This window comes from Chenopodium album, chromosome 3 (assembly GCF_948465745.1).
Source record: "Chenopodium album chromosome 3, dcCheAlbu1.1, whole genome shotgun sequence".
Lineage (NCBI taxonomy): Eukaryota > Viridiplantae > Streptophyta > Magnoliopsida > Caryophyllales > Amaranthaceae > Chenopodium > Chenopodium album.
Genome location: NC_137836.1, coordinates 80,606,026 through 80,891,664, shown reverse-complemented (window position 1 = coordinate 80,891,664; position 285,639 = coordinate 80,606,026). Strand labels below are relative to the sequence as shown.

Below are 285,639 nucleotides of genomic sequence, written 5' to 3'. Positions count from 1 at the left end.
TACCCCAAAGTTGCAACTAATATGTAACGGAGGTAGTATTTTCTCATACGAGAAAATTACATGACCTGAATTTTTCTAATAAATTATAGCATCATCAATGTTTGAGTGAAGTAAGTTTATATTATTAATAGGCTAAGGGTTATGCTCCTTTGCTTTTGTTTTCCTTGGAGGAGCAGGGCTTGGTTGTCTATGACTGTATGCCGTAACTCTTAACTGTGTATTTGTTTGATTGCAGTGGGTGTTGAAGCTGATGAGGACAGACTTCAATTGTTCTTTGACCAAGTTTCTGGCAAAGACATCACAGAACTAGTCGCTGCAGGAAGAGAAAAGCTTGCATCTGTCCCAGCTGGTGGAGGTGCAGTTGCAGTATCAGCTGCTCCAGCTGGTGGTGCCGGTGGTGCTGCCGCCGAGGCTCCCAAGGAGGAGAAGAAAGTTGAAGAGAAAGAAGAATCCGATGATGTAAGAAAAGCTCTATGATCATCCTTAAAATTTCAATTTGGTCCATTTATTAATTTTGAAAATTTGATGTTACAATTTGCTAACTCCTCTATATTATCTCTATTGCAGGACATGGGTTTCAGTCTCTTCGATTAAGTCAGAAGAAGCCGAGCTTTACATGAAGTCGTCGTCTTTTAAAAGTAGCTCAAGTTTTGTTTTGCTATTTGGAGATGTTTTTAGTTTTTTCTTGGAGATTTTATGTTTCTTTTAGCTAATGTTTGAGGGATTGGCAGACTATTAGTTATGTTGGATTATGTGGTAAGTGGTAATCATCCAATATATATTATACTTTTGGCATCCTTGGCATTCATACCTGATTCTAAGGCACAGCTTATTGCTTTTGCTTGATTGCATCTAATTTTTGTCTCAATTACTTGGTTTCTTTATTCAAAAGTTAAAATTGAATAGCTACTACATGCACAATCTGTTAAATATTCTAGAATATTTAATGATGTCTATCTTAATTCATACGACTTGGGCAATATCTTAAGCTTGAGACTGTCAATTTATCATCAATTTACTGCAAATTTATTGAAGTGGTATGCTTAAACTTGCAATCTTCTGTGCGTAGCAATCTAGCAACTAGCACGTTGGAATATGACTTATGACAAATTATATAGCAATGCAAACACCTTTGTAAAATGTTGTATTCTAGAAATACTATACTTAAAGCCATACATTGGAATATAACTGTGACAACTTATAGTGAAGTACATACCCACCCCCATAGTTATGATCAGATTTTTCCCATAAGCAAGCAGAAATCCAAATGAAAGTGTTACTCACGGGCTCACGGCATTGCACTAAGGCTTGCATTGAAGACAAAGCCACGCGACAACCCATCCCCGAAGTCAGGTGCCCCCTCAATCCACCGCCACTCGCTGCCACCCCCAATCACCCCCTTAGCCGAATCATCCCAAACAGCCAACCTCCCTCCAGGCGTTGAAAAATAAACTTTATCTCCACCTCCAAAATACTTATTGTACAAAATAGTTTCCTCGAAACACTTGTACATATCATAGGGCATTCTGCCTGCCTCTTCCCACTCCAAGCTCTCCAAATCCAGCCTTAGTATTAATATTGCTAAGTGAGCATAATCGTTTATTAACATTGTTTTCTTTTCTGCTCCCACCAGTAAAATCTTGTTCCCAACCCCATTTAGTAATTTGGGATATCGCAAAATATCAATCCTAACCCCCCCACTCTTTCTTCTTTACCAAACTCCACACCAACGACGTCGTTTCATTTTCAGGCAGTTTACAGGTGATTATATCACTACAAGATGACTCCATATGACGCCAACACAATGCATACACGGAGCTCCCTACGAAAATGCTTCTTCTAGGATTCAAATTTGTTTCATTCAACGAACACCTTAAATTCGTCGAAAACTTGAGCCAATCTTCATTGTGATTGTCCCTATATAAGGTGGCAAACTGAGTGAACAAAAAAACTCGACCACATGAACCAGCTAAGATTGACCCATTTTTTGACCATGCAGACCCGAGCTTGGGGAGGACTCGGTAAGCCCGGGTCAAGGGGTTGCATACAACAAGTGATCGAGAGGGTGAGTCAGGGGACTCACCCCAAAGGTAGATACACCCGGGTGAAGAAGTAACAAGGAAAAGAGAGGTGAAGGGAAGGAAGGTAAGGTCAAACTTGAGCCATTGGTTAGATGAGTGGTCAAAGGCATGGAGAAGAGAGACAGGTGGCGGGGATACGAGGCGGTAGTACTTGTCGTGGAGAGGAGGACGGAGAGCGAGGAGAGGGAAGGGAAGGTTGGAAATGAGGTTGAGGAAGTGAGGAGGTGGTGGAAAGGTTTGGATATTAACCTGCAAATGATGATTTGGCGAAGTGGAAGTTTGATGAAGATCATGCATAGAATGTCTTGTGGAAGGCGGTACATTGGTGCGGATTCCATGCTAGAAAAGAAGATAGTTTCTCAAGGTTATTCATAAACTCTATAATGGTTGAACATAGTTGGGTTTGGAGAGGAGACATGTTCAAGCGGTGAAGTTCTTTTCATCAAAGACGTGCAAGCAACATATTAATTTAAATAATAGTAAGATACGCGATTTTGTCATGCAAAAGGTATACTATTCTAAAATATGTTCAAAAATAAGTCAAATGAATTGCATATATGATATATCCTTAGTTTGAAAAAACTTTTTACTAATATGATAGTTAAATTTAATGAATCATAAGAAATTCCCCTACTCTGTAATAAATAATATATATATATATATATATATATATAAAAGGAGTAGCCTAATGATATCAAAGCTCATAGTAAAATTTCAAGAACTTAAAGTAATTTTCGAAATATAAATCAAATTCCGTCTATATTAATGTTATATGAAGTATAATGTTTCGAGGTTTCTAAACAACAAAAATGGATAAGGGCGTAAGGCATATATTTCAGCAAAACTGAAAGCCCAATAAGCCCAGTATGAATGGATGAAACGAGTAGTAGGATCCTTGTACGAATTGTACCCATGTTTGGTTGAGATATCTGGATCCAGATTCCAGAATCCATAAAAAATGATGATGTTTTAAAGTTAAGGTTGCACTTGTCGACAACTTGTTAGCTAAAATACAAAACCGTACTCAACCCATATTGTTCATCAAGGACCCATTAACTCACCTGTCTTTTTCCGTGTATTGTTTGTCTCAGTTTACTTGTCACTTTGAGGTAAATTTTCTTTTTACCAATTTTGTATCACTATATTTTCTACCAAAATTAAATTGGGAGTAATAATTAAAAGAACTTCAAGTATTTACATACAAATACAATTACTTCACTACAAAGTTTGTACTTCTTTTGTTTTTATTTTATTTTATTTTTTTAATTTGATCACGCATGTTTATCAACAATATCTTGAACTGGATTTATTAAAATTATAAAAACTTGATACTGTATTTATTCATGAAACAAATCACATAAAATTTGCAAGATTTGAGCCACCTTTTCCGAAAATTCCTAAAAAGAATTTTATGATGTAAAACTTGAAATCTCAAGATGATCTAGTCCCAACTCCACCGTCGGACCAATCTAAAATCGGTGATTACTACACGTAGTTCCGAAACTTCCTCATGACTTTAAGTACATTAAATTTGATAGTTACGCGTACATGATCGTAGTGCTCCTCATAAAAACCACGAGTAAATCATCACTAAAATCTTTGTGGACCAAAGGTACCATGTCCCTTCAATATCCAAGTTGAATTACCCTCCAATATCTCGACGACCAACCAATCTAGGACTATATACTTGCTAATGAGGGAAATTTCTTAGAAATTGTTTGTTGCAAAAATCTTTACAAATTCTTTTGGCATCTTAATAATTATTGGCATCTACATTTTTCATGTATAAAGACCTCGCTCTTTGTCGTTTGTTAGAAGCCAAAACTTTGCGTTAGCCTTCAATTTTAGGCACATACATTGCATTCTACATGACATTTGCCAACTTTATACTATATTAATATTATTAAAATACCATATTTTATACTTGTAGCTTTTATTAAGTGGGGTACTTATTTTTTGGTTGCTTGCTAATGGATTTAATGGACCACCAAATTTATGCTCTTTTTATTTTATTTTCATTAGTAAAGTATAAAAAAATAAAAATTGTTTTTTTTTTGTTGAATTTATAATATGGACTTGAATATAGAGCACGGACGGCAGCCGAAATAGGTGGGTATGAGAGTTTCTAAATGCAGAGGATTGGTGACACGTTAATGTATCACAGCTCATTCAAAATAGGAAACTGGAGTTAGTTCTGGAAACTGCGCACATTTTGACTGTGATGCAACAGAACTGACGACTGTGTGATTAAAACTCTACCTTAACTGCAGTGTCACTACTGTTTGGGACTCTCAGTTTTAGTTACTGCTAGTGCTACCTCTGCTTCAACTGTCATGGGTTGTTATCATATTATGTGGATATGTGATAGCTGCGTGACTATGGTTAATGAGGTCTCAGGGGTAGTTTCGTCATTTTAACAGGTATTTCCAAGGCTGTTTTAGAGATACCGTGGAGAAATACGATAACAATTTAGGGCCTGTTTTGATTTACTGAACTGAGCTGAACTGAACTGAACTGTTTATGAACTAAGCTGAACTGAACTGAAATTATGCTGAAGAGAACAGACCCTTAGAATAAATTTAGGGTAATTATTGATTTAATAGAAGTCGTCGAGTAATTGTTATGTGCTGTGTTAACATTCACGAGTAATCGAAATTTGTCTAATCATGTCAACTTGGATTACTATTATTTGTTAACTTTGATTGACGTTTATTGTTAACTAGAAAATTCTGTGTTTGTCATTTAGTTTAGTCATTTTATACTTGTCAAAATGTTGAGATTTAAGTTGAAAGCAAAAATATAGTAACTAGCAATGTAACATCAACATAACATTACTGTACTAATTAATGTCTTAAAAGAGACTCCCACTGATGGTAGAGGTATCTAAAGAAAGATGTAGTGAATGCAACCTTACTCCAATCATAGAGGAGAGGGGATGACCTTCAGCCTAAAGCACATCCATTCATCCATACTCAACTAAAACAACAAACACGCAACTTAAGCAACCAAAAGTGTTTTGTAGACCTTTAGTATTGATAACTCTTATGAAAGATAGAGACATAAAAATATGATTATAGTATTACATGTATGATGTTTTCTTTCTAGGGTAAACACTATGGTACAATAATCGTATGAGAAAATTTGCAGAAATTTGGTATCGGATAAGGGGTTTGGATACAGTCGGCGAGAAAGTTGTGTCGTAAAATGAAAATGTTTTGCGTCTTGAATGCCTTCTGGTCTTTGATTGACACTGGAAACCTCTCTAACATATCAAATGAAAATTTTGATTCAATCCCTGTACAAACTCAAATCAAAAGCTAATCAATATTAGCACCATTCAATCCTTGTACAAACTCAATTCTAAAGCTCAAGGCTTTGATTCATAATAAAAGTTTACATCATTCTCTTTAAGGAAAAATAAAAATACAACAGTTTATAAACCTATGGTTGCAATTGCACAGAAAAATGCAATACTACATTCAATGTTTCTGTTGAGAAAATTCTGAACTGGTGCACACGTTTCATGCACATCAACGACCTATTGATTTTTTAATTCTTTAAGTAAAAAAAAAAAAAAAAAAAAAAAAAAAAAAAAAAAAAAAAAAAAAAAAAAACAGCCAGCTTGAACAAAGTAACTCAAATTTATCTGCAGGAAAGAAGTTGACCCAGCTTCATCTGCTTCACATTATGCGATGTATCTTACTATGAAGTTGGGGTTAAACCTCTGTCTCTATTTTCATCAGCCTGCAATTTTTCCATGAATCGCCATCAATGGTTGTAATGACTGATGGCTCGAGCTGGCTCATGGCTTTTTGTATTGTCCATCTCCTCCTTTTCCTGCATTATTGTGCAGAAATGGATACCACCACGATTATATTTTAATCACTAATCAGATTACTAGCTTCATATGCAGAGATGATTATTCAATTAAGATTTTTTATAGGCAAAATTGTTTTAAGAAATTAATCAGTTGACTACAATCTCACACTACATGTCTGTTTCTACAAGATTATAACAGGCTACCAGACCTCACCTGTTAGTAAGTACTTCATTGTCCAGAGTTTGAACACTAGTTTGGGATGTTCAAAGAAACATTTTACATTTCCTAGAATAGAAATTGATAAAACAGGGGATGGGAAGTAGACAAATATTGAAGGATATGTTGTGAAATCCTAGCGAATCTCTAATCATGGGGGGATGGTACGCACAGCAAAGATGGTAAATGTGTAGTCATATCAAATAGGCACAATACAGAATACTATGTTAATGTATGTGTTCTTCCATCACAACATTGAAGTTCCAAAGAGCAGCATTATTCATTTACGCTGTTTGAAACTGGTAGGCCGAATATATGGTGAAATTATGACATGTTATAACCAATAATTTCTACATCGTCATACATAATCCCATAAAGTTTTCTTTTTCGATGATAAACCTATCTCATGATAAATTCAATGTCATAGCTCACATCAAGCTATGATAATCAACAAGGCTATTGGAAAATGGGAATATGAGTTTGGGGGTTGAAGAATGGAAATGAGACTATGAGAGTGGGAAATAGCAATTGGAAATTTCACTAAGTGTGGGAAGTACAACCTCCTACATTCTTGTCAACCAACAACATCCTAGTTTTCAGCATCTCGGGAAATCACACACGAAGAGTATTTCTACAATGATCAAACGACCACTAATTGTTAGTTCTGTGATGGGGATAATTTGGGAATTAGTGCTAGCAATTTACTATAATGTCTTTGGCCAATTAGCCAAAGTGGTATAAAAGTTAGCACCCTTGTGACATATTGGTATAAAAGTTATCGCCGGCGACGGATTGATGTAAAAGTTAGCAAGTTGTGACAAATTGGTATAAAAGTTAGTCACCGGCGACATATTGGTATAAAAGTTACCATGTGATGACATATTGGTATAAAAGTTTATTAGTGATTACATTTAACCCTCTTTCTTGTTAGAAGAATAAGCGTATATTGTACAAATGATTATTCTTATTCTTGCTTGTAGCTTAAATCTATTGTTTTTCTTTACCTTTATTTTTTAATTTTTATTTTTATTTTTGCTTCAAATATTTAATGTAAAGTTTTTAGACACTATTAAAAGCTCAAAAAAAGTAAAAGAATTAAAAAAAAAGGAAAAATAGGAAAATATAGAGAAATATTCTACATTATGCAGAAGAATTAATCAAGTAAAATTACAAGATCAAACACTTTTATTAAATATTTTCAAGATTATATTGAGCTTTTTTTTTTTTCCCAATATTCAATTTTATATAAATATATTTGCTCCCAACTTCTTAAATATTACTTCGTATAACTTATTACATGCCAATTTGAACTTTTGAGACATTTAACTATAAAAATTTCTCTTTCCATTCATTTGAGGGTTTTTTTGAACTCATAATTATTTTTTAATTATTTGTTGATTATCTCAGATGAATGAGCATGGAGGAGAGAATTATTTAGCATTAAAAAAAAACTCATTCGGCAAGAAAAGAAGGGTGAAATGTCACAACCACGGCCGTATCTGGGCCAGGGCAACCGGGGCGGTCGCCCAGGGCCCCAAATAAGAAGCCCATTTTTCCGTTAATCTGTTAAAAGCCTAGGTATAAAAATTAATTCCAACATTTGATGATCAAAAGGACAAAGTGGCTCATTGGTAAGATTTGTTTTGTACTTCCTCACATTGTCTCAGGTTCGAAACCCATTAGCTATTAATTTTCTTTCATTTTTTTCTCCTTAGTTACTACTCCAAAGAACAATCTGTTACACTTATATTACCCGTTATTTAAGTACTATATTTTTCTCTTACTCTTTTTTTCTTTCCTAATTCATAATTTTTTATATTGCATCTAATTTTCTTATTATTCAATATGATAACATGTGATTATTCTTATACAAAATTTCTTACACTAATTTTTTTTTTTTTGAGCATTTATATGAGATACTTTTGTAGTTTCATATGACTTTATTTTTGTAATAAAGTTATGATTTATACTTTGTTCTTTTTTAATCACACATGCAACATTGGAGGTTTCACATTTGCTAATGCTAATGCACATTTTATAACTTAAACATCTTAAGTTGTACATCGTATATACTTAATAAAAGTATATTTCAAGGAAAATCTAACAAGATGTTATATATTTTTTCCAACATATAAATCACAAGAAATGATCAAAGGAGTGTATATATAAGGGATTTTTCCAACATGTAATTCGAAACGTTAGAATTAAAATAAAGAACGAAGGAAATATAAGATAAATAGCCTCATAAAAAGTACTTTCACTTTCAATAAATGTTTAGTGTATATCGCATGTATGATTAAATTTATAGGGCCCCTAATTGGTAGTTTGCCCATAGGCCTCACAAAAGTCAGAAACGGCCCTGGTCACAACTTATTAATTTTTATACCAATTTGTTGCAATTTGGTAACTTTTATACTGATATGTCGCCGGTGACTAACTTTTATACCAATCTGTCACAACTTGCTAGCTTTTATACCAATATGTCGCCGGCGATAACTTTTATACCAATATGTCACAAGGGTGCTAACTCTGTCTATCACTCACAAAAATTCACCCCAATAACAAACTCCTCGGCTTCTAACCACTCTTGGTAATGAAAACTTGGGAACATGGCCTCCTAATTTCTACTCGTACTTAATTCCAATCCTAGTTCCTAAAACCAAACACGAGAATTGTAATTCCCATGAATCCCATCCACCTAACTATCCCATTTCCACCACATTGCCATGAAGGCAATAGCACAATCAAACTAATGCTACAATTTGGAAACAAATGCAAGTAACATGCCTTTCTTTATTTGTTCAATCCACAATTGAGTCTAACAATACTATCTCAATTATAGTCATTGCAATCTAAAACTAGTATAATCAGGCAAAACAATGTACAAATTACACTACAACTAATCAATTTCATGCTCAAAACTTCACACAACATTCCAACCACAGTAAAACTTAAAACTTAAAACATACCCCTATGGTCAGATTGACAATGAATAGAAATCCACCAAAGCAACGAGCCACAAAGTCACAGCATTGTCCCAAGGCACGCATCGAACACGAACCCACGCAACAACCCGTCCCCATACCCGGGCGCCCCCTCGATCCACCGCCACTCGCCACCACTACCACTAAAAACCCCTTGAGCAGAGTTATCCCACAATGCCAACTTCCCAACCCTCTTAGCCGAGAAACAAACCTTATCCCCACCTCCAAACACCTTAAATTTCGAAGATTCCTGAAAACACTTATACATATCTAAAGGCATTCTTCCTGCTTCATCCCACTCCAAACTCTCCAAATCCAACCTAAGTATCAATATTGTTGAACATGAAGCATTCAATGAAAATGACGATTTTAGCCCTCCCACCATTAAAATCTTACTCCCAACCCCTTTAACCAATCTAGGTCTTTTCAAGATATCAAACACATCACCCCATTCACTCCTCTCCACCCTACTCCACCCCAACGACGTCGTCTCGAATTCCGGCAAATTACAGCTAAATAGCTTCCAGATGCTTCTCCAAGGTGAACCCACATCACAAAGTGCATACAACGAGCTCCCAACTAAGATGGGACTCCGAGGTTTCGACGGCAAATTCGACGAAAACTTCAACCAGTTATCCTGCTTATTAAACCCATGATTGCAGTTGTTACTGTGATCACACCAATACAAGGTCGCAAGTTCAGTGAGCACAAGAACCCGACGACCCGACCCGGATAAGACCGACCCGTGTTTGGACCAAGCCGACCCGAGTTGGGGTAAGACCCGGTAAGCCCGAGTCAAAGGGTTACAAACAACGAGCGAGCGAGCGGGTGAGTCGGGCGAGTCACCCCAAAGGTAGATCTGACCGAGTGATGACGTCACAGGGGAGAGAGAAGTAAAGGGTAGGAAAGTAAGATCGAATCTGAGCCATTCATCGGAGGAAGGATCGAAGGCGTGGAGAATCGGCGGCGGAGGAGAGAGAGGGGACGGCTGACGGTGGCGCGTGTGGTGGTGAGGAGGGCGGAGAGCGAGGAGAGAGAGAGGAGGGTGAAGGGAGAAGATGAGGTGGCAGAAGGAAGGTGAAGTGAGAATATTGTTGAAGGGTTTTGAGATGGATCTGCAGATTATGATGTCACGAAGAGGGAGTTTGGTGAAGATCATGTGGAGGGTGTCTTGAGGGAGACGGTAGATTGGGGGGGAATCCATTGATGGAGGAGGAGAGAGAAAGTTGAAGGTTGTTAATGGCGGAAATTTTGGGGCTTTTAGGAGAGAGAAAGTTAAGGGGAGAAGGAGTGAGAATCGGTGGGTACTGGGTGTATCCGAGTTAACTCGAGTATGACTCAGATGAGGAGGAAATGTTTTTTTTTTTTAGTCAATGAAAAGAAAATTGAACCTATTGGAAAAAAAGGGAAGCGTATGAATGAAATTGACAAAAATGGAATGGATTACACACTTACACATTGGGTGGAAATTTGATGGGGAGGAAATCTATCAAGGATTTGGAGTAGATTGGGGTTACACTAAAAAATTAATCCAATTGATCTATTTCGATATCACTTGTAAAAAACCCGATTCAGAATTTGACTAGTATAAAAATTGTCATATTGGGTACAATAGCGACATAGCGAAATTACTCAACTTTAAAATAGACATGACTTGATCTGATTTCACCAAATCCGACCTTAGCATTGAATTGACAGGTTTATTTTCTCCCCATTTTCAAAGTGATTTTAATTTTTATGCTGTTGTAACCTTATATGTTGGAAATAACATATGTAGATATATTCGTTCCACTTGGATTTGTCTCTTGACTATAGTCTTGCCGACCTCACAGTTAACCATCTAGCACCCACAACAAATTTAACGTATTTACTAATACTTCCTATATCCCTTTATTAAAAGTTTATTTCTAATATTTATTATTTACATAATAAAGAGAAATAGAACTCTAATAAAAGGACGAGGGAGTATGAGTTATGGATTAGCAATGCTATTTAAAAGTGGGAGGGGAATTGAGGTTTAAATATGTGCATGAAAAAAACTCAAAAAAGAAAACAAAGATGGAACGCAATTGGATGATATTTTGATGGGTGGGGGGGGGGGGGGGGGGGGAGGGATATATCATGGATGGGTAGCTTAAAATAGGGAGATATTGAGTAATTCAAGTGCTTTTGTAATTTCTTTCTACACTCCTAGCTGTTCTAGCCTTCTAGGTGTTTTTCTGTTTTAATTTCAAAATGGTTTTAATTTCTTTTGCCTTACATAGTTACATACTTACATGTACTAGCAGTAACTATAGCCCACTACCAGTTTGGTTCATACTAAGTACTTTTTTTGTTTTTGTTTATAATGTTATTACTGATAAATATACTGTATTGTTGATTTTATAATGTTATTTTTTATTCTATAATGTTATTATTCCAACGAGAATTTCAATGAAGAAAGAGGGAAAAAGAAAAGATCCTATTTTTGTATTATACGTACTATTAGTATTAATTTTACACTGTTATTATTAATTTTTATACTGTTTTCGTCTCTTGGTATGGACCATACAGGGTAGCGGTCCATCACGCATTCACGCCTCATGTACTAGTATGTTTAATTTGCTTCACTCGCATAGTGGCATTTGCCTCCCCTCTCTAGTCTTTGCCAACCTCACTATTTACCGATTACCACCGGTAAGACTCTGTTCTCTTCAAATTATTTCCAGTTCAGTCTTTGCCAACATCACTATAATGATCACGTATGGTTCCACGTTTTTTGAGAAATTATGGAGGTTTCAAGTCCTGGCGTCGAAAAGTCTTGAAATTCTATGGGATACATCTCGGGGTCATATAATACCGTGTGGAACCATATATGATCATTATTTGTTATCATAAATGTTCGTGGTAGACTTGAATCAATGAAATCGGTGCAAGTTATAACCCGTTAAATTGGTCGTTTAAAGACAAATTGGATGGTTCCACCCACCCAATTGGACTCCCGGAGGATATTTGGGACCATGGTAAACATTTCGACAATTTTTATTTCCGGGCGAAAGAAAGTCAAAAAATCCAAATTTGAAGACTATTACCCACGCTTTTTGAGAAATTTTGGAGGTTTCGAGGCCTTGGTGTCAAAAAGTCTTGAAATTCTAGTGGATACATCTCGGGGTCATATAATGCCATTTGGAATCATACGGGCGAAAGAAAGTCAAAACATCCAAAATTGAAGACTATTATCCACGCTTTTTGAGAAATTTTGGAGGTTTCGAGGCCTTGGTGTCAAAAAGTCTTGAAATTCTAGGGGATACATCTCGGGGTCATATAATGCCATTTGGAATCATATATGATCATTATTTGTTGTCATAAATGTTCGTGGTGGGCTTAAGTTAATGAAATCGGTGCAAGTTGTTAACCGGTAATTTGGTCGTATAAAGGCAAATTGGATGGTACCACCCACCCAATAGGACTCCCTGAGGGTATTAGGGATTATGGTAAACATTTTGCCAATTTTTATTTATGGGCGAAAAAAAGTCAAAAAATTCCAAAATTAAAGGCTAATTTCCACGTTTTTTGAGAAATTTAGAACGTTTAGGAGTCTGGTGTCGAAAGCCTTGATATTTTAGGGGATACATCTCAGGATTATATAATGTCGTTTGGAATCATATATGATCATTATATGTTGTCATCATAAATGTTCGTGGTAGGTTTGAAATAATGAAATCGGTGCAAGTTGTAAATCAGTAAATTGGCTGTTTAAAGGCAAATTGGATGGTTCCACCTATCCAATTGGACTCCCTAAGGTATTAGGGAACATGATAAATATTTCGGCATTTTTTATTTCTGTGTGAAAATAGTCAAAAAATTCAAAAATTGAAGGCTAATATCCACGTTTTTTGAGAAATTTTGGAGTCTTTGGGGCACGGTGTCTAAAAGTCTTTAAATTATATGGTATACACCTCGTGGTCATATAATGTCGTTTGGACTCATATATGATCATTGGATGGTTCCACCCACCCAATTGGACTCCCGCAAGGTATTAGGTACCATTGTAAACATTTCGGCAATTTTTATTATTGTGCGAAAAAAAGTCAAAAAATTCCAAAATTGAAAATCCATGCTTTTTCAGAAATTTCGAAGGTTTCAGAGCCCAGTGTCGAAAAGAAATAAGATTTTAGGGGATACATCTCGGGGTTATATAATACCGTTTGGAATCATAAATGATGATTATATGTTGTCATAAATGTTCGTGGTAGGCTTGAGTTAATAAATTTAAAGGCAAATAGGACGGTTTCACCCACCCAATTGGACTCCCGGAGGGTATTAGGGATCATGGTAAACATTTCGGCAATTTTTATATCCGGGTGAAAAAAAGTCAAAAAATTCCAAAATTGAAGGCTAATATCCAATGCTTTTTGAAAATTTTTAGAGGTTTCGGGGCTCGGTGTCGAAAAACCTTTAGATTATAGGGGATACATCTCGGGGTCATATAATGCCGTTTGGAACCATATATGATCATTATATGTTGTCATAAATGTTCGTGGTAGGCTTGAGTTAATGAAATCGGTGCAAGTTGTAAATCGATAAATTAGTCGTTTAAAGGCAAATTGGATGGTTCCACCCAACCAATTGGACTCTCGGAGGGTATTAAAGACCATGATAAACATTTTGTCAATTTTTATTTCCGGGCGAAAAAAAGTCAAAAAATTCCAAAATTGAAGGCTAATATATCCACGATTTTTGAGAAAATTTGGAGGTTTCAGGTAGAGTTGTCAATTCAGGTAAATGGGCCGGGTTTAGGTCGGTAAGAGCGGGTCAGGTCAACTCGGGTCGGGTCAATTCGGATTAATTCCATAACCTATGCGGCTTGGGTTTGGTCATACTTGAGTCTAGTCACGTCGGGTCATACTACTTATCGTGTTTGGGTCGGGTTAATAATAGGTCGGGTTACATTCGAGTTGGGTGAACAATAGGTCGGGTTTAATTCGGGTTTTCACGGGTTAAAACAGGTTAGGGTAATTCTCAGGTTCGAGTCTAGTTCGGTTCAAGTCAATAATTTGCAGGTTAGAATCAAGTCGGGTCATTCTCGGGTTTGAATCAAGTTCGGTTCAAGTCAATAATTTGCGTGTTTTAATCAGGTCGGGTCATTTTCAAGTCGGGTAATTCTCGGTTTCAAGTCGGGTTCAGTTCAAGTCAATTATTTGCAGGTTATAATCAAGTTAGGTCATTTCCTAGTCGGGTCATTCTCGAATTCAAATCGGGTTATGTTCATATCAATAATTTGCAGGTTACAATCAGATCAGGCCATTTCTAAATCAGGTCATATTCGGGGTTCAACTAACTATAAATAGATAATTAACATTTTTATCAAGCTAATTATTTTCTTTGACTATCATATATGACAATATACTAGGGAACTATAATATATATAATTTAGGAAGATAATTATCTTCTTTGACCATACAACAAATATATACTATATTTAACTCTTAAATTTGAGGATGATGCTCCTTTCTTTTGCTGGCATGGACCGACTTGGTCTTCCTAGACAAAATGCTTTGATCAACAATAATAAGGTGGTCTAAATTGCATTTAAGGTGATTTGAAATCGGGTCAGGAACAATTTGGATTGAATTTAGGTCGGGTCAATAACAAGTCGTGTTTATTTATAGTCGGGTTAGTAACAGATCGGGTTGAAGTTTTGGGTCGGGTTAGTAATAGGTCTAGTAACAAGTCGGGTTAAATTTTGGTCAGGTCAATAACAAGTCGGGTTGATTTCGTGTTGGGTTTGTTAAAGGTCGGGTTGAATTCAGGTCAGGTTAGTTACAAGTCGGGTTAAATTCGGGTTTTGACGGGTTAAAACGGGTTTGGGTCAATTTCGGTTCAAGTCGGGTTCAGTTCAGGTCAATAATTTTTTCTAACACCCCCACAAAGTTAGAGAAAAAAATTGCACCCTTGGAGAGCCGGTAAGTGAGCACTTGGCAATCCGATTCAAGAATGACTTCTTTAAAACTAAACCGTTGAGCAAGCTTGACTGCCAACAATAATTAGTACTTTTGTAATTATTTTCTACATATCTAGATGTTTTTAGTTTTCCCCTTTCTTCTCAAAGTTTAGATAATTAGGTCATTTTTGCATGAATAGCTCAATTTCGTCAAAATCTAGCTTTTTTTACCTCTCTCTCTATATAAATTAATTAGTTTGATTGTAGTTAGCTAGTCTTGTACAAATCAATTTGTTGATGGAGATTTATGAATAATGGACTTTTTTATTGTTAGTATTGCACAAATCATTTCGTTGATGGAGATTTATGATTAATGGGCTTGTTTATTGTTATTATTACACAAATCATTTCTTTGATGGAGATTTTGTGCAAATTTAAACCAAATGTCATTTATTTGTCAACAATAAGAAAATCATATAGAAATCAACTTCACTACTACAACAAATTGTTAGGTCTTCCTTTCCAAAAAAGTTGTACTATTTGTATACAACTATGATTTAAACAATGACTATAATTATAAATTATCTAACATTAATACAACAACCATAATTTCACACAAAGAATTTAGTTTGTTTGTTTGTTTTTTTTTCCCTTTTCTTTTCAATTTGATATGTATGGTATTTATACAGCTTGACTTTTTGCTATTGATATAATTAATTATAGTAAAAAGATATCTTCAAATGCTGGCTTATTTTATAAAATAATTTTTTGGAAACAATTCTATAAACAAATATAATGCAAAGTATAAAATAAGAATATGAATATTATTTATTATTATTGTCAGGTCATTTGCTTTCATGAACTAATAAGTGTTATAATAACAAATCTAAACTTAATTGAAGCTAATTAAATTGTTTGAATTTATATTTTGGTTTTAGCTAGTTGAATGAACTTGGAAATTATTATTATTACTTCGCATAACTTACTTTTTTTTTTTTAAATAGAAAGGTACTTAATTCATTAAAGAAAATTAATGTTCACAAACAAGAGCATAACAGGTAAAACCAAGCCATGTTCCACAGTCTTAGGATCACTACTGTTTCTAAGCATCCCACCCCAAAAACTACAAATCATTTAAGCATATTAACCTTAACTTGAACATTTTCTTCTTAAAACCACTAAAATTAAAATTAACAAAACAATACCTTAATATATTACTCGTATATAGATGGCAATAATAACTCAATACAAGGGTTGAATATTGGTTGTCATAGGTTTATCACAAGCAACTCCAAATGTCGCATAGGTTGGTTACTTTAGCCCATTTCACTCATAATTAAGCTAGCTATAATAAAGTGCTACTCAGCTAGTAGCTATATTTCCTACATTCAATAAGTTTGTAAGTACTCTTGTATTACTTCGTGATCCTCCAATACATAAAGGTGCCTTTCATCACCCAAAATAGACAAAAAAAAAAAAAAAAAAAAAAAAAAAAAAAAAAAAAAACATGTAATAAATGTTAAATAATGGGGGAAAACTTACCCAATTTAGAGTCATACAATGACCATGCAATTATATGATTCACAAGTTACAGCATAATAATAAAAGCAGTATATATAATTCATAAACTAGCCATAATATGAATCAAACAACACAACTACACAAGTACTTCGAACACATTCAATAATCCAACTACACGTACGGGTTGAAAAGAAAACCTAAATAAAGTTCAATCACTTGATTGTAACACAATATGAGGTAACTAGCACAACCCGGCATAATCCAAAATTTATTTGTTAGTAACAGTTAAAATATAGTTTTATTTTACAGATGCATATTCTAGATATTAGGGGAATAAGAAAAATACGTTTATATATTTAAAATGAGAATTCATCTTACTCATAATACGAGTATAATTTATACTTTAATTTTTAACTTTATTTTGCGATGTGGGGCATTTACTCTTACTAACGAAATTTCCTCTCGATAACTTATTAAAAGTTTTATCAAATCGTCAATCTTTGGCTGTCCATGTAACAATTATTTCAACTGCACAATTTTTGTCGAAGGATAATCACTATGTCCTTAACATTTGTTCATCCCATTGATTGCCTCGTGAGTTATTTAATTAAATTTTCTCCATAATGACAAAAAAAATAAAATTGTTTTTGATCCTTTGCATGCAATGAATTTAATACTATGTATAATACACAAATTATGGGATACGGATATTACTCCGTATAATATACGTACAAGGATAAGATGTTTAATTTATTTTATTTTATTTATATTTATCATTCATTATTTTTTTGCCAACAACCCACTGTATCATGTTTTTTATGTGGGTGTTACTGTATTTTTTTTTTTCCCTGTTAGTTATCGTCGCTTTCTCATTGACGTTTGACTCGTGGAATTTTTACATGCTTTGGCAATAAAACGTTAAGAAAGTAGACTACTCAACTAATTTGTTTTATTTCATTATTTTGTATTAGAAATTAGAAATGTTTTAATTCACACATTTATGCATGCATGCCTCTAACACAAACTTTATTTTAAATATAATGGATTATTATTTTAATGATTTTTTTTAGTTATTTCGATAAGAATTTACAGGAAAATGATTCGAATTGAGACGAGATTAATTGCACATATTCGGTGAGAGTGTGAGAGGGCTATACTCGTATTAAGATGAAAGTTAGTGATTTATTACACATATAACTAAGTAATAAAGATGATTTAAACGGATCATTTTCTCTTATAAATTATTATCTTATTAATTGTGTGTTCATTCGTCATTTTATGCATGTTGGTTCTTTCATGTGCTAATAACATTAATATGATGTTAATGATAATAAAGGGTTGCCAAATACATAGGAATATATAGATAACCCAATATTCATAAGAATCATAATGATTAATTGTCCAAATTAAGACAGCACAATAATAATGAAGATATCTACGGCATATTGCTAATCATCGGAGATTAATTTAATACTAATAGTGAAGTCACCTAAAGTCCCAAACAATGTCGAAAAGCCATGAACGTATAAATCTCCTAATCAGAATATAAGATATGTTTTTTTTGGATTATTCAATAATGCATACTAAACAACTATATAAACTTCTTCCCTACTTGACGACTATTCTATGATGAGTATTATGTTTAAACGCTTTAACAAAAAGAATATAATATATATATTTGGAATTGTGAACATAGACAAATTTCTTTTGTTACTAATCTTATTATTATATTGTTGCGTCCAAGTTTAACGTATATTATTGGAAATCAAGATGAGTTAAGACTTAGCATAATTGGGTCCAATTTAGTCTATTAAACAAATACTAATTAAAGTATAACACTTGATTAGTCGATTTCCTTGCTTCATTAATTTAAACCTTGATTTTCTTTTTGGTCTTCAACCTACTAGTAATCATCCCAACACCGCCCAAATGAATAAATATAATAAGCTCCAAAATTTGTGTGCCCAATTTATGGGATGATTCTTATAAAAATGATGTTAGGTACCTCAATATCTTCAATCTTCGCCATCATCCATTGTATTTGAATATGAAGGAATTTTCCTAGATGTTCATAAAAGTTCTTAGCTCGTGTGTATTCATATTATAATTAAGGTATATTTCTTTCTCTAAAATAATATAATAAGGTATGATTTAGAGTTTGCGTAGATGCATCTTTGGATCAAAGTCATCAAATTTTTAATTGAACCAGAAACATAATTAACATGATGACTAATGTTCCTATAATGTTAATACTATATATATTAACATTATAATTTATTCATTAATAAAACTATACAATTGGATCAATATTAACTTAAAATTATCAAGATTAAAAATTATATGGTTTTGTAAACACCTTTTAATACTATATATATTAACATTATAATTTAGTTTGTTGAAAATTTTAGTTTGGCCCACGTATACATAATTAAAAAAAAATTAATTAATTAATCAACAAACTAAATTGATCCATCAAAAAATTAAAAATTAGTAGATAAAATAAATAATTACATGACTTATTGGTAAGTAAATAGAGTTGCAAATTCTCATGCAAAGGTTGGTCATCAAATAATGTTGGTATCATAAAGTCGAATGCATTCTATTAACCCCATTTACATTTAAGTACGAGTAAAATTTTATTCAACTTGTCTTATTTTGCTAAGTCTTATATTTGACTATAGATTGTTGGATAATCTTTATTAACTCTAATAAAATAATCTATCAAAATTTGTATTTCTTGAACGTGTCTAACTGACTAACGTAAATTTGCTTATACCTGAAATATACGAGTAAACAAAACATGCATGCCTTTAGTTCACAATGACATATCGTTTTCTTATATATATATATAAACTAGGACATCACCTTGAGAAATTGGGAATGCTTTGTATGAATTGATGAATTAAAACTTCTTCACACTTTACAAAAATAATCACATTTGGGGGATAACATTTCTAGTTCGAGTTAAAGCTAAAAGGCAAAAAATAAAAATTGAGTTTCCATCTCGATCTCTAATCACTTTTAAGAAATATTTTCTACTTTTATAGTTTTATTATCACTTATCTTTAATCTTTGCGCTAATTCCACTTACTATTTGTTCAAATTGTTGATGATGACTAGGAGAAAAATATTCTTTTGGGTCGCCAATTAGTCAAATGATTGTAGAAAAATTAAATACCATTTTCGAGATTAATTATAGGTGTTTACCAAACAATAGTGAAATAAACAGTGAAATTGCTAATTTAGATTATGAAAATCACCAAAATTTTGTATCATCTAAGCACTTTGTTGTCCACTAAAACAAAACGTAACAAATTTAGAATTCAATTTAACTCAAAGATAATTAAAGGGGACCATTAAAAATTTAACTCAAAGACAATTAAAGGGGACCATTAAAAATTATAACCACTTGATTTTTTTGCTTCTTTAATTTAAACCCTTAATTAGTTCTTGGTCAGTTGGTCTCTAACGTACCAATATTCATCACCAACATCTCGTCATCGCCCCACACATAATTGATTAGCTCCAAAATTTGTGGGTCTTAATTGGATATTAATAAAAATTAGTGTTAGGTAACTCTAATTCTTATTCTAGTTTCATCATCATCATCATCCATTGTATTCACCAATTACCAAATAATAAATGATTTTTCTTAGATATATTCAATAATTAATCCTTCATCAAAAATTTTCTCAATTGTTCTTAACATCTAATCAATAGTATGTATCCGTGATAAACTGATAATATATACTCCCTCTGTTTCGTAATTAGAAGCCTATTTCTCTTTATTATGTGAATAATAAATGTTAGAAATAAGGGTTTGTTCTCATTGACTGAACTCAGCTGAACTGAACTGAACTGAGTTGAGCTGAGCTGAACTGAAATGAGTTGAGCTGAGCTGAGCTGAACTGAAATGAATATTTTATAAGAGAAGGAAATTAGGAGTTGAACTGAACTGAACTGAATTTCAACGTATGAGAACATATCCTAAGTTTCTAATTATGAAACAAATGGAGTACTATAGTGCTGAGTAATGTGCGTAATATTCAATTAAAACCTTTTTATGGGGGAAAAATGGAATCTAAAAATTCAACCTTTGCGAGGTCTGACAAAAAAAATCCAACCTTTAATTAATCTCACAAAAATCCAACCTTTGCACCCCATCTTTTTCCACAGATCCATTACCTGTTGATGACCGATTTTTGTAAGTTGTGTGCTATATGTCAGTCATTAATTGGTCAATTATTTTTTTAATTATTAAAAAACAAAAAAAAAATTAAAGAAAAAAAAAAACAGAAAAAAAAACCCAACACCAGCCACCCACCCACCTCCCTCACCCCACCGAAACTTCCCCCCAACCAACACCAGCCACCTCCCCCATCCCTCGCACCACCCCAGCCACCTCCCTCACTCCCCGAAAACTTCCCCCCACCCCCACCATTGGGGTCGTTGGATTCCGACGATCTCCCCCCACCCCCCACCCCCACCCCTTGCCGCAACCTCCCAACCACCAAAACCCCCTACGATCTAAACCCTAACCACCACACCAAACACCCTATTCGACCCCCCTAACCAGCCCAACCCCTCCCCGAACCTCCCCACCGCTGCCCTGACCCTCCCCGACCCATTTCCACCCCTCCCCACCCTAAACCCGACCCAAATTAGCCCCCTTAGCTTCCACCCAAATCCAACAACCCCCGGTTTTGTGGGTCGAGTTTCGTGGGTGGCTGGGGTTCTGGGGTGGTCGGGGTTTAGCCGTTTAGGGTGGTTGGTGTTAGGGTTGCGTTCTGGGGTGTTCGGCCGTTTAGGGTGGTTGGTGTTAGGGTGGCGAATTGGTGGTGGTGTCTTGGTGGGTTGTTGGAGAGAGGAGAGAGAAAGAGGAGTGAGAAGGGAAATTAAAGAGAATTAAAAAAAAAAAAAAAAAAACTTTTTTACCTGTTTAATAGGTTAAAGGTCAAATGGATCTATAGGAGAAGGTGGGGTGCAAATGTTGGATTTTTGTGAGATTAATTAAAGGTTGGATTTTTTTTGTCAGACCTCGCAAAGGTTAGATTTTTAGATTCCATTTTTCCTTTTATGGGTAGTTAGAAAAACAAACCTTGCCTTGCGGTTTTCAAAATGGTATGGTATGATTCTTGATGACTTTACAAACTTTATGGTAAAAATAATTTACTTGTTATAATATAAAGTTTTTATTCTTTAATTTATATTTTTTTTCCCGGCAGTGGTGTTAGTTACTTGTTGGGTTGTTAGTGGATTAATGGACCACCATTTTTATTCTTTCTTCTTTTTCTAGTGCAAGTTTTGTTTAAATTTGTATTGTAACTTTAATTTAAGTTTTTTTTTTTTTTGACGGGAACATTAATTTAAGTTAATCACCTTTTTTTTTCTTTTTAATTTTTTGAATATGGACAAAAGAGATCTTTTAAAAAAAAAAAAAAGTAAAAACTTGAAATACAAAAGAGGGAAGAAGGTAGGAAAACGAAGGAGTTTCCGTTAAAGTAGCCGAAATTGGCGGGAGTCAAATATACGATACGGAGACACGTCGTCACACGTGCGAAAGTTGTACATTAAATTGTACGAAAACACATAGGAAACTACGAGTATAGTACTTATGTTTCAATATACGAGTACACTGTCTGTCAGTCAGTGAGTGTGATTGTGTGAATGTGTGAGTGTACACCAGTTCACTACCTACTGTCAAAATAGTCAAAGGGTATTCTTGTCTTTTCACAAAGGGTAAAAATCTTAGGAGTACGTATAATCTTGAAACTCGAGTACTCATATTTAGTACATTACAAAATTATACTTGAAACATTTAAGGTTTAAGATTTGATGCTATTCATTCCCTCGAACAAAAAAATTGATGCTATTCAAGAATCAAGATTATGGGATTAAGGAGTATGAGTGAAGAAGTTAAATTGTTTTTTTAAGTACAATTATGTTCTTGAAACATGGTTTTTGTAGTCTTTGTACATACTTCAAAGAAAATTATCTAGGATTTTCACTTGAATGAAGTTAATAGACTTTATGCCTTCTCACAAGTTTGGTTATTCTCTAGAAATACTCATTTGAAGTAGCTATTTCGTTACCTGACACTTTTACCGAACACAACTAATACAAATAGCTAAACAAACCTGCTTATATATCAGTTACTCAAGCCATCTTTTTAAAAAAACAACAAAGCTAACAACTAACCTATCGTTTTCAGAGAGATCCTAATAGTCTGTTCACATTTATTGAACTGAGCTGAACTGAACTGATTGGAACTGAACTGAGCTGAAATGAATATTTGATGAGAGAGGGAAACTAGGAGCTGAACTGAACTGATTGGAGCTGAACTAAATTGAAAAGAACTGATTAGAGCTGAAATGAACTGAAATTAAGTAAATGTGAATAGGCCCTAAGTCATGTTTAGTAAATAGTTTTTTTGACAAAATAGGAGGGGCTAAAAAGTAATAACTATCTTTGTTGCTCGATTTCAACAAGATTAATTTGTTTAATCTTTTGATTTCTAAAAAGTTTAAATTGAAGCTTTTATGTAAATTCAATTTTATTATCTTACAGAGCATTTGTTATTTCACATGTTCAAGTAATTACAACAAATTCAAGTAATTAACAAAACAACTTCGAGTTATGAGTTAATTTTATCACACTTTTATAGAATTAGCTTATAATACAACCAATTTGCCAAAACATCTAATACAAAATACAATCCACTCTAGTTAGTCAAATCAGCTACTCGGCTACTCTGTATTATAACTAGCTACAAAATAGTTTAGATCATTAGTGAACAGACAACATGAAACAATGAGTAACAAAATGACAAATTACTTAATTTGTCATAAACAGTTGCGTAGATTTCTTAACCTTTTTTGATTTGTTTTATACAGTGTCAATTTGGAGTAGTGGGCGAATTTGTTATTGTATGAATCAATTTTAAGGTGGAGGGTACAGTCACGGGAGAGGCTATATAGTTATAGGCTTATCGTTAGTGATTAATCTATTATTCATGTTTGGTGACACCACAAGTTGTTAGCTAAAGCCAATTAAGCATCATGTATAATATCATTACTATCCACTACTTCATTAATCTTATATTCTTGCTTCAATAACTATTTACTAATCAACCTTATTTACCTATAGCATGATGGCTAATGAAGTCAAAAATCGATCCAAAATGCATTTCATCATAATCTGCTGAGCCCATGAACAAACCCATATGTGAGTGAAAAACTGAAAGTATATCCGACTTGTCCACATTGAAAATGTATAAAAGTGAAGATGAGTATTGAGATGTGTATCCCACATTAAAGAAAGTAGAAAAGTTACGTCCATATTTTAAGGCTAAAGAACTACTATGCCTTTTTTAAGTTTGCTCCATTTGACTTTTTTTTTTTTTTTTTTTTTTTTTTGGCTTGCAATAGCTCATACAATCATTCCATATTTGACAAAAGTGAAATAACCGATGGATTTTCACCGTTGCTGCACTGCCATGCAATATAAGGTTCACCTATCATTTATTCTTGTCACGACCGAACAGTATGTACTAAATGTTACTTATATACATACTGATATATACAGTAAATGTAATGCATGTCATCTGACAACGTATTATCTAAAGTGCATTATTATTTTACTACTAGGACTGTTTTTTTTACATTTTACTAAAGCGTTAAAAAAATGATTATATTGAAGCAAAGATTTAATAAGGTGCAGACTTAACTTCAAAAGACGAAGAAATTAAGATGGGAGCAAGTAGCTAGCTCTTATTTTGATATCAAAAATTAAATAACATCAATCAATAATTAATAAACTCTAACCATATATATTAATTTATCATATATATTACATGCCCTACTCATTTATAATCCGTACTAGTCCCTACAATTAACCCTACACCCTTTAATGAGCTATTCCATCTAGCTACCCCCCTTCTGCCTAGCCATGAATTTTCTCATTAAGAATATAAACTCTAGATTTTAGTATCAATTTATGCTTAACCTAACTAATTCATGAAGTAATAAATTTTTGAATTAACCACTATCATGACAGTATATAGGGGGTAGATAACTAAGCTAGGTTCACATGTTAAAAGTGTAAAGGGTACACATACAATTGTTGTATGTGGTCCTTACATACAACCTTACTTTGTCATGTTTATTGGCTACAATAATAGGTTCATGTTCCATTAGAATTCAATTTATATTTGACTCCTAATTTTCTCCCCTTTTTTGATGATGTGTCAAAATTCTAGTGGTGTTGTATGTAGGGATAACATACAATGATTGTATGTGTATCAGATGTTAAAAGGGATTATATAATCATTTTGTAATGAGTACATCCTAAGTTCTAATTACGAGTAATACTACGCTATTCTATGTAGTCAATGTGAATCGGGCAACGACTTTGATCTCTACCAATTGCCCAATTATATAAGATAACACTTGAGTACGTGTAGAGAAGTAGATAAGGAATCATCTAAACGACTAAACCCAAGCATATATGTAATATGTTGATGGTAGGGCTAGCGTGATTTAAGTGATAAGGTGAGGTGAGCTCTCCAGTCTCCACCTTCTCTGCCAAACATGCTTGGTTAGATTGTTTAGTGGCGTTAACATTGTTTATGGTTAAAATGTGAAAAAAAAAAGCGGAGAAAGAAAATGTACATGTGGAAGAAAAAGGGATGAAAGGAAGAAACACGTAAGAAGGTGCCAACAAGACAACGACACCAAACTCAGTTAGTCAACAGTGCTAATTTGATAAACCCCATAACATACTTCCACCTACTACTACCTTCATACACAGAAAATTTTAATTAAATTTGTACACCACTAAAAACAAAAATCAACAAAATTAGAATTAAATTAAATTACCCCCTCATTAATTAAATTAAATTAAAAAATTAATAAAAACGCACGTCTATCATCAATGGAATATGACTCTCCTGTTCGTAGCAGTCCTCCTCAATACTAAGTCCTCGTTATATATAAACACCCAACTATGTGACTCTATTTATTATTATTACTCTCCATTTCTTCCACCACCACCATTTTCGTGACCAAACTCTCTTCTTCTCTCTCTATTTTCTCTCTCCTCTTACTTTTTTTCCTCTCTCTTCTGAGAAAAAAAAACTATCAAACTTCCATGGAAATGGAGCTTAGTAAGATGACAATGGAGATATTCTCCAAGCTCGAGCAACAATGGCTTTCAAGTAATAACAGCAATAACGGCGGAACAGCTAAGAAAGCGAGGATACTCAGCATCGACGGCGGAGGAACCTCTGCCGCCGTTGCGGTTGCCTTCTTAGTTCATTTGGAGGAGGCGATTCGTTTGAAAACAGGTAATCATGATTCACGAATTGCTGATTTTTTCGATATTGTTGCCGGAACTGGAATCGGCGGCCTTCTCGCGGCGTTTCTCACGGCGGCGGATTCTACCGGTCGTCCGATGTTTACGGCGAAGGACGCGGCGAAATTCCTCGTCGGTAATTTCTCGGCGATGTTTAAGCCAAAGCGCGGCGGAGTTCTCCGTCGCCGGAAATCTCGCCGATGCTCCGGCGAAAGTCTCGAGAAGGTTCTAAAAGGAGTTTTCTCGAAGAATGGGAAGAAAACTCCGATGACGCTGAAGGACACTTGTAAGCCGATCCTTATTCCGTGTTACGACCTCAACACATCTGCGCCGTTCGTATTCTCACGCGCTGCTGCTAGCGCGTCGGAGTTCACGTCGTTAGACTTCGAGCTCTGGAAAGTGTGTCGCGCTGCAATGGCGACGCCGTCGGTGTTTGAGCCGTTCGAGTTAACGTCCGTTGACGGCAAAACAGCGTGTTACGGCGTTGACGGAGGTTTAGTGATGAATAATCCGACAGCTGCTGCTGTTACTCATGTTCTGCATAATAAAGTTGATTTTCCGTCGGTAAACGGCGTTGAAGATTTACTGGTATTGTCATTAGGTAACGGAACGTTGAGTAGTAGTGGTAAATTAACCGTGAGCAGTAAAAATGGAGAATGTTCAACTGATTCTGTTGTAAACATTGCTGTTGACGGTGTTTCCGAGACAATTGATCAAATGCTAGGCAACGCGTTCTGTTGGAATCGTAACGATTACGTTCGTATTCAGGTAATTTCTTTGTTTAATTTAAGTCAAACTCGTAATTAATTATTACCGATTTTTAATTAGGATTATTTGTTCGTTGTTGAGTAGATTAACCGTTAGAAATCGACATTAACGAATATGAATGATGATTAGAAATGATCGTAGTAGTGTATGATGTATGATGAAGCATGGAGTAATAAATTTTGGATGGGACAACAATTTATATTAGAGACCGACGAAGGTCGACAACTTCGTCAACTATGTTATATGTGTAATAATTGTGCAGTCGCATAATTCACGGATTTTATGTTTAAAATAATTTTGCCGACACTTTTGCTAAAGAAGGAAAAAAAAAAGAAACAGAAAAGGCAAAATCATATCTCAAGATTGTATTTAATTTTTTTTTAGCACATTGTTTTTATCCTGTTGAGTCACAAGTGGTATGTGTTAATCATTTTTTTGGATATGAAAATACACAAGAAGTTAGAATAGTCGGTAGTATAGCCTAACTTATTCCAGTTAGTAAAATAAGAAAATTTACTAGCTCGAAAAATAATCGATATTATCTAGATGTACTTGAATGAATGTGGTGAATAAGACGTGCTTGGATAATGTAATTATGTTGTTTTACTAGGTAAATGGATGTAGATTAATAATGTATTGTGCGCATTTTACTAGTAATTGGTACTAATGTCGGCATTGTATGTATGTACAGGCAAACGGACTAGGAGGATTGGAACCGACGACGATGGAGGAAGTGTTGAAGGAGAAGGGTGTGGAGTCGCTAACATTTGGTGGAAAACGTATGTTGGGAGAGTCGAATGGGGAGAGAATCGAGGCGTTTGCACAACGCCTCGTAGCTGCATCAGGAAAGAGCAGTCTGCCACCTAGTCCATACAAATCTCTGAGTCCTATGCTTGATGGGCGTTAATTAAGGCGTTAAATGACATTTTGTCTGGTCGAACTACCTGTCATTAGTTAGTAGTGTTTTTTGTGCCCCGTTAATGGTGGTGTAGAATATAGAAATGCAGTTTGTAAGATTGGAACCTACCTCAGGTTTAAGTAACCTGCTACTAACTCTTTGTGTATGCCAACGTAGGTGTGTGAAATCTATGACTATATAATACGAGTACTCTCTAAATAGAGCCTCTATCTGACTATGTAATTTATATTTATTTCTTTGTTTTTTGTAATCCAAGTGAGAAAAATATAGGGTCGATAAGATCCAGATTAGTAACTGATTACTCTTGTGTCTTTCCCTCGTGCTTCCGCTGATTAAATTAACCAGATCACGTAAAATGTGGATTGATTCGTGGATTAATTTAGAGATTCAGAGTTCACACTTCGCAGTTCACAGCTCAGGTGTTACTGTTTAAGTAAACAATAATTAAAAGCTTGATGAAGACGGTCAGAATCAAATCGCCGCGCTTATTTAATTTTAAGTAAGATTTAGTCTAGGTTTAATTATACAACAACTTGTAAAGTTCAAGTTGATAGATTAATTAAGCCCCGATAATTACGAGAAAATTGGAATCTAAATATGTAAAAAGAAGATTTGAGAGGTTAAGCTTTATTCGGTAGACTGTGGTTACTAAAGCAGTAAAGTGGGAATCCTGTAGAAGGGTAGTACTAATAGTACTAATGCAGTAGTACTTAATGTCAAAATATCACATTTTGTCAGTTAATGTCTGAATATTGCTCCACGCCGAAATGTCTCCTTTTGACTTGATTAACTTTTCCGTGAATATGCAGTCTAAATTGATAAGAGTGTTTCAAGCTTTCAACGAGTACTCATAACCAGATACTCTAAAAGACGATACCATGTTCGAAAAAGGGCTACAATCTGAACCCCCTCGAACCCAACTGATGGCAAAAGAGCACGACCATTATCAAAGCTATACTGGAACCTCATTAGACACGATTAATAGCGAGAGAAAACGAGTAGTAACAAGTTATAACGGTATGTAACACAGAATACAGCTCTAATGCCTCTTAAGTACAAATTGGCACACACAAAGTATTAGCTAATCTACCCAGACACGACTAATAGTGAGAGAAAACGCGCATAGCTCTAAGCTCTAACTATGGAATGACACCCAAAAAAAAAAAAGGTTTAAGCTAACATGAAAAAAGGAAAAGGGTTGCTTTAAGGTGAATATGGCAGAGAAAGTGAAAATGTGAAGGTACATAGATAATTTTGTAAGGTTAGATTGGATCTTCAAATTCAGAAAAAACACGATTATATGATACATCAGATTCCCAAGATCTGAGAATACAAAAACATGGAAAGTTTATTATAGATCTGAAATAGCTTAGCTATGGGAATCAGAAGCTTCAATAAGATCTTGCAACTAAGTACTTCTATTAATTAGCAGGACAAACACATGTAACGTGTGGGAGCAGATGTTAATGCTGCTGGGACATAATAAAAAAGAAGATATTTGTCTTTCACAAAATTCGATATCCCTCCGTCGGTTCTGAGTTTTAATTGTCATATTGTCCCAACATCGGTTTATTTCTTGTAACACTGTTTCACTAAAATAACCTACGGTATTACATTGATAATCTCTTCCAAGTCCTGTATCCGCCACTCCATTATAGTAGGGATATGTTTGAAAATCCAACCATAATATCTTTCGATGCGATATACTACGTATCACTTATTGTATGTGACTATTATTTCCACACGGAAAGTTCTAATATGGAGAAAAAATCAATTTCTGATTTAAGATTTGATAGGATTTGGTGTACCATAATGAATTGATTTGTATCTGATGAGGGACCAACAATGGCATCACCAAATAAAATTCCCAGATATGGCATTACAAGCTGAAAAGGAGGTGGGGAACAAAATTTTGAGCCGGGTACATGAGTTACTCAATAAAGTACACCGACAGCTCGAATTGAACAAAATAAAATAGAATGATCATCTAAGAAAATACCTGGAGCTAAATTCAACTCAAAAAATCTATGGAGTACTAATTTTACAGAGGAAAAAACTATACGAACAATGAATGAACTTCTGCTGGGATATTCATGCTTCTTAATCCCGGAAGTTTCTGGTCGGAGAGAGGCTTATGGGATCCCTAAAGGAGAATGAATTTTCGATAAACCATCATAATACTATACAGCATGAACGTTTTTAACTCCATAAAGATGGTTTCCTCTAACAGTGTGAATGACATTTAGGAGTTTAATCAAGGATGAAATTGATCAGAACTACACTTGGTTCCGGTCCCTATCTCAGAGTAAACTAGGTGGAATCGAATATCCTTACTTACTGATGGAATCATAATCTAAACCGACAATGAGAGAGACTCCCTAAGTAGGAGGGCTGTCCCCATACCGCCTTCGTACCTATCTTAACATCCTGAAAATGGGGATAAATTTACCAGAAGTCCTTGTTTAAATTTAAACAAAGAAAATTTGAGCTACCTCCATGAAGAAATAATTGTTATAGTATAATAATTATGCATTTTAATCTAATAATGCAACAAAAAGTTCAAGCTAACATACAAACACAATGCTAGTTAAAAATAATATCCTCCAACCACGGAAATCTTAATCTTAACTGCTATGATTTCAAAACTGCCATTAAACATTGGTTAAAAGTCTTAAAACTCGTTAAAATTCACTCAACCTTCTATGTACATGAATACCTTCTTCGCTAGAAGATCCCAAAAAAGTCTTTACATTCTGTCTTCATAATACCTAATGAGAATAAAAATTCTAGACCTTGCTATGTGTGACTTTCTTTACGAAGTATTTTTAGACAATTTGACATCCAAGGAAAAAAAAATCTTTACAAACATTTAATCATACGAAGAAGTATTATACAGTAATTATAAACACATAAAAAAGCATTTACTTTTCAGACTGGCATGAAATTGCATTGCATGTAAAAATGTAAAAATAACATAGATAATCAATTAAAGCTTAGAACTGCAATTTTCTGTAAAATGTGTTCCTTCTTCCATTGTCCAAAAAATACTGATTAAATATATTCTCTAGCCAAGAAAGACAAAACCTTCAACTTAAGACATGATCAGATTTTGATCTAAATAAATTGCGGTGGTCCATATCTGATCATCAACATATACTAGTAGTCTCATATACAGTACATGAAAATAAATAGCAATCCTCTCAACGATGACTTGATGACGATAGCAAAGCAAGAAAGTATCCTGTATCAGGAAGGGGTACAAGAATTCATGATCTGTAAATGAAATCAAACTTCACTATTGGTGGCACTGGTATTGTTTTTCATAAATAACCAAATCCATTCATTATTGTGTTCATGAACTGATTGGCACAAAAGAACAAAACCCCCAATAACTCACCAAGACAATAATGGGAGCATCAACAACCTCACAGCTGCCAACAGCTACTGAATAGCAAGTTTTGCAGCAACCAATTTTCAGAATTTGAACACTTCAACTTAGCTCGACTTATTATACAGGACTTGCCATAAAAAATATTATCTTGGTCCAAAGGCAACTGGCCGAACAGGAAGACATTCAGGAAATATTGCAACCAACTTTTTTAAAACACGGATGAGGCAGCATATTCTGACATATTAAAAAATGTATCAAGCAAAGAAGAACGAAGTAGACTTGTGAATGACATTGAAACAAGAGAGCAACATTTCTAGGGATCATTTTTGTTATTTTTTTTTGTTAAAAAAAGGTACAAAAATAAGTTAAGCTAGAAGGGCCATGTTTTGTAACTTGAAAAATTCTATTAGTATAATAGTCTCTAACTCTTGCCCATAAGCAAAATAAGACAAAAAGTCAACAGCAGCCCACACCCCCAAAAAATAAAAAGGAAATGAACCCATTCTTAAGATTCACAGACAAATTGAGTGTATGATAGTTCCGAAAATCACCAAGCCCGTCTTGGAGTCTCCTTTAGTATAAAACTACATGCACTCATGCAGTCCAGATTTCGGAGAACTTTCTACTCATTCAAACATTAAGTTTCAGCACATGCTGACACAATATTATAGTTTCAAGGTAGATCACACTAAATACCTGGTGTGGACAACTTGCAGCAAGTAACAACCATCATCCAATTTGTAATACATAAGCTCTCTTAGGATTTGGGTACGGTTACGCTAAGAATCTTGACATCTTGGTATGGCTTGTCGTCTCTGTCAGTCTTCACTTTTTCTATGGCCTGTGTGAAAGTAAGAAAAAAAATACAATTAGGCTAACAATTTAACTGAAAATATCAAAATTAACAATGTGTAGTCAAACATATAGCAGCTTAGGAAATTTTAAAAAGTGTCCTGTCATACCTGTACAACGTCCATTCCCTTGACGACTCTACCAAAAACTGTATGTTTGTTATCAAGCCATGGAGTAGCTACCGTGGTTATGAAAAATTGTGAACCATTAGAATTAGGACCGGCATTTGCCATAGAAACTGTGAAGGGCCTGTCATGCCGCAAACTGTACACCAGATACAGATAATGTTAATGAGAAGATACTAATATCATTCAATAACAAGAGATAAACATTTGTAAATGAACAAAAGCTTGCACCCTGCATCCATAATACATAATGTTGAATAAAATTCTTATCGATGATAACAGAACGTTACATATGGGAGTCCTATTTTCAGAATCAATTACCATCAAAACACAGATAAACACACATCCAGGCGTGCAAGCACACACAGCAACAACTTCATACATTAAACAAAAATATTGCATTGAGTACCTCTGTATGAATATTTCAAATTACCTAAGCCAATTCCTCTGTTTCATGATACCAATTGCAATATTAAGTCACCTCAGAATAACAAAGCAACAACTATTAAATCTTTTATCCATGTGCATTAACTTTAAACAAGAGGGCAGCACATCTACCGACAGTTACGAGATCGCGATTACAGAGTGAAATGCCTTCAAATAGACTATGGGGCATGTTCAAGGAATTAGCTCCTAAGAATCTAAGGCAAGGTTCATCAAGAAGAGTCATAAGCCAACCTTTTGTTCTTCCTTCTTTTCCATTGGGTGGAAGCCTGGTAGGCATAAGATATTGCCAAGTAAATTTGTTTCAAAAATCAACTCTTAAACTACAGGTTTCTGTTATGAATAATTTTCCAGATTAATTTAAAAAATACGATGATTGAATCTGTTAGGTGGCTGGGCATATTCCATATACATGAAAACTGAGAAATAAGAACTGGTATTCAGATAGTCTAAGAAACCAGCAACTGGCATAAAAGAGGTCACCTTTTGTGAAATTCATCCTCAAATTCCCTTCCCCAAATTGATTGCCCACCAGTTCCATCTCCAAGTGGATCTCCTGTCTGAACCATGAAACCTTTAATGACACGATGGAAAATCAGATTATCATAATATCCATTCCGACAATGCGTGGTAAAGTTTTCCACAGTTTTTGGACATTCTTCTGGATAGAGCTTCATGTGAATGTCTCCCATTGTCGTGTTTAGAATCTGGATCAGAACAAGAAAAAAGAAAGGATGATAAAACAATAAAGAAAGATGAGACATATAACTAAAGCTCCCAAAACCATAAAAAAAATTTAAAAATAAAATAAATAAATAAATAAAATCCTAGGTTATCCAAAGAATTGTTTATAATTTTATATAATCTGAATATAGTCAAAGGGATTAGAGCACGCAGGATCTTGAAGATACTCAGAAAATAGGTCAGGGTAATATCTCCAGTGGAAGATGTAGCTAAACACAAACACTTGAGGATGCCAAAATTTTTAAGGGAAGAGGAGAGAAGGCTTTACCCATTCCACATTACCCATCAACCATTATCTATCCCACCTCCCAGCCGCTCTACCAAATTAAGGGCCTTATTGTTTGTTTTTCTTTTCTTTTTTTTTTTTTTCTTTTTTTTTTTTTTTTTTTTTTTTTATTATTATTATTTTTTATAAAAAAAAAAGAAAGATTAAATATTACCTGATGTAGATTTGTTGCAATATAATGGAAACATCTATCATAGGTGAGTCTTACAGTTTTAAGAAATCAAAAGAATTATAACAAGTTATGTGGTTTTTGCACATATGTATGTTAGAAAGGAGACCATATTGGGAAACATAGCAATGATAGCTTACCACGTTGTCTGGTAGGGAAGTTGTTGCTGAATTTCCTAATTCTGACACAGCCAAGAGTTCATCTGCGGGAGGTTTTTCGTTAAACACATCCCGTCCCTTAGTGGCATCTTCAGTCTCTTCTGGTTCTCTCCGACTGGGTTAGACAATATCTTGTATGAGAATTAGATAATAAACCGCTAAACGTCTAAACCTCGCCTCAAGCTCTTACGTACGAGGCTATTAGACGAGCAACATCTACAAAGAACGACACATTGGATTCATTGAGAACATACCTAAATAAATATAGTCTGTGTTTTTTGAATGCACAACATAGCAAAGTTGGATCTATCAAGGGGTCTTTGCTTTCATTAACATTAACAGCAGCTGAAGGTATCTTTCTTGCTCTTTTATTACTTCGGTCACCTTGATACAGGGCAATCCTCAAGAACCTGTCATTACTTTCCACTTTACCAAGAATTCGCGACACAGTATTGGTGTGCAAATTTACCACCTGAAACAAATTTATTGATCTGAATATCATAAAGTACCAGCATAACAATCTAATAGAAACAGTAAATATGCATCTACAGCATAAACTTATGACATACTTTAATACCGAGGAGTGTAGCATAGATAAGGAAGTTTGAGCTTTCATCAAAGACTGCATTTGGTTGAGGAACAGCCTCTGTTTGCTCAATTTGCTTTTCAACAGCCATTCTTCTTCCAAAATCAATGGCCTCCAGACGATACATAGGATTATCACTTCTTTGTAGATCTTGAGCCACCTAAATAAGAGAATAGCATAACCTCAGTAGAGATTTAAGAAATACAAGTTTAACGTAAAAATTCAATAAAAAAAACCCGAGGTGTTTTTCAAATTAACCCTACCTCGAGTGATTCATCATAAACTCGCCTCAATTTACCAGTCCTATACCAAAATACACGTATCCTGCGGTCAGGTGAGGTAACAGAAAATTGCTTACCATCAGGACTCACCTAAGGAATAAAACATCAATTCTTAAGTCAGCATAGCTAAAGAAAAAAGAAAACAAAAAAAAATAAATAAAATCACTGTATCACATTCATCAGATTTACACTATCCTTTTAAGAAGATAAATATCAAAGCATAAGCAAAACCCACAATACCATGCATGACTACAATCACAACCAAAGTTAATGGGGGCCAAAAACAGTAATGCCAATGCAGATACATCTATTAGAAGAGGGATAGTACCTCTATTGCAGAAACTGTTGTTTTACACTTCACCATTTCAAAAAGATTTGTATCAGTTTTCAACTTGAAAGTGATTCTGCAAACAGGGAATAAATCTGTCAGCTACAGCTTTTAAGTTTCAAAGCTTGGGAGGAAACCTTCTCTTCTATAAAGACTACATGAAAAGTATATTTGCATTTACATGCATACTATATGCAAAAGGCTCATAACATACGGAAAACAGAAACCTTCTAGCTAACACTTGGATTTTATCATGTTACTGGTCTGGAAAGGGGATGGAGAGACACCATGCATTTAATAACACTTACTCTTCTACAAGTTCATGTTAGCCACTTCTTGATTCATGACTCTCAAGTAAGAACATTGTCATAGTAGAGATGGAATAAAAACATCCAAAATGTTCAATTGTGCTAACTTGTATTCTACCAGGCATTAAAATACAGGACCTGATGAGTGCAATACACCATACTAACTAAAGTTTATTTTTATGCTACCAGCTATGGACCCTATCCCCTATGGTATAGATAAAATAGCCAATTCATTAAAGACTTTTTTTAGATACGTGTCAGAAGATATGTTATGCTATAGCCTCATCATGGTCATATAAATTAGTTGCAGATAGGAAAGAAATGGGAGCATTCTTACAGAAGAATGTAATAGGCTGACCTATTGTTAAGGACAGGTTGAGAGAGAGAGAAGCAGTATGCTGTGTTATATTTTAGATCTAGTCGCTTAGATGCATTCCAAAGCTATTCAATTATTGGAACACGCTCGAACACAACAGGAAAATCATAAAAACAACTGAAAAAGTACATACCCATTTTCAGAAAAATCAAGTGTCACAGGATCCCAGTACTCAAATATTCCCCTTGTATCTGAAGAAATAACGGCATCAAATACAGGATTGTATTTCATGACTTTCACTGGTCCAGTGTGTATCTTCCAACAGAGGAGTTCACGTTAGCAAAAAAACATAAAAACTACTGGCAAAAGAAAGAAATGCAAAGTTAGTTTTCTTTATTATTCTGCTGTATCTTAGCTCCACCCCCACCCCCACCCCCACCCCCCCCCCCCCCCCCCCAAAAAAAAAAAAAATCCTCGTGTCATCACTCCTATCCCTTTGATTATCATAAGCATCACATTAGCAATTATATATACCTTTTTGGAAATGATTGGATCATTATTTCCAGCTCGCACATCGTATATATGCACAAATGGAGAGTCCCGATCACTAATGGCCAGCTTTGCTTTAATATCTCCTTGCTTGTAAACCCATTCAACAGCACCCGGGATATATGGTAAACGAACCATGACCATCATGTCATAGTTCACCACATCATACACTTTCACAGATTGATCACTGGAAATTGTACAACAAAGCAAGCCATCAAAACTAACCTGCAAAACTGGATTAAGTCATGGCTGAAGACAATATAAAGCTTATAATCCAAAGTGTTAGCAGTGAATGTAACAATGTGTAAACACCAACAGCTCCAGGGATATATTGTAAATGTATGTAGCAACAATATGATAAGGAATCGGCTAACATGACTTATCACAAGCTATGTTACATGAACTCGGGGACGGGTGTCAGACACGAACACATGTCCAAGTGTCCGATCCTGCAAGTTCCAAAATTTTAAGACACGGAGACTATGTTCGATATTTGGACACGGGTACAGACACAAATCTATACATCACTTAAATTTATATAAAAAAAAATTATAGATTACAAAAGCTTTGAATTTGCATTACGTCCACCCTTATTTTTATTATTTAAATACTTTCCTTAGTGAATTCTCCGAATAAATGGTAATCATCTTCAGTCCATCTTCTCTATATCAATGGTGGTCTTTGAACAAGATGTATTTTTCTTTTATGTTTCTCCTCTTTTTTCCTCTACTCTTATTGGAAGTGTCCGAGTGCATAGTGAAGGGTCGGACATGTGTCCGGAGACACTTCGTGATTTAAGCCGTGTTTGATTAACATAGATCACAAGTAAACATATTTAAATGTTGATTCATGTCCATAAGATGTGACTCAAATTTTACGCTGGCAGATACATACCTAGAGTTGTCAAAAGTTGACCCGACCCGAAATACCGACTCAAACCCGATTATTAACCGACCCATCTGAACCCGTGACCCGACCTGAAACCCAACCCTAGACCCGAGTATGTGAAACCCGAACCCAAACATGAACTGACATGGAGATGACCCGACCCGAATGTAACCCGTAAATTATTGACCTGAACCAAACCCGACTTGAACCGAACTTGACACAAACCCGTTTTAACCCGTCAAAACCCGAATTAAACTTGACTTGATACTAACCTGACCTAAATTCAACCCGACCCGTTCCTAACCCAACCTGTTAAAAATCCGACCCGAAATCAACCCGACTTGTTATTGACCTAACTCAAACTCAACTCGACTATTGCCCCAACCGAATTTTACTAGACCTATCACTAACCCGACCAAAAAATTCTAACATGATCTGTTACTAACCCGACTCGAAATTAACACGATTTGTTATTGACCCGACCTAAATTCAACCCAAATTGTTTTTGTCCCGATTTCAAATCACCTAAAATGAATTTAGACCACCTTATTATTGTTGATCAAAGCATTTTGTCTAGGGAGACCAAGTCGGTCCAAGCCAGCAAAAGAAAAGAGCATCATCCTCAAATTTTAGAGTTATATATAGTATATATTTGTTGTATGGTCAAAGAAGATGATTATCTTCTGAAATTATAGACTATAGTTTCCTAGTATATTGCCATATATATTATAGTCAAAGAAAATAATTAGCTTGATAAAAATGATAATTATCAATTTATAGTTAGTTGAACCCGAATATGACCTCACTTGGAAATGACCCGACCTGATTGTAATTTGCAAATTATTGACTTGAACATAACCCGACTTGAATCTGAGAATGACCCGACTTGAAAATGACCAAACCTGATTATAACCCGCAAATTATTGACTTGAACTGAAACCGACTTGAACCCGAGAATGACCCGACCTGATTATAACTCGCAAATTATTAACTTGAACCGAACCCGACTCAAACTCAAGAATGACCTGACCTGATTATAACCCACAAAATATTGATTTGAACTGAACCTGACTCAAACCCGAGAATTATACCCTAACCCGTTTTAACCCGTAAAAACCCGAATTAAACTCGATCTATTTTTCACCCTAACCGAATGTAACTCGACTTGTGATGAACCCGACCCTAACCCGAAAAGAAGTATGACCCGACCCGACCCAAACCCGACCCGCATAAGATATGGAACTAATCCGAATTGACCCGACCAGAGTTGACCCAACCCACTCTTACCGACCCAAACACGACCAGTTTACTATAATTGAAAGCTCTACCCGAAACCTCCAAAACTTCTCAAAAAGCGTGGATATTAGTCTTCAATTTTGATTTTTTTCACCCGAAAATAAAAATTGCCGAAATGTTTACCATGGTCCCTAATACCCTCTAGAAGTCCAATTGGCTGGGTGGAGCCATCTACTTTGTCTTTAAACGACCAATTTACCGGTTTACAACTAGCACCGTTTTCATTAACTCAAGCCTACTACGAATGTTTATGACAACATAAAATGATCATATACGATACCAAACGACATTATATGACCCTAAGATATATCCCCTAAAATCTCAATACTTTTCGACACCGGGCCTCGAAAAATTCGAAATTTCTCAAAAAGCATGGATATTAGCCTTCAATTTTGGAATTTTTTTTTACTTTTTTTCACCCGAAAATAAAAATTGCCGAAATTTTTACCATGGTCCCTAATACCCTCCAAGAGTCTAATTAGGTGGCAAGAACTATCCTATTTGCATTTAAACGGCCAATTTACCGATTTACAACTTGCCCCGATTTCATTAATTCAAGCCTACCACGAATATTTATGACAATAAATAAAAGGTTCCAAAAGACATGATATGACCCAAGATGTATTCCATAGAATTTCAAAACTTTTCGACATCTAGCCCCGAGTACTCCAAAAATTCTAAAAAAAACGTGGATATAGCATTTAATTTATGATTTTTTTACTTTTTAAAAATTGTCGAAATGTTTACCATGGTCTCTAATACCCTACGGGAGTCCAATTGGGTGGGTGGAACCATCAAACGGCCAATTTACCGGTTCATAACATGCGCCGATTTCAAAAAATCAGGTTTACCACAAACATTTATGACAACATATAATGATCATATATGGTTCCAAACGGCATTATATAACCCCAAGATGTATCCCCTATATTCTAAAGGCTTTTCGACACTTGACCCAAAACCTCCAAAATAAAAATTGCCGAAATATTTACCATGGTCTCTAATACCCTCCGAGAATCCAATTGGTGGGTGGAACCATCCTATTTGCCTTTAGACGATCAATTTACCGATTTACAACTTATTTCATTAACTCAAGCCTCCTACGAACATTTATGACAACATATAATGATCATATATGGTTCCAAACGAAATTATATGACCCCGAAATGTACCCCATATAATCTCAAAAATTTTCGTCATCGGGTCTCAAAACATCCGAAATTTCTCAAAAAGCGTGGCTTTCAATTTTGGAATTTTTAATTTTTTTTGCCAAGAAAAAATAATTGCCGAAATGTTTACCATGGACCCTAATACATTCCGGGAGTCCAATTGGGTGGGTGGAACCTACCAATTGGCCTTTAAACGACAAATTTATTGATTTACAACTTGCACCGATTTCATTAACTCAAACCCACCACGAACATGTATGACAACAAATAATGATCGTATATGGTTCCAAACGGCATACGGCATTATATGACCTCGATATGTATCCCCTAAAATCTCGAGTGTTTTCGCCAACGGACCCTAAAATCTCCAAAATTTCTAAAAAAGCGTAAACATTAGACTGCAATTTTAGAATTTTTAACTTTATTTCGCCTGGAAATAAAAATTGTTGAAATGTTTAACGTCGTCCCTTATATCTTCTGGAAGTCCAATTGGGTGGGTGGAACCATCCAATTTGCCTTTAAACGGCCAATTTACCGAATTACAACTTGCACTGATTTTATTAATTCAAGCCTACCATAAACATTTATGACATTATATAATTATCATATGTGGTTCCAAACGGCATTATATCACTACGAGATGTATCCCCTAAAATCTCAAGCCTTTTCAACACCGGGCCCAGAAACTTAAAAAATTTGTCAAAAAGCGTGGATAATAGCCTTTAATTTTGGAATTTTTCGACTTTTATACGCGCGGAAATAAAAATTGCCGAAATGTTTACCATGGTCCTTAACACCTTCCAGGAGTCCAATTGGGTGGGTGGAATCATCCAATTTTCCTTTAAACGACCAATTTACGGGTTTACAATTTGCACCGATTTCATTAACTCAAGCATACTACGATTTATGACAGCAAATAATGATCATATATGGATCCAAACGACATTATATGACCACGAGATTTATTCCCTAGAATTTCAAGACTTTTAGAAATCGGGCCTTGAAAACTCTAAAATTTCTCAAAAAGCGTGGATATAAGCCTTTAATATTTTGATTTTTAGAATTTTTTTTGCTCAGAAATAAAAATTGACGAAATGTTTACCATGTTCTCTAATACCCTCAAGGAGTCTAATTGGGTAGGTGGAACCAACCTATTTAACTATAAACGGCCAATTTATCGATTTACAACTAGCACCGATTTCATTAATTCAAGCCTACCACGAACATTTATGACAACATATAATGATTATATATGATTCCAAACGGCATTATATGACCCCGAGATGTATCCCCTAAAATCTCGAGTCTTTTTTTTCAACGGGCCACCAAACCTCCAAAATTTCACATTGAGCTAGATATTAGACTTCAATATTGGAATTTTTTTAATTTTTTTCGCCCGAAAATAAAAATTGACGAAATGTTTACCATGGTCCTTAATACCCTCCGAGAGTCCAATTCGGTGGGTGGAACCATCCAATTTGCCTTTCAACATCCAATTTACTAGTTTACACCCTGCACCGATTTCATTAACTCAACCCTACCACGAACATTTATGACAACAAATAATGATCACGTATGGATCCAACTGGCATTATATGACATCGAGATATATCTCCTAGAATTTAAAGACTTTTCAACACCGCACCCCGAAACCTCCAAAATGTCTCAAAAGTGTGGATATTAGCCTTCAATTTTGGAATTTTTTTACTATTTTTCGCCCAGAAATAAAAATTGTCAAATTGTTTACCATGGTCCCCAATACCCTCCGGGAGTTTAATTGGGTGGATGAAACCATCAAATTTGTCTTTCAATGACCAATTTACCGGCGTACAACTTACTCCGATTTCATCAACTCAAGCCTACCACGAACATTTATGACAACACATAATGGTTATATATGATTCCTAACGCCATTATAAGACCCCGAGATGTATCCCTTAAATTTACGAGGCTTTTCGACACCGGGTCTTGAAATCTCCAAAATTTCTTAAAAAGCGTTGATATTAGCCTTCAATTTTGAAATTTTTGGACTTTTTTTCGCCCATAATAATAATTGTTGAAATGTTTATCATGATCACTAATACTCTCCGGGAGTCCAATTTGGTGGGTAGAACCATCAAATTAGCCTTTAAACAGCCAATATACCGATTTACGACTTACACCGATTTCATTAACAAAAGCCCACTACGAACAATTATGACAACATATAATGATCATATATGGTTCCAAACGTTATTATATGACCCCAAGATGTATTCCCTGAAATCTCAATGTTTTTCGACACCATGACTCGAAACCTCCAAAATTTCTCAATAATTGTGGATATTAGCTTTCAACTTTTGACTTTTTTTCGCCCACACATTAAAAAATTTCGAAATTTTTGCCATGGTTCCTAATACCTTCCGGGAGTCCAATTGGGTGGGTGGAACCATCCAATTTGACTTTACGCCCAATATACCAGTTTACAACTCGCACCAATTTCACTAACGCAAGCCTACCACGAACATCTATGATAACATATAATGATCATACATGGTTCCTAACGGCATTATATGACCCTCATATGTATTCCCCAAAATCTCAAGACTTTTTTGACACCGGGTCCGAAACTTACAAAATTTCTCAAAAAGGGAGGACATTAGCGTTCAATTTTGTAAATTTTAGACTTTTTTTCGCTTGAAAATAAAAATTGCTGAAATCTTTACCATGGTCCTTAATACCATCCGGTAGTCCAATTGGGTGGGTGAAACCATCCAATTTGCCTTTAAACGGCCAATTTACCGGTTTACAACTTGCACCGATTTTCATTAACTCAAGCCTACCATGAACATTTATGACAACAAATAATGAACATATATGGTTCCAAACAACATTATATGACCATAAGATGTATTCTCTAGAATCTCAAGTCTTTTCGATACCGGGTCCCAAAACCTCTAAAATTTCTCAAAAAGCGTGGATATTAGCCTTTTTTTTTCGAATTTTTAAACTTTTATTGCCCGGATATAATAATTTCTGAAATGTTAACCATGGTCCCTAATAACCTTCGGAAGTCCATTTGAGTGGGTGAAACCAACCAATTTCCCTTTAAACGGCCTATTTACCAATTTATAACTTGCACAGATTTCATTAAATCAAGCCTACCACGAACATTTATGACAACATATAATGATCACATATCTTTCCAAACGTCATTATATGACATCGAGAAGTATTCCCTAAAATCTCAAGGTTTTTCGACACTGTGCCCCGAAACATCCTAAATTTCTCAAAAAGGGTGGATATAAGCTTCAATTTTGGAATTTTTTGACTTTTTTTCGCCCGTAAATAAAAATTGCCGAAATTTTTACCATGGTCCCGTAAAAAGGAGTCCAATTTGGTGGGTTAAACTATCCAATTTGTCTTTAAACGACCAATTTACCGGTTTACAACTTGCACCGATTTCTTTAAATCAAGCCTACCATGAACATTAATGACAATATATAATGATCATAAATGGCTTCAAACGGCATTATAGGACCCCGAGATGTATCCCATAGAATTTCGAGAGTCTTCGACACCGGACCCCGAATCCAAAATTTCTCAAAAAACGTGGATATTAGCCTTCAATTTTGGAATTTTTAATTTTTTTCACTCCGGAAATAAAAATATCCGAAATGTTTACCATGATCCCTAATATCCTCCGGGAGTCCAATTGGTTGGTCAAACTATCCAATTTGCCTTTAAACGACCAATTTACCGATTTACGACTTGCACCGATTTCATTAACTCAAACCTACCACGAACATTTATGACAACAAATAATGATCATATATGGTTCCAAACAGCATTATACGACCCCGAGATGTATCCCTAGAATTTCAAGACTTTTTGACACCGGACCCCAAAATCTCCAAAATTACACAAAAAGCGTGGATATTAGCCTTCAATTTTGGAATTTTTTTACTTTCTTTGCCCGAAAATAAAAATTGCCGAAATGTTTACCATGGTCTGTAATACCCTACAAGAGTCCGCTGGGTGTGTGAAACCATCCAAGTTGCTGTTAAACGACCAATTTACCGGTTTACAACTTGCACCGATTTACCAGTTTACAACGGCCAATTTAATTAACTTGCACCAAACCCGACTTGAACCGAAATTGACCCTAACCCGTTTTAACCCATCAAAACCCGAATTCAACTCGACTTGTTACTAACCTGACTGAATTCAGCCCGACCCGTTCCTAACCCGACACGAATTTAACCCAAACTGTTACAAACCCGACCCGAAATCAACCTGACTTTGAAATTCAACCCGACTTGTTATTGACCTAACCCGAATTTTACCAGACCTATTACATACCCGATCCAAAAATTCAACCAGATTTGTTACTAACCTGACTCGAAATTAACACGACATGTTATTGACCCGACCTAAATTCAACACAAATTGTTCCTGACCCGATTTCAAATCACCTTAAATGCAATTTAGACCACTTTATTATTGTTTATCAAAGCATTTTGTCTAGGGAGACCAAGTCGGTCCAAGCGAGCAAAAGAAAGAAGCATCATCCTCAAATTTAAGAGTTAAATATAGTATATATTTGTTGTATAGTCAAAGAAGATAATTATCTTCCTAAGTTATAGACTATAATTTACTAGTATATTCACTATATTGTCATATACTACCTCCGTTTATTATTAGTTGACACGTATTGACTATAGCACTATTCACACTCTCTCTTTTGACCGTGTTTTGTGATTTATACCTAATGAAAAATATAGTCATGTGGGGTCTTGTTAGATTCGTCACGATATATATTTTTAAAATATCAACTTTTTATAATTTTTTATAATCGGTAATTAAAGATATTAAAGGTTAAAGTTTTGCATTGGCAAACGTGACTAAAGAAACGTGTCAACTAAAAAGAAACGATGGAAGTATATTATAGTCAAAGATAATAATTAGCTTGATAAAATGATAATTATCTATTTACAGTTAGTTGAACCCGAATATGAACTGACTTGGAAATGACCCGACCTGCTTGTAACCGGCAAATTATTGACTTGAACATAACCCGACTTGAATCCGAGATTGACCCGACTTGAAAATGACCTAACCTGGTTATAACCCGCAAATTATTGACTTGAACCGAACTCGACTTGAACCTGATAATGACCTGACTTGAAAATAACCCAACCTGATAATAAACCGCAAATTACTGACTTGAACCGAACCCGACTCAAACCCGAGAATGACCCGACTCGATTCTAACCCGCAAATTATTAACTTGAACCGAACCCGAGAATTACCCTAACCCATTTTAACCCGTGAAAATCCAAATTAAACCCGACCTATTGTTCACCTGATCTGAATGTAACCCGACCTGTTATAAACCCGAACTAAACCTGACCCAAACCCGATAAGAAGTAAAACCCGATGTGACCTGACTAAAGCATGACCCAACCCGCATAAGTTATGGAATTAATCCGAATTGACCCAACCCGAGTTGACCCGACCCACTATTACCCAACCAAACCCAGCCCGTTTACCCGAATTGACAGCTTTATATATACCTACTGCAACTCTCATCCTTTATCTAGGTTCACTAGCAGTAAATGGCGCAAAGTGATTGTAACAATATGGCTATTGATTTATTACAATCTATGCGACTTTAACGCATACTGCTATTTCAGAGTAAACTTGTGAACCATAGAGTGGACAATTATTAAGGTTGAACAAATACATCACTCATTCTCCAACCTCAATAAAACACACACAGCTTAAACTAAAAACCATACATATAGATTATGGAAATATTAAATGCTTATGGCAATGACAATGACAATGCATATACAAAGTATTTCTTTAAGAATTATGACACTGGCTTTAAAATAAAGACAGCAAAGGCAGCATTTAGGATTCTTCAATATAAGCAAAAACATGGAAACAAACCAAGACAAGATACAAATAGATGAACAAAGAGCACAGTAACTCACAGCTAATCCTTCGATGGGCCCCAGATGAGATCTAAAATGCTTTGCAAACTCAATCCCGATTGGTTTCTTCTTCCAAAACTTCAAATGGCCTACAAAAATGGACATAATGAGTAGGATGTCAATAACAAGAATGATAAATAATATTTTAGTTTATTTAAAAAAACCCCTTAGTTTTGATGAGCTGGTAGCTAAAACATGTTGAATCTCACGCTTAATTATAATAAATTGCCAGATGAACTTAGTTTATATAATGCATACGGGAAACCCATACAAAATATTAACAAGCTAATAAACATGACTTAGAGCAGAATTGAGTGTGAATCAGTGATAAGAACATCATAATGGAATCAGCTTTGAGAACATCTATTTTTTTTATTGAGCTTAAAAAAAAAATTAAAAAAAAAAATCTGGACAAACTCATCAAAAATATCATTAAAATCAGCGCAGACCAAACAGTTTTCTTGTTTTTATATTCTTCGACAGTTCTAAATCAAGTTCAATGAATGACTAAATGGCAACGTTTTATAAACAAATTATGTAAGCATTATTCCACACACTAGGTTAAACACATCAATCACCAAGACTGTGAAGGACGCATGGTCGCATACAATAAAGTTTAAACCAACTTTTGCAGTAAACCCAAGACTGACTTCATCGCTTTGTATTTTGTTTGATCTATAGGGTGTTCATCTGCATATTTTAATATTTACTTGTTAATTTGTTATTTTGTTGCGTTGTCTTCAGATTTTGGGCATTTCTTTTTTTCTTTAATCCACCCTTTACGTGCTCCATTGACCCATTCCCTAAAACATCCCCATTTCTCAAAAAAAAAAAAAAAAAATAGCTGTATTGGCTAAGTACAACAAATTTTTTTTCCCAAATTTTTGCATAGGCAGCATGAAATTTAGACTTTAAACATAGCAGTAATCCACATAAACAACGCTACTTGTATATAGAGACAAAAATGACTATTTTGGTTGATAGATATTTCTACTACAATAATTATTGTTGAGGATCTTAAAACCCAACTTTGCTTCTTTAGAGAAGTTTGTACAAACCTTTTATTAAGTCATCCACAACTCCACAAGGCACAAGCCACCCTTTGGTACTGTGAATGTTATCTATTTACAGTTATTTCTGTCATAGACTTATATTCGAGATGTTTGGCACAAAGTAACCAATACGCAAGCTTATAAGAGTAGCAATTAAGAGACACCTAAAACTAAATGAAAGGGCATGATACATCAGGTGATGCCTAGAGAAGCGTTTACGTAGATCCTCCATAACAATCCAAGCTAACCCAAACTAGAATCCAACAAAACCAACAACATAATTCAAAGCACATCATATAACAAATTGAAATCCAAAGCAAGCAAGGCCATTTCACTCACCATCGTAACTTCCGGTTATGAAGAAATCAGCACAAGAAACCGCGACATGGGTGACCACATCTCGATGCATATAACTCTTCTCATACCTGTTTAACCACAAACACTCACATTGTAACTCCTCCACCAAATCTCACCATCAAACACCCAATTCAGGTAACACAACCCAATTTAAGCCGAAAATTAAGAATTAAGTACACTGTACACATCAAATTACAGCATAAACACTAGGAAAGTAGGGTTATACCCAAATTAAAATCACTGAATTGCATCACAACCCCATTTGCTCAGCTAACATACCCATTTCACTCGAATTCTAAACAATCCCAAAAACCCCTTCATCCCAATCATAACAAACTTAAACCCCATTATAAAACAACAAAAATACTTAAAACTATATTATAAAACATCAAAAATAATTGAAATTAAGAACAAGAACCCTAAACCCAAAAGAGGAGTGCGAGAGAGATTACATATTGGCGCAGGGAAGAGAATCGAGGTAAGCATGCTCGAACTGAAGAGGGCGTTTAGGGCGACGTTGAGGAGGAAGAGCTGGGCCCACCGCCACTTCCTCTCCTTCTTCTTCTTCAACTCCTTTAACTGCTGCTGCTTCTTCTCCATTGCTGGGATTTATTAACTGGGTTTCTGAAACTTCGGTCAATTTCCCATTCTCAATCTCAATTTGAGGCTCCTCCATTAATTTGTGCTCTAGTTTCTCTGTATAACAATGGCGGTTGAAGTTGGATTTGAGGTTTCTGGAGTTCGAGCAAAGAAGTGAAAATTTTTCACTTTTTTGAAGGTGAGATTAAATAAATGAAGAGGATGAAGAAAAAATGGGAGATTTTGATTATGGGTTTGTATAGATGGGCTAATGTCCAATAAATTGAGTAAGAAATTTGGGCTTTTTTGCAACAAAAATATTATGTCAATTTTTTGGGTTTTGAATTTTGATTGTTGTGATGTACTTAGGTATAATTAGCATTGCTAAAATTGGTATGTTTTTCATGTGGCCAAATTCTAGGCTTCTAGTATGCACTTCAAGATTAAGGGCCTGTTAATATTTACTTATTTTCAATTCAGTTCAGTTCAGTTTAGCTCCAATTAGTTCAGTTCAGTTCAGCTCTTAATTTCCCTCTCTCATAAAATATTCATTTCAGCTTAGTTCAGTTCAGTTCAACTCCAATCAGTTCAATTCAGTTCAGTTTAGTTCAGTTCAGCTCAGTTCAGTAAATATGAACAGGCCCTAAGATGGCCTTCTTAAATCCCACATTCAAGGCTCAACACTAAACCTTTATTCTACCCCTTCCCTCACTATGCTCTAGTTATTGCAAATTAGATTGTGCACTCCAGTGCACAATTTTCATGGTGCACTCGGAACATAGCTTAAGTATAAGAAATGTGAAGCTCTTTGCCTATGTTATTTGATTTTGAATTGAATGTTCTTTGGATTTGAATTCGTTCTTTCACTTTATATTTCATTCATTATAACCCGTGTTCTTTCACAAATGTAAAATAGACATTTTCTTTGAGTTTGGCAATAACTTCGTATGGTTTGAACTATATATATGTACTTTGGGCTTGGACTATATATGCTTTTGTGTTTGAAATGTGTGTTCTTTTATCCACACTTTTTTTTGCATTTTGCCTGTATAATCTTGGAATTGGTGCACAATTGCACATTGAGTTTTGCCTTATTACTAGTGAGTAGAATTGTCAATATGAGAAGTTGAAAATAATTCATTAATACTTTAAGTGACATGATATAACACTCTATTATGTTGAACACATTAATCTTAACATGATTTAGCCTGAGCCATACACTTAATTTGACAACTATACTAATGAGTAATTTAACTTTGAAATATTAAAATGGGAAATGACTCGAATGAGCCATGGAATGTACACAAACACAATTAGGCTACATTATCATTGCCTTCCATATCAAGCAATTAGGCTACATTATAAAGAACATAAACTATACATAGCTACGAGTTGTTAAGAAGTATGACTAGTAGTATATTAGCATTTGATTTTGTATTTTTTTTCCCCTACACAACGAATGTAAAAAAGTACATTAAAAATATAAAATGAAGATTGTATCAAAACATGTATACATACATGTCCAAATGAAGAGCATGCATTATTAGTTTAGTAATTGGTAATAGTAATGGAAAAGAAAGGGAAAAAAAAAAAAAAAAAGAAGAAGAGTAAACTTACATACATTCTTAAGCTCATGCAATTATGCAAATGCATTTACTATATTACAAAAGAAAATTTTTATATAATAAAGTCAAATCTTGATTTTAAAAAATTACATGATTAACAACTAAGTCACTAATTAACATCTCCTAGATCTTAGCTATGCGTCCTTTCATGCAAATAACACTAAAGCAACTCACATGGGCGGTCCATTTGGACTTTGGGCTAAAAACAAAACCTTTTTATTCTAGTAATAAAAATTTATAATTAAATTCCATAATTTATAATCAAATAAAAATGGTTAGATAATCCATCAAACCCAAGTTAACTGGCATTGGACCCGGTTAAATCCTTGTCACGGCGTTACCGACCGGTTTTATCGGCCCAATTAAGTTGAAACTTCTTCTTGTATTTGTTTATACTCACCTTGTCGGGATCCTATGTCTCCTCATTTCCAAACTTTTGCATTGACTTTGATGCTATATTACACCAATACCATATGCTTTTGTCACTAATCATACTAATAATTCTACTACTTACTTCCTTTGTATTTTATGTTTCATACTCTTGTGTATGTTTTAGCCATTGCTAAAGTATGTAGTAAGGACTAAGGATTAAGGAGGGCCTAGTCGGCTTGTCATGCTTACGTTCGTAATGTTACATTTCAATGTTTTGTGCTGTCTAGAGGTTATGTTAAGACCGATTATTTAAGCCTTTTATATATTGTGAGAATAACTACATCTGACGAGGTGATTTTTATTTATAATAATCATTTCAAATATACAACAATTATTGTTTCAAGAAATTAGATGAAAGTGATGATTGATAACATCTAGCTAAGATAGAAAATGATGGAAATAAATTTATAAAATACTTTCTCCGTCTCATAATATCTTATCCGTTTTGACTTGACATATTTGTCAACACAAAACATTATTGACCAAAGTGACATAAAAAAGCAAGACAAAAAGAATTAGCAAAGCAAACACCCTAACAAATTGACCTAATCAAGTAATCAAGTAAAAAAAAAAACACACACACACAAGCTACGTTTATTTATTATAAGAGGTGATTGAAGTATATTTTATGAGGCTATAGATGGATCAATAGATGTTCGCTTTGTTAATAAGGGTCAACTTTGTAAACAAGCTAGCTACATTTTTTCTCTATATTTTTAAGAGATGTTAACAAAAAGTAAATTGAAGTGTAATATGTAAATAAATGTATGCTGTTGCATCACTTGCATGTTACTACATGCAGAAATCTTGACTTTTAGAGATTTAATCATACATTTAAATGTATCTAAATGAGGGTACATTCAATGATGTGTGATATGTGTTGTGCACTTCACCATATATATATTATGCAAGCATTATTAAAACAATAAAAATTAATGGTACTACTTGCATAACTTCACTCTTAACATTGACAACTAGACAACTAGTTACAATGAAATAATATACGGAGTTGAGGGTAATTATCAAATCATCTTCTTTTCGCAATAACTTGCATGTAGGGACCGAAGAAAAAAAAAAAACCTCCATAAAATAACATAAGTAGAAATAAACGGAGAAAATATATTTATTATAATCAGTAGTAGTTTTTTATGGGACATATAAAAGAAGGCCCTCCTATAACCTTGTACTATACATGAACAGCCGATATTGTGGAAAGTTTGGTTTAGCATGCATATGATCAAACATTTGACCCAATCTACCATGGAATTTTGCATGCACGTCTATTTTCATGAAAACAATATTTAGCCCTACTCATAATATAAATTAAAGCATATTCATGAAAAATTAAAGACACCATTTATAATATGTGGCATTTATTCATTATACCCTACTTAACTTAATTATTCTTAGCCTAGCATAGAGACAACTAGTATATATGCTAAGCTATAATATGAATTTAACAAGGAAACATCACTTGTCTAACGATAAGAAAGACAAGTAGAGAAATCAAATCTTTAATTTTGTTTATAAATATTTGTCATTCTTTGCCTCAAAGATTATATCTCTCAAATTTTATCAGATAATCACAAAAACAAACTATATATATCAAGCTAAATTATTTGATGAGAATGAAATTTGGTAAATGCAGCCACGAATTGCAAGATCCAAACGTTAAATGTTAACATAATTTGATCTATTTGATTAATGGGTCCCTCTATTGTTGGCTATAATCTTCGCCTTCATTAGTTCATTTTCTATAAAAGTAGTCCAAATTATAACATTTACTGTTCATTTTATTAGTCGAATTGAACTTAAACCACACATGTAATATGTCTCTTAGAATATGATGATGCCTTTTTTTTTTGATAAAATTGTTGTATGAAAAGCATTTAAAATATGAATATAACAACATTCGTAATGTTTTAAGTCTCGCGGTAATATAGAGTAACATCATGAAGTGAAAATGACGCTTTCTCGTTTAAGATTCACTTATTTTGAAAAGAAATAAATTTAGACAATGAAATTTAGGACAATAAAAGATACAAAGTATGAAGTACGTTGTGTACAATAAATTCAAATCACAATTTTCCATAAAAAAAAAAAAAAAAAAAAAGAAAAAAAAAAAAGAGGGAGTTCATAATTATATTTTGGTACAAAAATATTAGATAGTTTATCATTATTTAATAGACAATTTATCCATCAAAATATATATGGAAATTTCACACCGACCATAAACAAAATGATGTGCAACAAGTTTACCAAGAAACGAAATAAAATTGAGAACTACTGTAATAAATAAGATACGTCATTAAGTGAAATTGCCAAATTAATATACACAATTTAAGAGTTTGTATCGATGTGGCCTAATAATATCATCTAAACTAGACTCTATATAACTATATTTGTTCTTATAGATTAAGAGATATTTAGAAGATTCTATCTTATTTCAAAAGTCAAAAAATAGATGATTTACAGCTCAATTATGCCAACAACGAATGAAGTTATAATCATAGAGTATTTTTTTTTTTTAAAGGAAGATGTAATAAGTAAAATTAATTGAAGACGGCATTTGGAATATTGGAGTTTTGGAGATCATTATCTATCTTCCCCTTATGTGGTTCCAATGGATAAGAAAGCCAAAAGATTTGTGTTAAAAATCAATAAGAAGAAAAGATTATGTACTATTGTACTAGGATGATACCACTAGTAATAATGAAAATTATACCATTTCATTAAAAATATAATTTACCAATATGTTATCACTAATTATTCACTAATAATACTCCACAGGTGTATCGGGACAACTATCATCCGAAGCAACCTCCCTACCGCCGCCGCTACAAACACTAAATGGCGGCGGTACATATGGTGGTTTCATACACCGTAACAACGCCCAATTTACGTTGCTAAAAAACGGGTGTTGTTTAATAGGCGTTGCACCCATTACTGAACCTAACCTCCGGGTCGGATCCTTAGCTAATAGTTGTGATATCAAGTCCTTCGCTGAGCTTGGGATTGAGGGCTCTTTAGGAAATTCCAACGCCCGAGCCACAATATTTGCTAATGTCATCTCATTATCCGAACCTTTAAACGGCGTCGTTCCATAAAAAAGCTCGAATATAAAAATGCCAAGTGTCCACCAATCAACCGCGCTCCCATGCCCTTCCCCAGATACAATCTCCGGGGCTAGATATTCGTGGGTCCCGACGAAAGACATGGACCGAACATCAACAGGTTCGGCACAAAACTCTGGCTCGAACCTACGACCGGGTTTTTTCTTTGTTTTCCACTTTTTCTTTCGGTTCGGATTAAAACATGATACAGAAGGGACAATGCAGCTAGGTATGATGCATGAAGAAGAGTTCGAGCTAGGGTCGCGACCCGTACCAAGTAGGTTCGGGTTTTGGTTTGATTGTTGAGAGTTTTGGTTTGAAGAGGAGGTAATTATCTGAGGTGTAGGAGTAGATTGTTCATCACATTTTAAAGAGAGATCAAAATCTGTGAGCATAATGTGGCCGTCCGATCTAACTAAGACGTTTTCCGGCTTAAGATCACGGTATACTATACCCATCATGTGGATGTATTCCAATGCTACTACGACCTCTGATGCATAGAACCTGCATAACATTAAGGAAATTATTAGAGTGCTAACGTGAAACAACAACACTCAAAACAGAAATGTGACTACTTTTTTGGGACTACCCAATGTACACGTATGTATGTTAGGTCACTACGATAGAATTAATGTTATTTAAAATACTTAATTATAAAAGGTCGAGACAATATGATAATAAATATCAAATCAGTGGTTAGCGTAAACTAATCAAGGAGTGATAATTTGATGGAAGGTTGGTGGGGCAAAATTTATGGTCTAGAGTGTAGAAAATGAAAGTGGGACAGTGTTAAATAACTATATTAATCAAATAAAGAAGATTAAGTAGTTGACAAAATTAGGAAGAGGGTGGTCTTTATCTAACCTAAGGGTCTAAAAACTTAATTATGCAAACCATATGATACAATAATTGAAAAGGAGGAAACTTCTGCTACTAAATATGGGTAAAACGCTAGTTGGAATGATTGCCTCTAATACTTTGTCCTTGTACTAAATTCACCTCATAGAAAGAGGGCCACACAATGTACTAATTCATAGATCTATCACAAATCAATGTTAGTTAGGTACGTGATTTATCAAGGTTTTAAGGGAGGTCTGCTCAAAGACTCAGACTTTTTATATTTGTCTAAATAAATCAAATACTGTTGTTTTTTCCAAAATATTATTTTAAAAAATGGGTTTATAAAGTATACAAACAAAAACAACATTGTCATTGGACCATATCAGGTTTTTTTTATTGGGTGAAAGTGTAAAAACAATAGTGTTCTCATAAGAAAGCAGTCATTCAATGGTCACATAACAAATTCAAATAACACTATCTACATGGTAATTAACGATAATCTTTAAAGCTTCACTGTAACCGTATATTCTATCGGGATATCATGCTCTCAAGTGTATTTGTAGTAAATATATCCCCTTTCAAAATTCAACTTACACTACCACAGTCCACAAATTAAGGAAAAAATAATAATAGAACAAATGATCAACTAGGCAATTAAATAATGAAAATCAACAAAGAAAGGTAATCCTTAAAACATGGAGGAATAGAGGAAAAGAAGAAGCAAACAAGCATAATAAGACGACCCTTTTTCCATTAAACGTCAACTCTAATTGAAATACAAGTAATATTGACAAGGTAGGGTTAAGTGTAGCTTAGCAATTAAGAGAGTAGGCATACGAAAATAAATTAACAGAATATACCAAGTAACTAAGAATAGAAAAGGCAGGAAAACAGGGCAAGAATCCTTGAATAAACAGAGAGATATCCCACTTATCCCGGCAAAGTTCCGGGCATATCATGGGGTGCGGCTGCCTATAAACTAGGCCCATAATTGTCTGTTTAAAAGGTTGCTACTATGAATAAGACAACCATAGTTTCCTTAAATCCTTGATTCTTCCTAGTTTTTTGTCTAAACAAGCATGTTGTATACAATACACGTATCGTGTATAGTACTAATCGTATCATACAGAATAAGTTTTTTATCAAAGCATAAACATCTTTACATTTTACTATGTATTGGTCTTCTTTCGTTACTTACAATTCCCATGGGCCATGGCTTCTTAAAACCAAACAACAGCAAAGTGCATTAGGAAATTGAATGGATAAAAGAGCTAAGAAGTCACTATCAGTTGTTCGGTTTAAGTAGAAGTACATATAAGTTGAAGTAATATTACCAGGACCGTTTTATGGTTGACAAACTCGAAAATATTTTTCATAATTCCCGTGAAATGAAAGTATATATTAAACTTAAATCGCATGTTTCTAAGGGTGCAACTTCAAAATTCCTTCATGCACTACAATAAACCACTTAAATTCTAAACTTTCAATTCCCACCCAAGTATAATTGATTAATTGAAAGTAGCAAGGCAGACAAAAAAACAATTTAATTCACTTGTTAGAAATTTAGAATTCAATTTTATCTACAATGACAAAATAGAGCTGGCTTTCATGCCAGTACCAGCTGTACTGAGGATTTCTAACAGTACAAAGCTTTGAAAATTAAAATCCAAGTACACTCCAAAATTAAAATTTAAAAAAAAAATGAAGAAAACTGCAACGTGTCAAGCATTAAGTGGACAAAGAGGCATTGACTGAAGAGCAAAGGTCAAAATCAATGAAGAGCTAAATACATGTAAAGGGATCACGTAGAGTCGAGCACGTAGGATAGAAACCTTGTTAGTGTTTCACATGATCTCATCTCCTAAAAACTGAATTAAATCTACTGAAAATATTATTTATTTCACTAACATTATGTGACACTGACCAGCATTTCTTGGGACCCATTCCCTGACAGACACGTATATCCATCAGGTGGTGGCTCCCACTCTTTCACACTATTTCCCCTTCTCCATTAACTAATCCTCTCATATTTTGGGTCCCCTTATAATTTCAAATATGCCAAAATTTTGGAAAAAAAAATTAATCTTAAGAAAAAAATGTTTAATCGTTGCAAATAATATATAACGGAGGTAGTAATTAATTTATGGTTACTTAAGATATAATTATACGAGTAATAAGAATAATTAGTTTGTGGCAGCTATTGCAAATCTTAGAGGTTGATGCATGTGGATTACGGTAATCAACTAGTTAGTTCAAGCAAAGTGGATCAAACAAAAAACAAGCTAAAACATTAGTAAATCTTTCTTAAGAATAAGTTCGATAAAAATAAATTCAGTCTAGTTAGAATAAGAGAAATTGAGTAAAAATAGCAAATTTTAAGCTACCATCACCATCATTAATCCCTTACAATGATATTTTCAGATATTATGTCAAATTATGGGACACACGACGTAATTAATACTTATTTAAGGTTTAATAATCATCTAGAGTGATCATACTCTTTGGAAAAATGTTACAAAATGGAATTTGAGTGTAAAGAGGTACATTTGGAGTATTGGACTATCATTATTTCATCACGTAGTGGAGATATGAAGTTATGTTACAAATCTCCAATTTGAAGCTAATTTCCTTATAACCTGGATGTCGAATACAAATAATTAATCATTTATTTGCTTTTATATTGTTTAAAGCTTATTGGTGATTGATGATATAAGTATGATCATCATGAATAAGTACACTTTCCAGGACATTGATTACAAAGCTCATTAGTTTGATAATATAGCAAAATTTCCAACCACAATTTAGGGAATTATGATAGGAAACAGTCTCGAAAAAAAGATCTCCTAGCTTTATAACTTTACAAGAAAATCTAATTATTACTTCTTTTTTTTTACCCCTTGGAAAAAATAAAATTATTATCACAAAAAAGATTCATTATTATAAAGTTTAATTGATTAAGTTTTCCTTCTTTACATGATCCCAAATGGTCACATTACTTTCATTTTTTTAGTCAAATTACATGATCAAAGTTTATACAATAGTAAAAACTTAGACCGTTGTAATTACAATTATTAGTTGTCAAATCACAATATATGATTTAGAATATCCCAGATTATGTTAGCCAAATATAGGCAATATCAAAAGTTGAAAACACATGAAATGGTATACTTTGATATTATTACTAAACAAAACCAAACATATAGCATTAAAAATCATATTATACACTCACATATCATACCACTATGTATCACAAATAATATAGTATCTTTGTTGCGAGTAACATGTAATGGAGGAAGTATATATTATACCACCTTGTTAACCAAAGGAAGGTGCCATTAATAAAACTCGATGGTAATGTTAATGTACAATATTCCATTTATATTTATATTGGAAAAGAAAGTTACTAGAGTGAAAAACAAAGAAACAAAACAAATTTACTACTTCCAACAGAGCAACACACGAGGAGCAATAATGACAATAACGTTGGGAAGAGAAGAAGAGTCCGGGAGTTAGATTAATTAAATTAATTACGGAGTAATTAATTAAGTAAAAAGAAAAAAAAAAAAAAAAAAAAGGGTACCTGACGGCAGAGTCTTCGAAGCGTTTAAACGGCTGACGTTGACGGAGAACATGAAGATCACCGCCATTACAAAACTCGGTCAACAAACAGGACCATTTAGGGGAGTCAAGACTAGCGTAGAGAGTAGGCAAGAAGGGGTGATCAAGCATTTGAAGAATCTCGCGTTCAGCCCTAGCACGGCCGTGTTTATTACGAGCAGCGAGTTCGCGATTATCCATTACTTTGGCGGCGAACTGGATGCCGTCGTTGTCTTTGATTTCGGAGAGGTAGACGGCGCCGATGTCGCCGGAGCCGAGGCGAGAGAGGAAGCGGAGGTCGGAGAAGGAGAGAGAAGGGAGGGATTTCACGGCGGACCACCGGGGGTCGGAGGAGAGAGAGAGGGAGGGTTGGGGGTTGTGGTGGGAGGAGGAGGCGGTGGTCCATGTGGTGGTGGTTGTTTCGGAGGAGGAGGAGGTGCTGCGTGGTGCGGTGGTTGTAGTGGTGGAGTTGAAGCTCATGGATTGGAGATCGTCGGTTAGTTCGTCGAGTGGTGGGGTCCATTGTGGTGGGGGTTGGGGTTTTGGGTCGGGTGAGGGTGGGGGTTGATCCATGGAGGAGGAGAGAGAGAGAGAGAGGGGTCAAGGACTCAAGGGGAGAGTGAGAGTGAGGTTGGAGAGAGAGGGAGATTTTGAAGGGGGGAAATGGAGGTGGAAGAAATGGGCTGAGAAATGGGCTTTTTGAATGGGTGTGAATGTGGGGTCTGCTGTTTTTGAGGTTTGAGCCTTCGTGGGGGTTTTCTTTTTTACTTAATCATTTTAACCAAAATTAAATAAAAGAGTATTGCTTTTTTTATAAAAAAAAAAAAATGATTGTAGTCAAGGGCCTGTTTTGTTTAATAAACTAAAATAATTGGAGTTGAACTAAACTGAATTAAATATCAATGAACTGAATTGTATATGAGGAAGGAAATTAAGAACTGAACTAAACTGATTGGAGTTGAATTGAACTGAACTGAAATTAAGATGAAGAGAATAAGCCCTAATTGTGGGGTTTTTTTTTTCACTTTCATATCTTGGTGTTCTAGGGTGATTCGGTGTTAGGGCGATAACAAATTTCACATGCAACTAACAACATTGTGAATTTTGGTGTTTTGGTGTGTGTTTTGGTCAGAGGTTACTCAATTGATCAGGAGTTGTCCGATCAGTGTTTTGGTGTGTGTCAGCCGACCACACGGTATGACCAACTAAACATAAAAACGAGCTACAAATTTAACATTTGTACGTAAAACAAATCATTTATTGATAATTATAAGTTCACCTACTTAAACTAATTAGCAATCTATGCTGTTATATACTCCATTGCTCCATTATAAAATGCTATAAACATTATGATTTTGGCCCTATTCACACTTCTTCTTATTAAGTCATAGTGTCATTTATATGGAAGAAGAAACAAAATCTTATCACGGGTTGTCTTGTTGGATTCATCTTAATTATAATTGATTAAAAGTTGATTTTTACACTACTTTTATTTCCGATGATTTTGATATTTTAAAATATGTCCAGTGTTAGAAGCTTTGACTATCAGCTCTAATCACTATCACGTATTTCAAAACATTATTGTGTGACATCTTGCTCGATTCATCTCGATATCTATTTTTTAAATATAATTTTTTTATAAAACGAAATCAATGCCATTAATAGTAAAAAAAAAAAATGTAAGAGTTCGTTGATATAGTAAGTAAAGAACATTCAAGAATCGTACTATCAAAACACAACCAAAAGATATAAATTGTGTATTGGGCCATTGGCAAATGTAGAACTCTTAGTGTTCTAGGTAAAACAATGAAAGTAATGCTTTAATTTTATTTCAATTCACATCGCATGTCTCCAAACAAAGTAAATTATATTCCAACGATATGCATGCGAATTGTCTATCAGCTTAGAAACTAATCAATGATTGTAAATTTGATGAGGAAACCAAAAGCCTCGTACATAGGCAGGAAAATGTGATTGTTGTCGCATGGGTAAGCCTTAAAAAAACATAAAGTAAGTTGACAAGGATTGGCTAAATGGCTAAAAATGATCTTTTAAGGTACGGACTACGGAGTAATAAGCTAAGGTTCATGCAACAAATAATAGAAAAGATGAATGTACATTTTACGGGGTAGTCACTAATAGTAATAATGCATTGTTATTGTGGAACTGCCATGAAAGAATTAGTGTACTGTTAGACCTACAAAGAAGAAGCAAGGATGGTGCTTTAAATCCTTTAAATGAGTTCTGCAATCTCTAATTAACTACTTTTAAAGTTGGATGACGACGTAGCTTCAACGCTTACCAGAATTTTGTTTATGTTGGGACTTGGAATTAATACTATATTTACTTTACTCAAATCTTGATTTTATTAATTAAACTAAGTAGTATTACTGTATTATTGAGATTATACATATATATACGTACTAGTAGCGTTCAAATTACTCACTCCATTAATTTCACTTCCAACAGTTATAATTATTCACAAATAAAAAATGTCTCAAGTTAATTACCGACCACAATACCATGTATACACATAGTAGTAAAGATTGAGCCTAACAATAAACTGTCGTAGTATGATTGAATTATTTTACTTGAATCGTGTCATTTACCATTTTTCGATTATGTCAAATTGTTATAAATGAAATCGAATCAGATGATATCACATAGACTCGTATCAAACCAGACATGGATTTTTTTCAGGGCCGGCCCGGAGGGGTAGGCCTCGAGTGCGACCGCCTAGGGCCCACGCTAGAAAGGGGCCCAAAAATTCAAAAAAAAAAATCAATTTGCATAGCTGTAGAATTTAAACTGTCTAAACTGTAGTTTTTACTCGTTAAAAAATAAGCTACTTTTAAAAAAGATAATAAAATGCATTTGGTTAGCAATTAATATTAAATTACTTAGATGTCAATTAGGTGGAGATAATTATGCAATATAACCTCTTCTTCTTCTTCTAATCTTCCGATTTTATGAGTATCTGTTTCAAAATATTAATCTTTTCAATTACACCGTTTCATATTTATTCAATTACCGAAATATTATGCAAAGTTATTACTCCAGTATTGTGCATGGAGACTTATTATTCAAATAATTTAAGTTATTTTCATTGTCTTATATTTAAAGCTATTGCGTGTAAAACAATTTGTTTACGTAAGGGGCCCTTTTCTTACATTATGCCTAGGGCCCATAAATTTCTAGGAACGGGGCTAATTTTTTTACATAAAAAAATTAATTTCGTTATATGAAACTATCTTTAATTTAATTGCCCTTCTTCTTCCCAAAAAAAAAAACACACACACACAAAAAACTACGGAATATCTTTAACTTAAATTAGTATGGAGGATTAGTTAAAATTATCAAAACTGACTTAATATATACTTAAATTAATAGTTCTATGTATATTCTTACAAGGTAACATAAATACTAGCTTAGCAAATAAAATGTAATCAAATTAAATTAAATCGTGATAAAATTAAACCACGATAAACTCGGATATTTATATACATATTCAAATGAGGAATAAATTCTAGAAAAAAGAAAAGGAAACCAAGCGAAAACGAAAGCAAGCAGCTACAAATCAAACAAAAAAGCTAGATTAAGGGGGAACTAGGCGTGGTAAAGCCACACCCCTAGCATCTTCCTCCAAGATCCTTGGAAGACTCTGCGGTTCGTCAACCAATCCGCAGTGCAATTGCTTTATCTATATATACTCGGATCTAATTAATCACCTTGTATATATGTATATACTTCCTCCGTTACACATTATGTGCAACAAACCTTGTTGCACGTTTCCCAAGACAAATTTTGTTAATAGGTGATTAATAAAGTAAAGGGTTTGTGATTAAGGGTATGAGAGAGAAAGAGGAAAAATTAATCAACCACCACTACCACCCACAAGCAGCGACATCCACCAAGCCCACCAGCAGCAACATCCACCACTCCCAACGCCCACCACCCACCACGCCCAACACCCAACAGCAGCAACATCCACCACCACTTACATCTACCCACACCCCGAAACCACCACCACCTCATCTCGTAATCACCATCTCACCACCACCACCCTATCCCGTCTCATCACCATAACCACCCAAAACCCACTCCAGACAACTCGTATCAACACCGCAACTCGTAACCCAGTCACCACCGCCAAGATCTGAAACCCCAACCCACCCAAATCGCAGCCACAACTAAGATCTGAAACCCCTCCATAACCAACCTCAACAAATTCGCAGCCACAACCTCCATAACCACCGAAAACCAACCTCAATCGATTTTTAGGTTTCAATTTTGAGGATGATCGGCGGCTATAAAAAGGGGGAAAAGAGTCGGCGACGACTTTGACGGGGGAAAAGAAGCCTAGTGACTCGATCGGTGGTGGTTTTCGAAGAAGAATAAAGAAAGAGAAGTGGCTTTTGGGTTCGGTGTGGCTGGTCGGAAATTTTCTAGGAATTTCAGGGCAGCAGCGATGGACCCGTTCAAGGTTATGGGTGGTTGGCTGGGTGGGAGATTTCAGCCAGGAGATGGGATGGGGTCGTGGCAGTGAGAGAAGAGAGTGAAAAGTAGTTGTGGTTGTGGTGGTGATGGTTGCTGTGGTGGTGGTTGTGGTGGAGGTGAGAGAACACTTGGTGATGATGGCAGTGGATAGGTTGTGAGGGAGGAGAGAGATTAAGATTAGGGATTAAATCATAAATAAATTAATTTGGTTTAATATAATAATAACATATAATCTTATTAATTTAATGTGTGTTATTGAACTTAAGTAAGGGTACCGATCCGCCTGCGTGAGCAACCCGACGGTGCGTATGGGTCATTTTACACAAAAATATTTACCATAAATGGAAATTTTTACTTTGTTGCACATAATGTGTAACATCCGTTTTTGGAAATTGTTGCACATAATGCGTAACGGAGGAAGTATATTATATTGAGTATGTTAACTAAACATATGACAGTTGGCAAACACCAAATACTACTCTTTAGTATAAAACTAGTAATTAATGTTATAATTAAACAATAGTATGGACACAATAATAAAAAAAATGTACATACATGAATCATGATGTTTATTAAGTACAAGTAAGACAATTGAGACTATAAAGTACAATGCTCCAATGTTATACAGAGTAATACAATATGGGTGAATTTTAGCTTTTAAGTCCAAAGTACTTTTTTTCACAAATATGTATAAGATTATATATTTCACTAAATATTAGCAAATATATCGATCAATATTGACTAGTACTCGTAATCAATTGGATTGTTACCTTCAAATCAACTAATTGAGGTTTAGATCGAAATTGGGGTGGCACACGCCCCACATACACATATACATATATCCGTATCATAATTTATAACGTTTACATTTGAAAGTTTCTTATACACCAAACATTTGAGATTTCAGTATTATGAAAAACATGATCCACAAATAATAAAAATGAGTATATTTAGTAAGCTGGCAATTGACAATTTGACATTAAGTCAACTACCTTCTTAACTACCAAAGAAATATATGCCATGCAAACTTATTTTGAGTACACTGTTCATCATGCATGCATTATGTATACATTTATCAAATTAATACTGTAGATTTTTCGCATATATATGTTCCAAAAAAAAAAAAAAAAAAAAAAAAAAGTTGCCAACCACCAAAGCCGATTGCACTGTTCCCCTTTAATCATACACTTAAATGTCTCTCCTTCTATTTTTTGGTCTCCTTGTTCCCTTCTTTGATAGATATACTATACTAGAAAATGTCTAAATGTACATTTTAATACACTCATTATTTGGGTAGGTTTTTATTTAATTTGTATAATGATTAGCTAGAAAGGTATGTTGTATATATAGAGGTGGCTCTATATATTATAAACATCTAGTTTTCGGTGTATCTGTAATTCCGTATGAAGTTACGTCGAGTGACTTTTACGGACTAAAACATAAGATATGTATAGTGTTTGAGGTCAAATTTTGACCATTAATTTCTCTCAATACATAAATGTAATTAAATATCAATTTCATAGTTAAATTTTTAAAAATAAAAATCATGGAAGACATAATAATGGCTTTTGATCAATTCTAATAAATTATCTATACATGGTAATTTCAAACACAGATATAATTTAACGTAACAGACTAACATATGTGAATGTGATAACCCTTTTTGAGCATTACATACTTAGGTAATAAATAAGGAGTACATTTCATCCTTTGATAATTTCAAATGACATGAAATTACATTATTTAATTTAATTATAAATGATACGTAGTATATAAGCAATATGACTGTTTATTGAAGAAAAAAGAAAAAAAGAAATTTGTATTCAGTAAACAAAACCTTTATGATGGGACCATAGCTAAGTTGCAGATTAGAGGAATTATTTTAATTAATTATGTTCATACTAATTAAATTTATGTCTTTTGTGTGTTTGAGCCTTAAAAGCATAAGTGATTATAGCCTTTTACGCTGTTTAATAATCTATTTATCTCTTGGTAATCAAATTTTATGTAGGGGAATCTTTGAACACATGCATGGTAAAATTTACTCAAGTTTGTAGTGAAAATTATCCATTTTACCTCGTAAGGTTCGAGTATTCAATTTCCCTTTGTCTTATTTTCTTTGGGGCATGACTTTGCTCTTATGACCTTGTCAACAGAACTACATCAAGATAAAAAGGAGTATGAATGGGAAAAAAATTATAAAAAAAATGTAATAATTAAAAGTAAATGAGATATTACAAGCACAAGATAGTCTAAAATCATCACGGTTTTGAACTTTATTTCATAGTGTTATACGGGTACTAATATTATGATCAGAAAAACTTTTAAAGTAGCATAACATTTTTTTTATACAAAATGGTTCGAGTTTTATTCTTGATGATTTTTAAAAGAGAAGCTTTTGTATGAGACCAAACTCATCAATATAACGCTCAATACTAATGTGAGACGTTATCAGCATTAAAACTCAAGTTAAATATGGAGTATTAAAACTCTTACAATTAGTTGTGTTATCAGCATAACGTTAAGGTTTTAAGAAAATGAATTAATGACTAATGTGAGACGTTATTTAAATTACATTTCCATGTAAACTAAAAGTGATTGTTTTTGGTGAAACTAAAAGTGATTGTTAATTGATACAAGGAACAAATATCTTGAACATTAGAAACCAAACAACATGCAATTGACCGACCAAGATTTGAAAAAAAATTAAGTTGCAATGGGCCAAGACGATGTTTATGAGAAAACGAAGTCGGTATAAATCGGATTATAATTTCAAATGGAAGTGGGCCTGCCCGTTTAACGAAACTGGATTTGGATAGAACGATGACATATTATTTATTATTGGCCCAAAAATCGACCTATCTTATGGTAAAGGCCCATAATAGGAGTAGATCCAGGTGGCCAACTTCTTTTTTTTTTTTTTACAAGAGGGGGCCAACTTCAATATCTCCTTGTCCACTATAAAATGGGCCGTTATGTATTGCTATTTGACATCACATGTAAACGGCTTTGGATAGAAAGATGTTATTGCTTTCTTTATCTTGATTGAAATATTTAGGGTTTGTTTGACATTATTTTTAGTTTTTAGTTTTTTGTATTTTTTAAAACTAAAAACCATAAACAGGAAACAAGAAAAAGGTGTTTTCACTTTTCTGTTGTCAGTTTTCAAAATTATCATCATTTTAATAAGTTTACATAATTTTTTATTCATTATGTGACATATATCATATACTTTTAAAAACCAAAAAACAGAAAACCACAACGATGCCAAACGAACCCTTAGTTTTTCTCCAAGTCAAATATTCTGTACTATATCCGCTTCTTATTACTTGCAATAAAGAGATATTATTTATGAGATATAATATATTCCTTTGTTGCGAGTAATGCGAACCGGATATAAACTTGTAATATTATATATTGACACAACAAAAAAAACACTCCAAACTTTCATCCAACTAGTGGTATAACTTATAAGCCAATAAGGAGTGACAATCTCTCTTCCTATACTTAATTACAGTGCTATTAATGTATGCAAATTGCAATTCATCAATTAGCACAGGTTAATGACTTCAAGTTACTCTATTATGTGAGTCAGAGATTTATATCAAAGTATGCTTACACCTTAATTTTCTATTGCATTATTAACATATGAAAACAAAACTATAAACATTTTTTAAACATTAATAAAGCAATTAAGAGATTATGATTCCTACTTCAGAATTTTTGTACAAGTATGGTGAGGGAGAGATGCTCTAACCAATTAAGCCAATATTAATGCTCTAACCAATTAAGCCAATATTGATGCTCACACTCTTTTTTTTATCATACTCCTAGAGTCCTAGAACAATATGAACACCATAGAGATACAAATATCTGAACCTTTTTTTAAAAAAAAAAAAAAACACTATCCTATTTATTATTATTTTTTTTATTTAAGTAATCATTTGAAAATAAAACAATTAGTATGCTTAATAGTTTTTGTGATTGACTTAATTACTTATATTCACCTCTATATCACACTACTTCTATTCGAATTTGAATATCACATTACTCGTCTAACTTAAACCGTAGTGACCGATGAGGCGGGTATAGCTTAAAACTGAAGAGATCTATTGTACGACCATATTGAATGGGGCACCCACTATTTGCGTTGAAAAAAGACACCCAAAAAAATCAAAGTGATACTGATGACAGCCTCTCACTCTCACAGGTATCTTGTTGCATTTTTTTGTCTCCCTCGCTTTGCTTTTACCCCCTTTGCTCCCATCTTTCTCAGTTATTACACTTGAATTTAATCGCAACTATCCCAACTATTTCTCGTGATTTCTCCATTTCACCTTTCTTTTCTCCTCCTACTATAGTTTCAACACGGACCCTTTACATCACATCTTCCTTGATTCAAAACTTTTGAACTTCCCCCTTTTTTTCACCTCTTATAAACCCTAATTTCCCTGTTTTTCTCAACACCCATCTAAAAAAAATCCAATTTTTGTTGCTGGGTTCTTTATTTCTGCCGATTTTTGATGTTGGGTAAGTTTTATTTTTCGTTATTTATGCTGATTTTTGGTGGTTCACTATATTTTACAATGGTTATTGCTTTCTCTGTTGTTAGTGGAGGTTTTATGGTGTGATTTTTGACATTGGATTTGCTCTTTATATGATTTAATTGATTAAATGTTGTCCTGTATTATGGGAATTATATCTAATGTTGTGAATAGTTTGCGTAAAATAGACTTTTTTTTTTTTTTTTTTTTTTAATTCACTTTTTACTTAAATTTTAATTTTTAATTATTGTTTTTTGGGGGAGTGGGATGGAATTGCTTTGTTTCAAGAAGAAAGCTTGTGTTTGAGAACAAAACTCTAGGTTTAGTGGAGTTCATGTGTGACCGACCCACTAAAGCATGACCTTGATGTTAGATATGTTGGTGGAAGTCAATTTTAGAAGTTTAAGAATAGGTGTTTGATGCTGAAATGAGTTAGCTGAGTGGACATTTTGGTGTATTGGAAGCTAGCATTATAGTGAGTAGTGAAATGAAGCTGGTTTTCGTAGCATTAGAGAATTCATGCTCACAATTGCAACTTCGACTCTTTGTTATAGTCTATTGAACCTTTATTATATGTAGAATAGCTATTCTATTTAGAGGTAGTTGTAGGCTAAGTGAATTATGTGCAAAGGAAAATATTGAAGGTGCTAATTATAAGTTGTTTCTTGTTAAAATGCCCCTTGTTTGATATAATAAAATTGAAACAATCCAAAAGTTATTGCTTTAGATCTTGGCTTATAGTCGATGTAAACATGGTATGAATGGAAAAATTGTTTAGGTTTTAGTAGCAAGTAGTGTGAATCTGATGAAATTCTGCAATACTTGCAGGTTAGTGTTCCTTGTATACATGTCACTTTACAGACAAATGTTAGTTGTGGCTCTTTTTGAAGTGGTAGAAGTAGCTGTTGCAGTTTTACCTACCTAATGTGCAGAACTGCTTGTTCTAGCAATTTCCTTTTTCAATATGATGGAAGAGCTCTCTGGAAGTTCTTTGGCATGACCCTTGCTTCTTGCACCAATTTATCTTTTGGATACATCATCTAAGATGGGTTAGTGTTGAGTTCGCTGGCTATATTTTTGGGTCATTTTTTGTAGACTTGAATGATTGCATCAAAGATGGATACTTTGACTGGCAATTGCGAAATTGTTGAGGTCAAGGAAGAACTTAATATGAATGATAAAGTGAGAAAGCATTACATGTTGAGGCAAGGACGTGTTTATTCCGTTGAAGATGATATCAACCAGCTATTTGACTCTGTGAATATAAAGACTTCAATAAAAGGGAAAGCCTTACAAAGGAATCCTATGAAACGGCCCATTAGGGCTAATTCGCCACAGGCATCGGGTATTGGAATTTCAGAAACTGTAAATCTGAAACAGGCACTAAGGGGATTAAGTCTCTCACAAGCATCGGAGATGGCTGCCTTGAAAAAGCGGACGCAGAAACCAAGAGGATCGTCTGGGATGTCAGATGTGGGACCAAGTAACCAGTTACACAAGACAGTAGTGGTCCAAGTGAAGGGATCTGAGCTACCAGCAAATGAAGGCAAAAGAAATCTCGTAGAGATCTCTTTTCCTGGTAAAATTATGGCCAATCTCTCTGAGACAATACCAGAATTTGTTGAAGCTAGCTCTCCAGGTTCATCAAATCAGGCTTGCAACCCCTCTACTTCGTCTATTCAGACAGACATGACAAAGTTGAAGATGGTCAGAGTACCATCACAGGATAAGATTGTGCCTTTGGCATCAGAAGCCATAAGTGCAAAGTTTAGTACAGATCAGGTTCAGAAAAATAAGCTTAAAACTTTACAGGGGACGCGTACTATAAAAAATGTTTTAGAGGTAGATGACTTAGGTTCTGCCCGTGCAGATAAAGATCAGTGTTGGACAGATGCAATTAACAAAGAGTCATGCCTAAGAAGTGGTGTCGTTGGTGACAAATTTAAGAATACAAGTAGCAGCCCACGTCTAATGAAGCCAGCCTTTTGGAACAAGAACTTTGTCAAGAGGAAAGTAAAAGCAGAGTTTGATTATACTTCTTGCAAATCTCATGCAGCTAAAGGAATTGTTAATACAGATTCGTGTCATCATCCCAAGACTAGGGAGCTGGTTGGCAAGGAAATTAGCATTTCTTTGAAGCATGAGGGTAAAATAAATGGGAAAAGAACTCCAGCGTCCAATAGTAGCATTGCCTGCGCTGAGCTCAGTTCAAGTGGTCTTGATGCAAGAGTGAATCAACTATCTGTTGCAAAAGCTGATGATGGTCCAAGTGATGAAGGTAAAGCTGGTGGAAAATCAAGATCTAGAGAGAAGGGGGAGTTTTCTCAAAGTTCGAAAAGTAGCATTGGTGAGTTTAGTAGCAGCACAAGCGAAGAGAGCAGTACAAGTGGGTCTAGCCGTTGTTGTAATAGGCCACATATGTCAAAAGACACAAGATGGGAGGCTGTACACTGTGTTCAGAAGCAGCATGGATTCTTGAGTTTGAGACATTTTAAGCTGCTGAGGCGGCTTGGTTCTGGGGACATTGGAACTGTCTATCTTGCAGAGCTTGTGGGCACTAAGTGCCTATTTGCTTTGAAAGTGATGGATAATGAATTTTTGTCTCGGAGAAAAAAATTGGTGCGAGCTCAAACTGAAAGGGATATCATGCAGATGCTGGATCACCCATTTCTTCCTACATTGTATGCCCATTTTACTACGGAGAAGCTCTCGTGCTTGGTTATGGAGTATTGTCCTGGTGGGGATTTACATGCTATCCGGCAGAAGCAACAAAAGAGGTGTTTCTCAGAGCATGCAGCTAGGTATATCTTGTTTATTCTGATTTGCTTTATGATGTTGCCATTAAATTTTTTCATTAGAGTAAACTATCATACTAGCAACCAGTTATTAATTTTCATGTTGTGTTTGCCTATTTATGAAGAGATTGCTTTAGTGATTCTTATAATTAGCATCTTACCTACTAGATTAAATATCCTTGTTTCATGCCCTGTTTAATTTTGTCATTGGTGCTGCATATATATATATATATATATATATATATATATATATATATATATATATATATATATATATATATATATATATATTCTTGGGTATATCTCCTGTCTTTTTCGCTACGAAGTCGCCTATCTTTGCTTCTCGTGTCTGTTTAATTTTATACTTGAGTTTTGTCTCATAAATGTCAACCATGATCAGGTTTTATGTTGCGGAAGTTCTCCTGGCACTGGAGTACCTTCACATGCTTGGAATTGTGTATCGAGACTTAAAGCCTGAAAATATCCTGGTCCGAGAAGATGGACATATTATGCTATCTGATTTTGACTTGTCCCTCAGATGTGTTGTCAATCCAACACTCTTCAGGTCTTCTTCACCCATTATTGAGCCTGCAAAGAAGACACCTTCCGGTATATGTTCTGAATCTAGCTGCATTGATCCATTTTGCCTCCAACCATCCTGGCAGATGTCATGCTTTACCCCTAGACTATTAACTGCTGCATCTAAAACCCGAAAGATCAAATCTGAACAAGCTGTTCAGGTTACTCCATTGCCACAGCTTGTAGCAGAACCAACTGAAGCCCGCTCCAATTCCTTCGTTGGGACTCATGAATACTTGGCTCCTGAGATTGTCAAAGGGGACGGTCATGGGAGTGCTGTTGATTGGTGGACATATGGGATTTTCTTATACGAGCTGCTATATGGTAAAACACCCTTCAAAGGATCAAGTAATGAAGAGACGTTAGCCAATGTGGTATCACAGCCTCTCAAATTTCCAGACACCCCTCTAGTTAGCTTCCATGCCAAGGATCTGATTAGAGGGCTTTTAAATAAACAACCACAGAACCGTCTGGGATTTGTGAGAGGTGCTGCAGAGATAAAGCAACACCCTTTTTTCGAGGGCTTAAACTGGGCTTTAATACGCTGTGCTGTTCCCCCAGAACGACCCAAGTTCCGTGATGTTGGTAAGGGTCTCTTTTCAAGCAAGAAAGATACCAAAAGGTCTTTGGGAGTTCAGGGCAACGAGCTCATCGAGTTTGAGCTATTTTAGCCACACTGCTATAACAGCAGCTGAAAATGTCGCGAAAATTTTCCCGGTTATTTTCCACAGTGAGGTAGTTAGGTATCTCATACATGTAACACAAGCATAGCTCCTAATGTAAATGTAAGAAATTAGCTATATAATCTATGGAAAAGGATTTTTCCTTGTTCATGCATATCAGGATTATCAGCAGATGCAAAAAGCTCCATCATATCGGGTAGCTGGTGTACTCGAACATGTTTCTTTAATCATAAGTTAGTAGGTGAATAAACTAATCATGGTAGGTAATTAAGGAGCTTAATCATACCATTTCATAATGGTGAAAGTATAATTAGGATGAGCATGAGATAAGGATCTAATCATGCATGCCGTTGGGTTGCGTTAAAGCGTTCATAAAAAAGCAGGCCAAAAGTAGACACATAGTCAAATATAGAAAGCATAAATGGTGGTTTTTCTAAGGATGGTCTAGCTTTATGCAAATGATGGCAAAACCTAACAGATAAAGAAAGGACAGTGAATTGAAATGGTGGAAAAGCTTTTCCTCACTCACAAGTTTCCTTTGCCCTTTTTTCCTGCAATTTGTAGTTGAATTATGGTTTAAAATTCAAACGGATTGACACTCACAAGTTATAACAAGCTAGAGGTGTAAATGAACCACAATTTCTAAAGCATGATTTAAGGCAAATGTCATTTTCTCTTGCTCAAGAATGACAAGAAATAGAGAGGGAGTTGGACATAAGGAGAAATTTTTGGTTGGTGACATTAGTTGGCCAAAATATATGTAACTACACCACGTGAAACAAAGGAATTTGGTGAAAGTATTAGCCTATCATTTCTTATTTTTTGAGGCGTGATAAATGGTGTAATTTTGTTTAACACTATATTCATGACAATTAGTCGGTTCACTTAAGTACACAATAACCAACTTATGAGCAAATAAACCAACAAACAAAAAGAATTAATCTAGTCTTTTTAAATAAATTTGTTCTTGTGTTTGCCTTCAAGGAAAGTCATAGAATTGGGTATGCTTGATGTAATTGGAGGACTTCACTGGAAAAATGGCTATTAAGCCATACAAATTCTTTTTCCTAAAACTCTATCATATTGTTTCCAAAACTCTACCAATTAAATTAATTGACATCTATAATAAACCCACATTCTCTATAAAATCAATTTGAAATTAACTGACATCTATAATAAATCCACATTCTCTATAAAATCAATTTGAAATGATATTGGGTTAAACAGGTTGATACTACAAGAAGTATATTCATTAGTAGGTATTATGGATTAATGTGCATCATAATCAATTATCTTCCATTGATTCATCCCAATTCCATCCAAATTTCTCATAATGGACCACTCTAAAACCTTTCTTGAACCCAAGATTACTGGATCATGGGAAAAAGCCCAATTCAACCAACAATACATCAATTGGTCCCACCAATCAATTCACAAGCCACAACAACAAAACTAACAAACAAACAAATATAGATAATCCATATTATAGACCAATCCAAAACCTTCAAAACCCCAAAAACACCATCAAATTATTTTAACACAACACTTTCTTCCAACCCAGAAAAAAAATGCAGGCCTTACACTGTAACACCAGAGTGTTGGCACCAACTGTAAATTCTCAATTTTGTCATTCCACTCATTTCTCTCTTATTCCTCAATACCCTTTTGCTCCAATTTCATGCCCATCTCAATTCTCTCTTCAAAATCTAAACTTTAGTAGTCGTAATTGCTCTTTTAGAATCAGACCAATTATCCAAGCTTCTTCATCTTCATCAATGGCTTCCTCTGAAACTCCTTCATCTACTGAAGCCAAGCCTTTCTCTGTTCTCTTTGTTTGTTTAGGGAATATCTGTAGAAGCCCAGCTGCTGAGGGGGTCTTCAGAGATTTGGTTAAAAAAAGAGGGCTTGACTCTAATTTCACCATTGATTCTGCTGGCACCATTGATTATCATGAGGTGTTGATTGAAATTTGTGTTTATTTTGATTTATATTGGTAATTATAAATGGGTTTTTTCAAACAATATGTGGGTTTCTGTGTTCTGAGTTTTTTGGTTATTGACTTATTGTTTGTGATTTTGAAGGGTAACCCAGCAGATTCAAGAATGAGATCAACTGCAAAGAGGCGTGGGATTGAGATTACTTCAATATCAAGGCCAATTCGGCCGTCTGATTTTAGGGATTTTGATCTCATTCTTGCAATGGATAAGTCTAATAGAGGTGGGTATTACTGTATAATACTAGTACTATCTAGGTTCCGATTTAGTTGTTACATTATTTGTTTAGATTACACTATCAATGTGATGATTAATTTGGTTCAGAAGAGATATTTTACATTGTTGAAGCTCTTTGTGTGTTAAAGGTGGTTCCAATTAATTTATGTGTGTGCTTTTATTGATGATTGTTTGTAGCTGACATACTGGAGGCACTTGATAAGTGGAAACAAAGAAACAACCTCCCTCCTGATGCTGATAAAAAGGTTGTATGCTTGTTAGTCATAATTGATAAACTTGAATGTTTAAGCTCATATATTACTATGTGTTTAAATTCTGAAATTCATGATCTCTGTTTTGATGGCAATCTAGGTTAAGCTAATGTGCTCCTATTGCAAGAAACACGACGAAACTGAAGTACCAGACCCTTATTATGGTGGACAACAAGGCTTTGAGAAAGTAATGCTTGATCACTTTACTTCTAGTAGTTTGATAATGCATTATGAGTTCACATTTTGCTGGTTAATGAATTTTTTTATTGCAACAATTATGTGTATAAAATTGAAACTTCTATTTCTGATAGAGTTGGCATAATAAGACAGCATTAATCTAAGTCTATGATATTTGAAATTGCACAGCATGATGAACTTATAGGAACTGTTATACATACAGTTTACTAAATCATTTTCATGCCCTAGCAGTTAGGTAATGAGCCAGGGCATGACGATTATGCTCTAACAAGCATATTCTTCTTTCTCAGATTAGCATATCTGCAATTTAACCCTTTAGACTCATACTTGGCCTGAGATAGATGTATATACTTGAACTTTACATTGTTTTCTAACTTATTTGCAACCTTTCTCTGTCTTGGCAGATGTGACACACTCTTGTTTTTCTTCAAATAACTAAATTATTGACCCTCATGAGTCATATATTTACGCCCTCACTGACTCACTTCCATAATAACCTACTGCATCTCTAGTTTAATTTGTCCCAACTCCCAACATATAGGCTACTTTTAGGACTAAGTTAAGCTTCATTCTATCATATATAGTTAAAGATCCTCTGTAATTCATATCCAAGAGTTCCAAAAGTTTACTGTATTGGTTGTGGAGACCTAAAAGTTTACATTTTGAAGATATGAACTTGTGATATGATAGTTCCTTTCCTTAAAAATGTGTGAATGACTCAATCTAAATGTGGCCTGTCTTATAGAGGCAGAAATGCAGAACGAGTATAACTAAACGTAGCCAAATTCCGGGGCATGTAGTTAGTCTCAAATTCAATATATTATCTGCCTCCCTTTGCTAGAGATCCTTAGAATCGGTAGAGCTGTTAGTTGTGTTGTTTCTTGGTGTGATTGGTTCTTGCCTTTGGTAGATCAGCCACGAGGCAAATATTCATATGATTTTAACCACTGCCTTTCACTTTTAAGGGATGGTAAATTAGGTTGTTGGTGTGGCTAGCCTCAGTTTGATTGATATGGTACGTTTATTGAGATCATTAGTTACTGGTGCATTCTAAATGCACTGTATAGTCATATTTCGTTGAATCTGATTTCTCTCTGTTGCTTGCGTGACACTTTCCTTGCTAGTTTGTTCTTTATAGGCTTCATTTTTCATTGCAACTCCTTTGTAATGTGAGATTGCTTGCAATGGGTTAAGAGATAGATAACATTAGACACTTCCCGTTGGACCCATTGCACTGATTTTGAGCAATCTTTGTGATTGAGGGGGTTGAATACAATGCGCGGAGCTTTTTTATGCTATGCTTTCTTCTTAATTGGAAAATATTATGAAAATTGAAAAGAGAAATGCAAACATGTCTATCCCATGTTTTCACCTTAATATTGACTAATTCTGGGAGGTAGGAAACCAAATAAATTAAGAAGTCACAATGATTTACATCATCTTCATTCATGGCTGTAGCCAACACTCCTGATTTATTTTTATTTTTATTTTTATTTTTATTTTTATTTAAAGACATTGCTTCTTATTGAAATTTGCAAAAACTTCATTAATCGTTATACTGATAAACGTTTGTCAATCGTGTACCCACTTCTACAGGTTATAGATCTTCTCGAAGATGCTTGTGAGTCCCTGTTGGAATCCATACTGACAGAGAGCCGTCAGACTTGAGGATTTGGTGCCCATTTTAAGCTTGTTTATACTATGAAATTAAATAGATGAGTGACAACAGTAATGACCCTGTCCTGTTGAGCCTCCTATATGTAAGGAGTTGATTGGGGAGGGACCAGAGGGTTCGAGTATTTGAGATTTGACTATGTAAATGGGAAATAAACTTGTAAAAGGTCGAATTTAAAGATTGTAAAAATATTGATTTTAGACGACTGATTCAGTTCAATGTTAAGTCTCAATTCTGCACTTCATCCCGTGTAAATGAAAATTGTTGTAGTATATTAGAGGAAGTTATATAGGCTAACTGACTGTTATGAGCTCAAGACCCCTACCTATATAGCTAATGCATGATGTCTTAGTACAGGTGGCCATGGACTGGCTAGGCCATGGCAAAAGTTGCTTGCCTTAAACTGATGTTAAAATGACCTATAATACAATTCACTAATTACATTAAAATTGTCTTTAGAACCATGTTATGAGATGTCTATTGATTATATCACCAAAATGTTATGCAGGGAATCCAAAAGCCATACGATGTTCAACTTGATAGTTCCTAAATGTACATCAATACATCCTACAGGCTACAATAGTAATGTTTATCGCTGTGCCAGCTGAGATCCCTTTACTAATTTGGATTCCTGCTTTTAGATAGCCTTGTTTCTTGGAATCTGTTGTCTATCTGCTTGGTTATGCTTGAGTGATCACTCAATAGACTGCTGAAGGACTATATATGCCGGTTGTATTGTCAAGTCAAATCATTTATTTGGGGGCAAAGTTTGGAAACATATCTGCACTGTTATTACAAAGTAGTTTGAGTTATGCCACAACATATTTACAACACAGGCATGAATCATGAAAGTCATTAGCTCCACATCTAGATGTGTATTTCAAAACTTAGGTTATATTATACCAATATATAAGAAAATGATGTTGCACAACTGATTTTTTTTGGGTCAATGAAACATCGCTTGCTCTGATTCTTGCACTTGAACTGGCTGTGTAGGTGGCTACTCCATCCAGTGAAAGGTGCCTTGCAACTCAGACAATGTAACTCCATTTGTGTCCCTTTCTAGATCGTTTCCTACTCCGTGAGTTAGCACTAATAGAAGAGAAAGCATTAACAAGATCCAAGTCCTCTTCATTAATCAAGATCTTGGCCTTCTGAGGTTGGGCAAGGAGGAGTTTGGCTACCAGATAACCTGCGATAGACCATGTCTGAAACATGCGTGCCTGTTTACCAATGAACCTAGCTCCCTTTGTGTCGTAATATTCAGGCCATCTGTCTCTGGATAAACGCTGTTCAGCAATTTTCACAGCTTTCTCTGCGATCTCTGGTCTGTTCATCTTGATGCATGCCACAGTTAGCTGTAACAACATTGTAGTTCTGTCAGCTGTTTTGCCCAATATTATTACTCTTGTAACACTACTGCCTAATGGAATCATTAAAACATTTTAAAGCACTACCTGAAAGCCTCAAACTGCATGCAAGATAAATAAGTCTTGAAATGGATATGCTCATCTTCTTACTCTAATTGTATTTCCCAGTCAACAAAACATTTGCCCACTCTATTCCGTCTCAATGTTAATATTACCAGTACTATATAGGGTGTCCGTGTCCTAAGTTACATTCTACCTAGTTTATCCTCAAGACATTCTTTTTTTCCTAATGTTGAGATGATATTAACTGACCTGCCAGAGCAAAGTAGGCCATGAACCTGCATTGTGATATGACCAAGGACTGCACAAGAAACAACATGAAATTAAGATCAAGAAGCCAAATTGTGGGACAAGTAAAAATATTTCAGCAACTAGGCACATTACGTGTTCTTTGGATCACCTCCTGTGACAATTCGCCACTCTTGGTCTTCAAGGGCAGGATAACAAATTTTGAAGGGCATATCTGCCACGAGATCAGCCCACTTTGCTTCAACAAAATCTAATATGGCATGTGATTGAGTTGGTGTTGCCAGATTGCTTACTATTGACCAGAAGTTTCCGAGTGAGAAGAATCTGAAATCCATGTGAGCAGGTTGTAGGTTTCCTATCAGATACCCACCTATTTCAGGCATCCACTCTGCTAACCATGGTGGGATTTGTTCAGGGTAGATATTGAACTTGTTTACTGCATCAAACGAATATTCTTCAGTCTTGTAACGGTAAATTTCGTTGAGTTTCCTCATATCAATCCAGTAGTACTCCCTGATGTGAAATGATAGTGCAAACAACCGACTGTTAAGTGCTCTTATAATTTCATCTGATCCATCTTCAGTAGTGAGCATCTCACGTGCACAGAGCAATGCCGAATAAAACAATGCCTACAAAAATAGGTAGATTTGAAAAGTATTGAAGCTATAAGAGGCTATTTCGCTTTGAAATGAGGAAGAAAATTTTAGTAAAGTATATCAAAAGACTACTTATCAGCCTGAATTTTCAAGAATATCAACATTGATCGATTAATCCTAATGACTTAATGTAATATAAAATCCACCTGAATTTCAAGGGGATGACCGTGAATTCCCATACGACGATCTATCATGCAAGAGCCATCAGTCACCAGCAGAGTTGGAAACATGTCAAAACCATCAGCAAGACACAGCTTCAAAATCATTTTCATTCCAGTCTGAACATCAATCCTTTCTTGTACTGAGAGATCTCCAGTGCATTTTCCATACGCTCGCAACATTATAATCCACCAAAGTCCTGAATGGAAGCCATAGCAAGAAACATAGAAGTAAGAACCAGCTCATAAACCAGCCTTTACTTCAAAAACAACTATTAGATCTTGAGAGCTTGTACACCAACCAGAGTCAACTGGAGCAACACGGCCAATTGCTGCCTCACCAAAATCAGGATCTAGTACTTCTTCAGTAGCAGAATCATCGCTATCTAGGGCAATAGTTCGTACTTTAAAGCTGGCAGGCATCAACCCTTGCCCTGGACTATGGCAATCCATGGTTTTCTCCCAGCTCTGGGATGACACAAGCCATTAAGATCTCTCGTCAATAAGCCAAAAGAAGGAATTATCAGAAGTGACTAAACATATTTAATTGCCAAAGATGTGAATATGAGGTGTTGAGGTTCAAGCTCTCCTATCTTCATGGTCACATATACCAAATCAACACATTATGACATGGATTGCAATATCAGGGTATAGAATCTAGCCATACTATCCTCCTCTTAATCTCTCTTGTCCCACCCCTCTTGTTTCTGTTTCTATAAAACAATCTTAAATTCATAAGCCACTTTCTTCATGAGGTTAACACGCACAGTTACAATGAAATGAGTTAATATGCAAAACGCCAAAATCACTCACATATATTATATTACTCCTAGTCTTTGTTCTACCTCAAGTACACATGTACACTTAAGCCAAGAGTATGAAATGCTTCATTTTCAGGCAAAAAAATGCTGGTCTGACACTTGAAGCTGAGTTTGGGTAACATAGTTCATATATATTCATATATAAAGAGGAGCAAGGCAATGCCTGTACAATCTCCCGAATACTTTTCATGATATTTTTTCAAGAGATGTAAGAAATTCCACATGAAAGATTAAGATGAACAACTTAAGATCTTGCAACCAAGGTATAATATGGCTGAATTGTAACTGTATCATACATACCTGCAATTGAAGGGTGTGAAGGATGAAGTTCCGAACAATTTCATACTCGCCCTTCAAAAGAAATGCCATTGCAGAAGGCACAAAGTCACGGATGAAGACCTGGTCATAGTTCAGAATACTTGTGGAGGTTGGATCATTAGCTGCAATCGTTCCCACAGGACTACCGCAATAGTAAACAATGGATTCTCTAAGTAGCTCCCACGCCTCATCCTCTATTGAATCCGCATTAACCCTCAATGCTTTCTCACTTTTTGCTGCAGCAGCAGCTAACTTTTCACTGGATATGACTTCATTAACATGTAGATTAGCATTAACATCATTTGAATTTGGTTTAAACTCGTCATCCCCACTAGAATACAAGGGTCCATTTAAACCATCTGAACTCAAACAACCAAGCCTCTTAGCTCTACTACTTCTCCAAGGAGGAACATAATTTATCCTCCGGTAACAACTATCGAATTTCAGGAGATTTCTCTTCCCCCTTGAACCCTTTAAATTTTTAGTACATGTCAAAAAACCTGAGTAACTCAAGTTGGATTTAAGAACAGAATCAGATTGAAGGATTGGATGCCAAAGAGCAGGCCCAGAAAAATAATGCAGAATTCCTTCTGCAATAGCCATTCCTGATCTTTTTTCACTCAATTTGTACTTCTAATAATACTTTTAATAATTTGGGTACCTACCAAAAAAATCCCACATCATAAGCTCAACTAGGAAACAATTCAAAACATAAATTACCTAAACAAAATAGATTAAACAAGAAAACATTTATCATCACCCAAGTTAAAAAAAAATAAATAAATAAAAAAAAAATAAATAAATAAATAAATAAATAAAAAACAGATTACTAGTCTTGGGTCGTATACAAGACCTAGGATCAAATTCCGTCTATATGCCTCACAGTATATACACCAAAACAAGAGAACTTTGTATAATATTAATACACATAATCATAACAACTGACCCAGATATTATTATGGAAAATAAGAGATTAAATACTAACCCAGATGCAAAATAATCTGCAAGTTCATCAATTAAGATAAAGTATGTAATTATATTGCCGCACCCCATCAAACCACAAAGCAATCAAATTCATATAATCACGCGGAAAAGGGGAAAGTTGTAATCTTTATATACATAAAATACAAATCTTCCACTATATTTTCTATAAACAGACAATAAATTCATGGGAAATTTTGATATTAAAAAAAATGAATAACATTAAAATTACCTGAATCATAGCTGATAAAAAGAGGGATTTTGATTAATTATCTTAGTCGATGATGTATGATGAATTTCTTCACCATTTAATGAAGATAGAAATGAATAAATGTGTAAAAAAGGAGTATTTTAAGATATTGGAAATTGTAAATATGGCGGTTGCCTCTGGTTCGTTACTTTGTTTGCACAATTTGTAAGAAACAGAGGAAGAAGAGAGAAGAGGCTACTAGAATATTGCCACGACGTCGTTTAGTCGTTGAGTTAACGAGGTCGTTTATGGGAGTGCAGACCCTACCCAGATAAATTTCACTTTCATACTCTTAGCATCATTTTCATTTTACAACATTCTTATGTTTATCATATAACTATGTTATGTTAATATGTTATTAATGTCGTTGCACCAAAAAATATCTATTAATGTTGTAAGTAAATAAAAAAAAATGGTGAAAGAGAAATTAGAGAATGAAATGTTATTAATGTCATTAATTATTAATAAATTAATACATATTGGAATTTCTTTTTTGAGAGAGTACATAATAGGGTACTGCAATTTAGATTGTATTACATGATTATGTTGTTTAGCTAATCAATATGCGGTGCGATTAACTTCTCTATAATAGCAACCTCTTATTCTCTTCTAGAATTAAGAGTTTTGCATTTACGTATGATGTGTGTGTACGATTGTACGTAGAGTTAGGTCGAGTTTCTTTCCTAAAAATGCACACAACAACTTCCAAATCAACAGAAAGTTGGATATTTCTATATCCTTCATTATTACCTAAGCGTTACACCCTCATTCGTATAACTCACATTATGGTTATTTTTTTTTTGTTACTAGTAATTAAGTAGTCATATATGACGCAATTTTACTTGAAAAACTTTTATAACCATATTCATACTCTCCACATTACTTGATTATAAAGAAGATATAATTGTATAATTAATTGTAAGACATTATGTTATTTCAAGACATCTTGATTAAGGAATAGGAACACTGTGAATTGTTGTCTTTTCTTGATCACTACTGATATCCATTGAATCCACTTAATTTTATTTTCATTATTAAACAAGTAAAGCAAATATAGTGTAAAAAAATGTTGCATTATGTTCATAGTTTGGGAATACATTGTTTAAGTACTCCATATTGCTGATATATTCTAGTTTTGCTGATTGATTACTTTGTTTTGCATAGAATAGCAACCAAGATATGACCATGATGATAAAATGTACGAAGTATTTGTTCATAGATGCTTGAAAGAGTTGAAACAGAGTAAACAACGCGTCTAATGTAAACATATATACGTTCCAATCAACAAAAGAAAAGCTCCACAATTTCAACACTCCAAAAATTGATTTTGGCACCCTAATTCTGATTGTCAACTAACTAGGACCTGCACTGGAAACTAAACGTTCAAAAAAAGTTAAATCTTGGGACGACGCTGACTGCAAAGAGGTAGTAGCTTCATGAAACTTTACAATTGAGCTGACCAAAAACAAAAGATTGAACCAAAACAGAGTCATCCAGTTGGGGCATGCTACAGCTTCTCTTCAACTATTAACTAGCAGTATCCATGCAAGCAAGAATATCCTTCTTACTCTTTGCAACACAATGTCGCCTCATATCATAATTCAGTTTGTCAAAGTCCTCCACAATCCCGAGATAGCCATATAGTGAATCTTCAGCCTTGTCTTCTGGCTTTTGAGAATCTCCCTCATTGCTCCCAATTCCAGCATCTATCTCTTGAAGCTCAGCCCTTCCATGTTTTTTCCGAGAAAAAACGTTATGAAGTCTTTCAGCTTCTTGCAAACCAGAAAGAGTACCGTTGAACTTTGCCAATATGATATTTGGATTTCCAGGTTTTCCATGGCATACTGTCGTCTTTTCTTCACTCAAACCCATATCTGAAGCACATGCCGGAAACACACCACCAAAGACACGAGAAGGATCAAGCAACACCATGAAGTAGATTATAAAATATTGCACGAAGATGTATAAAAATTATAATTAAAAATAAATATGCATAATAGAACAAACCAACTTCATCATGTCATATTGTTGTCAGGCAACTAACAAAAGGGTAACCAGTCAAGTTGTACTCGAGATAGTGACAAATTAAATCACAGGTTCAGCGATAAAACTTGGATTCGTACCAAATGAAGAGCCTCACCCAAGCAAAATAATGGCCAGTTTAATTGGAGCTAATATTGGAAAGAAAGATAACAAAAAAGAGGATGGAAGCTAGGAGGAAAAAAGAAATAAAGGGAGGAGGGGTGTTGAAAGATTAAATGCTTACCTCTCAAGATATTCTCAACCTGCTCAATTGAAATCTTCACTTGCTCATTGTTATAGAAGTCTCTAGCAGAACCATTGTGAATGATTACAACAGGAGGCCACATAATAATATCCTCCTTTAAAGCCCAAGCTTCTGCATCAGGTAAAGACTGACAAACCCACCGGCCATTAGAAGCAACTGTTGGATCCCATCCCATTAAGATACATAGAGCTCTATGAAACCCTAGGTGTGCTGCTCTAAACCCAATCTTAACAGATGTGAATGCATGTGATGCAACATCTTTTGTTTGAATAAACTCTTTAGAGCTGTTGGAAAAAGGCACATCACAACAGTAAGTTAACTTGCTAAAGAACAGTTAGTAGCATCCAGGTGATCTAAGTCCAGCTTTTGTTCACATATTTAGCATCAGCACCTTACAAAATTATTCTTGATCATACTACAAGGCTTGCAACAACTACTAAACCCAAAATTGACAGCATAAATAAAATAAAACAAAACAAAAAGATAAATTTACACCACTACGGACAAAGAAACAAGGGAGATGTAACAAGCTTGTTTTCAAAAAAAAGAAAAAAAGAAAAGATGTAACAAGCTCAAACAAAGACAAGAGAAGGAAGCTAATTTAAGAATAACACATATAATGCTCAAAAGGGGAGTGTCAAATGGCCAAAAGAATGATTCAAAATAAGGATTCTAAGCAGGTTTAATATTTTAGAAAACTTAGTGGACATAAGAATATAAGATATATGTTATTCCAGTGTCAAATCTTGGGTAAATACTTTAAGATCAGCAATGTTGGCACGTTGTCCAGACCTCCTAAGAATAGATAAGTAAGAAAAAAGAGAGATCCTCGGTCTCAGGGCTCAGTTCACAGCTTAACATAGTTTTTTTTTTTTTTTTTTTTTTTTTTTTTTTTTTTTTTTAAAAAAAAAAAAAAACCTGTAAAGGCATCTAGCTCTCAGTATCAATCATCAAGAGCTACCCTTATTTTTATAATGATAAAGCATCACAATAGCAGGCATCTTAGGACCTAAGATGTTTATTTACCACTCATTAAATCATACTGAATATTTAATAGCCAAAAACAACTGTATTAATCAAAATATTCACATAGTTGCAAGGTTGAGGAATATACTGATTAGCAATAGGGCATCTATTTAAAGAGAATCAAATCAATGTCAAGACAGACCTGGAACATATGACGCACTTCAATGTACCAGCTTTTCCTTGCTCCTTGAACTTTTTCTGTCGACCTAGGTTTGTATTCAAGTAAAGCATGCATTTTAAACACCAATGGTCCACTTGACGCTTAAGTTCTTCAGAGTTTTCTGGAGGATCTTTCTCCATGGGTTTCACCTTGAGTATTGAATGGTCTGGATCAGCTTCTTGTGGAGGACCTGCCTCTTTTGTACTCCCAGAGTTTTTAGCAGCTAGCTTCTGCTGAGACTCTATGTCAAGTCCAGAATGTGAAACTGGAGTATCAGATGAAGAAACATCCATAAAAGATGGTCGCTTGAGCCTCTTTCTAGTGCTGTTGCATTTTTCTTTGCCATGAGGTTGTGAATCAATGTGGTTAACATTCAGAGAAGGCTTGACAGTGCTTCTATCATTGCCCTTCAAAAATTTCAAGGCCTTAGGTCCATAACAACGAGGTATGAAATGAGGGTACTTCAGCCGGTTTTTTATATCATTGCTGTCAGTTTCACCAGGTTTGCTTAAACGGCTTTGCAATCTCTTGGACAAACCACCAAATAGCTGTTTAGATTCAGTTTTAGGCTTTCTTGCAGTTTCATTTGAATGAAAATACTGACTTAAACTCCTATTTGAGTGACCTAACTCGTTATCAAGATCAGCACTTAAAAGCCTATTATCATAGATCAAAGCACCTCTACCACCCAAGGTAGAAGTTCTGTGCTTAGACCCACTCATCTTTCCAACCAACCCACGCTTTCTTTTAGAAATTTTCTTGGGATGGTCATGCAAATCAATCTCTCTTGACCTCAATACCTGCTCTGGATCTTCATCAACAGTTAGAGTTCCTTCCTCTAAAGTTGAATAGTTCCCGGTTTGGTCTTCATATGATGCACCATATGCATCAATTTCATAAGGATACTCTTCTTCATGAGGTGTTGTTTCATAATTAGTCTGTGTTTGATGTTCACGATAGCAACTTGTTGGTTTCAATTCAACCCCACCATATTGTATCTCATGGGCAGTCGTTCTAAAGCCATTGCCATCCGTGATAGGCGCCTCTCGCAGTGTGTGATCAGAACTATGCCGTCTATCATCTTTATGTCTGGGCAAGGCAGGATTTAAAGTGTCATTTTCAAATGTTTCTCCATAGTTATTGTAACCTTGGACATTCTCATATTTGTCATAAGCATCTTCTGATAAAGCTCTTCCATAATTCTTTCCAGACCTTTGACTCTCTGAATGCATGCACTCAGCATGCCTGCCTGTATTTGAATTAGGCCCTGCTCTTAGATAAACACCATCATTGTTTGAAATAGATAAAGCATTTGTACCAGCTTTAGAGTATAATATGCCATGGGAATCATAGCAACTTGAAGATGGATTATTCCCACTAGTTCCAAGCCCATCCGCAGGATGATGGAAAACTACTTGGCGTGGAACGTCCAAATTTGGAAAGGTAATTCCTTGCGATGGGGTATGTTGACCACTAGACTGTGAACGTGGAGTCAAACTACGAGAGCTATCCTCACCCTGAAACCTATGATAATTTCCATCCTCGTAAGGATTTGCTGATGAAAATTCCCTATCCATATGCTGAGAATAGTTCCTTGCCAGATACCTCCCACCATCTTCAGCCGGACGACTAGTCATCACACTCCTTGTGCGTCTATGATATTCAGCATCTTCAACTGAAAGCCCAGTCTGTTTCCTAGAGCTTCTACTGTACTCGACATCTTCAACTGGATGACCAATCATATTCGTGGTGTTTCCATTATAATCAGCCTTTTCAATCCGAAGACCAGTCAAATTCCTAGTGTGTCCATTATAATCAGCATCTTCAACCCGAAAACCAGTCACATTCCTATTCTGTGTATGATACTCAGCACCTTCATTTGGAAGTTCAGTCATAACATTCCTAATACGTCCATGATAGTCCGGATCATCAACCAAAACACATGTCACATTCCTAGTACGTCCGCGATATTCAGCATTACGAGCATTATATTCATTAGTTGGTAAATTCCTAATCACCTCGCCTTCAACAAGTATCGTTTCCCTACCATTATTTGCATTCCCACTGATTCTCTCATCAACAACCATAGAATTCCCTGGTTCTCTCATCAAATTCTTCCACTGAAACTTCGATGCCGTATCACCATCCCTAATTGGAATATCCTGATCATTAAACCGCGAAAATGTCTGCAATTGTCTATCACCATTTCGGCTCATTCTAACCAAGCCAACCCCTCTCTCTTCAGCAACAACATCCCTAATTGAAATATCATGATCATTAAACCGCGAAAATGTCTGCAATTGTTCATCACCATTTCGGCTCATCCTAACCAAGCCAACCCCTCTCTCTTCAGCAGCACCATCCCTAATTGCAATATCCTGATCATAAAACCGCGAAAATGTCCCCAATTGTCCATCATCATAACGGCTCATCATAACCAAGCCAACCCTTCTCTCTTCAGCAGCACCATCCCTAATTGGAATATCCTGATCATTAAACCGCAAAAATGTACGCAATTGTTCATCACCATTTCGGTTCATTCTAACCAAACCAACCCCTCTATCTTCAGCAGACAAACGTCGACTACTACCGCGTTCTCTTTCCCCAATTCTCTCACCATGATAACCCATTTCTCTTCTACCATCATCATCTTGTCTATCTACAATTCTTCTTCCCTCCCTCGTCATATTACCACAAAAACTTAAACCCAGAAATTCCAACTGTTATAAACCTAATTTCCTCAAGTAACAGCGATTAACATAAACAACATGCATCTACGCTAAATCATAGCAATCCTTCGCAAAAACAAAGTGAAAACTCGGAATATATTCAGAAATTTAAAACGAAAACCATTGCGAAAAATAAAATCAACATTTAAAAACAAAAACAGCAATTGCGAAATTAAAGAAAAAGAGAAGAAATTACTTTAATTTTTGCGAAGAACACTTCTGATAAAGCAAAGAGCAAACCCTAAGACAAAATTCTTCTGGGCGGGAAAACAAGAAATGTCGAAAATTTACCTAGAAAACGACGGGAAATCAGGGAACGAAGTTGTGGATAGAGGTGAAAGAATCAATCCAATGAAACAGTAGACAAATTTGGGGGATTTTGCAGAAGATGACATTCATGCGAGGTTAAGTTAATTGGGGTTTTGGGGAACTTTCTGGAATTTCTGTAGAACAGAGGAGAGAGAATATAGGAAGATGAGTGTTCGCATTTTTATAATTTTCGCTGGGATTTTTCAACTTTTTTTTTTATTTTTTGGACGGAGGTTTTGGCATCAACTATCAATGATATTTAGGGCTTATTTTGATCAATTGAACTAAACTAGAAGCTGAACTAAATTTAAAGTAATCTGGAGAGAACAGGCCCTTGAAACCTTGTTTTTTTTTTTACGGACTCTTTGTGTTATTCTTGAGATATTTGTGAATGTTTTGGAACAAGTTTGGGCTATAGTAGTACTAGACTTAGAACCATAAATAATTAGCCTAAAACTTGCACCATATGTCAATATCCATGTAATATAATTTCAATTCACGTCTATGAGGTGTGACTTTACGCTAGTCGTCACATGTAACTCTCCTTCTTTATTCAGGCTTAAGACCAGCAATAACTACCACGAAGTGGCACTCATCGCCGGTGAAAACTGAATACCACAAAGTGGCACTTACAGGCGGAGTTCCATATGCATGCAAAATAATTTTTATAAAATTATATGTACTCGTATTAGTCATATACAGATTATAGAGTAAGAACTTTTTGATAATTATCGGTGAACATGAAATTTCTTAATAGTAACTTATAATTATAGAATAAGGGCATGTCTAATACGATTATTTTTAGTTCAATTCAACTCTAATAATAAGTTCAGTTCAGTTCAGCTTCTAATTTCTTTCTCTTATAAAATATTCAATTCGGTTCAGTTCAGCTTTAATAAGTTCAGTTCAGTTCAGCTCAGCTCAGATCACTTCAATCAATCAGAACAGGCCCTAACTCATGTGTAAAAGACATTTATTGTAGCCTTGTAGGCGTGTTACACTGGCAACTTTTAATATATTCAATTTTCTATTTGATATGGAGTGGTTTGAAAAAGGTAATAAATCCTCAACATCCAAGTAGTAATGATTCATAATGGCATCTGTAATTTTACTTAAAATGTATTAAGATGCAAAATTTTATAGGGGTTGCAAATTGGGTAGGATATGACAATATCAAGAAATTTTATAATTTCTCACAATATATTGGAAAATTTAGAACCAGTATAAGATGGTTTCGCCCAACACTTATGTTGGTCGAAGAAAATAAGAACAATGAGATTTGTTTTAGACCTAGTAAGTAAGAAGCACTTCGTATTTGTTAAAACAACTTAGGGATTGTTCACATTTACTTAATTTCAGTTCAGCTCCAATCAATTCAGTTCAGCTCCTAATTTCCCTCTCTCATAAAATATTCATTTCAGCTCAATTTATTTCAATTCAGTTCAACTCCAATAAGTTTAGTTCAGTTTAGCTAAGTTCGGTAAATGTGAACAGACCCTTATTCTTATCATTTTGATAGAAGTAAGGTTTAGTTTCATACTTGGTATACTTGTGGCAAACTTAATTCATTGTACCTGTAGACACCCATTTGTGTCTCCCCAAAACCAAACCCAGTGATGAGTACCTTTCACGTCAAATCATAATCGAATGAAGCGAAAGTGTGGAAAGTCTAGTGTTGCGGAAAGTTTTAATTTCTTTTCTCTTCTCTCTGTTTTTGAAAACTTATTTTAAGAAAATAGTCAATCCAGTTTGGTTGGTCCATGATAAAGATCCATTAATGGTGTAGTTGGATGGGGTTTGAAAAGACCTTTCCAACGATATATTATAAGCCCAATTCCGATGAATAATGAGGAAGTTATGGCCAAAATACTAAACTGGGCCCGATTTGGTTTTTATATGCGGCCCAATGATCTAGAGGAGGGCCTATTATTAATTATCATTCCTAAAGCTATTAGGATTGATTATAGTCTTTTAGAATACTCTAGAAGGTTCTTTTAAATCCTAATGGAGTTAGGATTGATAATTATGTTTTAAAGAGTTTGAAATTGAATAAAACTACTCCTTTTAAGAATCCTTGTTTTGTACGAAGTGGAATATATTCAGATTTTATTTTCGTGCCTCATAATATTTATCCAAATTTTATATAGTTGGATAGATCTTGAAATTATCTTTCCAATGATATATTATAATATTAAATCCGAGTTATAACGAAAAAGATATGAATGAGACATGAAACTTTATCCAAAACTGACACCCTTCCACTATTTTGGCCATATATTTTTATATACAAAATATTTTAATTTGGTTCTAATTGGGTTGGAAAGTAGACTTTAAGAACTTTCCAACGACATATTATATGTCTTATTTGGACTTTCGGATCAAAAGATATGATAAAAACAAAAACTCGTTAAAAAATAGGCTTGGCGCCTGACTCCACGCATTGGCGCCTGGAACCAGGCCTGGCGCCTGGAACCATACCTGGCGCCTGGCGCCAGCCATTGGCGCCAATGGCCAATGTCTAGCGCCAACCTCGTTTTGCGTGCGCCAAACTCTGTTTTGTTAATTTTATCTTTTTGGCTGATTTTCTCTATAAATAACGTATTAAAACTCCGTTTTCGATAACCAGATTTCATCAATTCTTATTTTAATTCACCAACTCTCATCAAGATTTTCTTTATTATTCTATCTCTCCCTCTTTTCTAAACTAGCCTTTTCTCAAATACAAAATTCCGCATTCGCAAGATCTAGAAACACCTAGCCATATTCGAAGTTGTCTTCGCCCTAGACGTGAAAAGTTTAATTTCTGAGGGTTTGGTCCCAAATCTCTATTTCAATTATTTAATTTAATTGTTTGATTATTATTTTCCTTGAAGTTACTAACGTGTGTATTTTGTTATTAGAAAGAGGTACGAAGCATCAAAGTAAGTACTTTAATTGATTAATTGATATTATGATGTAGAAATCATGTTTATATTGTTATTATGATATTCCTAGTATCATGTCTAGGGTAATTTTAATATTAAATATGATTCCTACGATGCTTCCTATTTTCTTCCTAATATTTATGATTGTTAGAATCATGTTAGGGCTAAAGATTTGATTTTTATTGCTTAGTGACATGCTAGGGTTTGTTATTAATCTTGTTAGTATCATGCTTAGGATCTTGCTATGTTTATTATGCTTTAATATTAACATGATTATCATTATGGTTAATATGATTGTTATTATGATGATTGTTTCATTGTTATAATTTTATTGTCATGATTATTTTATGATTATGTTGCTTGATGTTTATTTATATTTATTGCTTGATCACACCTTTTATTGCATGTTTAAAGGGAATTGGTACTTGTAATCACGCTTAATAAGATAATTAATAATCTTGTTTAGGGTTAATGTGATTATAATTCAAGTGATCGCCAATAATAGATTTGTTTGTGCATAATATTCAACCAACGTAGATAAACAGGTTTAGGGTTAATCCTATTGATTACATGTTAATTAAAAAGCGCACATGAATACGAGCAGAATAAAGTAGAAGCCTATTATTAGGGCAGGTTCAATCTCTTTTAGGTTGGATTTGTACCTTCATCCCCGAACCCTTATTTGGTTCTAGACCTTATGGAGTTGACGATCTCTTGGATCGTTAAGGGGTGTAACCTTCACCTCGTGAATGGTTTACAAGTTCCTAAAAAACTTGTTGGCGACTTTTTTGGCTCTATCTTCTTCCCTATTGGACGCCACCATACTTTAGTGTATGATCACAGTGGGGTTCAAGCTAGTGGGATTTAAAGGCTTGAAATTATTCCCTACAGTACCAAATGAGAATCAAAGAACAATAAATATTCTTTGGCTGAGGGAGGTAAGATGTAGTAACTTGTAAGGAAACCATTGGCATACCAAGCTAATATCACTCGACCTTATTTAATATCTTTTCCCTTATTTTTCAATGTCATAATATCAACTTTATGAACATGCACAAGCTTGCTACATTTACAATGCTATACTTGAATGAAATTACTGTGAAAGTTGCTACTTTCTCCAATTCATAAGGCACCCTCCCATAGTCCCATACTGTGAATAATGATTATTATTTCAAGTTAATGATAGTTGTTAAATACTTTAAACTAGATACAAAGTATATGATTCGATGCCATACAATCGGATGTTTGTAGTTTGATAGCTACAGGCCTAGAGTTGTAGTCTTGTAGGTGTAGTTTTATTCATGTTAAGTTTATTTACTTCTCAACTTCTCACTATCTGAGATCTTTAAATAGTTTGATTATACGAATTTTGAGTTTTTTTTTTTTTTTTTTGAACAAATATTAAGTTTGTTTAATATAATCTAATAGTAAAAATAAAATGAAGTGAACATTTTTATTTATTTATATTTCAAGTTTTGAGATGATCGATATCAACCTAAAATGCTTACAACGTCTTTGCTTCGAAACGTGAAGCACAAATCGCATGGATATATAGATCTAGTGTGCTAAGAAATAAGCCTGAGGCATATGCAAAGGCAGCAATAGCAACCACAACCAGCAATTGGCAACCAAAACAAAAATTGAGAAAAGTTCCAAAAAGGCAGAGACAGTTACTCTATGATTCTAACTACTCTGTCTCTTGCAATTCAATGGCCTACCACTACTATTTTTCAAAATAAAAGTCATGGCCAAAAAGCACAACAAAAGCAAAGATAACATTAAAAAAAGTTGTTACTCAACAAATTTGTGCAAAAAGAACATGATTTAGAGCCTTAAATCAAAGTTAAATACAACTACAATCAGAAACACCTGTCAATTGAATCTTTGTCATTTAAATTCAGAATTTTAAGATTTTGGATTCCTTAATAATTACTGATAATTTGCTGTCATCTTTGGGACAAAACAAATTATTGCCTCATCTTTTTTTATGATCTCTTTTAAATCCTCTAACCAATCAATGTCAAAACTTTTTTGAAAAACAGTTTAAGCTATGATAGAGAGCTAAGTTATTGTATACAAAAGGTGCTACATTTAATGATTACTTTGCATTATAAATCAGTGGATTTGAACATAGTATTACATTGAAAAAATTTGAATTACTAGCAGCATACAGATCCATTTGTAGGGGCTCTTTCTTTTGTTTAGGCCTAAAAATATGGAGAGTTAGTTAGAAGAATGATGGATTATTTGGATATGCTTAATGATATTACTAATCTTTCATGACTTGAAATATTTATATACTCCTTTTATTTAAATCATTTGTTTTTCATATTATTAGTTCAAATTACACTATCAACGTGACTATTAATTCTGGACAAATAAGAAGCTACATAAAGTAAGAAAGCCAAGCTTGATAGAATCTCAGCCAAGTTCATTGCGGAACTATAGTTATATGATGAAATAACTCTCCAAAAGGTGCAAGGAATTTCGTTCCCTTGAGTCAATGTGAAGAAAGTTTCACCGGTCATGACAAAGTAAGAACCTTCGAGTCTACCATAGTGGTTAGTCACATATTGTTAGGATAATCAAGCCTCGAGTTAAAATCTAGACACAAAGGAGAAATATATTGCTTAAGTATGCCATCATATGTAGTCACAAAAGTAAGTAACATATAAAATCAATAGACAAAGTAAAGATTGTTCATATGAAAAATAGAAACAAGATTCACAACTCATGAAGCTAAGGTAGTTTCACATGTCAATATGTGACAGGCACAAGAAGCTGGAGAGCAATCATACCTGTAAAAGGCAAGATAACTTCTCTCCTACCATGTCTTGGTCCTTAAGGCTTTAAGCCTTTAAATTATTTTCCATTTTATGCCCTTTACCTTTTTTTTTTTTTTTTTTTTTTGTGTTTAAATGTTTATAGTAATAGGATTGTATGTAGGTGACCCTTTACTGTCCAGGCCAATCCTTGAGCAATCTTCTACTTCAAGCACCCCTCTTTCAAGATAACAGAAAGATTTACTGTCACTCTTTCATATATATGCTTTAATTTCTCTCATATATATATTATTGTTCTATTCTATTTATAAGAAAAGGGCGTGTCAGAAATAAATATGGTTGGACAAACTAAGGCCTTATGATAATGGGAACAAAAGGATAAGTTTTCATATACGGAGTAAGAGACTAAGAGCAGGTTGATTGTCAGGATATCGTGTTGATTGTCAGGATAGACTTAATACCGAATCTTATTTTTGTTTTGATATACTTCATTGGAGCACACACGGCATTGGAGAATATAAACTCTGGAAAGTACATAATGAGTAATGGAGTGTAAATACGAAAAAATCATAAAAATAAAAATTATTTACTAAAAGTGTGGATAAAATGTACATAGGAACAAATTATGTTGTTAGATGAATTTGCCAATTCACCAACTTAAGAAAATAGCAATTCTACCAAAGGAGGTCCATGACCAATGTTTAAATGCATATATAGATAATAAGTGAGGTGTATTAAAACTTTACTATAACGTATTCATTCACTTAGATTAATTTTAGAGATGATCTTTCTTTTTTGAAAGAAGAATAAAAAGGAAGTTTATTGGGACCTTCAGGCTACAAACTGTCCCTTGTAAAAAGGTCAGCAATTTCTCACTTTCACTACTTTTATTTTTGTATTGTATTGTAAATTAAAGAGTAACAACATAGGCAGTTTAGTCATTTCATGTTATACAATTTTTAAAAAAATACTTTTTTTTTTTGGATGCAAAAGAGGGTAAAAAACCCGAACAAAGAAACCTATTACACCACCAAACGCGGCAAAGCCACCCCAACCATGTCCTCCCAAAGAATGGTCTTTATTTCGATCGGAGGATCATCGAAATAAATCACACTCTCTTGAAGTCCAACCCCTACATTTGCGAGTTTATCCGCCACCCTATTCCCTTCCCTAAAACAATGATGAATATTAAAAAAAGAAAAAACATTACAAATACTACTACAATTGTTGATGATGTGCACGCATTCCCCCTGCTGCTGGTTTGCATTAGTAATAGCCTCGACACAAGCTTTGTTATCCATCTGAACCACAAGCTTCGAAATGCCTAAATTCTTAGCTAATTTGAGGCCATGTTCCAGTGCTAAAAGTTCAGCTCGATAAGCATTACACACCCCAAAATTAGCAGCAAAGGCCTTGACAAACTGACCTTCCTCATCTCGAATAATACCACCACCACCTGCTAACCCCGGGGTACCCTTGGCTGCCCCATCTGTATTCAAAGTCCACCATCCAGTAGGGGGAGCCATCCAGCGGATTTGAACCTCTTTTCTTGCAGTAGAAACTTGGTGTAGGCCTTGGTATCCAGCCTTGGGTGTTGTGAAAGCATTCCAAATTTCTTCAGCCTGGCCTCGAATAAATGCCCCTGCATCAACAGGATTTTCATTTTCTTTACCAAACACACAATTGTTTCTCCATCGCCATATCCACCATAAAGAGATAGCAAAACAAGTAGGCCATTTAGCAGAAAAACTAGGGTCAGCAGCTTCTAAATTACGAACAATCCAGTGACTTAGATTTCCATTGAAAAAGGATGTTTGTAGAGCATCACTTCCCACACTCTTCCAAACAATCTGTGAAGCAGGACAATCACGCAAGAGATGGAGAAGTGTCTCATCTGCTCCTAGGTTGCATCTTTGACAGCGAGCATCATCAGTAAGGTGTCTTTTGTGACGAACCTCATTGCATAGAACCCGATCATGCAGAGCAAGCCACAAGAATGTTCTGACCCTTTGTTGTACAGGGGTCTTCCATGCCAACTCCCACTTGGGATCCCTCGGAATAACATCCTCCTCCTTGATTAATTTCATAGCATGCTTGATAGAGAATTTACCACTAGCTGATCCTCTCCAATACCTCAGATCAGCTACTGCAGGGTCTTCAACCAGAGAATGTGCAGCTATCGATTTCAATTGGAAATCTGGCAGGAGATGTGCAAATAATTCCCATCTCCAACCCTTCCCCTGTTCCCACATTTCCTCCACTATTGCACCTTCAATTGAGCTAGGAATGGCTGCAGAGGCAAACTCACGAAGAGGCTGTGAAGTTGCCCAACAGTGATCCCAAAATAGCGTTGATTGACCATTTCCAATCGCCACCTGTGATCCTTTCTTAATCCAAGCTGCATTATCAGTTATACCGCGCCAAACATTTGACATACATGAGGTAGGCACAAACATGTCAATATCACATCTACCACGACAATATTTAGCTCGAATAACTCTTGACCAAAGAGATTCAGGCTCTGTTAATACTCTCCACCCGAGTTTGGTAAGGAAAGCCGAATTTGCTTGTCTAGAAGAACGGATCCCAAGTCCTCCCTTATCCCTAGGAAGCTGAAGAGTGTCCCAAGACAGTAAATGGATACGCTGCTTCTCATCTGAACTTCCCCAAATAAAACGACGAGCTTTTTTGTCAATGTCATCACAAATAGAACGAGGAAGCTTAGCCGTTTGCATCGAATAATTCGAGAGAGTCGTGAGAGTAGACTTGGCTAAAGTAATGCGACCCGCCAATGATAAATACTTGGTTTTCCATCCCGTAAGACGACGGTCAATTTTTTCACAAAGGTGTGCATAAGTTTCACGAGTGACTCGACTGGAAAGTGTAGGCATTCCCAAGTAAAGACCCAAATCCTCTGTCACTTGCATTCTCAAATTCTCACTGATTTCAGTTTGCATATCTGTAGAGATGTTGCGAGAAAAGTAAACCCGAGACTTGGGAAGACTAACCTTTTGACCCGATGCTAAACAAAAACGGTCAAGGCAATTTTTTATCACCAAAGCTTGTTCCACAGAAGCCTCCGCAAACAATATTAAATCATCGGCAAAAAACAAATTGGACAGTAATGGACCACCCCTGCTTGCATAGATAGGTTTCCATTGCTCATTCACTATTGCCTCCTCGATGACTTGATTGAGCCGTTCCATACAAAGCACAAAGAGGTAAGGAGAAAGCGGATCTCCTTGTCTAATCCCTCGTGAAGGATAAAAAACCTCAGATTTTTCCCCGTTCCAAAGTACACGCATAGATGGGGATGTCACACATTCCATTATCACTTCAATCATGAGTTGAGGAAAATGCATTTCGAGAAGAGTATCTCGAATAAAAGACCATTTGAGCCTATCATAGGCTTTTTCAAAATCAATTTTAATGGTCATGTATCCCTTTCCTCCTTGTTTTCTTTTCATGGTGTGAATAACCTCTTGCACGATCACAATATTGTCCGTAATTTGTCGGCCCGGAACAAAGCTTGATTGGGATTGAGCAATGAGTTTTGGGAGCACACTCTTGATTCGATTGACTAGAGCCTTTGTAATGATTTTATAAGTCACATTACAAAGGCCAATTGGCCGAAACTGAGAAGGGAGTTCTGGGTTATCCAACTTTGGCAGTAATACAAGGAATGTTTCATTGAGTGATTCAGGCAGCCCCTTTCCTTGTAAAGCATCGAGGACCATGGTGTACACATTGGGAGCAACTAAGTCCCAATTCTTCTGATAAAAAAGCGCCTGAAAACCGTCGGGTCCTGGTGCTTTTAGAGCCCCCATATTTGATATGACAAAGTCGATATCACTCTTGGAGTACGGTTTGTTTAATTTGCACCAATCTTCCTCTGAAAAGGTATTGCAAACCCCTGTTGGAATGTTGCAAATACTGGCAGCACCATCATCCGTGAATAATTGAGAAAAATAATCCACCACCAACTGTTTGACTTGATCCTTGTCATGTACCCATTGGTTAGTATTATCCTTGATGGCAACAATCTTGTTACGCCACCTTCGAATAACAGTACTAAGATGGAAGAAAGTGGTATTTCTATCACCATCTTGTATCCAATCTACACGGGCTTTTTGATACCAAAGCATTTCTTCTTGATCAAGAACCGTATCCAACTCCCTTCTCAATCGAGCCTCAAGTTTAAGTAAACCCGAGTCACGGCCTAGAGCAAGTTTAGTTTGAATTCCCTGAATCCGAGCCATGAGAGTTCTTTTTTCACGAAAAATATTGTGAAAAACATCCTTATTCCAATTTTGTAAGTCATTGGATAAGGAGTGCAAAAGAGGGATGAGGGGCGCAGACTTATCCCACTTCTCCACCATGAAGTCAGCAAATTTTTCATGAGATAGCCACGCAGCTTGGAAACGGAATGGACGCTCAAGAGATTCAAGAGGAGCGAACCCATTTGAAGAAATTAATAAAGGACAATGGTCAGATTGAAGAGCAGGCAAGTGTTTGACTCGGGCTTGGCTAAAACGAAGACCCCATTCAGCATTGCAAAGTGTTCTGTCTAACCGTGCACTCTTCCTTGTTTCAGTAGAATTGCCCCGAGCCCAAGTGTGAGAGGGCCCTGAAAATTCAACTTCGATGAGTTGATTATCTTGCACCCAATGATTGAAACGTTGGCTGCGCCTCGATGTCTCCGGACAACTCGAACTTCTTTCCCAGTCGAAACGGGTATCATTAAAATCTCCCATAAGTAACCATGGTTTATTATTTCTTCTAGCAAAACCAGACAAATCTCTCCAAAGATCACGACGATTGGAAGGGTCAGGACTCGCATAAACAGAAGAGAAGTACCAGGGTTCCTCTCCTCTTTTATTGACTATCATGGTGATGTATTGATTGGATTGGTGAATAGGATCAATTGTCACTAGTTCAGATTTCCAGTAGACCCAAATTCCTCCGCTAAAACCTTGGGCCTCTACTCTAGTATGACCAGAATATCCCAAAACAGAACCTACATTAATAGCTCGATCTCCACCCATATGAGTCTCCACCAAAGCAAGCACGATTGGTTTGTGAATTCTCACTACTTCTTTAAGAGTAATAAGAAATTCACGACTTCCAGCTCCTTGAACATTCCAAACCATACACGTTATGGGAAAGGAATCCGATACAAGATGATGATCACTATTCATAAGACCCATGGAATTAGGAAACTTAGAGTGATAAGCATGGGAAATTGCTCGGAAGGCTTGATCAACCTTCCAAGGCAGCTTCAAAGTCACTATTAGCTCCGGTGCCATTTGACTCGACACCGACCATGAGTGTATCTCCATTTCCATCTTGTGGATCAGGGGGTCTACCGTCCCCAAATAAGGTTCCGTCATCTGAGAGGTGACACACAAAATTTTCTCCGGGGGAATCCGAAGAGAAATTGGGTTCGGGGGTGGAAGAGACATGGGTTAAGGCTTGGGAATTTTGTGACTTGGTGTTTGGCTCAGGATCGGCTTCTTCTGTAACAATGTTCACAGCTTCTTGGTTAGCTTGGAAAATAACAGGGGAATTCTCTTTGCCAGCTGGGTTAATTTGGGAAGTCAAGATATGATTGCTTTTGGAGGGAATATTAGTGGAATCAGTTAGGATATTTTTTTGCTTGGGATTATCTTTTTTCCGAATTTGTTGCCATTGCTTCGAATTACCTAAAAACTGACCACTAATCAAGGAATTTTGAGAAGATTTACCCAAATTAAAAGGCATATCTTTTGCATTAGCATTATCTTTTTGAGTAATATCTCCTAAATTAACAGTTTTGTTAGGAGAATCCCTTGAATTAAGGTTTGAAGAAATCGGATTTTCCAAATTTCCCTCCCCAAAATTATCTTCAGTTACCTTGTTTTGCTCCTCCAGAATTGCAAATCTCGACCCACTTGCCTTATTTTGTGGCTCGTTGACTCGATGAACCTGGTCCTGATTCTGTCCCTGACGTTGACCAGTGTGTACCTGGGCATTAGCTACCTTTTCCGACCTAGGACTACGCCGTCGTGGTGGTGGTTTCTTTACCATCATCCAAGAGCCATAGTCCTGCTGTTCAACCGTAGGAACTGGAATGTCATTGTTTACAGGCTGATTATGAGACAGGGTGTCCTCTGCATCTTCCATCGAATGCTTCTCCTGACGAGTGCATTGATCACCTTGGTGGCCAATTTTACCACATTGGAAGCAAATCATCCGCAAGCCTTCGTACTGCACTTTCCAGACCTGTCCCTTAAGCCAGAACTTTGACAATAGGGGTTTAGTCAAGTCCAGTTCGACACTAAGTCTAGTAAATTGACCACGCTGTGCTAGTTCAGTGTTACTATCAACTCTGATCACCTTACCAATTTTTCCTCCAATCTTAGTCAGAAATTCTTTGTCAAAATATTCAACAGCCAAGTGTGGAATTCTGACCCAAGCAGTCAAGAAACGCAAAGGGGCATTATCAGGGATGAAATTGGGTTGCCACTTTCGGATAGTGAGGTAATTATCATCTAACATCCAAGGACCCTGAGTTAGCACATGATGATAATCTGCAAGGTTGGAAAATCTTGCTATGAAATAATCATGTCCAATATCTGTAAGGACTAAGCCCCCTTTGAGTTCCCATTTTCGCTTCAGACGCTTCATCAAGGCCATATAACCAATTTTACTGTCAAACATTTTTATGATGAGAGTGTGCTTCCAGGGTGCTCTAATCCTGCGCTTTTCCTCCTTGGTCAACAGAATGACAGGGCATTTCGGGTCATCCTGAAAATCATCTGGCGGTTCATCATCATCCGAGATATCATCCTCATCCATATCGAAATGTTGAATTCGATCATTATCCATTCTTATTTCATTTGCAACAAGGTCTCGAAAAGAGATGGGATTTTGAGCAGGGGGTTGCAATTGAAAATTATTAGCAGGGGGAGCTTGTTGATTATTATCATAATTGAATATCAAATGATTGATTTTCCTCTTGGGTTTCTTGGATGAACGATTAACTATTTCGGATACATTGATATTTTTTTCCATTGAGGAAGGATAAACAGTTAGATAGAAATAAAAGCGTTACAATTCAGTGAGTAATAACACTAATATTCAGTGACCACATCCGCGATAATATATTTTTAAAAAAATACTTGCATATACTATAGTTTAATTAAATTTGATAAGTTGGTTCATTGCCTTAAAAGCAAAACCGGATGAGAATCCAATAAGCAAACTGTGCAACAGGAAAATAAAGAAAGAAGCTAAGCTAAGTGCTGTTATTAAACAAAAAAAAAAAGAGGTGCTATATATTTTGAAGATCAGGTGATTTGGTATATATTGGAAATAATGACAACACCAAAACAGATTTGGGAGCAACAACAACAACAACAGCAACAACAGGGTATGAAAACTAAGAATTCGGGTACTATGAGTTTCATGGGAAGTCCAAATATGGAAGACAAGGATGAAGAGATGTCCAAGTCGGTGTTATCGGCTTTTCGAGCCAAGGAAGAAGAGATCGAGAAGAAGAAGATGGAGGTTAAGGAACGTGTTCAGGCTCATTTAGGTCGTGTTGAAGAGGAAACTAAGCGTCTAGCTGAGATTCGCGAGGTACCAGTATATTTTTTTTTTGAATTTATTGGTCGGGTCGTTTTGGGTTAGGTCATTTTACTTTTAGTTGGTAGTGTCGGGTTTGTGTTAATGAATCTAATTTTTCGAGTTATAATTCAATGTTTATATTTAGCAATCCTACCTTCTAACTTTAGGAGTACTAGAACAAGAACAAAATTAAGAAGATTCAAGTGGCATAAATTTATTTCATACTTGGTGTTAATGTAAATTTGGGAGTTTAGATGTAAATTTGAATTTGAATTTGAAATTGTGTTCCTTAGCAATAGTACCATGAATAAAATGTAAAGGTGTACTTAAAATTGTAGGAACTTGAAGCATTAGAAGATCCAAAGAGGAAGGAAGTTGCATACGTTCGAAAGAGGATTGATACTATCAACAAAGAGCTAAGGCCACTTGGATTTACATGCCAGAAGAAGGTAATCTTCTCACATTTTTCTGTTTTTTTAAAAAAAAATTATTTATTTTGTTTTAGAATGAATTGAATTAAAATAGTTTGTTGAACGGTCCTTGCTTATTTTGTATTTACGTACTGGTAGTATTAAATATACGTTTGTTGTTTATTCGGCTTATGGGTCGTCAATCGGAAACAACCCCAACCTAAATTAATTATGTCCAACAACCTCTTTTGTCATCTCATTATAGGCGAGAGTATCTTTAGTGATAGGTTTTGACTATATTATTGTTTCGAGGAAAGTTTTATAGTACCAGTAGTAGTCCATCCTCTTTTTGATATTCTCATTTGAATTTAATAGGAACGAGAATACAAAGAAGCACTTGAATCCTTCAATGAGAAAAGCAAGGAAAAATCTCAACTTGTTGCCAAACTAATGGAGGTAACAAATGTAATCACAACTTTCATCTATTATTGGTTTCAATATTTATTTAATTAAATTAATCACAATTTTAATTATTTAATTATAAATAATTATTGTTGTATAATTTGCAGCTGGTGAGTGAAAGTGAGAATCTGAGGTTCAAGAAGCTGGAGGAGCTCAGCAAGCATATTGAATCTCTTCATTGATTTAATTTTATGATTCTAATTCAGTATCATTAACTGGCTGATTATTAGCACTTTTTTTTTCCTTTTTATTTTTTATTTTTTATTTTGGCGTGGTTTACTAGAATTGATTTGTTTGATTTTGTGTATTTTTTAATATTTTTGGGGTTACGGAATTCATATTGTTAGCTGGACATTTTAGAGAACTTGCTCCATTTGGAAATTGTTGTGTTCAAATGTGAATAATATGTGTATTATACTTCTATAATACTTGATAAAGTTTTCAGATTTGTATACAATTTTTGTGCTGTGTATGTTGCTAGTTGATTAAGATCAAAATGCTAAATGGAAATAAAATTCACTTACCTCAAAATTTTGTCGTGTTTTGTGTTTCGCTTTGTGTAAGAAATTGTAAGGATGTCTAAGTTACCGTTGCTAAGAATGATGAATATCATAGAGTAAATAGATTATTTATAAATAAATAAATAAATAAATTAAGACAAATTATTTGCTTACTTGGCCCTCAACAATATGCCAAAGTATGTACTCATATTTCATATTTTTAATATGTATTATGTCAATAAATAACATGTCATTCCTCAAATGAGGGCTATGTAAGTATGTATGACTATATGAGGTGAAGAATTGAAGACGTTGAATTGAAACCAAGTGCAATTTTAAAACTTTATTTATAGGTCCAGTCATTCTAATCACATATTATGTTAATTGAGAATATAAATTTAAATCTCTAAATTAAATTGATCTAATTACATTCCCTCTTCTAATATTTGAAGTATTCAATCAATTTTGGATGAAAAATCAAATGGATGAACCACTAATGATACCCATAAAAACAAATTGTTGTACTTCGTAATTTCAATATAAATTAGTACTCCTAATAGCTAAAGTAATATGTCTTCATAAAGGCATTCAACTATCAATTTAAAGTGGCATGAAAAAAAGTACTCCTTACCATTAAAGAAAATAATACTCCGTAGAAGGTTTGTGACCAGTAGTTCCATGACAGATTGATCACATAATGACATATACTCGTATTTACTCTATTCTTATATTGTACATTTTAACAATTGAAATATTTCATACTCCGTACTTTCACAAATATTTAATAACATCCGGTTTACACTAAATTAGTGTAAATTGGGCTTAAACACCCACCGCCAAACCACCAATCCTATCGCCACTCCCTTAGCTTCTCCCAAGAATCCGACGTCCCCCTTCGATTTCGACCTTGCTGACCACCCCAATCCCCCGATTCCAGCGTCGCTGACCTCCCCCATCCCCCGATTTGTCGAGTTTGAAGTCCGGGATTACAACAACTCCGAATACCTCACCTCCAATTGCATATATACCTTATTGTGGGTATCTATCATTTCACCTCATCTACTTTGATGGTGGCAAACATGGCGGCGGCGGAGGTGGCGATGACTATGGCGGCAGAGGTGACGATGACGACAACGTTGAAAGGAAAACTATGAGGACTTGCAGTTGGTAACGGAGAGGGAGAAGGTGGTTGAGGGTTTGATGGAGGAGAGGGAATTTGAAAGTTTGTTAATGGTGGAAATGTTTAGTTTTGAGGAGAGATAAAGATACGGGATGAAAGTAGAGCTATTGGGTTAACTTTTGCATTTTGTGTTTATTTTTTTTTATTTTGATACTCTGTTTTTTTTGAAAAAAAGGGTTACTTTTGAGAAAAAAATAGTCACTTTTGTAAAAAAAGGGTTACTTTTGTGAAAATATGTGTCACTTTTGTAAAAAAAAAGGGTCACTTTTATAAAGAAAAGGGGTCACTTTTCGCAAAAAAATTCAATATACAATAAAATTATTGTAAATCGGGGGCATGCACAAGGAGTTGTCGTACTTTATTAGGAATCAAATCGAACACAAATCAGTTTGAGTACTGCGTAGTAAGGCCCTGTTCTTTTCACCTTAAAAAAATAATATTAAATAAAAATAATTTTAGTTCAGTAAAAATAAGTTCAATTCAGTAAAATTCAGTTTTCTTAAAGAAGAATTATAATAGAAAATCAGTCAAAACAATTTCAGTTCAGTAAAAATAATTTCAATTCAGTAAAATTAAGTTCAGTTCAGTAAATATAAGTTCAGTTCAGTAAAAATAATTTCAGTTCAGCAAAATTAAGGTGAATCAAACAAGGCCTAAGTTCGAGTAAATTTCTTTTGTTTGACGAATTTAGATGTAAAATTATACTCCGTACTACGTATCTCGTATATACCCGAACCCGACCCCCCTCTAAAAAAAAAACACAACTTGGCATGAAGGATCACTATTCACTAACTAAGCATTACTCCGTAATCCAAATCAAACAATTTGGTGGATGCCGAAAAAATGGAGCTCCAAAACCCTAACAATGGCGAAGGAGAAACTAAACCCAAAATAGTGGTTATTATGGGTCCAACCGGGTCCGGAAAATCAAAATTAGCCATTGATTTAGCAACCCATTTCCCAATTGAGATCATCAACGCTGATTCCATGCAAGTCTACCATAGCTTGGATGTTCTCACCAACAAAGTCACTCTCTCTGAACAGAAAGGTAACTTCTTTCTCTTTCTCTCTCTAATTTCTCTCTCTTGATTTTCTGAATTTGGGGTTTTGTGTTGCAGAAGTGCCACACCATCTTCTGGGAACAATAAGCCCTAATGTGGAATTCACTGCAAAAGATTTCCGAGATGCTGCTATTCCTGTAAGATTTTGCACCTTTTTTTTTGGGTTAATTTTTGTACTGTAGTTGCTAATTTGGGTCTGATTTGAATTCTAGGTTTATGAACTCTTTAATTGATTAATAGTGATTATGTATGCATTATTATGCGTTAAGCTCCTAATTTAGAAGGGGTGATTTCTTGACAATAATGAATAGTCACTTTGATAGTGTATTTTGAACTACCCCAGCTTGAGGGAGTGGTTTGTTTTCCCATTTTTGCCGGGCATTGTTGTTGAATTCATGGAAAGAACAATTAGAAGACTAGTAGTTGATATATATGCCAACACTTACCCTCTTATAGATGAATATAGGTCCATTTTGCTTCTCTGTTGTAAATAAGTAGACCAAATTACAGAACTGTGTCATAAACTTTGGAAATTCTAGTTTTAAACACTGATTTTCTTTACATCAATGTATGTTGGTAATTGATTGTTTTGGATAAAACTGAATAATAATCGAGGAATCTCATTGGCATCTGATGCTGCCTTTTTGAAGTTAAATTGCATTTTGATGCTTCTCTGCTAGAATTTGGAACCTGTTATTTTCCTTCTTGTGTTTGTTTTGGTCGTTGGGGACCTTTTAGGGGTAGGGTTCGATGTGGGAGGAGTTGTTTGGGGGGGAGGGTAGCACCCCAGTCTATGCACTTTGTCCATACTTGAACACACCTTAGGAAACTTTCTTAAAGATCCCCTATCCTAAAGACTAGTCTTACCGAAGCACACTAAACCCTCTTACTCAAAGCACTTATGTTTAAATGTGGAGTGTCTCGTTGTTTTGATGGAAGGGATAGATTTCATATAAATCAATTACTTTCCTTGTAATCTAATGATATGGGACTTTAGTATTATAGATGTCAAGTCTCAAGAAGTCAAGAGGAAGGATGGGTTGAGGAAGTGGGGTTGATTTAACTAATCTTTTCCTTTGACCCGCATCTGGTTTCTTATTGTTGCAACTGTTTTGTGTGATAAACTTCTGGAAAAACTAATTGTAAATTTGCAATTTGTGATTGTAAGAAGTGCATTATGGAATTGCAGATTTTTTTTTTTGATTTTGTTTGTTATTTGTGGTATTAGCATTTAGATTCACTGTCACTGGCATATGGAAATCTGCCCCCCTTTTTTTTCATATGCATTTTTTGCTGACTGTGATTTCCTAATTATCATCCTTTGTTAGTTCAGCATTTTTTTTAAAAGAGAATTCATCTTTATTTTAGTACAGAAGCAATGTATGTCGCTATGTGTAACAACCTTTGTTGGATTTTCAGATCATCAAGGATATATTATCTCGCAATCATTTGCCCGTTATAGTTGGTGGTACTAATTTCTATATACAGGTATGATTTTGGGTTCATTTTGGCCTTTTAAGCTTTCTAACTATGTAGCCATATTTTCTACAAAAAATCGGGCAATATTTTAATTTTTTTTATACATATTTTCAAGCATGGTGTATTATGTTTTCTGTCTTTGCATAAGCTCTCATTTTTCTAAATCCTAGTTGACTGTACATTGGAAATTAAGTAATGCTCTAATTCAGTACTTAGTTCATTTTTTTTAGTTGACACATTTGACTTTTGACACTATGTTAAAACTATACTTTGAGTATCTTTTGTGATTTTTAGCTATGATAAAACATAGTGATGTGAGATCTTGTTAGATCGTCTCAATGAATGTTTTCATATATTAACTTTTTTCTTTTTTTTTTCTTTTTAATTTTTTACTTTTTGATAACTAGTGATATTATTCGTTGAACTTGTGCGTTGGAAACTTTGATAAAAGAAACATGTCAAATAAAATAAAGAACGGAGGACGAATATATCTAGCCGTTTCATTCTGGTTCTTATGTACCTTTTATGGTCTATTGTACCTAATGATGCTCTACTTAATCTGTGTTGCATGCAGGCTCTTGTGAGTTCTTTCCTGCTTGATGATTCCGTTGAAGAAATAAGTGATTCATGTTTAAGGGAGAATTCAGGTAAACACAAAGGTTATCATTTGATAGAAGAAAGTCTACTTATCTACACTTATTGTTTTCTTTAAAAGCAAATATCTTAAATCTTCATAGAAAATAAGCACATTTCAGACCAATTTGGATCTTTTTGTCAGGCTTTGATAATAATCTAAACTTTTCTTTTGTAGATGTTGCTAATCTGCAAAAATGTGAACTTTTTGAGCAAGGCAGTTGTGATTACAGTTATGACCGCCTTAGAGACCTGGATCCTGTGGCAGCGAACAGAATACATCCAAACGACCATAGAAAAGTAAAATCTTCAATCTCACATTCTGTGTCCATCAGTTTGAATTTGTATTTGGAGTTAGGGAAGGGGGTTAAAGATATGTGTGACAATAAATATATTTTGCTAAGATACCCTTTGCAATGCTTCTGGACCATCATCTGACTAATATTCAGTCATAAGATTGATAACCTTAGAAATTTCTTGAAGTTGATCAATAAAGTGAATTTGATGCAGTTTAAGGCCGAAACTGAGTATAATACTGTTGGGCCGTTGGCTAATGGCTATAAGCCTATAATAGATCAGAATATCGGCTGTGGACTGCATCATTTATTTGGTGATTAACTCAATATTCATCACCCGCCCAAAAAATATAACTTTTTTGAAGTCATGCGACTCATGCCTGCTGCCTATCAATCTTTTTTGTTAATGATGCTTGACTGTTGTGGTCTGATGTTTCTGCTAATCAACTAACATGATTTGTGTTGAATTTGTTGAAAATTTTGCAGATTAGGCAATATTTAGAGTTGTTCACTCATTCTGAAATCCTCCCTAGCCAACTCTTTCAGGGAGAAATGACAGAGGTTTGTATTCTTAAGATATTAACAGACTGCTTTAGAATTGTCTTTGTTATATTGGAACTTGGCTTGATTAGGTAGACTTGTATTTCCATCTTGTATCTGGATAAATGCCTGTTTTGCATGCTGTTCAGCCTTTTTGACTGCTCGCCATAATTTTATAAGCAAATATGGCCTGTACTGGGAAAATATTAGAAGATGGAATAAAGTCACTAACTATATTTGAAAATTAAATTCTCTTTCATGGCATGGCATCATCTCTATGCATCTTTTTGTGTAAGTTTCAGTTTTTGTGGTCGGTCAAGGAGCTGGAATAAAGTCAAATTTTGAATCTTTTGCTTAAAAATCGTTTCACTTTTATGTGGCAGACAGAAATGGGGTCGTCTTGGTTGTAATTCAAGATACAACTGCTGTTTTGTTTGTGTTGACGCATCGCTTCCTGTACTAGACCGATTTGTGGACCAGAGAGTTGATCGGATGATTGAAGCTGGTTTGCTTAATGAAGTTTATGACATTTACAACATGAATACAGATTATACACGAGGTCTGCGACAAGCTATCGGAGTAAGGGAATTTGAGGATTTTCTTTGTGCTAATATTTCCGAAGTGAGGAAGGAGCGGAACAATTCTTTCCTGGATACAGCTTCACTGAATAATACTGATGTATCTCTCAGACAAAATTTGTTGGAAGTTTCAAGTTCCTCTTCTAATACCCCAGATAGGCGCCTATTGGAAGAAGCCATTTCCAAACTAAAACAAAACACTAGACGACTTGTTCGTCGGCAAGTAAGTTTTTTGTCTTCTGCCTTGTTATTATTTTACTTTTTTTTAAAAAAAAAATAAAAAATTTATTTTAATGATGGATGTGAAGTAGTGAACCCACAAATTGCAACTATGCTATACTTGCGCAGTTCAAAATTTTCCGGTGCACTGTCGTTTTAAAAAGGGAGGGATGCTATGATATTTTCACATAAACTCATTAATTTCCGTCCTCCACAAATGTCCTTATATATCTTCACATAGTCACTTTCACTTTACTGAGTCGGGGAAAGATCTTGCCAGGGATTGCTTCAACTCTTTGCCCCAAAATTAAGTGTATCTTCAGTTCTGACACATATTAAGGACAATCATATTACAATAGACAAATTTTTTTCTCTTAACAATTTGCCTCTAACAAAAGGATCATTTCTTCAATAAATCAATCAATTAATGTGATATATTCGAGGATCATACATTATTACTTTGGAAGGAAAATAAGTCATCTTTTCCAGGAAAATATTGAGTAACTTGTATGATTCTCTTTTTCATGGATTCAAATTTCAGATCCTCTAAATCATGGACACTAGAGGGAGTTAATCAGTTAGTTGCTGGTCATTATTGTTATTTTGCAGAAGAGGAGGATAAATCGATTGCAGACATTATTTGGATGGAACATACATTTTGTAGATTCTACCGAGTCTTTACTTGGTAATCCTTTTGGAGTCTTTCTGTTTTTGACATTTCCTGATGGACAAATATTTTATCTTGAGAGTTCTACTGGTCTGTTTCAATTAATTTTTAATCTTATGGGAAACACTGATTTTTCAGGAAATTCAGAGGATACATGGATTTCCCAAGTGATTGAACCAGCTGCAAAAGTAATAAGCTCTTTCCTCAATTCTGATGTGACCTCAGCTTCAGATAATACTGACCACTTGGTCCAGAAACTCAATGAGAGAGATCTATGGACTCAGTACACGTGCAAGGTACAATTAACCTTTAATGGATATTACACTCATTGTGTGATGAAGCTACTGTCTTTGTTGCACAGAAACTCTTGAGGATCGTGTTACTGTTCTCAGTTCTTACCCCATAAATTTTTATAATTTCTATAAAATAACCCTAATTTCTTTCTTAATGTATGTTTTTGTTGATAATAGTGAAATATTTTTAGGTTTCTGGACAATAGTATTGATACATTATTTTAGCTTTTGCCTTTCCAAATTTCATAGTTTCCTTGTTTTTGCTTTTCTATTTTCCATGTCAGCAACATAGGCAGCTAATTTCGAAGGTTTTGACGTATTTTCTCTCTTGCTCCATTTTTGTAGGCATGTGACAAGATCCTTCGTGGTGCACATGAGTGGAAACAACATAATCAAGGGCGTGGACATAGGAAACGGATGGCAAAGCTAAAGAAGCGTCAAGGTTCTTTCTTAACCGACACTTTACAGCTTCCAGGGGGTGACTGTGTAAGTTCAGATGCATCACAAGTGTAATGACGCTGAAAATCATTCTTTGCTGTCTTTCTTAAATTTTTATTTTGGAGATTGGGGTGTGGTCCGTGTGGAAAGGAGCTGTTTTGGAGAGTTGGTCTTTGATGTTGTCTAAGGCCTTGCCTGGATTGAGAGGAGCTGTTAGGGGGTAATGATTAGGAGGGAAATTATTAAGGTGGACTAATTTAAGGAGGTAACAATTAAGAGGGACTAATTTGAAGCAAGTTTGGTAAAAGGTAACTTATTACAGGATATAAGTATTCTTACGTTTGGTATTATTAATATAGAGAAATATTGCTATGCTTCCACTCAAACCATCAATTTTTTTTTTTTTTTTTTTTTTTGAACAAATCAAACTTTCAAATATCATATACAACAAGCATGAAATTAATTCCCAATATTATGAAGCAATTCAGTTACAGCATGAAAAAATCATTAAATCAAATTAACCCAATAAAATCATGAAATTCTTTCAAAAAATTAATAAAATCATGAAATAACTTCCAAATTTTTTTTAAAAAAAAAATCATGAAATAAAAGTCAGTTTTTTTTTAAAAAAAAATAAATAAATAAAAGTTTGATTAACAAACATGAAATTAATCCCATTATTATTAACCCCTTTCAATCTTTCATAGCGTAACACTTGCATTTTTTTTCATCAACAAATAAATAATCAGTAAAAAAAACTTAATTTTTTTTAAATGGATCACTAAAAATCGTATAATGCAGCAATACAACCATGATTTTTACTAACAATTGAATAATATAGGCACTACTAAGTTCTGAGAAACAATTATTCAATCAGAAAAAAAAAAAGACTGCAAAACAAAAATAAAAAAATAAAAAAAAATTAAGCACTATAATCTGCAATGAATTGATAAACATAAATTATTACCCTATCTAATAATAAAATCAGCAAATATTGCATGCACACTTCATGAATGGATGAATTTCATAGATCTGCAATTACAAGAGGTCGAAGAGGAGAGAAGATGAAGCATTATCCCGAGATTCATTACTCTAGGGAGGGGCAGAGTAAAACATTACCCTCTATTTGAGGGGAAAAAAATCGGGCCTAATTTTTTAGCCCAATCCAGGCATACAATTTTAGCCCATAAAATTTACCCCTTGAATTATTCCGCCCCATTACACTCAATCCAGTCGGGCCCTAAGTGTGTGATGCTTACATGAATCCCTTGTTCTTCCTGTCTTATATGTATAGAGCTGTTGCTCATGTTATTGTAGGTTGCATATGTACTACAAGTATCTTGATATTTACACCTACTCTTGTATAAGACTGATTTGCATTGATATCTCAAATTTTGGGGGTTAACTTACATGTTGTACTACAAGTATCTCATATTGATCTCCCCAGCCTCATGCTTGCCTAAGATGCCTTAGTTGCCTATATAAGGTACAGTTGGTCATCAAAGTAGTGACAACGTTATTGATTTGTTTTTTTGGACAAGATTTTTTTTGTTAATGTTAATAGTCGCAATGTTAAGTATGTACATACTTATTTGGTTAGTGTTAGAATTGTTTGAAGGTGGCCAATGGTAAGGCAGATCCTGTGTAAATAAGATCAGTACGGGTACTTGGGGTGAGTGTTGGGGCAAGGATGTAGATGATCCTTCAAACGACCAAATGCCTTTTCAAATGACTCATTCTGGGAAATTTTCTCAAAAATGAAGTAGATGTGTGGGATGTTCCCAGGGTCAAAAAGTTGGTTTAAAATTATAAGAGACCTATCAAATATCAATATGTTTATTTAGTCTCGTGAATGAGGTTGGCTTAGTTATGTGGCTATTTTAGAATTAAGTACTATGTTGCATTGGTAGTGAAAAGCTATAAGATATTGTTATTTACAATTTACATTACCAACTTGGCATCTCGGGGTTCTATTAAGATGTCGGGAAACCTTCATCTTTGTTGGGTTTTTATTCTTTAAATAAATTAGTATTAGAATTTAATTAACATATAGTTTTGAATAATTGCCGTAAAGTTGTTAATGGAAAGCTAGTTGAAGATAACAAATGCTACTAACAAACCTCATGTAATTTGTTAACAGTTAAAACACACTAAAACAAATTTTATTAAATTGAGGAAGCTATTTATTCAAAAAATAATAATAATAATAATAATAATAATAATAATAATAATAATTGAGGAAGCTATTGGTTGGTGATATTAAGTTGCTAAACTAGTCAAGCATTGGTCGTTGGTATCTTAAATGACTATCAATAGCATAAACATTGATTAAAATAAAATGTTTTTGTTATTGTTGCCAAGTCTAATCAAAGAACTATTAAAACACAAAAACGTTCGTTTAGCTTTTACGAATAAAAGTCTCTATCACATCCAACTTAAAAAGTTATTTGAGGTTGGATTAAAAAAAATATATATTATTTCGTGCATCACGAGTTCACCATGCTACCACCACCATACTTTAAGATAAGAGTGGTAATGTAGTATCTAGTTATTTACCATAAATAGCTTTTGTTAATTGTTATTGTTGTGCTAGGTTATGTGTGTAACTATTGTTATCCTCAAGCATGATTTGTGAAGTGCGAACCATCCTAATTCCTAAATATGTTACCAACCTGTCACAAGCCCCAATCGACCTACAACCTAACCCAAGTGGTCAACCCCATACTGTTTATGACCAATCTAGCCCAACCTGCAACCCTGAACGGTTAAAGCTTGCGACTCGTTTTTCAGTCCTAGCCACCTACTTTTATATAAAGTAATTATTATGAATTTGAATTTATATTTTTTTATTTTTATGGTGAAACTGCTTCATCACTATTAGAGCTGGCAAAAATTTTTGTGTCGTGTTGTGTTCATGTTTGGTCTCGTGTCGTGTTCGGGTTGATTTTGTGTCATGTTGACTTCGTGTTTTCTCTCAATAACTTCGCGTTCGTGTCGTACCAATTGCAGTTGTGGTGTCATGTCGTGTCAGAATTTTGTCAGCTCTAATCACTATATTAAGTCCATTGGTCTTTTTGATGTAAACAATCGTCTAATATCTTATCAATGTAACTATGTAAGACACTACATACCTTAATCACATGTGATATTTCATGAGACCAGAGCTTCCACAACAATTTTACCACCAAGTGATAGTTTATGAGACTAGAGCATCAACAACAAATATACTAGCACTTAGGGATGGCAATTTAATCCGAGTTCGATTCGAATCCGATCCGATCCGAAAGAAAAAAATCCGATTCGAATCCGTTTAAAATTAGTCCGAATCCAAATCCGATAAAATAGATCCGAATCCGAATAGGAGGTGGATCGGACTTGGACCCTACGCAAAGTCCGACGGAGTCCAATCCGAGTCCGAATCCGAGAGTGTAAGCATATGCTCTATAACTTGGGACAATTATTTGCTTGTTTTGTAGCAAAATTTTGTTATGTAACTTAGTTTATAATTTAAATATGTTATGTTTATACTTTAATTAGTATGACAATACAAGCAATTATAGATATATGACATTACAAAAAATAAAAATAAAAAAAAAAATATTCGGACCATTTCGGAGGTCCGAATAAACGGACCGGATTCGGATCCGAAAATTACGAGTTGGATTGGATTCGGACTCGGATTTTTCGGATTCGGACTCGGATTCGGATCCAAGTCCAGGGTCCGTTTACTAAACGGATCGGATTCGGATTTAGCCACATCCGACCCGAATCCGATCCGTTGCCATTCCTACTAGCACTAGAGAACTTTACTTCGTACTCCGTAGTTTCTAAAGTGGGGGACAAAAACCGTCCTTCAACATCAATCACCAGCTATTTCTATTTTTTCGCCTTTACAAAACCGTCCTTCACGTCCCGCCGTTATCTATTTAGCACGTTGTTTTTTGATTTTATTTTTGTGTCCCACAATCCCATTTTTTTCACGTGCTCCATAACATTATTTTTTCGTCACGTGTGATGTGTCAAGTGTGACGTGCCAATTTATAGATGATACCAAAATAAATTCATACATATATTTCCATTTTTTGACCCATTAAGTAATAACTACATAACCCAATATCATCCTCACATTAAGCTATGAACCCACAAATATCATCCCAAGTACCATACTCACCTCCATCAAGTAGTGGCGAGTCCGATGATATAACATCCTTGGACTTGCCTAGTTTCCAATCAGCTCCACCACTCAGTACCTCACTGAGTGGTGAAGCTACATGTCCTCCCCACAAGCGGAAGGCAGGAAGGAAAAAATTCAAAGAGACGCGCCACCCTATTTTTCGTGGGGTTCGCGAGAGAGATGGAGGGAAATGGGTGTGTGAAGTACGTGAGCCTAACAAGAAAAGTAGGATATGGCTAGGGACTTACCCTACGGCAGAACTTGCAGCTAGGGCACACGACGTTGCAACCCTAGCTCTAAGGGGTGACAAAGCTTCTCTCAACTTTCCTGACTCGGCTTGGCTTGCTCCTCGAGCTAAGTCTAGCTCAGCTCAGGACATTAGGCTCGCGGCTTTACAAGCCACTAGGTCCGATCTTGGCTCTTCCTCACCTTATGAAGGTTGTAAGAGTGAAGATATGGGAGAAAAATCATCAATGAGCTTTGAATCCAAAGAGTTATTGTTTATCGATGAAGAAGTGATTTATAATATGCCAGCTTTCATTGATAGCATGGCTTCCGGTATGCTTCTTACACCGCCTTCTTTAAAAAGAGGAGTGAATTGGGATGAAATGGAGGAAGATGAGGCTAATTGTCATATAGATTTAAATTTGTGGCAATAAAGCTAAATTAATTAGAGAATTTTATACAACATCATTTTAGGGCATGCAATGTATAACATGTGTGGCTTTAAGCGTGAGCTAGATTGGTTTAACTACCCAATCTCCAGTGCTTTAAGAGGCCGTGATCGAGTGGTTCCGAGAACCTATTATGTACACCCGGGGTCATTTGCCCATTCAATCAACAAATAAGTACAAATATTATTTATTCATTTGTTGATTAAATGAGCAAATGACCTGAGTGTACGGTACACCCGGATGTATATAACAATTTCTAATAAGTGGTTCCAATTCATCATCTTCAATTCTATATTATAGTTTTAGAATTGAATCTAGATCATAATTTTGGTCGAAATAATGTTTTTTTTCGTAATAATATTGTCGCATGATGAATTGCTAAAGCATGAATATGGTGGACCTTAATAACATTCGTTCCCAACAGGCTGGAGTATTGAGTAACAAAGCTAGTTTACCACATATAGCCAGAAAATCTCCACCACTCAACTTAAAAGGTGAATGATTGTCGCAAGAAACTTGTTAAAATGTACAACGTGGTACATACTCAAGAAATTGAATCTCATCTACATCATTGCCTTTAATAGGAGTTCGACCACATCACTTAAGAAGAACTCCAGCCCTAAATATTGAAGGGTTATTGAGACAACAATAAAGGACTTTTTTTTTTATTCCAGGACCACATTGTGTAATACCATACCCATGAAGTGAATGAAATAAAGTTTTTCCGTAATTGAACTGTAGTGCATGAATTATTTGGTCAGATATGATGTACCAAGTATATATGTGTATGTGTTACCTTATTTAAATTATTGGTACATACTCGTGTTATTATTCAATGGTTAGTAATTTCTTCATCATTGTATATATATAGGACCACCTTCTTCTGTGGTACCGTCTACCGGGCTCGGCATTTTATGCTCACTAATATCTTCTCATACTTGAATTCATTTATGTTTTCCCATTGCTTTAATTATTCATTCAATATAATCCTGTCTTTTGATAATACTTTCAATTCCTGTATTCACATAATTTGAATTCAAATTCATATATAGCTTAGAGTTGAAATTTTGGCCTCTATATATACCACTTTATCTAATCCAAGTTTGAAGCTGATATGAACGTACATCGGTACATGAGTTACACTTTCAATGTTACTATAAATTTCGGACTAAGTAATTGTTAAATGAGCATTACATGAACAATAATACTTCCTCCGTTAAATATTAATTGTAACAAAAGGGTATTATTTGTGACATATAAAATATTCCTTTATTGCAATTAACATTTTACGGAGGAAGTATGAAATTATAAGCTGAAAAAGGCCCTGCCCTTGCTACCTTGCAGTCCTTTGGATGTCAGCTTGTTTTCATTTATTATTCCAACTACCAAGTACAATATTGAATATTCTGTCTATAACTAGCTTTTCCAGGGGTAAAAAGATAGAGGAATAGTTGGGCCAATGCATTTTCGGTCACTTTGTGAAGGCCCAACATCATATTGCACCAGGCCCAACTTTACAAGGTCATCTCTCCTCCATTCAACTTACTTTATGCCTTTAAGTTAGTTTTTGACAATTTGAGCTTCAACCTAAGTCATAATAAGTAGTAATTATGAAGTAGTAATGTGAGACATTGTCTGAATTTGAGCTTAGCTTTAGCACTATATTTATAATCTTACTTGTTCAAACTTGATTGTTGAAAGGGCCAAAAGATCAAATCACAACAAACGGGATTATGTTAGGTGTACTTGGGTGTTGGGTACGGTGGGGGAGGTTTGTATATGCGTTGAATCAGTTAGTCTTTAATTTACGAGTATTTTACTCCTTAACCCCCTCCATATGATTATCATGGGTGTTGATTTCATGAATTTCTCATACATCCGTAATAACATGAGGCATGAAGTGCACCGTCTTTTGCTATAGTTTACCTCAGTAGTTTTTGGTGTTTAGAGAGTCACAAGGGCGGGGGTGAGAATCGATCTCAGGATCTCCTGGAATCGGGAGGGAAGCTCTAACCACTTGAGCTATCCATCACTCTCAATTTTACACGTATATAATTAAATATATCCACACACTGGGAGCGTGAAAAGTCAAACGGGGAGTAGTAATTTTAGGTGGCAAGGTATTGTTCCTGCCTCACTTTACACTGCTGTTTGATTCAGATGTGTCAAAAGTGTAACGACCTGACCCAAAATCTCAGTTAACTTAGCTAGATGTAGAAACCTAAGATAAGGGAGTTGTTGAAGAGAGAATCTTAGTCAAACAAAGTTATTTGGTCTTTAAAATTTCTAATCAAGGTGTGGTTTTGCTGGGATTTATATTTAATTAAAGAAGAATACTGGTATAATTAAGGTGTGAAAAGATTATTGAATAATTGGAATTCCTCGTGAAAATTGTGTAATCCTAGTATATGGTGCATTGTTTATGGTATTGTGCATTTTTGTGCTGTACTACCTCAAGATTATTCTCTACTCTTTTGTCAGGGTGCCTATTTCGTGACTCACGAATTGTACAATTGAAAATGATGTGCAATTATGATATTGCATAATTCAGTTATCTTTATTGGTGACCACAAATGACATCCTGTGGGGAAAATATATTTTTGTAAGTATCATAATACCGTGATAATGTAAAGTGGACCTATATCAGGAATATAAAGAACTCTCTTAAAAGCATCCAATCAAATTTAAACCTTCTATTAGAATATTAAAGTCGCATTAAGCTTACATATTGGTAAATAAACGTGCTATTTAGAAATTTAGCATTCATATGTACGGTACATATAAATCAAATAGAATGATTTAATGTACCTACTCAATCCGACCTAATTTATATATGCGTCCCTTTGAGATATGCAACTCAAGTTATGTAGATTTATTGTGTACAACATGTAAGGCTGAGTATGTGCGTATGAACACGTATAGAAGCCACAATATTTCTATTTTAGACAATGGTCACATATAACTTCTTTTTTTTTACTGCATGCATGTTACTTGCATTGCTTAATAACACCATTAATATCCTTAATATTCGTTTATTCAACGCTGTTTTCTCATCTTCAATTTGATTACACTTTACTCCTATGATTGATCAACTAATTGAGAAGACAAGTGTGTAATCAAATAGAATGATGTTTTATTGATTAGGCAAGGCTAGCTGCATGCTTAACTTGATGATGAGTGGATGGTATTTTGTAATTATCGTTTAAAACGCACATTAATTGGCTAGACGAAGAGATTTATTCAATTATTACTGCATACATATTATATAGTCAGATTATCGTAATTAATCACCCATCAGCACTAATTACTGAAAATCTAATTAAAAATCCAATATGTTTACCAAGGTGCAGTGCGTGGAGTCGTGGACTCGTGGTGCATGCTTCATTATTCGATTCTCAGCAACTTTGTGGTAATTTATCAATGAAGCATTTTTTTTTTTTTTTTTTTTTTTTGACACAATGAACCAATCTTTTAAGAATTAGGGCTTGTTTGGCATCATTTTTGGTTTTTAGTTTCCTGTTTTTTTGAAAACCAAAAACCAAAAACAGGAAACAAGAAAAATGTGTTTCCACTTTTCTGTTGTCAGTTTTCAAAATTATTATAATTTTAATATGTTTAAATAATTTTTGATTCATTATGGGACATATATCCTATACTTTTGAAAAACAAAAAACCAAAAAACAGAAAACCACAGCAATGTCAAACGAACCCTGAGTAAATAGTTTACTTTGCACTAAGTAATTTGTTTAACGCAAAAGTAATTAATTTTCTTTGTTCTCTATACAGTACTACAACTTTGTGTGGTTTTGAAATTACACCTTTTGTTTTTAGTGTGTTTGTGTTGAAAAAAGTGGAAAGTAGAGTGAAATAATTAGTGGACTGTATCATTTGTGTAAGATTAAGGGTCTGTTCACGTTTATTGAAATTAACTGAACTGAACTGATTGGGGCTAAACTGAACTGAACTAATTAAACTGAACTGAATAGAGTTGAAATGAATATTTTATTAGAGAAGGAAAATTGAGAGTTGAACTGAATTAAGCCGATTGAAGCTGAATTGAACTAAACTAAACTGAAATTAAGTTGAAATGAACAGGCCTAAGTAGAAAGAATAGGTAATAAGTTCTATATGAAGTCAATGTATTGTATGTAGGGGTGAGCATGGGACGGGTACCCGTACCATTAGTACTAACGGTTCGGGTACCCGATAACCAATATCACTTAAAGTGATATCCATAAACCGAACCGATAAGTTCGGGTACCCGGACTTCGGGTACCCGAATTTTCGGAACGGTTATTGGGTACCTAATAAAGTATCTAATAGTGATAATTAAACTTAATAAATTATTTATTATGATAAATTTTAACACTAATTAACAACAATACAACATGATCTTGACCAAATTATTAATTATATTACTAATCATTAATATTATATAATGATTATAAAGTAAAGTAAGAGTTTAGATTTTGGAAAAAAATAGATTTAAGTAGGATAAAAAACAAAAAATTGCTTATCGGTTCGGAACGGGTAACCGTTAATTTTAAAATGATACCCAATAGTCATACCCGATAACAAATTATCGAAACGGGTACCCGAACCGTTATGGTTATCGAATCGGGTACCCTAATTTTCGGAACGGTAACGGAACAGGTTTTCGGGTAGTTTTGTGTGGTAGAAGGAGTAAGAATTAAAGGGAATAAACAATAAAGAGTGCCAAAGTTGGAACAAAAAAGTAGTGTACGAACGAAACGAAATGAGCTTAGCTTGTACTCAGTTGTAAACCCTAATCTAAGGATGGCCTTTAAATTAAAATTACTTTTTTTTTTTTTTTTTTTTTTGGGGGGGGGGGGGGGGTGGGGGGGTTAAAGTCCAAAACCACGAAATTAAATACGGAGTACTCTTTTTGTTTCTTTTCTTATCTTGACCTATATTTTGTAAAACTATTGTATAAATATAAATAACTTTAAGAGACCTATATTTTGTAAAACTATTGTATAAATATAAATAACTTTGCAAGAAGTCTGACACAAGGTAAACATATCTATTTCTTCTTGTTCTTCCCATCTAAAATCTTGGCACTATTTAATACTCCGTATTTATAAGATGAGAGAATCTTCTAATTAAAGTACGAGTTGTACCCAATTAATTCCCAAAATAAACAAATAAAATTGTCTTTTCAAATACTAATGGAGGAGTACATACGTCTTTTTAATTACTAGTTGAGGGGTACATGTGTAATTTTCTCACCAAACAGTAAATGCAAGTTGCAAACAGTAATTAGACAGCTCATAAAAAATCTGAATAAATGACCACGTTTTTTCAATATATTTACAAAAATCACCGGATTAACAAAAATCAGTTTATCTGACAGATAAACTTGTATTTGCCCTTAAATTACCCTCGACATATACAACATAAATATGTAGTATATTGTTTAATCTATCTTAATGAAAATTTTATTAATAATTATTTTCGAGTACTTTTTCTTACTAATATGTAACTGATATTTTATTTAGAATTGGATTTATCTAACGTCAATGTAATATTGACAAGTACGGAGTTGTACTCTATTATTAAAAGAGAAAAAACATTTAAGAACGGAGGGATAAGTTACTACCCTTGCACTATTGGGACAGTAGCGCCGCTCGTGGGCGTCATGGTGCACGAGAACGATAATTTGGTAAGAATGACACGAGTAGTAGCTATAAGTATAGAGGTTTTCAATCCAGATAAACAGCGTTAAAAAATGGTGTCCAAAAAAAGCAAGAAAGAATAATTATAACATAACGGGTGTTGAGTATCCTTCCGTTATATGTAACGGAGTAGATTTTTTTTTTTTTTTGGAAAGAAAACAGAGTAGTCGCGTCGCATGGCATCATCTTTTATTATGGTGTCTCCACTCTCGCATTTCCACAAACTCCATGGCATGTTTTTAACGTGCTTTCTAGTACAGTCTCAAGACTCTCTTGGCCGGCACTTGAGATTTTCCACTTTTCTAATCAATCATAATTACAAATTACGGAGTAATTATCTCATATATAAAAAAATTGTTAGTTTTACACTTCATCCTACTATAATCAAGTATATTTTTATTTTGAATGTCTCTATTTACTATTTAGTTTGTACATCACTCAATATCTTAATGGTTAATTTTTAAATACTACATTCGTTACAGGTTATGTGCAACGATTAGACATTTTTCCTCTCTGCTTTATGTCAAATCATTGCACATAACCTGTAACGGAGGTAATATATATTTTTATATATTTTCTCTGTTAAATATTAATTACAACAAAGGGTAATTATTTGCATTTATTGCAATTAACATTTAACGGAGAAAGTAGTTTACTTTTCTTAATTTATGCAAACTATGACAAATGACACTCTATTTCAAAATGAGGGGGAATATACTAATTTAGAATCATGAATTTTTTATTAGCCCCTTTGAATGACTATGACAAACTAAGGGTCTCAACCATATAGGTTTTAGGAGTAGTCAGTAATATATAAACTTAATCTTTTAGTGTTTAACCTTACTAACTATTATTCTGTAATTTGTATTTCCTCAAGATCAGTTCTTTGTTGATGTAGCTAACTCATTGCTAGTGGTACCACATAAAATTTGTGCAATGTTCTTGATTGTTGTTTTGTTAATCTTTCTTGCATTCGTTATATATTTTACACTTGTACCAAATAAGATAGACCAGGCCGTAATCCGTAAATTATTGTACTCATATAAGAGAAATTAACATCATATGATTTCTTAGTATATACAAGTACGAAGATTTGTTAAAAACACTAATTAAAAAAAATTACTCTTCACTTATACTTAATTTGTCCGATCCTTAAGATTAATAACGCTCTTTGTTACATTATCATAGTTTTTTCAAGGAAGGTTCCCTCCATTATATATTCATAAATAAAACATTTTAATTAAAAATAAGAAAACAAATAATAAATAAATATCAAACAAACATCTTAAGAAAATAAATAATTAATCAAAGCATGTCCTAGAATTATACGAAGTTTGTAAATAAATTATTTATAAGTGGCTTACGTAATCTAAAAACAAATTTCTTTCATCATTGATTATTTTGTGCGTATTTCCCTAATTGATTTAATAGGGACTTATAGTAAGAGGGAATAGGGAGTAAGTTGTATCTATTTATATTCCTTCTTTTAAACCCTTGAAATCTCCCTAAACCAAATAATATTCTCCCCATCACCCTCCCATAATAATGAACTCAACACCGTTCTCATCTCAACTACAATACTCACCACCTCTACCAAGTGGAGGCGAGTCCGAGGATGCCACATCCTCGGACTCGCCTACCAACTGGTCATCAGCTTCACCATTTAGTAACCAACTAATACTAAATGACGAAGCTGTAGGTTTTCCAAAGAAGCGGAAGGCAGGCCGAAGAAAGTTTAAGGAGACTCGGCACCCAATCTATCACGGTGTTCGCGTGAGAGACGGCGGAAAATGGGTTTGCGAAATTCGCGAGCCTAACAAAAAGAGCAGGATATGGCTCGGGACGTACCCTACCGCAGAACTTGCGGCTAGGGCACACGATGTAGGGGCTATAGCCCTTAGAGGTGACAAAGCTGTACTTAATTTTCCTGACTCGGCTTGGCTCGCTCCTCGAGCCAAGTCTACCTCGGCCAAGGACATAAGGCTGGCCGCCTTCCAAGCCACTCGGTCCGAGCTACGCTCTTCATCACCAAGTGGTTGTGGTAAAAAGATTGAGCTCGAGGTGGATAGTTCTACGAGCCGCTCTAGTGTAAACCATTATTTTGAAACGGAGGGAGATATTGGAGAAGGAGACTCAAAAGAGTCGTTGTTTATAGATGAAGAGGCGATATTTAATTATCCGAGTTTGATTAATGGTATGGCAGCGGGTATGCTTCTTACGCCTCCTTGTTTGAAGAGAGGGATTAATTGGGATACTATTCATGATTATGGGGATAATTCTTACATAGATTACATGGATTTGTGGCACCATTTATAAATATTACTCCATCAATTAACTATAAATAATATATATAATTAGAATTGAATTAGAAATATATTAATGTTGTGAAACTGTAACTTTTGGACATATAAAATAGTAGTATGTCTCAACTCTCAAGAGATGTATTGTTTATTACACTTTTTAGTTCTTTGGTGACATGTAACGAATTTGAATGTTTTTCCATTAATATGGTCAAAATTATTTTTGTGAATTAAGTTGTTCAACGAAACACTATTCAATACAATATGTATATTTACTTGATTTAATCTATATTACAGTTATTTCTAAATTAATACAAGTAGTATCACTAGTGTATATGTCTACTTAGGTAGCTCATACATATTTAATGGCATCAATTCAGTTCAAAGCGAGCCAATTTCAAACAAGAATTGTATAAATAGATCAGATTAGGTTTTCAAATTGGATATAAAAGCGCATTCTTTTGAAAATTCTACATTCGATCCCGAACTCAATCTGAGTGGGGATCAAATTGAATTTGAAATCCGAAACTACACAAGTACACAACACAACCCTACAAAAGTGTTGCAGCTTGCATGCATGTTACTAGTATTACAAGGCTTGAAATTAAAGTTTAATGTTTCATATATTCAGTAGCATTTGTCATTTTACACATAATTGCCAACAAAGGCCTATCTATGCACGTTACCTCATTGAGTTAACCTTGTCAATTACAAGTAATTGTTTTTATATGCAAGTTAGCTACCAAGCCTAACAGCAAACATAATCGAAATTCTGAGGGCTATTTTATCTAGTTGTTACTCGATCGACTAGGTTTAAAATGTAAAACAACGTTAGCAGATTAGCTTAACTTTTATTTTAGCTCAACAATTAAATCATATCGACTAGGTTTAAAATGTAAAACAAAGTTAGCATATTAGCTTAACTTTTATTTTTGCTCAACAATAAATCATATCAACGAATTCCTACAAATTAATAATAAAAATACTAATAATAAATTTCAGCTAATTTAATCTACCTCTTTAATTTGTTAAAATTACTCTCGTCAAACACACTCAAAAATATAATTAACGTTGATTTTGTTTTGTTTTTTTAGATCATTTTTTCTAATGTGACGATGATATGCATTGGTGTATTATTTAATAACTATTGAAAAATTATGATTAGTGCGCAATATCATTAACATTATTTACATTAAATATCACATAGTCTTAAGCTTGTGCATATTATTAATAACATGGTTCATGCTCGATCTTATAATGATTATGCTTAATAAAGTTTACCTTTGGTGACTTGGTGTGGGTAGCAAATTAAAAAGTGATGATTGGTAGGTTTTGAATATCTTTTGATCCGTTGTACGAAGTAAAACAGGGACAAATTACCTACAAAACTTTACAGTTAACTTTATCATTATGTAGTTGCTTCAATGAGTGCTAGGACATTCATGCAAAACGTTTAATTTAATTAATTCCTATTCCGATCTGTCAGATATTAATGTTAGAAGGTTAATTCAACCAAAAGTTTAAACTAATGACTGAAATCCAGGCCAGAATCAATTTATATACTCTATATATCAAATACAAAATAAATACGAGTACTTTTGTTAATCATAACCATGGTAAGACTCCAGGAGTGGTACTTTGTATTAAGTTGTGACTAATGTTTATTGTGGAACAACTTAAAAGAATAATTTATGTAGCATATTTGAGTGAAATTAAACTAAAAAAAAAAAAGTTAAATTTAGAATCACTCAATACGAGTACTTGATTCATTACATATATGTGAACTTCTAATTAATTCTCAACTCTTAATGTGTGAAACAGGAATCTTTAACCCTTGAACTACGTACACCATACTCAACATTACTCAACAAATTAAACCTATCTTTAAGGCTAGGTTTTCAAGGGTTGTCATGGCATTTTCTTCCTTTGAATCTCCCAATTAAGTAAAAACTATAAAAACGAATAGTTATTAAATAAAAATGTCACACATGAAAAATAAGTACTCAAATTGTACAATTTAATAACCATATGATGGTCACTTGGCCCTTCTACATACCGTAGAGTCCAATCAATAAATAAGATCTTTTTACTTTATTTGTTTGACGAAGAGACTTTTTAAGTCAATGAGAAAATGACTCATATTATATTTTTGATTAGTTCACTAAAATATCACAAGTCTCGTTTTCCTTAATTATCATTGACCATTGACATCGCACGTGGCCATGCAGTATATCGTGGTCCTGAATCCTGGTCAAACGTTTATTATTGGTCCCTAACTAGGTCACTGGATTATGAATTTAAGAATAAATAAAGATCCCTTTTTCTATGTTCAAAGTTTCAAACTCTTCTAATTAAGTGTATGTGATTTTCTCGTTTTGTGTTTTAAATACGAGTATCATATAAATCCATATATAGAATTTCTTGTAAAAGTTGGATATATTCACACTAATTTTCCATCATATTATAAATTTTTAATTAAGAATATTGTAATATAGAGTATTAATACGTAGATAATTTCAATTTGATATGTATACTTAATTAAGAATATTGTAATAGGGTTGAAGCTTGAACTCTGATCTATGTAGAATGCCTTGAACCTATATATTATCAAATGAATGGAGTGAGCTTAAACATAAAATGAACAATTTAAAAAAACAAATAAAAAAAAAAAAAAAAAAAAAGGTTATACTATGAGTATGTTTAATTGGCTTTTAATAAGTAGCTCAATCTAGTATAGTTAGATAAAATTAAAGTATGAAACAACCAATGATATAGGCTTGAGCTAATGTTTAATCTAATTTTAAGTTAATAGGTAATACATACATAATTCTTAGCCTTTTTCTCTTCAAACTTTATTTTGATGCATGTTGAAATAATGGTTTAAACTCCAAAAACCTTTGTATGTAACAATGTAACATATATACATGCATTGACCAATATGGGTTGAAAAGTATTAATTAGTACGGTGTTATTACTGTAAGTTCAGGTTCTCCACAAATTATTAAATTATACAATTTCAAATATATAAAGAAAAAGATGGTACAAGCGTTTATTCAGCACAAATTAACTAGGAAAAAGAAATCAATACTAAGATTCTGAGAATAGCTTTCCACATGTGTTTTCTTTTGGTAGTTCAAATGATTCCATCATTGATTTATTTTATTTTACTTTATTTTATTTTAGCTAGGTTTTGTTTTCTCATTAGCCATTATTTGATGAATTAATTAGTTGAGTAGGGATCAAAGTTGTTGGGTTTCTTGGGTATTATAGTTCGGGAGATTCAGTATTGTTACTAAATAAATTGGTTAATCACGCACAGGCCCGTCGCTGACCCAGGGCAGCTGGGGCACCCGCCCAGGGCCCACGGATAGAAAGGACCTCATTTCCAGCTTTAAGTCTAAGAGTACAGTTATATTTAGTTTAGAGATGCTTTTGTCAACATCAATATCTTTGTAGCTTGGTGTGAGGAATGATTTGTGAGTACTTGTTGTACTCCTAAGTCAGCAGTTCGGTTCAGCTCTATTCAGTTCAGTTCTCTCATTAACAATTCATTTCAGCTCAGTTCAGTTCAGTTCGGTTCGGTTCGTTTTAGCTCAGTAAATCAGAACATGCCCTTAACAAAGTGATCTAATATTATGCATGGATTAAACAGTATTTTGGTCCCTTATTTCATCAACATCACATAATTTCTAATTTTCTTAAGTAAAAACAAAAATAAAAAATCTGACCAGACCTCAATTTTGACAAAAAAAATTTTCATCCAATCTTTGGGAGTTAAATATTTTTATAATGAGAGAAAAGGGTAAGGAATTGATTGATTGAATTTCCAACTTCAAGGTTAAAAGGTGTTATTTTACCTATTAGACCAATCTTAATTAGTGTCTTTGAAGGAGAGTGATATTATTTTTTTCCTTCCAACCCTTCGTTTGCTACTTTGCTATGATGGATAATGGGCCGTTGTGGGTGTAAGGCACCACTTATTGTATCTTTTTAATTGGGCCAATTTGTAGTTATTTGGGCTTATTGCTGACTTCCATATTGGGCCAATTTGTAGTTATTTGGGCTAATTGCTGACTTCCATATTGGGCCGTAAACCTAGACAACCATGAACCATCTGTGACTCTGTGTGATGAATTGATTATACTGCTCATGTACCTGGGTAGGTTGTTCAAGAAAAAGGATTGTATTTTTTTTGGTATGTAAAATGAAGAGTCCTGCCGGAATGGAATTCCTTACGAGTCAACCCAACCCAGATTAATGGACTAGACAATTTGACAGAGTGGGGGAAAAGATAAGGGATTCCCCTCCATAATTGCCCCTTGTGAGAATTGAACCTTCAACCTTATATTGGAAGGTACTCTCATTTCTACTAAAAGCCGAGGTTAACTTGGTCTAAGAAACGGAAATTGGATGTCTAGTAATTTTTGAGTAGTTTGCTTCCTATGTACATAGCCAAGATTGGCAGTACTATGAATGAAAAGGTGAAATAGTAATGAGTTTATAAAATTAGTTGCATTCATCATAATATTTATTCATAGCAATATAAGTATTTTTTCAAAATGTACAATAAACTACTTTAGTGGTGTTCTTAATTAGCATTGTCAATAAAAGCTTTATGAAAATTATCCACTTTGGACTAAATATTTCGGCCCATTTGGCCTAGAAAACCCAAATTCCAAACCTTTTCCTATATGATTAGAAATCTCAACCCCAATACACGAAATTCCGACATGAGGCACAATCTACAATCATTTTCATGAAATAAATGCCATAACGTTTGAAAATGATATACATTTAAAATATGACATCTTTATAAGTTGTGGAGTAGTGATTTGAAAATGATATAGAGATCGAGAGGTTGTGAAAACCTTATAAACAAAGGTAGCGATACAATCATACAAATCATACAATCTAGACACAGTGTTAATTTTGTAAACCCTAAAACATAATTCAGAAAAATACAAAAAGAGATCATAATAAAGATTCAAGCTAAGAATACAAAAATTGAGTACTATAATAAATAAAAATGGTCAAAATAAATAAGGAGTACAGGTTTGGCTCATCAAACCAATTTCATCTTATTATAAAATTTCCAAACACAAGTCTGAGATCTGACAATCGACAGTTCATGGCTTGATGAGTGATTTATCACAAAATGTGCTCAATCATAATTCATTAAGATGTGACAAATTTTATATTTTTCTTATCTTCATAAATTCATTAATTTATTTTGTATATCCCAGAAAATGAAAATAAAACTAAAATGGGCCTACAATTCAAACACTAAGATCTGGAAAAACCCTTCTGACATACGGAGTACCAATGAAAAGATTATAAAAAATTTGTCACAAGTCACAAGTGTTATCTTTAAATCTATGATGATAATTGATGCCCCCACATTAATAATAATTGTATTTTTCACTGAGATGGTAATTTCATTATATGTTTTGCAGTGAACAAATTTTGGGTTCTATTTGCTGCAGATAGTCCTATTCCCAACAATATAATGCAATTTTTTTAATGGTCCCATTTCTGTAATGGTATGTTTGCCTTTCAAACAATACATCATTCGGCTCTGTTCATATTTACTTATTTTCAGTTCAGCTCAACTCCAATCAGTTCAGTTCAGCTCTTAATTTCCCTGTCTCATAAAATATTCATTTCAGCTTAGTTCAGTTCAGCTCCAATCAGTTCAGTTCAGTTCAGTTCATCTCAATTCAGTAAATATGAACAGGCCCGAATCTGTTCTTTTTTACTTGACCTGTTTCTTTTATCACGCTTGTCAATGCAAAACTTTAACGACCAATAACTTAAATTCTCCATAAGTAAAAATTATAAAGGTTATATATTATGATAGTACTTATTGAGACGAATCCAAAAAGATCATACATGAATATATTTTTCCTTACATATTATTTACAAAAGACAATCAAGGGAGGGGTGGTGAATAGTGTAAAAGTCAAAGCGGGTCAAGTAATAAAGAACGGAGGAAGTAGATATGAAGAAATGAATAATGATGGTTGTCATAAATTCAAAAAAAAAAAAAAAAAAAAAATTTAAAAAAATAGTTATTTAACTTTTACATAACGATTGAGTGATTTAACGCCTGGAAGAACCTACATGGCTAAATATCATACACCGTTACAAGTTTATATTGAATGAACCCTTAATAATGCTCTACTTGTCCTAGTGTCATAATCCATGCATGATTAGATGTTTTTGTTTTTTCATTCTTATTATTAATATTTGCCAGACGGGTTGTTAGATTGTACAACATTTGTTAAGCAAAATCCATAAAATATGAACGCTTTTAGGATGTAATTTGTACTCCGTAATAGTAAAATAACTCGAATCGAGGAAGAAGTAATGCAATCTATGAAGATAAAATAGCAGAGAGTAGAGGCCATCATATGATCTTCAAGTTTGGAAAACATTCAGAGTATCAAAGGAGTAGTCGCTTTGGTCAAGTGGTCCAATTTACATGCAATATGAAATAATGTATGAAAACATTAACAGATTATTGATTGCATGAAATATAGGCAAAAACAGAAAATGACCTTTGAATGTAAAATGTATGTCTTCACTCTCCATTGTTACAATAACTACTCATCTATATATCTATCTATCTTTCCTCATAATACTTAATATCTCCTACAATAACAGCTATGTTTCATCGAACCCATCTTTCTGAATTATTATTTTTTTGTCACATGTTTCTTCAACGTATCGAATGAGATGACATTGTCAATTATCTGTCATTGCGAGCAATTATACTTTTGTTTGAGATAAAACGCAATGAATTGATTTGTACGGCCTTCTATTCTACATTATATGTTGTGAAAAGTTAATATGATTATAGAACTATTATAAAAACGAAGAAAGTATGAATTTTTAGTAAAAGGTAATTGTACGTTAAAATAAATCAAAGTTAATTAATCATATGTCGAGCTAGACTAATTAAACGATATTACATAAAAGTAATCGGAATAATGTGTCTATTAGTGGAGTTATTTATTTGACAGAAAGATATAATTGAATGATTGAGTCAAAGCTATAGCTATTCCATAAACAGTTTTGCAATGGCCGTTGATATAATTGAATGATTTGAGTCAAAGCTATAGCTATTATAAAAACGAAATCTAAACCGTTGATTAATATTATGTGAAGAAGGTCCATTGATTTAAGTTGACCAAGAAAAATACCCAATTTTTTTTCTATTTTTCTTTATTCCTCTAAAAATTAAAATACAACGGCAATTTCTAATCTTCCATTGATGATAATCTGCAAAGTATGAATAGCTTTCCTATGAAAGATTAAATTTGATCCAGTTAATAGCCCACTTGAATCAATTGATAATATGATGTTAGGAGTGATACACTTGAATAGGGATGGCAACGGGTCGGACTCGGAGCGGATTATGCTAAATCCGACTCCGACCCGACAGGAAGTCGGAGGTTAAATCCGACTCCGACTCCGACTTCAATATCCGAACTCCGACTCCGACTCTGATTCGACCCGATTCCGAGTTTTTTTTTCCATTATTCAATATACTTTGAGATGTTGGGCTATTTGGGCCTTTACAACCCACACCCAATGCCACCATGACCCACACAAAAATCCACTATCTATTGGAGTCGGAGTTGGATTGTCCGTTAAAGTCGGACATTTGTCGGAGTCGGATTTTTTTCTCGGATTTTTTGTAGATCAGACTCCGACCCTCCTCCGACTCGGAGTCGGATTATTTTAACAGAGTCGAACTCGGCTTACTTTTTTCTCGGACTCGGAGCGGATATTTTACCTCGGATCGGGACGGAGTAGGGTCGGATCCGGACTAGATTGCCATCCCTACACTTGAATCAGTTGAAAGTGTTGATAATTGGGTGTTGGAGTAGGAGTAGTTGTTAATAACTAGTTGGTGAGAGTACTTGAACTCGAACATGTGAGTAGTTAACGGGTCCAGTTAATAGCCCACAAAATATAGTTACTTCTATCATTCTATGACATGCACCATTTATGCCCCATCGCCCCCATGTCATGTGCCCATCTAATACAATTTCGTATATTTGTGTACTACCAGTATGTACGTCAATACTATACTACGGAGTACATCGTACAATATATATGTTCATTTAATATCACACTCTATTATAAATGTTGTAATTGGTGGGGAGCTTACCTTGTGACTTAAACTTTGATACAAGCTACTACATTTGATTATTTGTAGTTCCTATCATACGAGTATCAATGTAGCAAAAATAAGTTACATTTTATTTACTACTATGAATACAATAAAAAATGACATTTTATCATAGTTTTGTTAACTAAATATAAGTAACTCCTTTATTGTGTATGTGCGACAGAAGCTAATATAAGCTACTCCGTTTATTATTGTGAAGATTTTTGAATTAGAGGGGGTCTTATCAATGTATGTTAAGTAGACAAAAACAAACATCATTTAAGTGAAAATTTGTCTAATTAAACAGTTAAACATATTCATGTGATGATAATCGTGTTGGAATCATGGCCCATACCTTTACGGTAAAGGGAGGTCCATTTGCAATTAATGGCTGGGACATTCAAAGCTTCCATGTTCACAAGGCCTGACGTCGACATGGAACTTAGCATTGTGCTTAAATGCTAGAGGACTACTGGTACAAATAATCACATGCTTGTTAATTTAGTCGTTTACATTATACATTAGCACTTAGCTTTCGGGCAAATGCGAAACGATTTTAAAATTACCTTTCTTTCAATTTCACGTCATTTATTATCATGGTACTGATTTAAATTACACTATCAATTGAACACATAATAACAATTCTGAATTCTGAAGCAGTATTTGTTTTATGGCCTAAAGAGTTAACTAAAGTCAAAGCATGGTTTTCTACTATTCGTGCATCAATTGATCTAAACGGTTAAATATAAATTCTCTTTTTAGGATCTTAGGCCCTGTTCTCATCAGATTATTTTCAGTTCAATTTCGTTTAGTTTAGTTCAGTTCAGCTCTAATAAGTTCAGTCCAGTATTTTCAGTTCAATTTCGTTTAGTTCAGTTCAGTTCATCTCTAATAAGTTCAGTCCAGTTCAGCTCCTAATTTTCTTCTTTCATAAAATATTCAATTTAGCTTACTTCAATTCAATTCGGCTCTAATAAGTTTAGTTCAGTTCAGCTCATTTCAGTCAATGAGAACATGCCCTTAATTAGTTATTATCTGTGTTTATTAAGTTTTTTTTTTAAAAAAAGAAAAACAAAAATTATACTATATATTTAGTCAATGAGAACATATCCTTAGGATACTCCTTACCCTTTCAGTCAGGATTTTAAAATATTGTGTTTACTAAGGTTTTTCTTAACCTACACAGTATTTTAAATTAGTATTTATAAATCAGACGCTTGTACTGAAATTCTTCTTAAATCTTGAATACAAATGTACAATACATTCAGACTCACTATATGTACTTAATTTTTTTTTGAAGCCACTACATGTACTTAATTATTAAACGTTGTTAGCAAAATGATAAAAATAATAAGCGTCATGAGCTCATGACACATGAGAGTTGGTGCCACCCGATAATTAATTTGAAAAATTGGTAATTAAAAAAGTGATAGATATTATGTCACATATGAAATTGATAAAGTAGAGAAATACTTATGAAAATAATTGGATTATTAAATGAAACAAGCACACAATGCAAACTGGAACTTCTGGACGTGCTTGGCGTGAACGGCTGAAGGTCGGCATTACTGACCTAATCATTCTAGTCCTAATCTTAATTAAATACTCACTAAATTTTATCATTAATTTTGAAGTCTTTTCAAATAATTGCTACATTAATGTACTACTTGCTGATCAATCGTATCTTTGGCGTTGTTAACTGCGGAGTATTACACTAGTTTACTTGTGCACGTACTTAATATAAAATTACTTGCATTTTGAAAATTGATAATAAAATATTAGATGATGTTATTCATGGTATACTCATATTTTACTTTATGATATATACTAATCAAGAAGTATAGAATAAGCTTTAACAATTGTTTGGTTGGAAGGACTTGGAATTTTTAAAATGAAGTAGAATCCTTTTCAATTTTTGATTGAACTTATTTTTACTATAGAACCTCGTACCATTAAGTCATTAAACCGCTATAACTTCATATCATCCTTAACTTCCAAGATTTTAAATCCATTCCATCCTAAGTAAATACAAACCCATCCCAATTTAAACCAAAACATATTTAGCACGATACAAGGTTCCCAATTCATACCACACTAGGTTAGATGCCGTACTACGCACGGTAATTTTCAATAATTCTAATCATAAATTATTCAAACAAATAACAAAATTATCATATGTTGATTTGATATTTGCATTTCATTGTTTAAGCATGGAACTTCTATTACACAATAAAAAAAATATATATAATCTTGTTGTAATACATAGTACATAATAAAGTATGTATTTTCTATTAAAATAAATATAGTCCATGTCACAAATTATGTTAAAAATATTATTTTTTATTTTTCCGTGTAAGTTTATAATTGTTAATAAGATTTTATTTTAAAGATACATCAAATCTTTTTAATGTACATAATTATTACTTTATATATATAACTAATATAAGAGATTTGTTTCTTAAATAGATTTTTTTTCAAAAAAAAAAATAAAAAACTGAGGACACGCCAGGAGATGACACGTGTTATTGCTGGTGTGTCTTTTAGTATATAATATAATATAATAATATAATAATAACTAGCCTTCTGAATGCACGGGTTATTCATAAAAAATTGCATTGAAACATAAATTAGGATATATCAATAAGCCATTATGCTTATAATGTGTGATCAAAAATATGATTAAGAAATTTAATTTTTGGAATTGTAATTGAAAATGGGGATTAAATAAAGGTGGAGGGGTTAAAATTAAAGAGAGAAAAGCAAAAGGTTGAATTGAAGAGGGGAGATGAAGATGAAGATGAAGATGAAGTGTATATAGAAGATGAAGCATATAATTTTAATGAAAGAATTAAAGAAATATAGTGTAATAAAAAATTAATTAATAGTGTAAGAAGACATGTGGCATTTAGGTTAGAGAAAAAGATATTGAAGTGTAATATGATAGAGACATGTGTTTTCCTTGGTTATAGTTTTTAAATACTAAGTATAGATAGATTATTGATTATTGATTGGTTTCAATGGTATGGTCTATGGGTTCCCAATCCATTCCATATTAGTTTGTTGAGCTAAACAACTCCTAATTGTTGTTGACGTATAGTCTTCTTTAATAGCACATACCAGTACAAACATGAAATATCTTACGTTTATAAAAAAAAAAAAAAGTTAAACACTGAAAAAGTTTAAAAAAACTATTCGTTTGATTGTCATACCTCATACGTTAACTTGTTAAGTGGACTCTTTCGTATTTATAATTCTTTTTTTTTTCACGAGCTCCTTTAACGCTGCCACAGTTAAACGGAGTAGTACGGTATAACAGACGTTAATCACCGAAGTGTTGGCGGTGGACCAAAAAATGTCAATGTGAAGACAATAAAACCTCACAAAGTCACAAAGGCCACGGACATAATAACGGTGAATTTGTCCCACCGTCAAATGAATTAGCTAGAGTGATTATTACACTTTACTCTTTATTACTCCGTACCAATCAATAATAAATCATTGACCAAATTTAAACCAAGTACTACCGTAATTAACATTCACTGACTTTGAGGGAAGGCTTTAGTTGAAATCTCGTTCAAAATATCATTATTTATCCATCATTTGGCTTTAATCATAGATCCACTATACCATAAATTGGTTAGTGTCCACATTTGACATTTTTAATGACAAAGTTGGTCTAAGCCCATTATTGCACACTTCACTTGTGCTATTCACTTATATAATTAATCACATAAACAGTGTTTAAAACATACATCTACGCTTATTTGTAGACACCTTATCTTTATACGAGTACAAGTATAAATTTGTAAGGTACGGAGTAATAAACTACTCGTATATTTATCTTCTAAAATTCAAAGCAAATAAAGATCGACGGTCTAAATTTTATTGATGACAATTTACTTTCCGTTCACTTAAACAAAAGAAAATTTACAATATTTTGAAATACTTTATATCAAATTAAAATACAGTATTTCGTAGTAGGGAGGGACAAAAGTGATTATTGTAGAAGTAAATAACTTTTGAAAAAGTTGAAAATTAACCTTTTGTCCAGAATAGAATTAGTAAGGGTTTAAGCTAAAGCTCCCAAACTATGAGTTGAAATCAAAGTTATGTATCTTCATAATTTCAAAGAAAAGGTGGAGACTTATAAAGTGTTTGATTTCATAGGGAAATGATGTGAGAGAGTATTATAAACATAAAGTAAAAAGGAGTGCATGAATATTTTATGAAGAGAGGCGTTGCATTTCATGCTTTATTTATGGCGGCGTCTTCTTCTGATTTGAATTGCAACTCACTCATTTCTAACCATCCTATGCTAGTTACAGTGCTACTCCGCCTATTACACAGTTACACTAGTACTAGTGTGACTTATTTGTCCCTTAATTTATCCCAAAAAAAGTTATTTTTTTTTTAATTTTTTTTTTCCTTCTTGATAAAATTAGGGTCTGTTCTCTTTAGATTATTTTCACTTCAATTCAATTAAGTTCACATCAATTCAATTCAGTTTAGTTCTTAATTTCATTCTCTCATAAAATATTCATTTCATTTCAGCTCCAATAAGGGCCTGTTCACATTTACTTAATTTCAGTTCAGTTCAGCTCCAATCAGTTAAGTTAAGTTCAGTTCAGTTCAACTCTTAATTTCCCTCTCTCATAAAATATTCATTTCAGCTCAGTTCAGTTCAGTTCAGCTTTAATCAGTTCAGTTCAGTTCAGCTCTAATCAGTTCAGTTCAGTTCAGTTCAGTTCAGTAAATGTGAATAGGCCCTAAGTTCAGTTCAGTCAATCAAAATAGGCCCTTGGCACTAAAAGTTTAATAGAGACCAAATTTCATCGAGGCTTTTTGAGAATGAGGACTTTTCATATTCCTCCCTATTTTAAACGACTTGATTTGCAAAATTAGATGAATTAATTTGGATTAATTTTTGAAATGAGTCGCTATACTACCCAGTATATCATTGGCATATTACTCGTAGGTATTATAAGTTTCTTCACACCTTTATGATAATGATGTAGTAGGTGTGGCTCTGCCACGTTTTGTTCCCCTAGTTTTCTTTGTTGTTTGTTTATCGGGGTCTAACTCCTCATTTGCATTAAAAAAAAAACCACATGAGTTTTATAAGTATTTCGTAGTTCACACAATTATGATAACCCTCATTTTATTGCCACATTCACATTTTTTTTGCATCTTATGTTAACAATATTCCTTAGATAGTGATGGACTACATACCAAAACAAGTTTTATTTACATAAATTTCAAGTACTAAACTCATTTCATAATATGAACAACCAACCATAAAAAAAGTGTCAAATTCGTGTCAAGACCACATTTACACTACTTTCCGCATCAAATTACTCCGTACTCCACAAATAATACTAATACAATTAGGCTAATAAACAAAGAAACGAAAAGGTGGAGTTGTCCTATTTGAAATTGATGAGACAAACACCAACACAAATAACATACACAATCTCAACCCTATGTTCATTGTCTCCTCGACTACACCACCACTCCTCTTTCTTTTCTTTTTTTTTTTTTTACCGTTTTTCTCTCTCCAACTTCCATTGTTTTTGTTTCATTTTTTTTACTGCAGCTGCTTCTTCTTCTTCTGCAACTTGTAATCCCTAAACTTAATCATTTCCATTTCTTTGTTTTCTTCTATTTTCCTATTTTTCTCTCTCCTTAAATTACTGCTTCTTTGTAGCTTCCCCATTCTTCGATTTCCTTCCCTTTTTTGTCCTGTTTTCTTCCCATCAATTCCATCAGTTTTTTTTTTTTTTTTTTTTTTCAGATATTCTCATCCCAAAAAAAAAAACCCATTTTTTTGAATTTCAAATTTCCTAATTAAAGCCCCTTATCTTCTTTTCCCTTTATTTTTCTAATACCCTTTTTCATCTTCTTCCTTCCCGCTTTTTATTCTCTTCCCTTTTTCTCAACTGTCAAATTTTACTCCCCTGAGTTAGTATTTTTCCTCTGTTTTTGTTTTATTTACAAATTATTTATTAAATTTTTCTTAATACTATTTCCAATTACTAATTTTATTATATTTATATTTTGGCATTTTCTGACAGATATGATGATACAAGGAGAGAGTTGACTGACTGATTGGTTGGTTGAGGGAATTCATAAAATATTTGGAGTACATTCATCTGGGTTAAGTGAACAGAGGCATTTTTTAAAAAAGTGTTTAGTCATTTCAATGATTTGATTTAATGTTATATTCATTTTTCCATTTAAAAACAAACACGACTCGAAATTAATATAGAGCGTTTTATCTTATGTAACATAAATTTAGGAGAGAGAAAACAAAAATAGGCGTTGGGCTCTAAGCTTATGTCATTTTCTAAGCAAGTATTGATATAAACATAACAATGTGCCCTTTTCAATGTTATTACAGACTTTCATGATGCTCTGTGTTTTCCTTCATTGAAGCTTCTGTTCTTGTGAAACCAACATTACGGAGTACATTATAATTATTTTCTGCAATTTTACACAAAATTGTTGAGAAATTTTACTATATTTGGAAATAAATATTAGTTGAACATTTTGTGGGCTAAATTTAGTCACTGTTACAAAATAGTGTACTAAATTGGAGGGTTTTGAAGGAAATCAAAATTTGTGGGTACCCATTTGGATTTTTAGGCATAATTATTAAGGGGTTGTTTGATTCATAATTGTGATAATTGTAGTGAAGAAGGAAGAAAAGGGAATTGGGTTTTTGTGGGGTTTTTTTTGAGGAGAGAGAAAATGAGTGGGCAACAGCAGAAAAGAGAGAAGAATGAAAAGAGTTCATCATCATCTGAAGGAGTTGAGAAAGTTTTGGTAGCTGTTAAAGCTTCAAAGGAAATTCCAAAGGCAGCTCTTGTTTGGGCTTTGAGTCATGTTGTTCAACCTGGTGATTGTGTTACTCTCATTGTCGTTGTTCCTCCTCCTAGTTCAGGTATGATTTCCCAAAACTCGGTTCATTTTGATTTTTGGGTTTCTTTTATGAATTTCAAGTTATGCTGTTTTTTTTTTTGGTTTGTATGAAATTATGAATATATAAGGTGGGATTTAGAAGTGATTAATGTATGGGAAATTGGGCATTTCATTGAATTGTAGTTTGATTTCGGAATAATGTTGGGATTACAATAATTCTGCAATTAGATGAATAGATTTTGATGCATATTTGTAGGTAGGAGATTATGGGTTTTCCCAAGGTTTGCTGGGGATTGTGCTAGTGGTCAAAAGAAGTTGTTTGCCGGTACGAGTTCGGAGCAAAAAATCGAGTTGACAGATTCTTGTTCACAGATGATTCTTCAGCTACATGATGTCTATGATCCTAATAAGGTTAGCTAATCACTTCCTGGTATTGCTTGTTAGAATGTATGCATGTATGTATGTTAGTTGAGCTAAGTTTAGTGTGTTATTTTTTAAATCTGCAGAAAAATGTGAAGATTAAGATTGTGTCTGCCTCTCCTCCGGGAGCTGTAGCTGCAGAAGCGAAGAAGGTTCAGGCGAATTGGGTTGTGTTGGACAAGTAATGTTCAACTCATTTCTTCTCCTGCAGTAATGTGTGAGATGTTGGAATACTAATCTTGTTTTTGCCATTTGCAGACACCTCAAGCAGGAAGAAAAACGGTGTATGGATGAGCTCCACTGCAACATTGTGGTCATGAAACGATCTCAGGCGAAAGTGCTTAGACTAAATTTGGTCGGATCACCATCAACGGAGCTTCTTTTGTCTGGTCCATCTGGTGACCAACTTGATGAGGTTAGAGGGCCTGTTGTGACACCAAGCAGTAGTCCTGAGTTATTTACTGCGACTGAAGCAGGAACTTCATCTGTGTCGAGCTCTGATCTTGGGACATCGCCTTTTGCTCCATCCATAATGAGTGAAAAGTTGAAGAAGAGTGATATGGTCCTTATTAAAGAAAGTAGAAATCTTTTATCAGACTCAGATTCAGAGGATGAAGACTTTTCTCCTTGCTCAACAAGTTCGGGAGTTAGGCCTTGGATGGGCGAGTATATACTTTCACATTTACGGTCATCTCAGAAGCCTGAAAAGAGGCCTTCTATGAAGTCTTCACAGAAGTATTCTGAAATTGATAGGGATTCTGGTATTGGATCTCGAAGATATAAGCATGATCTAGACTATAGTGGTAATATGAGAGAAGCTATTTCTTTATCAAGAAGTGCTCCTCTTGGACCTCCCCCGCTATGTTCAATTTGCCAACATAAGGCACCGGTTTTTGGGAAGCCTCCAAGGTGGTTCAGCTATGCTGAGCTTGAGCTTGCTACAAGCGGGTTTTCACAGTCAAATTTCTTGGCTGAGGGAGGTTATGGATCGGTCCACAGAGGGATACTACCTGATGGTCAGGCTATTGCTGTGAAGCAACATAAATTGGCGAGTTCACAGGGTGATGTTGAGTTTTGTTCAGAAGTCGAAGTTTTGAGTTGTGCTCAGCATCGGAATGTGGTTATGCTTATAGGCTATTGTATTGAAGACAAGAGGAGGTTACTGGTTTATGAATACATATGCAATGGATCCCTGGATGCACATTTATATGGTAACGGTTCATTTCTTTCTTTTCTATGGCTCTTTCATTGTACACTTATACTGTCATATGTCAACATTTTATCATGTGATTTCAGGACGGAGTCAGCCCCCTTTGGAATGGTTTGCTCGGCAGAAGATAGCTGTTGGAGCTGCTCGAGGATTGCGCTATCTACATGAAGAGTGCAGAGTAGGCTGCATTGTTCATCGTGACATGCGTCCAAACAACATTCTACTCACTCATGATTACGAACCACTGGTACGTAATTATAAACATAAGTCATTGTTATTCTCTGTTCAAACTTGTTAAGAATTCTCTTTTCGTCACTGCATAATATAGAAAATAGGCACAACCACCACACCAAGTGAAGGGATCGTTTGTCACCTATAGACGGGGTTCGGTTGTTACATGGAAGCTTAAGAGGGTTATGGTTGATAAAATTCTCCATGTTATTTACTTTATTGAGCAATGGATAGATCAAAACTAAATGTGGTGATTTTCTAATCTTGTGATTCTCATGTTACCTAGAGTCGTAGATTCTAAAAAGAACATAAAGTGGGGTGATGAGAGGAGGGAAAAGAAGTCACCTCTCAAGTGCTTACTGTTGTGTCAAATTTCATTACAACTTTTACAGTTTGCATTTAATAATAACCAAGAATAATCTGTCATTTCCAATGAATTCAAAGATTAGTTTTTTGTTTTGACTTTATGCCTATTTCGGTTTGTATTAAATTGATTCATTTAACTGTCTCTAATTAATAATACATCAACCAATAAATGTGTATGGAATCAAGGGTGAACTAGGGGCAACCTCTTTTATTAATTATGGGCTGGTTATGTACATCTGAGATCTGACATCCCTGCTGAAGACAGGGGCCTCTTTAGAGGCATTGGATGTATTTTGATGTGAAAATCGTGTCTTAATTGAGATTACAAGGTAAAAGGAGAAGGAGAGTGTACTTCATTTTTGTGATCCGTATCCCGGTAATTTCAACAAGATTTACGTAATGTTGATACTCTATTTCCCAATCTTTCCGAGGAATCTAATCAATGCACAGTAGCATTTGTGACTGTTAGTTGAATGACAGAAATTGTAAAATGAAATATCACCCTTCTTCCAAGGCTTGATTCAATCCTTGTTTTAAAACTATTGTACTCCGTATACTACTTTAGTATTCTGATGTTGCGGGTTTTTATTTTCCTGGTCAGGTAGGGGATTTTGGCCTGGCAAGATGGCAACCTGATGGAGACACTGGAGTCGAAACAAGAGTGATAGGCACATTTGGGTACGTCTTGATGCACCACTTCTTTGATTTATTAGTCCTTTTATACATGTAGGTTAATGTTAATCTAATAAAAAAGCCATTTCTTATATACTGCAGGTATTTAGCTCCAGAATATGCACAAAGTGGGCAAATCACAGAAAAGGCTGATGTCTATTCCTTTGGTGTTGTACTCGTAGAGCTTCTTACAGGAAGAAAGGCTGTTGATCTCACTCGACCTAAAGGCCAGCAGTGTCTTACTGAATGGGTATTTGCTGTCATCGTTGCTTTGTTCTATTAGTCCTGTGGCTGCTAGACCTTTTTTACATGATCAAGTCTTATGCTCTCTTACATTTTTATGTCTTATATCTTAAACAGGCACGACCCCTCTTAGAAGAGAGTGCTATTGAGGATTTAATTGACCCTCGTCTTGGTAACCGGTATTTAGAACCAGAGGTTCTTTGCCTGATGCATGCTGCTTCCTTGTGCATTCGGCGGGACCCTCATTCCAGGCCTCGAATGTCACAGGTAAAAAATACTGAGTCTTATTCCCCTTAACTGTTTAGTGTGTGTATTGAGAACTCTAATGATGAGTGTTGAAGTTCAGAATATGCTGATAGTTAAGTGTATAGGAACAAGAAAACATTGATTAATCAAGATTGTTTATATTTGGTGTGTGAAATATTAGGTCCTGCGCGTACTAGAGGGTGACATGTTCATGGATTCAAGTGCTCTGTCCACACCAAGACATGATGTAGGGAATCGCAGTGGAAGAATGCGGCATTTGGAGTGCGAATCATATAGTGGTCCAATACGCAACGAGGAAACGGAAGTATACACGGGTAGCTTATCTCTTGAATCACTAAGAACAGCTTTGTGGGAAAGGGAAAGGCTTAGGAATTCAACAGACCATTAAGAAGTGAAAATTGGTTTAAATTGGTTTTACAGGAGTTTTGGTGTAGGGTTTTCTTTTTGGGGTTATTGATCTATATATTTGTTCTTGTATATATGGAGGTGACAAGGTGAGGTTAAGGGTATTGTAATCCGTTTTGGGGAGGAGGGTAAAAGCTGCTAGTTGTTAATATACAATTATGCATTTTGTGTAATCGTATTATCATATACCAAGCAAGTGATTACAAATGAAAATGCCATTTTGAGAATCTTTTGTTTTCTTGAAGAATTAATACACTTGTTAGATAATTTCTTCAAAAAAAAAAAAAAAAAACACTAGTTAAATAATAGCAAAAGCGGTTTAGTTACAAATTTTGTTATGAAAATCCCATATTTTTGGCCAATTTAATATACAGACTACAGAGTATTGTGTTAGAAAGGGGAAGCTAATGTTTTGTTTTCTGCTAACATGGACCCATGAAGTCCCGTAGTATATATGTTAGCTATTACCATTATCAAGTGTTGGGTTAAAAGGTTTTAGTAACAATTACCAATATCTAGAGGTAATGGTTTCCACCTATTTGTTCAGACTAAGGGTCTGTCCTCGTACGTTGAAATTCAGTTCAGTTCAGTTAAACTTCTAATTTCCTTCTCTTATAAATAATTCATTTCAGTTCAGTTCAGCTGAGTTCAGTCAATGAGAACAAGCCTTAAGGTAACAATTACCCTTACCTTCCTTAGACAAAAAGAAAGGGATTTAGGTGTAAGTTATTCCTTTCCATAGTTAAACCAAGCAAATGAAAAGGTAAGAGTTAAATAATTCTTTTTGTCCCTCTTATTTGTTTCCTTTCCACTCTGTATCCAATAATTTAACCAAACGCCCCCTTGATTTCGAACTGCAAAGGTTTGTTCACAATAAAAATAGCAAGCTTCAAAGAAAAAATTATAAGCAATATTATGCTAAACAGATGGCATAACTCTCTAACTCCATATTTCTTTCATTTGCTGTCTATCTTGTTGAGTATACAGTACCAAAAACAAACTGGGGCACAATTGTAAGCTGAGCGCACAGCACTGAAAAGCCTTGAAAATCTTACTAAAAGCTATAGTAAGATTTTGTAGTCTGCATGTCAGAAATGATCTTCAGAGTTTACAAGCTTTTACTGTGTGCGACTTGTTAATTTACTAGAACTAGTATTCAAGGAGAAAAGGGACAACTACAGATGCAGCATCTGCCATTGCTTACAATAATGCACTTAAGAAGCACTATACTCAAATCACGATCGCATGTATATCCGGATATTTCTTTACCTACGGCTTTCTCATTTTAGACCTAGCATATCTGGAGAAAAACATTGAAAAAAATAAAGTTGAAAATGCAATTAGCTTGCATAATCCATCAGGTGACTAAAGCAGAATAATGGATACGAGGTAAAAGATGGAAGCATACTCAATGTGCATGCCACCCCTGTCTGAAGACGGCAACGTGCTGTCCTGAAGTGCTTGCATTGCATGAGTAGCTTGTTCTACTTCCTGAATAGAGCAAGACATAAGCATTGTGGTTAGTAAATTTCATTAATACAGGTATACAACCACATCAGTAATAAAATGTACAGCAGAATGGGAGAAAGAAAGAATAGAAAATGACTAACAAAATTAAATACAAAATTTACAGAATTTGAAAGGCCGCTGAAACAATCTTGTAATAGTAATAAACGAGCATAATCCAATCTGACTGAATAAGAGAATTAATCTTTGCCAGATGTTTTAAATGTTTAGTAGTGCTATTGGTTCTGAATAACTAATACAAAGTATAACATTGGCTGCATAGATATAAATATGCTTGTAATACCTCATAATCCGCAAATGCAACTGGCATGCCACCTCTAGCACGCAGCTTCAGCCCATTGAATCCAGAATATCTAAACATATTGTAAGGAACGCAAAAACATTTAGACATACACTGACGAGTGACATAAAGGATACAAAAAGAACTAGGCTCAAGAAAATCGAGGCTCACATACTGAGAAAGTGCTTGTCTAAGTTCATCCTCAGTGCAGTTAGGCCCTAAATTAGCAATAAACAAGGTGGAGCATGGCCTTAGATCACCTTGAGAGGCCTTTTCTGTCTGCTCCTGCAGAAATGGTTCAAGAACAAAAGATAAATCTAAAACAAAAGTAGACTGAAATGCACCACGAGGTTGTGGAACAAAAAGGAACAGTAATTTAAACACATCAAACTAGGCTTTGTTCTAATCACCTGAGGTATAGATACTCTAATTTGACACCATAACCCTCATCTAAATTTATCAATTTTAAAACAGGCTCCGTATAAAGCTAAGTTGGAAAGAACAAGGCACCTCAAAATATGCTATTGACAAATAAACTCGTACCCGTAGTTGGTTATTAGACTCATAAATATCAAGTGACATACATACATTCATATCCCTAGTTTCACTGACACAGGGTTCATATAACTATGTAAGCCAGACCAAGATCTAGGCTCTCATGCAGTCTACTCCCATGAATACATTCAGTTAAAATACAAACATTATAATTTATATGTAGTACTTAGGGTCTGTTCTCATACGATTATTCTCAGTTCAGTTCAGTTCAACTCAACTCTAATAACTTCAGTTCAGTTCAGCTGAGTTCAGTCAATGAGAACAGGCCCTAAGTATACAGTCTTTTTAAACTTCAGCCTTCAAAGAAACTTTCCAGCTTAAAGGTAAAAGCTACTCCCTCCATTTCTAAATACGAGGTCACATTTGGTATGATGTCATAGAATTGAAAACTAACATAATATCTCTCCCTTGAAATTTTTGACTTCACCACAACACATGGTATAGCCCTTCATAGGGTTCTGTTATATCACTGATGATAATACGGACAAGTTGAGGGTTTAACTTACTAACCAATTTAAGGACCTATTATTTTGAGAGAGCTCAACATAAAATTGTATAGCCTATAATTTAAAGACAGGAGTAACAAACAAACAGGTTAAGGAATCAATCACCAACATTTGCTGCAGGCACAGTGCCACCAAGTTTCACATTCTCCTCACTGTACAACATCATACACTGTGTTAGAAGTTCACTCAATAACGAGATAAACACCACATACATGCACAATTGCACTCTCTCTCTCCCTCTCTCTCTCTCTCTCTCTCTCTCTTTCTCTCTCTCTCTCTCTCTCTTCACACACACACACACACACAACCCCCACGCACGCACGCAAACACACACACAACCTCCACGCACGCACACATACACACACACACACACACAACCCCCACGCACGCACGCACGCGTGCGCGCGCACACACACACACACAGAGTCTCACACCCACCCACCCATCCACCCCCACACACGCACGCAAACACACACACACAGAGTCTCTCACACACACACACACACACAACCTGTAACCAGAGGGTAATAGGGTATGATGTATGAAGAGAAGCAAACAGGGGAATTCTTGAAATGTAGCTCATATCTCTTTTAAGAATTTATCATGTTCCAAGTTACAAACCTTTTGGACTGCGTATTATTGTTGGAAGAATCAGGGTCTTCACTCTGATCAGACTCATTATCACCTGCATGAAGAACAATGGTTAAATACATATCAATATTCCTGGTCACAGTCAGTTGAAACTTATATCTGGTATTTTAAAAACATTAAGCAGAGATAAAAACAATAGAATGAAAAGCAAAAAGGGAGACAATGCTTAAATGGGTAGCTGCAATAATGAACATGATTGTTTATCAACACTCAAATTGTCAGTTGCATTAAAGAATAGAGAGTACCATCATCACTCGATGTATCTTCAGCGTCATCTGCAGATTTTTTCCTTTTATCGATCACAACATAAGGTCCACTACCTAAAATAGAAAAGTATAATCATGAAGTAAGAAAAAAATGAAGTAAAGCTACACTGAGATAGAGAATAACAAATAACATGAAAGTGTCTATTGGGCATAAAGCATGCACCTGGTTTATGTTTTCGCCTTGAGTTTGATCTAGCCAATTCAATATGCAGAACTGATCCAGCTTGTGGATCAAACTTGATACCCTAACATTGGAAACATTACAAATTATTGTTCCAAAAGGTTAAGGATTAAGGGGTCTATTCTGATTGACCGAATTGAGCTGAACTGAAATAAACTGAGCTAATTGGAGCTGAATTGAACTGAATATTTTATGAGAGAAGGAAAATTAGATAAGAACTGAATTGAACGTATTGGAGCTTAACTGAACTGAAAATAATCAAGAGAGAACACGCTCTAAATCCTATATGCAATATTAGGTACTAAAGTTTTGCAAGAGCCAGTAATTGTTAAACTTGTTGGTGATTTTGATAAATACCACAAATCCACGATTCATTCATAGCACTAACTCACCTAATCCTTCAAGTCCAAACACCTCAAATTGCTTCAATGTCTATCTTATCTTCTACTTGTATTTACACCCATCAATGTAACACTAAACTTTGAATGGTTGCTCTAAATAAACTAGAACATTAACTATATTCTTGGACTCACAATAAAGATGAAACATTTTCATTAAACACACTTACATCTAATGCTTGTAATGCCAGCACAGCTGATTGATGGTTATAAAATGTCACAAATGCAACTACCTGCAAACAGAAACATATAAAAAAATGATCTTGTTAAATAAAACAACATAATTCAACATCAATAACAACCCAATTCAGCTCATTGTAATTAACTCAGAAAATTATAGAAAAAAAGGGGTTTGGGCAAACTTGATTGCCGCGGCCAGTGAACTTGAGCTGGCAAGAATCGAAACCAGGACGACGGCGGAAAAGGTTGTGAATTTCGCGGGGCATGACATCGTCAGGGAGGCCGGAGACGAAGAGGGTATTGATATGGCGCTGTGATTTGGGGATGTGAATTGGGATAATTGGGGTGGTGCTAATACTACTGGAATTAGAGATGAAATCATGAGAATGGTTGAAATTAGGGTTTATAGTGTCGGTGATGTTGTGGTGGAAGTAGTATTCCGGTGGTTGGTGGCGGTTTTGGTGGAGGTAGTATGGCTCGTACGGTGGTTGCACCATTTCTCTTCTTTCTTTGGGTTCTTTCTGCCTTTGTGTTGAGTTACCCGATTTCGCGGGCCTACTTGATAAGCTAATACAAGCACCAAGTATAATATTTTCATGGAGATTTTACATTTGAATCTCACCATCTTAGGGCCTGTTTTCATAAACTGAACTCAGCTGAACTGAGCTGAGCTGAGCTGAACTGAAATGAATATTTTATAAGAGAAGAAAGATAGGAGCTGAATTGACCTGAAGTGAAAATAAACGTATGAGAACAGACCCTTAGTTATGTTTTAAATTATTTACGAACTAATTCAATCAAAAACTTTAGTTGATAGTTGAACCCTATGATCGGTTTATACACACTATCATATAGTTTCATTATTGAAGATATTCATCACAATAATTGGTTAAACCACAATGTATTTAGATGTCTTATTAAAGTTTCCGTCATATACTTGTAGAATAATAGATTGAGCATCCGTGATAAAATACTAGTGTTTAAGACATTCAAATTTTTTATTTGGGGGGGGGGAATTGGTGGTGGTTTTATGAGCTTTGAATTGTTGACTCTAATTATGGGCAAGAAACCCATTTCCTTTGTGTTGTAACAATTTTGGTTTGACATTCTTGAGGTATATTTAGACTCAATCCAATACAAAAATGTATTTATCCGACAGAAAGAGAATCCTCTATAGTGTGCACTCACAAGTAACAACTACTAGTAGCGATATGCATGGACTGGACGAAAAATAATACAATCTAATTCAATCTTGTAGAAAGAAATTGATCCAAAATCGGACTAAACTAGTCCTCAACGTTCCAAAATGAACACAAATTCCATTCTTCCGATCCACCGGTTTTGGAGCTAAGAATAGCCTTAATTCCAATCTTCCGATCCATCGATTTCGGGTTGAATTCAGGTCTGATTAGTAACAAGTCGGGTTAAATTCGGGTTTTGACGGGTTAAAACGGGTTTAGGTCAACTTCGGTTTAAGTCGGGTACGGTACAAGTTAATCAAATTGGCCGCTGTAAACTAGTAAATCGATACATGTTGTAAACCGTTAAATTGGCCGTTTAAAAGCAAATTGAATGGTTCCACACACCCAATTGGACTCCCGGAGGATATTAGGGACCATGGTAAATATTTCAACAATTTTTATTTCCGGGCGAATGAAAGTCAAAAAATTCTGAAATTAAAGGCTAATATCCACGTTTTTTGAGAAATTTTGGAGGTTTCAAGGCCCGGTGTCGAAAAGTTTTGAAATTCTATGGGATACATCTCGGGGTCATATAATGCCATTTGGAACCATATATGATCATTATTTGTTGTCATAAATGTTCGAGGTAGGCTTGAATTAATAAAATCGTTGCAAGTTATAAACCGGTAAATTGGTTGTTCAAAGGCAAATTGGATGGTTCCACCCACCCTACTGGATTTCCGAAGGATATTAGGGACCATGGTAAACATTTCGGCAATTTTTATTTCCGGGCGAAAGAAGCCAAAAAATTCCAAAATTGAAGACTAATATCCACGTTTTTTGAGAAATTTTGGAGGTTTCGGGCCCAGTGTCGAATAGTCGTGAAATTCTAGGTGATACATATCGGGGTCATATAATGTCGTTTGGAACCATATATGATCATTATTTGTTGTCATAAATGTTCGTGGTAGGCTTGAGTTAATGAAATCGGCGAAAGTTGTAAACCGGTAAATTGGTCGTTTAAAGGCAAATTAGATGGTTCCACCTACACAATTGGACTCCGAAAGGGTATTATGTACCATGGTAAACTTTTCGGCAATTTTTATTTCCGAGCGAAAAAAAGTCAAAAAATTCCAAAATTGAAGGCTAATAATATCCACGCTTTTGAAAAATTCCGAAGGTTTCAGGGCCCGGTGTCGAAAAGAAATGAGATTTTAGGGGATATATCTCGGGGTCATATAATGCTGCTTGAAACCATAAATGACCATTATATGCTGTCTTAAATGTTCGTGGTAAGTTTGAGTTAATGAAATCAGTGCAAGTTGTAAACCGGTAAATTGGTCGCTTAAAGATAAATTGGATGGTTCCACCCAACCAATTGGACTCCCGGAGGGTATTAAGGATCATTATAAACATTTCAGCAATTTTTATTTCCAAGCGATAAAAAATAAAAAAATTTCAAAATTAAAGGCTAATATCCACGCTTTTTGAGAAAATTTTGAGGTTTCAGGACCCGGTGTCGAAAAGAATTTAAATTTTAGGGAATACATCTCGAGGTCATATAATGTTGTTTGGAACCATATAGATCATTATTTGTTGTCATAAATGTTCGTGGTAGGCTTGAGTTAATGAAATCGGTGCAAGTTGTAAACCGACAATTTGCCCGTTTAATGGCAAATTGGATGGTTTACCCACCCAATTGGGCTACCGGAGGGTGTTAGAGACCATGAATAACATTTTGGTAATTTTTTATTTTCAAGCGAAAAAATTCATAAAATTCCGAAATTAAAGGCTAATATTCAGGTTGTTTGAGAAATTTTTGAGGTTTCGGGGCCAGTTGTCGAAAAGTTTTGAGATTTTAGGGGATACATCTCGGGGTCATATAATACTGTTTTAAACCATAAATGATCATTATATGTTTTCATAAATGTTCGTGGTAGGCTTGAGTTAATGAAATAGGTGCAAGTTGTAAACCGGTAAATTCGCCATTTAAAGGCAAATTGGATGGTTCCACCCACCTTATTGGACTCCCAGAGGGTATTAGGGAACATGGTAAACATTTCAACAATTTTTATTTATAGGCGGAAAAAAGTCAAAAAAATTCCAAAATTTAAGGCTAATATCCACGCTTTTTGAGAAATTTTGGAGGTTTCGAGTCCCAGTGTCGAAAATCCTTGAGATTTTAAGGGATACATCTCGGGGTCATATAATGTTGTTTGGAATCGCATTATACTTTATCATAAATGTTCATGATAGGGTTAAGATAATGAAATTGGTGCAAGTTGTAAAACGGTAAATTTGTTGTTTAAAGGCAAACTGGATGGTTCTACCCAACCAATCGGACCCCCTGAGGGTGTTAGGGACCACGGTAAACATTTTAACAATTTTTATTTCCGGGTGAAAAAGTCAAAAAATTCTAAATTGAAGGCTAATATCCACGCTTTTTGAGAAATTTTGAAGGTTTCGGGGCATGGTGTCGAAAAGGATTTAGATTTTAGGGGATAAATTTCGGGGTCATATAATGCCGTTTGGAACCATATATGATCATTATATGTTGTCATAAATGTTCGTTGTAAGCTTAAGTTAATGAAATCGGTGCAAGATGTAAACCGGTTAATTGATCGTTTAAAGGAAAATTGGTTGGTTCTACCCATCCAATTGGACTCCGGGAGCGTATTAGAGACCATGGTAAACATTTCGGCAATTTTTATTTACAGGCGAAAAAAAGACGAAAAATTCCAAAACTGACTAATATCCACGGTTTTTGAGAAATTTTGGAGGTTTCGGGGCCCGGTATCGAAAGCCTTGATATTTTAGGGAATTCATCTCGGGGTTATATAATGCCGTTTAGAGCATATATGATCATTGTATGTTGTCATAAATGTTCGTGGTGGGCTTGAGTGAATAAAATCAATGAAGTTGTAAACCGTTAAATTGGCCGATTAAAGGCAAATTGGATATTTCTACCCTCCCAATTGGACTCCAGAAGGGTTTTAGAAACCTTGGTAAACATTTCGGCAATTTTTATTTCCATGTGAAAAAAAGCCAAAAAAATTCCAAAATTAAAGACTTATCCACGCATTTTGAGAAATTTTGAAGGTTTCGGGGCTCGGTGTCGAAAAGTCTTAAAATTGTAGAGAATAAATCTCGGGGTCATATAATGCCGTTTGGAACCATATGTAATCATTATTTGTTGTCGTAAATGTTCGTGGTAAGCTTGAATTAATGAAATCGGTGCAAGATGTAAATAGATAAATTGGCCGTTTAAAGACAAATTGGATGGTTCCAACTACCCAATTGGACTCCCTGAGTGTGTTAGGGAACATTGTAAACATTTCGGATTTTTTTATTTGACAAAAAAAAGTCAAAAATTTCAAAAATTGAAGGCTAATATCCACACTTTTTGAGAAATTTTGAAGTCTTCGGGGCCCGATGTCTAAAAGTCTTTAAATTCTAGGCTATACATCTCGTGGTTATATAATGTCGTATGGACCCATATATGATCATTATTTGTTGTCATAAATTTTTGTGGTAGGATTGAGTTAATGAAATCGGTGCAAGTTGTAAACCGGTGAATTGGTCGTTTAAAGGCAAATAAGATGGTACCATCTACCCAATTGGACTCTCGAAGGGTGTTAGAGACCATGGTAAACATCTCGGCAATTTTTATATATGGGTGAAAAAAAAGTCAAAAAATCCCAAAATTGAAGGCTAGTATCCATGCTTTTTAAAAATTTTGGAGGTTTCGGGGGCCGGTGTCAAAAAGCCTTTAGGTTATAGGGGATACATCTCGGGGTCATATAATGTCGTTTAGATACACATATGATCATTATATGTTGTCATAAATGTTCGTGGTAGGCTTGAGTTAATGAAATCGGTGGAATTTGTAAACCGGTAAATTGGTCGTTTAAAGGCTGGAACCAGCCAATTGGACTCCCGTAGGGTATTAGGGACCATGGTAAACATTTCGGCAATTTTTATTTGGGTTTGGTCTTGCTTGAGTCGGCTCACGTCGGGTCATACTTCTTTTCGGGTTTGGGTCAGGTTACATTCGATTGGGTGAACAATATGTCAGGTTTAATTCGGGTTTTCACGGGTTAAAACGGGTTAGGGTAATTCTCGGGTTCGAGTCTGGTTCGGTTCAAGTCAATAATTTTCAGGTTAGAATCAGGTCGGGTCATTCTCGGGTTTGAGTCGGGTTCGGTTCAAGTCAATAATTTGCGGGTTATAATCAGGTCGGGTCATTCTCGGGTCCAAGTCGGGTTCGGTTCAAGTCAATAATTTGCGGGTTATAATTAGGTTAGGCCATTTCCAAGTCAGGTCATTCTCGGATTTAAGTCGGGTTATGTTCAAGTCAATAATTTGCAGGTTACAATCAGGTCGGGTCATTTTTCCAAGTCAGGTCATATTCGGATTCAACTAACTATAAATAGATAATTATCAATATTTATCAAGCTAATTATTTCCTTTGACTATAATATATATGACAATATACTAGGGAACTGTGTCTATAATTTAGGAAGATAATTATCTTCTTTGACCATACAACAAATATATACTACATTTTACTCTCAAATTTGAGGATGATGCTCCTTTCTTTTGCTGGCCTGGACCGACTCGGTCTTCTTAGACAAAATACTTTGATCAACAATAATAAGGTGGTCTAAATTGCATTTAAGGTGATTTGAAATCGGGTCAGGAATAATTTGAGTTGATTTTAGGTCGGGTCAATAACAAGTCGTGTTTATTTCGAGTCAAGTTAGTAACAGATCGGGTTGAATTTTTGGGTCGAATTAGTAATAGGTCTGGTACAATTCGGGTCGGGTCAATAACAAGTCGGGTTGAATTTGGGTCAGGTCAATAACAAGTCGGGTTGATTTCGATTCGGGTTTGTCACAGGTTGGGTTAAATTCGAATCGGGTTAGGAACGGGTCGGTTGAATTCAGGTCAGGTTAGTAAGGGTTAAATTTGTATTTTGACGGGTTAAAACGGGTTTGGTTTAATTTCGATTCAAGTCGGGTTCGGTTCAGGTCAATAATTTACGGGTTACATTCGGATCGGATCATCTCCAGGTCAATTCATGTTCGGGTTTGGATCTCACATACTCGAGTCAACTCGGGTCTAGGGTTGGTTTCAGGTCTGGTTTGGGTCACCATTTTTTCGGATTCAGATGGGTCGGTTTATAATCGGGTTTGAGTCGGTATTTCAGTTCGGGTCAAATTTTGACAGCTCTGGTTTTAACTCGTAAGTCAGCCATTGTGGCCTTGTGGGTGCTCTAATCACCTAGTTACAATACTATAATTGTTGATCCACTTTGTTAGCAACTTAGCATATGCTAATTGCTAGCATTTTCCAATCAATGAAAAGCTACTCGTATAAAATGTATAGCTCCGTAATTCGTTGCGAATTGATTGCAAGCACCATGTCCTAATCAATCATGCATCACCACCGCTAACATGAAGACATCTTAATTTTTATCTTTTACTAACTGTTTTTTTTCCTTTTCTAGAGAGTTGTATTTGTGCCTTTGTGGGGCACCAATTTTTCAAAAAATTCAATTTCAAGCTCCCATCTTTACAAATTTCATAAAACAACATCTGCATTTGCAATACGAGTAGAAGAATTTGTACGGTAAAGTAACATTGCCCCCAAAAAAATTAAAAAATTGGCAAATTGAAAATTTATCCAATAACTTTAAACGGTCCTACAGTTTAACCCTTAATTAATGCCAAATGATGTTATAAGTTATAACAATCTCCATGTATGGTAACTTTTTCATGTGTTAAAATAAACTTTTGTTAAAGAAGAGAGGTCTAGCAAGGTCCAACTAACAATAATCACCTAAATATTTAATACTACCCTCGTTACAGGTTATGTGCAACGCACTGAGTTAGTAACTAAAATAAAAATGGGGGTAATGGAGAATGAACACAACTAAATGCAAAAATGTGACATTATTGAACAATTCCATTCACCAAGTACAATTCCAATTACACACTAGTACAATACCATCCATGAACACATCATAAAATTGTGAATATCCCAACCAAAATAAATTTACAAAAAATAAAATGAAATTACGAGGAATGAATAATAATAAGACAAGAAAAAAGTCAATACAACATTAGCGTTGACTAAAGATGAAGGATGATCAAATACCGGTCCGACCGGCAAGCAAACCGCCAGCAGCAGCTTGTTCTTCATCCAAGAACAAATCATCAGACCGTCGAAAAACCGAGTAAATTACAACCACCCCAACACCAACACCCAAAGCAATCAGTATATTCCCAGTAGCACCCGTCAACAGCAAAAACCCGACGGTCAAAACCGACAGAACCGCCAGAATAATCCGATCGTCAATCGACCGACCGAAGACAACAAGCGGTTCATCCCTGAGAAAGTAGAGGAAAAGCCAAGCAACCATCATAACGAGGAAGACGATGAGAGAGATGGGGTGCCAGAGGAGAGAGACGAAGAGGATGAGGAGGACGATCATGGCGAAGTTCATACGGAAGTAAGAGAAGTTGGTTTTGAGGCGAGAGAAGGCGTCGGAGAAGTGGTGGGGGAAGGAGAGAGAGTGGTGGTCGAAGAATTGACGCCATGGTCGGCGGGAGGAGAAGGTGCCGTAGAGGCGGTGTTTGGCGCGGGAGATGAAGTCGAGGTTGGCGGAGAGAGGGGTGGTGGAAGGTGGTGGTGAGGAGGAGGAGGTTGTGATGGGTTTGTAAGGGGAGGAAGAAGACATGGTTGGGAATGGAGAGTAGGTTTGAGGAGAGAGAATTGGGGTGTAAGGGAAGGTGAGGATTTTTGTGATTGGGGATTTGAAAATTAAGGAGTTTTGGCAATTGAACATTCTATTTGTTGTTTCTATTGGTAGAGATTTTTGAGGAGGGCCAGGAGGGAGGAGATATAGGAATGTGTAAAAAATTTCTTGGTTCGGGTTCTGGTCGGGTTTGTTAGATTATACACTATCGAGCATGATTGATCTTTATCGTTATTGGGTAGGAGATAAATTGCGATATTTGAGGAAAATATGAATATTTAGAAGGAAAGGTTGCATCACTTTAGAGCTTTGCAAGTCGGTAATTGAACAAAAAGTGCTAAGTAGAACTTAATTTTGAAGCTTGAGTTTTCCTTTCATTACGTGAGAAATTACATCATAATATAAGTATTTTAACGCAATTAATTCTTATTAGTTGATGTTAAATGTTTATTTCTTATATACATCATCATTTTTTTAAGAGTATTTTATAATTGCGATATATAAGGGATTCAAATGTACCGGTATAACTAAGAACAAAGTTATAAGTACAAAACCAAAGGAAATATTTTAGGCGTGTTCACTTCGGCTTATTGGACATGAATTATCTTAACTACACTTATTAGACCTTATTGAATTTATTTAGGATGTGTTCTCTTCGCCTCATAAGTAATATTGCATGCAATGTTATTCTAAAATAGAAAATTGTAACATTGGTTATTAAAGATCGGATAACTATATTACATGGAATTACGGAATATGAGCTATATGGAAAGAAATAAAATATCCAAGGTTTAAATGTATATGGTCGAATACAAGTTACTCCGTATTAAGTTCATTACTTTAATTGAGATTGAGGTGATGAAGTAATGATATCGTTACACTTCCGATCAAATTCTTATTCTTGATCTTGTTCTAGGATTCAAATCTCACGGAACTTGTTTGACAAATTACTTTTATCTTGACTCACTCAAGAAAATCCCATAACATAAATGAATGAAAACGAAAGCGGCATTTTGGTGGGAAAAGCAACTGGGCCGACATGAAATAGAAGCAATAAAAACGAAATATCTAATTCTTGGGGTTAAGTTGTTGGAAAATACAGCTCTCCGTGTATAAGGCGTTGGTGAGGTCAGGATATAAAGCTTGTTCAAGGCTCTCACATGCAATTGCCACGTGACTTGTTGGAATTTATACTTTTTTTTTTAAAAAAGAAAAAAAAAAAAAAAAAAAAAAAAAAAGATTTGGACGTTAACAAGTCTTCATTTTGTTATGGAGTTGCATCATCCAAGGATCCATTATATTATATACCTGGATAATTTAAACAACTCTAATTTTCTTTGTATATAATTATATATCAAGGGACCACACTAACGTGTTGGCAACCCAAATATTTGGAAATTAAAGAAGATTTTCATTGTTAATTATAACTCTTCTTATGAACATCTATCTTAATTATTTTTTATTTTATTTTATTTTGTGATGTTGATTATTCTAAGTATTGAACAATTGATGATCTCAATTGTTTGACATGTTCATACGCTCGGGTGTAAGCTAACAATAATTTATTCGACAATTCTCCAAATGATGTATTATGTATTTAAGATTACTCAAAAACTTTTTCACGGTATATTTAGGTATTATGAGAGGGTTACACCTATATGCACACAATACAACCGTTGAACTACTTCTGTTTCATGTTACTTGCAACGATTTAACAGAAATTTGACATAAAATAGAGAAAAAAAATGTCTAATTATTGGAGATATTCTAGGATATTATTGTTATACTAGGATAATATTGTGATATATTTAGGGTGCATATCTTGTGTGAAGATATGGTAGAATATGATGGATGGATGGATGGATGAGAAATACAGTGAACATTTTGATGAATTGGGTTTAATTTAACACTAATTGTTGCAAATAATATGAAACGGAATCTTAGTAAGATATAAAATGTTCCCTCCTCAGGAAATTAAGTAGGTGGAAGGGTATATATATATATATACTACGCAGATCTCATCACATAAAGTTGTAAAGGTTGGATGATAAAGGGAGCTTTAAAAAAAAAGGCAGAGAGAATGGGCAATCAAAATAATTGCCCTGCCATTGGTGACCTTGTGGTGGATCCATGAGAGACCACACATTGTGTGAGGTCTTATTACAGACATATAAAATTTGTACAATTAAGTCATACAAACTACCAGTAACATAAAACATACACATAAAGTTCTTTTAGAGTTTGAAAAACCCTAATTTGAGGCCATCTTTGGCTGCTGGTGATTGTAAGTTGTTGCTATTAGGCCCATCAAATACAGCAGTTACATAATTTCAGATAAAATCACGTTGTATGTCTTTCTGAATTAACTTTTTAGCGCTTCTTTTCCTCAGCCTAGGCCTCACTTTGGTGTTGTTTTCTTGGTGTCCTACTTTATCAATCTAATTAAAACTTTGTGTTGTTTACAATTGTATAAAGATTAGGAACGATAGAAAAACAATACGCACGATAGAAGATTTATCACAAAACAAAGATGGCCTTTCAGGACTTGGCTTAGGTACACAAGCAATTTTTGTTTAAAATACCAAAATATGCTACTTCCAAAAAAAAAAAAAAAACAGGTAATTTCTAATCGTATTATTTAGGTATGATATTCAGCAACTGAAAAACTAGAGTTACCATATACAAAAAAAGTTGACATAGCGCATTTTAGACCAAATCAATCTTCAGTTAAGGATGAAAATATGCGAGATAGACCAGATAGTTTGCAGCTTCTCACCTTTCATTTTCCCAGTTTTTCACTGAACAGGATCGCCTACAAAAAGGATAATCCAAAGCCTAGGAATGAAATGTAGCTTGTGGGTTTTCCTTTCTGAAAATGTTACTCATTCCAGTAAAACTGGACCGTCCAATTTGGTGATGTCATCACACATTTACAATTTTCCTCTCTTTCTGCCTTATCTAGCTGGTTTGAGTTGACTTGAAGCCTTGAACACCTTTGACAATTGCTGGGAATTTAAGGATGGAAACTGCATACAAAGTATATTAAAAAAAAAAAGTTAACATGTTAACATCTTACTACCTTTGCAAAAAGAATAGAATATGAACCAAGGGCAGCTGACAAAGCCACATCCCAATATGCCGAATACATCCATCAAGTTATGACCTATTATACCGAAGACAGTTACATTAGGTCAATTTGACATCAACAAATATCAAATAACCTAATTCTGATAAAGAGGATAACCACATGTTATACACATGTCCGAAATTAGCAGATTTGGCACAATGGTACCAATACTATACAAGCCACGAAATCAATTGGAAAAAATAAAAAGGGTACTCATATAAACTAAAGATTTGTCTAATTTTTTTAGTGGCAAACACACTGATAACTGATAGAAAAACTTGTAATTTTTCAGAATATGCGATGAAACGAATAAAAGGTGGTAATGCATGTTGAATTGATAAGCCAATATTACTTGAAATGAAAACGCAGATTTTGTACTGACATTATTCAAGATTAACATAAACCTCTAGTTCTTCTCTAAATTCAGCTAACTTCAACTTAAAGAGAAATCCTATGATTAGGCAAGAAGGTTGCCTCTAAGACTAAAATTACATAGTTTTATAAGTTCCTTCAACTGCCAAGGTAACAATTGCATTTCAAGTTATCACCCTAGAAAACTGTCTTACACTTCACAATCAAATTTCCTTAATCCTTTATATGAGCGATAAAAGTTTTCATATCTTAACCAGCCACATTTAAACAAGTTATCCTTAATCCTTTTTATGAACGATAACAAGTTTTCATATCTTAACCAGCCACGTTAAAACTTCATTTCTCTCTCTTCCTCCCCTCCCCCTCCTCATCTCAGTCACAGACCCCCCCAATCACCCAAAAGAGGCTGCTTTTGAGATGGAAGGCAAAAAATTCCTCCACGGGACATTGGAAGTCACCATCTTCCATGCAACACCTTTTGCACCATCCTTCCCCTTCAGTGTAAGTATCAACGAAATATGCATTAAATTTTTTTTAAGAGGCTTCAGAATAATCAAGAGCAAGATATTAAGTGATAAGGAACAGAGAGGGCACAGCTTACCCATAATTTGCACAAAAGCACACTTGCACTGATCATCCTGGTCAACAAGGGTGCCTAACTACGAATTGTTATACTTGTAGGTTGTAGCTTTATTGGATACTAATGTAGCTTAGTAACAAAACAAAAACCTAAATATAATTTCCTTAATTCAGATAAAACTTTTTGCTAGTTAATACAATGATACAAGTTATTTATATGTAGGTTGTCCATACTTTAGATATATGTAGGTGAGTCCATAGTTTTATGTCCTTCAGTTTACCTGCTCATGGAGAGCCAAAGGTCTCATCATTCAGGGTAGAGGTACCTGGTACTATTGACAATTCCTAATAGCCCAAAACCGATTATGTTAATTTGTATATAAGCCCCTAATTACAGTTTGTATGACACATGCATTAGAAGCAAACTAGCAGAAGTCCTAAAAAAATAACAAACAAGTATCCATAACAGAGCACTCCAAAAGCACAAGACATGATTCAGCAGTGGAAACACACCAATCATCAAACTAGGGCACAAAAATAGCCAATGATACCCCATACCCGTATATGAAGCTGGATATGGAACAAAGGCTTACATTGATTATACCTGTGCAGTGTTTATTAGGAAGCGGAAGGCCAGCATATGCGACAATCAAGATAGGCCAGCACAAAATGGCAAAGACATCAAGTGAACGAGACCGAATTTGGAACCAGACCTTCCAGATACTCTGTGCTCATCCCATTGACTCAATCATCACAATCACAGTTAAAACGAAGTGCTCTGTCCTGGGGAAGATACAATTTGAGGCACATCAGATTGTCACTCAAGCAAGCTTGATAAATGGCTTTTTTCCATTGCTCTCTGAAGAAGGGAAACCCAAGCCAAAGTTTGGGCTCCAATTCATCTTATGGTTTAAGCCAGCAGATTTGGAGCCTAGTTGGGGAAAGTTAATCGATAGTGGTGACTTCAAGGGCCTAAGAAATGCAACATTTCCACAACGATCCAACTGCAATGTAACACTTTATCAGGATGTCCACCATCATCCTTGTTTCCAACCACCGTTACCTGGCCATGGTGTTCCACGAAAGCTATGGGAGGATGTGTATAGGGCCCTTGAAGGGGCAAAACATTTAATATACATTGCAGGATGGTCATTCAATCCCAAGATGGTGCTGGTAATTGGATTTAAACCAATTTCATAGCTAGTGAATTTTCAGGCATAGATAACATAGGGTCTCATAACTTTGGTTGAATTTTTGTTTCTGTGATCCATATCCTACCCCCCTTTTTCTTGTGTTTCTGACAAGCTTTATGGCAGGTCCGAGATCCTCAAACAGAAATTCCACGTGCAAGAGGAGTGGCACTCGGGGAATTGCTAAGACAAAAAGCAGAAGAAGATGTAGCAGTGAGAATTATGCTCTGGAATGACGAAACATCCATACCACTTATCAAAAACAAAGGCTTGATGAAGACTCATGATGAAGATGCCTTAGCCTACTTCAAGAACACAAAAGTAGTATGCAGATTATGCCCAAGATTACACAATAAATTTCCCACATTTTTCAGCCATCACCAGAAGACTATAACTGTAGACACCAGAGTAGAAAACTCCCCAAGAAATAGGGAAATCATGAGCTTCGTAGGTGGTGTAGATCTTTGTGATGGCCGCTATGATACCGAACAACACTCAATATTTCGGACACTGAATACAGAGCTCCATGCCCAAGATTTCTACCAAACAAATATTGCGGGTGCTAGCCTTCACAAAGGTGGACCAAGAGAGCCATGGCATGATGCACACGCTTGCATAACAGGTGAGGCAGCATGGGATGTGCTTAACAACTTTGAGCAGAGATGGATCAAGCAATGTGACCCTGCACTACTAATCCCAGCAAATGCCATAGAAACACTCAATAAGTCTTCTCCTCCAAGTGACTCTGACAGAAACTGGAAAGTGCAGGTTTTTCGCTCCATTGACCATTTCTCTGCAAGTCCACTGTCAAACAAAGTTAGCACTGAGCAAAGCATCCATGAGGCCTATGTAGAGGCAATCAGGAAAGCAGACAAATTCATATACATCGAGAACCAGTATTTTATTGGAGGATGCAGTTTATGGGAAAAAGATCAGAACAGTGGTTGCAGAAATTTGATCCCAATTGAGATAGCTCTCAAGGTGGCAAGTAAAATCAGGGCCCGAGAGAGATTCTCAGTCTATGTGGTAATGCCAATGTGGCCAGAAGGGATACCAGAGAGTGAAAGTGTACAGGATATATTATACTGGACAAGGGAGACCATGACAACAATGTACAGATTAATAGGACAAGCAATAAAAGAAACAGGGGAGCAAGCACACCCCAAAGACTACTTGAACTTTTTCTGCCTTGCTAACAGGGAGAAAAAAGGAGAAGGGGAGTTTGTTCCTCCCTTTTCTCCTCATCATTCAACATCGTACTGGAAGGCCCAAACAAATAGAAGGTTCATGGTATATGTCCACTCCAAGATAATGATAGGTATGCACAGTCCTTTTTCCAACTCAAATTTCCTGCTCTACTTAATATTTTACAATTTTCTTGCTACACAAATAGAAGCTCATAACTTCTGATAGTCTTTTATCATATATTTGAAAACAGAAAATTAAAAAAAGTAATATATCATGTAAAACCAAATTTTATGTCTTCTCTTTTTTAAAGCTCATATCATAAAAGGTCTATGCAAAAGGTTAAATGATATAATTCAAACTTGTATCATATACTATATACTAAGTATTTCATTTTAGTCATGTTGCAAAAACATACTGACATCTAACTGCTTGGTTGCCATAACCTCTCTGCCAGTGGATGACATATACATGTTGATAGGATCTGCAAACATAAACCAGAGATCGATGGATGGAGCAAGAGACACAGAGATTGCGATAGGATGCTATCAAACCAGGATAAACAGTGAGGACCAAAATCAAAATGGAGAAATTTATGCATATCGGATGTCTCTGTGGTACGAGCACATGGGAAGATTGGAAAAAGTATTCGAGGAGCCACATCGCTTGGAATGTGTAGAAAGTATATGTTCTATTGGGGAGGAGATGTGGAAGATCTACAGTGGAGAAGAGGTTGTGGACATGGAAGGTGTACATTTGGTATCTTATCCTGTGAATGTGGGAAAAGATGGTTGCCTCGAAGAACTAGCAAGCTGCAGTAACTTTCCTGATACACAAACTCCAGTACAGGGAAGGAGATCGAAAATGCTGCCACCTATTTTCACCACTTGAAGATCTCATGAATTTCACATCCAACAAACTATACTAGGAAGTGTTCAAAAAAAATGTCGAAAGAGCACTATTATGATTTGTACATATGGATTAAGAAGATCTTGAACAGTAAAGGATCTTGGTCACATATAAAAAGAGGTTATTTTAAAAAATCATCAAAAGATATAGAATCATGAGCAGGGAGAGAGACCCTTCCTCTCAAGATGAATCTCTCACTTCCATTAACCTACGCACAATAAATCCCACCATAACATTCACATAAGACATGCCAGCTTGCACTACGAATGCAGACTAAAAGTAAAATGAGAATCACCATTCTTCAACTGCTAACATGGCTAATCACTAAATACAATAGAAATTGTACTTGTCAATAACTGAGAAAAAGAAGTCGAGGTTATTAAGTTTATAATTTGTAATACAAAAAATGAGCAATAAGTATTGCAAATGGCCTTCAAGAAGAGAAATAATTTGTGATTTTTTATAAAAACACTAACTCCAAACCCCCAAGTAATAAACATTAAAACAAAAATTCACAAACATAGGAGGTATCTACGAGTGAACGAAAAATAACAGGCTAACAAGATATCTTTGGCTAAGTTGAGCTTTGACAAATACGAGTGAACGAGAGTCACCAAAAAAAAAGCCCAAAACAACTACATTCTGGAATTGAAATACCTAAAACAACACTCATAATGATATCTGAGTCATTTTTTTTACAGAAAAGAATCACAGGCTATAATTTACAGGTGAACCCCTCCATTCCCCCTCCTCAATCTTTTACAAAAAACATATTACAGATATGGATGGTATAGAATATAAATACCTATTTGGCTGTCTTTAGTATGCTCCTCAAAACAAGAAGGTAAAGTAACTTGATCTGTAAGAGAAATTAAGAACAAATCATCAATAACAAGAAAAGGTAAAAATTCAAGGAAAGCAACACTATATGATAAATATCACAGCAAGCATCATCCATCCATAGAGAAGACTTGTACACCCTATATGTTGCTCAGAATCTGGCACTCATATTGGATGTGGGTATGTGTCCAAGTGTCAGATTTGGCTATAATGACTTGCTATTGAAGATGAGGCATGCAACAAAAACTCGCTACGAAGTAAATATCAGTCAGTGCTGCATAAACTAATTCTAGACATGTCGATATCAGTTAGTACTTAGTTGAGCACCTATTTTGAGCTCAAATAGACATTTTACAGGAGAAAAAAAAGCTGACCTAATCACCACTATCACTGACTAGGTTAGCAATGTCATACAAGGTTGTGTCCAAGTCTGCAGATGTATGTCCTACCAAAAGATGGTGGATACATGACGGAAATATAATTCTCATTAGCTTCTAGCTATATTCTCATAAATATAAATAGAACCAAAGGAGTTATGTACAATATTTAAAGTGCTAAAAAGGTAGTGTATGAGAAGCAGGAAGTTTCCTAATGAGAAATCCAGGTCCTCTAGGTCTCCATCTAAAGTAAAATTGGACATGTCATAAGCATATATTGTAAATGATTAAACAATATTTCAAGAATCTTTCTCGGTATTCTTCAAAAAAAAAAAAAGAATCTTTCTAGGTAGAAGGCCCCTAAGTCATAAATATGGAATAAATAAAATCCTTCGCAGTGGAATCGAACTATAGTTGTACAAATAGGGGTAGGAGTAAAACAAAAGTTCCTTTCTAAGTCTTTCCACCAAACAACATAAAACATTTCCTCAAAACTAACATGCTCTGTACTGGTGGAGATGCTTGCAACAATCAATCAGTGATACACATAATGTCTATTACTTAGACACCATTATGTTACATGGCTCAAGATTTGCATCTGTTTCGACTCTCCTCAAGCAGATGCAAATTAATACCTATCCATGAAGTAATGTTTATCTGGCTCCACTAATAATTAAGGATGTAAATAAGCTCGCAAGAATACCTTCAATTCAACCTAAAAGAAGCTCCATTAAACTAACAATCGATCACCCTCTTCACACGGCTGCTTCCTCAAACAGTTTGCTTCAAAATTACACAATCACTAGGAAACTAAGTTTAACAATAAAAAAAAAAATAGTGTCAGCTAAGACAGAAGCATTTAGACAACTAAGCTTAGATAGAACCAGATACAACAGACCTGTGTTAGAGAGCTTGTCTCATACTCAAAGCCTAAGAGCGTAGAAAATATCAAAAGTTTCATTTCAATCCCATAGTTTTTGGGCTGAGAATTGGAGGAAGACTTTAAAATGCTAGACTCCAAATAAGCATTAACAGACTAAACAGCTAAATATAGCCTAAGATACTCATAAACTAAAGAATGAGCAAAATGGTTATAGCCTTGTATAATCCTACACAATACTCAGTTGACTTATAAATTATGGGGCTAGACAAGAATACCTGCCCATGAAGCTCATATCAGTTGCTGCTCCTATCCAACCATCCTGGCTTCAGTTTCTCTGGATCCGTAATCGAAGATCTACGCAAGGACACCAGTGTATCTAACCACTCAACCATTTTGCAGAACTATAGATCAGAGAGAGAGAGAGAGAGAGAGAGAGAGTACAGTAAGAAAACTATGACATGAGTTAACAACGAATACGTCATCAGATCATCATGTCAGAATGGGAAACTTTTAGCATGCACTGAGCTCATAAACCTTGAAATCAATTGTTTCAACAATCCTCAAAATCCAATCATACAAGCCTTATTCCTTTCAAATTCTTAGGAGCTCCGTGCATGCAACATCTTAGACAGAACAAACTGCATAACTCAGTTTTCCATATCAACTTCTGCAGAAAACCAAAACCACCGATTGATCTAGATATACCTCCATTGATCTCTTCAAAAACCCTCAAAATTCAAACTGACCAAGTCAATCCACACCAATGACATCCAGTAAGAACTAGCTGACCTAGAACTAAGATTTACCTTCACAACTCAGCATAAAGAACATGATGCAGCAGACACCAAAGAATATTCAATTAGCTTGACAAATCTATCCGGAAGACCAGAATCCGGATTGCTTTTCTCAAAATTAATCATAAGAAAAACGTCTAAAAAATATCCAAAGAGACTAAACAACCCACCATTCCCCATTCGTAATAGCTTGTAGATAAAGTTCAAGACTGCACAAGGAACCACTTGATATGTTCAATTAAAGGAAAGAAACAAAATAAGTAATCAAGAGTAACAAGATGAGGCAACGGAATACTTAGGCAAGTAAACCAATCATTGTGCTTATAGTTCATCAGAGAAAACTTTAGACATAGGCCAGATAGTTATCAGGTAATCAAGGGTTTGGATGATCAAAGATCAAAGAAAAGGGTTCTCTTGTGGGAATGGAGCAGACAATAACGAAATGGGGGTAATCAAGAGAAAGAGCATTGAAATAGACAAACCGCCTATGAGATGTTAGGTACTAAGTAGAATAAGAGTATCACTTTCTTGAATCCAACAGTCCCAAATGTAATAACAATTATCTAATAAACTAATCAATGGTCAAATCATATCAAGAGATGCCACATGAATCAAGTTAGCCAAAGACTACAAACACTACAGCACCACCAGCCACTTGAAACAAAGGAGCCAAAACTATCTAATACAAACATCACTCTCTTAAACTTCAGCCCTTCACCAACCAAAAGATAACAATTCCAAAACCGTGAACAGAACAATATGAGCTGATTATAATAATATACAGAAATCCCTTGTAAACTTGAACATCAAGCTTAAGATGCACAATAAAAGGGCAACAGCCACAAACATATAGCCTGCCTTATGATGGGAGCCTCTAGGAGATTCCCTAGTTTGATCCCAAATCAGTAAGCATCTCAGTGACCCAATGAGCTTGACACTTGTAGCCGTCTTAGCAGACACATAGGTCAACAGCAGGATGATTGTAATTACCACTGTCCATTTTGCCAAAAATCAATGGAAAGTGGTAGAAAAGATTTCCAGGTAGATTAATTGAGTGCAAGAATGATCCTGAATGGAAACTTGAGAACAGCACCCCATAACTTCTCTTAATCAAGGTAAACCAACAGATCAGAGGCTGCCAAGTATTATATATATAGAAGGCAAAAGGAAACTTACAAATTTATAATAGATTCACAATAAGAAGAGTACATGCTGCAGGAGAAAATCTTAGTGCCCAAATGTATAAACATCAAGTGGAAATAATTTGACATTGAATATAAGAGTTACATTGGAAAAGAGGAGAAAATAAGCTAAAATATATAATTAACAATGTCTAATAAATAACACTAAATAATGTTATAGAAACACAGCATACATGTATGGTCAAATAGGGAATTTCAAGCACTAGAAAACCATAACCTATATAAAAGTAAAGCACAGGTGCCAACACTAACAAACCAAAAGTGGCGGTAGCACATCCATTTACCAAGAAACTGAACCCCATCTACAACTATAAAACGGACAAGCAAACAATTATAAATCTACCAATTTAAACCTTTTGCATACATTGGACATTAGCAAAGCATAAGAGGTAAGGCCAGGCTCAAGAGAGTTCTTCATCTTCGTGAACCACGAGGCTTCTCAATTCCACCCCAAGCAGCAGATCCTGATCCATAGTGAGGAGCCTTCTCAGCAGCACCCTACAAGACAATTAGACATTACAAAACTAGAAAAATAACCTCAACAGGTTGCAGTCCACAAAAAATGACTCCTACCATATGAGAACCATAGGGATCTCCATAATGACCAGGATAGCCGGCATCAGAACTGCCAAGTTTCATCCCATAAGTTGCACCTTGAAAATGACAAGCCAAGGAGATTGTATCAGAAGCCAGCAATAGGAAAAATAGAAAAAAGAAAAAAAGAAAAAGAAACATGATAGCCCACATTAGACTTTTACACACTCTATACAATTGATGGCTACTAACGACCTATGCAGCTCATAAAAAGAGTCCATAAGCCTTAAGTGCAAGATTACAAAGAAATGGAAACATAACAAACAGGTCCTAAAAATCTGCGGAATAAAATCATTTTTTTTTTTCTCATGCTGAAAGATTTTGCTCATAATCTTCATTGAAATGATAAACTAGAAACAAATGACAGTTTACAATGCCATACGAATTGAGCCTTCCACTTCCACAACAGCGAGTGAGTTGCTTTACTTAAAAAAAAAAAAGACAAAAAGAAAACAGTACTTAAAGCTTAGATTAGTACCACCAGCCCAAGGTCTGCCATTACTGCTCGTGAGTTCTGCCCGCAACTTTTCAACTTCACGTGCCATGGAGATCATATTATTCTCCATTGCTTGCTTTTGTTCATGCAGCGCAATCTTAGCCTTCTTTTCATAGTCGATGGCCGTCCTGTAAATCAAGAAACAAAGATTCAAATTGGCAATAGACATAGAGCTTACATTACATATGCCTCTGAATACATAAACAAAAAGGAGAATAACAGGCTACAAACCTTGCACGCATGAGTTCCTGCTGCATGCCATCGATTTCAGCTCTTAGATGTGGAATTTGCTGATTCTCCGATTGTAACTTAGCCAAATCCTTTGAAAACGACTGAACTTGCCCAACCAATTCTTGGCGAATCTTTTCCAATTTCTGAACTTCCGTGCGCATGTGCGTAGCATCCTTCTTAAATGACTCAGCTGCACGAAGATCAGCCTCTAGCTTCATACCTTTATCAATTAGCTCTCTTGAACGAGCATCATGCTCCCCACGAATGTCAGAAATAGCAAGATTCATTCTATGAATATCCTCCCTAGCTGCATTCAACTCTCGCTGCAATGCAACCCGGTCATCAGCAAGCCTCCTGTTATCCTCCAAAAGCTTATGCATCTCACCGCGCTGTATTTCAATCTCTTCCTCCAAGACAGCAGGGTGAAAAGGTGGAGGTCTCGGCATAGGACCTCCCCGAACAATGTGTCCTCCTGGGGGGTAACCGCGCCTATCATTAAACCCATCACGCGGTCCACGATTCCTCCCCGACATTATCACACCCTTTACTTCATAATTCCATCAAACAAAGAAATAGAAACAATATAATCAAAACAAACATTTTGACCACCTCCAAATTTCAGCAGAATTTACCCTACTGTTGTTTCAGTTTAATACATACACACATTACACAGTCAAGTTTCTTACATTAAAACACAGCAAATCAAATTCTACCCAACTTTAACAAACAAAAAAAAAAAAAAACGACAATTTCCAAAAATAAATAAATAAATTCTTCAAGAACAACAATAAAACCCTAATCGACAAAAGCAGGAAATGCGGGTTATACAGTCTGCATCAAAATTAAATTTAAACGAACTAACCCAGAAAATAAAAAATTACAATAGTCAAATTAATTCCACAATAATTAATTAGAAACCAATAAATTACACAATCTAAATTCGCTAAAAAAAATAAAAAAAAAAAAAAAAAAAAAAAATCAATGGTAAAAATTAATTGAATGAAATTCCGGAAAAATAAATAAACAGTTTAAAGAGGATGAAGAGATTATATAAGGAATAATACCTTAGAATTTGAAAATGGTGGAAATAGTAGTAGTTAGTCGTAAATTCAGATGAATTTCCCAGAATAATTATTCAAGGAGAATCGAAAGGGGAAGTATATGGCGTTTTTGAGGTGCACACAGAAACTTTGCAGCAGATTCTGCGCAAACGGTGTCGTATTAGTCCACTCTAAATAATATTTGGGTCAACTTAGGCAACTTATTTATTTGTGTATGGGCTCGTACAAATGGAACCATTTGGGTCTAGTTGTGTAGCATTGGGTGATTGGGCTAAAACCCTCACGCAACTACTCCCACCAGTCCACCACCATTAGTCTCTCATCCGTTTTTTTTTTTTTTGAAGGATAGTCCCTCATCCGTTAAGCCATATTGTGTCACTTACATAGTATAAAGGTTTCGGCCCTGTTCATTTCACCTTAATTTCAGTTCAGTTCAGCTCTTAATTTCCTTCTCTCATAAAATATTCATTTCAGCTCTATTCAGTTCAGTTCAGCTCAGCTTCAATTAGTTCAGTTCAATTCAGCTCATTTCAATTAATATGAACAGGCCCTTAGTCCATAATGAAGATTTGTTAAAACAAGGATTATCATTAGCTAAAATGGGTAGGTTTTTTCTTGCCTTGATCGATCATATATATAAATCGTTCTAATAATAAGTATTACATTGTTTACTCACTCTATAATATATGTTTGTTGTAGAATTAGAGTAACGTTGAGAATGTTGCTTTTATAGTGACAATCGCTTATTTTTCAATGATAATCGAGTTAGTTGCATTAACATAATTCAAATTTCCATCCTATGAAATCAAATATGTACTATTGTTAACACTTTAAACCAAGCTAGACGAGATACAATTTTCTTCTTTATACCATATTTTTTAACATATTAACATAAGAAAACCAAAATTATGATACAAAATGACATATTTCGTACAAAGATACCAAATCTCTATGGATAACTATTAACCCACTACCCTTCCTAAAATAATAAACATAAAAAAAGAAATAAATTAGAAGTATATATTTATAGAAGGACAAATTTGACAGGCGAGTGAAGGCCAGGCACACGTGTGCAACTGCAGGAAAATTTGTTTGGTTGCATGATGATCATCTAAAATAGCGTTGATTGCATAAGAGTGAGGAAAAAAGTTGGCATTGAAAGAGTCCATGATTGTCAGGACATCAGGACATGTACCCTTAAAATTAAGGGTCTCTTCTCCTTTTGACCCAAACTGGCATTCCCTTTTTCATTCTTACTGTTGGAAAATGGACTATGGAATCATCCTCAGCCTCCCATCTGCATGCATATCAACATACAAATTATAATGAGTATTATTGGAGTTAGTTGTTACATATATTCATTCACGTGATCAATAAGGTAAAGATTGATAAGTTATTACGGAGTATTATTTATTAAAGTGGTTGGATGATGTCTATATAACAATTTATAGAATAACTTTTTAAACGATTGGTTTCATAACAACTTTTAATGGTATATACTAGCTAAGTGTCTCATATCGGGTATGTATTAACAGGATGAATGAAGGCATACATATACATAGAATTTTCTACAGATTGTTATGTCTTAGGACTTAGGTGCATAAGTTAAAAGAAAATAAAGTTGAAGATGGTACTGTTTATGTTACCTGAATCGTGTAACAAAATGATGGAGAAAAATGGAGGCTTCCAATCTAGCTAAATCTAACCCAGGGCAAAGTCGTTGTCCGCCACCAAAGGGGGTGAAGCTACTACTATTTGTATCTTTGTTCTGTGAAAATAAAGAACATGAGCTTAGTAATCAATAGTAACAAACTATATCGCTAGAAATTTGCAAAAGGGTTGAAACCTATGTTACTCAGACTCTTCATTTCACTTCACGTACCCGTGTTGGACCCTTGACACTCAGTCATGGACACGACACCCGCACACTTTACTTTCAGTTTAAAATCATGGAATTTTTCACAGAATAGCAGAGTCGGACGCTTGGACATGTACCGTGTTGGACATGGGTGCCCGAGTCCAAGTAACATAGGTTGAAACTAATCAAATTTACCTGCCATCTCCGTGGGTTGAATTGATAAGGCGTGTCATAAAGATCTTCATCAAGGTGAACTGATCTAAGATATGTAAGTACACACGATCCCTTTGGTATCAAATAACCCTTTATCTCTACATCTTTCATTGCTTTTCTCATTAATCCTGTGATTATATTTCCCATTCTCAAAGTTTCTGTGATTACCTGCACGTACAAAAACTACTCATAAGCTACAATTTTTTCCAATTATTGAACCATCATATCCATTACTAGATTGAGAAGCGAACATTAAATTAAATTATTATCCCTAATTAAATGCCACTACACCAACTCCCCTTATTACAATATCGTCTAGTTACTAGAGAGAATCCCTGTCCCCAACAAACAAACTTACCATTTGTGTGAAAGGCAGAGAAAGGTAATCACTCCAAATCATGGGCTCCCCTAGCTCTAACTTCAGTCTATGCACTTTCATATTCTCCTCCTGTAAATTAATAATAATCCAATTGTCACAATTTGGAAATTAAAACTCTGTAAAGTATACAATAAAATATAAAAATACATGAAAAGTAATCTTACAGTCAATTTATGGAGGATTAATGGAGAATCTGATAAGTATTTTATAGCAAGAGTAATTAGAAGTGGGACAGAATCTTCCCCTGGTATCATCATATCAATCATATTATCAGACATTAAATCATCTGTTAATTGTCCACTTTGGTCACTTAACAGAACATCTAACACATCATTTGGGTCTGCTCCTCCTGGGACCATATTATTCCTTTTACTCACTATTATTTTCTTCACTACCTTCACCATTTCTTTCTTTGCCTGAAAATATTAAAAATTTATTATGACTAGTAATCAATAATAATGCTAACGGAAAATAATAAGGTATAGTAGCATTAGTGTACGACATGTCACATGTTCAAATAATGTACTTGTGGCTCATTCGGACCATTTAAAAAAATACCTGTAATGACCGGTAAAGTTGAGTTCCAGGCAAGTTAATTGGCAAAGACATTAGCCCTGAAACAAACTCTTGAAACTGCTTTTTTAAGAGCTGCATTTCCTTCCCTGGATCCAGACTAATCAATGCTTTTACCAGCACTTGAAAAGCAATCTGACAATCATCAAACATAATAATTTATTAGCAGTGACTCCTACAAATAATAAGCAAACAAAACTTACAAGTTACAGCTATGATAAGTTAATAGTACTATGTAATCACTTTATTGTTTCTTTTCTAACCAAAATTAGTTACTAATCACCTTTGGAAAAATAACCAATTTTTAACTTGAGTCTTTTTTTACTATCTCAACCATTTTTTTAGTTTTAAGATAACAAATTATGTATATACATGAAACTCTGAGCCAAGGTGAGGTATGAGGTTCAGATATACGCAATCTTATCAATATGATTGCATAGAGGTTCATTAAATCGCGTAAACAGTTAAATTAAATTAGAAGTGAGAAAGAGGCCGGGAGGCGACTCACTTGTTTGGCTTCATCTTGGATGAAAATAGGGGAGTGAATATTATCATCCCATCTATCCATAGCTTGTTGGACATAACTCTGCATGTCTTTAGTGACTTGAGCTTTAAGATGTGATGATTTGAAGAAGGAACCAAGAAGTCCATGAATTCTTCTTTGTAAACTTCCATTAATTAAAAGAATTGAAGACTTTCCCATTAATTCTGTTAATGATTTTGGATAAGATGGTACAAACAATTTTGCATCACTTTGTAATATAAACTTGTTCACCTCTGCATCTGTTGATATTATGGTTTGTTTCCCAAATATGTGAGACTTGAACACCTTACCATACCTTGTACAACACAAAAAACCGAAAATACCCATTAAAATTAACCTCAAAGGGTATCCAAATCTCTAAAATAAATTCAAAAAAAATGCATTCAATAAATGTTAATTTGTATGACTGGTACTTACAAACGACGTCGTTTCTCCATGAAACTCTCAGGATGATCTGAATATGCACAAGAGATAAACTCCATGGTTTCGCCGAGTATTGGCCATCCATTGGTACCTAAAGGAAGTGTCGAACTAGTTGTACAACTAGTAGTTGTAGTAGTACTAGTACAAGCAGTTTTAGTAGTTGATGTTTTAGGGTGGTTTAATGATATAGTTGTAATGAATTTGAGGTTGGTGTTCCTAAGAAAATGGAAAATGTAGGAGAGAGAAAATGCAGTAGCAATGACAAAAGAAATCAAAGTCCAGATGCAGGGAATGTCCATTTTCTGGGGTTTAGGTTTAGTTGTTGCACTTTCTGCACAAGTTTAAGTGTAGCTTTATAGCAAAATAATATGGTTACATAATATTATATAACCTATAGTTTTGGTGTTTAGTAGAGGGGCCAAGTAATAATGAAGTACGCATAATCATATAATACTCGCGCTACTTATGAATTTGCATGGATATGCGCACGGGCGCCGAACTCATAAAAGGTGAGATCTTGATTGTGTTGTATGGTTGTGGTTGTTTAGACCGTTGATCTTTCAAATACATAATGTAATCTATAACATTCATTCTTATACATACATCCAAAGACAAAAAAAGGATATTGGTAGCTTAGATATGGAGTATCTCCATTACTAAGTATACACACTAATACAACCTTTGTGCGGCACAATTAGGTTCAGGTGATTTATTAATAAAATGTTATTGTTTTTAAATATATATTATTGGAGGAGTTGATTTAGCGTTGTATTACCAAGGATTTACAACGACGATAGAGCAAATGCGATTTTTGATCAAATTTATATTGTACGTGTAGCAAACGTCACACCTACCTTAAATGATACAAACACAAGAGGAAAATAAGTAAATAATGGTGTGTGTATAACATCTATCTATCCCACGATCCAAACACAATTAGGCCCTGTTCTTTTGAGCTTCTAGGTAGAGCAGAGCAGATTTCAGTAGAGCAGAGCAGGGCTAGGCTTCCACACACTGCGAAGCAGAGCAGAGCAGAGCAAGGCAGGGCAGGACAGAGCAGAACAAAGCAAATTTCAGCAGAGCAGTGCAGAGCAGGACAACCACAAAGCATAGCAGCTATAAAGAATAGGGCCTTGGAGAGTGAAGTGTACAATAGAATTTACCAATAAGGTAAACTGGAGGAATAATAAGTAGCTAGGGTGCAAAAGGAATGAAAGCATAGGGACATAAGGTTAATCTTATATCTATAATTAACATCTAGAGCATAACACCTAGAGCTAAGAGGAAGTCTTGGTCAGCATTATAATTCAGCAATGCAGCAATGCAGCAATGAAATGATATTAAAGCGGATCCAATGCTTAATTTTGTTGGGGTTTGTTTGTTTGTGTTGATTCTAGTCAAAGTGTGTTTACCTAGAACCACAGAAATATATGCAAATTATATCAAATGTATATCCCAGTTTTCGTGGGTGTTTTGTTTGGTTTAACAAGAACAAACCCTTAATTTTGGTACTTTAGAATGGTCCTTCTCAACCATTGTAGATGGTCCAAATTTTATGCATTTTCTAACAAGCATACAATTTTTAGTTGGTAGAATAAAGAAAAGCATCCATTGAATTTTCGATATTTCCACGTTCTTAAGCTCCACAAATTTCTCGGGTAGGTAATTGATCAATTTGAATCTATACTTTTATTGTTTTATAATTTTGTGTTGTTTGGACACATTATGTTTTGGTAGAAACAATATTCATAAAATAGATACTCCAAACAGGAGTTTTTTGGGCTAAATTATAATTTGAGTTTCACTTTATTTAATCTCTCGTTTAGCACAAACTCTACTATTTTACCTTTTTTTTTTTTTTTTTTATAAGTATCACATGGCACATGCTATTTCTTACTTACATTTTTACTTAATTTACTTAGGTCATTGTAGATTAAAGGTAATAAGTTGGGGGACAAAGGTAGTTGATTAGAATATCGAGAGATGCTCATACCAAATTATTAGGATTAAATCTTGTCTACACCCCAAAATAAACACTTCGTATGTCAATACAATTACTTTAATTTGCCTCTTGGCTAACATTTAAGGCCATTGTTAAGCTAACACATCTAAGAAATTGCTTGCTGGTACATAGAAAAAGCTTCCCAAGTCCCAAATACAACAAGAACACTCTTTTCATTATTCTTTTTTAAAAAAATTAAAATCATGAGAAAGTATATTTGTATGTAGGAAATAAAGTATAAACGTCTACTTTCCTTCACAACTTTAATGTCTTAGAAGTTTATTTTATACTACGTATGTCGTAGTAGATAGAATGAGTTCGATGGAAATTGACCACGGCCCAAAAGTCCAAAACCATGATTAAGTGGGATTAAGGGCGTCCCCTCATCCCCTCGTGCGTCCATGTGATAGTTAATTGTAAACTTCGATCCCCCAACTCACACTTTCCCATCATTTCAAACAAAACAAACCTAAAATCCTCCATTCCTCCCCTAAAAATGCGCGCGCACACACACACACACATATATATATATATATATATATATATATATATATATATATATATATATATATATATATTAGTTGACAGGCCAAAGTTTGAAGAGGCTTACTTGGATAATGGAGCCCCCATCCCCATTATCTTCAATATATTATGCATTATAATATGCACTTGCACACGTATTTCCCTCGATTACTAATTATTAGTGCGGTGATCATATATCATCTATAATGCCAAAGCTAATGTTATAGGTTTAAGGGACTGTTCACATCTACTTAATTTCAGTTCAGTTCAGCTTCAATCGGTTCAGTTCAGTTCGGCTCCTAATTTCCCTCTCTCATAAAATATTCATTTCATCTCAATTTAGTTCAACTCCAATCAGTTCAGTTTAGCTCTAATCAGTTCAGTTTAGTTGAGTAAATGTGAAGAAACCCTAAATCATTAAATGTATTAACATAAGTTCAGGTTAATTAAACGCACTCTAAGTCTCTAAGTGAAGTATTATGTGAATTTTTCTATGAAAATCACTCATTTTTTTAGTATGATAATACTCGTAGTATAGTAATACTTAACAATACTACGCATGATTTTTTATTTATAAGTTTTAGGCCTTGTTCTAAAATTTTGAAGGTTTTTTTTTTTTTTTTTTTTTTTTTTTTTTTTTTTTTTTTTTTTTTTGGCTATTGCTATTGTAAAAGTTAGTTATAATTAAACACCTCATTTTGGAATGCAAATTGCACTTTGGATGTTATACATACATAAATGACAAATCAAGAATACAGTTAGGAGACCAATGTACACATACTATAAAGTAGATTAGTAGTTGCCTATAACCTTCCAAATTAAGGGTCAGAATCTTAAATAAAGATTAATGACCCTTAAGATTATTGTTCCACATAGTAGTCTAAAGGCCATCATTTAAATCTACTGGAATAAAAGAATAATATTAAGGGCTAAACTCCTCTTAAGCAAACTAAATAATTGAAAAGGCCTTCTTTTGGAGCCCCAAAATCTCTCTTTTGACTATTGAAACGCAATATACAATTGTCATATATAGCTAACTGCTCATCACTTCATCTTTGCTTTGTAGGACTACCTACCTAACTTCAATTCATACAATGTTAACTTTAATTTTTTTTATGGCAAATTATACTATATCATTGTTTAATGTATCATATATACATATTTTAGATATTGTAAAACCACTTGTAATCATATGTAATCATTGTATCACATTAAGATACTTCCTCTTTCATTCATTCAATTCTCTACTTTACATATGAAATAGGCGCTTAATGTATAGGGTCAACTTGCTTTTAAGTTTATAATTATTTCGTGCATAATTTTTGGGCGCAAAGTATGTCATGCGCTAATTGTCACCCATATTATAATTTATGATGCGTACATTAGATTCATATATTTAGGTGTAAGGTGTAACAAATAATATTGATATGTCCAAAAATAATAAACGTACATTTGAAAACAAATTTGTATATTGCATATATTAAATTCTTTCCAAAAATCAAAACTTGTATCAAATTCGAAGTATGAGTTTTTCTCAGTCCAATGATCCATATCAATGTATACAAAATGAAGTCTCAGTTACAGTTTGGCACTCGTATATACTCTGCAGTTGTCCTCGAAAGATTTTGGATTCATTCCTTGATTAGTTCATGATAGTTATTGCGTACATAAACTTTTGAACTTCAGGTTGGATTCCGTACTAACAACCAGAAAAGTGTTCCAGGCTATATTTGACAGGTGAGCTAATCAGTTTTTGGTAGTTGAGGTTATATCAGGTTCTGATAAGTTGTTCATCACAATTTCGTTTACAACAATCAATAAATTTAGAAAGTGGATGACGATTAATATCAAAAATTCTAAATATTTAGCCTATATGGACGATCCAGTATTTAGAAATAGTGTATGTGCAGAAACTGCAGATTTCATCGGAGGTTAACCAATCGTCGACTGCACAATCACTCGCCCATTTCACTGGTTGACTTACAAAGCTGGATCATGCAGGAATTTTCCCGTTCTAAGAATGTAAAATGATACTAACCTTTTGTAATTGTAATTGTACATCTGTACGTCTACTTTGCTAGTTGCTGCTTCTTCATGACATTACACACTCTGTATTAGTATTACATATACAATCAACACAATCAATCTATTTCAGGTCGGTTTGCTTTGGGTCAAATCAGCTTCAAGTTACCTAAATTCATATACAGTAATGCTATATGCTTGTTTCAGTTGGTGTTGGTGATGGCCACAATAAAACTTTCATCACACAGAAATTACAATTTGGTCTAGGTATAAAATATACTTGCATGATTTAGTTAACCATGAAACAATACAAGACTTGTAAATCTATTGTGCACCTTAAAGAAGCAAAAGTTTTAAACCTGGTCCTCGAAAACCAATAAAAAAAAAAAATACCTGATCCTTCCAGCACCTGTTTCTGCACAAATTTTTAGATACTTGGAATGGACTTGGCTCGGATAAACTGCTTCAGGATAGCTTTTTCTTCATCGATGCGCTTCTTTTCTTCAGGGTCATTTGTCTTGATCTTCCTCTTTTCTTCTAGCATCCACTTGAACAATTCCCTTTGCTGCTGCTCAGGAATTGGTTCTCGCACTCTAGTTGCTTGTGCTGCTGGCAGACTCGCAGTAACAGCAGCAGTTGTTGGGGTTGCACTTGACGTTGAGGGTGTGGCAGTGGGAGTTGCATCAGTAGTTTCTTCCTCAACAGTTTTGTCTTTCTTCTTAGTCCTCATAAACAGATAAGCTATAAGACAAACAGACAGCTATCAGAAATTAACGAATGTGATAACAAAGTAATGTGATAACAAATTATCACAAGGAGAAGTAATCACACTGAAGCAACTATAACAAACAATGCTGCAGGAGATTCTATAAAGCAGGAATCATATTGTCAACAGCAATAAGGTTATGCAATCAAAAGTCTACAGGATAAAAAAGAGAACTCAACAAACCATTGCTGACATGACAATCCTTAACAACCACAAGCAAGATTTTAGGAACAAAGGGCAGAAATTGTTCGAGCATAAATCTGAAAGCCACAAAATAATTTTTTTTTTTTTAAAAAAACAACAACAATAATAAATGATGTGATTGGCTTTGAGAATTTCATCAACAAACTCAGAGAAAACTTTCTTTGTCATGTTAGTAAAGCAGGCATATGGAAATGTGAAATAGCATGGGAAGAATGAGGTGAAGCTTAAGAGTTTAAACACGGAAAAATAAAGCCTCTTCCTTAGAACCCATATTTGAAGGCTTTGTAATTAAGGGAAGCACAAATTTAAAATATTTTGACCAAACGGCAAAAATCCGTCACCATTTTAGCTATTCCATGATCCAAATGGTCCGATTCTAAACTCACTGTGGATCACATTCCTACAAAGGCAGCAAAGATAATATGCATTTCTCAAGGAATATTGTGAGTTTCCCAAGGAATGCCGTTGAATATTTCTATTTTATGATTTAAAAAAAGTTAAAAACTAGTCGCATATGGCATTTCAGACTCTAGTAACATAAGGCATCTCAGAGTCTAGTAACATAAGACATCCCTAACTGAAGGCATGATAATTCAAAAAATAAATATTACATTCGTAAGCCACAAGTCATTGTTGTAGTTACTACACAATTTCCATTCACAACACAATTACCAGCTTATTATGGTATAAGCAATCAATTTTGTAAAGTTTCTCTGCTTAACACGCCAAGTACAATTCATTCTTTGTTGGTGCACAGATTCAGCGAAACACACTTACCAGTTACCAGCTTAATATGGCAAAAACCACTAACTTTTCAAATTTTCCACTTGACGCACTATAGCAATAAAATCATATTAAAAAAAAAAAAAAAAAAAAAAAAAGAGCACTAAGTTTGCTGCACAAATCAAGTCCAAAGATGCTAAGAAACTAGAGTATTTGCTACAGCTCAATGGAAAACAAATGCTAAATTACAACTTAGACAATTCCACAGCTAGATACTATTAGCAGTACGCTAATACAAAGTAAAGGTTAATATAGAATATAAGCAGCATGATACCGCCATAACAATGGTTTGACACCGAACCACAGCCTAAACAGGTGAAAGCAAGAATAATGATGGACATACAGTTTAGTGAGCTTAACAGCAGATAATGGGTTATATTTGTCATACAAGCAGGATGGTACACAATCATATATGCAGGCAAGATGTATGTATGATTGGACAATTTGATTGAAAAGAACAAGTGTGGCTACATCTAGTTTGACAGTAACAGACAAGGAAGTTTTTATTAATGAGTCTATTCTATATCAATCATCAGGCACCATGGTGAGTACGTATAGGACTATTATCTCCAAGGGGAATATATTAGAGATGGCCTATTAACCGGGGGCTGAAGAAAGGAGAGAGTAATTTTAGCATACACTAGCATATACGAGTAAAAGTATTGTTTTCACTTTTGAGTGAAAGCCACACTAGCCATGTGAAGGGTTTCATATTACTCGTATTAATCAAAGGAAATCATCTTCACACAAATAAGCAACAGCATTATCAGCAAATTACATCTGCAGGCCCATAAGTAACAAATACAGGAAGTCAAATTTAATCCTTCATGCTTGATCCTCCATCTTTAATCCCTTGGAATGAGGAGTCTACCTTGTTTTCTAGATTGTAATTTGTAATGCATAATCTAATCAACTAATAGCAACCTTTATTAATCGCGGTAGCAGTCCAACTCTCCAAGATCAAAGTCAGCAAGAATATTTAATTCAGATGTACTAATCACAACATTCTGATCAACAAAAACATTCTGCAAAGTAATCTCCATTCTCACACAAAACAAAATTGATTGTGCCAAACCCAAATTACTATTAAATCCTTAAACCCAAATCAAGTTCAAAATCTTCACCCCATAAATTGGCAATTCTCATCCAAACTAATTAAGACCCTAAAATCCCATCTTACAAAAATTGCATCTAAATATTACAGTTCAGTTTCCTAAACAAACAAAACAAGCAAAATCACAGAAAACCCAGATGCCAAAACTCAAAATATGAACTGAAAGATAGAGAAACGAACCTCCAATAGCAACGTTGACAGACAAGATGAGAGGAATGATGAACCTATACCGCCTCAAAAAAGACTGCTTTGGAACCTCTGGAGGCTCGGAAGCTCCACCGCCATAACCACCACCCGTTGACGAAGAAGATGATGGTGTTGCTGTTGATGATTGGGCTTCCATTGTTACTTTGGATTGCTTCAAATGAGCTGTTTTCATCAATCAAATAAATTCAGCCATTTTTATAAAATTACAAGAAGAAAAGAACAAGATTCCATCTTTGTTAGTGGGTCGCAATCACAAATCACAATCAATCACATATTTTATTGGAAAATTCAGCTAGAAATTAGACCAAGTAATAATAGAAGTGAAGAATAATAATATACCTTTCTTGGGTTTGTGAACGTATAACTTCGGAGGTTCGCTCATTTTTACTTTTTGACTGTTGGAAGAAATTTCTGGTGAGATTGAGAAATGGAAGATGAAACTATGAAAGAGAGTAGAGTTTTGTCAATTCGAAGGGGATTTTGTGGTTTTCTCAATTGGTGTTTGGTTGGGTTGTTGATACGCCGCCCTTTGAGTAAACTTGTTGAGGAGAGCCTATTTCATTGCAGTTGTGATGCTATGAGCCTATGACTATGAGGCCCATCGAATGGGAAGTTGTATTGTTCTAATCTTCTCTAATGGACCATGTGGCGTTGGTTTACGGATAACTCGATGAGTCGAAGGGGGTAGGTTGTATGGGTTGAACCGTTGAAGAGGTCTAGTGTTTTAGTGTCGGTAAAATGAGATATGGAGGGAGATAAGGATAAGGATAAGGATAAAGCATCTTATTTAACTAATTAAAATACTTAAGGATGGAGTGGAATAAGTAATAACATAATGTTTTATGAATTGATCATTGGTGGATAATAAAAGCAGAATCAATTGGCGGTTTTGGTTTAAGTAGGATCGGGGAGGAAAAATAACTTTACCCTTAGTGAAAGGGTATAGAGGAAAGGGGTTGAAAACTTGAAAAAGGATATTTTGGTAACTTTGACCATTATTCCAATCTTATTTTCAACTCATATCAAATAAGAAAAGTCATCTATATATCTATCACTTCTTAATCTTCTATTTTATCTTTCCAAATGTGGCGTGTATGTCTATTAAGTGTGAAAGAAGTGAAGATGAATTTCAACTTGTAACTTTATGCATTGTAATTTCTACTATAATGCATTGATGCACTTACATAGTTACATGTATCATGTGTTGAGTGTGTGTTTACACATCGGTTTAAATATACTTTTGGCTGTAAAATGACCTGATAACACACAAAGTAACTATTTTTGGAACAAATCATACAAGAAAAACATCTATTTCATTTTGAGGATTAGAGAACTAGCAAAACCACTAGGGCATAATGCAGATGCAATTGCTCATGCATGTTGAGTTATTAAATGATGGTTTTTTTTTTTTTGTTTTTTTTTTTTTAAGCTCATGTTCAGGGTATTCTTCTTCACACTAACTTGAAGTTAAACCCATATTGCTCATTAATTTCTTCACATTGTAACTTAGTCTAATCATGAAACCTAGAAATTTAACAAATTGAGGTCAAATTCGAGAATTTGAAGTAGTTTGATTCACAATATCTCAAAATTGAACTCATTTACTCATAATTAATTTGCTTGAATCATAGATCATCACATGCTTAAATGGGGAGTAAGTTTAAGCAACAAGTTATAGCAAAAAAATAATAAATAAAAAATAAAAAAATAAAAAAAAAAAGGTGCTCTTTAAGTTTATCATTATTTAATTTTATAACATTTTCCTAATCTTTAATTCATTATATAGTTTTTAGCATATATATTAATGATTATATTGATTGTAACACCCCAATAATTCTCTCTTTAAACCTGTGAGGACCCTGAACAATATTCAAGAGAATTACTGGCGTGCTACCGCCACGTGTTCAAACGTTAAGGCTTTATCAGAAAATAGCAGCGGAAAAACTAAATCAGTTATAAATAAGTTTCAAAACCAACGAATGAAACCAAATTAAGTCATACAACTTGGAACCATTAAGGCCCTTATTCAAAACCCAATAAAAGTAGTAAGTGATTAAATCCAGTGTTCGAATAAATTCAAACCCAAAAGAATTAGTGTCAAATAAAATCGAATTAAAATAAATTCAAACTTGCAAAAGAAATAAAATGCAAACAACCAACTCTCTACTCAAGATCCCACAACCCTGATGAATGCTGCATGTGTAAGAACCTGTGGTAATTCTGCTCCCCAATATTACAAGTGTAAAAATTGGATCGTCACAGGGTCATTGAAAGGCGAAGGCCATGACCAGAGAAAGACACACAAAGCACGCAATCAACAAAGCTGAGTACATACAAGCTGCAAAATAAATTAAGAAATCCATAACATGCTACTAATAATCAATCATCATGCATCATTAAATTATAGACTCAACACACGACTCAACTGTTTATATTACTAAGACTCCATTAATTAATAATAGGTAAATCATTATTTTTATTCATTGGATTACGCAATAGACAAGGTTGTCCAACCCATGCTCCATTTGGAACATCAATAAAAGAAAAACCCCATGCCTCCTTTCGGAAACATCAATAAACATCCAACGACCACGGGCGCGACTCCGTGACCGTAGTTAGTATGAGATCTCACCTAACTCCTAGTTTTGAAAAATATTTGAAATAAGAGACTCGTAGATCAGACGGCCTCGAGAAAAGTACACGGCTAATACCCCATGTATCCCAACCCCTGATTGTCATTACTCCAGAAGTGCACCAATCTAGAGTTTTATTGCTCATCCATCTTGCACTTTACGTGATTTACAGGTTTAGACTTGGTGATGACTCATATGCATAACAATACAATCAATCCAATATCAATTCAATCAAGTAAAACAACTTTTCAATTTCAATTCTTGATTTATTAGTGGCAAGCAACATTTATTATTTATTCCTTTACTACCTCGGTGTATAAACACCTTGAGTGCATAAGGCACCCCAAAACCTTAACCTCGTCTTAGAAGACTTAAATTCTTCCTTTACTCATCCTGCTTGCATAATCATGAATGAGTAATAAATTAATCATTACACCAATCATATACCTTTGCCTCTAAGCGCACCTTGCATAATTAGAGCACAAATAATACTTGCAATATAAAATAGTGCACGTCATACGAAATTCACAATGTATAACCAAACAATTTAACTCAGTCATCCCTATACATGATACTAAGTTCTCGATCCGTCGTCCTTAAACATGCACCTAAAAGAAAGGTTTCGTAACTTGTACGTACCTTGAGCAAACGAATTGGTATGCCACTTTACTAACTAGAAATCACCTTCAATAAACTCCTCTCCTAAGCCAAATAATAACATCTCAATCAATACCCAATCAATCAAATTTACAGCAATACTAACTTACTTTAAAACCTTCAAAATCCAAATCAAACAACACTTTAAAACCTTCCCTTTAGTTAAAATTAAAGGCTTATATATAGTTCTTTAAATTTTCTTCATAAAAACCTTAAAATACACTCTTATACATGAAATTACAGCAAGTTCAAAGTCTAATAAAAATCTGAAAATTATATAAAAACCCCTAAAAATCTCCCTTTTTAATGGGTGATTAAACCCTCTTTATAAAACATTAAAAGTAGTACTTAGAAACTATTTCCAACTCTTAAAACTTCAATAAAAACATATATTTATGTTTAATTAACTTTTTTGAAACACGCAAGCGAGGTATTATTTAAAGCAAATCAATCTCCGACAAAGCAATAATGCTTTGAGGAAAGTTCGACATACAAATACGTTCCGATGAGATTGATGTATCCCATCTAGCTACATTATGTGCAACCACATTTCCACCTCTCTTCACATGTACGCATTTAAAAGAAGAAAAGGAAGCTTTACTACGGACAATATCATCATAGAAAAGGAACACAGGTGCAGCCCCCATATGCTCACTGTTGATGGCATTCACAACCCCTATAGCGTCACTCTCAAGAACGATATTCCCATACCCGAATCTGGCAGCAAGCTGTACTCCATAGGCAGCAGCCCCTGCCTCTGCTAGCTCTGCAGACCAACGCACATCAAGACGCTTCACCGCAGCCAACACAATCTTACCATCAGCATCCCTGATCACCACCCCATAATTCACCCCCACATCACTCATAATATGGGCATCGACATTCACTTTGACAGCAGAGACCGCTGGCGGTTTCCAGCTGCTGTTTGAGGTGCTAACACACGAGCCTGGGTTGCTCATCTTGACCCTCGTATTGTACCTACAATAGTCAGCACAATACTGTACATAACCCACTGCCACACTCACAGGATCAGCCACAATCTCACCACCAAAGATAGCCTTGTTATGGCAGTGCCAAGCAGCCCATGTCAAGGTACAAAACGATTTCAGCGTTTCCCCGTCAACCCGATCAGCCACCCATGAAAACATAGCCGCAAAGGAGCTAGAGGGAGCATCAGCAATTAGACTCAAAAAATTACTTTGAGCCCAAATTGCATTAGCAGACTTGCAATGGAAAAGGGTATGAATAATGGACTCATCACCATTATTGCAGATAGTACATACCTTAGTTGGGCGAATATGGCGGTTAAAGAGCACCTCAAGCACACCAAGACTCCCCTTACACGCTCTCCAAATGAAATGACAGAGTTTAGGGGGGGCTGACAAGTTCCAAATCTTCTTCCATAGCTCAGAGGAATCACCATTAAAGAGCTCCCAAGTACGGAGATGACCCATTCTACCAAGCCAATAACCTGATTTGACAGAATAAATTCCATCCTTTGTAGGCCACCAATACCGAGCATCCTGCTGCCACGACCTTGGGAGGGGGACATCGAGAATAGCTCTTACATCAACTGCATTGAGTTGAGCAGAAATGACATCCAAATCCCAGCACCTACTATCATGGTTTATCAAGCTACACACTCTAAGCTCCGGGTCATAATTGGGCAGATGGGTAGGTACATGAAATTGGAGCTCCCCATTACACCAAGCGTCATCCCAAACCCGAATGGAACTCCCATTACCCACTCTCCATTTCAATCCATCCAACAAAAGGGATTTTGCCCCCCAAATACTCCTCCAACTGTAGCTCGGATCATAGCCACGAAAAGCATTAACAAAATCAGAATTTTTATAATACCTCGCTTTTAGGATCATATGAAGAAGGGAATTTCCACCTTGCTGCAACCGCCAACACTGCTTTGCCAGTAAGGCTTGATTAAAGCATTTGAGATCTCTAAAACCAAGCCCACCCATGGATTTCGGCATACACAATTTCTCCCAACTGTGCCAATGTATTTTCCTATCAGATCCAATCGAACCCCACCAAAAACGGGCTAAGAGTGCCTGAATTTCTTCGATTAAACCATCAGGAATACGGAATATACTCATCATATAAGTTGGAATAGCTTGCGCAACCGCTTTAATCATTACCTCCTTCCCGGGCCTAGACAACAATTTTTCCTTCCAACCATGCAATTTCTTCCAGATTCGTTCCTTAAGACAAGTGAACACCATTTTCTTCGATCTCCCAATAATAGTCGGCAGCCCCAAATACTTCTCGTGTCTATCCACTTCTCTAACTCCCAAAGCACCCACGATCAAACTCCTATGATATGCTGAGACTCCCTTACTAAACGCCACTTCAGTCTTGCTCATATTAACCTTCTGACCCGATGCTCTTTCATATGTACTGATAATATCAGCAACCTTAGAGCATTCTTGCAAGTTTGCTTTGGCAAATATAACACTATCGTCAGCAAAGAACAAATGTGAAATCTTGGGAGCTCCTCTACAAATCCGAACCCCGCTAATACTCTTCTCGGCAACAGCTTTAGAGATAAGAGTAGAGAAGGCCTCGGCACAAAGGAGGAAAAGATAGGGAGAAATCGGGTCTCCCTGTCTTAACCCCCGAGAAGGAACAAGCGACCCTTTAATCATCCCATTGTACTTAAAGGAGAAAGAGACACTCGAAAGGCATTGCATTATACGATTGATCCAAGCAATCTTAAAACCAAACTTCGCCATCACCTTTTCCAAAAAAATCCACTCTACCCTATCGTACGCCTTACTCATATCAAGCTTTAGAGCCGCCGTACCATCCCGACCTGTAACCCCTCTCTTCATAGCATGAAAAACCTCAAACGCAACAAGAGCATTATCAGAAATTAATCTCTTCGGAACAAAAGCACTCTGATGGATAGAGACCATCGTTTCAAGCAAGGGCTTCAGTTTATTTGCAAGAGTCTTTGAAATTATTTTATATAAGATGTTGCATAAACTAATAGGTCGAAATTCAGACATACTCTTCGGATCTTGACACTTTGAAATAAGAACAATACAGGTAGCATTCACCTCATTTAGCATGATATCACCTCTCCACCAACTCTTAACAAATCGCACAATATCGCCACCTAAAATACCCCAAAATTTTTGAAAGAAAAGAGCATGCATACCATCAGGTCCGGGAGCTTTATTCGGATGCATTTGAAAAAGAGCCACTCTAATTTCCTCATCGGTTGGCTCAAGCTCGAGAGTATCATTCATCTCATCCGTGACTAGATGATCAATTCCAGCCAATGCATCATCGAAGTCTGTCGGGGTACTTGTGCTAAACAACTCATCAAAATATTCTGCAATGGTCCCTGCAATCCCAGCCTCCGAGCACTGCCAAACACCATTTTTATCATTAAGGCCACTAATACGGTTTCGAGCCCTTCTTTGACTAGCCTTATGATGAAAATACTTGGTATTTTTATCACCATCACGCATCTCATTTGCTCTAGCTCGGGCGTACCAATATGATTCCTCTAGACGCCGAAGATCATCAATTTCATTCGCAACCTCATTACATTGCTGTAACCGAGTCGCATCAAGTCTGCCACCTTGTAGACCACTAAGACAAGTTTCTGCATTTTTAATTCTTTTTTTCACTGCCCCAAACTCTTTATCAGCCCACTCAGTCAGTTTCCCAGCAACATGATTTACTCTATACTGCATGGACATCGTACTACATTCACTCCAAGCATTCTCGACAATCTTACCGCATACCTCACTTGATAACCACATAGCTTCAAACCTGAAGAGTCTTCCCTGTCGCTTATCCTCAAATTTGTCACTAAATTTGAGAAGAATAGGCGCATGGTCAGAATGACAAATCGGGAAATGCACCACTTCCGAATAGGGGAACAACGAACACCACTTATCATCGGCAATATATCTATCAAGACGCTCTCGAACCATAGTGCTCACAGAGTTACCCCGTTGCCATGTATACATATTACCTTTAAAGCCCAAATCTCTACAAGAACAATCATCCACAACAGCTCGGGATGCATCAATTTGTCGTTCACCTCTAACCGCACCCCCATCCTTTTCATTCATGCCCAAGATTTCATTGAAGTCCCCACACATCATCAAAGGAATCGATGTAGTCGACCTTAACCTTCTCATTAGACTCCAAGTAAGGTGCTTATTAGTAGCTTCCGGCCACCCATATAAGCCAACCATCTTCCATTTCGGGGTATTATCAACATCACAAATTGTAGCCTCAATGTGGTGAGCCGAGAAAGAGTTTATCACAACGTTTAAATCTCTCCACCATAAGCCGAGGCCACCCGACCTCCCATTGCTATTTAGACAGAAACCACTAGAAAAACCACATCTATTTCGAATAAGCTCAAGTCTTTGTGAATCGATTTTTGTCTCCGACACAAACACCAACTCTGGCCTATCTCTCCAACACCAATCTTGGAGAGCTTTAACTCGCAATGGGTTGCCAAGCCCATTGCAGTTCCAGCATAAGGTTTTCATTGTTGTTCGCGGGGTTGGTTTGATCCAACCTCCGCTACTTTCCTCAAGTTGCATTGCTCAACTTCCATGTCAGACTCCTTTACCCTTTTATCTCTTTGCAGCCCCTCCTCCTTCTCCCTTATCTCCACCCCCTTTCTTTTCTTTGCCCCAGTAACAATCAAACCACTATCCACACACACCATGTGGTCATCGAATGGAATTGGTCGAGGAATTTTTTTAAAAGTTTTTTTGTGGCTAGCAGAAACAGCTCCTTCACTACCCATCACTGATATAACACTTTGAGGAAATACAGGCTGTTTATTGTTACTAGCAGCCTTTATGAAGTGGCTGCTAGCCTCCTCCTCCAACGCAACATTCCTATCCCCCACCTCCCTGCTCTCCCTCATATATTTTCCTGACTCACCCAACTCACTGTCCCTCATTCCCAGCTCCTCCTCCTCCTGCACCTCCCTTACCCCCTTATTATTAATCTCCCTCCCCAACTCCTTCTCACCAGCTATCTCATCTAAAATAGAAGGGTTAATTTTTGTAGCATCAATATTGTTTTTAGTCACAAAAATTAATTTTTTTGAGACATTCAACTTATTCACTTCTTCCAAATTATTCAACCAACCCTTCCTAGGTGAGGCCTTTAACCACGTACCCCAACCGTTGCCTCTAGTCTGAGCTTCCTCCGACACATTCAAACAATCTTTCTCACTATGCCCCATAACACCACACATAAAGCAAAAGAAAGGTAAACGTTCATACTTCAATTTTATTTTAACAATGTTACCTTCCTTATTCGAGATATTTTGGAACCGTCTCAGAGGCTTACGGACATTGAGGCTCACCTTCACTCGCCTTGCTTTATCAATACCCAAAGAGTCTTTCTCAATCTCTAGAACTTCCCCAAGATTGCTCGCAATGGTTCGAACATGGTCATCCGATCTGCAATTAAACGGCAAGTCCTCCAATCTAACCCAGAACGGTGACAAGTCTAACGTTACGGTATTTGGTTGTTCATCTCCTTCGATCTCCTTAAGAATAAGCAAATTTTGTTCAAAGCACCAAGGTCGACCGGCTATAATTTTCTCCTTGTCTTTCCAGTGAAAGAATTGGAAAGCAAACCTATTCGCCCCAATCGAACGAATTGCAACACGGTCATTCAATCCCCATGATCTCATCATGGTTTTCTTGAAAGCATCTAGGTTAACACCGCGGTCCGACAATAATCTCCCTACCAATAATAGGGAAACCCTAGCTTCATGTTCACTCGTGTTAACACCTCCTAAATCCACAATGTCCTTCTCCTCATCATCAATAGACAAATTGGAGCACTGAGCAATCAAATCATCAGCCATGGCAGTCAAAGATCGACCACACACGATGGTAGACAGGCCTTTCTCTCAAGGTAGCGTGCCCTTTCTTTCGAGGGAGTTTAGTTTATGTTTAATTAACTTTAAACATAATTAATTTTATTAATCAAACTCAAGGATAATATTTTAAGTAAAAAAAAACTTCGTTAAAATCAAAAACTGCCCGAAAATCATATTTAGAGGCTGAATTTGGCCACGAGAGGGTGGTACTCACTACCAAAGGTAGTGAATCTTTCTTAAAACGTTGTTTTCACATGGAAAACACTACTTTTTGATCAAAATCGGATGAGTTCAGAATCTGATCGGGATTAAAACGGGATTAATATTAACGAACGAAAATCTAAAAACTAAAACACGAATTTACATGTTCAAAATAATCTGGAATTAAGTTAAACTAATCATTAGTTATAATCACCAAAATTTCAAAACATCATTACTATAAAAGCCCTAAATCAATTGTTCATAAAAACCCTAAAATCATGATTTTCAATGATTAAAAACCCTAGGTTATAAAATTTACAAAATCTGAAAATTATGATACTTATAAAATCTGAAATTATAAAGTTTAGTCGTCAAAATACAACTTGATACTAATTAAATTACTTTCAAACAATAAAATCAAAATCCATAAATCAATAGTTATAATTATACAAATTAATAAAACAAAGGAGAGAGAAAATAGACTAACCTTTTTGTGTGGGAAATTTTTGGGGATTAATGGGGTATTTATAGGAGAGAATGTTGTAGGGTAAGTAAGAAGATTGGGCCTCATAAAATTATTGGGCCAATTAGATAAATGAAATGGACTAGGCTTTGTTTGTATGATCATGAATTGTAGAACATAGGTTCATAAAATAGTTTGTGCTAAAATAATTTTTGACCAATATTAATAATTTGAAACTTTTGTAATTAAATTCCGGAAAAGTACAAATAAATATTATAAATAAAATAAAATTTCATTTATAAAATATTTAAAAATATGGGGGATTACATTGATGCACTATAGTGAACTCCGTAATTTGTATAAAAAATGCACTCACATGCTAGATATCAAACTTATTGAACTGAGCTAAACTGAAATGAACTGATTGGAGCTAAACTGAATTGAATTGATTGTAACTAAAGTGAACCTAAAATTAAGTAAAAGTGAACGGCCCCAAAGTCACAATATGGCTAGAGTGTCTAAGTAGAAAAACGAAAAATCTTGAATAAAACCTCCGAGAAGCCTCCTCTCTTTTTTCGACTGCATCTGCGCACCATCTTCATTCTTCAGCACTCTCTCTTTCTCTCTCCTCCATTAACACACAAATAATGAGCCGTTACGATTCTCGCTCTACTGACCCTACTTCCTACCGCGACCGCCGCAGGTTTCTCTTCTTCCCCAATTCCTTAACCTAGAATCACAATTTCATCACTTTTATCTTCCATTTCATCTAATTTATGGTTTTGTTGATTTTCCAATGGTGGTTTTGCAGTGATTACGGAAGTTCAACCGGCGGCGAATATGGTCGGAGTGGGGCGCCCTCCTCGCCGCAGCGGAAGCTGGATTTGGATGGGTTGACGCCTTTTGAGAAGAATTTTTATGTGGAGTCTTCGTCTGTCGCCGCCATGACTGATAGCGAGGTTGAAGAGTATCGCAAACTTAGGGAGATTACTGTCGAGGGTCGTGATGTTCCCAAACCTATCAAACATTTCTCCGATATCGGTTTCCCAGGTCTACCTTGTGCTTTTATTTACTGCATTTCATTAATTTTTGCTGCTCCAATTCTTTAATTATTGTTGTGATTGTTTCTATTATACACCCGGAAAACGATTATCCAATGGAATTTTGAATTTGTTGTCGCACCAAGTTAGTAATTCATTTGCTTTGAGACAAAAGCATTTCAGCTATTCTAGGTCTGTGGGGTTTGGTTGTGGAGGATAGGAACTTAGCATAGGTGCCCTGGATTACTAACCATCTAAATTCTCTCCCGGGACCGGGACCGGGACCAGGACATCCACCCTGAACTTAAAGACATTAATTTTCTCTGTATTGGATCACCAATATACTGACATGAAATAGTTATTCCGGTGTCTTTTCCTTTTTAAGGAGGTTGGGCATGTCATGTCATGTCATATCCCTTCCTTGCTTTCTCTATCTTTGGATAACAATCATCTCTTGGATGGTTGTCAAATTGCACTCTGTGTACGATATTGCCTCTTGCTGAGCTTTACAAATTAGATTTACGGAGATTGCTGTTTTGATGTGACGCTTCTGCAATGGTCTACACTTCTGCGTCTCTCTCTGCTGGTCTGGAGCAATTGTGGGTGTTAGATCCAGTTATTGACTTATAAATGGTTTGCCTTATCAACTGCAGATTATGTCATGGAAGAGGTTAAGAAAGCTGGCTTTACTGAACCCACTGCTATTCAAGCTCAAGGATGGCCAATGGCCCTAAAGGGTCGTGATCTTATTGGTCTTGCTGAAACAGGATCAGGGAAAACACTTGCCTACTTGCTACCTGCTATTGTACATGTCAATGCTCAGCCAATTTTATGTAAGCATGCTTGTGTTTGAGTCTTATACTATACTTTGTAAGTGATCTGTTTGCCTTATAATTGCCTTAACTGTGTTATTCTTCAGCTCCTGGTGATGGTCCAATTGTGTTAGTTCTGGCTCCAACTAGGGAACTTGCTGTACAAATACAACAAGAAGCCACTAAGTTTGGCACTTCATCAAGGATTAAAAATACGTGCATATATGGCGGGGTTCCTAAGGGACCTCAAGTTCGTGATCTCCAGAAAGGTAGGTGCTGCTTGAGTTTGACATGACTTTGTCCATCAAAGGGAGGGGACAAGGATATTTGAGATGCTTTCCTATCATATTGCGACTTTCGTGATCTGCGCTACTTGTTTTAGGTGGTACTCATATTCATTACATTGATTTTTTTTATTGCGTTAAGGAATCTGATCATTTAATTGGTCGGGTCTCTTACACATAAAGTTGTACTGTTTCTCTGCAGGTGTCGAGATAGTAATTGCAACACCTGGAAGGTTGATTGATATGTTGGAATCTAACCATACAAATCTGCGTAGGGTGACGTACCTTGTATTGGATGAGGCAGATCGAATGCTTGACATGGGCTTTGAACCCCAGATTCGCAAAATTGTTACTCAGGTATGTGGCATTAGTACTTGTATCTCTAAACTTCTTGTTCTGAATTCGTGTCCTGAGATGTGGATTTACCCACCTGACTAGACTAGAAGTGGTAACTTGCTAAAATTCATTTTTGGTAGACATGATTTTAACCTCTTGTTATCTCAATGCAGATCCGACCTGACCGTCAAACGCTATACTGGAGTGCCACTTGGCCAAAGGAGGTTGAACAATTAGCTAGGAAGTTTCTGCATGATGCGTACAAGGTAAGAATGTAAGATTTGATTTTCCATAATAATTTTATAATTTGGGGCTAGAAACCACCTGGGTTTCTTTGATGGCAATAAAATCTGAAGAATAACGAAAAGTTGAACTTGGTGAATTATTGGGATTTGGGATGAAAGATCTAAAATTGAAAATAGAGGTGACTTTTAAAGTAGGTGGGTTTTTGGTACTACCAAGTATCAACAATGAGTTGGCTTCACCCCCACGCCATACCAGGAAAAAGAAGAATTTCTTGTTTGAGATTTAGTCCATTGAATTATATTGTTGTTATCTGTGAAATAATCTCGCTTTCCCCGCTCCCATGTTTTGTTTTGAGGTATCTGATGATGCTTGTTGAAGATATCAGATATCTTCACAGATGAAAGTAGTTCCATTATTCTCATGAAGTGGTTTTGCTCTAGTTTGTTCTTGTGGATGTACCCTGTTTTCAATCTTGTCTCATAATCCTGTTTCAAAAATGTGGAAAGAGAGACTACTAAGTAGCTTTTTGTTGGGCATCTGTAGGTGATCATTGGCTCTCTAGACTTAAAGGCTAATCATGCTATTCGTCAGATCGTGGAGATCGTCTCTGAGAATCAGAAGTATAAGAAGTAAGGAGATCACTTATCCTTTTATAATCTCAGCTTAAATACTTGGCTTTTGACAATGGCTGCTGCCTGGGCTTTCTCGTATTTTGTTCTAGACTAGTGGATCTCCTGGAGGACATAATGGATGGAAGCCGGATATTGGTATTTATGGACACTAAGAAGGGCTGTGATCAGATTACACGGCAGCTTCGTATGGATGGCTGGCCTGCTCTTTCGATTCACGGGGATAAGAGCCAAGCAGAAAGGGATTGGGTGCTGTCAGAGTTTAAATCTGGCAAGAGTCCTATAATGACTGCTACAGATGTTGCGGCTCGTGGTCTTGGTATGTTTCTTCATGCATATGCTATATTGTTCTAAACCATCCAATTATTGATGTTTCATTACAGCATTTCCCATCATTCTTGACTGAAGGCTTGGAGCGAAGGACAATTGATGAGCATATTATATTGTTGTTGTTTAGAAGTAAAAAAGGAAAGCTATATATGCGTCACTTGCATCACCAATTCACGGTCTATACAAACAAATTAGCTGTGCCCATAAGGCCATAACTGGTTCTGAGTCTTAACATAAGCAATAGAAACTTTGCTTTTAGTTTCTTGATTGAACTGGCTCTCCTATCTTCTTGTTTAAACTAATGCCTAAATCTGGTACTCCTATCCTCTTGATGCCTACATTAAAGACCTGTAGCTCCTTGTTTCTTAATCAAAGGCTAGCAAACTCATATAATTGCCAATGTACTATTGTTCTATAGTCAAAATGGAAATCTAGATTTGAGCTATGTAATAAGCTCTCTACAAACAAACTTAGAGCTGATACTCAGGAGCTGGTTGTTACTTGTGAGGTCAAATATCCAGAACTGTGATTTCTTATCAAAACTAGCCAGATACAAATTTACCTTGTAAGCCTAGTGGGTGCAATCAATAAAAGGTTGCGACTCTTATGAGGCATAATTAATTTTATGGTGTCCCTGTTCCTTTTTAAAATAATTGAATTTTGCCGATGACAATGAGGACTTGTTTGGTAATTATTCTGACTTTTTGTTTGCTGTGAGTGTGTCACTAGCTAAATTATACAATGTTTGAAATATTTTACGTGCTAGAAACAAGCTGCTAGGGGACTTTGTGTTCCCCTCTTTTGATTTATCTCAGAAAGATAGTTGTATACACAAGTTATGTGTTGTGTCATGTGGAATGTGTGAAGTGTGATGCTGTGATCCCTTGATGTGGCTTACAAATTAAGGTAAGGAGGGAAAGATACTGTTTTTTAAGCCCAATTGTGAACTAGGGTTTGTTGGATGAAACTTTTATTCTGCTGTGATCAAGTAACGTAGCCGTAGTTTCAAAGTGCTTTTTGCTACCCCTTGTTTGTTGAATATATATACAAACATCCTAATTTCCCAGCCCTTGTTGTATACCCTCTGTCCCTTGGGAGATGAACTAGTCAACCAATTTTCTCATTGGGGTCGTTCCTTTGAGTTTGTCCCACCAGCTTTCTTTCTCAGTAAATCCATCCAACTAAGAGAGACTAAGGGTCTGTTCTCTTTAGCTTATTTTCAGTTCAGTTTAGTTCAGCTCAACTCAACTCCAATAAGTTCAGTTGAGTTCAGTTCTTAATTTCCTTCTCTATTCAGTTCAGTTCAACTCTAATAAGCTCAGCTTAGTTCAGTCAATCAGAATATGCCCTAAACTTAATATGCTCCTCTAGGGCAAACAAAAATGGACGGGGGGAGTTTTTCTTAGTACTTAAATTTTTTTTGATTTGGTATGTGCAGATGTGAAAGACGTGAAATATGTGATCAACTATGATTTCCCTGGTTCACTTGAAGACTATGTTCACCGTATTGGTAGAACAGGGAGGGCTGGGGCCAAAGGAACAGCATACTCTTTTTTTACAGCAGCAAATGCCCGATTTGCGAAGGAACTTATTGCCATTCTCGAGGAAGCTGGACAGAAAGTCAATCCTGAGCTTGCTGCTATGGGCAAAGGAGCTCCACCTCCTTTAGCTGGTAAGTTGTATCTGATTAAACTTATCTAATGGAAAGTTATCTCATACTTGTATGTAGCAATATTTTACAAGTATTATTGAAATGTTGGAACTTATTTGTTTTCTGCATCGCAGCAAATATCTCAGTTTTTCTGTTTTCTGCCTCAGGTGGTATCCCAGAACGAAGGAGCCGTTACAGTACTGGTCGGTCTTGGAGCTAATAGAGAGAGGTTACATGAAGGGACATGATGTTTATACTCCACCACCTCAACTTACGTGTGTAGTTTCCTTTAGCATTCACCCACCTTCTGTAATCGTTTGCTGGATGACTGGATGAGACTAGGAATGGTGCTTCAAATGACATTTGAAGGGTTATGTCGTATTCTGATAGTTTCTTTTAAATTAATATTGTGCTACACTGTCTAATATTTGTCTGTAGAAGTAATACCGATAGTACCAAAATTTCAACAGAGATACTTATATTTGAGAATCGAAAGTAGTTCTTGCTGTCTTAAATTTTTAGGTTATTCAGCAACCAAACACTCCACTGATTCAATTATATATCAAAATTGTGTGCTACTAGTTGCTGCACTGCTACTAATCTACTCTTTACGTCAAACCTAAACAAAGATGGCCTAATTAAGACGGAAACGCAGCTACGCTATGACTGCCAGCTACCATGTCGATGAACATCTGACCATCTTCATCGTCGTCATCCGATACCTAAATCAATAACAAAGCATGGTAAACTGATTATTGACTGAATCAAAATTGAGGTAGAAGGGCAAAGGAAGTTACCAAAATATATGTACTCCAATAATTACTACTCCTACCAAACTCGTTAAATAAAAAGGTTATTACCTAAACATGCATTAAGTATCATTAAGCATAGGTAATTAAAAATATCCGCCATATTCCTCATGAAATTAAAACGTGGGTTGACTAAATTAGCAATTTTCCTCTAGTGATGTAACGTGGGTAGGCGGTTACTCTAGATTAACCACTTCTTAAAAACACACGTAAATATAGTAATTAAAATAAAGATTCAATTCTTAATTTCACCATTAAAACTAAGATATGAGCTTATGCTTTGATAATATTCATAATTAGAATTGAGAGTTTAGAAACATGTTTGACATCGTTTTTGGATGGAGAAAAGCTTCTAAGTGGTAATTTTGATAATTAATACAATTTGCATTATCGTTTTGATATGATTTGCTTAAATATTTTTGTACTTTTCCAATTATTTATTTGTGATTTCATTTTTCAGTAAGAAATTAATCAAGAGAGTTCAATGTCGACTGAAGCTTCTAAGAAGCAAAAGATTGGCTATCATCCGGCATTTAAGAGAAGACATTGCTCAGCTTTGGAAGAGCGGATATCAGCACATTGCCTACAACAGGGTAAATTTCTGCTTATTTTATCGAGTCGAGTTTGAGATTGCTCGGATTTGCTCACAACACTTACTAGCATTTCATAATATTACTATCTATTTTTATGCAGCTAGACCAATTATGCATAGATGAGGATATGATGTTAGTGTATGAGCTATTGGAACAATTTTCCGAGTTCATAATTCTCAACCTTTCGTACATTCGTAGACACAAGTATGTTATATTTGTCCTGTTATTAAGATATCTCAAAATATTGATTGGTGGTACATAGCATCACATTAATTATTGCCCTTGATATGATATTGAAGGGACCTTTCTAAGGATGTGCACGAGGCTGTTTCGACCCTCATATTTGCCTCAGTGAGATGTGGTGATCTTCCGGAGCTTAGGCTTGTCAGGAAGCTCTTCGAGGAGCGTTATGGCCGGAATGTTACAGTTGCTGCAGTGGAACTGCACCCTGGAAATCTTGTTAACATTCAGGTCTGCTATCCTTGCTTTTGTTTCAGTAGTGTTATTAGAGCAATTCAGCATTACATTGTTTCGTCGAAACTGCAGGTAAGGGACAAGCTGACCATACAATCAGTTTCAGAAGATGTAAAGAACAGACTGTTGGATGAAATACTCAAAGTTTCCCTCTTCAAACCAGGGCTATTAGCCCTTGAAAACAAGCCAGATTCTCAAGTTCAATCCTCAAAGGTACGACAATTACTACCTCTGTTTCACATTAGTTGTGTATTATTTGTCAAACATAACAATTCTAAGTTGTGACTAATATGTAACGGAGGTAGTAATTTTAAATTACATGATCACGAGCACTGATAAAACACTTTCGAGTACATTTTAGTCCAATCCTGTATTAAAATTTGATCGTTTGGGTAGTTTAGATTATAATTGGATTTCTAAAACCACTCCTAGTCCTAGGAATCAACTAGGAGTTGTTCATGTTATCGCCGAGCTAAGCATGATGTTCACTGCAGGCTATTGAATTGTATGAAGCTCAAGGGAAAGGTAGTAGTGTCAATAAAAATTGTGACAGTACTTCCACTAGCTGTTCAATTGTGCTGCAGTCTTACCCTTCTATTGCAGAGGCTCCGAAAGAAGCAAAAGTGCACAGCTTCGCGCTACTGAGTACTCCTTATAGTGAGTGTGAAGCTGGTGCTATTCAAGTAATTAAATCAGATCAGACAGGAAACGCCGCAGGCAGTGGCTGTTCTTCAATTGAGCATCAGTACACTGATCAGGATTCAGTGATTTACCTGGACGACATACAGGAGTTCAAGTCACCTACCAAACAAAGAAACAGCATGCACTGTTTGGATCAGGATCAAAGATTCTTCGTGTTTAGATCATCTTCGTTGTATGACAAACACAGTGATCAATTAGCTAGGAAAAGGATAAGGTGGGGATCAGAATCTACGGAGACTCAGATTGTAGAAGACGTCGAATGTGAGAATTGTTACAGTTATAAGTCTGATAACCGGAGGAAGTATCAGAGAAAAGAGGAATTCGAGCAAATGGAGAAATTTTATTTACTCGAACAGGGTTGTAAGAAGCTTGAATCAAAATGTAGCTTACATCAACCATGCTATTTTTACACCAATAACAGCAATAATGCAAATTATCAAGGTAAAGAAGAAATCCAAGCAATAGATTTGCCTCAAACACCCTTGAAGTTAGATTATATGGATACCCTTTTACCGAGTAAGAGTAGGGCTCTCAAGAGCTATGTAAGGGCTGCAACGATGCCTCAGAGTCGTGAAATAATGGTGATAAAGAGTTGTACAGAAATGTCACGATCAAATTCTTTGCCACTACAGATGAATTACTCTTCTCGGAAGCATGTACACCCGAAGTTGCCAGATTATGATGAGATAGCAGCTAAGTTTAGGGCACTTAAGAAAGCTCATCAACTAAACAAGAGTACAAGACCCTTGAAAGTGCCTGCACCTTTAATCCCATTAATTTTATTGCTTACTTTTCTTAGTTTTCATATTAGTCTAGTTAGTTAGTTGATTGGTTTGCAGTTTTGTACACACACTAGCTCTCTAAGCATCCCTCGCTTCCTGTTTTCTGATTTTTTGCAATTTCATAGATTCGAGTCATTTTAACATACAGTTATTATCTTATCAAAATAGCATTTTATTCACAAAATAACAAAATCAAAATAATAATAGTGTAAACCAAAATAGCATGAAAGTATAATGAAAAGAGATTAACCAGGGTAATTATCTGAGTCTAGTGTTCGTAAACTTATCAAAATCTATCATAGCGTCAACATCATATATAGTGTCAAGGATCTGACATAAATATTTGATGTAAAATGAGGCATCCAACCTAGTAACATAGTTAAGCATTCACGAGTGGCAACTCAGAAGCCAGTGCTAACATTGGTCTTAATCTGAAACTAATAAAAGCGACGAAGTTGAGTACATAGGTACATATGAAACTAATTTAGGTAGGGGTGGTTCTAGTGGTCCTAAAATAAACCATCCCTAATGTCACATGATTCATCAGTTGTTTTAAGGAATTCGTTATGAACTTGTGATGAATGCATCCCAAACCCCTTTAAATTTTCACTCCCAAAACAAAAAAAAAAACGCGATTAATTAATTCATTGAGTTACACTCTATCTTACTGGACTTCCTCCATAGGGTTCTAGCTCTTGCAACTTCATTTCCATTTTCCAGACGAAGTAAATGATAATACTCATTAGGAACTTCATTAGATGCCCCTGAAAGAGATTGCAGCACACTATTTCTCCCACATTCCCTCCTATACTCCAAAGTAAACGCGCTGAGTTCATAATTCTCCCTCACTGCTTCTGGGGTTCCCTGCATCATTATTGTAATTCAGTCATGAAATTATTGATACCATATATACCTAAAGGGCTATATTCTCATGATCAATACGAGTATAATATAGCATTTACCTCTAGAATCCAGCTTATGTACTTGACATTATTCACATGCTGATTGGGATCCAAGTCGAACCATAAAGGCTGCAATTTGTTAAAATAAGATCAATAAAAACATACTTGTAAATAAAAAGACTTGTTCTTAAATAAGAATGATACCTTTATTCCTCTAAGAATATAATCTGCCTTATCTTCATCAAGTTTTTGTAATTTCCTGAGTTTATCATCAACACTTAAAGGGGGATCAAGATAATCTTTTACATAAGGATCTCCACTTGCTTTGATCTCCTCTGGAATTCTTGAAAGCCGCCTCGTTTTCTCATTAATCATCACAAATTCACTATGTTTTATTTGCATATTCACCAAGATTCATAACTTAGTTAAGAACTTGTCATTGTTTCAATCTAATTAATTTATAAGTTTATTATTAAACTTTGGACTTAATTTAGGTTTGGAAATAAACCTGTCAACTCGCATGATCTTGGTTCCTGTATTTGCATCAGTTAGTCTTGAGCTACAAGTGAGGCAATGTTTTGTCAAGCCTGAACACCAAGTCTCTACTTGAACAATGTCTCCCCTGCCAATAATGGCTCCAATCAACATTAACTTCCAAGTAATATTACAACGTGGTCCACGATTACCACGTCATTTGTACGTATATGATTAATAAACATAACGCAACATTTTCGAAAATTTGTTAATTTTATACCAAGGTAAAATGAAGCATCCTAAAATAAGAAACATCAGTTAAAAACTACACACCCTTTTCTATTGTTTATAATTTCAACCACGGTATAAATTCATATCAAGTTATTTGCTTTTCTTAGGGCATGTTCTGATTTACTGAATTGAGCTAAACTGATTGGAGCTAATTCTAACTAAAATGAAATAAATTGTTTATGAGAGAAGGAAATTAGGAACCGATGAACAAAATTAACATGAAAAGAACATGCCCTTAGGGCCTGCTCTCATACGTTGAAATTCAGTTCAGTTCAGTTCAGTTCAGCTCAGCTCAGTTCAGCTCCTAATTTCCTTCTCTTATAAAATATTCATTTCAATTCAGCTCAGTTCAGTTTAGTTGAGTTCAGTCAATGAGAGCAGACCCTTAGTCTCTCGAATTATGAAAATTCTTATATGCACACCAAACACTAGGTGTACCCGAATACGTAATAGAGTTCAATTAATTTACTATGTTAGTGTGCTGACTCGGTGAGTGATGCAAATTTCCTTCTTCAATTTGTTGATGAAGACAATCAATGACATGTGTATTGAATACTTGGTACGATCTAACACTTTCCATTAAATTGGTAGGTGGAGCGTAAAATAGTAGTACATTGAAGTTCCGAAAATTTAAAATTTATGCAAGAAGAACAACTTCTTCTGGTGGTTAGAATATTTATGGTAACAAGTCTTTCAAGTACACATGTAGTATTATTATATTAATGTGAAGACTAAAAAAAAAAAAACAATGATGTTATCATAGCACGCATAAGAAATTTACATGGGTTATAATCGTGGATTAATTATAATACTCCTTTCGTCACTATTTGTTGTAACTATTAGCATTTTGAAGAAGTCAAAGTAGAAACAATAGATAGAGTCATAGAGATAAGTAAATGTTTAGTTAAGAGTAATATTAACGTAATAAAGAGTTAAAGACATACCATGAAGGGTATGAATCAACTTCAACTTGCATTCTTCCAATCACCCAAATCAGATTTCGACTAGTCATCTCCTTCGACACTCCAAACCCTTCTACCCTTAATCCCGAACTTTGAAACAGATTTAAACCAGTTTCCTGCAATCAATCATTCATTTTTATCAAAACAATGAATCATCCATATAACTAGTTTACGGAAAATGGATTAAAGCAATAATCTCGAATAGTGACTAAGAAATTTTTTTTGTTCCGAACATTCTAAAATAGTATACGAAGAAATGAAGCTATGAGTTTTTATTAAACACAATTTCTACTAATACTATGTTTATAATAGGTATTTAAATGATTATTTGATAACTTTGAAAAACTAAAGAAAAGTAAAAATAACAAACCTGTGTATAATTTAGCAAAGCCTCTAATGAAGCCTTTTCATGGATATCAAGCTCATACAATCTAACCAAGAAGTTTTGACCCACCACGTAACCATCTTGTGTAAACCTTCTTTTTTCCAATTCATGATTCACGGTCTACAAAAAAATAAAACAGTCTATTATACTAACGCGTCCTACTTAACTATTAGAGGTAGAATATGCGTGACCAACATTAACAATCCAATCAGCAACACGATTAGCCTCACGTCACAATATATGGATATAAAATATATTGAATCAAAATAATATAAAATTACTCTACTTTGCTAATCCACATAAAATAGAAGTACATATATACAAACATACCTTCCCAAAATTGTTGATCTTCAAAGGGTCTTGAAAGTTATCAACCTTAACTTGCAATCTTGTAACATGGGAAGGTAAACTTGTACCAACATTGTAAAGGTTTATGGCATTGTTATTATCGATTGATCTTCCTCTCATTAACTTTGATGGAGGCACCATTAATGGAAAGCTTGACAAAACACCTGAAATTGTAGGCATTATGATTATTATCTTAGATAGATGATCATTTAATATTAAACTTTTCCACCTAAAATATTATGGTTTATATAATTGTAAGGTGTTTTGATCTTTGCAACTAAAAAAAAATTAAATTGTGTTTATGACTAGTAAAAAAAACTTAATATTCTCCTAAAAGAAGTATGGCTTTTGAAGCTCCTCTTGTTTGTAGGTGTTGAGGATATTTCAGTAGGAAGTTTGATAAATTTGGTTCATGTCATTAATAAAGTGAGGCAATGCAAGTAATACTGACATTTGTCATTACTCATTACTCTTGTGCCAGAAAGTCCTTTCTTTTCTGAATGTCACTTACCCAACACATTTAATGAGGCTACCCATTTGTTTTAACAACTAGCCTTTTGGCCCGTTTAATGCACGGGTTATTATCTAGGTTATTTCATATGTAGGTATGTTTTTCAATAGTTGAAACTTTTGATATGAAATACGAAGTAATTGTTTCATTGCTAAATTAAAACTTAAAAGGAAAAAAAGAATGAGGATAGAACTGTGGAAAAAGATAAAGGAATTTATTAGATACATATATATACATGAAGATTTTAGGATATGAAATAACATATTGGTTTAAGTTATATTTTAAGTCTATTAGTTGAAAAGACAATTTTTATATAATTCAATTCGTATGTTTATGTGATATATATTAATTGGTTCAACTTTATTTTATTATGATGGAAATGAAACACTTCATTTTCTTAATTGAATTTGCAAGTTATAGAATGTGTAAAGACCAGGGCCGTTTTTGAGATTTCGGTGGCCTGGGGCAAAAATATGAATTGGGGCCCTAATTTACATATACTGATATAAAATTTTAAAAAATTGGGTATGCAAAATGAGAATACATATTTTATTATGATTCATAATCTTTAAAAACATCAAATTTCATAAAACATTGAAATCACATTCCCGTAACTCTCGTTGAAGTAATTATACTAGCCGAAGCATTCAAACCAAGTATCCCACCAAGTAATTAGATTTTTTTCCCCAAATTTTGTAATTTTTGAATGAAAGTAGTTATACAGGTTAAGAAAAATTTAATACAAAGAAGAGATCTTGATGAATAAAGTCGAGTATGCACCTTTCAAAAAAAAAAAAAAAAAAAAGTATGCAAAGAGAATTATATATAATTAGATAAATTCCCGTTGAAAAATGAAGAGTAAAAGGACCATTTATTATAGTTTTCATCTTCAATTGAATCGCGAAAGCGAAGGAATTTAACTGACTAAAAATTGTAATGAGATACATTGAAAATAAAATTACCAAAAAAGGTGTACATTAATTAATGACATTTTTTTGGTTAATCAAATTCACTTAGGAAAGTGAATAATTTGGGCAAAAAAATTAGGGAAGAAGGATGTTGACCAAAAATGTCATTTGATATTCTGGAATTCTACGGTACTATTATAGTGTTGTACATTACACACTTCTTGCTTTCTTTTTTTTTTTTTTTTTTTTTTTTTTTTTATAATTTATATGAACATGTACGTAGTATTATATAGTACGAAGTTCCCTCAAAAAAAAATATAGTACGAAGTATATTTTTTGGGGCCTTGTATTGTATTGAAGTTGGGCTTTTTAACAAGGGGCCCAGGGCAGCCGCCCCAGCTGCCCTGCCCTTGCTACGGCCCTGGTAAAGACTTAAACAAAAAGATCAAAAGGGGTGACATGTGTCATATGTGGTAGTGAGTGACTTGTAATGACATATGTCATATGAAAAATTATGGTTTGTGTTTTTAAATACTAAGTATAGATATAGATATAGATAGATTATCAACTTATCTTATATACTCTCTTCATTTCTAATTGTTATTACTACCTCCGATTATTTTTAGTTTCAAATTTGAAATATTTTATATCACTCAAATACCCCAAAGTTGCAACAAAAAAAATTGGAGGTAGTATATAAATTTACTCTCTCCGTATCTAATTGTTTGTCTATTTTCTTTTTACTAAGTCACAATTTATTAACTTTAACTATAAATCCTTATTGAATTATACAAAAAAAAATAAAGTTATTTGGGATTTTGATAGTTCATTAGGACATGTTTCAAACTACTCACTTTTTTTTTTTTTTTTTTTTTTTTTTTTTTTTTTAAGAATTCAAACTACTCACTTAAAGGTAAAGTAAATGGTATAAACTATTACACCATCCGTTTCAGAATAATTGACACATTTTGACTTTTTAAATTATTTTTGTATTAACTTTGGCCATATATTTATACAAAAATAAAAATAATTCAAAGATTATCATATAATATATTGTTAAATCAATATAGGTTCACAAATATCAAATTTTTACCTAGGTATATTTTCATAAATCAATGGTTAAACATCAACGTTGATATTTGTATTTGGTCAAAACGAGTCAATTACTCCGGGTTTTGTAACCGAAGGAATAAGAACGAAGAAAATAGTTGATTGGCCCGATAATTACCAAGGGCAAGGAGGCAAAAGGTTCTAAAAATTATCGGACCAACACATAAAAAAACACAAAAGCCCAATTATTTTTTTTTTTTTTTTAAAGGAAGCCCAAAAAGTTCCAATAAGTGTAAAGCTTAATTTTATTTGCGTTCAAAAAAAAAAATAAAATGTAAAGCTTAATTTCGTTGATGATAAAAAAAAAAAAAAAAGCTTGAAAATTCTAACAAAAATGGCGTTAGCAAGCTCAAGAGTGCTCCTGGTGCGAGCATCATGGGATACTCAAGAAAGACTGCCTTACAATCCCAATTTTATTTCTTCTCGCAAACTCAAGAAATCCCGAAACAAGCAGAGTTCCCGTTTAAAGATTGATGTTGATAATCTTCTTAAGCTCGACCCTAAAACCCCTCAAAATGGTATTAAAGACTGTTTTTTTTTTGCACTTTTATCTTCTTATTGATTTAATTTTTAGTTAAAAACGTGTAAATTTCATCTGGGTCATGGTAAATTTGATGTATAAATTAAGAATTTTAATGTTAATGGAAGTTTGAATTGTTGAGTTAATCTGTTGCTTAATTTGATAATGATTGGTTTTATATGATATTCGAGTGTGATTTTCATCTGGGTGTGGATAATTTTGGTGTATGTTCAAGATATAACAGTGATGGTGATTATAATGGTATGTTGTTTTTGTGAGTTTCTGGGTTAAATTTGTTGCTAAACATGCTAGTATATTATTTCCTTTTGATTGGCCAGGAAGAAACTTTTCATCTTGTTTTGGAAATTTCTTATGAATGTTTAAGTATAATTTTAGTTTAGGGTTGAAAATGATGAAAAAAAAACAACTAAGGCAAGGAATTGTGTGACACTTAATATTTACTCTAATTTCCTATGTTACAATCTAAATGATGGAGAATTGTGTAAAGGACTTAAGGACTTACTATTCACTAGTTCACTACATTTATCAATTAAACAAGTGAAAACTAGTTATATTCTCGGCTATGCCTTTAGATGGTTATGAAAAAATTCACATACATAGTATGGATTTCATACTTTGCTCATACAATGAAGTACACATAAGGATTTTTTATGTCATTTCTTTAGTTATTTTGGTGAATGTTCTAAGATATTTGAAGATTTTGATGATGAGAGAGTATGCTGCTCTTCAAATGGATGGTGAGTTTTGTGGGGAGGTAGTGTTTGATAAATGTCATCCCTTATATTGAATTTTATGGTTTACGACTGTCTTATAAACAGTTAACTTGGAGGAGCAGGCATACTTGGGTTATGAGAGATGGTTGCCAAGCCCGCCAAAGGTGGAGAAACCTCGGTCTTCACACAATGCGGCTTCCTTGGCATTTATTGGAGACTGTATATATGAGGTATGCCTTTTACTTTATAAAATTGTATGAATGAAGTTGAGTATAATTAAGATTTACCTATTTTGTGTATGTTAATAATCCATGTGAACACATTGCATTCCATAAATATTAATGTTTTTAATTGTTGATATATAAGGGTGCATAGCATACAGATGATAGAGGGTGTGTGAAAGAGTAGAATCGTATCCCCTAATCAAAAGTAAATACCTAAATCCTCTAACTAATGTAGATAGAGAAGTAGGGTCGAATCCCAGAGAAACGAGTCTTTCTATTCCTAATTAATTAAAGTAATCTAAATTATAAAGTAATCAATATGTAAATTTGGATATAAAACTAAACTACGGAGATTGAGAATAGGGAGAAAACAATATATAAAAGGATCTAGGGCATAGGTTCACCAATAAATAATATTCCAGGGTTGAATATAATAATCATTCATCAATGCATAATTAATCAGATTATAAAGGGCTTTCGCTATGTATTATAATCACACAATTAATTTACCGGTATTAAATCTCATCTTTCGAATCTCGACCTAACCATTTATAAATTAACCTGCCTATTGAAACTAGACCTAAACATTAATTCTCTTCTGTCGAATCTCGAATCAATATTGTCAAACTCATGCATAAAAGATCTGCGCAAATCTAGTTACAGAGCATTAAATCAATCAATAGGAAATTAATCTAACATTGATAATTAACGACAATAAATTACCCCTTCATATTATTTATGGATCCCCATAAACCCTAGAAATAAAACTACTCACGCATAATAGGAACTAACCAAATCAAAGCAATAAAGCAAGGCATGATTAAAGGAATAAAATAAACAACTAAGATTAAGAGAAGAGAAATCGTTACCAAAATAAATCTGGAATTAAGAGTAGATTAAGAACAAAGTTTTTTAGAGAAAGAAAATCTAAGAGAGTAAAGAAAGGAAAAAGAGAGAGAAGAAGAAGAGAGTAAAATCGTATTACGGAGGAGTATTTATACTCCGTACAAATCCTAAATTAAAACAAATTAAAACGACGCTAATCGTCTCCTAATAAATACACGCGCCCGATCGGGCGCGTCTTTTTCCTCTCTAGTACTAATCTCGCGCCGGCCGGGCGCCAGCTTAGCTTCTCCCGCCCGGCCAGGCGCGCCTCCGGGCCAGCCTCTTTGGCCGGGCGGCTCATTTGGGCCACTATTTGGACTACGATTGGGCTCCAATTATTCGGGCCAATCTGGGTTTCCTCTTCCGGTCTTGAATACTCGGTCCAAATGCCCCGATATCACCTATACCGAGCCCTTAATCACCGGTTCGATGGCTCTAACCGGCCCTGGGCTGTAAAATCTGGTCGTGCTTCTCCAATGTTCGTGATTGCTCCAAAATATCTCGGGAAAATACTCCAAAAGCATAAATCCCTGCAAAAGTCAACCAAATCTACGAAAACACTAGAAAACACCAATTAGTAATAAAAGTGGCTCTAAAGAGCCAAAAACACTACTAATTATGACCAAGGGACGGGGGTAAAATACTATATAAAATAGACACATCAAACTCCCCCAAGCCAAACCTTTGCTTGTCCCTAAGCAAAGATCTCATCAATGAACCAATAAATATGCTTCACCCCAAAAAGTAAAAATCAAGCACAAACGATCCAGTGAAAATCAAATAGACATGTTTCAAAATCAACCAATCAAATCCATCTAATCTCCAATCTTCCCTAACAATTGTCAAACAGAGCAAACCACAAGAGCATATAGAATTCAAGACCAGTGCTCACGCACTCAACTTTCATTTTTGTGGCGAGTAAAAGATGTACTCGATCGCTCTCCATCCAACCCCTTTATGTGAATAATGCCCTCCCAACTCACACTCTCGTGTGTATAAAACAATGAACGCTCAATCCTACTAGTCGACTCGAAATATGCCAAATCATAACTTGCATTGATAAACAACACTTTCACATTCATACAATTCTATGCACAAAGGTCGGAAGGTCTTTAAAGCTTGTAATGTAAGGCTAGGGTTAAAGGGTAGGATAAATTTGGGAATAAGTGAGAGAAAAGCTATGCTTAAGGGAGCAAATCCTATTAAACCCATGATCACAATAAATGATGATCATACATCTCCAACAACATAACTAACTCCAACAAAAACCAAATATACTCCAATCATAATAAACAATCCCAACTCTTGCAATTTCACTCATAAAAATATAATAATGAAGAAGTAGAGTGAATAAACAAACTTTATTTCCAAACTTGAATTTTTTCATTGAAGCTCAAAATTATTTTTCCTTTCGATCAACCTCCAACTCGAACATTTGAACATTGAACACTTTTTTTTTCTTTTTGCTTTTCATATTGAAGTTCACTTTTTTTTTTCTCTACATAACATCATGCTTTATTTTTTTTCAAGAAAATATAACTCTCAAACTCATAAAAATAAACATGAACAACAACAAAACAACTTCTCAAAAATAGCTTCCCCAAGCCAAGCTTGGGACTAGTAACCAATGGGGCAAAATAGGCTTGTAATATGGCTAATAAACAACAAAAAGTCAAGGCAACAACATGGGTAGCAAAAAGGGAACAAATGTATCTACAATCATCTGGAGGCTACCTAAAAGAACAAATGCCTTCGTCCTCCACAATGTGCATAATAATGAATCATATAAATATTACTTATAGTTGCAAATCAATACTCAAATTCATTGACATACCAGGAACTAACACACATTCCTAACCAAATCAACTAGTCAAGCACTATATTCACAAGTAGTTGAACAAAATTGACGCATGTTAAGGTTTCAAGGCAATCAAACTTCAAATCATGATTAACTAATCCACGATGCTTATCATCAAATACCAAGAATCAAAACAATTTTCTCAATTAAGGAGCACAGGAAAGCATAATTTACAATTCATTGGAACGTATTTTTTATTTTTCAATTTTTTTTATTTTTTCATATATAAGAAAGCAATAAAACTAACCTAGAAAGCAAGAAATCTAACCTAAAAAAACACACCAAAAATAAAAGAAAAGAGGAAAAAGAAAGATACCAAACCAATATCTCCCCCAAGCCAGAATCAGACGATGTCCTCATTGGCTCGAGAACTAGCCCCTGATCATCCTCATCCATCGAGCCGAAACCCGCACCTCCACTGCCACCTGCACCAGAAGAGCTACCACCAAAATAATCAGCATGAAAACTCCCCCCCGGTCCCCCGAAAGGAATGTCCTGGCCGTACCCGTAGAAGAAAGAATAGTCAGTGTAAATACCACGGGCAGTGGGATCCCTATCGTATCCCTGGGGTGGAGGGTGAAACCAGTCAGGGTGAATAGCGTCGTCGGGAATGTTGCCCCGACGAGCATAATCATCGTACATAGGGTAGAGAGCTCTACCCTGGTTCCTCTCTAGGTACCCTAACCTCTGGTTTATGGAGCCTACCATCCTCCTAAGGTCACTATGGGAATGCTCTATACGTCCAAAGGCCTAACCTATACTCTGAAGGTCCCAAACTGGGTCAGAGTCAACATGAGGGATGGAGTGAGACATGCGAGGTGGAGAAAATGCCACCTCGGGCTGAGGCTGGGGTGGTGGAACTGGTGGTGGTGCCTCCCCCCTAGCGTTGGCAACTAAAGCATCATAAGTGTAAGATGGTTGCCCTGGGGAAAGGCGGTCAAGTCAGCACTGAGTAGGGGAAAGATGGGCAAAGGTTGCTCGCTCCCAGTCCTAATACACCAAAAGGGTGTCTGCTCGCTATCCGGTCGAACCCACCCCAACTCCTCAAAATACCTAGCAGTCATATGGTCCACAGTTGGTCAGCTGGTGGGGTCCATCCACTACAAAACCGGCCTTTTTCACTGCTATCCGAGTGATAAGGCCTCCTAAACGGATGGTGGTTTTTGATGTGGTGCTAGCCGTAGCATGCCTACTCAAATGGTGAACAATAAACCTACCTATGTTCAATTTCCCGTACCCATACACATAGTGTCCTATGACAGCTAGTTCGTTAGTTTGGGCATTATGGGGCTCGGCCCTACCTAAAAAACACAAACCCGCAAATCTTTGCCAGATTTTTGGGACTGGGTGGTGAATAGGTTTGGTACTAGCATGTTGGGGGTCGGGAGTAGGCAAATCAATCAAAGCTTGATATATGTCACCCATTTTATAGTCTGCATGCTATTGGTGAGGTAACTCAGAATTTAATTCAAGTAATTTACAAAATTCTACAAAAGTTAAACTAATATTTCTATTGTTCAACCTAAAAAATAAGTTTGGCCCATTTCTACTACTAACAACATGTAAAGAAGACAAGAATTCACAAGCAAGTTCTCGGAATGTAGGATAGTGCATATCAACAAATTTTCTCATGCTAATGTCATTTAAAAATCGTTTTACAAAATCAAACAAACCAAATGATTCCAAGGCAGGGCGGTGTAATCACCGAGAAGGAATTACCTCACGATCGATTAAGTGTTCTAACCGCTCCTTTTGCTCTCGGCTAGCAATACGGATCGTCGGCCAGTACGGAAGTTGCAAATCCGGGTCGTATTCCTTCCTCGAATTGGAGCTCCTACCGAAAATGGACCTTGCCCTCTTTGAAGCCATGGTAGAAAATGGGTTTGAAAATTTATATGAATAAAATCTGAAAATTTTTATATGGAAATGTAGAGGATGAAGAGAGGATTACAAATATGTAAAAAGTTTTGAATTTGGTTTGAGGAATGAAGGAGAAATCTTAGAAAGAAGGTAGAGAGAATTTGAGTTTTAGAGAGATAGAGTAATGGAGGAAAGAAGAAATGAAGGAAGAAAGAAGAAAATAAAGAGAAAAAAAAAACGCGGACGCCACTCGCTCCCGGTCCATATTTGTAATCCTCTCTTCATCCTCTACATTTCCATATAAAAATTTTCAGATTTTATTCATATAAATTTTCAAACCCATTTTCTACCATGGCTTCAAAGAGGGCTAGGTCCATTTTCGGTAGGAGCTCCATTTCGAGGGAGGAATACGACCCGGATTTGCAACTTCCGTACTGGCCGACGATCCGTATTGCTAGCCGAGAGCAAAAGGAGCGGCTAGAACACTTAATCGGTCGTGAGGTAATTCTTTCTCGGTGGTTACACCGCCCTACCTTGGAATTATTTGGTTTGTTTGATTTTGTAAAACGATTTTTAAATGACATTGGCATGAGAAAATTTGTTGATATGCACTATCCTACATTCCGAGAACTTGCTTGTGAATTCTTGTCTTCTTTACATGTTGTTAGTAGTAGAAATGGGCCAAACTTATTTTTTAGGTTAAACAATAGAAATATTAGTTTAACTTTTGTAAATTATTTGAATTAAATTCTGAGTTACCTCACCAATGGCATGCAGACTATAAAATGGGTGACATATATAATGCTTTGACTGGTTTGCCTACTCCCGACCCCCAACATGCTAGTACCAAACCTATTCACCACCCTGTCCCAAAAATCTGGCAAAGATTTGCGGGTTTGTGTTTTTTAGGTAGGATCGAGCCCCATAATGCCCAATCTAACGAACTAGCTGTCATAGGACACTATGTGTATGGGTTCGGGAAATTGAACATAGGTAGGTTCATTGTTCACCATTTGAGTAGGCATGCTATGGCTAGCACCACATCAAAAACCCCATCCGTTTAGGAGGCCTTATCACTCGGATTGCAGTGAAAAAGGCCGGTTTTGTAGTGGATGGACCCCACCAGCTGGACCAGATACCTATATGGCTGCTAGGTATTTTGAGGAGTTAGGGTGGGTTCGACCGGATAGCGAGCAGACACCCTTTTGGTGTATTAGGACTGGGAGCGAGCAACCTTTGCCCATCTTTCCCCTACCCAGTCCTAACTTGACCGCCTTTCCCCCAGGGCAACCTTCTTACACATATGATGTTTTAGTTGCCAACGCTAAGGGGCAGGCACCACCACCAGTTCCACCACCCCAGCCTCAGCCCGAGGTGGCATTTTCTCCACCTCGCATGTCTCACTCCATCCCTCATGTTGACTCTGACCCAGTTTGGGACCTTCAGAGTATAGGTTAGGCCTTTGGACGTATAGAGCATTCCCATAGTGACCTTAGGAGGATGGTAGGCTCCACAAACCAGAGGTTAGGGTACCTAGAGAGGAACCAGGGTAGAGCTCTCTACCCTATGTACGATGATTATGCTCGTCGGGGCAACATTCCCGACGACGCTATTCACCCTGACTGGTTTCACCCTCCACCCCAGGGATACGATAGGGATCCCACTGCCCGTGGTATTTACACGGACTATTCTTTCTTCTACGGGTACGGCCAGGACATTCCTTTCGGGGGACCGGGGGGGAGTTTTCATGCTGATTATTTTGGTGGTAGCTCTTCTGGTGCAGGTGGCAGTGGAGGTGCGGGTTTCGGCTCGATGGATGAGGATGATCAGGGGCTAGTTCTCGAGCCAATGAGGACATCGTCTGATTCTGGCTTGGGGGAGATATTGGTTTGGTATCTTTCTTTTTCCTCTTTTCTTTTATTTTTGGTGTGTTTTCTTAGGTTAGATTTCTTGCTTTCTAGGTTAGTTTTATTGCTTTCTTATATATGAAAAAATAAAAAAAATTGAAAAATAAAAAATACGTTCCAATGAATTGTAAATTATGCTTTCCTGTGCTCCTTACTTGAGAAAATTGTTTTGATTCTTGGTATTTGATGATAAGCATCGTGGATTAGTTAATCATGATTTGAAGTTTGATTGCCTTGAAACCTTAACATGCGTCAATTTTGTTCAACTACTTGTGAATATAGTGCTTGACTAGTTGATTTGGTTAGGAATGTGTGTTAGTTCCTGGTATGTCAATGAATTTGAGTATTGATTTGCAACTATAAGTAATATTTATATGATTCATTATTATGCACATTGTGGAGGACGAAGGCATTTGTTCTTTTAGGTAGCCTCCAGATGATTGTAGATACATTTGTTCCCTTTTTGCTACCCATGTTGTTGCCTTGACTTTTTGTTGTTTATTAGCCATATTACAAGCCTATTTTGCCCCATTGGTTACTAGTCCCAAGTTTGGCTTGGGGGAGCTATTAGTGAGTGAGGTGAGGGAGTTTGTAGTGTGCTTATTATTTGCACAGCTTGGGTGGACTTTTGAGAAGTTGTTGATCATGTTTATTTTTGATGAGTTTGAGAGTTATATTTTCTTGAAAAAAAATGAAGCATGATGTTATGAAAAACTAAGAGGTTCAAGAAAAAGAAAAAAAATAAGTGAACTTCAAAAGGAAAGAAAAGTGTTCAAATGTTCTAGTTGGAAGTTGATCAAAAGAAAAAAAAAATAATAAAGCTTCAATGAAAAATTCAAGTTTGGAAATAAAGTTTGTTTATTCACTCTACTTCTTCATTATTATATTTTATGAGTGATATGTAAGAGTTGGGATTGTTTATTATGATTGGAGTATATTTTGTTTTTGTTGGAGTTAGTTATGTTCCTGGAGATGTATGATCATCATTTATTGTGATCATGGGTTTAATAGGATTTGCTCCCTTAAGCATAGCTTTTCTCTCACTTATACCCAAATTTATCCTACCCTAGCCTTACATTACAAGCTTTAAAGACCTTTCGACCTTTGTGCATAGAATTGTATGAATGTGAAAGTGTTGTTTATCAATGCAAGTTATGATTTGGCATATTTCAAGTCGACTAGTAGGATTGAGCGTTCATTGTTTTATACACACGAGAGTGTGAGTTGGGGGGGCATTGTTCACATAAAGGGGTTGGATGGAGAGCGATCGAGTACATCTTTTACCCGCCACAAAAATGAGAGTTGAGTGTATGAGCACTAGTCTTGAATTCTATATGCTCTTGTGGTTTGCTCTGTTTGACAATTGTTAGGGAAGATTGGTAATTAGATGGATTTGATTGGTTGATTTTGAAGCATGTTTATTTGATTTACCCTGGATCGTTTGTGCTTGATTTTTACTTTTGGGGTGAAGCATATTTATTGGTTCATTGATGAGATCTTTGCTTAGGGACAAGCAAAGGTTTGGCTTGGGGGAGTTTGATGTGTCTATTTTATATAGTATTTTACCCCCGTCCCTTGGTCATAATTAGTAGTGTTTTTGGCTCTAAAGAGCCACTTTTATTACCAATTGGTGTTTTCTAGTGTTTTCGTAGATTTGGTTGACTTTTGCAGGGATTTATGCTTTTGGAGTATTTTCCCGAGATATTTTGGAGCAATCGCGAACATCGGAGAAGCACGACCAGATTCTATAGCTCAGGGCCGGTTAGAGCCATCGAACCGGTGATTAAGGGCTCGGTATAGGTGATACCGGGGCATTTGGACCGAGTATTCAAGACCGGAAGAGGAAACCCAGATTGGCTCGAAGAATTGGGGCCCAATCGTAGTCCAAATAGTGGCCCAAGTGAGCCGCCCGGCCAAAGAGGCTTGCGCCCGGCCGGGCGCGAGAAGCTAAGGTTGGCGCCCGGTGACGCGCCCGGCCGGGCGCGAGATTAGTACTAGAAAGGAAAAAGGCGCGCCCGATCGGGCTCGTGTATTTATTAGAAGACGATTAGCGTCGTTTTAGTTTGTTTTAGTTTAGGAATTGTACGGAGTATAAATACTCCTCCGTAATACGATTTTACTCTCTTCTTCTTCTCTCTCCTTTTCCTTTCTTTACTCTCTTAATTGTTCTCTTAGATTTCTTTCTCTTAAACCTTTGTTCTTAATCTACTCTTAATTCCAGATTTACTTTGGTAACGATTTCTCTTCTCTTAATCTTAGTTGTTTATTTTATTCCTTTAATCATGCCTTGCTTTATTGTTTTGATTAGTTTAGTTTCTATTATGTGTGAGTAGTTTTCTTGCTAGGGTTTATGGGGATCCATAAATAATAGGAAGGGGTAATTTATTGTTGTTGATTTTCAATGCTAGACTAATTTCCTATTGATTGGTTTAATGATCTGTGACTAGATTTGCGCAGATCTTTTATGCATGAGTTTAACAATATTGATTCGACAGATGAGAATTGATGTTTAGGTCTAGTTTCAATAGGCAGGTTAATTGATAAATGGTTATGTCGAGAGATGAGATTTAATACCGGTAAATTAATTTTGTGATTATAATATGTAGCGAAAGCCCTTTATAATCTGATTAATATATGCATTGATGAATGATTATTATATTTTACCCTGGAATATTATTTATTGGTGCACCTGTAGCCTAGATCCTTTTATATATTATTTTCTCCCTATTCTTGATCTCCATAGCTTAGTTTGTTATTCATATTCACATATTGGTTACCTAATAATCTAGATCATATTAGTTAATTAGGAATAGAAAGATCCGTTTCTTTGTGGATTCGACCCTACTTCCCTATCTGCATTAGTTAGAGGATGTAGGTATTACTTTTGATTTGGGGATACGACTTTACCTTGTCAAAATCAGATTGCCTATATGACAAGGGATAGAAAAACTACCCGGATCTTTTAATTTAGGTGGAGACTTATTTTGAAGTACGGCACTACACTCTGCAATGAAAGCTACTGTCTCTACCTCACTAATAGACCTTTTCCTCGTCAATATTTCTTTTATAAATTTTGCATACGAAGGAATTTGTGTGATTAATTCAGTGAAGGGAACTGTTACCTTCAAATCTTTTACCACCTCAGGAACTTACCAAACTGCTTATCCAAATTTGTTTTCAATTGACGATTGGGGAATGGAAGTTTGATAATTGGCTTTGGGGCATTACCGCCCTTAACTGGAGTGGCCACCTTCTCTGGAGTCGTACCCTGCAATGTAGAATTAGATATGTTAGTATTATCCTTTAGCCCTGCAGGGCTATCAACTACATTGTCGCATCTCTACTCTCCATGTGCTTTTGCATATTAACCAACATTGATCTAATTTCCACCAGAGAAGGGTCAGAAGATGAGGAGGTTTGTTGTGGTTGGTTCTTCTGGCGCCAGCATTGGGATGATAATATTTCTGTTGCTGTGGCGCCTGTGGTTCTTGTGGTGGTGGATTTTGAACATTAGTACTCCGGTAGGAAAGGTATGGATGATTCCGATACCCATGATTGTAGGTGTTGGAGTATGGGTTATTCTGCCTATTAGCTTGAAAGGCATTAACTTGCTCCACGGAACCCCTGCAATCTTGCTCCCAATGACCTATAATACCACAATTTTCACAGAAAGCCTCATTAGAATTATTATTAATCGCAGAAACATTAGCTACATTAGCAGTGCTCAGATTATCTAATTTTTGGCATATAGAGGTCAGTTGAGCTTGCAAAAATGATACAGAGTCAACACTATGTTTCCCCTTGTTAGCAAATCCTCTAGGATTCCCATATTGGGAATTGTGTATCGCCATGTCTTCAATAACCTGACCTGCATCTTCAACATCAAGATTCATAAATCTCCCACTAACTGCAGAATCTAAAATTATTCGAGAAGAATTTCCAAGGCCATTATAAAAGGCTTGGATTAACTGCCACTGTGCTAAATTATGGTGGGGACAGTCTCTTTGTAGATCCTTGAACCTCTCCCAAGCCTCATATAAAGATTCATCGGCTTCTTGGGCAAAGTTCTGAATCGCACTCCGTAGTACGGCTGTTCTCTCTCCAGGATAATACTTGTTATAGAAATTCAAAACAAGAGTTTCCCAGTCAGTTATACCGAGTGCAGTTCTATTTAAGCCATTAAACCACAATTTAGCTTTTCCAGTTAAAGAGAAGGGAAAGAGAATCTCCCTGATTTGGTCTTGAGTGACCCCGGCTTGCCTGATGGTGTTACAATATTGACAATAGTCGGCAATGTGAAGATTTGGGTCTTCACCCTTGGCTCCACTAAATTGCTTCCTCTCTATCATCGTTATAAATTGAGGCTTAATTTCAAATTGAACCCCATCAAGAGCCGGAGTGGGGGTGAGATGTGGAAAATCTGTAAGCTTGGGTTGTGAGTAATCACTAAGCTTCTTTGGAGCCGTCATCTCTGATTCTGGATCTGATGATACCTCTGAATCGCTAGAACCAGTTGGAGGATCGCGGTGATTATTATTATCACCAGAATCCGCCAGGATTTGCTTGTATAGATTTTTCTGTCCATGGAAGGAACGTTCGATCTCAGGATCGAATGGGATGTACCCTGATCTGGAACACCTGGGCATAAACAAAAACTAGAAGCAAATATGAGATTTGCCTCAGAGAACGTTTGAGACAAAAAGAAATAACCTAGACTACAAAAAATAATCAGAAATAAAAATAAAACCGTCTCCCCGGCAACGACGCCAAATTTTGACAGGGTAGAGTCGTATCCCCTATTCAAAAGTAAATACCTAAATCCTCTAACTAATGTAAATAGGGAAGTAGGGTTGAATCCACGGAGAAACGAGTCTTTCTATTTCTAATTAATTAAAGTAATCTAAATTATAAAGTAACTAATATGTAAATTTGGATATAAAACTAAACTACGGAGATTGAGAATAGGGAGAAAACAATATATAAAAGGATCTAGGGCATAGGTTCACCAATAAATAATATTCCAGAGTTGAATATAATAATCATTCATCAATGCATAATTAATCAGATTATAAAGGGCTTTCGCTATGTATTATAATCACACAATTAATTTACCGGTATTAAATCTCATCTTTCGAATCTCGACCTAACCATTTATAAATTAACCTGTCTATTGAAACTAGACCTAAACATTAATTCTCATCTGTCGAATCTCGAATCAATATTGTCAAACTCATGCATAAAAGATCTGCGCAAATCTAGTCACAGAGCATTAAATCAATCAATAGGAAATTAATCTAACATTGATAATTAACGACAATAAATTACCCCTTCATATTATTTATGGATCCCCATAAACCCTAGAAATAAAACTACTCACACATAATAGGAACTAACCAAATCAAAGCAATAAAGCAAGGCATGATTAAAGGAATAAAATAAACAACTAAGATTAAGAGAAGAGAAATTGTTACCAAAATAAATCTGGAATTAAGAGTAGATTAAGAACAAAGGTTTTTAGAGAAAGAAAATCTAAGAGAGTAAAGAAAGGAAAAAGAGAGAGAAGAAGAAGAGAGTAAAATCGTATTACGGAGGAGTATTTATACTCCGTACAAATCCTAAATTAAAACAAATTAAAACGACGCTAATCGTCTCCTAATAAATACACGCGCCCGATCGGGCGCGTCTTTTTCCTCTCTAGTACTAATCTCGCGTCGGCCGGGCGCCAGCTTAGCTTCTCCCGCCCGGCCAGGCGCGCCTCCGGGCGCCAGCCTCTTTGGCCGGGCGGCTCATTTGGGCCACTATTTGGACTACGATTGGGCTCCAATTATTCGGGCCAATCTGGGTTTCCTCTTCCGGTCTTGAATACTCGGTCCAAATGCCCCGATATCACCTATACCGAGCCCTTAATCACCGGTTCGATGGCTCTAACCGGCCCTGGGCTGTAAAATCTGGTCGTGCTTCTCCAATGTTCGTGATTGCTCCAAAATATCTCGGGAAAATACTCCAAAAGCATAAATCCCTGCAAAAGTCAACCAAATCTACGAAAACACTAGAAAACACCAATTAGTAATAAAAGTGGCTCTAAAGAGCCAAAAACACTACTAATTATGACCAAGGGACGGGGGTAAAATACTATATAAAATAGACACATCAGTGTGTGTAGCTGATATTATTAAAATGTAATGCTCAGTGTGCTATGCTATGATTGCTTGAAACATTACGGGCTTCTTTTAGGTGAACAATGTTGTGGGGTAAGTATGGCAGGAAGTTCTTACCAATTTACCTGCCATGCATTAGCTTTTTATTAATCCCTTAAGTCACTTTATATGTCATTTGGCAAGGGAAATGAGACGAAGGGAAGTATCATTAATCCTTCTGGTGATCTGGTCTGGAGGTAATGGCTATGCTGCAATCGTGGTGTTCCTCATAAATAGGTGGAGGTTCTGTTTTATGGAGATGTGTGTGGGTGGGGGGGGGGGTAATAATTTGGTGAATGCTTGGGTCTGTTAGGTCAGACTTTGGAGAATTCTGTGAATTTAAGTTAGTCCTTACTTCTTCGGGCTTCACTCCTACAATTCTTTTTGATTGTATAATGCACACAAACAACATTGCCTATCCCATATGAGGATTATTGGCTTTTAAACTGTTTGCATTAGCTTCAAATTGCTTGGTCTTATTATTCTTCCATTGCTAGGGTATGAAGTTAAAGTTTTTTTAACTTCTGTCAAATTAACATTAACTTCTTTGCTCACTATTTATTTATTTGAGATATGCAGTTGTATGCGCGGAGGCATTTCTTAACACCTGCACTGAATATTGAGGACTACAATGATAGTGTGATGGAAGTAGTACGCTGTGAGGCACAGGTCTGTCATTGTTGCATTTTGAAACAAAATCTTAAATTTGTGGGTGTTTGGCTCATCTAGATAATAAAAACGCTGCTTCTATCAGTTTCTCTGAGTCTCTTCTAAGTAGTAAAAGTGAATTATCTTATCCTTTACGAACTTGTTCGAGTTCTTATTTTCAATTGTCTCTCAAAAAAATCTAGATCATGATAGTGGTGTGTCATATAATTTAACGTTTACCTCTGCAGCATTTTCTTTCTATTTAAGTCATCTGCGAAATGCCATTAGAACTTCTTCCATTTTCTTAAGTTGTCCCTTTGATAAGCATAGTAACGAGGACAGGGGTGTTTAATTCTACTTGGACACCTTTGAGCCTAGGACTAAGTATGTATTAGATCAGTGTGATTATATTTCTAATGTGACTGGCTATTATGGAATTGAGCTTACCATCCTAACTTTGTTGTAATTTGGACTTATATTTTAGATGTAAAATATATTGTAGCTCTTTTTGTCTAGATCTAATGTTTGGTATGATTGTTTGCAACTTTTCAGGATGCCCTTCTTCAGAAACTTAGTAATGCAGATTTTTTGTCAGAAGAAGAAAGGTATCTTCTTATTCATTGACTTTCCATCCGTACTAGATGTAATAGGAATGGCAACTTGCATTGCATGCTGGTTCACTGAAATGCCATGACTCGAGTTGGCTTCACTCCTTGAGTATAAAAATCCTTGTAAGCCAAAGAGGTGATGAGGACCATGTAACGAATGCTGGGAAGACCAAGCACAAGGGCTGGATTACATACCAATGTAGGGGGAAAAGAGGGCTGACACAAGCACAACAAATACAACAAATGCAGCAGCCAACAGGCCAACAAATGGTGGTGGAGGAGCAAATGGCCGGAGTCCAAGGCCAACAGGGAGCCTTGGAGACAGCGTTGAAGACGCTAGAGGAGTCATTAAAGAAATCGATGGAGGAGGCCGTTCAGCAACTCGACCATCGATTCGAGTTGTTCCTGGCACAAATGACGGTAAACACCACCACCCAAACCCAGTTCTTTGAGGAATTAAGAAATTTGGTGAATGTGAGGAACCAAGAGCAAGGGCAAGGAAACAACTACAACCGGCGTTATTTCGATGACGCTGGGGGCGGCGGAGATCACCGTTGGAAACCGAGGAAACTCGATATGCCACTCTTTGAGGGTCCGGATCCTGATGGGTGGATACTCAAGGGGGAAAAATACTTCCAACACTATCAACTCACCGAAGATCAAAAGTTGCAGGTCGTCGTCTCCGCCTTGGAGGGTGACGCTCTCAGGTGGTTCCAATGGGAGAACAGGCGGCGCCCTATTCCTACTTGGGAGAGCCTAAAAAGTCGAGTCTTACGCCAGTTTAGGCCAACCCACGCCGGGGCAGTCTCCACGAGCAATGGCTAGCCACCACCCAGGAGACCACTGTGGAGGAGTATAGGAAGAGATTCATCGAGGTGTTGGCACCATTGGAGGATATACCAGAGACAATAATGATGGGGCATTTCATTAATGGACTAAAGGATGAAATCAAGGCCGACGTGAGGTTGATGAGTCTGTTTAACTTAGAGCAAGCCATGGAAATCGCGGGTCGGGTGGAGGAACGAAATCGAGTTGGAGGATTTAAGAGGGGATTCGGATATGTCGGGTCGGGTAGGAGCATACCCAGCAGCGGGTCTAAGGCCTCTATTGGGCCAGGCTTAATTAACACCTATGGGACTCCAGCCCAACACGTGCCGCCCACCAAAAGTTGGCCTAAGGCTCCAACCGAGTCTCAAGCCTCAGTAAACCATCCAAAAAACAACAGCTTCTCTTCCTCGAAATCCGGCGAACCACGACGGCTAACAGATGCTGAACACCAAGAGAGAAAGGCGAAAGACCTCTGCTTCCGTTGCGATGAGCGTTGGAGCATGGGCCACCGATGTAAAAATCGGGAAATGAGTGTGTTGATTTTAGGTGGGGTTGAAGACCATGGCGCTGAAACTACGAACACGCCGGAGATCGACTCTAGTGAGGAGGAGGTTCCGTAGTGGGTCTTTCTAACCCACGAACGATGAAGCTCGAAGGAAGAGTGAGGCCTAAACCGGTGGTAGTTTTGGTAGATCCGGGGGCTACCCACAACTTCGTCTCCGTTGGACTGGTGGCAGAGGTAGGACTGACGGTGGAAGGTACTCGGGAATTTGGAGTATCATTGGGGAATGGCGATATAATTTGGGGTAGAGGTCGGTGCAATGGCATGAGGGTCGTGCTAAAGGACGGGTTCGTAGTGGTGGATAATTTTCTACCGCTCCGATTGGGCAACGCCGACTTAATTCTAGGAATTAAGTGGCTCGAGAAGCTGGGACCGGTGGTTTATAACTGGAAGACTCATCTCATGAGCTTTATGGTGGGTGCTGAGAAGGTCGTTTTGAAGGGTAACCCAGCCTTGGAGCGAACTCAAATTACGCTCAAGGCCATGCTCTGTACCTTGCGCCATGAAGGTGGAGGTTTATGGCTCGAAATCAACCGCGTGGAGGCGGTGGAAAAAGGGGCAGACATGGGAGCCGCTGTGCCGGAGTGGTTAGCTGGGACTCTTGAGCAATTTAAAGGAGTCTTCTCAACCCCAAAGGGGCTTTCTCCTAAGAGGGGGCACGAGCATGCAATTGTGCTAAAGGAAGGGAGCAACCCCGTGAGCATAAGGCCATACCGATATCAGAAGGACGAAATAGAGAGATTGATTAAGGAAATGCTTGAGGCTGGGATAATTAGACCATCGGTCAACCCATTTTCCAGCCCGGTTCTATTGGTAAAAAAGAGAGACGGCTCCTGGAGATTCTGCGTGGATTACCGCGCATTGAATCGGGAAACAATTCCCGATAAATATCCCATCCCCATCATAGATGAATTACTCGATGAACTCCATGGGGCAGCCGTGTTTTCTAAGCTCGACCTCAAAGCGGGGTATCACCAAATATTGGTGAGGGAAGAGGACACGCATAAAACAGCCTTCCGTACCCACGAAGGGCACTATGAGTTCTTGGTAATGCCGTTTGGGCTTACCAACGCGCCAGCCACCTTCCAAGCCCTTATGAATGAGGTGTTTCGGCCGTTTTTGAGGAAGTTTGTACTTGTGTTCTTCGATGATATACTCATCTATAGCCCCAATAAGGTGAGCTACTTGGAGCACTTGAAAGTAGTATTGTCCAAGTTACAAGAGCATGACTTGGTGGCTAACTTCAAAAAATGCGAATTTGGCCAAGCAAGTGTTGCATATTTGGGTCGTGTGGTGTCACAAGAAGGAGTGGCAGTAGATTTGGAGAAGGTAAGAGCCATGGTGGAATGGCCGAAACCCCAAAGCTTGAAAGAGTTGCGTGGCTTCCTCGGATTGACCGGTTATTACCGGAAATTTATCAAGGGGTACGCGCAAATTGCAAGACCTCTAACCGATCAACTACGGAAGGACAATTTTGGGTGGACACCGGAGGCCACAAAAGCCTTTGAGCTGCTGAAGGGTGCCATGACTACGGCCCCTATTCTGGCAATGCCAGACTTCAACAAAAAATTCACAATCGAAGCCGATGCTTCGGGCTTTGGGTTGGGGGCTGTGTTAATGCAAGAATCGCGGCCCATATCTTTTTACAGCAAGTTACTAGGCCCAAGATCACAAGCAAAGGCCATATACGAGAAAGAACTAATGGCCATTTGTTTAGCAGTGGTTAAGTGGCGACACTACTTGCTTGGGCGTCACTTTGTGGTGAGGACCGATCAACAGAGCTTAAAATACATAATGGAACAAAGAGAAGTGAGTGGTGAGTATCAAAAATGGGTTCGAAAATTATTGGGCTTCGATTTCGAGATCCAATTCAAACCGGGTGCAAGCAATAGGGTGGCAGACGCTTTATCCCGTCGAGGGGAGAGAACTGGAGAATTGGCAGCCCTGGTTTCAATCTCTGATATTAATTGGGGGGAGTTGGAAGGAGAGGTGAAGGCCGATGAGGCCCTTGGCAAGGTGTTAGCAGAGTTGGAGGCAGGGAGGGACACTCATGTGGGATTTTCACTTGAAGGGGGTAGGCTGCTCTTTAAAGGAAGGATGGTGATCCCAAAAAAATCACCCCTCATCTCCACATTGTTGAAGGAGTATCCTGACAGCTCAATGGGAGGACATTAAGGGGAAACAAAGACTTACCTTAGGTTGGCTGCCGAATGGTATTGGGAGGGGATGAGAAAGGATGTGGGGAAACATGTGAGGCAATGTGCGACGTGCCAGCAAGCTAAGCACTCACAGTTACAACCGGCGGGATTATTGCAACCTTTACCCATTCCCAAGAGCATTTGGGAAGACATAACCATGGATTTTGTGGAAGGACTCCCGAATTCAAGAGGAATAGACTCGGTGTTGGTTGTAGTTGATCGGCTATCTAAGTATGCGCACTTCATTGGGGTGAAGCATCCATTTAGTGCCTTGACAATTGCGGAAGTGTTCACTAAGGAGATCGTGAGGTTACATGGGATGCCCACATCAATTGTGTCGGACAGGGACCGTATTTTCATGAGTATATTTTGGAAAGAATTGTTTCGATTGCAAGGGACGGACCTAAAAAGGAGCACCGCATATCATCCCCAAACCGACGGCCAAAGTGAGATTGTCAACAAAACTTTGGAAACATACTTGCGCTGCTTTGTTAATGGGAAGCCCAAATCATGGGGCAAATGGTTGCATTGGGCAGAATATGCCTACAACACCTCCTACCATGCCTCCACTGGGTTTACACCCTTTCGAGTAGTGTATGGGAAGGACCCACCCAAGTTGATTAAGGTGGACCGAGGGCAAACGCCAGTGGACAAGTTGGAGGAATGGCTGCAAGAAAGGGATTGGGTATTGGATGATTTACACATGAATTTGATCCGGGCTCAACAAAGGATGAAAAACAACGCGGATATGAGAAGGAGAGAGGAAGAATTCCAGGTTGGAGACTTAGTTTATTTGAAGTTACAGCCTTACCGGCAAAAATCCCTTGCAAGGCGTCCAAATGAGAAGTTAGCCCCCCGTTATTATGGGCCTTTCAAGGTGGCTCAACGCATTGGACAAGTGGCCTATAAGTTGGAGCTGCCAGCCACTTGTAGAGTCCACCCCGTGTTTCACATTTCTCAGCTTAAGCGTGCCTTAGGAGAGCAGATGGCAAGTCCTACTATAGCTATGCAACTGACAGAAGAACTGGAACTCAGAGCTGAACCTGAGAGTGTGCTGGACTTCAGGACTGCCAAGAGTAACCCTGACATTTTGGAGGTGTTGATAAAATGGCAAGGGATGCCTTTAATTGAGGCAACTTGGGAAGAGGCAGCAGCCATTCAAGAGAGATTTCCCTCCTTTCACCTTGAGGACAAGGTGCCTGGGGAGATGTAACGAATGCTGGGAAGACCAAGCAGAAGGGCTGGATTACATACCAACGTAGGGGGAAACGAGGGCTGACACAAGCACAACAAATACAACAAATGCAGCAGCCACAAGCACAGCAGGGAAAGCCACCAAATCAACCTACCAATCAGTGAGCAGTGTAGCATCACCCTCTGAGGATGTGACAGCTGCAATATACCATTTTGTTTCTTCTGTTTTTTTGGCTGGTCTTGTAAATATAAGAAAGGGGAAGGGGAAGTGTGTTGTCTTAGGCAGTCAATTGGTAAATTCTAGGTTAAGGGGAGTTGTACCCTCGAGGTAATCCCTAGAGAGTAGTGGCCTGAAGCCACCATATGTTCAAGCTTTCATCTTTATTTTGCCCTTAATCAATCAATCAACAGCTTTCTTCCCTCATAAAAATTGCATCTTTATTATGAAGTTCTGTTCTATTACAAAATCAGTGAGGCAGTCTGTTACAGACCAAGAGTCTTATGTGGAGTCAAACTCTCTCTTTCCATGCTGTCTGGATCTGTTATGTGACCAACTCCTCCATAGATTATTTGATTTTCACATTGATCTTAACATCTTATTACAAGAGTCATGGGACCTTAGAACTTCTATTAGAAAGGCAGAGCCCCTGGTCCACATAATGCCCGATCTTACATCTGTAGCACATTATGTATTTTTTAATTGCTTGATATAACTGTCACTGTACTCACAGATGAATATACTGCTTGTGTCTTGATTCTTGAAGCAGCATTAAGTATTACTTTGATCTTCAGTTCCTTCATATTCTAATATTGCATTTGACTCTTTGGAATTGATAGGGATGTTCTACGGTGGGGAAGGAACACTCCTTCATCTAAAAACCGTTCTACAAAACGTGCTGGTGTAGCAGTTTATAGCAGAGCTTCATCTTTGGAAACACTGGTCAGTTACTGCACATTTTATTGTTCAGATATCACAGCACGGAATAAATATTCTCCTCATGAGTATTTTAACTTTTTTGCTTCGCGTCATATCCCTGCTCTCAGTTCTGTTTATATATCAGTGTATGAAAAAGTTGTCTTTTCACATGTGGATTTAAGCTTTGTTACTTCTTGCCATATCACATGGAGCAAAACCAAGAATTCATAGAAGGGTCAAGGGGTGGAAATATTTGTATATGTTCTAAGATGAAGTAGACCTGCGCATGAGTTATGCATGCTCTAGTCAGCAGATAGATTGATTCGTTGAGGTGTCAAGTCACTGTCAGGAGCCCGGTAGTTAATGATGATTTTCTTAGAATGAATTTGGGGTTCATAAGGAATTTCTTAGAATAAATTTGTCTTGACTAGTTAATGATGACTTTGTTTACATTTGGTTTGACAGACTCTTCTGGTTGCACTAAGTAGGATTGATACCTGGTAGTAGTTGTGTTTGACTGTTTGGTATTGTGAATTTAAAAATGGACATTTAATGTAGATAATCTACTGTTATATTCCATGCCACCTGTTTTGCTAGGAGGTATGTGTGAGTATTAGACTCGGCTAAGTAATAAGTAAAATCCATGTTCTTGATACAAAATGATGCGTCAAGTGTCCATACCCAAATGTTGAGGGCATTGCTTGACATGGTTACATTACTAGTTCTGGTCACCTAACCAGTTGGTTGTTCTCTTGTAGATCGGTTACCTTTACCTTACCAATCCATTACGCTTGGAGGATATGATGTCATGGCTGGGATTCTCAGTCGGTTTTTCCAACCAATCAATTCTCGAGAGTGTAACTGGTAAGTTAAAAGGTTGAAAGCTCTCAGTATAATTGCATTTTGATTGACTTGTCTCTTCAAGAACATCCATTGCTGTAACATCATGCTTTGACAAATGTTACTGAGCTTTTACCATCACTTAAGTAGTAGCATTTCATCACACATCACTTCTAAAAACTCTGCCTAACATGTTAAGCTGTAATACTTAACTACACTAAAATGCTTGATTTTTCTGTCTAAATACCGGCTGAAAGTAGAACTAAACTGGAGGTGGGGGATTCAAAGGAAGGGGAAGAAAAACCTTTTTATGTTTATATCTTATTGAGTATTAGGATTCCTGAAAAAAACAAAAAAAAATAAGTATTAGGAAGCTAAGGTGATAGTCATTTAGCCTGATGCTCTATCTGTCTAATTACTGGCTCAACACTTGTGACAGCGGAGTTGTCAAGCTTGAAGCAAAAGACTGAAAAGAGACCAAGAGAGCAGAAGCCTCTACTAAGCCGATCTAAAACAGTGCCGAGCAGTGTTGATACAAAGGAAGCGTTGGTAGTGTTAATAGAAAATGGTCTTGATGGTGTGGAGACATCAACAGTATTCAGTTAGATTATGACTGGTTTAATACACGATCTTAATGTAAACAAATTACAATTGTTCGAAGTGTATAGGTGTATGGTTTACTGGAAGTAGTATATGTATTCATTCTTGAGTTATATCAAACAATGATAATTTCATGATCTACTGATATAATAACAGAAAACTGTAGAATCTATATCTATACTTAGTATTTAAAAATTCAAACCACAATCATTCATATGCCACATGTCCTCACAACTTATTCGTATGCCACATGTCTTCACAACTCACTCATTTGCAAATGTTACTTCTCTTACCTTTTCAATATTAAAAAATAAATTAAATTAAAATTATTACATAATGCTAAAGTCTTTGTGCATTCCGTAACTTGCACATTTAAGTAAGAAAATGAAGTGTTTAATTTCTACCATGATAGAATAAAGTTGAATTAACTATTACATAAACATATGAAGTATAATAAAAATAGTCTTTTTATCTCTTAAACTTAAAATATAGCTTAAACTAATATGTCATTTCATATTCTACAATATTCATGTATATATATACTTAACTAAATTAATTATTCTTTCACAATTCCACTCTCACTTTTCTTTTTTTTTTTAAAAAAAAAATAAATAATAAAAAATAAAAAAAAAATAAAAAATTCACATCATTTACCGCAAAAGTCATGTAACAATAACTTCGTAGTTTCAACTATTGAAAAGCATACATTTATATAAAAATAACGTATATTATAACCCGTGCATTGAACGGGTTAAAATATACAATGATTGAAAACTGTAGCCAAAGCCCAAAAGCCTAAATTTAATCATATATGATTGCTCGTGTAATGATTTGTTCTTCTCTATCAATCGAAAGTATGAAATAGATTGGTTCTATATACATGGACTACATCTCTACCAGAATTTCTTGGACTCCAGTCTTAGAGGATTCTAATAATTCTCCTTAGTATTTCCATAATACCATCTTATACCTCCATAAAATTATGTTGATACTAAGTGTTTGTTCACTTCAGCTTAATTTCAGTTTAGCTCCAACCAGTTCAGTTTAATTCAGCTTCTAATTTCCTTCTCTCATAAAATATTCATTTCACTTCAGTAAATGTAAACAAGCCATAACAACATATTTTGCAATTTTTTGTCAAAAACAATGTAATTAAGTGGAATATTCGAAATGACATTATGCTTCTTATCCTAATAGGTCCACCCTGATTATATAAAGGGGTTGGAGATATTTCAATATTTATATTTCCAATCAATAATTTAGATAATATTCTGAAATGAATTGGGCCCTTTTAATGGATAGGAACATAGGACTTAGAAGGTGCTATTGGGGCAATTTTTATGATTCTTTCTACTTTTGGGCCCATTGTCCTAATTGTTTAAGATTGGAAACAAGATTATCCTTAATAATTTAAGGTCTGTTCTGATTTACTGAATTAAGCTGAATTGAACTGAACTGATTGGAGTTGAACTGAACTGAACTGAATATTTTATGAGAGACGAAATTAGGAACTGATTGAACTGAACTGAACTGATTGGAGCTGAACTGAACTGAAATTAAGCTGAAGAAAACAGATCCTTAATATGGAGTAATTTGTATTATTTTTATTTATTATTTGAAAATGGATTTGATTTTGCTTGGCGTCATCACAGTCATAATTTATTGGCAACTCACCTGCTAAATTTCACGACTATTAGCAATTTTACTGCCATGTCAACAATTAAACAATACATTAGAGAATTTTGATACTCCATATGATTTGAAATCGAAACTCGTATATATATTCATATTCATAATCAATCGGTTTTTAGATGAACATAGTTGTGATACCGGTCATGCAAACATTCAATAGAAAAAGCATCCGAGCCTTAACATTAAAAATATGAGGCATACAATAATTTGTGTTGGGATAAGGCAAATTATCATCATTTGAATTGAGAAGCCTAGCACAATCCTTTGCATATGAATCTGTGGATCCAACTAAGGAATTTTGGATAGGCATGCAACCTAAGACTACCCTTGAAGATGTGGGACAATATTCTCTGTCCAATAATGTAGGAGAATTGTTGCCCTCAATCTTTGATATTTATTTTTTACAATTATTTCCCCACCTAAATGAAGTTCCATGTTGCTTTCTTTTTCTTTGGATAGACTATAGAGTTCATTTATAAATATATCAAATTTATAAGATGTAATTACCATTAATTGGCATGTTCTGATGATTGACTGAACTAACTGAACTTATTAGAGCTAAGCTGAACTGAACTGAATTGAACTGAAAATAATCGTATCAGAACAGACCCTAAATATGGGGACCTTAATGCAATGCTTCCATTCATAAATAAAATCTGCAAATGTACTGGATGTAGAAGTAGGTCACTTTACATAAAATTTATCAACACTTTATTTATATTTTAATCATTCAATCAATCTAACCTTTTGCATTTTAAGGGGGTAGTTAATTACAATTTTTTTGAACAGGTACATTACAATATATTTTGGACTTATCACTTATCTACAACTTTATCAACATTGTGATTTTGAGCATTTTCAATTGATAGAACTTTCTATTTAGTATGATAATGTAATATATATACTTACTTACTATTCAATAAATAAATAAATTATTATGCACTTTCTTTGATTTAAAATATATAAGTATCATGTATTACAGTAGGTTTATTTAAAATAAATCAAACAATTTTTTATCCACAAAAAAGTAAGTAATGTATAGAATAATGGTTATGGTCCTTATGGACTAGTGAGATAATAGATTAGTGGATAAGTAATTTTGTAAGAATTTATTTACTAGTATTTATTTTTTTTGCTTTTATTTTTTACTCCGGCTCTTTACCATCCCAAAATTCCCAACAATATTGAATATTGATGCTATGATTGAGGTCAAGAATAAAGTGAAACAAAATTTTGTGACTAAAACTTGGATAATGTGGAATCACCTTAGCCAACAATTCTGGATATACACATTATCACATATGGCTGCACTACCATGTTCTTTTTACCATAATTATTTATTACTGTATTTCATTATTAAAATTATTTGAGGACTGCCTAATTGAGTAATAACACACCAATATTTCCAAGTTCCAACCTAATTTAGATCAGTCTTATGAAGAAGATTAAGGAATATAAATATGATTAGTTTAATCATGTTTAATTATATTTCCAAATACATATACGTACTGGTCCATATGTGCTACCAATTCATGAGCCTCATTTGGATAAAAACAAGATTATATTGATATTTTTTAAGTGTCGGCAAATGTTGAATTTTCATATCAACTTAAAGAATTAAAGGTCTATTAACTCTTTTTATAGGAATTATTTGTATTACACTTTAATTGTTATATATATCCCTCCAATCCATAACTAGATTTGGAATTGAAATCCTTAGCCTTTTGATGAATGCTAACTTATAGATCCAGTACTTCATCATCCGTTCTTAAAAATTGTGTATATTAATAGTATCAAAAGTTAACTAAAAAAGAACAATCCATGAAGTAGGTCGAATGAGTACTCCGTCGTAATATATTGTATACTGATTGATACCGATAACCATAAGTCACAGAGTGGTAGCTGCTAATTAATAGTATCCGGTAGCCAACTACTAGCCAAGGTACATGCATGATAGCTATAGTTAATCAAACATAGATACTGTATGCAACTATGTATATACAAGTAGATAAGATCATAATCAATAAGTTTAATTAATTTATACATTAATTGAAAAGGCTTTGATTTGATTAGCTCGTGAGTCTTGCTTATAACTTTATGTGAGGGTCAATTGCATGACAACTGGAGATGATATTGATACTTGCAAATTATGTAAACATTGAAATTAGTACAGTAGGAATAATACATCTTTTACATTTATGATAATGTTTTAGAGTCATCATCATGTACGTGGTGTCGTGGTGTGTTATATTTGTTGTCATAAGATATATCCTTCATAAATAGTACTTGGGTCGAATTATATCCTGTGTCATTACATAGAAGTTGCATTTATACAGTAAGGGCCTTTTTCGATTGGCTGAACTCAGCTGAACTGAACTGAACTGAACTTATTAATTAGTGATTTTTAACTACAGATTAGTGATCTTTGATTATTTATTGATTATTTATTACTATACATATGTGTATATACAAATGTACATATTATTATTATTATTATTATTATTATTATTATTATTATTATTATTATTATTATTATTATTAATAATAATAATATTATTATTATTATTATTATTAATTATTGATGATTATTATTATTATTATTATTATTTATTGATTATTATTATTAGTATTATTATTATTATTGTTATTATTATTATTATTATTATTATTATTTATTGATTATTATTATTATTAGTATTATTATTTCAATTATTATTGTTATTATTATTATTATTTATTGATGATTATTATTATTATTATTTATTACTAATTGATTATTATTATTATTATTGTTAATATTATTATTATTATTATTATTATTGTTGTTGTTGTTGTTGTTGTTGTTGTTGTTGTTGTTGTTGTTGTTGTTGTTGTTGTTGTTGTTGTTGTCGTCGTCGTCGTTGTAATAAGAGTTTAAAAGAATGAAATTTGGCTTTATATCATTAGCAATATCATTAGACGTAAATTAAGAGCTGAATTGAACTGAACTGAATTTCAACGGAAGAGTACAAGCCCTAATTTATGACTCTATTTTTTATTACGTACTCGTAATTTAATTTAATACTATGTTATATTGCCATTCTTTACATATTGATAGTTTGTTTTTTTTTTACAAAAAACCTAAAATATATACTTCGTATAATACTCCGTCATACACAACTTAGAGGTAAAGCGTGTAATGCTAAATATTGAGATTGCATATTTAAATCCTATCTAGACAACATTAACGCCATATTGAGCTACTCCAATATAATAGTGTACCATGTAAGAAGTATTAATTGGAGTACTTGAGTAATTAATTAAAGATTAAAAACATGAAAACTAATGATCCTAGTAATTGAGCCACGGTACTGTCGTTCACTCGTATGTTGACCAACAATGGGAACAAGAACAACTTTAGGACATTGGACCGTCCAAAATAAAACTTATATGTCAAAAAGTGGCACCATAACTTATTAACTCCCCATAATATAATGTTAATAATGTTTATTATTTGCCTATTTGGTAAGGAGGCAGATTCTCATTCACTATAACAAAAAAAGATCAAAATAAAGTATGGAAGTGGTAGCGTACAGGCATTTTTAATTTTGGGGAATTAGTGATGATTGAATTCATGATATTATTCTACTTTAATTTCTTTAGTGGATTTTCGTCCACTTTTCTACAATATATGCGTATTGGTGATTTTGGTCCTCAATTATGTACCTAATTAATTCGAAAATAATGTTAATTGTAAACTTGGGGCCTGTTCTCATTGACTGAACTCAGATGAACTGAACTGAACTGAACTGAACTGAGCTGAACTGGACTGAAATGAATATTTTATAAGAGAAGAAAATTAGGAGCTGAACTGAACTGAAATGAACTGAACTGAGCTGAACTGAACTTTACTTCAACGTATGAGAACAGGCCCTTGATCCTTTACGTTTGTTTGATGATCGAATTTACATTATCTAACTTTGTTATATTCTAATAAAAACGTTAATTTTAAAGTAGTTTTATATTATACTTGTCTCATTATACTATGTTTGTTAAAGATTAAAAGGGTACTTGAGAAAAAATGAATATAAAAAAATAATAATTATAAAATGAAAAGATAAAAAATATACTAATAAATAAGGTAATAAGTAGTATACTTTACACTTGTATTGTCTAGGTTCATGTAAATCATGGAGACTTATAACCAACAAAGATTAGTGATGGCTTAAACCCTTGACAACGACGATTATTACCTAATTAATCAACCAAAACAAATCCAAATGATTTACTAACAAACAAAAAAAAAAAGAGTTACATGCCACACTCGACGCATTGGCAACCTTTTCATCATCATCATCATCATCATCATCATCATCAATAATGCACCTTCTATTCACATCTAATTACCTATCAGATTAAAGGGTACCCTATTCAACTAATTAGGGTCTGTTCTCTTCCGTTGAAATTCAGTTTAGTTTAGTTTAGTTCAGTTCAGCTCAGCTCAGTTCAGTTCAGCTCTTAATTTACGTCTAATGATATTGCTAATGATATAAAGCCAAATTTCATTCTTTTAAGCTCTTAAACGACGACGACAACAACAACAACAACAACAATAATAATAATAATATTATTATTAACAACAACAACAATAATAATAATAATCATCAATAAATAATAATAATAATAATAATAATAATAATAATAATAATAATAATAATAACAATAATAATAATAATAACAATAATAATAATAATAACAATAATAATAATAATAACAATAACAATAACAATAATAATTGAAATAATAATACTAATAATAATAATCAATAAATAATAATAATAATCATCAATAAATAATAATAATAATAATAATAATAATAATAACAATAATAATAATAATACTAATAATAATAATCAATAAATAATAATAATAATAATCATCAATAATTAATAATAATAATAATAATAATATGTACATTTGTATATACACATATGTATAGTAATAAATAATCAATAAATAATCAAAGATCACTAAACAGTAGTTAAAAATCACTAATTAATAAGTTCAGTTCAGTTAAGTTCAGCTCAGTTCAGTTCAGTTTAGTTCAGTTCAACTGAGTTCAGTCAATCGGAACAGGCCCTTAGTATGAGTAGGAAATTAAAGTTGCATGGTTGAGTTTCACATGCAAGTTCATGATCATTGATTTCATACAATACTTGGAATACATCTTAGCGTCTCTTTATTACGGAGTACTTGTGTATAAAAAGTTCGGTTGTTGCTAGTTTTGGGTTTACTTTGACTTCGATTTACATTGGTGTGCTAACTAGATCAATAGATCTTTGATGGTCGAGTAGATTAGTAGTGGTTGTTATCTAAAGAAAAGATACAAAATAGTGTGTTTTTGTAAATTCATTAAAAGAAGATTAGAACAATCTTAACAAATCCCATTTTGTTTTCTTTACCGCCATTATTTTTCAAAATCATTAAAAATGATTAATGTTTTAAATAACGAAAAAGCAATAGAAATAAATTCTATAATTGGATGATTCTCCGCATAGAAGTATGCCCAAAATCTGGGACCCAAAAAAAAAATAAAAAAACCCAATTTCACAATTTTCTACAGTCTTGCACCCCATGAGTGTATATAAAAAGCACCTGCAAACTGCATACTTTCTTCAATTATCAAACTTCACAACATATTTGATTTTTCCCAAATCAAACAATTTATTTTAAAATCCCAAAATAAAAATAAAGAAAAAAGGCAGAAAAGAGAAAAAAAACATTCACAGCTGTGTTTCATAGACTAGTGTCTCACTCTTTTTCATACACCACTTTCTCTCTCTAAACCAGCATCGAATAAAGTGATCCCATAAAAACACAAAAGAAATTGCCAAAAGTTCACAACTTTGTGTCACTCTTGCTCTAACTTAAGCAAGAAAATTTTAATAAAATTTTTAATCAAAAATGCAGGGCATTAAAAATCCCTCATTTTTTATGTTCATGCTCTGTATTTTCTGGGCATTTTTGGTCTCAAATCTGCTATCAGTTGTAAATGCAAGTGTTGGGTATGATCATAAAGCTATCATCATTAATGGACAAAGAAGAATTCTTATTTCTGGGTCTATTCACTATCCCAGAAGTACTCCTGAGGTTAGATATTTTTCTGGGTTTTTTTTTTGTTAAAAAGTTTCTATTTTTGGTGATTTCTACATTTTGGGTATTTCTATTTGCTGAATATCTGAAATGGGTTTGATTCAATTTCATTTTTATAATTTTTGTAGATGTGGCCAGATCTTATTCAGAAGGCTAAAGAAGGTGGGTTAGATGTAATACAAACCTACGTTTTCTGGAATGGTCATGAACCTGAACAAGGAAAGGTAAAAAAAAAAAAATTTACTGTAAAATTTTAACTTGTTATTAAATTAGTGTTTAACATGGTTACATAAAGTTGGACTCACTTTCCATTTTAGTCTCTTTAACTAAGATTTAGTATAATTGTGTGTTTTTCAGTACTACTTTGAAGATAGATATGACTTGGTGAAATTCATCAAGTTAATTCACCAAGCTGGTCTTTATGCTCATTTGAGGATTGGACCTTATGTTTGTGCTGAGTGGAACTTTGGGTAATTTCTTGTTACCCTTTTTCTGTTCTTTTTACTGTTAAAGATTTTGTCTAAGGAAGATATTTTATTCCTTCAATATTCTTCTACAATGTCTTTGGGTATTTAATTTAATTTAATTTAATTTAATTTTTATTTTTTAAGGGGGTTTCCTGTTTGGCTGAAGTATGTTCCAGGCATAAATTTCAGAACAGATAATGGGCCTTTTAAGGTTAGCTAAGACTCATTGTAATTAATTGCAATGTTTGTGTTATAATTTTGATTAATTGTTTAGTAGGTTTGATTATAATATCATTACATTGTTTTTATTAAGGCTGAGATGCAAAGATTCACAGAGAAGATTGTTAACATGATGAAAGCTGAAAGATTATTTGAGACACAAGGCGGTCCAATTATACTGTCACAGGTATATACAATACATTTGTACCCATTGGTTCATTTTCATTCTGCTATCAGTTTGCTTGATTCAGGATGCTTGTGAAGAAACTGTTTGAATCGAATTCGAGCTTAACTTCTTTGTATCGAATGTTTGTGGCAGATTGAAAATGAATATGGACCAATGGAGAATGAACTTGGTGCTCCTGGAAGAGCTTACACTGATTGGGCAGCCAAAATGGCTTTGGGTTTAACTACTGGAGTCCCATGGGTCATGTGTAAGCAAGACGATGCTCCAGACCCCGTTGTAAGAGCTTTCGAAACTTTTTTTAACCTTGAATGATTGTTATGTTCATATGATTAGAGAGCTTCCTAATTTAATCGTTTTTGGTGCCTCTTAAGTCTGCTGATATTGTGGTTGCTACTTCAGTACTTCACTGTCGTAGTTGTCTCCTTGTGCTGCCTGAAAATGCTGTTATTATTTATGTGGCATTGCACATGGGCTTAACTCAGTCATTCCAATATTTTATCAGTCACTAGGCTTGTTGTTTATATAATTTTGTTTGGCTGCATTGAGTATTATGACAACAAATTAATGACTCTTGTAAATTGGACCTTTCCTCGTCTTGTTTATTGTTCTGTCTGATCTTGATAATATGAAATTGAGTAAAATAATATGAATTTTGTTTTCTTAGTATTGGATACTTCAATGTTCAAACTACTTTCATTTTTAATTCGTATTTATATACCCTAGTCATGATTATATAACACGCTTAGGTTGACGACAGTATCTAGGGCTAGCATGTTGACTTTTTTTTTTTTTTTTTTTTTTTTTTAATACGATACATGTTTCTATAGCTTAATCTGTATGTTTATTGCAGATTAACACTTGCAATGGCTTCTACTGTGATTACTTCACTCCAAACAAGGCTTATAAACCAAAAATGTGGACAGAGGCTTGGACAGGATGGTGAGATACTTGATATTTATAACACTTTCAAAATGCTAATGAATAAGCTTCATAACATATATTATACAAGTACATTTTCATTTTGCTTTCAGGTATACGGAATTCGGAGGTCCAGTTCCTAAGAGACCAGCTGAGGACTTGGCATTCGCCGTTGCTAGATTCATACAGAAAGGAGGATCTTTTGTCAATTATTATATGGTGAGCTAATTTATTTTGCTGTTTACCAGCTGAAAACTTTCATATCCTTTTGTTTTCTTTGCTTATGATACAATACTTTTTATTCAGTATCATGGTGGTACGAACTTTGGCCGAACTGCTGGTGGTCCTTTTATTGCTACGAGCTATGACTATGATGCTCCTCTAGATGAATTTGGTATGGCTTTCTATTCATCTTACAGAATGTGCTCTGTTAAAATTAGACTAATTGACCTGAATGAATGGAAGGGTATATTCCCAGTAGATCAGTAATATTACTTTTTCTATGTATACGTAGAGACTAAAGGGTGCTGTGACGACAAGTATTCCCTGAGTCAATCTAGCTCCAAAATAATCCTTTTTTGCAAATTGAATACTACTATATGCTAATCAATTACAGTGACTCATGCCCTAGTAATGTTCTTTTCTGTCTAATATTGTATCTCCTTCCAATCTTGCATAATGTGTATTAATATGAATTATAAGATGCAAACGCATAATAGATGTCTAGGTAATCGAGGTAGTTGTGGATGTCAACAATTGGATTTTCATGCGCTAGTCTATGCTTAAAGTTATAGGAATATGCATATAAGCATTTAACTCTCTATAGGATAATGACATGATTTTGCTTGTTCTATTGACTGTCCTATCGAATGATATGAGTGATCAATTTTATCTTTGATACTATTAAGGGTAAGATGAGGTGCAATTACAAACAAGCGCCTTTGCTTGAAATTATGGGCCTTTTCTGATGTTTTAAACCTGCTGTTCAGAGAAATTGCTAAACAGTTATTTTTCTTCGTATTTTTAGGATTATTACAACAGCCAAAATGGGGTCATTTAAAGGATTTGCACAGAGCAATAAAACTTTGTGAGCCAGCTTTAGTTTCCAGTGATCCAACAGTGATCCGGTTAGGGAGCAGCCAAGAGGTTAACTTTCTATTCACCTGCTGTTCACACTTGATAATATCCCTTTTTATTGTAACACTTTGTAACAACTTTCCTCCCCATTGATTATTCATGCAGGCTCATGAATTTAAGTCAAAATCTGGAGCTTGTGCTGCATTCCTTGCCAATTATAATGCAAAATCTTATGCAAAGGTTGCATATGGGAATAATCACTACAATTTGCCTCCTTGGTCAATAAGCATTCTTCCTGATTGCAAGAACACTGTCTTCAATACTGCAAGGGTGAGAAAAGTTTCTCTTAACTTAGGTTAGACAAAAATTGGAAGGATGGGGATGAAAAAGTTCTTCAAAAGCTATCATATTAAGATTACTGTTTACTCACAAGTGTATTACTTGTATATGCATATCATGTCACGGCATTCAAATTTATTGTCTTGTTGCAGATTGGAGCACAGAGTGCGCAAATGAAGTTCACTCCGGTTTATCAACACTTTTCTTGGCAATCATACAACGATGAGACAGCTTCAACTGATGACAGTGCCTTTACAATGATGGGGCTGGTGGAACAAGTTAATACCACTAGAGATATGACTGATTACTTGTGGTATATGACTGAGTAAGTACATTTGCACTCTAAACTTTATGTTTTTGTTGAAATTTCTGCAGTCATTAATAGATATGTCTCTTACCTATGAATTATCCTGACAGTGTCAAAATTGGCCACAACGAAGGATTTTTGAAGGGTGGAAAGTCACCAGTTCTTACTGTGATGTCAGCTGGGCATGCTTTGCATGTTTACATCAATGGTCAACTAGCTGGTAAGAAACTTCTTTCATATTATATATCCAATGTCAATTACCATAGCACATCATACGATTATAGTATCTTATTTCATGGACAGAAACATCACAAGTATGTGAGGGTTCAATTACTCTCTATTCCTTTATGCTCTGACCATTAGTCATCATTTATGTCAGTTAATTACCATATCATATCAATATACTCCTACCATACTATTACGGCATTGTTCCAATCCTTTTAAGGAATCATGGCAGAGTAGACGGAATCATACATATGCAATATGCAGTCAGCTGTATGCAATAAACTAATACAATTGCAAGCCTTGTCCACTTGTAGTGGACAGTTGATGTTTCTTAGGGTAATATGCTGAACATTCATTGTTTCCATTTTGTGGCAGGTACTGCCTATGGAAGTCTTGAAAATCCCAAGATAACCTTTAGTGAAGGTGTGAATTTGAGGCCTGGAATTAACAAAATTGCACTACTAAGCGTTGCTGTCGGGCTACCGGTGTGTTCTCTATTGCTTGTGCTCATTGGTCATAATTGTCTTACACATGCACAGAAAATATGTCGGTTACATCTATGCTTTCCATGATATAGTGTCGATATGGTTGATTAACACTCCATGTTCTGTTTTTGTGTTCAGAATGTTGGCCCACATTATGAACGATTCAATACTGGTATTCTCGGTCCTGTTTCTTTAAATGGTCTGAATGAGGGGAGGAGAGACTTGACATGGCAGAAATGGTCGTACAAGGTTAATCCTCTCGCTGTACGAGTTTACCCTTTTGTTATTTCTTTTATTTAATTTTTCTAATTCTATGGCCTTCTATCAGATTGGAATGAAAGGTGAATCTTTGAGTCTTAATTCCCTCAATGGTGCCAACAATGTTGAGTGGGTTGAGGGCAAATTTCTTGCTCAAAAGCAACCGCTTACATGGTATAAAGTGAGTATTCAAACCTTTGACGACTTTCATGAATACTTCAGTAATGACAATACAGCATGACTGATGTCATTTTGTTTACACTCTCAGACGATTTTCAATGCTCCACCTGGTAATGAACCCCTTGCATTAGATATGGGTGGCATGGGTAAGGGTCAAGTATGGATTAACGGACAAAACATTGGGCGTTACTGGCCTGCTTATATAGCAAAAGGTTCATGCAGCGACTGTAGCTATGCAGGCTATTTTACTGAGAAGAAATGCTTAAGCTACTGTGGAGATGCTTCTCAGAGATGGTGAGTAATCCTCTTAAAACATTCAAATAATTCGTTGATTATAATGCTATGTAACTATGTTAAGACTCGTAGGATTTTTTTTTTTCAGGTACCATGTTCCTCGGTCTTGGCTGAAGCCAGCAGGTAATTTGATGGTAGTATTTGAAGAAATGGGCGGAGATCCAAACTGGATTTCTTTAATGAAGAAAGAAACAAGCAGTATTTGTTCTGAAATGAATGAGTGGCAACCAAACCTTGTGAATTGGCATTTGAAATCTTCTGGGAGGATAGACAAACCATTGCGGCCAAAGGCCCACCTATGGTGTACTCCTGGGCAGAAGATTTCATCGATTAAGTTTGCCAGTTTTGGGACGCCTGAAGGATCTTGTGGAAACTTCAATCAAGGAAGCTGTCATGCCCACAAGTCCTATGATATTTTTGAAAGGGTAAGGTTACACTGGAGTAGCTACTTTATTACAAAAATGCTATCTTGGCCATCTTTATCGAGCCATCATCCGAGTTAGAGAATCTTGCTTTTCTTTTGAACTTGAACAAGAATTCAAAAATTAGGAACCTTTCTTTAAATTCCAATCTTTTTTCTCCCCAAGTTATGCTGGTTTGTGACAAACCTATGAAAACATTTATCTTCTCTTAACTAATACAAGTATCTCCTCCTTTTGTGACAGGAATGTATTGGTCAGGCAGGTTGTGCTATAACAGTTGAACCTGAGCTATTCGGAGGAGATCCATGTCCAAATTTTATGAAAAGACTAGCAGTCGAAGCAATTTGCAGTTGACGTGCCTAGCTAGTTGTTTTGACTTAACACGAGTCAAAGGTACAATAAAATTCTTCAATTCTTTCCATATTTAAGTTTTGATTTGGCAATCTTCCTTAATCTATTGTCCTTCCATACCATCTCCATTTCAGCTTTTGACTTGAGTGAAGCTGTACAAACTCTGCGACACACATTAGTCCAAAGCTTGTACATAAACTAGATGTTTCCTCCATTGTTGTGTGGGCTCAAAAAGGAGCGCCAATGTTAGTAAGTTGAATCAACTCCCATAAATTGAGGGAGACGATTCTAGCACATTGAGATGTTAATAGGAATCCATGTGCTATACATATGTACCATTTAGAATGTGTTGAATCCTGTTGTTCCAATTTCAAGATGAAATTCCTAGTAAGAGGCAATTTTTCATTGCTTCCATTTTGTTACTTAACGCGTTTATATCAAATTCCATTTATGATTCTTTCTTAACCCATTGTTTCTTGTACTTCAATAACCGAAAACCCTTCGTTAATGTACAAAGTGTAATCTTGTCAAAAAATAAAAAAGATACTACTTCCGTTACATATTAGTTGCAACTTTGGGTATTATTTGTGAGAGATAAAATATTTTCAGTAATTTTCAGTAATATCCAACTTAATTTCAGTAACTTAGATTTTGAATAACAATACATGTTATAGTGAGTGTTCCTTGTTTTTCTTTTTCCATCCCAATCACAATTCTAATTTCAAACCAAACAAAAGATTAACAGGATAAATATAATATTCCGTATTAAGGATGGTGTGATGGGATATAAATAGAGATTAAATCCCTCTTTATTCTACCAAAAATAACACATTCATATAGATTACGCCTTGCAAAAAGGAGAGGATTAATGAAGATATACAATCAAGTGCCAATTATTCTCAGCTTACATCCAACTCATACCAAACAAAGATAACATGATTATTTCCTTATTATGCACACTATCGTTAAACTAATCCAAATCTCTTACCCCATCTATATATACTACCTCAGTTACAGATTATGTGCGACGATTTGACATAAAATAGAGAGGGAAAAATGTCTAATCATTGCACATAACCTGTACGGAAGTAGTAAAATGTATCCTTATTTCACCTTCTTATCCCGGCCCGTGTATATTTTCATTCCGAGTTCCCACCCTTGAAACGGCCTATCATAGATAGTAGAATAAAGAGTAGGTGAGGCATGCATGATGAAGCATGGTTTAGCAATGATCTCATCCATGTAATATTTGTGGGTGGGACCAAAATCAGATTTGGCCCAAAAAAATCTTAACGAAGCTCTTCTGTCCATTATTGGCACACGCATTAAAGCACAATATCTTTTTGAACTCTTTCAACAAGTCCTATAAATTGCCCACTTCTTTGCCTACAATTATTCAAACCTTAGCCGACACTAAAATAACATCATTTTTTTTACAATGAGAAATTTCTCATTATTATTATGTTCACTTCTTAGTCTCCTCGCTACACTTACACTCGCTACAAAATTTGACACCGGTGGGCTAAGCAGAAAGAGCTTCCCTAAGGGCTTTGTTTTCGGTACCGCGACGTCTGCGTACCAAGTTGAAGGCATGGCTCATAAGGATGGCCGTGGCCCCAGCATTTGGGATGAATTCATCAAAAAACCCGGTACGTTTATTTTCCTTGTTCGCCATTTAGTCTATTACTATCTATTTAAATTTAGTTGTCACATTAATACGTATAGTGACATACATATTTTGCAATTGTTATGGGTTTATTTTTTGTCGACAATGAAAGTAGTGTATCATCAATTATGAAATAACGTTGTTCGTTGTATGTGGAAATAAACAGGAATTGTGGCTAACAATGCAACAGCTGATGTTACAGTGGACCAATATCATCGGTACAAGGTCAGTTATTGCTGCATGTGAATGTTGCTCTTATTAAGTCTTGACCCCTTGCTCTTTTTGTTTTTCATGTTAATGTACGAGCCCTAATGCAAATGACATCCATCTATAACTCCTAATATAATAATGTAGGCGGGATTTAATTACAACTTTATAAGAATTTAATCAACTAAATTTTGCGTCCACATGTAGGAGGGATTTGATTATACAAAAAGGACATTAAAAAAAATGCTGCCATAAAAAAGATTTGAGTAAGCTAAGTGTACAGTTGTTTTTTGGACCGATGTTATTCATGATGCTCATTTCTAAACACGTCATGGAGAAATGGACTTAATTACAAACATAACAAGTTAGGGAACCAATAACACGGGTGTCCATAAACAGCCAACCTTGTTATTATAAGATATTTAGATGTAAGTATAATTTTCTTGGTTTTATTGCATTGCTAATAATTAAGTACTTTAGTTCTAAGAAGTGTTAATTGGCTGATTGGATCCTATTTTTAAAAAATGTTAATTGGTATGTACTATATATACACATCTAACACATGCAACATGTTAATACGAAAATGTAAGTTATGTATACATGGAGTCTAAATAACAGTGGGAGTAATTTTGATAATCATTAAAATGTATATTGAGTTATTAGCAATAATTGTGGATACAATAAACTTTTAGAAACATATATATACTTGTATATTTAGTTGGAAACTAAAGATCACATTGATTCTATCTCCATAATTAAGTGTAATCATGATTTTATTATCTAAATTATCTTAATCCCTATCCTCTATGGCTCTATCCACCACGTTATATGATCATATATGGTGTTTATATTAAATTTGAGAAAATAAAGTATGCAAATACAATCCTAAATATAGTTAATGACGGGCTAAAAAAACATACTCGATAACAAAACATATAAAAGATATTAATTGTTATAATGATTTTATCACGCATTCCTTAATAAATAGTGTATCAAATTATCAATAATATACGAAGTATCAATTAAATATAGTTAATCTTCAAAAACATTGAGGTGATTCAACTCGGTAACAAAATCTCATACGACAATTTAAATTAAATGACACTTTGAAATAATAACGGAGTAAAAGTACTGTATTAAACACGATCCAAAAATAAGCTGTTGAAGCTCGAAAATATGGGCCATTGGTGTTTGCCCTTATTATAGGCATTTGTCAAAAGAAAATGCAGTCAAATTTGTATTTAATCTTTGATGTAATGTGTTGATTCTTTAAAAATTCACGTGAAAGGTTTCAAGTCTCATACTACGTATTTATTCTAGTCACTTTTGTCGCAAGTTTTTTTTAATTAAATTTTTTATCGGGTTAGAACAAAAAAGGAAAACGAATTTTCTTTCATTTTTATTTGCCTACTTAATTGTGTGAGAGTGACTGTGTGAGTGTGACACTGTGAGTGCCAGTGGACCATTCTTATTATGAATCCTATTGATATCTCTACTCTGGTTACATAACTTTTATACCTTAAAGAATTTTCGATATGTTCCTATATTGTTACCAACATTGCTCTCGATTTTAAATAAGTACTAATAAGTTCATTTACACGAGTAGTCGAGTACTAACAATTCTCACGGTGCAGTGAAAATTATTTCTAGTCGATTAATGAGCCTTTAGTTTTTTTTTAAAAAAATACTGCAATCAAATCAGCATTTCAACTAATTAAAATATTTCTCTGTTGCGTGTAGGAAGATATCGATATAATGGCAAACCTTAACATGGATGCATACCGTTTCTCAATCTCATGGTCACGTATTTTCCCAAGTGAGTACAAAAATGTTCTATTAATCTTAATAAATAAAGTTTATTATTATTGCATTATGGAATAACTAACAATCTTTTGATTCATGATCAAACGTAGATGGTACCGGAGAAGTAAACTGGAAGGGAGTAGCATATTATAACAGACTAATCGATTATTTGATTAAGCGAGGTACGTTTATATTATATTCGTGGCGTATCTGATCAAATATTTATCAAAAGACTAAACTAGAGTTTCATGATCTTGGTTGTATGTAGGCATAACTCCGTATGCAAATCTTTATCATTACGATCTCCCTCTTGCCCTCGAGAAGAGATACTTGGGTTTGCTTAACCGGAGAGTTGTGTATGTAACGATTTTAGTTTTAGTGTGTTCATTGTTCTGAAATAAACGGTTTAATGAGCTATAGTACAATTAAAAAAAAAAATGATGTTATGTTTCATTTTTGTCTTTGTACATGCAGGAAAGATTTTGCTGATTATGCAGATTTCTGTTTTAAGACATATGGAGACAGAGTGAAGAATTGGATGACCTTCAACGAGCCTAGAGTTGTGGCCGCGCTAGGGTATGATAACGGGTTTTTTGCTCCAGGAAGATGTTCCAAAGAATATGGTAACTGTACTGAGGGGAATTCAGGTACAGAACCATATATTGCAGCTCACAATTTGATTTTATCTCATGCTGCTGCAGTTCAAAGATACCGGGAAAAATATCTAGTAAGTACTTTTGCACTTGTTAGATGGCTGGTAATGCTGGTGGTTTGGAAGCCTCAATTGTCTTATTTCGTGTTGTAGGCGAAACAGAAGGGAAGAATTGGTATTCTGCTTGATTTTGTGTGGTATGAACCGCTTACAAGAGGAAAGCAGGACAATTATGCAGCTCAAAGAGCACGCGACTTTCATATTGGATGGTAAAAACCTTTTCCTTATAGTTTTGTGCATATTAGTCCTACAAAAAGTAGCTCAAATTCGTAAAATACATGTATAGGTTTATACATCCGATTGTGTATGGAGAATATCCAAGAACAATGCAAAATATAGTAGGAGATAGGCTACCGAAATTCACACCAGAAGACGTGAAGATGGTTAAGGGGTCGATGGACTTCGTAGGAATCAACCAGTATACAGCTTATTACATGTATAATCAACTAAGCAAGCCAAAGACGCCGGGCTACCAAGAAGACTGGCATGCTGGATTTAATTGTATGATAATTGTTATAGTTATTTTTATGTTCTTTTTCTACTACTATACATATATTTTCGTAACATAATTGTTTCATGTTGGTGATTACTGCAGTTAGTAAAAATGGTGTCCAAATTGGCCCCAAGGTAATTATCTGCAACGAACTCTGTATGTGTACACAATCCTTAATGCTAGGCGCGATCATATACAACAATTGTTTATTTTTTATTTTTGTAGGAAAACTCGTACTGGCTTTATGAGGTACCATGGGGTATTTATAAGGCGATTACCTACATAAAGGAGCGATATGGCAATCCCACAGTCATTTTGTCTGAGAATGGTAATAAGCCCTGTTTTTTATCTAATAAAATTGCGCTTATTTGTTTCTTGAACGTATCTTAATGTTTAAGAGTATATATATTGTACAACATTTTTTGTATAAGTTGAGAAGCAAACAACAAAATGATTACGTTTCTATATGAATTACAGGTATGGATGATCCGGGTAATGTGACTCTTCCAAAAGGATTGCACGATACGAAAAGAATTCATTACTATAGAAGCTACTTGCTTGCACTTAAAAAGGCCATCGATGAGGGAGCAAACGTTGTTGGCTATTTTGCCTGGTCATTAGTCGACAATTTCGAATGGAGATTGGGATACACTTCACGATTTGGTATAGTGTATGTTGATTACAAAGACCTTAAAAGATATCCAAAGATGTCTGCTTATTGGTTCAAGAACTTGCTTCAAAGAGGCTAGATTAACTCGAGGGTCTTGTATGATCAACCACCTCTTTTAGTACGTAAATGCTTATGCTTTGTAACGTTTTCTATTATATTTGCAAAATGTAATCAATGTTTAAGTTCAATAAAGATGTACTTCTTTATAGACCATGTATTTTGGTCCTCTTATAGCTTCATCAAATGACATCAATCATTTACCCCTCACAATTCAGACTTTTCTTACGGATAAATTTTAATTTTTGCTAATCTCTAATAATTTTTGGACCAACTATACCATTTTTCTTAGAAGTGCGTACCAAGTGTTTGGGAGATTGTACTTTGGAGAGAGTTCAACCCTAGCAACTCTCCAAATAACTACGTGGCCATTCGTCTCGAGTCGCAGGATCGGACCAGAAGAGAGTGAGGCAGCCCCAAACACTACACATGCTGCAGAAGAACTACTCTGCATCTTCACTCAAATGGTCCCATTTAATCAGCATTTTGTAGATGTTTCAATTTGGTATTTTGTTTTACAAAAGTAGTTTCACATGTAAATTGTAGGTACATAAGTGTTGCCCTCTTCACTGTTTAAGGACCATATAGTGCATGCACAACAGCGCATTAACATTAGAATATCGAATCCAAACACTACGCATGCTGCATAACATGTCCTAACTCATACTTCAAGATAAATGAAAAAGACAATTACAAGTGTGACTTCAATAGATATTTTCATAGGAATATACTACTCCTAATATCTTAAATTTCATTTACTATGATTAGTGTTTGATAAAGACTTTTCTAGAGTATGCAGAGTTGTAGACTGTATACATTATTTTAACATGTTCTAGATTGACTTCTATGTGCATAAACAATGACTTCTATTGCCATTAGATTGAATGCTAACTTTAACCATAGACATAGACACGAAGTGTAACATGTAGCTCAATTATAGGGTAAGACTTTTGTGTATAATTTTTTATTTATTTTTTTTTTCCTATATTGTTGATTAAACTATTGGATCATATTATTTGGTGGCAAAAGCTATGCTTTTACTAATTTACTCATTGTTGGTACTCTCAGGGCCGAAATCTCCAAAATTTCTCAAAAAGTGTGGATATTAGCCTTTAATTTTGGAATTTTTTTGAGTTTTTTTCACCCGGAAATAAAAATTGTCGAAATGTTTACCATGGTCCCTAATACCCTCTGGGAGTCCAATTGGCTGGGTGGACCCATCCAATTCGTCTTTAAACGACCAATTTATCGGCTTACAACTTGCACTGATTTCATTAACTCAAGCTTACCACGAACATTTATGACAACATATAGTGATCATATATGGATCCAAACGGCATAATATGACCCCGGGATGTATCCTTTAAAATCTCAATGCTTTTCGACACCGAGCCCCGAAACATTTGAAATTTCTCAAAAAGCGTGGATATTAGCCTCCAATTTTGGAATTTTGTGACTTTTTTTCGCCCGGATATAAAAATTGCCGAAATGTTTACCATGGTCCCAAATACCCTCTGGGAGTCCAATTGGGTGGGTGTAACCATCCAATTTGTCTTTAAAAGACCAATTTACCAGTTTACAACTTACACCGTTTTCTTTAATTCAAGCATACCACGAATATTTATGACAACAAATAAAGATCATATATGGTTCTAAACGACATTATATGATCCCGAGATGTTTTCTCTAGAATTTTAAGAATTTTCGACACCGAGCCCCGAAGACTCCTAAGATTCTCAAAAAGCGTGGATATAGCCTTCAATTTTTGAATTTTTTGACTTTTTTTTCGCCCGGAAATTAAAAATTGTTGAAATGTTTAGCACGGTCTCTAATACCCTCCGGGAGTCCAATTGGGTGAGTGAACCATCCAATTTGCCTTTAAACGGCCAATTTACCGGTTTACAACTTGCGCCGATTTCATTAACTCAAGCCTACCACGCACAAACATTTATGACAACATATAATGATCATATATGGTTTCAAAAGGTATTTTATGACCCCAAGATGTATCCCCTAAAATTTAAAGTCTTTTCGACACCAGGCCCCGAAACATCCAAAATTTCTCAAAAAACGTGGATATTAGCCTTCAAATTTGGAATTTTTTTACTTTCCTTCGCACAGAAATAAAAATTGCCGAAATGTTTACCATGTTCCCTAATACCCTCCGGGAGTCCAATTGGGTGGGTGGAACCAACTTATTTGCCTTTAAACGGCTAATTTACCGGTTTGCAACTTGCACCGATTTTATTAACTCAAGCCTACCAAGAACATTAATGACAACATATAATGATCATTTATGGTTCCAAACGGCGTTATATGACCCTGATATGTATCCCTTAAAATCACATTTCTTTAAGACACCGGGCCCCGAAACCTTCGATATTTCTAAAAAAGCATGGATATAGCCTTACATTTTGAAATTTTTGACTTTTTTCGCACGGAAATTATAAATTGCCGAAATGTTTACCATGGTCTGTAATACCCCTCGAGAGTCCAATTAGGTGGTGGAACCATCCAATATGCCTTTAAACGACCAATTTACCGGTTTACAACTTGCACCGATTTCATTAACTCAAGCCGACCACTAACATCTATGACAACATATAATATTCATATATCGTTCCAAATGGCATTATATATATGACCCCTAGATGTCTTCCCTAAATTCTCAAGACTTTGCGATATCAGGCCCCGAAACCTCCAAAATTTCTCAAAAAGCGTGGACATTAGCCATCAAATTTGGAAATTTTTGACTTTTTTTGCCAGAAAATAAAAATTGCCGAAATGTTAACCATGATACCTAATACCCTCCCGTAGTCCAATTGGGTGGGTGGAAGGTGGAACCATCTAACTTGCCTTTAAACGGCCAATTTACCGGTTTACAACTTGCATCGATTTCATTAACTCAAGCCTACCACGAACACTTATGACAACAAATAGTGATCATATATGGTTCCAAACGACATTATATGTCCCCGAGATGTACTCCCTAGAATCTCACATAAGCCTTTAATATTGGAATTTTTAGACTTTTTTTCGCCTGGAAATAATAATTGCCGAAATTTTTGCTATGGTCCCCAATACCCTTCGGGAGTGCAATTGAGTGGCCTGGGTGGAACCATCCAATTTGCCTTTAAACGGCTCATTTACCGGTTTACAACTTGCACAGATTTCATTAACTAAAGCCTACCACGAACATTTATGACAACAAATAGGTGATCATATATGGTTCCAAACAAAATTATATGACCTCGGGATGTATTCCCTAGAATCTCAAGGCTTTTCGGTACCGAGCCCCGAAACCTACAAAATTTCTCAAAATGCGTGGATAACTGGATATATGCCTTTAATATTGGAATTTTTAGACTTTTTTCGCCGGAAAATAATAATTGCTGAAATGTTTACCATGGTCCCTAATATCCTTCGGGAGTCCAATTTAGTGGGGGGAACCATCCAATTTGCCTTTAAACGACCTATTTATCGGTTTATAACTTGCACCGATTTCATTAACTCAAGCCTACCACGAACATTTATTACAACAAATAATGATCATATATGGTTCCAAACAGCATTATATGACCCTGAGATGTATCCCCTAAAATTTCAAGACTTTTCGACACCGGGCCCCGAAACCTCCAAAATTTATCAAAAAACGTGGATATTAGTCTTCAATTTTGGAATTTTTTGACTTTTTTTTCGCTCGGAAATAAAAATTGCCGAAATATTTTTCGTGGTCCCTAATACCTTCCGGGAGTCTAATTAGGTTGGTGGAACCATCCAATTCGCCTTTAACGGCTAATTTAATTACCGGTTTACAACTTGCACGGATTTCATTAACTCAAGCCTACTACGAACATTTATGACAACATATAATGATCATATAAGGTTCTAAACGACATTATATGACCTCGAGATGTATCCCTTAAAATATTAATACTATTCTACACCGAGCCCAGAACCTCCAAATTTCTCTAAAATCGTGGATATTAGCCTTTAATTTTGCAAATTTTCGATTTTTTTTCGCCCAAAAATAAAAATTGCCGAAATGTTTACTATGGTCCCTAATACCCTCCGGGAGCCCAATTTGGTGGGTGGAACCATCCAATTTGCCTTTAAACGACCAAATTACCGGTTTACAACTTGAACCGATTTCATTAATTCAAGCCTATCACGAACATTTATAATAACAAATAATGATTGATATGTCCATTTTATATAGTGTTTTATCCCCGTCCCTTGGTCGTTATTAGTAGTGTTTTTGGCTCTTTCGGGCCACTTTTATTACTAATTTGTGTGTTCTAGTGTTTTCGTAGTCTTAGTTGTATTTTACAGGAAATTGCACTCTTGGAGCATTTTCCCGGGCTTTATTGGATCGACTACGGAAGCTAGAAGGACACGACCACTTTTGGAGCCCAAGACCGGTGAGAGCCGGTGATTAAGGGCTCGGTAATCGGGATACCGAGGTATATGGACCGAGTGATCAAGACCCTAAGTGGATATCCGGATTGGGCCGAAGAAATAAGCCCAATCGAAGCTCCGAGCCTCGAGGTGAAGCAAGGGCCCGATCGGGCAGCTTAGCTCAATCGGGCAAGGCGCGCAAGAGTGTGCTGGTGCGTGGCCAAAGGCGCGCCCGATCGGGTGAGCTGCTAGCTCGATCGGGCGCGGCTGTGAGAAGAGCAGTGCAAGAAAAAGGCGCGCCCGATCGGGCGAACTCTAGCCCGATCGGGCGCGTGTTTCTGGAAGAACTCTTTTGTCGAGCATTTAGTTTCTAATTAGGAAGTTGTTTTAGTTTTGTTTAAGTACGGTTTTAGGGGGATTAATTTCACGGACCCTTCTTTCTTAGACTTTCTCTCTCTACTTAGTATTCTCTCTCTCGTAAACTCTCTCTAAACCTTTGTTCTTAATTCTTTCATTAATTCCAGATTTATTTCGGTAACGATTTCTCTTCCCTTAATCTTAGTTGTTTATTTTAATCCTTTCATCATGATTTATTTTATTACTTTGATTAGTTTAGTTTCTATTATGTGTGAGTAGTTTAATTTCTAGGGTTTATGGGAATCTAATAAATAATATGAAGGGGTAGATTATTGTTGTTGATTATCAATGCTAGATTAATATCCTATTGATTGATTTAATGCTCTGTGACTAGATTAGGCCTATCTTTTATGCATGAGTTTGACAATATTGATTCAAGAATCGAGAGATGAGAATTAATGTTTAGGTCTAATTTCAATAGGCAAGTTAATTTATAAATGGTTAAGTCAAGATTCGAGAGATGAGATTTAATACCGGTAAATTAATTGTGTGATTGTAATACGTAGCGAGAGCCCTTTACAATCTGGTTAATTGATGCATTGATGATTGACTATTATTGATTATTGGTATTGCATGATAATTTCTTATTGGATTGTTTTAATGTTTTACAATTGCGGCTTGTAAAAGTATAGCAATATTAAATAGATGAATCGAGCAGATGTTAATTTGATATTAAAGGCTATTTTCAATAAGAACTGAGATCTAGTAAATTGCGAGAGCCTGTTAGATCTATGTTGATTAATAAATTGCGAGAGCCTGTTAATCATGTTATTTATGCAATGTCAATGATTGATTACTATGTTTTACCCTGGAGTATTATTTATTGGTGAACCTATGCCCTAGATCCTTTCATATATTGTTTTCTTCCTATTTTCAACCTTAGTAGTTTAGTTTCTTACTTAATTATAAATATTGGTTACTTAAATAATTTAGATTATAATAATTGATTAGGAGTAAAAAGACTTGTTTCCCTGTGGAGATCGACCTTACTTCCCTATCTACTTTAGTTAGAGGACTTAGGAATTATTTTTGATTAGGGGATACGACTTTACCTTGTCAATGATCGTATACGATTCCAAACGGCATTATATAACCCCAAGATGTATCCCATAGAATATCAAGACTTTTCGACACCGGGTTCCGAAACCTCTAAAATTTCTCAAAAAGTGTGGATATTAGCCTTCAATTTTGGAACTTTTTGACTTTTTTTCGCCGGGTAATAAAAATTGCCGAAATGTTTACCATGGTCCCTAATACCTTCCGTGAGGCCAATTGGGTGTGTGGAACCATTCAATTTGCTTTTAAACGCCTAATTTACCGGTTTACAACTTGCACCGATTTACCGGTTTACAATGGCCAATTTAATTAACTTACACCGAAGCCGACTTGAACCGAAATTGACCCAAACCTGTTTTGACCCGTCAAAACCTGAATTTAACCCGTCTTGTTACGAACCCGACCTGAATTCAATCCGACCCGTTCCTTACCCGACCCGAATTTAACCCAACCTGTTACAAACCCTCCCGAAATCAACCGACTTGTTATTGACCTGATCCAAATTCAACCCGACTTGTTATTGACCCGACCCGTTTTTTACCATACCTATTACTTACCCAACCCAAAAATTCAACCTGATCTGTTACTAACCCGACTCAAAATTAACACGACTTGCTATTGACCCGACCTTGATTCAACTCAAATTGTTCCTGGCCTGATTTCAAATCACTTTAAATGCAATTTAGACCACCTTATTATTGTTGATCTAAGCATTTTGTCTTGGGAGACCCAGTTGGTCTAGGCCAGCAAAAGAAAGGAGCATCGTCCTCAAATTTAAGAGTTAAATATAGTATATATTTGTTGTATGGATAAAGGAGATAATTATCTTCCTAAATTATAGACTATTGTTCCCTAGTATATTGCCATATATATTATAGTCAAAGGAAATAATTAGCTTGATAAAAATGATAGTTACCTATTTATACTTAGTTGAACCTGAATATGACCTGACTTGGAAATGACCCAACGTGATTGTAACCTGCAAATTATTGACTTAAACATAACTCGACTTGAATCCGAGAATGACTTGACTTGGAAATGACCCAACCCGATTATAATCCGCAAATTATTGACTTGAATCGAACCCGACTTGAACCCGAGAATGACCCGACTTGAAAATGACCCAACCTGATTATAATTCGCAAATTATTCATTTGAACTGAACCCGACCCAAACCCGAGAATGACCCGACTTGATTCTAACCCGCAAATTATTGACTTGAACCGAACCCGAGAATTACCCTAACTCGTTTTAACCCGTGAAAACCCGACCTATTGTTCACCTGACCCGATGTAACCCGACCTAAACCCGATTAGAAGTATGACCCGACGTGACCCGACTCAAGCATGACCCAACCCAAACACGACCCGCATAGGTTATGAAATTAATCCAAATTGACCTGATCCGAGTTGACCCGACTCACTCTTACTCGACCCAAACCTGACCCCCGAATTGACAGCTCTACTCTCAGGTAGTTTGAAGCACAGTTATCATTTCCATTTGGTTTTTCGTGTTTTTACTCTGTAGTTTAGTAAAGCCCAAAATTTTATTAGTAAGCCCAAATAAAAACAAAATCACTTAAAAGGCTTGAACTAGTAGCCCAAATTAAAACAAAATGACTTCAATTGTTTGAACTAGTAGCCCAAATAAAAACAGCATGACAAATTGTTTGAATAAGTAGCCCAAATAAAAATAAAAAGACTATAAAAAAAATTTGGCCCTTAAAAAATCAGACATGCTTACGGTTATAAGAGAGTAAGGGGATAGCCTTTTTATGAGAGTTTCTCTCCCGATTGCATAAAGAATAAGGGCCTGTTCTGATTTACTGAAATAAGTTGAATTGAACTGAATATTTTATGAGAGGATAAAATTAGGAACTGAACTGAAGTTATTAGAGTTGAACTGAATTGAACTGAAAATAAGCTGAAAAGAACAAGCCCTTACTCCTTAGATTTTATGAGATGTTTCACCACCTACAATTAATGGTAAGCAAACAAAATTCGAAAGTTAGTCAAGCTATGAAAATCCCTTAGGTGATCAGTTCCCATTTGACAAGGATGACCAATTTAAAATTCTCCTTGTAAGACAAGTCTCCTAATGTTGAATTTTTTTTTTTTTTTTTTTTTTTTTTTTGCTTTATTAAAAAACCCTCAATGTGTTGGTGGAGATGTTGAAGAACTCACTATATTGTCTACATTATACTATATTGTACATATGATTCGGTAGCAAAAGATATTGACATGCCAGTTGGTACATCAGACTCTTATCGAATTGGGAATTTGGGAGAATTAAGGTGGACCCAATTATAAATGGTGGACTCGGGGGTACGAAAAGTACAAAAAAAACAACTTTGATTAATTTAAGCAAAGTCCACCAACCTTAAAACCACATTTAAAAGACGAGATTAATAGATTTTCTGGAACAAAAACAAAACAATTCTTTAGTACTAGAACTAGAATCAGTACCCTTTTTTCTACCCTATATTCTCTCTCTAAAATCTGGAAGTTCTTCAGTGTAACTTCATCAATGGCGGCTTCTTTCAGTTGCCCTCCTTCTTCTTCTACCACATTTCATCCTGTTTACCCATTTTTGCCAACCCTATACTTGCTACTATCTTTCTCTCTCATCTCAATTTCAATTCTCATTTTCTCCATTTTCAAACGACTCAAAAGAGCAGAGGAAGAAGATGACCCACCATCTCAAACCTCCATTTCTAACCTCAAACTTTCTCTCTCTAAAATTTCAGATAAAACCCTAAATGCCCATCAATTGAATCCGACCCAATTGAATCAATCAATCCTTTTGGAGGTCTCACCTTCGAATTCCCCCAAATGGGGTGCTCTGTTTCCGAGTGTCGATTCCGGGTCGAATTCGGGTCATTCCGGTGGAGAGGATGAAATTGAAAGGAATAAGAAGAAGAAAAAGAGGAAGGGGAAGAAGAAGAAGCAGCAGAAGCAATTGGAAAATGGAATGGAGAGAGAAAATAAGGGTTTGGGTTTGTTAGATAAGGAAAAATTAGTGTGTTTGTACCCATTTACATCATCTTCTAGTGTTACTCAGAGGAAGATCAAACAACAATATGATCAGCTTGTTAAGTCTCAAGAATCCAAAGGACTAACATTAGCTCAGGTTTTTGAATTTCTCTCTTAATTTTTTTTACCTGAATTTTCTTTTGAGTTAGTATTTGACTTATTTTGATGATAATGACTGATGATGATGATTAATATGATGGTGAATTTATATTTGGATTAAGGATTCGATTGTTGTTTGTGTTTCGATGTTGTTTTAACTGTGGAGTAGTAATTGGCTATGTTGATTGTATTGGCTTTGATCATTATCGAAGTCGAAAATTTGTACTTCCTATTATTAATAGTTGCATCATCTTGACTAGAAACGTTAGCCAATGAACTTCTTTGACTGTTATAATTTCTAACTACTTTTATAAATTTTATGAAAACTTCTATCTTGAAAACATATATGGAGATTGACCCAACAATATTGGGAAAAAAGTAATTTTTTGGGACTAAGGCTTTGTATTCAGTATTAATCCAGGTTACATTTCTGGATGAATTGTTATCTCCTATGGCTTTGGTTGAACTGCCATGTGTATTATGTAATTATTTAAGTAATGATCTTGTAGTAGTTGCACCTGCTTTTGTTGAGTGGAGAAGGTTTAAATGCTAACACATGTTAGTGATCTTAGGCGATTGATTTACGAGCAGAAAATCAGTCTGATGTTGGAATTTAGATAAAGAGGCTTGTAGCCTTGTAGGTTATTATGATTTGTCTCACTTTGAATTATTAAGCAGAATCTCAAGCTTTAGATATGCGTTGGCCTTTTACTCTTGCAATCGACTATCATCTGTTAGGCTTCAAGATAATGCATCTTATGAATTTAATGGGTGCTAATTAGTTTCTTGCTCGGATTTTTGTTTTTAATTCTCATTGCTGCTATCATCAACTTGGATGAAACTGTTGTTGAGTAGAAAATTTCAGTACAATGTGCTTGAAATAATGCTTATTAGTTATTTGTTACAACATGAAAGAGCTGAGCCTACTTGCTTTTCATAGAGTATGTAGAGTCTTGAAAGAAGAAAATTATACCTACCTAACTAACTACCTCTTTGACTTTATTTTCAAAAGTCAAAGTTTAACAAATAGAATTGTTAGGCTTAGAATTGGAGCTGGCAACTTCGGCTTATGAGAGTTTCACCACTAAATTGGCTGAATAACAGAATCCTTTATCATTAAGCACCACAAGGGTTAGTCTTTGCCACAAAATGTGTTGACATATGTGAGAAGGGGGAAGATGCAAGAAAATAATTTAGGAGCCATTGTCCATGAGAGAAACTTTGTTCAAAAGAAATGTAAGACATGTAGAAACCAAAATGGGTGGAAGGCAGAAGCTGTGCCCTAAGGTGAAAGAATGTTTCATCTAATAGAATACCTCATTATTCAATATTAGAAATATAGAAATTCCTATTAGCTAAGCAGGATCCCTGAGATTCAACATTCTTTGGCTGCGATAGATAACATTACCTGATGTGATTCAGTTGGAATTCCTTGCAAAAAACAATCTCAATAAGCTATTTTAAGATTATATGGTCCTCTTTGATGTTCCACCCTCTTTATCACAATATTATTAGGAGTAAATTACCTGGAGTGGTATGGATTCTGTGATAGTTATACTGAATACCACATCAAAGCTAACTGTTTAAACCACTTACACTTGTTTCTGTCTGTAGAATGTTAAGGACAGAGTGGGGCATTTCTAAATAATTCTTAGTGATTTTGATTGTTGACTTAAGAGGTGATAGAAATCGCTGACTCTTCCATTCTCTCATGAATATTTTAATTATGTGTGCAGTGTTGAGTTTTTAATCCATGCATCATCTTACAGATGTTAGTAAGTTAGTTACAATGTCTTCCTATTTTTTTTCCCTTAGGGCCTTGGGAAGTGGGGGTGGGGAAGGTTCCATCACTTAGTATTAGTGGCAGGGATGAGGTGCTGTGATCTGCTTGTTTATAGTGGCATATTGGTAATGGTAATGTTTAGCTATGACATTTGTTATAAGCAAAGGAACTTGAAACCTCATAGTTAAATGGTATAAAGTCTTGCTGAGGACATGTGCAAGCCTGTGCAATACAGGTTCTTCCAGGGGAAACTGGGAGGAGCTTGATGATATTGAGAAGGTTATAGTATATGTGTATGGAATATGGATTGTTATCATCAAACAATATTTATCTTGCAAGCCATGCCATATGCTTGTATTTTGCTTATTTCATTTGTGTCCAAGCTGCCATGAATTGCTTGTGGGATCTGTGGTCTATATATGTTCATGTGCCTATTTGACTTATGATAGTACATGTATGTCATGACGTCATTTATATCTCTGTAGGCTTCTGTTTTTTGAGAGAATTTCTTAGAAAATATTTCTAAAGTGAAGAGAGGTATGGATGTTTAATGAAAGCTACTCTTGTTGAACAGTTTCAAGAATCTTGTATATTGATGCAGATAAATTATAGTTGTACTGACAGATTGAAATTTGAGCCCGGCATACAGAACTCATTGCCATGATAAGACCTGAGAAATAATGATCTGGACTGTTACATTTTGTAATTGAAAGATGAATATGGCTAGTTTGTTTGGCAAAAAGGCTCTTTCATAATAAGTTATAATTGTGTCTTGTTTTCCTAAATTTTAGGTTTGCCAGTTTGTTAACTGCCTGGTTGATGCAAAGAATGAGCTACAGCACAAGTAAGTCTTTCCGATTTATTGATTTGGGAAATTTGATTCTTCCAGCCCAGTGCCCCACCCATGACCCAGCAATTTTGTTGTTAACCTTTAGTTGGTGGCAAAGCTCGTCCTTTTACTCCTTTACTTTGGGACTAACTTGTTCTAGGATTTTAAAATGTCATGGTTCTTTGGTTGTTTATTTTACGAAATTTGGTCTACTATTTTCAAAGAATTTATCTCATCTTCTGACACCAATAACACCATCCTTGTCTCCCAGGAAAAATATAAACATTATAAAAAAATTGCAACCTAATGTTTTTTCTGATACAGGTCTGAGGGCATCAAACGTAAATTTACAATAACCAAGGCCTTGATACTCAAGGCTGATAGATCCTCCTTTGACCGACTTCGGCAGCAGGTAAAAAAATGATATGTTCGCAAGACTGCATGATTTGTTTATAAACTCAAATGTTAAATGATGTTTATTGTTATTCCAGTTATACAAGCTAGAGGCAGATCAGAAGAGATTAGAGGAGGATGCATTTGTTTATAACTGGCTTCAGCATCAGCTTAAGCTTTCACCAGCGTACAAGAAGGTATTTTACTATTTACATGTCCTTTTCCTATCAGAGTAAGAGACTGATTCTTCTCTCTCTCACCCAAGGGGCAAAAATGTGACAATAGAGAGTAAGAGACAGATATTCTAACTACCATTTTTTTTAATATTTGTATATTGCTGGTGCCTGATTCTTCTCTCATCAGAAAATTATGGGGAAGTTGACACTTCCCACTTATATATTATAGAAGACATCCACTTATGTATATGAACTACTCCATACTATTTTGTGATTCCAATCTATTGTATTCCTTACACGCCAATCAGCTTGAAACAAAGAGGGGATATAGGATAAATGGATAATAGTAACATGTTCAAACTGCTAATTTGAGACCATATGTATCTGAAAACAGATTAGCCAGTTTGAAATGATGGTTGATAGATCAAACTATGTCCCAGAATTGCTTTATCAAAAGCTGCATTCTATTTTATTGTTCACCCTTCATTTGACATAAGGTATCAATATGGAATACTTGAAAGTTAGAAATGGGTAGGGACACTTGTGGTTCAGTTTGGTTAAAAATTAAGATCTTATTATCTTCGAGTATGATACTTAGAGATATACTACTGTCCTGTCCATCTGACATGCTTACAGTTAAATGTTGTGCATTCTAAATATTTTGATATTAATTCTAAATTGTATTTTCTTACTTCAGATGCTTGAAATTGGGGCTTCCATGGAGTTGAAGGCCAAATCTGGTGAACTAGTTGAAAATCCAGATACCGAGCAGAGTGATATCTCCTTTGAGGAGTTTCTAGAGCAAGAGAAAAAAGATACATTTTGGTATATTTCTGTTCGTCTAATGTTATATTGGACAGAATTCTTCAAAACAGTGTGGAACTCTACTAACAAGAGATTACATGGAAATTGCAGGCAGAAATATCCGAAGCCCAAACCGTGTTCAGGTTGACCGTATCTGCTCGCATAGTCGCATTCCCTTTCCTTTTATCTCCTCTAACAGCGGTGATCAGATTCACCCAATAGCAAGGTTATCATAGGTCTAGTACTCAAAGCATGCTTCCTGCAGGAGTATTTATATAAAGGCTGCTGGTGCTTCATTCAGTTTTTTTCCCCCTGAAAGTACCATGTTATCCTTATTCATGATCTATCAGTGAAAAGCCTTTATTTTTGGCACATAACTAGCAAGTTGGCTTGGAGAAAATTTCAAGTCTAGGCTTCTGGTATATTGTCTTTCAAACAATGTGGTATACAAAACGCATGATAGTGATGACCTTTCAATACAGGCTTATACATCTCTTTTTATGATTGTCATGAGAAGAACCCAAGGTGAGGCTTAGGCAATTTTTCATATGCTTGCAAATAGGTTGTGATAACAAAGTACAAACCGAGGGGCGAGGGAAGGAGATCTTGAAACCAAATTCATTTACCCGACGCTTTAATTCACGAGCTTCTTTGATGAGTAAGTTGTACTCTGAGAACATGAAAAGTAATAATTTCAGGCGTTTAGTCGCTTATTTCACCACTCCTTGGATTTTACCCTCTAGTAAAACTTCCTAAATTCCATACTTGGCAGTGATATGCACAAGAATTGACTTGGTCTCAACTCATTTAGTCTTACCCACCTACAAATTGGGTACAAGTAGTTCATACAATATACACCGGCACACCCGACCAAACAAGCCTACCATACTGTTGTCGTTGTTTACTGATAAAGGTCTAATAATTTCTAACAGGCGTAATAGCTATAACTCGAATAATATCGTGCCTTAAATTGTCAAAAAAAAAAAAAAAAAAAAAAAAAAAACCTTTGAGGAATCAAATTACTCTGTATTATTATTCAAACATACAATGTTAAATGGATTGTTGGGGTTAGCGCAAATACTATTTAAGTTGTTCTGGCTTAGTTTTTCTAAGAACCCTATTTTTTGATGGTGTAAGCTCAATCAGGTAAAGCCATGAAAACGGTTAGGTAATGAAATTAGGTCAAATCATGGCAACAAATTAAAATATCCGTCACTTCTAATCTAACTACGAGTAGAAAATAAGGTTATGGTTATAGTTTATGACAATTCGAGCCACCTAGTATCACATCGAAACACTTAACTAGCTACATGACACAAGCATGAATAATCTTACGAAATAACTAATGTGATTTGATACCATTATCATTGGAATAAAGCTTATCGTTAAGTTTAAAGGATGAAACAAATAAAACACGAGACACATACGTGAGTAGATCTATTCCGGGCCGATCCACGTCCACATGACTACATGATCCAAGCCCCATTTTAATTTCCAAATACAGAGCAGGGCACCTACTTCTGAACTGACTGCCTTGAGCAAATCAGAAGAAAAGACGACGAAGTAGGGTGTGCAGAATAAGCGGGAAACCAAAAACACAGGAAAAAACTCAGAGAGAGAGAGATGACGGAGAAAGGTAAAGGAGGAAGGGTTGGAAAGGGAGGAGAGTTAACAGTGGACGAGAAGTACACCCAGTGGAAATCTTTGGTACCCATTCTCTACGATTGGCTCGCTAACCACAATCTTGTTTGGCCTTCTCTTTCTTGCCGGTATACCTCTTTCTCTCTCCTTTTTCTTCTTCTTCTCTTCAAATTAGGTGGAATGCGTGTTGGGTTTTTCTGGGGTTTATGGATTTTTCAATTTTTATTTCTATTTTTGGGTAATTTTGGAGTGAAATTTGGGTGTAATTTCATAAAAATGTAATTTTGGGATTGTTTCTAAAAACAATGTGATGATTATGAATGTGCTTCTTTTGCTGGGATGTATACTCACGAAATGTGTGTTATTGATTGTGGCATGAGTTTAATTTTTCTGGTTACATGTATATTTTCATGTCAATGTATGCCCTTTTTTGATTTGTAATGTATGCTTTTATATAGTGAAGAGTTGTATATTTGTGCTTATTAAACGAGAGGTACATTACAATGGCACATTACCAAAATCCATGAGAAAAAAGCTTATGTTTTTGACATGCAGATCTGCATTGTTATATATCCTTGAATTTCTTAATATTACTGTTACCTTGAGCTAGTTAGAGGTGAGACTAAGTACATTTGGAGGTCTTTAGACCCTGCAAGGGCACAAGTCATACTGGGTTGTTGTCGTGGACACGTGGTGGCAGTTTTCTTATATGCAGAAACACTTAAAGGAAAGCTAATTTAGGTCTGTGGAGTTGATGTTTGGCTGTAATAGGAAAGTATATGATGAGAGTCTAAAAGATGTTTGGTGATGGATTGTTTGTGCTGAATCAAATGTATTTGTTGAGGGAAAACATAAGATGTTAATTTGATCTCCAATGTGATTGGGGATCAAGTTTTAGGGTTCAAGTTTTAATGAGGAAATCTGGGTAAAGCTGTGTAGATATAATTTTAGTGTTTGATTGTTGTCTTGTTTAAAATTGTTTATGGAAAAAATAAAACTATGTAAAATTAGGTAATTCTCTTATATTTTGCTATGATTGCCGTGGATTTCCCTTCAAAGTGATTAAAAAAATTGAGGATAACTAAGCAAACCAATGTTTAAACAAAGTAATACCCTGTATTCAGTAGATTTTTTTTTAATAATTAACAAATTAAACTAGTGAAATTTCACGTTTTTATTTTTTATTTTATTTTGTAGATTCTATAATTTTACTTTTCTCATTGCTGTAGTTTTACTTTACTTGACAGTCCATATTTCCACATCAAATTACTTTCCAAACACAATGTTCCTCTCCATGTCCATTTAATTTTATTTATTTATTAATTTTTTTTTTTTTTTGGGGGGGGGGGGTTGATTGTGGAGTTTAAAAATTTTAAGCATTAATTTAGACCGTTAATGTGATGGTTGTATTTTGCAGATGGGGTCCACTTCTTGAGCAAGCCACCTACAAGAATCGGCAGCGTCTTTATCTCTCTGAACAGGCAATTTCATCCTCATGATTTATCTTTTCATTTAATTTTGTTGCTAAGTTCTATCATCTTTTTACTAAATGATGATCCTCCTTATCTTTATTTTCAGACTGATGGGAGTGTTCCTAATACACTTGTTATTGCAAACGTTGAAGTGGTTAAGCCTAGAGTTGCTGCTGCAGAGCATATATCTCAGGTAATATCATCTTTGCATGCTAACTTCTTTGTCAGAAATTTTCTTCTAAACTTCGTTTTCTTTTTTGATCTTTGTTATCTCAGTTTAATGAAGAGGCTCGCTCTCCGTTTGTAAAGAAGTTCAAAACCATCATACATCCTGGGGAGGTATGCTTATTTTTCCGTTGCCAAGGGGTTAATTAATAATCATGTAGTGACCTTGCTTGTTGAGCACTTTCAAACTGTTTCATATAGTTTTGTTATCTAGGATTGATGGAAGCTAGATGTTCTGATATTATAATATATGAAGTATATTGATTTGATATTTGAGTCTTTTTTGTGAATCATACCACATGAAGTATTCCGATTCTGTGTTGTCTTGAGAACTTGACCAAGTTTCAGTGATATTCAAACTATTTATTTATCTCTAGTTCATATTTCATTGCCCTACTTGTTTATATAATGATCACTACTAAGTTTGTATGGAAGCCCAAAGAGAGCTGTTGTGGCATTTGGCCAACTATATTTATTGAAAAATGTTAGTGAAGATCCTTCTAACTGCAGTGTGTAAGAATTCATTTAGATAGATTGCAATCTCTACAGAGTACGGACTAGTAGAGGGTGATTGTAACTCTAGAACAAGCTGATCTACACTCCCTCCCAAGGCCCAACTAATCCATAGTTCTCCATGGCTATACCTGCTTGATGTTCAATTTTAAAATTTTAATATAGTATATGCAGAGAGAGGCCAAGTTTGTCTTGCTAAAGTTTAAGTTGTACTACATACTTCTGATGATTTCTTTCGTCATTCTAGTTTGATTTCAGTGCTCCTTTTGTTCTAAGTAGTGATGCATCAACAGCTCTCTTAAGAAACACTTGCTTATTTTACCTCTTTCTCCCTTGGGACAGCATGATTATGGTTAACATCATAATAATTGTGGTGATTGTTTTGCATTATTTATGCATCAAGAGCTTCTTGTACCTGTTCTGTTTTCTTGTGTACTTCGTTCTCATTATCGTCTCCCTTGTACTTTTTTTCTTGGTACCTATACTTAATACATTTGCTTTTGTTCAGGTGAACAGGATCAGAGAACTCCCGCAGAACAGTAACATAGTGGCTACACACACTGACAGCCCTGACGTGAGTTATTTGTTTAATTAAATCCGCGTGTTCATAACATGAGCATGGAAATTTACATGTTATTTGCAGTACTTTATTCATGCTGCTATTCCTTGATACAGTAAGTTGAAAGTAATATAACGTGTTGCTTCCATTCAGGTATTAATTTGGGATGTGGAAAATCAACCTAGTCGTCATGCAATTCTAGGAGCTCCCAGCTCTCGTCCCGATCTGGTGGGTTTCATCTGAAGTTACCTTTGTTTACACCTTTTCGATGTTTTGTGCTTGAATATTACATATTTTTTTCTTGATGACGCAATAATTAGTTGGTTCAAGTTTTAAATTAATATTAATTTAAAACTTTAAATAGTTACTTGATCCCTTGTCATGCAGATATTGACTGGACACCAGGAAAATGCTGAATTTGCTCTTGCAATGTGCTCTTGTGAACCAATGGTGCTTTCAGGAGGTGTGACTCTTATTTTGTTATAGTACCACTCCAGTGATTCCACAAAGTTTTCTGTCATTGTTGATAGAAATGTTGACTGTTGAGCCTAGTTCTAGAATGAATTACATGCTTTGCATTGTTAATAAATTGACATTACAAAAAGCTCTTGCAATATGAACATGTTGAGTAAATCAATTTTCTCTATAATGATTTATGAGCCTTCTTTGTACATAATGATTTTCCAAAATGTTTTCTGGCCAAAGAGATTTATCTGACCTTCAACTTAGGATGTTGAGCAACTGAGGTTATGGCATAGGTAGGTGGCAGAGGTTATTAAAAAAATAGAAATAAGCAACTGACCTGTAGCATGTATGGAAAGACATTTCTCAAATGTGGTCTAAATAAGAAACCTTGATATGATGTGGTCTACCTTTTTTTTTTTTTTTGTAAAAAATAAAATATCTTTTGCATACTTAAATGATTTCTAATTTTCTACTTTGGGGAAGCTCTTTGTGTTGTAAAGGTGTCTTTTTTGGCAGCTTCAATTCCTAAGAGAAGAAAAAGGGTATGGTGCACAGTGCACTACTATAAGTCCTATTATTGTTGAATTAAACATTAAGAAGGGAGTCAATCTCCACCTACTTCCATTTATTTTAGAGGGCTTCGATTCTAAGTGGCCAAGTGGGAGTTGATGAACTTTCTCTATTTAAAAATTTTGATTAGGTGTTTAAGAAATGTAGAAAGTACTATATCTACCTTCAAAATCTGACAAATCATCTTGCCACTCTGGCAAGAAAAGTGGGTCTTATTATTTAATTACTAACATAACTATTATAATGTCTCTGTTTTTGCATATATCTCACCTACCTTAACCGCAGAAGCAGCTATTTCGCTTCACGCTGGTTTTTTGTTGCTGTGTTTGATTATTTAAGTGAGCCTGGCTACCGGTTTGATCTGCTGAAACATGGGCCTAGTTATAGTAATTGTTTATGTGTCCTGTGCTCCTGTTCAATGAGGGTCTATGTGATTTTTGGTTGACCTCTGGGGTTCATGTCTTCTTTCTTCATTATGAGCTCTGAAGTGATTTATGTTAACATCCTGTAGGCCGTAGCAATGATGGTTTCATTAGGTTTTACTGATGTATAATTTTGCTGTTTGTGTCATCTGGTAGTGCCCTTTTCAGTAAATTTTTATACTCGTCTGGAATTATTGTCACCTTGATAGTGTACTTTGAACTAGCAATGCAATAACTGATCCATACAAAAATATTACTAACTAGCAATGTTTTTCCAAGCAGGGAAGGATAAATTAGTGGTTTTGTGGAATATAAATGATCATATCTCAACGCTGGCAACAGAACCAGGGGCCGCAAAATCTGCTTCTGCTGGCAGCAATATAAAATCAGCATCTAAGACTGGCGATGGAAATAATGGAAATGCAGCTAGTCCTTCCGTGGAAGCACGGGGCATTTATAAGGGACATGATGATACTGTAGAGGATGTGCAATTTTGCCCCACTAGGTAGCTTGCTTGATCACTGTTTTGTGTGCCTAAACTTGTGTTTCTCTGAAATATCTGGACCAAGTATGAAGAAAAGTTATTCCTGATATATCATCTGTCTAGAGTCACGAACAGCATCACATCTATACTATTGTATGTTAAGTTAATTGGACTTGATTTTAACATCAATTATCCACCTCAAATACTCAATAATTGGACATAGGTATGGAATTTTGACAGTGACACTTCATTTTGGATCGATAACATGCAAATTTTCTTTTATAAGACCACACATTTAAGTGCCTAACATCTGGAATCGTAATGTTGTGCTTGACATTAGTAACTGAGTTAGAATAAGTTAGTTGTCTGAGGTATACAAGGTGATACTGTATGTCCTGCAATTTTATTTTCTTTCTTTATTCTACACATAGGGTTAGGTTTTTTTTTTTTTTTAAAAAAAAAAATTCTTCTAAATTTAACATTTTCTCTATGTGTGTGGAAGTGCTCAGCAGTTTTGCAGTGTTGGTGATGATTCTTGCTTAATACTATGGGATTCAAGAACTGGATTGACTCCAGCTACTAAGGTAACATCTCTGAACTTGGTCATTCCATAATCCATTCACCCCAATTCCTGATGTGAGAGAATGGAAATTGGTTGGTGTGGAGGTGATTTTGTAAGATACTTAGATTTCATAATGTTACTTGCACAATCGGCAAACTGTGCCTAGATTTTCAAATTGCAAATCAAACTATTTTTTTATTTGTGTTTTTAGACATAGAGCTTAACTTCCTTTATTATCGTGTAAATCCCATCCAAAGACTGGCTTAATTCTCTCTTGTTGGCAGATTTTTAGTTTCTGCGTTAAACTTTTCTTTTGGACTCTAAATCCTATCATTATTTTTCACTTTTACCCTCATAGAATATTCTTATTGAAGTAGCATGCCCATTCCTCTATCATGTACATTACTCCTTCAGGCTCATGATTTTCCTTTAGAGATGACATTTTGACAATTGTCTGAATAGATTGTTGGTTTTATTAACTTTTACGGTTTTACTCCCTATAATAAATACCTTACATATTCATATGTATGGTATCTAAAGCAGTTATAGCAGTATTGGAATGCCCTTATGCTTGCTGAGCCAGCTTAGGTATCTCTGACGACATATTATGTCCCACCAGGTTGAAAAGGCCCATGATGCTGATTTGCATTGTGTTGACTGGAATCCTCATGATGAAAATTTCATTTTGACTGGGTACGTGCTTTTTGTTACTTGCTACTGGTATTTGAATGTATGGATTTGGCTCTCATCTATCGCAACTCTTTGTGCAATCAGATCAGCTGATAATTCTATCCACATGTTTGATCGGAGAAATATCTCTGCGGGGGGAGTTGGATCACCTGTCCATAAATTCCAGGGCCACAACGATCCTGTCCTTTGTGTACAGGTTAGCATATCTTTATTGAACTAGCTTCCATATATTTGCCTATTTGGTTATCTTGTGGAATCTAAAAATTTATTGTATCTAAAGATTTATTTTGATTTTTGATACAGTGGTCACCACACAATAGATCAGTTTTTGGCAGTGCTGCTGAGGATGGCCTGTTGAACATATGGGATTATGAAAAGGTATGGATACACTATTCTTTTGTGTGAAGGTGTGAAGAAGTTTTTCACTCTACTTCAGTAAAGTCTATTTGCGATCTCTGTGAATACAAAAGTGTACTCCTTATTAAATATTCTGGCATAACTTTCAGTTGAAGATCTTAAATGTAGGGGAGGAATCTCTATAATCCAACAAATAATTTTCAGCAATTATATACTCTTCTAATTTAGTAATTTGTCTACTTTGATGGGAAACCTTGTTTTCATGTTGTCTAGAACAATGCCTGAATGGCTGAAAGGAGTTACAGCCCTTGTGGGCTTGCATGGAACTCCATGTCTACTCAATATTTCGATGAGAGTTTCTATGGTATTCTACGTAAATAAATAATAAAAAGCCACGGCTAGCCATATATGTACATGGCTCCAGCTGATTGTTTTGCAATCCCTTACCTTGCCATTATTTTACCTGCATGTTCATCACTTTTATTCTGCTTACTTCTAATCAATTGTTATTTTTGATAATACTCAGATTGGTAAAATGCAAACAGATAGTGGAAACAAAACATCGGAGTATCCAGCAGGTTTGTTTTTCAGGCATGCAGGACACAGGTATGGTGACTTATTTGCATTTGATAAGTTATTATTATTATTATTATTATTATTATTATTATTATTTTTTAATTTATGTGTATAATGTATAATATCATCTGCATACTCTTTTCTTTCTTTGGAATAGGGACAAAGTGGTTGACTTCCACTGGAATTCGATTGATCCATGGACTATTGTCAGTGTTTCGGATGATTGTTCAAGCTCTGCTGGAGGTGGAACATTGCAGGTATCAATATTTTTATTGCTAGCTTGGTCTTATGCCACTCTGAGCTATTAACCTTTTTCTAAATTGCTTCACTGCACCTGGAGTGTTGTTCAAAATTTTGCTAGCAACTTCAATTCTCAAGCATCAATTTGGCTGAAGTGTTTAGCTCCCTATGTAGATTATATACTTAAGTGCGTCATGCAGGCACATCATGCATTTATTGTACGCCATAATTTTCCATCTCCTACACAAACCTATATTAATGTGCTTTTAAGATAGAGCATAAAAGGAAGATAGAATATAGCTTTGTTTTGCTACTAGTTATTGCCACTCTTCCTCCACTGTGTGCTTTTGCTTGTAGAAAAGTTAACGAGCATCTGTTGCTTCATGTCCAACATCAGAAAATTTCCATGATCTTAAATTCAGGACTGCATGCAACAAGAGGACCAAGTTTCTTCCCTTAAATGATCTGTAGTTACCACTTTTTACTGAAACTCACTTCTTTTCTTTCTTAAATCTGTTGCAGATGTGGCGCATTATTGATTTGCTTTACCGACCAGAAGATGAAGTCCTAGCAGAGTTGGACAAGTTCCGATCCCATGTAACCACATGCTCCTCCTAGTTCTTTCAAGGATGTTAGAACAGTTTAGGCGGCTGACAAGAAGTGGTTTAAACATGGAAGAGGGTGCATGTCTTAAACTATTTCGAATGCATGATACTTTTATTTTATTCTTTGGTCTTTCCTGGGTGAAAAACTTCCCACTGTTTGACCCTTTCACGAATGTAACCTTGAATATTGTAGTTTCTTGCCCATTCCTCCTAAATCTGATATTCTCAGTCATTTAGGACCTTCACAATCCGTCCAAAATCAATAGTCATATATACTGTGCTGAATTGCTGATATGCTCAGAAACTTATTCTGTATTACATGCGCCTCGTTTCGTGTCACGTTAAACCATTCATGAATGCTAAACTATGTTTGATCACTCCTCTAGATCTACATCTGAAAATAAAGAAATGTAAAAATAGAATGGTGGTCTAAGAAAAACGTTTAGAATAATAATTAGTACGGATTACAAGTTTTAGTACACTGTTATACAAGTAATTGGGAAAGTAAATGTATGATTATGAGGTGGCCTAGATTAGAGCGTAGTGACACGCGCTATTAGGGCCCACCTGACAGTGGCATTAGCATATGTATTTGTTGTTCTTATTCTTTGCTTTTGATCATTGGCCGGCTACTTGAATGTCATGCTACCAAAGTCGGTGCAGAAAGGTTGTAGAATTATCATCTCTTTCCATTTCATTTGACCCCTTTTTATTTATTTTTTAATTTCTAATTTTATTTTTTACAAAATTTTTTTTACAAAAATAATTCTTAGTTTGTTTATTAACTACACTAGAGTAGGGTAAGGGTAGTCAATTCAATACTCAATAGTACAAGGAAACATAGCTTGTGGGATGAGATGTTGTCAAAACACAAGAAACATGCACATAGTTACATATATGACATGCCAAATAAATTTTTTTACTTGTATTTGAATACGATTAATACAGTTGAGTTTTTTACAATCAAAATACATTTTAAAGAATGTTTTATGTAATTTAGCAAAAATTGATTGACACAATGTACTCCGTAGTAAATGTACGGAGTAATTTCTTAAAACTAAATTTATACTCCATAATAAATGTAATGAGATGAACTGTATATGGAGGACATATGGATAAGATATTTGATGTTCTTTAATTTTTATCCCACAATTCACAAATGCTTCGCTAGGTCAACTTTGATTCATTCATATCTCTCAAAGAAATACTACGAGTAATATAAATTTCACTTCAAACATTTTTAATAAGTAAAAAAAAAATTTGTATCCCACCATATGAACTTACAAGGTACTAGGATTTGTTTCATATTTACATCACTAAAATTGGAAATATAAAATTTTACTGTTTATAGTAAAAATAGCAAAAACAATGATACGTAAATTATTAAAATCTGGAGTAAAGTTAATTTTTTTTAAAAAAACACCATATTTAATTTCTAGGAGAGAATACCAATACAACAACGACGGACGCATTTAATAAAAAAAAATAATCTCTACAAATCTCCTCCTTCTTCACACCCCTATACACACAGACGAGATCGTCATCTTCCCCCTTTTTTATTTTCTCTCTCCTAATTTTCTCTTTCTTCCCGCTTCTTCTTCGATCCTTCTTCTTCAACCTCGTGCGCAATCGGATCAGATTTGACTAAATGGGTATTTTTCTATTAACTTGTCAATTTATTTGATAGAATTTTTACGTTTTTGTTTGATCTAATTCAATTCAATTTATTAATTTTGTTTCCCTGTTTTTTTTAACAATTGATGATGTTGCTTCGGTTATGTTTCGTTTCTAGATTAATTTAATGTCGGTTTTTTTTTTTTGGGTGTACTTTTAAATGCGGGGTTAATCGCGCCGTTTCTCATGCAATTGCTTTATATGTGATTTTCAGGTGTTTGGGATAATTAATTTAGGCTTTAATTTTTAGAAAGTATGCTGTTTATTGCCCTAATTTGAGTAATTGGGGATCATGAAATGACTAGTGTTTGGCTCAAATGTTGGGGGAAGTGATAAAGATTTTAATTTTATTAACTGGGTTATTCGAATTTCCAATTTTTTTTTTTTACTGTTGGTAGGTGAATTATTTAGAAACTTTTTTTTTGGGGGGTTATGAACTTCGTGATCGTCATTTTAATGGGTTTTCCTGCTAGTGTGCTTTCATTGGTAAGATTCTAGCTCTTTCGATGACGGGTCATAGAAAGTGTTTCGGTGTGTATTGATTCATTGAGACTTATGCTGCTTCTGAAATTCGGTTGTTTTTATCAAAACTTAATGATTGGAGGGCAGAATGTTTGGACAGTAGTAGCAATATGAAATGTATCTGTTAGTGTGCTTTTGTAGATGAGATTGCAGCTTTAATGCTGTATTTGGGTCTCAGAAAGTGTGAAAATGGTTTATTCATTGATGGACATTGGTTAAAGTTTATAGCTTATCGCGATTGCTTCTAATGACGACTTAGGCTGGTGGAAAGAAGCAAAAATATATTATTTTCTTCAAACTGATATTCCGAAGCAGATCATCAAGAAATCCCATTTATGTTTAACATTCTTTTCAAGGTTCTTAGAATCATGAATGTATTGCCTTACTAAAGTTATGTCTATTTTTCTCAGATAATGATGATAGATGTTGTTCTACCCAGCTGATCGATGGAGATGGTATGTTCAATGTAGCTGGGCTCGAGAGTTTTTTGAAAGGAGTAAGGCTGGCAGAATGTGGACTTTCATATGCCATAGTCTCCATCATGGGTCCACAAAGCAGTGGTATGTCTAATTGCTGAAAAAATTTATTTAGCTTATAACTTAATGAATGCTGTTTTATAACTTTACAATGTATGGAGTATTGCTTGAACAAACTAAGTGCAAATAATTTACCAATTTATACATCTTAAGATGTATGTATATCTTAAAACTATTGTCTCTTGGCTATGCTGTCTATTAGCTGAACTTTTTTACGAACCTATTTTCTTTAGCTGCACTTAATTTATTTTAAGAAATTCTGTACCCCCTTCTTACTTGCACAGTGGTGTTATATGGCTAATGTGGCTGCATCTTATTTAGTGATCGCATTTTTTTTTTCCTACAACAGGGAAAAGTACACTATTGAATCATTTATTTGGAACCAACTTCAGGGAGATGGATGCATTTAGAGGAAGGTAATTGGATATGCTCTTATCCAAATTGTGTTTGTTACCAAAGATAAAATAGTCATATTGATGGAATTCTATATTCTCTAGGTCTCAGACAACCAAAGGTATTTGGTTAGCAAAATGTGTTGGGATTGAGCCCTGTACTCTAGTTATGGATCTGGAGGGTACAGATGGTAGAGAGAGAGGAGAGGTGATTATAATTTCCCGTTTATTTATCTTCAGTTTTGGATTTTTTCGTACACTTTCATTGATATGTTTTACATAAAAAAATCTAAACCCTTACTGAACTCTTCTACTGACATGTCTAGGACGATACTGCTTTTGAAAAACAAAGTGCTCTCTTTGCCCTTGCTGTTTCCGATATAGTGCTTATAAACATGTAAGTGCATAAACTACTTGTTTTGCTTTCCTGATTTGTTTGGCTTTTTTTTATTTTCTTTTTTTCTTCAAAAAAAAATATTTATTCTTATATGTGAATTTGCTCAGTAACTCTGCAATTGATGTAGGTGGTGCCATGACATAGGGCGTGAGCAGGCAGCAAATAAACCGCTATTGAAGACAGTTTTCCAAGTACAACATTGTTTCTCTAATTTAGTTCTGTTTGTTTTTGCTATCTGAAAGCATGCTTTATCAGACCTGCAGCGAGGCTTCTTGTACATTGATTGATGTATAGATTGCGTTCGCATTAATTTTATTTATGGCGATGCTTCCTTATAGGTGATGATGCGATTGTTTAGTCCTCGTAAAACAACTCTGATGTTTGTGATACGTGATAAGACAAGGGTGAGTTTATCTTCTATTTCTTTCTGGAATTAACTTAATCCTCATGAATAGTGAATGTTGGCAATTTTTGGAACTTGACCAGTATCTCTATTTTCTGTTTGTACCAGACGCCCCTTGAAAATCTTGAACCAGTTCTGCGAGAAGATATTCAAAAGGTGATTACTTTGTGCTTTTTCATTCCATGACCAACTGTGACATTAATGTTTTCTGACCATATTTCTCCTGCTAGATATGGGATTCGGTTCCTAAGCCACAAGCACATAAAGATACACCCCTGAGCGAATTTTTTAATGTAAGCTAATCTTTCAACTTCATGTTGTGGAACGTCAATTTAACTCTAGAGCCTCTAGAAGATTTGACTAACGAGAGTGTGTTGTCACATTTGCTGTCAACTTTGCCAGGTTGAAGTTGTCGCTCTTTCCAGTTATGAAGAGAAAGAAGAGCTTTTTAAAGAGCAGGTATGTCACTGAGATTCCCTCCCTCCCTCTCCCATTCCGTCTTACTAATGCCTGCTTGTAATGCAACTGTGACGATCATTGCTCTTTCCTGACAAAACTTCTTGGCTAATGTTAGATTTTCACAACTGCTTTTCCCTTTTTCTTATCTTTTTTGTTTGAAGTGGGAGGGTTGTAAAATGTACCAGAGAGAAAAGTTTGTATTTCTCATATTTCCAATATGTAGTTTTCTAGGGATTCCTACCAAGTTGATCAGTTTTGTTTCTAGAAGCTAAAACTAAATCTGGAACTGCAATGTAGTTTGGTTAATCGACTGATGTATGGATATTATTATACTCTGTCTGACTTTCTGTAAATGGATGAAGGTTGCTAATTTGAGGCAGAGATTCTACCAATCTATAGCTCCTGGCGGGCTTGCTGGAGATCGTCGGGGAGTTGTGCCTGCTTCTGGCTTTTCTTTCAGTGCTCAACAGATATGGCAAGTTATTAAGGAAAACAGGGACCTTGACCTTCCTGCACACAAAGTAATTGATTTAACACTTTCTATTTAGGTGTCAAGGCATATGTTGTAAGATGTGATTAGTGCTCATGGCTCAAGTCCTTTTCAGGTCATGGTGGCTACAGTTCGATGTGAAGAAATTGCCAATGAAAAGTATAGCAACTTTAGCGAAAATCAGGTATACTTTTATTTTGATCCCCTCATCTATGTGTGGTCTTTTGTTGATGATCTCTCTTTTCTTAATGCACTTCTTACTTCTGCTGGTCTATTTGCTGCTATATTTGCAGGATTGGCTTCAGCTGGAGGAGGCCTCGCAATCTGGCCCTGTTGCTGGATTTGGAAAGAAGCTAAGTGCAATTATTGGGGACTGTTTATCTGAGTGAGTATAAATTTATTAATTTTTCCAATTCTGTTGTCATCATATTGCCTCCCTTTAAAGGGTATTTTCTTGTATGTTCAGTGTTTCTGTTTTTCTTTCTTACTGGGAATATTTCGTCAAGGAACAGCTTTTGGATTTCTGTTGTATTTCTTTGTATCTTGCTATTTTTCCGTCCTCTCTGGTTTTGTGGTTATATTTAGTTACTTGTACTTTCTTTCTTCTATTCAGGTATGATTCAGAGGTTATATATTTTGATGAGGGTGTCAGAACTTCCAAGAGGAGGCATTTAGAAGATAAATTACTGCAAGTAAAGTCATCTATCCTCTTTTAAACTTACAAATATATTGTACTTCTGCTAGTAATATATGTTATGTGTGAGAGTGAAACTAGGCTAGGTAGCTGTGACATTCTTTTATATCTTGTATATTTTGAAACTGTACATGTCAATATGATTTCAATCAGGCTAGCAGCTAATAATGGTTTTTTCTTGTACATTTATTTTATTGATGCTTACTGTATCTCTCTTTTCTGTTAATTTGTATTAGCTTGTTCAACCGGCTTTCCATTCCATTTTGGGACATATACGGTCTGGAACAGTAGAGAAGTTTAAGGAAGCATTTGACAAAGCTTTGAGTAGTGGGGAAGGGTTTTCTGCTGCTTCACACAGATGCAAGCAGACATTTATGAATCTATTTGATGAAGGATGTGCAGGTAAAACCTTTTTATTTACTATGAACTTACCTGCATTCATTTTTTTTCCCCTACATGAGGTGGCAAGGTGAATTTGCTGTGCTTACATCAGTAATCATCCTTTAGGCATTGATGAGGTTGTGTGGCCTGAGGCTAACTTTTTAATAAGATTTATTTGTTTTGCACTTTTGCAAGGGAGATTAAAGCTAATATCTCAGTAAATCAATTATTTTTTAACCCTTTCTCTTTGAACTGAGAAATGGCTATTATATGAAGAGAATTTTGGCAAATTTGATCCTACCATGAAATTTTTAATGAAGTAATCTTATAATTTTACTACTATTTTAGTTTGCACATTTGCTATGATTAAATAAGCCAAATTGGGAGACATGTTGCCTATTTCCTTTTAAACTGGTGATTTGTTATTGTAAACCTATTCTACCATGAAAATCTGTATGAAGTGAATTTGGATATTTACCTTTTCTTTGTGCAGATGCTGTGATTGAACAAGCAAGCTGGGATACTTCTAAAATGAGGTCCAAGCTTGTCCGTGATTTGGATGAATATGTTGCTACTGTTCGTGCTGCCAAATTGGCTGAACTTACTTCCAGTTATGAGGTATTACTACCAGTTATCTATAATGTCTTTGTGATGTGCTTTTTTTTTTTTGAAACTTAATGTGTCAGATTTTTATCTAAATTGGGCCTGTATGTAGCTTTAAGCCTGTAAAACCTCTTTTTTCCTCGTTTTGTGAATTCTTATGAGCTACTGTAAAGATATTTAGATTTAAAAAAGGTAAAGAGCTACTGACATTCTTTAGCTCCCTAATCCATACTATGATACCTGACATATACAGTTATTATCTCTTTCCAAATTCTCTTTTTTAAGAATAAATCTATAAAACCTTTTCAAGGAGAACTCAAGAGCTACCAATGCTCTCTATCTCCTTATGTCAATTGAGCAACATCTAAATTGGTTTTGCTGGAGCCTGAAGTTGGGTGAAATGCTTGTAGTCTTGGCCAGTCTTAGAGCTGCTTACCTTGCAAAAGAAGATAGTGGATTATGCCATAGGCATTGGGTAAAACCTTTCATCAAGCTTTCATATCCTTCTGATTATATCCATCCTAAGCCCTTATAATTATTTCCTTCTTTTCAAATTTATTGTGTTGAGTGAACCTACAGTAACTTTCACAATGATATAGCCATATAGTTTTTGAATGTCCTTGGTTAAATTTATTGTGGAATAACTAATTTATTCAAGCTTTGTATTCTTTTCTAAATACATTGTTAAAATTGATCTTTAACATTTTATTTACCGTGCCCAATGCAGGCAAAATTAAACGAGGCTCTTGCAGGGCCTGTTGAGGCACTTTTGGATGGTGCAAATGATGACACCTGGCCATCAATTAAAAAACTTCTTCGACGTGAAACACAGTCAGCAGTTTCTGGCCTAGCTAATGATCTTTCTGGTTTTGACTTGGATGAGGTAACCAGAGACAAAATGTTAGCAAGATTAGAGGATTATGCAAGAGGTGTGGTTGAGGGAAAAGCCAAGGAAGAAGCAGGAAAGATATTGATCCGTATGAAGGATAGGTAAGGACTGAATATTGTGAATGTGCAATTTGGTAAATTAGAATTCTTTTTAGTTTATTTTGAGAGCGCTGATTATGGTTTTCCCCTTTCCCTCCTGTTTAGATTCACGATGTTGTTTAGCCATGACTCCGACTCAATGCCGCGGGTTTGGACTGGGAAAGAGGATATTAAGGCTATTACAAAACTTGCTCGTTCTGCGGTATGATATTTTGGTGAAATTTTGTTGCTATATGTATTTGGTTACCTCATTATAATATATAATTTATACTGTTCTACATTGGTAATGTAAAATGCTTTTGCAGTCCCTTAAACTGCTCTCTGTTCTGGCTGCAATTCGGTTGGATGACGAATCTGATGATATTGACAAAACATTAGCTCTTGCTTTAGTGGATAAAAGTAATTCTACTGATAGGAGTCTGACAGTGTCTGATCCGCTAGCATCAAGCAGCTGGGAGAAGGTGTGCTTCTTTTACTTTAAAATGCTGTTAGATTATATATATTGTTTTCACTTTCAAAGTTTCATTAGCGGCATTAGCATAGATGGTAAATTATTAGGAGCTCAAATTTGTGACCTGCTATGTTGCTTAGAACCATATGCTTCTTGCAACTTACTCATTCCTCTACTAACTAATTTACACATTACTAAAAATGGCAAGGACCCTCTAATATTTAATTGTTTTTCTATCTTACACAATGGCCCATCACTTTTAAGGTTTATATTAAAATAATCCTCATTCCCCCCTCAAACATTCCACCAACTTCACTTTACATTAAACAATTCAGTAAAATTACCCCGCTCAAACTTTCTTAACCTCTGTGCCCAATTCAATGTGTCAATCAGATGGGAATGGTTGGAGTAATTGTTTATTACTAATCTCAGACTTTAATTGACTAGCTTTTCTTCAAGGATTGTTTGGTACTTTGGCGGTGGTGGATTTGACTAGGTTGAGGTCAATCTCACACACGCAACCTCTGTTGGAGAGAGATTCATATATGAAACGATTTGGAATACAAAAGATATGGTATTGATTGTATTAAAGAAGCTATAGAACCCGGGGGAGGGAGATTGTGTTGGAGAAATGGTTGGATGTATCGGACTGATTTTAAGAGGTGGCATTATGGTCCATTGGGTTTGTAGTAAGTCAGTGAAGTTGGGTGAAGTCGTGGAGGTAGTGCACTTGGCTTATTGGGAGCTTAATGCATACTGAGGACATATCTTTTGACCTTGCTATAGCAGGATTACTACTGGGTAGTGGTTGTTGAGGGTGTTATTGGTTTAAGATTTTAGTCGATTCCTAGCTCCTTTTACAATTAGACTTGTAGATGGTTGGTGTGTATCCCCCATTCCAATCAATTTCTCTTGCATGTCAAGCTAAATAGTTGAGGACTTGAGCTTGTATCATAGATGGTTTACTGTCCAGCAAAAAAGCCCATGCTGAGAAGCTCCCAACTTGGTTTAAGAAGGCTTGCTGAGTCTTCACTCATCAGTTCTGTCTAGTGTTCTACTGTTTAGAATAGTTATTTTACTGAAATTTGTCACTGCCTTTTTTGTGCTGTTTGAAATTATTGGGAAAAAGTTATCTGCTCTCTTTTATTCTAGTCATCATTTGAAATTATCTCCCCAGCGCCATGACATCTCTATAATTTGAGTGTAGGTTCCATCGTCGAAGACTTTGATAACTCCTGTCCAATGCAAACAATTGTGGAGGCAATTCCAGATGGAGACAGAATATACTGTTAGTCAGGCCATTGCTGCTCAGGCATGAATTCATCTCCTTGAGCTCTTGAATCATCTTCTTGTCTGTTATTTTGTATTGCTAGAAACAGAAGCAGTTACTTTGACCAGCTGATTATTTTCTAAAGTAGCATCTGTGTAGCAGAGCTTGTCTTTTTCACATATATTGCTATCTTTAATTTCTCAGGAGGCCAGCAGGCGTAGCAACAATTGGTTGCCACCTCCATGGGCAATCGCTGCCATGCTCATTTTAGGTTTTAATGAGTTCATGACTCTTTTAAGGTACAACTTTCTCCATATGTTCATTAATTTCTCCATTCGTTCTTATTCTTTTTTTGCTCACTGTTAGTGTTTCATCTTGTGTCAGGAATCCACTTTATCTTCTTGTCCTCTTTGTTGCCTTTCTAGTAAGCAAAGCATTGTGGGTGCAAATGGATGTATCAAATGAATTCCGTCATGGTGTTGTAAGTTTTATTGGTCAAAATTATATTGATTGAAGTCTCTTTTGTGCATGTTGTGTACTGGTATTTTTGTTTTGCTTATTGTAAACAATTGATAGGACCTCAGTTATTGCATCTCTAATCAGTCAGGCTATTACAGTTCATAATTTTAAAATTAACTGCTATATTTCATGATGTTAGAACTTGAATAGATTAGAGTGATGTTGGAGACAGAATTGTAGATGTAGCATGTTCCTCATGTCTAGAAAGTAAATTGAAGGAGAAAAAACGTAGCATTTGAGCACTACTTGCTGTGTTTTCTACTTTTCTGTGTATTGTTTTGTGATTTGTCTGTGCACTATGTTAGCCTGATTCTGTGTGTGTGTTTTTTTTTCCTTTCAGCTTCCTGGATTCCTTTCCTTGTCAACTAGAGTTTTACCCACTGTTATGAACATGCTCAAAAACTTAGCGGAACAAGGAAACAGACCAGCAACTGCTGGTGCTCACACAAATCCACCCCTAGCAGCTAACAGCTTCAGAGGAGGTGTAAATTCTGACGGTGTTTCATCGACTGGTTCTTCCCATGTAACAACAAATGAAAACGGAACAGAGTATTCGAGTGCTTCTAAGGAAGATTAGATGGATTAGTTTGATTGCATGAAGGAAATGTTCCGAGATTACCCCTATAAGCACGTGCTGCTTCTTATTGAGGGATGCAGATTTGTACTTGGTCATATATGGCAACCATTATAGCAAGTTGTATGAAACACAGATGATGATTGGTTGAAGGCATCGATTTTTGTCTACATGCTCAACATGCACAGGTCCTGGGTCTCTTATGGAGAACCCGTTGATATAGTTTTTTCATTTTCCCTTGTTCTCCCCTCGTTGCTTGGTTATGGGTCTGTTAGATGATGATCCTGTATGGTTTTGGTTCGTATGTCTAAAATGGTTTTGCCTCAGCTTGTCAATTTTTTGTAAAAGTTCCATTGTATCTTGAAAAGAAACTTTCTTGCCTAATACGTAGTAGTTGAGATCTTGAGAATCATATGAGCAATTATATATGTGGACGGATATATTCGATTTAGATTTGTTATCTAAAGAAATCTGCTCTGCTTAGTACTTATTGATTTTATTAAATTTATTTTTAATGAATTTTTTTAATTTTAATCCTTCGTTTTCTCAGTTCTCACCCAAAACTTAGAAAATTGCCTCCCCACTCCCTAGAGTCCAACTAATACACTGATAGCTTAACTGTTAAGTCATCTCAAACACTACTTCCATTTCTTATTATGTACAACAAAAGTATTTTGTATGTCTCACAAATAATACCCCTTTGTTGCACATAATAAGAAACGGAGGTAGTATTTCATTACTTGTACTCAAATTTAAGGAGTAATCCGTATTATTTTTAAGAGTAATTTGATTTGCTACCATGGACATCCCTCCAAAGAATTAGAGGTGAAAATGATATTTTCTTCATTCCTCTAATATTGCCCAATTTATTATGATGATTAAGAAATCGAGTTAAACTATCACAATTAACCTTCACTCTCAATTACGTAAACAATCTACTAAAGTCAGATGAAGTTTGTATTTCGATTTCCTATATTTTTTTTTTTTTCTACCATTTACATGTATAAGTAGACAATGAATCCGGAAATTACAATAACAATTATAATTTATCCGTTGAGCATCTTATCCTAAGTTGAGACAACCAATAGCACAATGCCATGTAAGCAAGAAATGAATATAGTTCATCTAACAAGAAGTTAGCCACACAACAAGTTTTGTGGTTGTGATGAAAGTAGTAGCATCCCTCCATTTTTAAGATCTTTCAAACAAACTTCACCCCACTAACAATTTAATTTGGTCAAGTTTTGGAAAATAATACTCCGATAGTTTGAATGGCATCAGTTGTAATGACTTCTCTTCCACACTTCACCGGGCTTAGACCCCAGCAAGCTTCCTTCCCTGTTAAGACTTTGGTTTGTGTTTTTAACTCTTGTTACTTCAAATTGCATTTTATGCTTTTATCTATGAATCTTATTTTAATATTTTTATTTGTCGCGCTATTAGTTTAATAATGTTATATTGATATATCTAGCATTGTTGTACAAGGATTGTGTTGGGACTTGTTATTATATAAGTAAGTAGCATGTTAAATTATGGTAAAGCTTAGAAAGTGATTTAATGAAGCAATTTAATTGATCCGATTGTTGTACATATTTTGCAGTCATCAAGTCTGCCAATGAGGGGCAAAGGAAATGGTGCATTGGGTGCACGATGTGGTGATTTCATCGGCTCATCCACTAACTTGGTAAGTTGAGGAGTGTTAGAGATATGATATCATCAATATCGGAAAACATATATATTTTCCGATATTGATGATATCATATCTCTAACAAGGAGGCTCATCGATTTTGTTCTTGTACATAATAAAGATGAACTTTGTTTGTGTGATTCACTCCGGGTGATTGATGGACAGATAATGGTGACCTCAACAACACTAATGTTGTTTGCTGGAAGATTTGGGCTAGCGCCGTCAGCGAATAGGAAAGCAACAGCTGGTTTGAAATTGGAAGTAAGAGACTCTGGATTACAAACTGGTGACCCTGCTGGTTTTACACTTGCAGACACTCTTGCTTGTGGCACTGTTGGTCACATCATTGGTGTTGGTGTTGTACTTGGTCTCAAGAACATTGGGGCTATTTAAATTTAATGTCTTATATTATGTGTTGCCTTGAGCTTGTAAAATACTCATTTTTAAATGTTACTCGTATTGTGCATTATGCAATGTCTCCATGTTTATTCACATTAATGACCGTCTCTTACAAACTTGTTTATTTTATATACTTCGTAATAAGATTGATTCATTGATAAATAATCATAGAAGAGTTACAACAAAAATTTTAATCTAACAAATGTGTAACAAATCAATCAAAAGAAAAACTTCCTTCAACAAAGCTGCAATCTCTACACTTTGAACATTTTGGGTATCATCTTTGTATCATTGTAATTTACACACTTCTTCAATGAAAAGGTTTATTGATATATTGTAGTGTCCAAGATAATTTCCACCTTATTTATCTAATTGGTGCTGTATTTCCTCGATTCAAGCATATGATTAAGGAGGAAACACAAAACTTTACAACTTCAAGTGTCAAAATGTCCAAAAACTAAAAAATATGGCAACTTTTAGGCCTTAAAATTTGTGTTTACTATGATGATTCAATCTCATTATTCAAAAAACAGTTAAAATTATTGCCTAAAAAAATTAAACAGAAGGAATATGAAATAATGATTTATGCATCGTGTGTTTATATGCCTAGTATTATTATCGGATTAATTAAATTATATGGCCAATGTATTTGGTATATATGAATATATGAATATGGCTACTTGAACCTACAGCTGTCAAAAGTTGACTCGATCCGAAATACTGACTCAAACCCGATTATTAACCGAACCATCTGAACCCGAAAAAATGGTGACCCAAACCTGACCTGACCTGACATGAAACCAACCCTAGACTCGAATTGACCCGAGTATGTGAGACCTGAACCCGAATATGATGAACTGACCTGGAGATGACCCGACCTGAATGTAACCCGTAAATTATTGACCTGAATCGAACCCGACTTGAACCGAAATTGACCCAAACCCGTTTTAACCCGTCACAACCCGAATTTAACCCGACTTGTTACTAACCTGACTTGAATTCAACCTGACCCGTTCCTAACCCGACCCGAATTTTTCTCAACCTGTTACAAACCGACCCGAAATCAACCCGAATTGTTATTAATTTGACCCAAATTCTACCCGACTTATTAATGACCCGACCCGAATTTTAACAGACCTATTACTAACCCGACCAAAAAATTCAACCCGATCTGTTACTAACCCGACTCAAATCAACAAGACTTGTTATTGACCCGACCTAAATTCGACCCAAATTGTTCCTGGCCCAATTTCAAATCACCTTAAATGCAATTTAGACCACCTTATTATAATTGATCAAAGCATTTTGTCTAGGGAGACCAAGTCGGTCCACACTAGCAAAACAAAGGAGCATCATCCTCAAATTTAAGACTTAAATATAGTATATATTTGTTGTATGGTCAAAGGAGATAATTATCTTCCTAAATTATAGACTATAGTTCCCTAGTATATTGCCATATATGTTATAGTCAAAGGAAATAATTAGCTTGATAAAAATGATTAGTTAGTTGAACCCGAATATGACCTGACTTGGAAATGACTTGACCTGATTGTAACCTGCAAATTATTGACTTGAAAATAACCCGACTTGAATATGAGAATGACCCGACTTGGAAACGACCCAACCTCATTATAAGTCGCAAATTATTGACTTGAACCGTACCCGACTTAAACCCGAGAATAACCCGACTTGAAAATGACCCGACCTGATTATGACCCGCAAATTATTTACTTGAACCGAACCCGACACATACCCGAGAATGACCCAATCTAATTCTAACCCGCAAATTATTCACTTGAACCGAACCCGACTCGAACCCAAGAATTACTCTAACCCGTAAAAACCCGACCTATTGTTCACCCGACCCGAATGTAACCCGACATGTTATAAAATCGACCTAAACCCGACCCAAACCCGATAAGAAGTATGACCTGACTCAAGCATGATCCAACCCAAACCCGACCCGCATAGGTTATGGAATTAATCCGAATTGACCCGACCCACTCTTATCGACCCAAACCCGACCCGTTTACCCGAATTGACAGCTTTACCCGAAACCTCCAAAATTTCTCAAAAAACGCAGATATTAGCCTTCAATTTTGGAATTTTTTGACTTTTTTCATCCGGATATAAAATTGCCGAAATGTTTACCATGATTCCTAATACCCTCTCGGAGTCCAATTGGCTGGATGGAACCATCCAATTTGCCTTTAAACGATCAATTTACCGGTTTACAACTTGCACCGATTTAATTAACTCAAGTCTACAACGAACATTTATGACAACATATAATGATCATATATGGTTCCAAACGACATTATATGACCCCAAGATATATCCCATAGAACTTCAAGACTTTTCGACACCGGGCTCTGAAACCTAATAAATTTCTCAAACAGTGTTGATATTAGCCTATAATTTTGGAAGTTTTTAACTTTTTTTCGCCCGAAAATAAAAATTGCCGAAATGTTTACCATGGTCCCTAATACCCTCTAGGAGTCCAATTGGGTGGGAGGAACCATCCCATTTGCCTTTAAACGACATATTTAACGATTTACAACTTGCACCGATTTCATTAATTCAAGCCTACCACGAACATTTATGACAACATATAATGATCATATATGGTTCCAAACGACATTATATGACCCAAAGATATGTCCCCTAGAACTTCAACACTTTTCGACACAGGGCTCTGAAACCTCAAAAATTTCTCAAAAAGTGTGGATATTAGCCTACGATTTTGGAAGTTTTTGACTTTTTTTCGCCCGAAAATAAAAATTGCCAAAATTTTTACCATGGTCCCTAATACCCTCTAGAAGTCCAATTGGGTGGGAGGAACCATCCAATTTGCCTTTAAACGACAAATTTACCGGTATACAACTTGCACCGATTTCATTAATTCAAGCCTACCACGAACATTTATGACAACATATAATGATCATATATGGTTACAAACGACATTATATGACCCCAAGATATATCCCATAAAACTTCAAGAATTTTCGACACCGGACTCTGAAACCTAATAAATTTCTCAAAAAGTGTTGATATTAGCCTACAATTTTGGAATTTTTTGACTTTTTTCATCCGGAAATAAAATTGCCGAAATGTTTACCATGATTCCTAATACCCTCTCGGAGTCCAATTGGCTGGGTGGAACCATCCAATTTGCCTTTAAACGATCAATTTACCAGTTTACAACTTGCACCGATTTAATTAACTCAAGTCTACCACGAACATTTATGACAACATATAATGATCATATATGGTTCCAAACGACATTATATGACACCCAAGATATATCCCATAGAACTTCAAGACTTTTCGACACCGGGCTCTGAAACCTAATAAATTTCTCACACAGTGTTGATATTAGCCTACAATTTTGGAAGTTTTTAACTTTTTTTCGCCCGAAAATAAAAATTGCCGAAATGTTTACCATGGTCCCTAATATCCTCTGGGAGTCCAATTGAGTGGGAGGAACCATCCCATTTGCCTTTAAACGACATATTTAACGATTTACAACTTGCACCGATTTCATTAATTCAAGCCTACCACGAACATTTATGACAACATATAATGATCATATATGGTTACAAACGACATTATATGACCCCAAGATATATCCCATACAACTTCAACACTTTTCGACACAGGGGCTCTGAAACCTCAAAAATTTCTCAAAAAGTGTGGATATTAGCCTACGATTTTGGAAGTTTTTGACTTTTTTTCGCCCGAAAATAAAAATTGCCGAAATTTTTACCATGGTCCCTAATACCCTCTAGGAGTCCAATTGGGTGGGAGGAACCATCCAATTTGCCTTTAAACGACAAATTTACCGGTATACAACTTGCACCGATTTCATTAATTCAAGCCTACCACGAACATTTATGACAACATATAATGATCATATATGGTTCCAAATGACATTATATGACCCAAGATATATCCCCTAGAACTTCAAGAATCTTCGACACCGGCCTCTAAACCTCAAAAATTTCTCAAAAAGTGTTGATATTAGCCTACAATTTTGGAAGTTTTTGATCTTTTTCGCCCGAAAATAAAAATTGCCGAAATGCTTACCATGGTCCCTAATACCCTCTAGGAGTCTAATTGGGTGGGAGGAATCATCGAATTTGCCTTTAAACGACAAATTTAACGGTATACAACTTGAACCGATTTTATTAATTCAAGCCTACCACGAACATTTATGACAACATATAAGGATCATATATGGTTCCAAACGTAATTATATGACCCTAAGATATATCCCATAGAACTTCAAGACTTTTCTACTCCGGGTTTTGAAACCTCAAAAAATTCTCAAAAAGTGCGGATATTAGCCTACAATTTTGGAAGTTTTTTACTTTTTTTCGCCCAAAAATAAAAATTGCCGAAATTTTTACCTTGGTCCCTAATACCCTTTGGGAGTCCAAATGGATGGGAGGAAACATCCAATTTGCCTTTAACGACAAATTTACCGGTATACAACATGCACCGATTTCGTTAATTCAAGCCTACCATGAACATTTATGACAACATATAATGAGTATATATAGTTCCAAACGACATTACATGACCCCAAGATATATATATCCCTTAGAACTTCAAGAATTTCCGACACAGGGTTTTGAAACCTCAAAAATTTCTCAAAAAGTATGGATATTAGCCTACAATTTTGGAAGTTTTTGACTTTTTTTTCGCCCGAAAATAAAAATTGCCGAAATGTTTACCATGGTCCCTAATACCCTCTGCAAGTCCAATTGGGTGGGATGAACCATCCAATTTGCCTTTAAACGACAAATTTAACGGTATACAACTTGCACCGATTTCATTAATTCAAGCCTACAACGAACATTTATGACAACAAATAATGATCATATATGGTTCCAAACGACATTATATGACCCCAAGATATATCCTATAGAACTTCAAGACTTTTCGACACCGGGTTTTGAAACCTCAAAAATTTCTCAAAAAGTGTGGATATTAGCCTACAATTTTGGAAGTTTTTGACTTTTTTTCGCCCGAAAATAAAAATTGCCGAAATGTTTACCATGGTCCCTAATACCCTCTAAGAGTCCAATTGGGTGGGAGGAACCATCCAATTTGCCTTTAAACGACAAATTTACCGATTTATAACTTTCGTCGATTTGATTAATTCAAGCCTACCACGAACATTTATGACAACATATAATGATCATGTACGGTTTCAAACGACATTATATGACCCCAATATATATCCCCTAGAACTTCAAGAATTTTTGACACCGGGCTCCGAAACCTCAAAAATTTCTCAAAAAGTGTGGATTGCCTACAATTTTGGAAGTTTTTGACTTTTTTTCGCCCGAAAATAAAAATTTCCGAAATGTTTACCATGGTCCCTAATACCCTCTAAGAGTCCAATTGGGTGGGAGGAACCATTCAATTTGACTTTAAACGACAAATTTACTGATTTATAATTTTCACCGATTTCATTAATTCAAGCCTAAGACGAACATTTATGACAATATATAATTATCATATATGGTTCCAAACGACATTATATGACCCCAAGATATATCCCCTAGAACTTCAAAAACTTTTCGACACCGGGTTCTGTAACCTCAAAAATTTCTCAAAAAGTGTGGATATTAGCCTACAATTTTGGAAGTATTTGACTTTTTTTCGCCCGAAAATAAAAATTGCCGAAATGTTTACCATGGTCCCTAATACCCTATGGGAGTCCAATTGGATGGGAGGAACCATCCAATTTGCCTTTAAACGGCAAATTTACCGATTTATAATTTTCACCGATTTCATTAATTCAAGCCTACCACGAACATTTATGACAACATATAATGATCATATATGGTTCCAAACGACATTATATGACCCCAAGATATATCCTTAGTGTAGGAGTTTATAGGTACTACGCAGCGGATATAACATGAATCATATTCAAACAAGTACCAATCCCAAGAATCACATGCATAACACACAAGACACATAATCATACCTTTGACGCGTGAATTCCACGAAGCTATTCGACAGGCAAATGAGGGAGAGAATAAAGCCCCAAGCGTTGCTCCTCTACTTAGTCCACGAGATTCGAACGAGCCGTCCACCAATACTAGATTGGTCGAGTGATTGAGGAAAACCGCAATCACCACCTTTATGGACAACCGACCACCGCACGAACCACCACCACCACGAGACACCACCGGTGCCTAGGAGGAGGAGAGAGCCGTGAGAGATAGAGGACTTTGAGAGGGTTGGGTTTCGTGTTTTCTAATTAGGGTTTGATCACACTGTTTAGTTAATTGCTTCCTTGCTGCAAACCTAGGCACCTAGTCTATTTATAATCTCATTATAATTAGACTAGGGCACGAAGCCCAAAACTTCCTTGTCCACTCCATATGGCCGGCCACCTAGAGTGATGAGGCCCATGTTGGGCCTCGTCCTCTAATGCTCGATCTAGCCCCTTTGTGTGACCTTATAGGATCCATCCAATTGGGCTTTGGCCTATTTTACTAGTCCAAAGATCGTTAGTACCTCTACCTATGGCAAAACGACGACCCAAAAGTACGAACTTAATTATCTCCATAATTTGATCCATTTATATATCTAGTATATGCACACGACGAAGACATAACTCCTTCACCTAGAACTTCATGACTTTTTCGACACCGGGTCCTGAAACCTACAAAATTTCTCAAAAAGCGTGGATATTGGCCTTGAATTTTGGAATTTTTTTGACTTTTTTTCGCCCGAAAATAAAAATTGCTGAAATGTTTATCATGGTCCCTAATATCCTTCGGGAGTTTAATTGGGTGGGTGGAACCATCCAATTTGCCTTTAACGACCAATTTACCAGTTTATAACTTGCACCGATTTCATTAACTCAAGTCTACCACGAACATTTTTGACAATATATAATGATCATTTATGGTTTGAAAGAATATTATATGACCCCGAGATGTATGCCTTAAAATCTCAAGACTTTTGGACACCAGGCCTCGAAACCTCCAAAATTTCTCAAAGAGCGTGGATAAGA

The 285,639-nt window shown here is 35.3% G+C and overlaps 28 protein-coding genes, 1 non-coding gene and 3 pseudogenes across 39 annotated transcripts in view; 20 read left to right on the top strand and 12 right to left on the bottom strand.

The window, feature by feature from the left end:
• Positions 1-795, top strand: part of LOC145624450 (large ribosomal subunit protein P2A-like) — a 2,153-nt gene extending 1,358 nt beyond the window's left edge. Inside the window, exons 3-4 of the mRNA XM_081677481.1 lie at positions 236-459; positions 568-795. Of these exons, the coding sequence (XP_081533607.1) occupies positions 236-459; positions 568-594 (251 nt within the window). The 3' untranslated portion in view covers positions 595-795. The remainder of the gene's footprint in view (positions 1-235; positions 460-567) is intronic.
• A 493-nt stretch (positions 796-1,288) lies between these two features.
• On the bottom strand, positions 1,289-2,419 carry LOC145625490 (SKP1-interacting partner 15 pseudogene; annotated as a pseudogene).
• Positions 2,420-5,351: 2,932 nt separating this feature from the next.
• Positions 5,352-10,526, bottom strand: LOC145624449 (SKP1-interacting partner 15 pseudogene; annotated as a pseudogene). The gene is made up of 2 exons (XR_014110431.1): positions 9,087-10,526; positions 5,352-5,918 (listed from the first exon to the last, which is right to left on the bottom strand). The product of XR_014110431.1 is annotated as an SKP1-interacting partner 15 pseudogene (transcript).
• A 15,032-nt stretch (positions 10,527-25,558) lies between these two features.
• Positions 25,559-27,881, top strand: LOC145624448 (putative inactive patatin-like protein 9). Its single transcript, XM_081677480.1, has 2 exons — positions 25,559-26,664; positions 27,356-27,881. The coding sequence occupies exons 1-2, from the start codon at positions 25,693-25,695 to the stop codon at positions 27,569-27,571; spliced, it is 1,188 nt and encodes a 395-aa protein (XP_081533606.1). The 5' UTR covers positions 25,559-25,692; the 3' UTR covers positions 27,572-27,881.
• A 2,690-nt stretch (positions 27,882-30,571) lies between these two features.
• On the bottom strand, positions 30,572-47,656 carry LOC145624447 (peptidyl-prolyl cis-trans isomerase CYP71-like). 4 transcript variants are annotated; one of them, XR_014110429.1, is made up of 15 exons: positions 47,313-47,655; positions 46,843-46,928; positions 45,452-45,540; positions 36,106-36,345; positions 35,765-35,886; positions 34,948-35,023; positions 34,602-34,709; positions 34,322-34,498; positions 34,007-34,224; positions 33,735-33,867; positions 32,879-33,102; positions 31,937-32,090; positions 31,671-31,815; positions 30,981-31,208; positions 30,572-30,824 (listed from the first exon to the last, which is right to left on the bottom strand). XR_014110429.1 is itself a non-coding variant. In XM_081677479.1 (13 exons), exons 1-13 carry the CDS (start codon positions 47,534-47,536, stop codon positions 31,732-31,734), a joined length of 1,935 nt encoding a protein of 644 aa, XP_081533605.1. In that variant the 5' UTR covers positions 47,537-47,656; the 3' UTR covers positions 31,238-31,731. The 4 variants fall into 4 exon arrangements, 1 of the variants encoding a protein (XP_081533605.1); XR_014110430.1 differs by lacking the exon at positions 30,981-31,208 and having other exon boundaries at positions 47,313-47,656; XR_014110428.1 differs by lacking the exon at positions 30,572-30,824 and having other exon boundaries at positions 30,832-31,208.
• Positions 47,657-52,203: 4,547 nt separating this feature from the next.
• On the bottom strand, positions 52,204-57,663 carry LOC145619236 (serine/threonine-protein kinase AGC1-5-like). The gene is made up of 2 exons (XM_081673889.1): positions 57,030-57,663; positions 52,204-53,113 (listed from the first exon to the last, which is right to left on the bottom strand). The coding sequence occupies exons 1-2, from the start codon at positions 57,617-57,619 to the stop codon at positions 52,270-52,272; spliced, it is 1,434 nt and encodes a 477-aa protein (XP_081530015.1). The 5' UTR covers positions 57,620-57,663; the 3' UTR covers positions 52,204-52,269.
• Positions 57,664-65,756: 8,093 nt separating this feature from the next.
• Positions 65,757-70,298, top strand: LOC145624446 (serine/threonine-protein kinase D6PKL1-like). 2 transcript variants are annotated; one of them, XM_081677477.1, is made up of 3 exons: positions 65,757-66,073; positions 67,020-68,888; positions 69,283-70,298. In XM_081677477.1, the coding sequence occupies exons 2-3, from the start codon at positions 67,189-67,191 to the stop codon at positions 70,130-70,132; spliced, it is 2,550 nt and encodes an 849-aa protein (XP_081533603.1). In that variant the 5' UTR covers positions 65,757-66,073; positions 67,020-67,188; the 3' UTR covers positions 70,133-70,298. The 2 variants fall into 2 exon arrangements, with proteins under 2 accessions (XP_081533603.1, XP_081533602.1); XM_081677476.1 differs by having other exon boundaries at positions 66,916-68,888.
• A 1,352-nt stretch (positions 70,299-71,650) lies between these two features.
• LOC145619228 (uncharacterized) lies at positions 71,651-74,743 on the top strand. Its single transcript, XM_081673876.1, has 5 exons — positions 71,651-72,099; positions 72,226-72,361; positions 72,553-72,620; positions 72,727-72,813; positions 74,421-74,743. Exons 1-5 carry the CDS (start codon positions 71,713-71,715, stop codon positions 74,490-74,492), a joined length of 750 nt encoding a protein of 249 aa, XP_081530002.1. The 5' UTR covers positions 71,651-71,712; the 3' UTR covers positions 74,493-74,743.
• Positions 74,744-75,267: 524 nt separating this feature from the next.
• Positions 75,268-79,653, bottom strand: LOC145624444 (neutral/alkaline invertase 3, chloroplastic-like). The gene is made up of 7 exons (XM_081677475.1): positions 79,345-79,653; positions 78,114-78,792; positions 77,295-77,460; positions 76,981-77,192; positions 76,314-76,807; positions 76,182-76,230; positions 75,268-75,857 (listed from the first exon to the last, which is right to left on the bottom strand). Exons 2-7 carry the CDS (start codon positions 78,732-78,734, stop codon positions 75,531-75,533), a joined length of 1,869 nt encoding a protein of 622 aa, XP_081533601.1. The 5' UTR covers positions 78,735-78,792; positions 79,345-79,653; the 3' UTR covers positions 75,268-75,530.
• Positions 79,654-80,551: 898 nt separating this feature from the next.
• LOC145624443 (uncharacterized) lies at positions 80,552-86,074 on the bottom strand. The gene is made up of 3 exons (XM_081677474.1): positions 82,818-86,074; positions 81,629-81,933; positions 80,552-81,236 (listed from the first exon to the last, which is right to left on the bottom strand). Exons 1-3 carry the CDS (start codon positions 85,520-85,522, stop codon positions 80,890-80,892), a joined length of 3,357 nt encoding a protein of 1,118 aa, XP_081533600.1. The 5' UTR covers positions 85,523-86,074; the 3' UTR covers positions 80,552-80,889.
• Positions 86,075-92,301: 6,227 nt separating this feature from the next.
• Positions 92,302-100,486, top strand: LOC145619200 (uncharacterized). Of its 4 annotated transcripts, none has more exons than XM_081673867.1 (5): positions 92,302-92,440; positions 98,955-99,200; positions 99,527-99,637; positions 99,974-100,063; positions 100,168-100,486. In XM_081673867.1, exons 2-5 carry the CDS (start codon positions 98,994-98,996, stop codon positions 100,240-100,242), a joined length of 483 nt encoding a protein of 160 aa, XP_081529993.1. In that variant the 5' UTR covers positions 92,302-92,440; positions 98,955-98,993; the 3' UTR covers positions 100,243-100,486. The 4 variants fall into 4 exon arrangements, with proteins under 4 accessions (XP_081529993.1, XP_081529978.1, XP_081529971.1 ...); XM_081673852.1 differs by having other exon boundaries at positions 92,338-92,440; positions 98,835-99,200; XM_081673845.1 differs by lacking the exon at positions 92,302-92,440 and having other exon boundaries at positions 98,731-99,200.
• Positions 100,487-102,530: 2,044 nt separating this feature from the next.
• On the top strand, positions 102,531-110,138 carry LOC145619193 (tRNA dimethylallyltransferase 2-like). The gene is made up of 11 exons (XM_081673832.1): positions 102,531-102,788; positions 102,859-102,938; positions 104,221-104,289; positions 104,855-104,927; positions 105,092-105,213; positions 105,696-105,770; positions 106,137-106,550; positions 107,156-107,231; positions 107,352-107,509; positions 107,852-108,132; positions 109,190-110,138. Exons 1-10 carry the CDS (start codon positions 102,584-102,586, stop codon positions 108,017-108,019), a joined length of 1,440 nt encoding a protein of 479 aa, XP_081529958.1. The 5' UTR covers positions 102,531-102,583; the 3' UTR covers positions 108,020-108,132; positions 109,190-110,138.
• A 1,925-nt stretch (positions 110,139-112,063) lies between these two features.
• Positions 112,064-113,453, top strand: LOC145619184 (dehydration-responsive element-binding protein 1F-like). Its single transcript, XM_081673820.1, has one exon. It carries the CDS (start codon positions 112,079-112,081, stop codon positions 112,775-112,777), a length of 699 nt encoding a protein of 232 aa, XP_081529946.1. The 5' UTR covers positions 112,064-112,078; the 3' UTR covers positions 112,778-113,453.
• Positions 113,454-120,033: 6,580 nt separating this feature from the next.
• Positions 120,034-120,887, top strand: LOC145619174 (dehydration-responsive element-binding protein 1F-like). Its single transcript, XM_081673808.1, has one exon. The coding sequence runs from the start codon at positions 120,034-120,036 to the stop codon at positions 120,802-120,804; it is 771 nt and encodes a 256-aa protein (XP_081529934.1). The 3' UTR covers positions 120,805-120,887.
• A 13,398-nt stretch (positions 120,888-134,285) lies between these two features.
• Positions 134,286-139,918, top strand: LOC145624442 (inactive protein kinase SELMODRAFT_444075-like). Of its 2 annotated transcripts, none has more exons than XM_081677473.1 (10): positions 134,286-134,581; positions 135,036-135,904; positions 136,139-136,293; positions 136,389-136,483; positions 136,561-137,513; positions 137,599-137,759; positions 138,711-138,787; positions 138,884-139,031; positions 139,142-139,291; positions 139,452-139,918. In XM_081677473.1, the coding sequence occupies exons 2-10, from the start codon at positions 135,712-135,714 to the stop codon at positions 139,677-139,679; spliced, it is 2,160 nt and encodes a 719-aa protein (XP_081533599.1). In that variant the 5' UTR covers positions 134,286-134,581; positions 135,036-135,711; the 3' UTR covers positions 139,680-139,918. The 2 variants fall into 2 exon arrangements, with proteins under 2 accessions (XP_081533599.1, XP_081533598.1); XM_081677472.1 differs by having other exon boundaries at positions 134,286-134,922.
• Positions 139,919-140,628: 710 nt separating this feature from the next.
• On the bottom strand, positions 140,629-144,858 carry LOC145619164 (uncharacterized). Its single transcript, XM_081673797.1, has 10 exons — positions 144,423-144,858; positions 144,231-144,293; positions 143,645-143,726; positions 143,461-143,535; positions 143,186-143,249; positions 142,674-142,716; positions 141,679-141,788; positions 141,507-141,576; positions 141,105-141,187; positions 140,629-140,996 (listed from the first exon to the last, which is right to left on the bottom strand). Exons 1-10 carry the CDS (start codon positions 144,735-144,737, stop codon positions 140,966-140,968), a joined length of 936 nt encoding a protein of 311 aa, XP_081529923.1. The 5' UTR covers positions 144,738-144,858; the 3' UTR covers positions 140,629-140,965.
• Positions 144,859-151,351: 6,493 nt separating this feature from the next.
• On the bottom strand, positions 151,352-152,305 carry LOC145624441 (PRA1 family protein F3 pseudogene; annotated as a pseudogene).
• Positions 152,306-155,274: 2,969 nt separating this feature from the next.
• Positions 155,275-159,734, top strand: LOC145624437 (phospholipase D alpha 4-like). Its single transcript, XM_081677468.1, has 4 exons — positions 155,275-156,181; positions 156,872-157,432; positions 157,576-158,767; positions 159,092-159,734. Exons 1-4 carry the CDS (start codon positions 156,098-156,100, stop codon positions 159,523-159,525), a joined length of 2,271 nt encoding a protein of 756 aa, XP_081533594.1. The 5' UTR covers positions 155,275-156,097; the 3' UTR covers positions 159,526-159,734.
• Positions 159,735-163,743: 4,009 nt separating this feature from the next.
• Positions 163,744-166,182, bottom strand: LOC145624440 (protein FLX-like 3). 2 transcript variants are annotated; one of them, XM_081677470.1, is made up of 5 exons: positions 166,025-166,182; positions 164,961-165,507; positions 164,712-164,857; positions 164,213-164,292; positions 163,744-164,137 (listed from the first exon to the last, which is right to left on the bottom strand). In XM_081677470.1, the coding sequence occupies exons 2-5, from the start codon at positions 165,491-165,493 to the stop codon at positions 164,054-164,056; spliced, it is 843 nt and encodes a 280-aa protein (XP_081533596.1). In that variant the 5' UTR covers positions 165,494-165,507; positions 166,025-166,182; the 3' UTR covers positions 163,744-164,053. The 2 variants fall into 2 exon arrangements, with proteins under 2 accessions (XP_081533596.1, XP_081533597.1); XM_081677471.1 differs by having other exon boundaries at positions 164,961-165,502; positions 166,025-166,175.
• A 690-nt stretch (positions 166,183-166,872) lies between these two features.
• LOC145624439 (3-epi-6-deoxocathasterone 23-monooxygenase CYP90D1-like) lies at positions 166,873-170,486 on the bottom strand. Its single transcript, XM_081677469.1, has 8 exons — positions 170,006-170,486; positions 169,553-169,883; positions 169,030-169,179; positions 168,636-168,887; positions 168,451-168,540; positions 168,075-168,260; positions 167,668-167,789; positions 166,873-167,318 (listed from the first exon to the last, which is right to left on the bottom strand). Exons 1-8 carry the CDS (start codon positions 170,308-170,310, stop codon positions 167,225-167,227), a joined length of 1,530 nt encoding a protein of 509 aa, XP_081533595.1. The 5' UTR covers positions 170,311-170,486; the 3' UTR covers positions 166,873-167,224.
• Positions 170,487-174,800: 4,314 nt separating this feature from the next.
• Positions 174,801-178,168, bottom strand: LOC145619160 (uncharacterized). The gene is made up of 3 exons (XM_081673784.1): positions 177,971-178,168; positions 177,605-177,793; positions 174,801-175,298 (listed from the first exon to the last, which is right to left on the bottom strand). The coding sequence occupies exons 1-3, from the start codon at positions 178,011-178,013 to the stop codon at positions 174,985-174,987; spliced, it is 546 nt and encodes a 181-aa protein (XP_081529910.1). The 5' UTR covers positions 178,014-178,168; the 3' UTR covers positions 174,801-174,984.
• A 9,879-nt stretch (positions 178,169-188,047) lies between these two features.
• On the top strand, positions 188,048-193,310 carry LOC145619152 (DEAD-box ATP-dependent RNA helicase 20-like). Its single transcript, XM_081673770.1, has 10 exons — positions 188,048-188,178; positions 188,287-188,525; positions 189,169-189,348; positions 189,435-189,596; positions 189,814-189,968; positions 190,121-190,213; positions 190,737-190,822; positions 190,915-191,141; positions 192,591-192,824; positions 192,971-193,310. Exons 1-10 carry the CDS (start codon positions 188,123-188,125, stop codon positions 193,021-193,023), a joined length of 1,485 nt encoding a protein of 494 aa, XP_081529896.1. The 5' UTR covers positions 188,048-188,122; the 3' UTR covers positions 193,024-193,310.
• A 620-nt stretch (positions 193,311-193,930) lies between these two features.
• Positions 193,931-196,205, top strand: LOC145625489 (uncharacterized). The gene is made up of 6 exons (XM_081678516.1): positions 193,931-193,971; positions 194,073-194,205; positions 194,306-194,409; positions 194,505-194,676; positions 194,752-194,892; positions 195,264-196,205. The coding sequence occupies exons 1-6, from the start codon at positions 193,931-193,933 to the stop codon at positions 196,203-196,205; spliced, it is 1,533 nt and encodes a 510-aa protein (XP_081534642.1).
• A 275-nt stretch (positions 196,206-196,480) lies between these two features.
• Positions 196,481-199,898, bottom strand: LOC145619144 (palmitoyl-acyl carrier protein thioesterase, chloroplastic-like). The gene is made up of 7 exons (XM_081673757.1): positions 199,508-199,898; positions 199,163-199,297; positions 198,775-198,908; positions 197,574-197,687; positions 197,270-197,450; positions 197,126-197,194; positions 196,481-197,027 (listed from the first exon to the last, which is right to left on the bottom strand). Exons 1-7 carry the CDS (start codon positions 199,703-199,705, stop codon positions 196,803-196,805), a joined length of 1,056 nt encoding a protein of 351 aa, XP_081529883.1. The 5' UTR covers positions 199,706-199,898; the 3' UTR covers positions 196,481-196,802.
• A 2,423-nt stretch (positions 199,899-202,321) lies between these two features.
• On the top strand, positions 202,322-224,774 carry LOC145624436 (uncharacterized). Its single transcript, XM_081677467.1, has 7 exons — positions 202,322-202,572; positions 203,414-203,538; positions 216,819-216,908; positions 217,440-217,492; positions 223,115-223,217; positions 223,952-224,057; positions 224,473-224,774. The coding sequence occupies exons 1-7, from the start codon at positions 202,389-202,391 to the stop codon at positions 224,637-224,639; spliced, it is 828 nt and encodes a 275-aa protein (XP_081533593.1). The 5' UTR covers positions 202,322-202,388; the 3' UTR covers positions 224,640-224,774.
• On the top strand, positions 214,024-214,130 carry LOC145625926 (small nucleolar RNA R71). Its single transcript, XR_014110818.1, has one exon. It is a non-coding gene; the product is annotated as a small nucleolar RNA R71 (small nucleolar RNA).
• Positions 224,775-231,863: 7,089 nt separating the features above from the next.
• LOC145624434 (beta-galactosidase 1-like) lies at positions 231,864-238,608 on the top strand. The gene is made up of 20 exons (XM_081677465.1): positions 231,864-232,454; positions 232,586-232,681; positions 232,815-232,927; positions 233,069-233,135; positions 233,238-233,330; positions 233,463-233,606; positions 234,181-234,269; positions 234,362-234,467; positions 234,555-234,642; positions 235,276-235,394; positions 235,491-235,655; positions 235,817-235,989; positions 236,082-236,191; positions 236,572-236,681; positions 236,820-236,930; positions 237,010-237,120; positions 237,208-237,413; positions 237,502-237,838; positions 238,079-238,228; positions 238,321-238,608. The coding sequence occupies exons 1-19, from the start codon at positions 232,269-232,271 to the stop codon at positions 238,187-238,189; spliced, it is 2,535 nt and encodes an 844-aa protein (XP_081533591.1). The 5' UTR covers positions 231,864-232,268; the 3' UTR covers positions 238,190-238,228; positions 238,321-238,608.
• Positions 238,609-239,567: 959 nt separating this feature from the next.
• Positions 239,568-243,943, top strand: LOC145624435 (beta-glucosidase 44-like). Its single transcript, XM_081677466.1, has 11 exons — positions 239,568-239,835; positions 240,019-240,077; positions 241,800-241,875; positions 241,973-242,044; positions 242,131-242,218; positions 242,337-242,589; positions 242,668-242,783; positions 242,861-243,075; positions 243,170-243,201; positions 243,293-243,395; positions 243,545-243,943. The coding sequence occupies exons 1-11, from the start codon at positions 239,625-239,627 to the stop codon at positions 243,814-243,816; spliced, it is 1,497 nt and encodes a 498-aa protein (XP_081533592.1). The 5' UTR covers positions 239,568-239,624; the 3' UTR covers positions 243,817-243,943.
• Positions 243,944-251,880: 7,937 nt separating this feature from the next.
• On the top strand, positions 251,881-257,081 carry LOC145619137 (uncharacterized). The gene is made up of 6 exons (XM_081673746.1): positions 251,881-252,794; positions 255,371-255,423; positions 255,733-255,820; positions 255,900-255,998; positions 256,675-256,802; positions 256,893-257,081. The coding sequence occupies exons 1-6, from the start codon at positions 252,192-252,194 to the stop codon at positions 256,927-256,929; spliced, it is 1,008 nt and encodes a 335-aa protein (XP_081529872.1). The 5' UTR covers positions 251,881-252,191; the 3' UTR covers positions 256,930-257,081.
• A 1,135-nt stretch (positions 257,082-258,216) lies between these two features.
• LOC145619128 (WD-40 repeat-containing protein MSI4-like) lies at positions 258,217-266,480 on the top strand. Its single transcript, XM_081673735.1, has 15 exons — positions 258,217-258,550; positions 259,840-259,903; positions 260,001-260,087; positions 260,171-260,233; positions 261,141-261,206; positions 261,345-261,419; positions 261,579-261,654; positions 262,931-263,153; positions 263,635-263,716; positions 264,314-264,387; positions 264,469-264,580; positions 264,688-264,762; positions 265,268-265,347; positions 265,475-265,574; positions 266,080-266,480. The coding sequence occupies exons 1-15, from the start codon at positions 258,405-258,407 to the stop codon at positions 266,173-266,175; spliced, it is 1,419 nt and encodes a 472-aa protein (XP_081529861.1). The 5' UTR covers positions 258,217-258,404; the 3' UTR covers positions 266,176-266,480.
• A 1,142-nt stretch (positions 266,481-267,622) lies between these two features.
• On the top strand, positions 267,623-277,004 carry LOC145624433 (protein ROOT HAIR DEFECTIVE 3-like). Its single transcript, XM_081677464.1, has 23 exons — positions 267,623-267,814; positions 268,769-268,918; positions 269,244-269,310; positions 269,392-269,494; positions 269,613-269,683; positions 269,811-269,874; positions 270,022-270,087; positions 270,195-270,242; positions 270,317-270,379; positions 270,489-270,545; positions 270,908-271,066; positions 271,151-271,219; positions 271,329-271,420; positions 271,649-271,727; positions 271,966-272,131; positions 272,604-272,728; positions 273,441-273,703; positions 273,806-273,902; positions 274,006-274,161; positions 275,359-275,463; positions 275,626-275,720; positions 275,806-275,902; positions 276,281-277,004. Exons 1-23 carry the CDS (start codon positions 267,811-267,813, stop codon positions 276,515-276,517), a joined length of 2,433 nt encoding a protein of 810 aa, XP_081533590.1. The 5' UTR covers positions 267,623-267,810; the 3' UTR covers positions 276,518-277,004.
• Positions 277,005-277,661: 657 nt separating this feature from the next.
• Positions 277,662-278,670, top strand: LOC145624432 (photosystem I reaction center subunit psaK, chloroplastic-like). The gene is made up of 3 exons (XM_081677463.1): positions 277,662-277,866; positions 278,115-278,198; positions 278,367-278,670. Exons 1-3 carry the CDS (start codon positions 277,786-277,788, stop codon positions 278,592-278,594), a joined length of 393 nt encoding a protein of 130 aa, XP_081533589.1. The 5' UTR covers positions 277,662-277,785; the 3' UTR covers positions 278,595-278,670.
• Positions 278,671-285,639: the final 6,969 nt, after the last annotated feature.

Coding starts and splice junctions, on each gene's coding strand:
- LOC145624437 (XM_081677468.1), top strand. CDS start 156,098: ATGGAAGGCAAAAAATTCCTCCACGGGACATTGGAAGTCACCATCTTC. Junction 156,182..156,871: donor CACCATCCTTCCCCTTCAGT/GTAAGTATCAAC, acceptor ATACCTGTGCAG/TGTTTATTAGGAAGCGGAAG. Junction 157,433..157,575: donor TCAATCCCAAGATGGTGCTG/GTAATTGGATTT, acceptor GCTTTATGGCAG/GTCCGAGATCCTCAAACAGA.
- LOC145619236 (XM_081673889.1), bottom strand. CDS start 57,619: ATGGATCAACCCCCACCCTCACCCGACCCAAAACCCCAACCCCCACCA. Junction 53,114..57,029: donor TTCGAAGACTCTGCCGTCAG/GTACCCTTTTTT, acceptor AATGTTATGCAG/GTTCTATGCATCAGAGGTCG.
- LOC145625489 (XM_081678516.1), top strand. CDS start 193,931: ATGTTTGACATCGTTTTTGGATGGAGAAAAGCTTCTAAGTG. Junction 193,972..194,072: donor TGGAGAAAAGCTTCTAAGTG/GTAATTTTGATA, acceptor TTCATTTTTCAG/TAAGAAATTAATCAAGAGAG. Junction 194,677..194,751: donor GAAATCTTGTTAACATTCAG/GTCTGCTATCCT, acceptor TCGAAACTGCAG/GTAAGGGACAAGCTGACCAT.
- LOC145619152 (XM_081673770.1), top strand. CDS start 188,123: ATGAGCCGTTACGATTCTCGCTCTACTGACCCTACTTCCTACCGCGAC. Junction 190,823..190,914: donor GAGAATCAGAAGTATAAGAA/GTAAGGAGATCA, acceptor ATTTTGTTCTAG/ACTAGTGGATCTCCTGGAGG. Junction 192,825..192,970: donor AGCTCCACCTCCTTTAGCTG/GTAAGTTGTATC, acceptor TTTCTGCCTCAG/GTGGTATCCCAGAACGAAGG.
- LOC145624432 (XM_081677463.1), top strand. CDS start 277,786: ATGGCATCAGTTGTAATGACTTCTCTTCCACACTTCACCGGGCTTAGA. Junction 277,867..278,114: donor CCTTCCCTGTTAAGACTTTG/GTTTGTGTTTTT, acceptor CATATTTTGCAG/TCATCAAGTCTGCCAATGAG. Junction 278,199..278,366: donor TCGGCTCATCCACTAACTTG/GTAAGTTGAGGA, acceptor ATTGATGGACAG/ATAATGGTGACCTCAACAAC.
- LOC145624440 (XM_081677470.1), bottom strand. CDS start 165,493: ATGTCGGGGAGGAATCGTGGACCGCGTGATGGGTTTAATGATAGGCGC. Junction 164,293..164,711: donor TGGCAGACCTTGGGCTGGTG/GTACTAATCTAA, acceptor GTCATTTTCAAG/GTGCAACTTATGGGATGAAA. Junction 164,138..164,212: donor ATCCCTATGGTTCTCATATG/GTAGGAGTCATT, acceptor ATTGTCTTGTAG/GGTGCTGCTGAGAAGGCTCC.
- LOC145619228 (XM_081673876.1), top strand. CDS start 71,713: ATGCAGGCCTTACACTGTAACACCAGAGTGTTGGCACCAACTGTAAAT. Junction 72,362..72,552: donor AATGGATAAGTCTAATAGAG/GTGGGTATTACT, acceptor GATTGTTTGTAG/CTGACATACTGGAGGCACTT. Junction 72,621..72,726: donor CTCCTGATGCTGATAAAAAG/GTTGTATGCTTG, acceptor ATGGCAATCTAG/GTTAAGCTAATGTGCTCCTA.
- LOC145624448 (XM_081677480.1), top strand. CDS start 25,693: ATGGAAATGGAGCTTAGTAAGATGACAATGGAGATATTCTCCAAGCTC. Junction 26,665..27,355: donor ACGATTACGTTCGTATTCAG/GTAATTTCTTTG, acceptor ATGTATGTACAG/GCAAACGGACTAGGAGGATT.
- LOC145624433 (XM_081677464.1), top strand. Junction 269,495..269,612: donor ATGGTAGAGAGAGAGGAGAG/GTGATTATAATT, acceptor TGACATGTCTAG/GACGATACTGCTTTTGAAAA. Junction 272,132..272,603: donor ATTTGATGAAGGATGTGCAG/GTAAAACCTTTT, acceptor TTCTTTGTGCAG/ATGCTGTGATTGAACAAGCA.
- LOC145619174 (XM_081673808.1), top strand. CDS start 120,034: ATGAACTCAACACCGTTCTCATCTCAACTACAATACTCACCACCTCTA.
- LOC145624447 (XM_081677479.1), bottom strand. CDS start 47,536: ATGGAGGAGCCTCAAATTGAGATTGAGAATGGGAAATTGACCGAAGTT. Junction 46,929..47,312: donor TCTCTTCCCTGCGCCAATAT/GTAATCTCTCTC, acceptor GTGGTTAAACAG/GTATGAGAAGAGTTATATGC. Junction 33,103..33,734: donor CTTCCCTACCAGACAACGTG/GTAAGCTATCAT, acceptor GTTCTGATCCAG/ATTCTAAACACGACAATGGG.
- LOC145624436 (XM_081677467.1), top strand. CDS start 202,389: ATGGCGTTAGCAAGCTCAAGAGTGCTCCTGGTGCGAGCATCATGGGAT. Junction 203,539..216,818: donor TTGGAGACTGTATATATGAG/GTATGCCTTTTA, acceptor TGAGATATGCAG/TTGTATGCGCGGAGGCATTT. Junction 224,058..224,472: donor AATTCTCGAGAGTGTAACTG/GTAAGTTAAAAG, acceptor CACTTGTGACAG/CGGAGTTGTCAAGCTTGAAG.
- LOC145619164 (XM_081673797.1), bottom strand. CDS start 144,737: ATGGTGCAACCACCGTACGAGCCATACTACCTCCACCAAAACCGCCAC. Junction 143,536..143,644: donor AAGGCGAAAACATAAACCAG/GTGCATGCTTTA, acceptor TTTCTATTTTAG/GTAGTGGACCTTATGTTGTG. Junction 141,789..142,673: donor GCACTGTGCCTGCAGCAAAT/GTTGGTGATTGA, acceptor CCATTTCTGCAG/GAGCAGACAGAAAAGGCCTC.
- LOC145619144 (XM_081673757.1), bottom strand. CDS start 199,705: ATGCCTACAATTTCAGGTGTTTTGTCAAGCTTTCCATTAATGGTGCCT. Junction 199,298..199,507: donor AGATCAACAATTTTGGGAAG/GTATGTTTGTAT, acceptor ATTTTTTTGTAG/ACCGTGAATCATGAATTGGA. Junction 197,195..197,269: donor ATATTCTTAGAGGAATAAAG/GTATCATTCTTA, acceptor AACAAATTGCAG/CCTTTATGGTTCGACTTGGA.
- LOC145619137 (XM_081673746.1), top strand. CDS start 252,192: ATGGCGGCTTCTTTCAGTTGCCCTCCTTCTTCTTCTACCACATTTCAT. Junction 252,795..255,370: donor AAGGACTAACATTAGCTCAG/GTTTTTGAATTT, acceptor CCTAAATTTTAG/GTTTGCCAGTTTGTTAACTG. Junction 256,803..256,892: donor GAGAAAAAAGATACATTTTG/GTATATTTCTGT, acceptor TGGAAATTGCAG/GCAGAAATATCCGAAGCCCA.
- LOC145619184 (XM_081673820.1), top strand. CDS start 112,079: ATGAACCCACAAATATCATCCCAAGTACCATACTCACCTCCATCAAGT.
- LOC145624444 (XM_081677475.1), bottom strand. CDS start 78,734: ATGGCTATTGCAGAAGGAATTCTGCATTATTTTTCTGGGCCTGCTCTT. Junction 76,808..76,980: donor GTCATCCCCTTGAAATTCAG/GTGGATTTTATA, acceptor CTATTTTTGTAG/GCATTGTTTTATTCGGCATT. Junction 75,858..76,181: donor GGCCTACTTTGCTCTGGCAG/GTCAGTTAATAT, acceptor ATGTTGTTACAG/CTAACTGTGGCATGCATCAA.
- LOC145619200 (XM_081673852.1), top strand. CDS start 98,937: ATGACAACACCAAAACAGATTTGGGAGCAACAACAACAACAACAGCAA. Junction 99,201..99,526: donor GTCTAGCTGAGATTCGCGAG/GTACCAGTATAT, acceptor TTAAAATTGTAG/GAACTTGAAGCATTAGAAGA. Junction 100,064..100,167: donor AACTAATGGAGGTAACAAAT/GTAATCACAACT, acceptor TATAATTTGCAG/CTGGTGAGTGAAAGTGAGAA.
- LOC145619128 (XM_081673735.1), top strand. CDS start 258,405: ATGACGGAGAAAGGTAAAGGAGGAAGGGTTGGAAAGGGAGGAGAGTTA. Junction 260,088..260,170: donor CTGCAGAGCATATATCTCAG/GTAATATCATCT, acceptor TTGTTATCTCAG/TTTAATGAAGAGGCTCGCTC. Junction 264,763..265,267: donor ACATATGGGATTATGAAAAG/GTATGGATACAC, acceptor GATAATACTCAG/ATTGGTAAAATGCAAACAGA.
- LOC145624434 (XM_081677465.1), top strand. CDS start 232,269: ATGCAGGGCATTAAAAATCCCTCATTTTTTATGTTCATGCTCTGTATT. Junction 232,928..233,068: donor TGTGCTGAGTGGAACTTTGG/GTAATTTCTTGT, acceptor TTATTTTTTAAG/GGGGTTTCCTGTTTGGCTGA. Junction 235,395..235,490: donor GGTTAGGGAGCAGCCAAGAG/GTTAACTTTCTA, acceptor TTATTCATGCAG/GCTCATGAATTTAAGTCAAA.
- LOC145624435 (XM_081677466.1), top strand. CDS start 239,625: ATGAGAAATTTCTCATTATTATTATGTTCACTTCTTAGTCTCCTCGCT. Junction 242,045..242,130: donor CGATTATTTGATTAAGCGAG/GTACGTTTATAT, acceptor GGTTGTATGTAG/GCATAACTCCGTATGCAAAT. Junction 243,202..243,292: donor GTGTCCAAATTGGCCCCAAG/GTAATTATCTGC, acceptor TTATTTTTGTAG/GAAAACTCGTACTGGCTTTA.
- LOC145619193 (XM_081673832.1), top strand. CDS start 102,584: ATGGAGCTCCAAAACCCTAACAATGGCGAAGGAGAAACTAAACCCAAA. Junction 104,928..105,091: donor ATGTTTAAGGGAGAATTCAG/GTAAACACAAAG, acceptor TTTCTTTTGTAG/ATGTTGCTAATCTGCAAAAA. Junction 105,771..106,136: donor TTCAGGGAGAAATGACAGAG/GTTTGTATTCTT, acceptor TGTGGCAGACAG/AAATGGGGTCGTCTTGGTTG.
- LOC145624443 (XM_081677474.1), bottom strand. CDS start 85,522: ATGACGAGGGAGGGAAGAAGAATTGTAGATAGACAAGATGATGATGGT. Junction 81,934..82,817: donor AAGTGCGTCATATGTTCCAG/GTCTGTCTTGAC, acceptor TTTTTCCAACAG/CTCTAAAGAGTTTATTCAAA. Junction 81,237..81,628: donor GGTTGAGAATATCTTGAGAG/GTAAGCATTTAA, acceptor CATGTGCTTCAG/ATATGGGTTTGAGTGAAGAA.
- LOC145624439 (XM_081677469.1), bottom strand. CDS start 170,310: ATGGACATTCCCTGCATCTGGACTTTGATTTCTTTTGTCATTGCTACT. Junction 168,888..169,029: donor AACTTTACCGGTCATTACAG/GTATTTTTTTAA, acceptor TAATATTTTCAG/GCAAAGAAAGAAATGGTGAA. Junction 168,261..168,450: donor CTCTGCCTTTCACACAAATG/GTAAGTTTGTTT, acceptor TTGTACGTGCAG/GTAATCACAGAAACTTTGAG.
- LOC145624446 (XM_081677477.1), top strand. CDS start 67,189: ATGATTGCATCAAAGATGGATACTTTGACTGGCAATTGCGAAATTGTT. Junction 68,889..69,282: donor TTCTCAGAGCATGCAGCTAG/GTATATCTTGTT, acceptor AACCATGATCAG/GTTTTATGTTGCGGAAGTTC.
- LOC145624442 (XM_081677473.1), top strand. CDS start 135,712: ATGAGTGGGCAACAGCAGAAAAGAGAGAAGAATGAAAAGAGTTCATCA. Junction 137,514..137,598: donor CCTGGATGCACATTTATATG/GTAACGGTTCAT, acceptor ATGTGATTTCAG/GACGGAGTCAGCCCCCTTTG. Junction 137,760..138,710: donor CTCATGATTACGAACCACTG/GTACGTAATTAT, acceptor TTTCCTGGTCAG/GTAGGGGATTTTGGCCTGGC.
- LOC145619160 (XM_081673784.1), bottom strand. CDS start 178,013: ATGAGCGAACCTCCGAAGTTATACGTTCACAAACCCAAGAAAG. Junction 177,794..177,970: donor CGTTCACAAACCCAAGAAAG/GTATATTATTAT, acceptor TGATGAAAACAG/CTCATTTGAAGCAATCCAAA. Junction 175,299..177,604: donor TGTCAACGTTGCTATTGGAG/GTTCGTTTCTCT, acceptor TTTGTCTTATAG/CTTATCTGTTTATGAGGACT.